This window comes from Barbus barbus (genome assembly GCF_936440315.1).
Source record: "Barbus barbus genome assembly, chromosome: 46".
Lineage (NCBI taxonomy): Eukaryota > Metazoa > Chordata > Actinopteri > Cypriniformes > Cyprinidae > Barbus > Barbus barbus.
Window position 1 is genome coordinate 19099576 of NC_136724.1, and position 288358 is coordinate 19387933.

The 288358-nt window shown below is 36.9% G+C and overlaps 2 protein-coding genes across 5 annotated transcripts; one reads left to right on the plus strand and one right to left on the minus strand.

Moving 5' to 3' along the window:
* The first annotated feature begins 41535 nt into the window (after positions 1-41535).
* LOC306865286 (dihydropyrimidine dehydrogenase [NADP(+)]-like) lies at positions 41536-230695 on the plus strand. 3 transcript variants are annotated; one of them, XM_079409817.1, is made up of 23 exons: positions 41536-41929; positions 61868-61978; positions 72411-72493; positions 87632-87719; positions 92567-92728; positions 97238-97434; positions 97933-98014; positions 99440-99527; positions 107099-107206; positions 108679-108848; positions 112359-112569; positions 126610-126794; positions 135493-135708; positions 160599-160763; positions 164226-164294; positions 171413-171496; positions 179529-179649; positions 180803-180922; positions 205215-205357; positions 214158-214337; positions 226967-227113; positions 227220-227360; positions 229699-230695. In XM_079409817.1, exons 1-23 carry the CDS (start codon positions 41891-41893, stop codon positions 229867-229869), a joined length of 3081 nt encoding a protein of 1026 aa, XP_079265943.1. In that variant the 5' UTR covers positions 41536-41890; the 3' UTR covers positions 229870-230695. The 3 variants fall into 3 exon arrangements, with proteins under 3 accessions (XP_079265943.1, XP_079265945.1, XP_079265944.1); XM_079409818.1 differs by lacking the exon at positions 72411-72493 and having other exon boundaries at positions 41805-41929; XM_079409819.1 differs by lacking the exons at positions 205215-205357; positions 214158-214337; positions 226967-227113; positions 227220-227360; positions 229699-230695 and adding an exon at positions 190846-191043.
* A 22778-nt stretch (positions 230696-253473) lies between these two features.
* On the minus strand, positions 253474-265625 carry LOC306865206 (polypyrimidine tract-binding protein 2-like). Of its 2 annotated transcripts, none has more exons than XM_079409673.1 (14): positions 265481-265625; positions 264568-264595; positions 262604-262673; positions 261923-262107; positions 261645-261785; positions 260924-261046; positions 260653-260763; positions 260315-260525; positions 259207-259322; positions 257566-257599; positions 256341-256433; positions 255608-255824; positions 255446-255523; positions 253474-255353 (listed from the first exon to the last, which is right to left on the minus strand). In XM_079409673.1, exons 1-14 carry the CDS (start codon positions 265486-265488, stop codon positions 255224-255226), a joined length of 1545 nt encoding a protein of 514 aa, XP_079265799.1. In that variant the 5' UTR covers positions 265489-265625; the 3' UTR covers positions 253474-255223. The 2 variants fall into 2 exon arrangements, with proteins under 2 accessions (XP_079265799.1, XP_079265800.1); XM_079409674.1 differs by having other exon boundaries at positions 253497-255353; positions 260327-260525; positions 265481-265605.
* Between the last annotated feature and the right edge of the window lie 22733 nt (positions 265626-288358).

Below are 288358 nucleotides of genomic sequence, written 5' to 3' on the forward strand. Positions count from 1 at the left end.
TACGTCACAGCGCCGCGACGAAGGCTGTCCAAATTCGTAGGATCCTTCAAATGCGGCCCACAAATACGTCCTCCTTTTCCCCGAATTGGAAGGATGGGTGTGGTGGATCCTTTCCCGTCCTACCTATACCATAATTCTTTTCGGCAGAGCGTAATGGCGGACGAAGCGAGCGGTAGCGGAGTGGGAGAGGAGTTTCTCTGACAAAACAAGCTAAAGTTTATGCTTCGGCTCAATGAATTTGTAGGAGAAATTAGTAGAATACTTAAAAACAAATAAAAATAGGCTATAATGGCTTACCTGGATGTGACTGTCTTGTAGTCTGATATAAAAACTCTCCGACAACGAGCAAAGAAAGTATTTAATTTATTTAATTGCTTTATTTCTTCCAAAAGAATTAAAATGAGGAGAATAACTCTTTGTTTGTCCATTTTCCCGCTTCTTGCTTGGCGCTGTCACGGTTGCTAGGCGACAGGATATGAGCAACGGGTAAGGGAGGGAACTGAAAGAAGGGTAGGCTGTCCAAATTCACAAACACCGACTTCCGGGTTTTGCGGACGTCGGAGGATCCCTCCTCCTTCAACCGGGTAGGAAGGATCCTAAGGAGGATGCAGACCCTGAATTTGGACACAGCCTTCGACATTCCTGAAGTGTTTCCAGAAAAGTGTGCTATATGCATCAGACGTTTAGCTAACGGTAGCATAATTGATTGTATTTTTGTGTGTTTGTGTGTGTGTGCTATTTATATACTTAATGTATAAAAAAAGCATTAATTCATTTTTTTTATTTTAATATCTGCGCGCTCCTACTGCAAACCTAATGGTAAAATCTGATTAGTCGATAAAAGTGTTGTTCAGTCCCCTAAACCTATCTGATTGGTTTAAAGAAATATCATTCTAGCACCAACAAAGTATACTAAAACGCATCCAACTTGGTTGTCTGAAAGTGCAGCCTTCACAGAATATTTTGACTGAATATGACGGACAGGAGTAATATTCAGAGCAGGATCTATGTGATGCACAGCGGTGAGATAACTAAACCATGTCGGTCCTTCAAGCTCTGGCACTGTAAAAAGCTTTTTAATGAATGCAATGAACACACAACCTCTGGGAGAACACAAACACTGACATGCCTTCTGGGAAAGTTAAAGCATTTGGCTAGAACCACCTAAGCCCTGCGGTGTGCTTGTGTTTGCTTTGGTGGAGAGGTGGGGGCCGTATGAAGCCACCTGGATCGCCACATTATCAAACTGTGAGAGAGGCCGTATTAGACCCCTGCAATGCAAACATCATCCTCAATCCATCGGCGAGGTTTTAATTGTAATGGAAATTAGATTTGCCGCGGAGTGCTCGCTGGCAGCTGGTACGATGCCATTGTACGATTGTCAGATCTCCTGACAAGTTAATGCGTGGTCTCCTCAATGGCAGCGGCTGCTTCCAGCTGTAGCAGCACAACAGTGTGTTTAGAGCAGCGCAGCTATACGCGCTATCAGTGACTGCTGCTTTTGACCCCACCCGCAATAAACCCACACTTTACTCTCACACTCCTATTTGACAACATACCGTATAGTGTCACATCTACAGCTGCGGAAGCCGCAGGTATTGTTTTGATTACATCACTGTTCTGTAATATCACAGCTGGAGGTTTGTATCCGTCCTGGGCAACAACCAAACAGCTTTCTGTTTGTAGACAGAGTGTAGATGTCAATAAGTTTGTCATTCATTCATTCATTCATTTATGAAAGTCTCTCATGCTCACCAAGGCTGCATTTATTGTGAATGTGAATTATTATCACACTTAATCAGCTTACTATTGTAATATATTTTCAAATGTAATTTATTGCTGTTTTTTATTTACAGTACATCATTAGATATACAGATTTCTATTTATTTAACTACATTTTTTATTATATTCTATTTTTTTTTTTTTCTGTATTGTGTATTTTATCATTGTTTATTACCTTATAATCATTAATATATATATATGTGTGTGTGTGTGTGTGTGTGTGTGTGTGTGTGTGTGTGTGTGTGTGTGTGTGTGTGTTTCTGTATATAGGTATAGATATACACACACAACCACACAGTAGAAAAATAGATAAACAGTAGAAAAGTTAACTTATTCTAATACATGCATATATACATACATACATATATATATATATATATATGTATATATATTTTTTCAACTTTCTATTTTATTTATCAAAGACTCCTAAAAAGCATGATGGTTTCCAGTTTTAACTGTTTTCAGCATTAATGATAATAAGTTAATAAACAATGATAAAATACACAATACAGAAAAAAACACACATATATATATAATATATATATATATATATATATATATATATATATATATGTATATATAATCTGTTGTGTATTTTAACATTGCTAGAATGATTTTTTACTTGTATATACAATTGTACATTGTATATGCAAGTCAAAATTGTACAGTTTAGGATATATTTAAATGATTTTTATATATTAGTTATCGGCCATAATTGTTGTCTGTCATCTCTATATTGATGCATTCCTACACTGAGTATGCTGCACTTGAATCACACACACACCCAAGCCAATGCAAACAAAGCAGATAATTAAAAGATCAGGTTGGCAGCTTTAACTAAACGTCTCTGGCCAGCAATGGGCACGTCGTCTGTGTCAATGAGTATGTGCTGACTGTGTGGTTAGACCTGCATAGCTGCATTAATCTTTAAATAATCCTGAATGAATTTAGCTTGTTTAATATCTGCCAAGGAACCACCCCCCCCCCCCCCCCCCCCCCCAGCCCATTGGATGAAACCTGAGAAGATGAGACAATGCCGTGGATTAACGTTGACCTTTGTAGTTCTGACATTCACCAATTTTACTTAATTAACGGCAAGCAGCCTGCCTCTGACCTTTTGTCATGCGAGCTGTCATTGGAAACCTTTCTGTTGACTTGAATAGGAACGCTATTTGTTAAAATAATCAGTGGTGGACTGGCCTAAGCGACTCGCTGGGCCTGGCCAGCACAATGGGCCATGACGATCTTATAGCGCCTCATTCACACGGCACCGCAGGGACCCGCGGTGCTTAAAAATATCACCTCCCCTCATTACCTGTTAGTCTGGTGTGTGTGTGTGGGGAGGGATGGAAGACACATTTACCTATGGATTCACATCTCTGATGTCCAGAGAGAACGTGGCGGTGTGATCAGAGGTGTCTGCTCTCTGCGTGAAGGTGATGATCATGGATTTTCCAGAATTCCTGTCCTCATGTTTTCACCTCTGTGATGAGAGCAGGATAACGAAAAGAGATTCAGCACATGCTGAACTATGTTGCTGTTAAATACAGTTTGCAAATCTTTCTGTATATCCCAAATTGGAAGTTTTTTTTTTTTTATTTAATCTTATTCAGGTCAGATTGTGTCTTCTGGTCTTCAAGTGAATATTCACAATATATTTATTATGATTTTGCTAAAATGAATTAACATTGCGAGTGGCTAGATGATTTTATAATGCATTTTTGGTGAGCTTCCTGTGATTATTTATTTTACGATCCCTTCTAATCCTGTGACTTAAGTATGAGAGAGTGAAGACTAATATGTTTTAATAGCATCTCTGATTTAACTCTGACTGTGTTACAGTTACAGTAAGTTTGATTCTTTCCAAATGAATCCATTCAAACTGTACATTTCAATTAATTAATTTGATATTTTGATTTGATGATTCATAGCTTCAAATCTTTTGAATCAATGAATCAATTTATAAGTTTGATTCATATGTATCATCCCTCAGAAATATCCCACAAGGCATTTTGAATTTATTAAAATGTATAATTAAGTAGATAATTATTGCGGTTTATTACTGTGTGTTATTATATTAGTGCACGAAGTAATGAAATATTTAATTATATAATTCTAATTTGAATGAATTAAATATAACCCATTTAGTAAAAATCATGCCTTGATTATATAATGCATAACTTGTTTTTCTGTATATTAGTTCTTACATCAAGTATTTTAAATGTGTTTGTCTGTAGCTGTCCTTTTTAAGTTTTATTATTTAATTTTTATTTATAAAATGTTATAAACGTTTATAAATGCTTCTAAAGCACTTGCTCATCTGGTTGTGTTAATCACAACACATTTAGATTTTATTTCTTTTTAATTTATTTAACATTAATGGTGATGTCTCTATTGCCAATATTATCAAAATCTGTTTTCTTTTTTAAATATTTTTAAAATGTCATTTATTCCTCTAACAAAAAAGCTAATTTTTTTCAACAGTCATTACTCCAGTCTTCAGAAATCATTCTAATATGCTGTTTTGCTGCTCAAGAAACATTTCAGTAACACTTTATTTTAAGGTCGCTTAACTTTGCTTATTAGCATGCATATTACTAGAATATTAGCCATTTATTAGTGCTAAGTAAGCACATATTAATGCCTTATTCTACAGGACCTTAATCTACATCCCTAATCCTACCTAATACCTAAACTTAACTACCTTACTAACTATTAATAAGCGGCAAATTAGGAATTTATTGAGGGAAAAGTCATAGTTAATAGTGAATAAGTGTTCTCTATTCTAAAGTGTAATAAAAAAGTGCTGAATTGGCCTCCCTGCAGATGTTTCACCTATAGAGAACATTTGGTGCATCATTAAATAAAAAATACATCAAAGATGACCACAAACTCTTCAGCAGCTGGAAACCTATATCAGGTAAGAATGGGACCAAATTCAAACACGAAAACTCCAGAAACTCATAACCTCGATGCCCAGACGTCTTCAAACTGTTTTGAAAAGAAGAGGAGATGCTACACCATGGTAAACATTATTTTGAGATGCATCACATTTGAAATGAGCTCATTTTGTGCATAAAATTGTGAAATGTCTCAGTTGAAACATTTATTATGTTATCTATGTTCTATTGTGAATAAAATATTGGCTCATGTGATTTGAAAGTCTTTTAGTTTTCATTTTATTCAAATTTAAAAAACATTTACGGAATTCAGGTTGTATATTAGTGCATGAAAATAATACAATATTTAAATATATAATTATAACAAAAATTCATAAAATAAATATGAATTAAATAATTTAGTGAAAAACAAAGTAGAAAACATTTGCTGTGTATTAATTCCTATTTTTCTATTTTTATTTTGAGTAATAGTGGTTTCAGAAAAAATACTAAATTTTGAGAGGAGCTTGTTCATCTAGACCTGTTAATCACAACTTTTATTTTATTAAATTTTTATTTACTCCACCTTTATTTTAACAACTATACTTTAGATTAACTACCTTTAATTAATCAATCCAGACAGGGCATCATAAAGCTTGAGTCACATCTCATTCATGAGCCCCTCCTTTTTTATAGACAGCAAGCCAAATCTCTTTACCCATACTAATCTGTTTACCTTTACCACTTTGAAGGATCAGATGGACATGTGAACTCATGAATTGGCAATATCATGCAGCTCAACTCACCAGTTGGCTGGTAACGGTTTTAGGAACCGCAACACTATTTTGCCACCAGAAGAAAAATATGAGGAGCAAAATCACGATTTGTGTCAGTGACATGTGCAGTTTTGCTGAGAGACGGACACTGGCTCTGTGTTGATAGCAGAGTAATGAAAATAGATTCAGCTCACTCTGCCACGAGATTTCAAGACGTTAGTGTTAAATACAGTTTGAAATCGACAATCATTGCCATTGCGAGATGGAAAAGTCATTTTCTTTTCGTTTTCTCATTTTTCTGGTTTTGTTTTAGCAGGAAAGGCCAAGCTTTACTGGGTAATGTACTGTGTAAGCAAGGGAAATGGCATTGTTGAGGAGAGCTCATGTAACAGTAATATCCTGTCTAAATTGAATTTGGAGTTCAATCAGAGCCATTAGGCCCCACACTGAGAAAGATAGAGACAGATAGTGCCATGCACTCCTTAAATGAGTAATGCTTCCCCTGAACTGAAGCATCAAATTTGCCCTAATATTATTAATGCATAAGCAATGGGGGGAGGGCAGTGTTGGGTGGGACACATGAAGAGTTACAGCAGACATGTGTTTTATAAACCATCGATGACTCTAGCAGCTGTATAGTGGATGTAATGATCCACTCAGCTCCAGCACAATGAACAACTCAAATGTTCATTGAGTGAATCATTTATGAGAGAAGTTTTGTTTGACTAGACGGTGTCTTGAAAAGAATAGGTTTGGCTCTATGCCAGGGGTCACCAAACTTGTTCCTGGAAGGCCGGTGTCCTGCAGAGTTTAGCTCCAACCCTAATCAAACACACCTGGACCAGCTAATCAAGGTCTTGCTTGGTATACTTGAAACTTCAAGGTAGGTGTGTTGAGCTAAACTCTGCAGGACACCGGCCCTCCAGGACCGAGAGTGGTGACCCCTGCTCTATGCAAATGCAGATGCCAACTTTTGAGCGACCCAATTAGGAATATCTTGGCTTTACACTACAGTAGTATTTGTGGCGTAATTTTGATCACAGGATCATTATTATATTTATTTAAGTCTAAAAGCACATTTATTATTTTTTATTTACATTTAAAAAAAAATCAATTTTAAAGCAAGCATCCAGAGAGTTTAAAGGCCTTAAATATAAATGTAAATATTTTGTAATATATTTTATGTTTTTGGTCTATTTATTCATTTATGCATTTATTTTAGAAAAAATAATATTTTATTAGCTTTAAGTTTCAATAAATTTTTAATTATTAATTGTTTTGCGATTAAAAAGAGGCTGATGGCACTAAAAACAACAAACAATCTTTTTAAGAAAAATGTTGCATTATACAAAATATATAAAGTGTTTACATTATTTCTTCTATAAAAACATGTATTATTTGAGCTGCAAATTTATATACAATTATTTTTGTAGTGGGACTACTTGTCTGGGTGGATGAACTTTGTTATTAGTCACCAATGCAAAAGCATATATCAACAGATGGTTGCCATTCATCTACAGTCAGGTAAAGACATACTGTATGTTTCATTCAATATGACATTATGAACGAATGCAGACAACACAGAGATCTTTTTTTTTTCTTTTGTAGTTTCAAGACAGATACATAACTACACACTTAGCTCCATGTAAAGAACAATGTTACGTAACTTCCCTTTATATAGCATGGACATCACATAAAGTTTTTACAAGTTTTACCAACATTGCGTCATCATGACAAAGTTTAAACATTGGATATAACTTTATGCAGGGTTAGTGATCAATTCTTTAACACTAGAATCAAAATATTTCAGAAACAGTAACTATCGTAAATCGTTCTTGTGTAGCTAGAAGTGTTCACAACATAGAGCCTTTTTACTTGTGAATCTGTAACTGGTCAGTCAGTTTTTGTGGCTTGTTTCCTTTTCTAACAATATCAGATGTGACTGTGAAGGTCAAAGGGACAGTCCACCCAAAAATGAAAAATCTCTCATTATTTACTCATCCTCATGTCGTTCCAAACGTGTATGAAGTTATTTTGAATGTTGATGACCAAAAAGTTTCAGTTCCCATTGATGTCCTCTGTATATAATAAAAGTCAGTGGGAACTGAAATTGTCTGGCTGCCAGCATTCTTCAAAATATCTTCTACAACGGATAAACACTACACAATTTGAGACACAGCTGGTCCTCAATTTGTTATTTGTTACCTTTAGTTTTTTTCTGCACTACTTCATTTCACTTAGGTCATTATCGTGCAGGTTGCTACTATGAAACCAGCTGTCCATTTAAAGCAAAGCATGCACAGAAAAACACTTATTTTCCCCATGCAGTGTTTGCGTTAATGTAAACACGTCTGTTTCTTTCGGGAACGAGCCTGTAGTGCTGCGAACAAATCGAGCGGTCCCCTCCTCTCCCTAGAAATGGTAACTAGAGTGTGCTAAACTGGGTGTTTCATCCCATTGGCTCATTATCGCGCTGGGTTCATTGCCAATAATAAAGATTTCTTGGGCTGCGAGACTTCTGAATTCAGAGGAAATTACATCGAGCAACAGGGAGCGCATGGCTCTAAATGTTTAATTACGCCAGATAAAAACAAGGGGATCAATCACTGACAGCAATGAGAGCCCTGTGATGCGTCTGCCGTCTCTTGTACCAGCAGCCTCCGGGCTTTGTTGAGTCCACAGGAATGAAGTAGAAGATATGGCATCAAAGACGATACAGATCGAGATTAACAGATATTCTTCTACTACAACCGTAAAAATTACAAATCACAAGTGAGATCTCCTTAATGTCGGAGATGTTTCTCCTAGACAGCAATGTGAATGGAAAAGCCCCAGATAATCTTCTATCTAAAACTATCTAGATTTTTCAAAATCTCAAATGTTTCTCCTAGACAGCATTGAGATTAAATTAGGAGCAAATAGATATTTATTGCTTAATTGTACTTCTCAGATTCTGATCCTGAGAAAAAGATCAGGGTAAATTTGACTAGTTTCACGTTCAGAAGACATCTCAAGAATGTCTCAATGTGCTCAAAATTTCCAACCGATACTAAAGAGAAAAGACAAAATGTTGATGGATATTTTAATATGAGAGCTCAGACCTCATAAATTGAGATCTCTTGAACATCTCAATTGTTTCTCTTATTAAAAATTGAAGTTAAAGGAATAGTTCACCCAAAAATGAAAATTCTGTCATCCTTTGCTCACCCTCAAGTAGTTCCAAACCTGTATGAATGTCTTTGTTCTGCTGAACACAAAGGAAGATATTCTGAAGAATGTGGGAAACAGAGCAGTTCTGGGGCACCACTGACTTCCATAGTATTTTTTTATTCTATTATGGAAGTCAATGGTGCCCCAAAACAGCCTGGTTACAAACTTTCTTCAAAATATCTTCCTTTGTGTTCAGCAGAACAAAGAAATCCATACAGGTTTGGAACTACTTGAGGGTGAGTAAATTTTCATTTTTGGGTGAACTATCCCTTTAAATTGAAAGCAAATTTTTTAAATAATACTAAAATAAAATATTTTAATAAAATATTTTTAATATGAGATCTCAGACCTTATATAATGAGATCAATGGCGATTTTTGCTTAATTCTACTGCTTCTCAGATTTCAATCCTGAGAAAAAGATCCTAATATTTTCATGTGTCTCTTTTAGACTTTCAGAAGAGATCACAACAATGTCTCAAAATGTGCTCATATTTTCCATTCCATATATATAAAAAAGACAATTCTATTGATAGATACCTTTAATAAGAGATCTCAGACTTCATAAAATGAGACATTTTTAAATAGTGAGTAAATGGAAGCTTTTAATCTCCTGCTATATAAGATTATATAAGAGACTGTATTTTCTAATATGTGACCCTGGACCACAAAACCAGTCTTAAGTCGCTGGGGTATATTTGTAGCAATAGCCAAAAATACATTGTATGAGTCAAAATTATAGATTTTTCTTTTATGCCAAAAATCAATATTAAGTAAAGATCATGTTCCATGAAGATATTTTGTAAATGTCCTACTGTAAATATATTAAAACTTAATTTTTGATTAGTAATATGCATTGCTAAGAACTTAATTTGGACAACTTTAAAGGCGATTTTCTCAGTGTTTTGAGTTTTTTTGTACCCTCAGATTCCAGATTTTCAAATAGTTGTATCTCAGCCAAATATTGTCCGATCCTAACAAACCATACATCAATGGAAAGCTTGTTTATGCAGATCTCAATATCGAAAAATTGACCCTTATGACTGGTTTTGTGGTCCAGGGTCACATATGCTTATATTTGCCAAGATGCAGAAATCTAAAATCAGTAGTCAAATTTCAATATCCATATGAAATATTTTCACGTTAAATTATGTCCACACCTTTTTTTTCAGCTCTATACTCCCATTTGCTTCAATTTAAACACATTTTAGGAGAAACATCTGAAACATCCAGTAGTTGATACTCTAACAAAACATTACTTAGGTCTCCTGAGCTTTAGGTCTCTGAGCAATAAAACTTTCCTTTGAGTTGGTCTTCAGTACAATTTGCTGCCAATCACAAACATACTCTGAAATTGACTTCAGAGTAAACTTAATTGCTGCTCATTTCTAGGCCAGATCCTGCTTGAAAGAGTAAAGCAGCAGAGATACAGCCGACATATGGAGATGACAAAACACTCCCGACTCCAAGACGGCAGTGGAAGATGGAGAGAAGCTCAAAGAGAGCAGGTCTGGGCAGGCAGCGATGGCGATGCGTCAGCGGCGCTCCGGTAAGGGAGGCTGATGTGTGTGTTAGTCTCCTGGGTGCCATGTTTCTGTCACCCCTTGTCTGAGTGAGTCACGACTGGGTTCTGGTAAGCACCGTCACACAGCCGTTACTGCACTTCCTCCTAGCTTCCATTAAGAACTTACTCACATCTCGCCCCCAAAAACCAACCCAATTCACCTCAAAATCCAATATCGCAATGATAGAATCTCCTTGACTGAGAAGAAAACAAAAGTAAGTGCATTTTAAAAAGGCAATGCTATTTTACAGTGGTGTCAAAAACTCAATAAAAGAACATTTCTTCTGGGAGGCCTTGAATTTTCAGTTCACAGGCAGCCTAGATAAATGATATCAGAGTATAGGCAGTTAACACATACTTTGTGCCTGTTTTTTTTTTTAAACATTGCAATAATTTTTTTGCCCTCAAAGGGCAATCAATTAATTTGAGTTAAATCGGTTAATTTTAATTTTAGATTTAATTTAATTTTAGAGTCATCTGTTTTATATAATCTGTTTAAAATATTTACATTTGTTTACACTTTTTATAGTTAATATATTTGTTAATATATTTGTTGTTAATATAACTGTTTATTGTACATAATTGTTGTATAATAAATTATATATTATTGTTGATAATATTTATTTATAAAATGTAAGTATACATCAGACTTGAATAATTTTTAAAAACACAATAAATAAACACAATGTATAATGATATTATTAAATAAATAATTAAGAAATATGTTTAATTAGTTCATAGTTTTAGAAGTCAATATATTTTATATGTTTATATATATAATATATATTTTGAAGTCAAAACGATCTGTTTTGTATAATGTTTAAAATGTTTACATTTGTTTACACTTTTATTAGGTTTTTAATATTTATAAAATTGTATACATTTATATTTTATTAATTACAGTGCCCTCCACAAGTATTGGAACAGTAAAGACAAAATTGCTCTGTTGGCTGTGGAGTTAAGACATTTGCAAATATGATTAAAAGATGAATATGAGACAAAACTACAGAATGTCATTTTATTATTAGCCGTTTCAACACATACATGTTTTACCAAATAAAAAGAACAGCACTTTTAGAGTTCATCCCACTCATTGATGTGAGCATAAGTATTGGGACAGTTGAACATAAGGCAGATATAAAAGATTAAAAGCTATTATTTAGTTTTGGATCCCTTGCACACAATCACAGCAGTGAGTCTGTGACCCATAGACATCACCAGACTCTTGGTCTCATCCTTTGAAATACTTTTCCCAGCCTTTAATGCAGCCAATCCCAATTGTTTCTTGTTTTGGGGCGTTTCTGCCTTTACTCTCCTCTCCAGCTGGTGAAATTCATGTTCAATCAGATTTAAATCTGGAGATTGACTTGGGCAATCTAAGACTTTCCATTTCTTTGCCCTTATAAATTCCTTTACAGACACGTCTTTTATGGTTCATTTTCACAGCTTTTATGATTTGTCTGTCATCAACTACTGTTGTTTTCTCAGCCGATCAGGTCGTTGTTGGTTGCTGGTGTCGCTGGTGGTTTCCAAACTCTTGATTTCTCCATGCCCTTTGTTTTTGCTATAGCTCTAACTGACTTCCTCTTTTCTTTTAGCATCCAAATTGCTTGCTTTTCTCTCAAAGTCAAACTCTCTTTTCTCTCCCTCATCTTCATCCTGGTTTGTGTGTGTCATCATCGATTGCAAGATTCAGAATACAGAAGTAATGGATATAACTGATACGACACATTCCCTGCTTTTAATATCTGAAGAATCAATGCAACAGGACACAGCTGATCACTTAGAAAGACCTGTGAGGCAACTGTTCCAATACTTATGCTCACATCAGATAGAGGGATGAAACTCTAAAAGTAGTTTTGTCTCATATTCATCTTTTAATTATATTTGTAAATGTCTTGACTCCACAGCCAACAGAGCAATTTACTGTTCCAATACTTTTGGAGGGCACTGTATATGTTTTCAAAAACTATAGATTTAAAAATATCATATAATATGTCTTTCTGTCTGTCTCTCTCTGTGTGTGTGTGTGTGTGTGTGTGTGTGTGTGTGTGTATATATATATATATATATATATATATATATATATATATACCATTTAAGTAATTTAAATATAATACTTAAAGTCTGAATGTATAATAATATTATTTAATCAAAGTATTATTAAACTGTTGTTTAAAATTGCTTTAGATGGAATATACCACATCAGCCGCTGAACAGATTCATGTTCATACACTTTCCAAAGGCATTTCAGTCAACTTCCCTTATTCCAAATGAGCATTTATGTTGTTAGTAGGTAGTGCTAGTCGGTATCCAAGCAGTTTCCCAGAACTATAGCATTTATACAAGCATTATATGCATTATTATTATATAGACATTTAATATGACATACAAATGTACTGCCTGGACTCCATTGTCTGCTGGTTGCTGATTGGCTGGCTGCATACATCGGTCCATTAGACATTTATAGACTGTGGGGGTCCTTGAATTTGTGCAAATTTTTGCTGTGAAGTGATTCAAGCGAATCATCCTCAGTACTATTTCAGTTTATGAATACGTGGTGCATTGTTGACATGTTTCCATCGTACAAACATTGCAATACTGATCGGTGTGTATGAGTTTGATGACACCGTAGTGCTGAAAGCAGATGGCAGTATTCAAAAGGGCTGTGTGCGTGTGTGTGTGTGTGTGTGTGTGTGTGTGTGTGTGTGTGTGTGTGTGTGTGTGTGTGTGTGTGTGATTCCACTCGCGCTCAACCCACTCCCTCAGTGTCATGTGCTGTAGAAACCGCCAGAACATTTTGAAAATGTGTCATCGATTTGGCAACGCGGCAACTTCAGTTCACTCTCCACAACCACGTAAATATCGGATCACTCAGGGGTAAACATTAAACGAGTGCCAGATATAATGACACACCAGCAAACCAAGCAGAAAGAATCAGGCAAATTAAAAGAAAACAGAAAAATAAAGAGCGACGAAGATGTTGACAGTTAATTAACTTCTTTTTGGGATGAATCAAAGCCAGTGAATGTACTACATTGGCTTTCGTTTCCTCAGGCAGCTTCCTGAGGTAAACACATGCTAAAATGTGGAAGAGGTTTTGAGTCAGAGCCTTTGAGGAGAAGCTCAGGGCCTCGATTCTGTTCATCTTGTGAAAATGTCACAGCGCCGCTGTGGTTTCACACACTTAGATGGGTGACATGTCCAATGATATGATCCTGTAATAGAGCGAAGGCTGCATAGAAATGTCCCACTCATCTACATGCCTTTCCACATGAAAAAAAAAGCAGAATGTGAAAATTGGACACATCTGCTGTAATGCATGATCTGTTAATGTAGTTTCAAAGGATCTCAGGCTCTTAAAACATTTTGGAGATTTTGTTTAAAGTTCATATCTATGTAAACATAGTTGCATAAAACTGTATTAATGCAAAAAGACACTGACTACTGATCCCTTGCCACACATCCACATACATGTTTGTTACAAAAAAACAAACAAAAAAACATTTTATTCTCAAAAGCTGTTCAATTTTTAAAACAAATGTTGAGCTCAAGATTTAGATCTTAACATTTAAGATTTCTGAAGCAATAAGCCACTCAAAATCATTGCAACACTGAAATGTAACCATTTAATAACATTTATATATTTTGTAAACTTAAATATATATTTATAGTAAATACATATTTAAGAGTTATTTTTAAATATTTATTGATACATATATTTCATTCAGTATTCAATATTTAATCAACAATATTTGATTGTTAAATATTTGATTTGTTTATTTGAAGTATTTGTTATTATGTATTTAAAGATTCAAATATTATATGCACATGCACGCTACTTGTATTATATATAATACTTTATATATGTGTGCAAAATATTTATTATTTGTTCTTTAAATATATAATAACTGAAATATTAAATATACTGCAAATATGTATTTAAATGATACTTTATTCAGAAAAAAAAGCATTTTTCCTAAAAAAAACTCCTGTGTTAAGTGTGTTTTTACTATTGTTAGTAAAATAAATAAATAGATAAATAAATAGGTCAACATTCTTCATCAGCCTCTGCAGAAGGATGCGATTTGTTAATTACAAACACAGTGAGGAACTACATCCAAGATGGTTGTAAGTCATTGGTCTGTTTCTCAACATTTTGTCCAGGTGTCGGATTTATAGACATTATCCTTCCAGAGCTGTCATGTGTCTGAACGTTTCCTCTTATAGTGGCACATAGAGGTCAATGGTCAATCTATGGACAGAAGACACAAATAAAAAGGAAGCGCTCTGTTTGGTTTTAGCCTTCTGGACATAAATATCCAGTGACAAGCAATAATTTTGCTTTGTCAGCACTGACAGACCGAGACCATGATGAGATTGGTGGAGTCCCTTGACAGCGAGCCGTTCACAATTGATATGTGACAGCAACAGAGAGAGAGGGAGGTTTCAAAGCATTTTATGCAGCTGTATGTCATGCTTTGTGTAATTCTGAGTGCAAGAAAACCCATGTTTCAATCAGATTTTGAGTTGTTGACATCCTCGGGTTTAAAAGTTCAGACAAAAATGCTGTCATCAGTTATTGACTTGCACACCTGTATGACCTTTTTCTGTGAATCACAAAAAGGGGAAATTTAGCAGAATGTTCACGCTGCTCTTTTCCATACAATGAAAGTGAATGGTGACTGGAGCAATCAATCTCTGAGAAATGACAATATAGATGACTTGGAATATAGCAAATAAGCCATTTGGACTGTTACTGAAGATTTTAGGTCATTTTGGTCACCATTCACTTGTATGGTAAAAGAGCAGCATGAACATCCTGCAGATGTTCAACCTTTTGTTTTCCATAGAAGAAAGAAAATTTACATTTGCATTTATGCATTTAGCAGACGCTTTTATCCAAAGCGACTTACATTGCATTCAAGTTACAGTTTTTACATTTTATCAGCTGGGAATCCAATGACCTTGGTTGCTAGTGCCATGCTCTACTATTTGAGCTACAGGAAAGCAAAATGAACAGAAAGAAAATGAACAGGCTTTGAAACGGTGAGTAAATAATGAGAGACTTTTCATTTTTAGGTGAACTATCCCTTTAAATGCTCTCTCTACCACGCTCTGAAACAGTGAAACCCACTAGAGTGGCAGATTTTCCAAACAACCTTTGCTGGTTTTTAATAACCAGAAAATTATTTGCATGAGAGAGCATCCAATTTACATACCTAGTTGCCTTTGTGTGTATATGCATGTGTGTGTGGGAGAGAGTGTTTAAAAACAGATTTAGTTGGAGGAGCTTGGATTGTAGACTTCATTTTCTCTCACTCGAGTTTCAGGTTTCACTGGGTTTTATTGGAATGACAAATAATAGTGCTACAAAAGCCGCAGAAGGTTAGACACTCTCCGTCTTTCACATCATATCTCATATTTTATGTTCCGCCCTCTATATAATTGTAACTGGCATGTGAATGGAGTCACATGATCTTGCAGTGGTAATAATAGACAGATGTAGGTACACTCTCATCATATTGCTCACACATACATGTTCCTCCTCGCTGTGTCCCTGGCAGGAAATATTCTAGGTATAGTCACTTTGTGTGTGTGTGTATTTGAAAGATTTTCCTCGTAGGGATGGCAGTGGTGGTGTTGTAGGGTCTTGGCCAGCATCTAGGGGTCTCCAGCGCTCTGTCAGTTCAGTATCCTGAAGAAAGTGCTTCTGTGTTTACACACACACTACAACTACACTTTTTATATTGTTTTGACTTATATTTAAGTATCAACTTCGTCTCAGATGATTCTCCTAAAATTCAAATAATAAGTAATTTCTTCAGAAGGATGTAGTAATACTTAAGTCATTACTATCCAAAACCTTACATATATCTCAATAGCTTGCATTGACATCAGCCAATATTAGGGAGTTGTCATGGTTTCACTTTAGAATACTGATCCAAGTAATTAGTATTTCATTTTGAAGGATTTGATGGTACTTGAGTCATTACTAGTGGGTTACCATGATCTTCACTTTAGAATTAATTATACATTATGCATAATTCACATTAATTATGAACCTGTATACAGTAATTCTTAGTAGTTCTCCAGGATATGTGAAAAAATAGTAGTTAATGATTAGCTAATAGTGAACTACCAGTTTCAGTTTTAAATCGTTAATCAGTTTCTTGTTAGCTAATAGTAGTTACTAGAATGTAAATTAGTGCATTAGTCATTTGATCCTGTGTAGTTATTCATTAACGATGGAACAGTATTCTAAAGTGTTACCGTGACAATTGTAGACATACAGTAAAGAGTTCTAAAATTAACATGGATAGCAGCTCAGAATGTGGTCTTTGAAGAATTTGATGAGACATTTTTGGATTCATATTGAGATATTTGACTTTTTTATTGCAGACTTTGGTGTCTTGGCAAACCAGAGCATATATTGAGACATGTTTGAGATCTCTTCTGAAACTCCTGAAGATTAAATTATTGGGGCCTCCTATTCAGAAGATGTGTAAGAGAAACAAATGGGATTTTAAGGAGGTTTGTGATTTTTCTTTACTATGCATTTCTATTGGTAATATTTAAGGTAATATGTTGACCCAATATAGTTATTAACTGAAGGAACACAGAGACCTGACTACTTGGCACATGATACACAATAACGGTGACAATCAGTGAATAGTGTCTGAGTAAGAATGGGTCATTTTGAGTAAAAAATGAACTCCAGAAAAGTCTAAGTTTATGGTTTGTTAATGACGAGAATTGGACCTTAAAATAAACTGACCGATGTTTCTTCTTAAAATTCCTAAGTATCGATTTGGTGAAAAGTGTTTGAGCTCATATTGAAACTAATGTGACTGCACAATTTGAGACATAAGTTGCAATTTCTTAGCCTCCAGAAACGTCTCATGTGATTCCTATGGCCTTCTTCTCAGGAAAAAGATCTGCAAATGTCTTCATTTAACCTCAAAGCTAGGAGAAACAGTAGTGATATTGAAGAGATCTTTGTTTTTTCTTTCCCGTGGATCACCAGTGCGCTTGCACAAAAGAAAAAAGCACAAATTGAATATCAAAAGTCATCGCAACCCCATAAAACATTTCAAACAGTGTCAAAGATACTTTTTACCCCAAACGCACACAGGTATGTACATACGCCGTCTCATTCGAGCACATCTCCGTGTTGTCGGTATCAGTGTGAGAATGAAAGCACGGTGTTTTAGCTGTCAAACGCTGCTGTTTTTTTCTTGTTTACTGTTGCACGGTCTGTCAGCCATGGCCTGTGATACTTCTTTCTTTAATAATACATCTCAGAGTGAGTAATGCCATTTGGATACAGGGAGCTCCGCGCCTGGCCTTTGCTCCCTGTACCTCTCCTCTCTCTATCCCTGGAGTGTGTTTCAACCCACGTACGTTTGAAGGAATTCTATTTGCCGGATGCCCGCGTGCTTGTGTGCGTGAGAGCGTGTGCTCGCGTATGTGTGTTTATAAGCTTGTTGAATTGAAATACAGCCAGGCGAGGTGGTGGTGGTGGTGGTGGGGGGGTGTTGTTTATTGCAAGGATAGGTGAATATCTCTCTCTTCAGCTCGCACGAGCCACCAGGCAAATAAACTCAGCGCATCAAATTTAAATAAATCATTTTTTTTGCCCAGGCGAAGATATTTACAGCAGTGAAACAGCTGCTAATGAACTAATGTGTCCACGCTGGGCGGCGCGGGAAAAAATAGCATGCTAATAGCCGGTCATTACATACGTGTTCTAAAACAATCCACAGGGAACATTGGATGACAATGTGTCTTTAACTTCTGTTTATTACTTTGTGACCTGAAACGGGGGTGAGCTGATCAAACTAAGATACAGAGTCGCTTTATTGTAGATGTCAATTAAAGTATCTCATTCTTTTTTGAAAGTCAATTTCAGTTATTTCGGCGTGAGCAAACAAAGGGTGTTAGCAGACAAGGCCTCGTCCTTCCCCCCATTACACTCTCACCTTAATTGCTACTTTGTGTCAAAAAAGACCAAACGAGTAGTAGCTAAAAAGTAAAAGCGGGTGATTTTTTTCATCTGGCGTACGTCTTTGTGCCGAGCTCATATGGCCTTGAAAGGGTGAAAACAGAATCATCCAGGCTTTTGTAAGGAATTCTCACCTCTCCTTGAGAGAGAGAGAGAGAGAACAAGAGCGCCTCTCCTCCCCCTCTTCCTCCGGCTCTCATCCCTTCATTTTCAATGATTTGCTTTGTTTCGCACCTAATGTTGATTAGACGACTATAGCTTGATAAAGAATTGTGTTTTTCCTGCAATTATTGCGCCGTGTGTCGTCGCAATATGGTCCAGCTGTCTGGGCCTTCCTGTCTGGACCGTGACGGAATGGTCAACAGGGGGCAGTAGACCGCTTTCCATGGCGTGAAATTCAACATGTCTGATTCCTTTGTCTGCTGCTGGTCTGTTAAAAGCCAGTTACCAGAGCTGCTTTCTTTTGCCATTTACGTTGAATATTGAATATCATATTGATATTATTGATGCGATTTTTATGAAAGGGGATGAGGTGGAGGTGGAAGTGGAAATGGTGGCAAATTGTTGCGGTGTAGTCAAGTGTATGTAATGTATTTGTGTGTCTGTATGTGTATATATCTATATGCATTTACACACACACACACACACACACACACACATGCATACACACACACACACACACACATATATATATATATATATATATATGTATGTATGTATGCATGTGTGTGTGTGTGTAGGTTATATGTATTTATAGACGTGTGTGTGTGTGTGTGTGTGTGTGTGTGTGTGTGATATACAAGTACACACTCACACACACACACATACATGTGCATATACATATATATAAAACAAAGCAGAAGAGACATTTGCTTTAAAAAAATGTCCTTAATAGCCACAATTTTTCACCGTTTCTACGTTTTTTGATTATTCAGTCGAACATGTGTAGAAATTTGTACATATCCTAACTGTAAGGAATATTTACAGGACTATCTTTAAGGAATATTTCTCTACAGATCTATATATACTATATTTTTGATGAAAATTGCGTTATATACGTGTTCATTATCATCTATCTGATGGGAATAATCTCAGATGTGTAGAAAGCCTATTTCTAAACATTTTAGGTTTTTCAATCACAAACGCCATGCTCAAAAAGTGAAATCGGATGCATTTGTTGTCTTTAAACCCGAAAACTCCAATTTTTCCTTTCCTGCTGGCATTCACAACACTTTCTAAGATGGATACTGACTGTTTTCCAGTCTGACAGAAGCACAAATCCAGCCTAATAAACGTCTGTATGTATTCGCAATTAAATAAACAATCTATTATTTCTTTTCTCTGTGCAGTGCCGTGTCAGTCACATATGCCGGGAGAGAGGAGCAGGGAGTCGTATCACGATGGTAGTTTTTTGGCGTCGTGAGGAGGAGGAGGAGGAGGAGGAGGAGGAGGGAGTCAGAACCGAGGGCTCACGGTGCATGTAGCACATCAGATCTCCCTCAATTAATCCAACATTAGGTGCCTGGGATCCACGAGTCAGTGCTTTTGGAAAGCATGTGTGGCTCAAATCTCTTCCTTTGAGCCGGAGAGTGTGGAGAGAGAGAGAGAGAGAGAGAGAGAGAGAGAGAGTGGCCATCCACGTAGCTATAGGTTTTGTTATGCTGTGATTTCTCTCTCTCTCTCTCCCTCGCTCGCCCGCTCACTCGGAACCCCCTTCTACCCCCACCTACTCCTCTCTCTCACTCATTCTCCATCTCTCTCTCACACACACACACACACGCGCCAAACTCTCTCTCTCTCTCTCTCCGTCTGTCTCTCCCTCCCTCAGCTTCACTCGCTCTTGTGCTGTAAGTTCATTTGCTGTGTCAAGCAACAACTGGTTCGGGAGTGGGCAGTGGGTTTTGATCCTTTTGTCAAGCGTCCCCCCCGCGAGCGTGTACCGCGTCCACCTGCGCACCACGGAACTGGCCGCCTGGCTCTCTCTAACATCACTGTACCGTCCTGGGTTTATCACGATCGGGCATCCCACCTTGCTGAGATGGGCAGCATGATGAGATGCTGAAGGTTTGATGGGGTAAGTCGCATCCACATGTGGACATCGGTCCAGTTTTTTTTTCTTTTTTTTTTCAAATATATTGATGGTTGTTCAATAGTGTGTGTCGTTGTTTTTTGCTGTTGTGGTCCACCACACCTCCTGATGCTTGTGTCAAGTGTATTGTGAAATTACCATATTCATGGGCTCCATTCAATTAAATCGCAATCAGTAAATTGTCCGGCTCGAAGTGTGTTTTTTTTTTTTTTTTTAGTGTGGGGTGGAATAGCGCAGATCGCTCGTGGAGAAAGGGAGGAGTGGAGAGAGGTTGAGAATACAGATTTGTTCATATTTTTTTGGGGGGGGCTCTAAACAGTTCCATTCTTAGAATTCCTTAAATAATTTTACAAATAAAAAGTGAATGAATGGGTTCTTGCATGAAGAGAGTAGAAAAAAAAAAAAATCTGGAAAAAATTTATAATTTAAGAAGATATGGACTCGGAGGAACTTTGGTAAAGACAAACAAACCAAAAAAAGCATAAAATCCATGCATGTAGGCCATTGATTAACTCCTGGAGTTCTGGGGGGGGGGGGGGGGGGTTGTGTGTGTGTATGTAGCTTCAGAAATGGACAGAGAGTGAGAGCCCTGGGGCTATATCACTGGGGGAGTGTGCCCTGCGTCAGGGTGGCTGTGTGTGTGTGTGTGTGAGGTGCGTCTGATGGTTTTGCAGACTGAGGGTCTGGAGAGCGAGCAGCCGGCTGCTACATTGCCAGTGTGCGCCCGTACGGTGGCTTTTGTTGCGTTTGTGCTCGAGTCCAGCTTCTCCCTCTCCATCTGCCTCCGTAAGGTTCTCCTCCAGTTTCTTGTGCTGCCTTCTCTTCCTCTCTGTTGGGTTTCAATATGTGTGGATTTCAGCACGAGAGCTGATTGTGTTTTTCTCATTTTGTGAATGATTGGTGTAAAATAGAGAAATCTGTTTGGGTAGATATGTAGACTCTAATTCAGTAGGTAATTTTTTTATAGGTGTCATTTTTTTAATTAATAGTTTTTGCATTAAATGGAGAAAAATATGATAGGATAATATAATAATATTTATATTCTTAAAAATGCCTTTTTTTAAAGAAACATCTGTTTCATTTTGTTAAAAAAAATGTGAGCCTGTGTTCTATTGATTAAAATATTATTTTGTAAATTAAGACCAGCGAATTATAAGGGAATTATAACAGAATACAATTTTACAGGAAAAGGAAACAAACATAAGGCCTGTTAATTAAAAAAAAAATCTAAGAGAGTAAGTTGAAATGTGGTATTTGTATTCAAGAAAACCTTTCAAATAAAATAGAATTTTTACACAATTACATTTGTCAGATGACAATCATCTTTATATGTTAAAATTAGTGTGACACCACAATAAAAAAAACAAATTGCTAAATGCACTGAATTATACCTAATATTATTAATCAAACGTTCACTGCTAATGCATTTAAAGATAATTAAAATCAGACCTATTACATAAAGAATTTCACAAGTCTCTATGTAACACAATGCATTTAATACGCATTACAAGTTGCTTTTTTCTTCCAAAAAGAGGAAGGTTTCTCTCCTATACTAATCACACAGTTTAGCCCCCAACCCTTTTTTTTTTCCCTCCCCCTGTCATCCTCAAGTGGGGTATAGAGGGGGGCCTCCATGCTTCATTTGAGTCCATGTCTCCATATAGAATTCTCCTCACGGTGCTAATGGACTCTTTGGCTAATTTTTTTTTCCGTTTCTATATCATTTAGACAGATGAGATGTGCAGCGTGCGATGAAGTGGACCATAATAGCATTTAGATATCAAGCGTCCTGCTCTATTTTAACCCCGGTGGTCTGTGTTTTTAGGCGACCCCGCTACTGTGGACTATCATCATCGTAATCATCGCAGTGGTGATGGGAGTCAGGACATGGATGCTCGACGGAGGACCTCCGTGGGGTCCTTGCATCCCAGGTGAGTTTATGCTGTTGGGGGGCGGGGGGCGGGTGGATTACCCATAACCCCCATCCACCACCTCCGCCCCATCCCCCGCTCCTTCATTAAATGCACCTTTCCCCCGAGTGGCCCTTTGAGAGTACAGATTGCTGGGAGGAAATAGCACCAAAAACAACAACAAAAAAACACTTACCACATATTTCCTGAGGCGTTTACTGAACAAAAATGCACTGTTAATTTCTGTTTGCAGACGAGCCGTTGAGAAGCCCTTGCCTTGCGCTACAAAGCGTCTTCAATCAATTGTTTTGAAAAGGCCTTTCCGTTTTCTGACGATGCCGGCGGTTCTGTTGTTTCTCTCTGTAAAGGACTCTCTTCGGTGACGGGTATTCTTGGGTGGATAATACGGCTCTCGTTGTTATTGCTTAAGAATACGCGTAGTCGAGGAGAGTCATGTCGGCGACGACTGCAATGGACTAGAGAGAGCGTTGAATCCAGAAGGCCCACCTGCCTGCACACACACATGCGTTTGCTAACGCTGAGGTTCACGCCCACATCCATTTATTGAGTCAGCGAAGCTGCATTTCCTGTTTGTGTGTGATGCTTGTGCTGTTGATTTATCCGGCTACTCCTGCTTTTCAGCCAGCGTAAAGGAAAAAGCGGGGTTTTTATGATTCGCCGTCCTCACCCCAAAGGCTGTATATTGTAACGTCCCGGGCGGGGTTGTAGATGCAAATGTGTTCGGTTTGTGCCATATATTCTTTTCTCAGGACCGCACACACACTCTACCTTTTTAATGCAAATTGATTTTGAAATGACATTTATCGTGCAGGGTTTCCATATGGAGCTCTGGGAGGGATGGATGGAAGGAAAAAAAAAAAAAGAAAAAAAAAGAATGAAATGTCCACGATGCCACTGACAGCTAAATTTATGCGGATTGTAAAGGAACACACTGCAGATAAACAGTTACCACGGCTTTAGATTGACTGCGGCGTGGCTTCCCGTGTAGGCACGCGTATATCATGAATATGTATCAGGCAAGCGTATGATGCTCAATTCTAACGTCCATGAAATCCATTTAGGGAACCTAATAGGATCTGCTTGACTTATGAAAGCTTACGATCAAATCTTATAAATATACATGAGAAAAAAGTATTCTTTTGCTTTTTTATATAGATGTAGTTTGCATAAAAACGCAGAGATTGCATTCGGACCGGCTGTTGATGTATTGACGTGGACGATTTGTAAATCTGCAAACATTTTAATTTGTTCCCCATTATCATTCGGCACATTTAAGTGATGTATTAGCATTTCAGATAGACTAAAGGCAACAATCAGCCCGCTCTGTCCTTGATCACTCTGTAATTATCGTTCTTTCGGCTGTGTGTTTAAATGAATAGAGAGAAAAGAGGTGTGGAGGAGGAATAATGTAATGTTTTACCACTAGGGGACCCACACAATTGAAAAATTTAATCAGTTGGTTAACTTTTTAACTCTTTTTTGATATCCTTTTCTCTGTTTAGATGAAAATAGCTTTAGATCTAACAGGTTTGGCTGTTTAAAAAAAAATAATAATGTAATTGTTTTTTTTTTATTATTCTTAGTAATGTGCATTCAAAATGAATGGCGGTTCATTTATTCCTTTATTAATTTTTGCTGAACAGTGCCTTAGGAATGACAATTGTGAAAAAGGTCACATGCAATCTGAACAATGATCTGTTATATTAGAATATTTTCCTGTATTTAAGATTAAAACACTTATTTTTTTAACTAAAATATTCTACCCTCTCATAGTTGTGATTTCTGAAGCATATCGATAGTATTTCTCTCTGATATCATTATCTCGCTGTAAACTCCTCACACAGATTAACTTCCATCTGTCTGTGGTATGTGACGTGATAAAATTATTATTCAGGCCTCTGCAGCTCGTCTTCATTTGTTCATTGAAATTATTTTGATGTGCGCATCGTCTTTGTTCCTCCCCTCATATCATAAATAAAGCTTGATTTAAGTAAATTATGATGCATTTGTATATTTTGTCCTTTTATAGGTGAAGAATCGGTTTTAAATGTAGGTGATAAATATGCATGCCAAAAACAAAAAATGCATTACAAATAATTTTAAAAATATACACCACATACAAACAAATCATGAACAATTAAACTGAAATTTCAGATTCATATAATAATATTTTACTTCTGTAGATTCTAATAGTGTTTTTATGCTTCAAAAAGCATTTATCAATGTTGAGAGTTACTTATTTTTAAGCACTTTTTTTGCTTTGTCTTTTAACGCCATTCAACGCTCTTTTCTTGTTGTCTGAGCTTGTGGCATTCAACATCTTGCAGTTTATTTTGCAAGACAAAATGTAGCCCAAAACAACAGAAAACAGACATAATAGATTCATGTTCTTTAGAATAAGACTGAGACGTTTTGGTGACGGGACTCAGTGTCCATTACTCTATATTCTGATTATTCAGCTGTAGGATCGATGTTTCTGTTCTGCTCTCAAACAGTTGAATTCACTCAGTTGCAAAAGCCTTAATTTACAGGAACATTTTCTCTGCAGTGACTTTAATTATTTTTAAAGGATTTGAGATATTGACAAGAAGTGGAGCATGTTTGGCTGCAATTTTATTTATTTATTTAATTATTTTTTGGGGCCATTACATTCCCCATCTAATGGAAGCCAAATTATGTAAGCTTTAAAAACATTTAAAGTATGAATTATTAATTTATTCACGACTACATTCTATAAAATAGATTAATTCAGTTTATGGAGTATAATTAAATATATATATATTTTTTTTGCAGTTGATAATTCTTTGATTAATGCTTATTCATTGGACTAATTAGTTTACCCTTCATGGTTGTATGGGTTGGTATTTACACCCAGTACAAAGGCCTGACCCGCAGGGTTATTTTTTTATAGGCTCAGCATTTTTAAGTGAGCTCCTTTACAGGATTTTGCTCATACATGATGTCATGATGTTCAATCTTCCCCTGACTTCTCTCATGACCATAATGCTTTTCACCACAAATAAGATCAGTGGCATTAATCAATTGAAAATGTGCTGTGTTAGCATGTTTCCTTCAATACAAGAAATGGAAGCTACATGAGCAGTCAAAAGTTTGGACACACTAGATTGAAATTTTTTGACCTGCATTTTGAGTTTTTTCCCCCCATGAATTTAGCTTTTTGTCTTTTAATTAAATATAGTGAAGAAAAATCAGCCAAAACGTATTCAAGTAAAGTGTTGTTTGAAAAGCAGATTGTGAAGTTGGTTAAGAAAATGAAGAGTGGATTTTTTTCTGATACACTACAAAATCTGATACACTACAAAAAAATGTTTTTCCAAAGTTGTAAATAAAAATGTAATAATGCGATTTATTAGCAATTTCTGAGTGAAAACTGCTTCTACACCATTTTTTTTCAATGAAAACAAATAAAATAAAGGCTCTTTATTAGCATTGGCGGTTTCATGAAGAACCTTTAAAAACCTTGGAACCTTTATACTGCACAAAAGGTTCTTTACAATGGAAAACGGTTCTTTAGATGATTTAAATATTCTTCACACTAAGGAAAAAAAGGTTCCATCTAGAAAATGGTTCTTCTATGCATCACTACAATCCCCCCTTTGAAACCTTAATTTTTATTAGTGCATGTTTATTTAGTCATATGATCGTTAAAAGTTTGGAAAATGAGTAGGTGTGTCCAAATTTTTGAGTGCTGATGTTGCTACAATCGAATGAACATTTTGACCTTTCAACCTTAAAAGCTCTCAAACAGACAACTTTCCTACCTCTAAACCTCACAATCTCAGGCCTGTTGAGTCTCACAGCTTGTCCATTTCTTACAGAGAGCTGAGAGAGGCCACTAAGCCTCGTTACATTAATTACAGTCCTGCTCTGTATTCCTCCATACGGTTATCACGTGTATCGTTTCAGAGATTAATTTCAGGCGGGAGGTGAAGCACGCTGAGCTAGTGAAGTCTAACTGGCATATATCTTTAATAAGGTTACACTATGGATGGGCTTTAGGTTGGTTTAAATAGCCGCCTATGAAATGTACCCACATCAGTGGCTCGCTGATAGAGGCTTAGCAATCTATTTAAAAACCAATTTATTTCCAGTATTGGAGCTGGCTCAGATTGAACGCCAGAGTGAGATCCTCCACTTCCAAATTCTCAGTGGACACCTCTCATCCCATTCTGGTGCAATCGCTCTCTCTCTCTTCATCTCCTCCCCTTTATCGCTTCTCTCTTCACAAACTCGGGTGACTTATATTCCTCCAAGAGTGTTCAGTAAAACCCTTTCGGCCTGAAAAATCCCCAATGGTGTCAAAATCACTGACTTTACTAGAAAACACAGTTAAGGGCTTTCACTGACAGTAGGAAATTAAATATTAGACACAAAAGGCATTGGTTTGTCTGGGTTTCTTAAGTGTTTGTGCTGCAAATTTTATTTTTTTTTTATCAGGTATTTTTGTCTTGTTTTAAAAATCACAAATGGTGTTTGGTTCTGTTTTTAAGGGTGTGCACTGCAAAAAATAATTTTCTTTATCAATATTTTGTTTTTTTCTGGCAAAACAAATCTTACCATCCGTAAGAACAGATATATTTACTTGAAGCAAAATTGCATTTGATATCTACACTTTTACAAACTGTCTTGTCTTTTCAGATTGTTTTAAGGAAAATTTCTAACAAAAACAATGATTATCACAAAAAAGTGAGTAAAAAAAATCCTAATATGGCCTAATATTTTATACAAGTTTGAGCTTGGTAAGATTTTTTAATGTCTCTTTTAAAGGTCTTATGCTGACAAAGGCAAAATACAGTAAAACAGCAATATTATGAAATATTATTACAAATTTAAATTTTAAAATGTATCTTATTCATGTGATGGCAAAGCTAAATTTTCTCATTTTCAGCATCATTACTCCAGTCTTCAGTGCCACATGATCCTTCAGAAATAATTCTAATATGCTTAGTTTCTAATTTCTTAACAGTTATGTTATTAAATATTTTTGTGTAAACTGATACATTTTCAAAAGTTCAAAAGAACAGCATTCATTTGTTACATTATACATGTCTTGACTGTGAGTTTTGATCAATTTACTGCATCATACTGAATAAAATTGTTCATTTGAGTAACTTGTTTTGAGGATATTGCTTTACTAAAATAACAAGTGAAATATTAGATATATTAAATACAAGACAAAGACAAAAAATACTGATTAAGAATATTTTTTGCAGAGTGTGTGTGTGGGCCTGTTCCAGCAGTGAAGAGAGTGATAATTGATTATTTCACCGTGCCGTTCATTCGTCTCCCTGCTCACACACAGCTCTGTAAACTGCTGTCTCTCCCCGGACGCACACGTAACGAGGGCCAGGCCTCTTGCTACCTCTGAGCTATCACCTCAAAGAGAGAGAGAAAGACTATGATTAATCAGATCTTCTAAATGCTGGCTACCCCCCAGAGAGGCCCCTTCTGAGTGAAGCTCTTAGGTCCCCACCTCCTGTAAACGCAGGGCGTTCAATCTTCACGGAGAGCTTCATTGTCAAAAGCAAAGGGAGAAGAAAAAAAAAGAAAAAAAATCACACTTTCATTTTAGGTTCAAGCAGAGCGCTGGAAAGCATCTACTGTCTGCTCGCCTCGGTACAAATTCACAGAGCACTCAGTGTTCAATAACCAGGCTCCTGCGCTCGCTGTCTGTCAGCGTTAGCAACGCTAGTGCTCGTGTTTTGTCTCATGTTTCATTTCATTGTTTTTTGGTTTGTTTGTTTTTTGCATTCTGTCCAGTCTGGAATGAGTGTCTTTGAAAATAATCTGAAGATGTGTCCTCCGTTGAATGAGGGAAGCCAAAAACATTGCCACTCTTATTCATGGCATTTAAAAAGATGGAATGAAAAAAAAAGTACATTTTTGCGAAAAGATCATGCTTTTTTATACTCCCTGTTGATAAAATTGTATGAAGCATAGATAGATAGATAGATAGATAGATAGATAGATAGATAGATAGATAGATAGATAGATAGATAGATAGATAGATAGATAGATAGTAGTTGATTCAATAAAAAGAATCTGTTTAAAAGAGTCATTTGTTTGTGAATCAGACTGTTTGTGCTCTGTTTTTGATTCACTAAAATTAGCCGTTTTAAAAAGTCATTTGTTCATTAATCAACTGCAGTCCTCAAGTTCTAATCGGTTTAAAAGAGTCATTCGTTTATGAAACGGACTACCCTGCTTGTGAAGTACTGCATGTATTTGATTCACAAAAAAAGAATCATTTTGAGGTGAATCGATTGTATGTTATTGCATGCAGCCTGCGAGAAGAAATCAAAAACGTTTCATGCTATTAATTCACGATGCGCATCCTTTTTGTCTTAAATTCAATTAAGACTGCAAACTCTGGTAAAATACAAATCTTTTTTAATCTTTTAAGCTGCAGCTTCAGAAAAGCAGCACGGGAAACATTAAAATAAAATAAAAAGACTGATCTTGGGTTTTTAAGATATCTTGCTTTTTAGAGGAGATCATGATCAAATCAAGATAGCAATTAAAATCTACCCTACTATAAATATCATAAATAAGAATCTGAAATATTTCTTATATATCACAATGTTTCTAAATACCAAAACTATTTTATTCTGTATAGGATTGTTCTGTTGTTGCAGAACATCACCCTTCAGAATAGAGATTACAGCTACCTCGTGTAACATGATTTTTCATTGATACATATTTAATGCAAATACAATTGCTCTTGAATGGTCTCTCCACTGTCCCTCTTGCTGCTCCTTGCCTCCTCCGACCAAAGGCAATAATGCACACTGCTGGGTCATTCACATGCTAAACAGGGGCATCCAGGCACTTGTCCCCAGACTTACTAATCTATCGACTCCCAAGACACAACCTTTCCTCCACGCCGAATGAATGTGTGAGCAGCAGCAGCGCCATCTGCAAATACCAATAGGAGAATATCAAGTATTCTTTGAGGCCGTATTAGACCCGCTTTGAAGGTGAAAGAGACAGAGAGAGGGACTGGGATTTTTTTCCCTGGTATTTTCAAGGTCCTGCGATAAGCAACTGACTGTGATATCCGGCTGTCTGTCGGAATGATCTTCACTGGACTCAGAGGTGTTATTCTGAACGTCAGTCCTCCATCTGACCCTGCGAGATCTCACTCCGTCTGCGCTCGTCCCTTTTATTGGTACTTTAATCATTATTCTGCCGCCTTTTATGTTACCGAAGTCCTCAAATAATTAAAGAACATTTGACTAAATAGAAAATCATGAGTGATAAAACAGTTTGCTAATGTGAAAACACATATTTGCATTTCATTTTTTTAACACCTCTTCACCCTGGATTTTAGTCTTTAGCTCTTATATTTAATTTATGCATGGATGAATGGACAGAAAATGTATGGAGAGATATAGAGAGATAAATAGATGGATGGATGGACACAAAATGCAAAAATGGATGATGCAAAATAGATAGATAGATAGATAGATAGATAGATAGATAGATAGATAGATAGATAGATAGATAGATAGATAGATAGATAGATAGATAGATAGATAGATAGATAGATAGATAGATAGATAGATAGATAGATAGAAATGTATAGATAGATGGATAGATAGACAGAAAATGGATGGATGGGCAGATGGAGGGAAAATGTATAGATAAATGTATAGATGGATGGATGAAAAATGTATAGATGGATGGACAGATGGATGGAAGATAGACAGACAGACAGAAAATTAAATAAGGGAAAGACAAATAAATAAAAAGATCTGGAACATTTTATTTATTTTTCCCTCTTCATCCTGGTATTATTTTATGAAATAAAATTTAACAATCACTTAGAAATCTCTTCGGTCTCTCAGCCTTAGGATCATTTAGAGTCGTGCACAGACACACAGCGCAGTGTGTTATGTGTTTTGGTCTACTCTGGTCTACTCTGCTGACAAGAGACTCTTAACTTCAGAATGAACTCTAATAGCAGCCCACTCTCTCCCTCACTGCATCCACCCTGACCTCAACCCCTTCCCTCTTCCTTCCTCTCTCTCTCGCTCTCTCTTTAACTATCTAAATCTATCTCTATTTCTCTCTGTTTCTCAGCCTAATCTCTGCAAGTCCGTGCATGAGTCATGCTGTCTGCCCACCCCATTCCTGTGCTGGACAGAGACAGTGGGAAGCACTTAATGACGGCCTTGTTTAGTAATTCATTATTGATGATGCCTGTTTTCTCCGACAGAAGCATTATGGGGGCTGATTTTCCCTCTTCTGAAAGACCACGTGTCCACACAGCCAACCCCACATCTGATTGAATTAAAAGATCAGCCCTCATTTATAATCAAAAATTTAACCTATAAATGTTCCTTTATGTTCCATGATAATGTCAGACTGTGCATGATTCATCACTGTGCACATTAATCTAAAGTGTAATTTTCTAAAGTCTAGTCTTTTTTATTGTAAAGAAAAATGTGTTCTTCTCAACATTAAATATCTTTCTCTATCTCTTTAATGATTTAGTATTTTCTGCTGATGCAACCAAGGCCACTTGGGCAGCAAATACTGTAAAAACCAATATATCCTATATTATTTCCAGCTGAATTTTCAGTTTTATGTTGAATATTGGTTGTATTGCAGAAGTTAAACACATTAAACACATATATATGTACAGTGTATGTAAGTCTGTATATACGCACACACACACACACACTTCTTCCATTATTGCCCTGAGGAAAAGATACAGTTCGCTGAGCATTCGTTGGCCTTTTGTGACCTTTTTTGGCATATAAATTTCCCCAATATATAGTATAAAAAAGGTAACAGAAAATATATTTAAGCACTGTTTTAGCCAACATACATATTAGCTAATAAATGGCATGCAATTAAAACATACAATATGCATTTTAATTATTCTGATTTACAATGATTTTATTATATTTAAAATATTATTTTATTAATTATTTATCATTTATGAAAGTTTTAAACTACATGCTTGAAATAAACCTACAAAATCACTGCTAGAGAAAACACACATTTGTATAATTGGACTGAAAACCTTTTAGACTGTGATAACAAGCATGTGCGTCAGTGTTCCTTGTTCCATTAAAAGTCATAATCGCAGACGAGCACTCTATCATAATAAGAGCATGACAATCCGACATGCCACTCTCTCCCAGGTTAAACAGCAGCAGATGGAGATTGTCTCTGGCTTCGTTTGTGAGCAGAATTAATTAGCAGTCACAGCAGCTGACACATCAGTTTTACACTGACCTGCAATTAAGAATAACACTTCTTTTTGGAGTGTGTGCATAGAAAGGCCGTTTCATTGGCAACAGCCCGTGCTGCTTGATTTGTAATTAAAGTTTCTTTGGTCTCCGAGGCATCATGGGACTAAAGTGTACACCTCGGGAACCCGTGAAGCTCCCAGACAAATTTTCATAACTGCTACATTTATTCCACATTATAGCTTTGTTCTGAATTCGAGTGAGCTGCCATCTACATAGGCAGCTGCCTTCAAAGGCGACATCCTAACTGATTGAATGGGAAAATGGGGAAAACAAAAGGTCTTGAGAAGCATTTGTTTTAAATTTGAACTTATGTTAACTTGAGTGGCGCATCATGTGCGAGCCACTGTAAAAGACAAATGTCCATATAGCATGTTTTTACACAGAAAAACAAAGTAGGAATGGAATAACACAATCTGTGTGAAACAGCCCTAACTTATTTCCAATTTATTACAACAGAATTTTATGATAGTGTGTTGCACTAATAAGCGCTCAAGTATGAAATACTTATTTATATATTTAGAACCATAGACATAGATAAACGCCCTATTCGACCGCTCCAGGCGCGTAGATGCGGCCGCCATCTTGGAACGGTATTTTTGACGTCATTCGCCATACTGTAGATTTGCATAGAGCCGTTGAGCCGTTCTGTGCATGATTGTGGCATCTTTCGAATATTCAGTGATTACTATGGTGAATGACGTTAAGTATACCGCTACAATATGGCGGATGGCTTACCTATAGCGGCCCATAGAAACAGTCGCTAATGAGGTATCTAGTAGATCTATGTTTAGAACTACGTTAATTCAGAGAAAAAAGTCAGAATTATGAGATTAAATCTTTGTATCTCTATATTATAACTAATAATATAGAGATACAAAATTAATTAGATTCTTTTTTACATTTTTGGTCGGAAATGGTCTTCCATACTACAGTATTTGTATCAATACTTTTTTATTAGATAGAATATAAGTATATTTAGGATTTAATCAGCATTTCTATACTCTATAATAAATGTATTTTTACACCAAGCTCGTTGTGATTCATTCTAGGATTGTTTTGTCTATTTTGTTTTGTCGTGCAATTTTGCCTTCTATTCAAAAGCTTGAAGTTTCAAGTGCAACAGAATGGCACATTCACACATATATTATTTTTAATAAAATTATATCTATAACTGAAGCTACATGTAGATAAAAACCTGATTGCATAGTACTGTTTATCCTCAATTTTGGGACAATTTGTTGAAAAGCATCTGCAAACTTAACATTAGCATTATGATCTTTTAGCTTTTACATCATCTTCCAAGCATCAGGCAACAGAATACCAAAATGAAGTATATTAAAAGCATCTCAAAATGCTGTCTAGGTAGGCAGCTCACTAGGTTTTAGAGCACAAGCTAACATGACAGCTTCATAAAGGACTAAGCTTAACTGAAATGCTTCTTTGTGCCTTTTGTCACCCAAACCCCCAGAATGCATTGGGGCAAGGGAGTGAGGCGATAAGTGCGAGGCAAAGATGCATTTGGTCCGCAGCAGTGGCCACGGTGCAGATGTTGCAGGTTATTTCCGTGAAGTTTCATCATGCTGCTGGGACACTGAACTCTGGTAATCTGCGCTTCTCTCCGGAGTGTGTTTGCTTTGGCACACTTCAGCATGTGTGTGTCTCTGTGTGTGAGCATGAATTAATATTTATTTGAAAGTGTTAAAATTGTGTTGTATTGGTTTGTAGATCTTAATTGCATGGTAATTGGATGTTTGTGCTGATGGATTTGACATAATTTAATTTCCATATGGATCTGTTACATTTGAGCCTAAACAGACAAGGTGATTTTCAAATTGAAAATACTGTTTTGTGTTCACTTGTTTGCATACAATGTTTTTGTTTCAGTATGATGTGTGAGTTACAGAGGTCCATAATGCTGTGTTAATGTAAAATCGTTCACGGTTAGTGAGGAATAAACAAGTGTGAAGTTAATGTGTGAAGTATGAAAGTGTCAGGAATGTAAAACAGGCCTAGGCCAGGTTATACTCACCATGTTGATTGTTAATGAGATGCCGCATTCATTTACAGCACACTCTGGGATCCCTGGGGAAATTCCACAATGACACCTGATTCTTAAAATAACACATTTACACCCACAATTACATATTGATTTGACCTCCATGGTAAATGTTAAATATAAAATGTTTTGTGGTTATATGTAATAATCTGCTAACAACTGGAAATACGCAGTAAGCAATTATGCAAAAGAATATGCGAATGCTTGACAAACGCAAGAAAGCATTATTTCACTAGCCTACTGAACATTTAACTTTAACAGAGTACTCTCATTTTAGAGAAAATGTTCATTTAAATACATTTTAAAGTCTAATACCCACCTCTAACGGCCCTCGTTAGTTCAAGATGGAGATATCAGCAGCCTACCTGCTTTGAGAAGCAATAGCAACGTCTGATTCGCTAATGAATCATTCTTGTGAGCGATTCTTTTAGAAAAACTCGGTTCGAATCAGTCAACGGCTGCATCCGAAAACCTAAGCCAGCTGACTTGCTTCCTAGCTGCCTTATGAGGCAATGACTTTGCAGGCAGTGTTTTTGCACGAAGGCACCTCACAAAACTGATTTCGGACAGGCTTCTGAGGCAGCATAACGGTTTAATGATTTAAGGAGTTTTGGTGATAACTAAACAAATATTTAATTACTTTAATACTAATTTCTCGCTAGAAATAACATCAAAAGTGCAAAAAGTTCATCATAAATATACATTTACACACAAACTAACCACCAAACGCAATTTTCAGACGCCATCTTTAATTTTTTAGCTCAACCGTCACGGAATGGAACGCACAGGATTGTGGGATATCAAAGGCAGCGAAGGATACATCTATGCTGCCTTCAAAAATTGATCAGATGAAGGTATCTCATGAGACAGGAAGTGAAGCTAACTTTGGATTCGGACGTGCCTTGATGCCTTCCTACCTTGGAAAGGTACTCCCTCCAAAGGCAGCATTTTTCAGTTTTCAGATGCAGCCAACGATCCAATCACGATCTGATTCTGAAATGATTCTTTTGCAGCTGTTCGCAGGTCAATTTACTGATTCAAATCTGTTCGGAGCGAGTCTCTTGTTTTATCTTTTCCCGAATTGCTCTGAATCAAAACGAGCACGAACTGGGAGTTTATACAGAATTGACAGCAAACGTTTTTGCATTCTATTGCTGCGTTGTTGACTGTTTGCGTCTCGGGCATGCATTTTTTAGAATTTAAAATCTTAGCCTATACATTACACTAAACTGTGAAAAAATAAAATAATAAAAGGACAAGCTGTTGAAACACAAAGTATGCTTTAGCTAATGTAGGTGTGTCAAAATTAACATAAAACCGTAAACACATTTTCCCCAAGTGGGCTCAGTTTTTAAATTATATATAATATATTATAGAATGTTTATGCTTTCATTACACTTTTAACTTTATTTGCACACACACATCTTTGATATTAAATGGTTACCCCACCCCAAAATGAAAATTGAGTCATTAATCACTTACCCCCATGTCGGTCTAAACCAGTAAAAGCTGGTACTGTTGAGGCCCAGAAAAGTATGAAAGACATTGCCAAAATAGTCCATCTGCTATCAGTGGTTCAATTTGAACTTTCTGAAGCAACTTTGTCTCATCTGCGTCACCGTAGCGCCATTCTGGAGAATATTCGCTGGTGCGGCTGACACAGAACAGCGTACGCAGTTTGCTTACAGCAGATATTCTTTACAATGGCGCTACGAAGCTTTTGCTGGTTTGGAACGACATGGGGGTAAGTGATTAATGACAAAATTTTCATTTTGGGGTGGAGTAACCCTTTAAAGGTTTAATCTTTTGATTAGACCGCTAGAAGTGTTTGCACTTGTGTAGACTAGAGTATCTCGTACCCTTGAGCTAACCTTAACTCTGCCTTGTTTTTCAGAATTGTTCATGCCGTTGATTTCAAACCGTTATTTGGCTATCCTTGGATCCTCAAACAGCCCAGCAAGAGCTCATGCCTCCCTCCTAAAGACTTTAAGGCTTCCAGCTGTCATTACGTTCTCCAAATCCAAGCAATGGACCATTCCGAGCCAAGCCAGCACTAACTGGCATTTTCGGACAGGGGAAGCTCTGAGTAGCCACCAAACGAGGGTAAACCTTTCCAAAACACAGAGGATATTCTTATTTTGTATTGAATCCTAAATCTATTGTTTGATCTAATTATTCGGCCTCTAAGGCCCTTTTATCCGGCACTGCTGATGAAACCGAAGCGAAAGAGGAGGCAGAGTGTGTCTCCTGGTTGTTTGAGACATCCTAGGACATCCATAGCACAGAGGGAGAGAGAGAGAGAGATAAAGAGTGAGAGACAGAAAGAGAGCGAATAAAAGAGTACTGAGTGATTCAGTCACGTACAGCCCAGGCTTTATCTAGCCAGTAATAAAAGATTACATCATATCAGCTGGCATAATTTCTTCAAGGTCTTTTATTGATTCTTTGAATGGTGAGTGCAGCTGTTGAAAGTGTACAAAAGAAAGCTATTGTATTTACGGGATCACATCAGGATTTTATAGGCACACAGAAATGATTTGACGATTCAGCTTTCATTCGGAGGATGATCACAACATTCATGTGGCTTTGTAACAGGTACACAACACTCCAATTATGTTTAATTCCTCTTTGCATGCAAGATGAGCCAGCACTCCTAAACTGAGAACAAAAAATTGTAAAATTTTACAAAACTATCTGTAAAATAAACATCGGCTTTGTCCCAAATGGCACCCTTATAGTCCACATAATGCCAAGAAGACTATTGGGTAGTAGTCCGCTGTGAAGTCTAGTGTGAAATCAAGGGTGCAGTGGCACAAAGAGGGCACTGTTGAGCATTCCTTTTATATAGTAAAACATAAAATAGGCAAAATTTTAGCTAAATTTAGCAGGCAAATAGTCACTATGTAAGCAAGCAGCCAAAGAACCAATGCAACAAATGAACGAAATATGCACCGGCAACTTTTCGCCCTCATGCGAAACTCCTGAACATGCAGATTCCTACAGAAATGACTGGATTTCTTAAACAAAAACATAAAGAGTCTGTCGTCTGTTGTCCGTAGTGTAGTGATGTATGAAGCACAGCTCACAGAAGTTACCTTGAAACCAACAGCAACAACCCAAATACGTGTGACAGACTTGAATTCGTTGCGAAATTAGCACTGGGAAATCGCTTGCCTTCGCAAAATTCCCAATTATGCAGATTCCTATTGAAATTACTTTTGTTTTGCACATAAAATTTCACAGAGCAGTGGTAAATGTGACTGGACCTTAAGAATCAAAACAATATTAATTTTTGAACATGGTAAAATGCTTCACTAGTTGCATCAAAAAGAATTGCAATTACTTTTACTGCCACTAGTGGTGTAAAATGACACATTTCACCTTTAAACCTAAGTTTTAAATGAACTGTTGTAAACTGAAATTGCATTATGTAACAGGTTAAACCCATGAAAGTCACTGACGAGTAAGAACAAGGTGGGCGGAGCTACTGAGGAGTTTATTGATCCATTCGGAGGTTTCTGAGTGACTTAGGACAAGGGGTCTCACACTGCACAAATCAAGGTAATTGTGATTGGCTCAAGCCAGGGGTCGATGACTGATTACTCCATTGAAGAGCAACATCTGTTCTCTGCCAGTTGCCGACAGATCACTTTGATAATGTTTAATTATACAGCGGGTCACTGGACCAATTAGATTACTGCTCAATTACTCCAGAAAATGGAATTGATAAGAGAGGACAAAAACATTAATGATTCTGCGAGATTGTTGCTATGTGCGAAGATATTTATTACCCTGCAAGGATGTAAATTTGTATGGGTTGGATTTGTCCTCAGGGCACAACAAATTCATGCAAAATACACCAGCAACTGGGGATTAATCTTTCATAACAAACAGAAAAATGTTTTTTATATTTTTGAACGTACTTGAATATGAATGTTGGAATTGAATAAACATGATATATGTAAGAAAACAAGAATGTTTTAGTCGAATCTAATGCTCGAGAACTGATTATGATGAATACTGTACATGAAAAATATTTGACACCCACATAACCCTAACAGAAGTTGAATTTATCAATTTATGAATTTGAAGTCTTTTACAATTATTATGAACTACTTTATTTTCCAAGGTTGCATTCCTGTCCTTTGAAATAACACAAAACTAGAGGAAACAGAAAGAACGCGCGTGCTTGCGTGCACACAAACACACACACACACACAAACACACACACACACACACACACACACACACACAAATCTTTTGTGCATCTCAGAGACTACTTGTGTTGTTTCGATGCACTCAGGATGGATAAAGAACATGGAGAGGATGCTGCCCTGGTGGGACAGGAAGTAGAGACTCAGAGGGGAGCAACTTCACCTGCTGATCACCTTCAGTCTGACCAGTGGAACTGGCCTCTGATTGGACATGTCTGATAGCCCATCCAATTGATGGGAATGGGAGAGAGAGAAAGGAAGAGGAACCTGATGACAGTTCCCTGCAGAGATGAAACTCTTCAGAAGCGCTCAGAGAGAAGATGACACTTCATACCACATCATTTGATAGGATTCAGAGAGGGTTATGGATCCTGTCACACAGCCAAATGAAGTCGAGGGGAAAACCGAGTCCCTGGGCTCTTCTCTGCTCCAACACCAGCCTGTAAATATCATGCATTATTGATGGAATAAAATTTTCAATCTTGTTAGTTTAAAAGCTGACAATATGCCGGGCAAATTAAAGATGTGATGTTCGATGCTATGTATAGAGAAAGCATCTTCTAAATCAAAATGTATGCCATAATGAATATACGAAAATCACAAATGAGGTCTCGTTAATATCTCAGATGTTTCTCCTAGAAATCAATGCAATTAAAAAGAGAGCAAATGGAGATTTCGCTTTTTTTTCTGTTTCCTCAGAAAAAGGCCCTATCTCACATCTTCTCTTGAACTTCAACTCTGCAATTATATAAAGATCTGTAATCTATACTACAGAATATTGTAATAATAAAAATATATATTTTTCCATTATAAAGAACCTTTTGTGCAATTGAAAGTTTCCATGGATGTTAAAGGATCTTCAAGGAACCATCAATGGCAACAATGGCAATAAATAACCTTTATTTTCAAGAGTATAAAGTGAAATTAGGAAAAATGTCAGTGGATGGCAATATGCCTGAGAAATTTTAAAGCGGGAACAAGCAAATTAAATCAAGGATTACTCTTGACGTGTAAAACGGTCATTGGGGAATTGGATTTGACATGGTCATACATGAAGAAAATCCTATTTGAAGCTAATCGTTTTAAACACGCTTTCATGCCAAAAACCTGACAATGCAGTCTCCCACACACTGTTCAGAATAATGTTGTTGAGACAATAAAGGATCATGCATTACTCAGCTGATTGTGAATGCTCTTTCATTTACTGAATAAATTACGGCATTTATGCAGCACCCCAGCGATTCCCTGTCTGTCTGTATGTGGACAGAGACATATCTATATGCACACTCACAGTAAATGTTGCTGAGGCCCATTATGAACCATCTAGATTATCATAACATTATATTACCAAGCAGTCTTTCACCTCATGACCAGAAATGGCCCGAGCAGTGAATAATCATCAGTGTAATATTGAGATCTGCTCTCAAGTGCCGATGCCTGTGAGGAAATAGCGGCCTCTATCTCCAGAATGACAGGCATTATGGGTTTAGACAAGTTTAGTCAGCAAAATAACCCATATTTGATTTTTAAGCAAAAAAAAAAAAAACTGTGTTGTGAGTATGATTATTCATAATTTGATATTTTAGTTATACCGCCCACTAATAGCTTTAGGTCAACAACTGTGTTGCGGTGAGTGATGAGACATCCCTTCACACAGACAAATGACCATTGCTGTGGTCAATTACATTTTACACAGAAATGGATTTCATTGGCTGTAAAAGTTAAATAAAATTGGCAGAAGTATAATTAGATTAGAAAATGTGGACTTTGAAGGGCTTAATACAATTAAAAAATATAAATAATAATAATAAAAAAAAAGTTTTTTGGAATTGTACCTAAGGCTGAGTATTATTAGAAATTAGGGCAGATTCCAGGAATTGTTATTTTTTGTTTGGGCTCAGAAGAATTCTTCTAGGTTTAAATGGATATTTCACCCCAAAATGGAATTTCTTTTATCATTTACCCACACTCACATAAATACAAACTGGTATGAGTGTCTTTCTTCCATTGAGTACAAAAGATGATCTTGACGGTAGCCATTGAATTCCATAGTATGGAAAAAAATACAATGGAAGTCAATGGCTACCGTCAACTGTTTGGTTACCAACATTCTTCTAAACATCTTTTTTTTTGTGTGTTCAACAGAAGAAAGAAACTCATAGACGTTTGGAACAGTGGATCATGGCAGAATTTATTTTTTGGGGGCGATCTAACCCTTTAAGCACAATTTTTCACGTAGCCTACTATACAATTTTATGTATTGGTGGGCAGCTTTTTATGGTTGAAGCAACAAGTCCTGACCTGATTTATAACCAAGGCAAGAAATACAAAAAAAAATAAATAACAACAACAAACATGGCAGTCCTGTTTAAAATGCCAAGTCACTCTGGACTTGCAGTTAACTGTCTCACTGCTGCAGTATCGACCGCAATAACTGCGCTGCTTTTCAGAGCCACAGTCACAAATTCTAATCATTTGCCAATAAACACACGTATTGTCAAGGTAAAAGCCTAGAGAACAAAAGATGACTGAAATGATCAATATAAACAATCTTTGTAAAGACATTCCTTTTTAACACGATTTCAAGCAGCATTGGTGATACCTCACTTTAAAGCAGCCTAGATACTTATAGATTATAGGTTATATTAGTGTTTTGTTAAATATACAGATCACTGTAATGAGCCATAGATCAAGATGATCAAATACTTTGAAGAACATGAATATAAAAAATGACACAATATTTTATGAGTCCTTTCTCTGTAAACATTGAGTCATTGTACAAATGGAGGTTAACATCCTCTGCTGCTTGCATTACAAAGAACTGGATCACCACTGAAACACTATCGGACTTGCAGACGCTTCTGTCACAAGGTGATCAATACAAGATGTGTGTGTTGTACTAGATATAACAAACCCTGCTGTTAGGGATCATCTGCATTTTACGGGCTTGTCTGAGGGATGAAGGGAAAATAAATTTGTGTCAGTGCAATAAACACATGTATTTTATATACACATGCATAATTACTGTGATCATGGGAACTTGGGAATGCAGATGCTTGTCATTTTCTCAACTGATGATAACATTAAAGGTAATTTTATGGGAAGCAGTTTTGCAGGGGTTTCATTCTGCGAAAAAATGTACACTGTATGTTTATGTGATGACAATGTTTCTCATTTCATAATGCATACTTTTTTTTTTACATACTATTTTTTAAAATACAAATTTTTCAGCATTTATCTATTATAAATATAGCCCATATCATGGAAAACATTTAAAGTTAACAGGTTTAGCTTGTGATTTTTGTAAGCAGTGTATATTTTGAATATACCTATAAAGAAATACAGTTATAATTAGCAGAAATTGACTGGGTTGAACCTACAAGTTACCGGCCATAAGAAGCCAGATTATTAAACACGGGGCTACACAGTTCTGTTTTCCTATTTATCTTTATATTTAACGAATAAAAGGTAATGCAACACATACCTAACACCCTAGAAACTCCATAGCAACAGGCCAACAAGCTTTCAAAACAGCTTGCAACGAAATATCAACGCCTTGGCAGCCAACCACAACACCTTATCAAGGACCAATGTAAAAAATAATAGTAGTAATATTGATGATAATAATAATAATTTTATATATATATATATATATATATATATAATTATTATTACTAATAGTGTGTTATTAATATTATATATGCCAATAAAATTTTTAAGACGGGGATAAGCTACCATTGAGTTTACATTTAACCCCATCCTGACTTGACCAAGCACTCGCGTCCTCACGCGCTGCGCAGAAAGTTAGCGTCAAACAAACTTTATCTATCGTCTGAAAGACCCTCCACAGGTGCCCACCAGCCCCTCAAGGAGCTCTCTAGACATCTATGCCGTTGCTTTAACTGTCAATTCGATGTCGCAGTTGACGATTTCAGCCATTCTGACTATATACGCGAAAGGATCCTGTGGTTTCTCAAGAAAGACGACGATTAAACTCTGGAAGTAAACCTATACGGCTCGAAAACGGGACTATCGTCGGAATACAAACACTTTTATTGCTCTGGCTTCATTTCATCTTCATTCGTTTTGATTTGGAGGAAACATGGCACGAATGCTGAGCAAGGAGCTGCCGGATATCGAGGTATAAACACTGTTTCATAACATAAATGAACCCGTATTGTTATATTGCCAGTCTGATGTGCGTTAAAATGAATCTGTGATACTAAACATTAATGCAGTATTTGTGAAAGAAGACATATTTCTTAATGTGAAACCGTCGAATCCTCAACTTTTTATCCAACCTTATTAATGTCCAGAAGTTCCCTTTAAAAGTAACAGCAGTCATGTGTTTACATTGTTGTTTTTCTGGAAGTATCAAGGTCAGACAGTAGTTGGGTGTTTCCGGTCAAAGTCACTTATTGTAAAAAACGTCGGTTATTTTGTATTCTGATACCAGTCTTTCATGATAATGCATTTTGCACAGTTTTAATCCACAACTGACTCTTTTGCAGTGGTCAGTTAACCCTTTATGCAACATTCCTGCTGTGTACAGTGTGTGTTTGCGTGTGGCTGTGTTGAAGTACCAGAGTAGTGCATAACTTGTTTTTTAAATTAGTATGTGGGCCAGTGCATAGTATTTAGTATTTTTAGTCCATTGTTTTAGTGTTTTGTCAATTTACAGTAACTGTTGTAATGTTGTTGTTTTTTTTTGTGGTTGATAAAATGTAGCATGTTGGATTATGGAATTGAAATTGAAAAACAAAGAATTGTCATAAGAACAGTGAGTTTTTCCTCTTTTTTATTGTTAATCTATTTGTTTGTTTAAAATTAATCAGGTCTATTAGGCCACATTTGAACTTGAAGTCTACCCAAAAGTTACAATTTTCTGAAAATGTACTCCCCTTTAGGTCATCCAAGATGCAGATTAGTTTGTTTTTCATCAGAACAGATTTGGAGAAATTTAGCATTACATCTCTTTCACCAGTGGATCCTCTGCAGTGAATGGGTGCCGTCAGAATGAGAGTTCAAACAGTTGACAGAAACGTCACAATAATCCACAAGTAATCCACATGAATCCAGTTAATGAATTAATATCTTAATAGGTTTTTTTTTTTTTTTAGAAACAAATTCATCAAGACATTTTAACTTTAAAACTGCTACATTCAGCTAAATAGTCAGAAGCAATGTTGGAGTCCTCTATACATAATTTTGCATAATATTACAAGTGAAAACAGTTCTAAAAAAATCTATGGATTGGATTTTGATGTGGGAGGACAACAGGGGATAACCTTTTTTGCTTAAGGAAGTCTTATTATGTATTATGGACTGGCATTTTGTCCAGAAGTGATAGTTTAAAGTTAAAATGATGTAATGATGAATTTGTTTCTCACAAACACAATAGATTAAACGATGGACTAGAGTCGTCTGGATTATTTGTGGATTATTGTGATTTTTTTTTATCAGCTGTTTGAACTCTCATTCTGACGGCACCCATTCACTGCAGAGGAATGGAATTCTGTGCATACAGAAGGTTTACTTACTTACTGTACGCAGTATACATACTGCAAAAATAATGAGAGTAGCATGCTAGTGTGCTGTTTTTAACATGTCCTCTATGGGTGTGAGCATACTGGTTGTTAAGATCAGGAAAGTGTTCCTGGAATGCTGCCATAACAAATTCTGTTCCACTAGTTGAATACAAATTATGTGTGTTGCAGAAAAGTTTTGAAGTACAATGGAATTGCTGGCAGTCATTTCAGTGGTGTATACACCGGATTTCTTTTAAAACCATTTTGAAGTGTTTTAATGATATATGCATGCCTTAAGGGTTGTGCTATAGACAGCTTCTGCATTCCTTTGGCATACAGCTCTCATTCTTGTAAAGAGTATTGCGATCCAAACAAGCAGTGAGTGAACACACTGGAAATAATGACATGTCCAGATAATCCAATTTCCCAGTTATTATACGGTTAGTTAGGTCTGAGTTGCAGACTGCAATGCTGTAATGCGTCTCAAAACCATGTGGTTAATAAGCTGTACTGCTAACCATGTGAGAATCACATGTCAGTTTACAACATTAACTAAATCATGAGTATAAGGAAGTGCAGATATCCCTGTATTTCACTGTTACCTCTTCTAGCTCTGTGGCCTATGCTAAAAGTTCAGTTAGATTCTTATGGTTTTCTACTGACGTTTAGTCAATGTGACTGGCCAATTTTAACTTTATCCTTTGACTTTCCTTCATCGAGTTTCAATAACGTGTCTGACAATGAATTGTGACAGAGCAAATTTGATTTTATAGAAAAGTCCCAAAAGCCTCAAAAAAAGATATATTCCGAGTGCCAACTGCCAAGTGATAAAATTTATCAGCAGCCAAACATTGGTTCTTACATTTAGATTTAAGATTTGAGGCAAAGGTTGAGCTTGAACATGACATGATTAAACATTTTGGAAACTTTTGCAGATAACACTTCCAATTGGAATATGTAGTAGACTTGCAAGTGCTTGAACTGAAATGTTCTAAACTCTTTAAAGCATTCTCTAATTGTCTCATTTGTTTTGTACGTACATTTTATTCTATGTGTTGACCACCAGAAATGTATATTAAATGCTTTAATGGATCATTTGTGATGTTTTCATTAACATTTTGTTGAATGGACAGCACTTCTAAATACATTTTAATTGACTGTTAACATAATTTTAGTACTTTAAGCCACAGCTTTAAAGATTAAAGTGAATTCAGGGCAATTAGGCCTAAAAAAGCTACTTTGAAACGTTTTATAAAAATCATTGTGAACTGAATTGAATTTCTTGATACATTTATTTTATTTTAAAACAGAATTTTAATATCATTTGATATTTCCATTAAACAAAAAGACAAACATTTGTTTTGTAGGTGCTTTTTCCAGATTCAACAATGTAGTAGGAATATGTTTTAAAATTCTTTGTACTACTTTCACTAAAGTTGTGTAACTGGGAGTAAACAAGTTAAGTTTACGCTTGTTTTCTGTTCTAGCGCTCTAGGTTGTTTAACATGTGCATGCGTTTAGGCAAACCAATCAGATATCTGGCAGCATGTTTTTCTTGCTCCACAGGTAAAAACCCCCTTTGGTGTCAAAGTCAGAGATTTCCGAATATGCTTGCTGTGTTTAAGGATGCGTCTGGTTTAGCATCCTAGTGCTGGGGTTCCTGAACTTTTTTTTTTATAGATGTAAAATATTTTTTTAGAGATTTTAAGTTAATATTTCAGTAATTTAACAACACATTCACATGTTCACAATTCTTTAACCGTGCGTTCACACCGCCGCCGACAAGAGCGTCAAAATTCGCTCTGGTCGCCCTGCCAACAACGCTGTAGAAAGATTTGTTGACACTCTGACGATTGAACACTTGGTCTTGTATTTAAAGTAGCCGCTAAGAAACCAAGCATGTTCTTGTGCAGACTGACCACAAGTAGGGTATAAGTTAACCGATCGATGGAAATAGCTACATGTAATTACATGTTTGCTAACGAAATAAACCAATACAAGTCATTTGTGTGGTGTGTTTTTCTTTGTGTTCATGGTTAAGTGCTAGTCTGATTTCAACATGCAGTTTATAGGAGACGTTTACTAGCCTTGGTCTTTAATTAACATTAATTTGTGGTCAGGCTACATTACAAACTTCATGGTTGAAGTGTAGACTAAATACAATTGGTCAAATCGGTGTTGTTTTGAGCAAATTAATTGCATTCCCCCTGAAAAAACAAGCGTTCTAATGCTTGGGAACTAATGTGGTTGGAGCCAAATTTTACAGGACTGCATTCTCTGGAATTCTGTCAAGCGGAGGACTTCTACATTCCGATTGGTTGCTGCCGAACCGCGTCATAGCTCATTACCATAAAGTTGACCTGAGTTCAATCTCCTCGACTCCCACACCGCCCAAGAAGCGTCACGACGTGCCGCTACTCGCCGCAGCTCTCCGCCAGCTCACATTGAAAATGAATGACTTCCGGCCACTTTGACGATCTCGCCGGCGGCGGTGTGAACGCACAGTAATAGTCATATGACATGCAAGTAAACAGATAAAATATAAATTTTAGTAAGTATGTAGGGCTGGATGACTCTGCTGCTAATAGAAATGGTTACATTTAAGGGTGTTCACATCTGGGTTTACTCTTTACAAGAACCAACCAACTAACACTGCAAGTTACAAATATTTTTAAATTCTTCACTTTCAACACATCAAATCCTCAAGCTTTTGTTTAGCTGGGCGGAATATTGGTGAAATGCTGTAAACTTCTACTCTACCCTAGTGCATACTCACCTCTTCTTCATAACTGCATGCTGTTGTCTTTTTTTATCTGTCTTTGTATAGGATTTCACAGTAGTGTAGTAGATGGCATTACAGACATTTATAATTCTATACTTGTTAAGATAATTTAAAAAAAGCATAGGCGTCATATACTTTTGCCATGGCCAATTTGCTCCCTGCCATTTTCTGAAATAGCCTCTGGCAAGGATGTATCTAATATAGAGGATATATCTCCAATTGTTGAGTAGGAGTTTTCTTTTCATTCATGTGTTATACAGCAATGAGTGATGATCTTAAATTTTGTTTTGAAGTTTAATGTTTTACTTAGTTGTTGTAGCAGAAAGTGATAGAAGTAGATTTAATATGGGTATAAAACCGTTGTTTATAATGAGGGGAGGTGGCTGATTTAGAGAATTTAAAGGGGTAGTTCACCAAAAATGAAAATTCTCACCCTCAAGTTGTTCCACACTGTATGCATTTCCTTCTTCTGTTGAACACAAAATAAATAAGGAAAATACAATCGAAGTCAATGGCTATCAGCAACTGTTTGGGTACCAATATTCTTCAGTGTTCAACAGAAGAAAGAAACTCCTACAGGTTTGGAACAACATGAGGGTGAGTGACATTTTTGGGTGGTCTGTCCATTTACGGTCCATTTTAATAGCACCCAATTATGGTTACATCCTTATTTAGCATCACCATTTAAAGGGTATTTGCCCATTGTACCTTGCATCTGCAGTCAGGTTGATTGTAGACATAATGGTGTTGGTTACGCTACACAAGGTGGAAAATGTTTAGCACTTGCTCTCGTCATGAAACTCGTCACATGTTAATACGAGTAAAGATGGCTGCGTCTCCATGCTGGGCGACACTAATGCAACCTTTATGGAGAGCAAAGGAGAGTAAGTCAAGCCCTTCATTAGCATCTTTATTCAGGCCGTAATGACAACACTGACGTGACCTTCGGCTCTTCGCTGCACTTAAGACTGGGACTAAATGACTCCTGTCTGCCATTGAAAATGGCTTTCTAAATCTCATAATAATTGCCATCTCTGGAGCAATTAAATCCTCCATTTTTCTGCAGTTCTGTCAGATGTCTTATTTTAATATCCATCCGCACTTCTGAAAGCGCTAAATGTGGGGCCCTTTTGTGTGCACATGTAGATTAATTAAAATCCTCCTGGACTGCTATTAGAGTTCATTAAAAAACCCACAGCAATACAGCATTTAAACAAAGAGGTATGACTCCGCTGGCAGACCTCTGCGCCTCTCCTGGCCCGCGCTCTCATCAGACGTCTGGAACACTGACAGGGGATTGCTCCAAAATAAAATGCAAATGAAATGTTATGGAAATAGTTGGCCATTCGAAAAGCTTGCATGTTATTGCAAATCACTGAGGCTGCAAGCACTCTGCTTTTTAACCCTTAAGACTGTAGCTGCAAAACATCTCGCATCTCTCTCGCTCTGTTTACCCCCTGCACGATGTAGATGGAAATTTTGCATCAGGAATGGATGTTGGATGTTTTGAGTACAATTTGCGCTGGTTTACCACGCAGACGCTTCAGCTGCTTCCCTGCTGTTCGAGGTGAGGTCGCCTACAGGCAGACATTAGTCCTAAAACCGTGTTTCCTGATTATTGTATCGCCTAGTACGTGTGCAACTGGTATTTGCAGCATTTATCAAAGTGTATGACAAACTGAAATCCTGTTACAAGTCCGTGGCATTAACAAATAAATATTTGCTGCAAAGGTTGCCAAAAAGCTGCTATATTCAACCAGTGACAGTCTAAGAGGTGGAGACAGACCATTCATTGAGAAATGAATGGGAGAAATACAGAACACAAGTCCAGCCTTCCAGTTAAAATAGCCAATCATCTTTTTGAGAGCATTTGCTTGCTGTAGAATGTTTATGTGCATTACCAGCATCATAATTCTTTATTAATTCATAAATAATTTTAGGGCGTCAAACCACATGGCATTTTACAACCTGAACTAAACAATAAATAAACAATTAAATTATTTTAAGTCATTTATATATTTGTTGTTTCTAATTGATTCATATTTTAATAATTTCTAATTATAAATATTTTATTTAAATTATAGAATGTATATATATAAATTATATTATAAATTATTTAAATTATAGAATGTTTATATATAAATGGCAAAAGTTATTCAAAACCAATAAATGTAATAGAAATACAAAGATTATATTTCTATGGAATTGACACATTCAGACCAAATTTTTCTTGTCTTTTAAACGTTTGGACAGTCTAATCCCGTATTTCTAACCCGTATTTCAAATTTGGAATAAAATCGGCTATATTGTGTGTTGTTGAATAAACCAATAGATATGGGTCTATGATATGACGCTTATGTTACTGAAACCTAATCTTGACAGCGTTTTGGAGATTTTCAGCTGTGTTTGTATGCCGCCGAGTGAACTGACTTGCCTAAAAGCGACTTTGATTCCACCCTGCTGTGTGTCGTATTTTGATTGCCGTCTCTGTTTCAGATGCAGGCAGGCCTGCGCGTGGCGTCTTGTTTGGTGCAGTGGTGGATCAGTAATTGCACCTCTGCCAGGGTTGGGTCAGACTACTCTTGTAAACAATCAGTACAGCAGAGATGGTACAGAGGGGTTTGTCACAGAGCCACCGTCCCTTGAATGCAAGCAGAGAACTTCTGCAATGCCAGCACATACCTGGCCGCACGATTCATCCCACCTCCCCCCTTCCTCTGATCCTCTGGGGGGGGGGTTGCGTACACGTTCACCTGATCACATGTGACCCCTCTGTCTGCTGCAATCTCTGTCTGCAAACTCAATCCCCCTCGGTGGAGTTCATCGCCCAGGCTCCCTCAGGCCAGTCGGCTCGTTTACACACCCAAGGAGCATGTGGCATATTGAACCTTTTTTGCCTTTTCCCAATCCCCCCTCTCTCTCTCTCTGTTTCTTCTCCACTGAGAGCAGATAAAGCCTGGGTCATCAAGCCCTGATTCTTTACAGTTCATTTCCCTTCTGTTTCTCTGCTAATTGTTTTTCGAGCCTCAACATGGCCAGCGACCATTTCAAATGCTGATGGCGCATATTGGCCATTACCGAATTAAACTGCCTCGCAGGAGGAGTGGCCAGACGTGCCCTATGCTGCACCATGAGTGGCTGGTGATTTGATTGACAGGCTGAGGGGAGGGTTTTAGGCCAGTCTAGCTGGCACAGAGAGAGGGAGAGTAAACGATTCATGCACTGCTGACTGGAACCTTCAGACGCCCTCTGCAGGACAGATATGAGACAAACAGAGCTTGCCTTAAAGGAATAGTTCACCTAAAAATATAAGTTCTGTCATCATTTACTCGCTCTGTATGACTTTTTTCTTTTGTGCGATGCAATTTAGAGCACGATGTTGAAGCCGCACTTTTCCATACAATTGAAGCGGATGGTGACCCTAACTGTCAGGCAAGAATTTTAGTGAAGAGCGACTTAAATTTTAATTTGTTCCTGACACAAAGATATCATTATTTCAGAAGACTATGATATGGTGCTTTTTTTTTCTTTCCTTTTTTGAGACTGACAGCCCCTTGTCACAATCCACTTTCATTGTATACTGAAAAAAAATGGATTTAAAATATTAAGTTAATTTAACAAACAATTACAAAGATATATTAAGTAACACATTGAAGTAAATGTGACATTTTGAAGTAGGAAATCTGAAATAGTATTGTCTTGTAAAACATACAATAATATTTACTTACAACTTTGAAAAATAACGTTTACAGTGTACATAAAAAAAAAATCACTCAAGAATTGCTAGTACATTTCATAAATAATTACAAAGAATTAGCAAGTAACACATTGAAACATAACATTTTGAAGTAGAGAGACTGAAATCATATTTTTGTTTTAATTACAACTTTGAAAAATAATGTTTTGCTGACTGTGGAAGAAAGCAGCTCAGACATTATGCCAAACATCTGCTTTTGTATTGCACAGAAGAAACAAAGTCCATCCAGATCTGGAAAGCCATGAGGCTGTGTACATGATTGAATATGTTAACTTTAGAATGAACTATATCTGTAACCACTTAATTGCCTTGTAGGTTAGATATAGCAAGGCAAGAGAACATTTGATTATGTTTGTATCATCCATTTACTATCTGTATTTTGTTCAGTCTCATATTTCCCTTGCTGTCCACCCACATTTCCTAGCAAGCAAAGTTTACAGCCTTCAATGCCTCGGCAATAGGGAAGGATTGAGTGATCTGTATGCATTTTTTGTTTTATTCTCAGTGGAGAAAATCAGACAAGCCTTCGCTTTCACTCCCTGACTCCAAAATCATTTCTCTGTACTCTGAAGTTGCTGACTTATAATCCATATGACCATTTTTTGATTTTAAAGATTCAAGGTTAGGAAAGTTCCTCTGGCGTAGGCATGCATAACGTGAAGGCTTGATCATTTCCAAAATGAGCTAAATGACTCACAAGCACCTTTATTTAACTAAATGAACCCAATCTTTAGTAGTTTAATTGATGGAAGTAATATCATGCATGAAGGATGACAGCTGTTTTTAAGTTTCAGTGATTATATCAATATTGTGCTTAGTAAATCTGAATGTAATGACAGCAAACAAATTAGTTTATGAAAAAATGTGTTTAAACGGAAACGGTGTCATTGGTGCCAATATCAGATTTTTTTTTTTTTTTTAATTTTGAAATTTGAAAACCACATTTATTCAATTTTTTATCACTCCATTTGAAAACATTAATGCTAAACTTTTAAAGAAATGATTAGTGCTGTCAAATGATTTTGCGATTAATCGCATCCAAATTAAAAGTTTTTGTTTACCTAATATATGTATGTGTACTGTGTACTGTATTTATGTATATATAAATACACACACATACAGTATATATTTAGAAAATATTTACATGTGTATATACATTTATATATTTATATTTTATATATAAATATATTTTGTATATAAACATAACATTTTTATTAAATATATGCATGTGTTTGTATTTATTTAATAAATATACACAGTCCACACTCATATTATGGAAACAATTTTTATTTTGGATGCGATTAATCGCTTGACAGCACTAGAAATAATATTTATAAAATCAATTTAGAGCCATTTTTAATCACTTAATCATTTAAAACATAAATTTTGATGAAATATTTTCTCTATCAAAATTTGTTTTGTGCCATGTTTTGCATCGTACTACATTTATTTATTTGTTTTTTAATTTTACTGAATTATTAGAGGTCGAATGGTCAGTGCAAAACTATCTAGTTAGAATTCATTTAATAAATTTGATTTAACAAACAAATTGGCTAGTTTTCCTATGAAAACAATTTAGATTTTTTTTTGCATTACACAATAAACAAAGTTGAATCAAATAATGTGATAGTTCAGTAGCCTGTATAAGTAGTACGTTAAGGAGACATAAATGGCTCCATTTCCTGAGAATCTGTCTGACATCTGTCTCTCCCCGTCAGAGATATTTGATTATTTTCAGGTTCATATTTGGTGCCGTTGAAGTACATCAGCCCAAATAAAAATTTGATGTGTTATGCATATCTGTGTCTCATATACTGTTCTGAAGCTTATAGGAGAGCAAATTATATTCAAAGCCTGCGTTTGATACTGCTGATCTTTATTTCGCTAACGGTAGATCAATATGTGGAAATTCCCCTATTGATCTGAGCCAAAGACAAAACAGGGTGGCGGCTTGCCAGCTGATGTTTAGTTATTCTCCCCTTTTTTTAGCTTTAAATTATTTCCTGTTCAAGGGGATTAAGGTGTTATAGAGTTAAATTTTAGCTGCATGTTCGCACCGTGTACGCTAAGAACAGAAGTGCCTCTTGCATACTAAGGCAGTGGAGGTTCTCTGGTGTGCAGCAAGAGGACGGTGAATGTAATTTATTGCACAATATGGTGCTGTTATTGATTAGACAGCAAAAGGGCAGTACCAGCTGCTCTGCTAATAGCCATATAAATGTTTCAAGCATGTGTCACCACCTTAAAACCAGCCCTGGGAGAAAAAAAAATGCAGGGTGCTGCTCTTAGGACATGTACCCAGCCAAATTGTAGATAGGTCTGTTACTATTCTATCAGTGTATTTAAGGAATAGTTCACGCAAAAATGAAAATTCTATAATCTGTAATCATGTCATTTTAAACCTGTAGACTTGCTTCTGTTTCATGGAACGCAAAATGAGAAGTTTACAAGAATGTTCATGCTGCTTTTGTGCATATAATGAAAGTGAATGGTCACTTGTCCAGCTCCAAAAATTACATAAGCTCCATAAACATAGTCCATCTGACATATGCACTATATTCCAAGTCATATGATCGATTTTTATAAATACTGAAAAAGTGTCACAGTTTCCATGAAAATATTAATCAACACAACTGTTTTCAGAATTAATAATAATAAAAAATGATTCTTGATCACCAAATCAGCATATTAGAATGAATTCTGAAGGATCAAGTGACACTGAAGCCTGGAGTAATAAATGCTGAATATTCAGCTTTGCATCACAAGAATAAATTACATTTTTAAATATATTAAAATTGAAAACAGTTAATTGTAATGAAATAGGTTTTACAGTTTTTTGATCAAATAAATGCAGCTTTGTTGATTATAATAGAATGTTCAAAATTGGAGTCAGTAAGATTATTTTTTTGTGTGTGAATTGTATATTCACCAGGTATGAGATCCAGGATGCAAAACGGTATTGTTCAAATTTCTTAGTGACAGATTTTCAGTGAATAACAACTTAAATTTCTATTTTAAATGAATTCAGTTCTTTTGAACCTTTTTTTTTTATTATCAAGGAATCCTCTTTAATTTAATTTTATTTAAAAAATATGATTTTATTTATTATTATTTTCTTATTTAATTTTTTTTGTCTTTTATTTTTGTTATATAAAAATGTATAAACATATTTTGTTAAAGAAAAAGATACAGTACAAAGAAATGTTTTTTTACTAATATTAATTTGTTATATGCAATAGAGCAACAAATTCCAAGTTAATGATTTAAACTTTGCTTTATGCTAATTATTTGTTTACGCATGCGGGTTGTTTAAAAGTAATGCCGGTATATTCACTTATGATTATGCACACATTATGCAACAGAAATAAGATTTTGCCATTGTATTACGTTTTTGCTTTTACTAGAAGCTTCCTGAGTTCATTTGAATTAAACAAAGTAGTTCGCTCCATGTGCACTTTGGTGCAGAATTCAGCCTGGGCTTGAGCCCCACATTAATTAGCACTTGCAGCTGAGTTTGATTTGCCATTTCCTGTTGTCCATCATAGAGACTCCCTATCTGATTTTCTCTGAGGGGCTGCAGTTTGCCTGATGTGGCTGGGCAGCGCTGGTTATTGATCTTCCATCTGTTTGGGCTGCGTGATCAGTGGAGAGTGATAAAAACAGACGCAGCGGCTCCCCCGCGGAACCATCTAAGACATGCAGATGGGTCCGGTGCGGAAAGGGCTGTCAGCGCTACCATACTCACATCTCCGCACTGCTGCGGCCCTCTCTGACTGCAAAGGTCATGCATCCGACTGGGAATGTGGCGTTTTTTTGTTTTAAATATTGTTTGATAACACACTTAGCCCCTGTTTGGCTTCGGCTCCACAAGGACTGCTGAATAACTGCAAAAATCCATGCCTGACTCAGACTGTCTATGGCTCTGGCATATATCAGCTGCGCTGCGGCGAGCATTTTGTCTGGGGAGCGAGAAGCCTCCTGGATGTTTGTGCGAGCGAACGCCCAGTGCTTAGCTTGTACAGTATTTGTGTTTATACTCTAAATCTGAATGTTGTTTTCCTTCTGAGCCCTAAAGATGCGTCTGCTCTCTTGTGGAACGATGTTTTAAGATGCGAATGCTGCCCTGCAGTGTGTACAGTAGTATTGATTGGGAGGTATGAATGCATATTTAATTTCATGCGTGGTGTCGATCTCATTGGCGTCTTGACCAAGAGTCCTTTTGACGTTTGGTGAAAGATGGAAAACCTTTAAAGTGATAGTTCACTTAGTCAATTTTATGGAGTTCCAAAATGGTAGGATTTTCTTTCTTGGGTGGAGCATAAAAGGAGAAGTTTAGCAGAATGTTAAAGCTGCTGTTTTGAGGAACTGATCTTAAAGGAATGTTTTCAGACTGCATCCTGCTATGTAGTGCACTGTCTGTTCTAAGATCAGTGAACTCGTTTGGTATGAGTGGTGCTTAGACTGTAGTACAGAAGTACAGACGATGTAGCAGAACAGGTAGCTTCTTCTTTCTTCATCCAAACATTTTGTATTTGAGGCAGAGTAAACATCTGTCAGGCATCATTAGCGTTTGCTTTAGCCCAGTTCCAATGTACATCTGTTTTTCTTGTAAATTTTCCACTTGAGGAGAGAGGGTCAATATCAAGCTGGAAACAAGAATATAGTTGCAAAATTGCATTTTTACTTACTTTAATGTTCCTGAGCAAATTTTAGAAGATGTGAATACATATAACACTATTTTATTATTTTTATTAAAACACATTATGTGCTAAACCACCACCATTTAAAATACTATTGTTCATGTATGGACTTTTACATAATTTTCTATTTTCTTTTCTTTTCTTATTATTTTATTTGATATTTAATTTAATTAAAATTTTTATTAGTAAATGCCACCACTATTTAAAGTAATATTGTTCATATATGAAGATTTTATTTGCAAAAACCGATAAACGCCACTTAAAATTTTTTTTAAGTGCCATGCATTATTCTCTACATATTTTTAAAAAGCCGGTATTGTCCACATTCAAGGCATCGCGAGTTCACGTTTTCACAGAACTTTTCATGGAACCTTGCAAAAGCAGCACGTTACAATGGTGAGGGAAAAGCTGCTCTGTGTATTGTGTGTAATCACCGCCATACACTCTATGATCACAACAACGTTTGTCAGACATCTACATTGTCATCTGAGGAGATTATAAAGATAAAACAAGTGTTTTTGTTTAACTCTGAAACATGAAATGTGGAGTTATCTGCTTTTGCTATAAAACACACTTTTAATATATAAAACTTGAACTTCTATTTACTTTAATTTTGTAAGTTACCTGTATTTGTTTAAGTTATTATTATTCAGTCAAAACAACCCAACTGCAGTTTGATTGATATTACTTGGAATACACAATAAAAAATAAAACATGATTTCTGAAAATAAATAAAAATTGTATGTTGTTTTTGCAAATAATCTCTTCATATGGACTTTTACATAATTTTCTATTTCTATTTTAAATAAATTCAGTTCTTTTTTCAAGGAATCTTTTTTTATTTTATTTTATATTAAATATAATATAATATATAATTTTACTAAATACAAAAAATAGTGATAAAAAGATTATTTGATCATTTTTGTTTTCTTTTTTGGTATTAGCTTGTCTTATTTTATTTTGTCTTATTTTTTTTCTTGTAATTTTATTTTGTTTTGATTTCAAAATATAAAATAAATATAAATAATGACTGGCTAAAAAGTAAATTTTGGCTATAAAAAGTTTTTAAAACTCAACTGTCAATTATTGCAGCGAATAGCATTGCCATAATTAATTACATTTATCTATTATGCAGATGTTCTTAAAAACACTTTTCTAATGTCACTGTTTACACTCTTCTAATAGCTGTTTGTTTTTTGACCGCCTCTGGTTGATCTGATCACTGGAGTTGTTTTGTGCAGAGAACGTTTCTTAATTAATAAAGCATAGACTTTCCTGTGTCCTGTCCTCCCATTGGGCAGCAGATGCTAATTGTGTTTGAACATTTCTAATCTTTCAGACCACCTCAAACAAACCGTGTGCTTCTATCGCAGGCCTTGCAACAACTCCTGCTTTTGAACCTGGCGTATGCGCCACAGGACGAACAAACTGGAGTAGTTAGAAATGTGGAGGTTAGTTGTTTTTGCGTCACTGCTGCCCCGGGCTGATTACAGTCCCAGAATCCCGTTAGGATTTCTCCTCCGACGAACAACCTTGTTATTAGCTCCCGGTTTACCTACAGGCTTGGCCCCAAAGAACATATTAGCTTTCCTTCTGCACATTATATGAAAATGGATAAGTAATGTTGTCCATAACACACTATAAAACCCGAAGAAGTGGATTTTTATTGTTTCGGCCTGTATCTCACACTGTGCTTTAACTACATTTTATTAGGTGTGAAATTAAAATTTTAATAGGCTGATGTCTGGCTTTAGGAAGAGCGGGACGTTTGTAGAGGTGCTAGAGTCGAGCGCCACGGGAGAGAGGCGGGTTACACAACGTCTGCGGGCCCTTTTAACATCTCATACCTCTGTATGAAATAGACTTTCATCTTGCCTACTGTGAAAATATTAAAAGACGAAGCTTCATGTGTTGTCACATTGCCTGCGGGACACTAATTGAGGTTGGTCGCCAATGTTGTTGGGAAAGGTTGAAAAGAGAAAGAAAAATATCTCAAAGTGACTGAGGAACTTCAAAAAAAGAATGTTGCTTTGTGGTGTCTTCAAAACAATTAAACGGGAAACATTTAAGGAAATGACATCATCAATGGGCCCTTAAAACTCAAAAAGGCATAAAAGCACTTAGTAAATACACATTATGTGCTTTACCACCAATGTTTAAAATAATTTAGTTCATATATAGACTTTTACATATGTTTTTTATTTCTGTTTTAAATAAATGCATCTCTCTTGAACCTTCTTTTATCAAAGAATCCTGAAAAAAGTACTGTATCCATAAATATTAAGCAGCACCGCTTTTTTCAACATTGATAATATTAAGAAAAATTAAGAAAATTATCTTATTAGAATAATTTTTGAAGAATCATGTGACACTGAAGACCTGAGTAATGCCTGCTGAAGATTCAATAAATTGCATTTTAAAATAAATTAAAATAGGATACTGTAATAGTTAATTGTAATAATCTGTCACGAAATCACTCGTGGAAATCATTGAAAGATCCAAGTGCAACCGGTAGAAAACAAAGGCAAAGGGTAATCCAACATAGAGTACAGAAAACAATACTGACGCAAACAAGGGCTAACAGAACATGGTATATATAGGGAAGTGGTTCCCAACCACTTTCCTGGAGGCCCCCCAACACTGCACATTTTGCATCTCTCCTTTGTCTGACACACCCATTTCAGGTCTTGGAGTCTGTACTAATGAGCTGATGATCTGAATCAGGTGTGTTTGTTTAAGGAGACATGGAAAACAGACAAAGGGTGATGGGAAATGAATTCCCGAACAGACAAACTATACTTTTATGGGCACTCCAGCAGATGGCTGTGATATGACCCTTGCTTTAAAGAGCGGATTCCAGAAGCTCCATTATGCCTCAAAGAATTCCAGGAGGGAGGAGGACCAGGGGGAGGGATGGTGGGCCAGGCCCGTGTAGTGAAAGAGGTCCTTGAGACAAAGGCAGACCAAGGTGCCAGTGCAGGGCCGGCAGGATGAACCAGCGAGGCTCCGGCCAAACAGGAATCCCAGCGGACGGCCAGGGTGTGGCCGAGAGCTTGGCAGGCAGCAAGGGCAGAGCTGCGGAGCTGACAAGGCAGTTGACCCCCTGGTAGCTCAGGCAAGACTGCAATGAAGAGCACAGAGAAGTTAGTAACAGCCTTGATGGCCGTAACAGGGCAGGCAGACGGTTCAGCAACGGTCTCCTTGACCATAACAGGGCAGGCAGAGAGTTCACAGACAGCCTCCATGGCCATGACAGGACAGTCAGAGAGTTCACAGACGTCTCCTTGATTGTAACGGGGCAGGCAGAGTGTTCACAGACGCCCTCCATAGCCGTGACAGGACAGTCAGAGAGTTCACAGACGGTCTCCTTGAACGTAACAGGCCAGGCAGAGAGTTCACAGGTGGCCTCCATAGCTGTGACAGGACAGTTAGAGAGTTCACAGATGGTCTCCTTGACTGTAACAGGACTGGCAGAGAGTTCTCATACAGCCTCAATTGCCATGACAAGGCAGACTGAGAATTCAGGAGTGGTCGCCACCGTCCAGAGAGGAACTGAAGCAGACGCCACTGCCTTGGGAGGTTCTGCAGCAAAAGCTGCCACCTTGGGAGGAACTAGAGTGGACTTTGAGGACTTCAGAACTGGAGCGGGTTTATGAGTGGACTTTGAGGGCTCCCGGAGAGGAGCGGCTTCTTGAGCGGTCTCTGAGGGCTCCCAGACCAGAGCGGACTCTGGAGAGGACTCTGAGGGCTCCCGGCCTGGAGCAGATTCTGAGGCAGGCTCCTTGGGGAAGCTTAAATGGGGCCAGCAAAGCAGAGAGTTTAGGTGGGGGCGGCAGGGTAAGAAGCTTGGTTGGAGCTGGCAAAGCAAGGAGCCTGGGTGGAGCTGGCAGGGCAAGGATCATGGGTAGAGCCGGCAGGGCAAGGATCATGGGTGGGACAAAGAGAGTTGACTGGTCAGTAGCTTCTGGGACCAGAAGCTACTGAAGGTGTGCTCTCTGGTGGCATAATATTTAACTGTTTTTACGGTATTTTTGTTTAAATAAATGCAGCCTGGGTGAGCATAAGACTTAAATAAATAAAAAACATATTTTATAAATAAATAAATATAAAAAAGAAAATATTACAAAATATTACAAACAAATATTTATTATTTATAGAGTATGTTTAAATATTATTTGGATAATATTTGGTACTTATAAATTGCTATTATTTATTATTTACATATTTTTATATTTTTGTTTTTTTTTTCATTTTTGAAAACAGATAATGTGCGCTATGTATTTACATGACATTTTTGTCATGTTTTATTTCATTAACCTACCTGTAGGGTGTTTATGATTGCCTAGCAACTTGTTGCATTAACCGCTTATAAAAATCAACCATTGTACTCTTTTACAAAAGCTTCAAACTCTGCTATTCCAATCAAAAATCACAAAGGCTGTGTTTTCGTACAGGCATCTGAATGAATGTGATGAACCGAGACGGGACGTGATTACTGATTGGTTTGGCCGCTAGCCTGCAGGAGAACTTGGTCTCCGGCGCTGAGTGGGTCAGTCCTGATTGTAATGGAGAGGTGTGAGCCTGTGTGTCTGTTGTCAGGACGAGAGGGGAGACGCTGGAGAGGGGGCACAGAAAGACACTCAGCTTTGATTAAAGGGAAGTGGCCTCAGGTAGACCCCGGCCACTCTGAGAGCCTCAAATACACCTGTCATCTACAGGAAAGAAAGAGAGAAAAAATGTCATATTTACATTCTTGTCTGTATTTTTCCTCACGTGCCATGAACGGTTTTGAAGCAGCATTTGCTGTTGAGTGGAAATTCCTGTACATAGTAAGAAATGTGGATTAGAACACTTTATTCACAATATAAAAATATTACTGCAATAACCCACAACACCCACATTAACCAATCCCTGCTATATTGTTGCTATGTAGTTGCTACGGTGCTGTGGGAAATTGCAGTAATGTTATACGGTGAGTAAAGTGTTCTAAATGGTTTTAATGTGTTGCTATGCAGTTGCTAGGGTTCTGTGGGTAATTGCTGAAACATTGTTTTACGGTGAGTAAAGTGTTCGAAATGGTTTTAATGTGTTGCTATGTGGTTGCTAGGGTGCTGTGGGTAATTGCTGTAACATTGTTTTACGGTGAGTAAAGTGTTCTAAATGGTTTTAATGTGTTGCTATGCGGTTGCTAGGATGCTGCAGGTAATTGCAGTAATGTTGTTATATGGTGAGTAAAGTGTTCTAAATTATTTTAATGTGTTGCTATGTGGTTGCTAGGTTGGTCTAGGTAATTGCAGTAACATTGTTATACAGTTAGTAACGTGTTCTAAATGGATTTAATGTGTTGCTATGCGTATGTGGTTGCTAGGATGCTGTAGGTAATTGCTGTAATGTTGTTATACAATGAGTGAAGTGTTCTAAATGGTTTGAATGTGTTGTTATGTGGTTGCTAGGGTGCTGCAGGTAATTGCAGTAATATTGTTATATAGCGAGTAAAGTGTTTTAAATGGTTTTAATGTGTTGCTAGGATGCTGTGGGTAATTGCAGTAAAATTGTCATATGGTGAGCAAAGTTTTCTAATGTGTTGCTATGCGGTTGCTAGCAGTAGATTAAATGTTGCTATATGGTGACCATCATGTTCTAAATGGTTTTTGAATGTGTTGCTGGAGTGTTGCTATGTGGTTGCTAGGGTGCTCTGGATAATTGCAATAACAGTGTTAAATGGTGAATGAAATGTTCTAAATGTTTTTAATGTGTTGCTATGCAGTTGCTAGAATGTGGTCATGTGGTCGCTAGGATGCTGTTTGTAGTTGGAATAACAATTCTGTATGGTGAATAAGATGGTTTTATCGTGTTGTTATGCAGTTGCTAGAGTGTTGCTGTGTGGTTTCGACTAGAGTGTTGTGGGTAGTTTCATTGCTATAGGACTATGCGATTAAAGTGTTCTAAATAGGTTTTAATGTGTTGCTATGCAGTTGCTAGAGTGTTGCTAGGATGCTGTGGGTAGTTGTAATGTGGGTAGGTGGTTACTAGGGCATTGCTAAGATTTGTTGAGCTGTTTCAGGTGGTTTTCAACATGTTATAGTGTTGCTAGGTGGTGTTCTGAATGTTTCTTAACATGTTGCTGTGCTGTTACTAGGTGGTATTGCTACTGTAAGTGGTTGCTGTAGACTCATTCAGTACCTGAGTGTTTAATGTATTGCAAAGAGGCTTCTATGAAGGTTTAATGTTGTGAGTGATTGAATAGTGTTGCTATGCAGTTGCTAATGTGTTGTGATTGGTTATTTAATATGTTGCCAGGTGGTTGCTATGGTGATCTAATTATTTGTGTGTTGTTATGCAGTCGGGTTGCGGCTGGCAGCTTGAGCATTGTTAGGTTGGTTGCCAGGGTGTTTTTAACAAGTGTTTTTTAGAAGTTGCCATAGTGTTGCTAAGTGAAGTTCTGAATAGTTTTTGTGTTGCTGAGGTTTTTAGGATGGTGTGGATGTTGATGTAGAGTTGCTCTGCAGTTGCTAATATGTTCTGGTTTGTTTTAAACATGGTTGCTAGGCGTGTTTTTTTTCCCCAGCTGTTTATTGTCTGTCAGGTAAAATAACAGTGTGCAGTAGGAATTGCACGAAGTTTAACACATAATACATAAATATATCATACATAGAAGTTTAATTCTCAGGGTTAAGGGTTGTTCAGATCACTAAAACTAATTATTAGCAATAGTATAATAGTGAATCTGCCATGCAATCAAAACTAAATAACCCTCTCGAAATTCTCTAAAATCCTTTCGTGATGCTACATACACGGCTGCGTGGGAAGCTGACATTGTGTGAATGCTTGAGCATGTTTTTGCAGAAGAATTGCATATTCTGAAAGTGAATGAGTTTGAAGGTCAGCTGTCTGCATCTCTCCAGTGTGAAACGATGCTGCGGCACGTTAGTTTAGGAATGACAAGCATCTGCTAAACTCACTCTTGATTCTTTAAAGACAGCCTGTTGCCATGCTTTTGATTCATCCTCAGAACTCTCTTAATTGTTCAGCTGTGAAACTTAAAGCCTGCTATTTTCCCAGAGCGCTAGAAATGTCCTTGCCGAAATTCACATTTGTTCAAGTACAAGAATGTGAGTGGGGGCGTTCAGACTCACTCTCTCACTCACACACACACACACACACACACACACACACACACACACACACACACACACACACACACACAAGCAAGCAAAAGTCATTGTGTATCGCAAGTTATGCATAATATGAAACTACCTTAACGCACCTTGACTATTTCTCTCTCTCTCCCTCTCTCTCTCCATCTATTCAGAGTATCCTGGCCTTGAATCCTCGGGTCCAGACTCACGCTGCGCTCCTCTCTACCGCGACCAAGAAAATGGAGAAAAAACACTGGAAAAGAAATGCAGAGAAAGGCTGTGAGGTGCGTCTCTTCCATCACCCTCAACCCTCATCTTTTCACCTGGCCCTCAATAGGGCTCTCGCTGACCTATCAGCCGGAGAAAAGAGGAACGTAGTGTTGTTTCCAGATTTAGATGGGCTGTTTCCTGGCTCTGGACCCATCTGTTTAGCTTTCTTTGGTAGATGCTTTTTAACCTTTCGTTTGGCCTTGTTGAGAAATCAGCAGCTGTGTTCAGACCCACAGCCTCAAAAGCTCAAGCTGATTTGTCCACATACATCATCTTAAACTGACAAACTCAAGACCTTTAGATAGTCAAAACTCGGTCTTTAATTTTTTTTTACATAATATTATATTATAATTAAATTATATTTGTCTTTACAAATTATATTATTAGCAATACTTTGAGTGAAAATACCAAGGCTGCCAGTACTTATATTGTCATTATCAACACCAGATAGATGCAACATTTTTCCAAAATTAAAATGAATTAAATAATTAAATGATTTATATGCATTTAGCATAGTATTATAATTTTATATTTGAAAGCCATTATTTATAACATTTATAGTTATAAATACAATAGACCTAATTTACAATATTTAAAATAGACCTAAGATGCAAATTGTCAGACTTCTGTTTTTGTTTATCATTTATTAACACCAACCTTTTAAGTTTTAATTTAAATCAATTTAAATAATAAAACTTGCAGCAAATGTCACATAAATCCATTATTTTATTTATATTTTATTTATAAAATGTCAAAATTAGATTTGTTTTTAATGTGAAATACGTCCAGATAAGCAGAGTGATGAATAGTTTCTCTCCTACTATTTGCTGTTTTTTTTTCCATTTTAAATCATATGATTCATGTTCATTTTTATAAATAATTAAAAGTTTTTGAAAAAAAACCTGTTCCATCTTTAGAGTAAAAAAAAGAAGTTTTTTTAGAATATAAAATATTACAAAATATAAATTTATATAATATCTATCTATCTATCTATCTATCTATCTATCTATCTATCTATCTATCTATCTATCTATCTATCTATAATGTACATATATATTAGTCTTCACTCATCTGAACTCTTCATATATATATATATATATATATATATATATATATATATATATATATATATATATATATTACTCTGAGGTGGAAACAGGCTCCCATATATTTCACTATGTACACAACAGAAATAGACACTTGCTTGTTGCTTGTCTTGATTGCAGCTGAAATAACTAGATTAACATGGAAGATATTAAATGACCAAAGCCTTGTTTGCTTAGGTATGAGGTCTAAAACACTCGTAGCTACAAAAACTCCATTTAAAGGTAACGCTGTCGTCCCCTTGAGCACTGAGGTGTGTTACCACAACAGCGCCGCTAGAATGCACATTATGTATATCGAACGCTGCATTTAGGTCTTGCATGTACGTGTTTTAAAAAATTAAAATACTAAAATGAACATACCAGTTAAACCCAGGCTCACACATGCAGCTCTATTGACTTCCTGTGAGCAGGTATTTCATCATAAGACAAGAGCGTGCGAGCTGCACTCGCTAACACATGCACTCAGACAGTCGCTCAAACGTAATTATCTTACGATTCCAGGCACATGCCATCAAAGTCTCATGAATATCTCCCCAGACCAGTGTGCGATGGAAGGGTTTGTGTTTTTTGGCAGGTGGCCGCTATGCCTCGTCTGTCCTTTTAAAGGCAACTGAGCCTCCTGCTTGTTTGATGTGGAGACACAACAAGATGGAGGTGTTTTGTAGGGGAGATTATCTACTCCCCGCTGACAGCACTGTTGCTAAGTACAGCTGCCTAATTCATCATTCTAATCAATGGGGATGGATCGCAGGCCTGATTTAATTCATAAAGGCTCTGTGCTATAGATTGAACATATGGCATGTGAGTTTACTGTATCAGGAGTATACATGTGTAGCTTTTGCCGCGCTACGCTTGTGCAAATACACTACTGGTCAAAAGTTTGGGATAGTTAGGAGCTTTTGAAAGAAGTCTCTTATGGTCACCAAGACTGCATTTATTCAAATAAATACAGTAAACACAGTAATATTATGAAATATTTAAAATAACTGTTTTATATTTTAATATGTGTTTTTTTGTGTAATTTATTCCTGTTATACTAAGCTGTATTTTCAGCAGCCATTACTTGTGTCTTCAGTGTCATATGATCCTTCAGAAATTATTCTAATGTACTGATTTGGTGCTGAATTATTCTTATTTATTTTTAGTGCTTAATTATTAACAATGGTTCTTATTATTATCAATGTTAAAAACAGTCTTTGCTGCTTAATAGTTTTTTGAAAAGCATGATCATTTTTGTTCAGGATTCTTTGAATTGAAAGTTCAAAAGTTGAAAGTTATTTCTTTTTCTTTTTCGTTAATTAGTTTCCTTTCTCATCCTTATTTCCTTCCCTCTCTTTCCTCTTCTTTCTTTTGTTTATTGGTTCTTTCTTTCTTTCTTTCTTTCTTTCTTTCTTTCTTTCTTTTTTTCTTTTTTTTTGAATGTTAGTGTATCATGGTTTCCACAAAAATTTCTTTCTTTCGTTAATTAGTTTCCTTTCTCATAATTTTCTTCTCTTTGTTTGTTTCTTTCTTGTTTCTTGTTTTTTTCTGGTTTTCTCATCCTTTTCTTTCTTTCTTTCTTTCTTTCTTTCTTTCTTTCTTTTTTTTTGAATGTTAGTGTATCATGGTTTCCACAAAAATATGATAAATCTTAATTACTTCAAACTTTTCACCTGTAGTGTTTAGGCATTACTTTTGAAAGACATGTTTCTGATATTGACGTATGTGGCAAGAGACGAAATGGTCTCTTGTTTTGTGTTGTTCTTTATGCACTGGTTATCAGAATTCGCTGCAAAATCAACGTTAATGCCTTTTGCCTGCCTGTGTTCCATGCAATGCATTTCTCAGTCAATTCACCAATAAATGTCAGAGGTTCGGAGAACGCTGAGTCTGTGAATGCGCTCGTGATTTTCCATATGGATCGTCTGCCACAGATTTATCCTCTTCGTAAAGAAAAAGCAATGAACGTTTTAGTGATCCTTAAAATAACTTTTGTAGGGCTCCAGAAAAGCATTATCATAATTGTCCTGCAGAATTGTGCCGGAGGCCAGAGGGGCTGTAAACATAGTTTTTACAGGGAATCCATGAGTGCAGGGTGTCTATAGTTTCCAAATGAGTTCTCCAGAAAATACGATGGCAATGTAGTCAGCCGTTATCTCGGTCCGTCAGGGCTCAGGTGCCTGCACATTTCCTCCCCTCCCCCTCAGGGCACCCGTAACACACTGTCGGTGAGGAGATTTGGCTACACTTCCCTGCAGGCGACGTCTCGTATGGGAACGTGGTTCAAGTCGACGCTATTAGCTGACCGGGTCCTTACCAATATTTGTCTTTATGGTTCAGTAGCACAGGTTGAGGCTGGAGATAATCTTCCAAACAAAAAAACAAGTCCGAGTTTTGCAGCAGCTGCAGAGATATAAGTGGAAACACACTTGAAGTGCCCTTGTTTTTTGCAGATAACGCCACTGTTTACTGATGGTTTTCTTTTAATAATCTGTCTGTACGGTCTAATCCAATTTAATGAGTCTCCAGATTGCATTATGATCCCCAGGTCCTGTGAAGGGCAGGTATATCTGCCAGAAGCAAAAGCTCATGTTTTTTTTTCCCCACTGGTTTTAGGCAAGGCAAGAAGTAGGAAAAAAAAAGTAGAAAGCAGTGGGCACAAAAAAAGAGTGGCTTTTCAAGTGTCTCAGTAGGTGCATTCACATGTTTTTCAGTGTAAATGTACTAGCATTTCTTTAGAGGTCATGCATGTGTGTCTGACTCATTGGTGAGCACGTTGATCAGCTTAGGAGCAAATTCACTACACATTTACACTACCTTTACATTACCTTTACCTTTAAACATCTACCCAGGGCACAGGATGATAGGAAGGCCCTGTAACCACGCAGCTTGCTGCATGACTCTGTGTATACGGCTTGTGACCTTCTTCGTAGTACTCAGCTCTGTTCTCTGTCATTGGCTGGGGCTTTATAGTTGGGACTGCTTCTAGTTTATTAGGCATCAGAGCTAATTGCTTTAATGAGACATGATGAAAGGGAAGGAAGGGAGAGGAAAAAACTTAATTTGAATCCTTTCTGGAATTCGTTAAATAATTCAAATTGGCTTTCATAATTCCTGTTCCGCGCCGGGTCACCGCTGAGGTCCAAAGATGGAGTGTAAACTGAATCTCTTAAATAGATTTTCCTTTATAGCCCAATCATCTTGCGTCTTCCTTGAATCTAGTCTCGACCTCACACTCGTTAGATGAATAAATTACGGACAAATTACCACAATTTGAGCGCTAACAGCTTTTTTTCTAAGTGATATTAGGGTTCTTTGAAGCTTTTAAAGTAATTATGTTTTTACTTAAAAAACATCCTTTTTAGGAATTCTGATGTCTAATGGAGTCTGTTATATATAGTAATATATATATATATATATATAGTAATATATATATATAGTAATATATATATATATATATATATATATATATATATATATATATATATATATATATATATATATAATTATCTATCTATCTATCTGTCTGTCTGTCTGTCTGTCCGTCTGTCGTTATAATTTTATTGTTTTTTCTATCTATCATTCTATTGTACTGTCTGTTTATCTTTATAGATAGTTATAGAGTCTATATTTCTTTATGTAGTTCCTTCTGTTCATCCATCCATCATTTATCTATCATTCTATCATTCAGTCCTTCTGTCTCTCATTCTTTCTATCATTCTATAGTTTTATCCCTTGTTTTATCTATCATTATATATTTCCGTCCTTCCATCTATCTATTGTTCTATCTATCATTCAATTTATCTATCTCATTCAATCTAAAATTCTGTCTATCATTCTATAGTTCTATCGTTGTATCTATTGTTATATAGTTCCACCAGTCCATCCGTCCATCAGTTGTTCTGTCATTCCATCCATCGAAGAGTTGTGTTGGTTAGCCTCATCCCCTTTGAATTGACATTGGTCCTCGTAACAGTGGATAGAACATTTAAATATGTTCAGATTGGCTGTGAAATGTTGCTTAACAGTTTCATGTTCCATTTTATTACTTTGTTAGGCCACTGTGTTAACTTTACTCCAACATCAACTGACCAGCATCCAATGATATGCAATGGCCTGGTAAATGTGTTACTTTAGCACAGGCTTTAGTCTTAAGCTGTAAATTAAAGTGAGTGCAAGCACTCATCTCTAATTACCTGGCACAACTGCACGCCACAGATCAACACAGCTATCGATCGCCAGCGTCTGAACCGATATCGGCCCTACTGCACTAGAATGTAAGTTTCGGGTGAGAAAAGGTTGCAGTGATCAATGCGTTTTATCTGCTGGAACATGCACACCTCAAACCCCCACCCCCCCAGCCCCTCCCCCAATGCCACCCATCCCATAATGCCACACTTTCTTCCTTTTCCTCAAAGGATTTAGCCTCCACTACATGGATTAGAGCACCGCATCTGCCACCTAATCCATTCAGGCAAAGGGGAGGAGATTACAATGTCGGGGTTTGATGTTAATAGAAACCCTTAATAAGTCCTTTTTTGCGCTTTACATGCTTCTTAATGTATAAAGGAAAACACAAAGGGCTTTTTATGCCCGCTCAGCTGGCTGTGTGTGCGCTACCAGCAGCACTGGAATCATCTGAATGGGTTGAGACTTGGGACGGTCTGCTTTCTGTCAATGTTTTTTTCTTTAATGAGATTTCCATATACAGCTGGTCGTCTTGTCAGGGTCTTTTTTTCATCTGAGGGGAGGGAAGACGCAGTCATTATTGAAGCTTTTTGGCTGAGAACTATTATTGATAGGGATCCCTTAAAAACCATATCACAGATTTGATGAGCGTGTGTCGTACCATCACATGTAATGAGTCTTATTAATCACATTTATACTAAAGAAACGTTTCTAAATCTCTTGAGGACTGTTAATCTGTTCGTCGTACAGTGTGAACATGAATGACAAGTGGATTTTTCTTTATTTTTGAAACTTTCATGCTCACCAAGGCTGCATTTATTTTTAGAAAAAAAATACAGTAATATTAGTGTAAAACAGTAATATTGCCAAATTTAAAAAATGAATAAAAAAAGTGTTTTGTACAGTATTTGAATATATTTTAAAAGGTAATTTATTCCTTTGGCAAAACTAATTTTTCAGCAAAACTCTTCTGTTTCAGCCGCAACACAAGGATGTGATATTTTCGTTCAAATCAAAGCGTAAATACACGTAGAAGACGTATCTTTGTGTTGCGGATGATACAGATGAGCGTACACAGTTTGCGCTCAGTGGATAATCTCCAAAATGGCGCTATGGAGACACAGAGGAGATGAATTGTTAAAAAAAAGTTATTTTTATTTTCTTTGCGTACAAAAAGTATTCTCGTCGCTTCATAAAATTCAGATTGAACCCCTGATGGCAGATGGACTATCCTGACGATGCTTTTCATACTTTTCTGGGCCTTGACAGTGGTGATTACTTGGCAGTCAAAGTCTCCCGGTTTTCATCCAAGATATCTTAAATTGTGTTTCGAAGACCAACAAAGCTTTTACTGGTTTGGAACAACATGGGGGTAAGTGATTAATGACACAATTTTCATTTTGGGGTGGCGTAACACTTTAAGGTATGGCACTAATGGGCCTCTGGTCCCAGCGATTTCACTCTCAGGCTGCACGTATCCCACCCCTTTAAATTGATTGTCATATTTGAATATTTGCCATTCTTTGTCCCTCATGATTGTCAAGGGAGCTGAAGTTTGATTTTTGCAGTGTAAATCGTATATGTGTGTGCGAGCGCCGTTATTGAGTTATTCAAATCACAGACTTTGGCTCGCAGAGAGAGCGCTTTGAGAATGCGGTGCCCACGCACATTATTTCCCAAATATCTCTGCTTCCCGATGCAATATTTCCTTGTCACCCACAAGCTCAGACAGTGCAATAATTATCAATTTCCATATCATTGTGTTTTTATTGTTTGAGCAACATAAAATAAAACATTTGTTAATGCCACTCAGTTAGACAAGAGCAGCATGGAAAGATGAGGGAGGGAAATGTAATTAAAAAAATCTCTGACTTGCACTTTGTCTGTAATCATGTAAATTGAATGTCAGTCAGAATGGGCGAACGCGCTCTGTTATTAGATTCCAAACTCCTTGTGCCCGCCGCGTGCCTCACCAAACGCTGGCTTCGCCACTGTCGCTTCTGTATGAGACTCAGGCAGTAGTGCTGACAGACTCACTGCTGTCATAGTAGAAATATGAACACTGTTTACATCAGTCAAGTGATTTATTAGTAGAACGCTCTTTGAAGCATAGATTTTATTAAGCTACATGCTTATTACCACATTCACATAACCATCTACAGTCAAATAAAAAAAAAAAACATATACATATGTTTTGTTTATATTAGACTCATTATACAAATAGTTTTTTTCTCGTTTTATCAGATTTTTTAAGAAAATCTTACATTTTTAGCCAACTAAGCTATTGTCACGCTACTGAAAAATGCAGGTTAAAATTATAAATATAAATACAAATAAATAAATATAATATACATTTTAATAGCAATTGTTATTTTAGCATCATTGATATACTATTATAGTTTCTGTTAATATTTTGAAATATTTTTTTATTTATATACTTTAACTTTCAATATAAAGTTTGTAATTTTTTGTTTTGTTATTTTATTTTTTTCTATGTCTGTCTTGGCAGCTAGCTAAAATAAAGTAAGTTTAAGATTTTTATATTTAATTTAATTTAATTTGTGATTTACTTCAAGAACCACATTTTGATTTATGCTTTTAGTTTTAAATTTTGTTTTAATTAACTATAATAACCGTGAGTCTTATTTTTCTAAATTTCTCCGCTGTTCTTTACTTTCCATAGAATGTTTTCTATCAGAATCAAAAATCAATTTAGCTGTTTAGTCTTTTGCAACAATCTTCTGAATCATTCACTGAATATTACGGTAACACTTTAGTATAGGGACCAGTTCTCACTATTAACTAGATGCTTATTAGCATGCCTATTTACATTTTGGTTGTTTATTAGTGCTTATAAAGCACATTATTCTGCATGACCATATTCCACATCCATAGCCAATACCTAAACTTAACAATTACCTTACTAACTATTAATAAGCAGCCAATTAGGAGACAATTTATTGACACAAAAGTCGTAGTTAATGGTTTGTGAGAATCTTAAAATAAAGTGTGACCAATATTACTAACATTTGTTGTTAGTCCTGTCGTATACGTTGCCACATGATTTTCCTTGTGTACAGGTTTAAATGCAGAGGAATCCATGGAATCGTTCCACTGAGTGGAAACACTTTTTCAAGGGTTGTGATTGATGTGAGCTGTCAAGTTCTGAATGGGGACCAACTGTCACCTGAGAGCTGGATGAATAAAAAAATTATTCACGGTCAAGTTTGCATGTGAAATTGCATTACATGTTTTCCCAACCATCACGCATGGCTTGAGCTTGAAGTCAGTTTCTAACTCTACTATCAGTAGATACGATAGGAAGACATGGGTTGATCCAGTAGACAGCTTACTTCACAATGGTGAATTAAACTGATTGATTGATCCTAATGTATGTTTTTTGTTGTTGTTTTTTTTACATATCATTTAAATAATAATAATAATAATACATTTATAAATAAAAGTAATATGTATAATTTTAATAATAATAATAATAATAAATGTGCAAGCAATATGTATAAAGGGTGCTATATAAATTATTACTACTACTACAACTACTACTACAAATAATTATATATTTATAAACAAAAGTAATCTGTGTATAATTTTAATAATAATAATAAGAATAATAATAAACGTGCAAGCAATAAGTATAAAGGGTGCTATTTAAATAAATGAATAATAATAATATTAATAATAAATATATTTATAAATAAAAGTAGTATATGTATTTTTATAATAATAATAATAGTACTACTAATAATAATTAATAGTAATGCATTAGTTTAATTGCAGCTCAAAATGTTTCATGTTTCAAATGTTTCTAATCTATTTTACGCTAGGTACAAAAAAGTGAAACACTCAGCACCTTTTGGACAAAAATATCCCCATTGAAACCCATTAAAACCACAATTTTTAATCGCGGTGCCGTTTAACTGAAAAATTATGCAATTTTTGTTAATAATTTTTCATTCTGTTGGCAATTTCATTTTTTACCAGATGGTGCCATTTTTTTCAGGTTTGGTCTATAAAGGGTCTATAAAGCAAATACTTGCTTTATTCCTGTTTTCTGCGTCTGCATATTATAGAGCCAATTGGATAAATAATGCAGCTATAATTGTGTGGGTGTGTTGGTATGGATGTCTGAGTGTGGTCTGAGTACTCCACCATGTGTGTCATAAAACAATTGTGTGTGTGTGCATATGTGTTGTAAAATTTGAGAGATAGAAACTCTACTGCAAATCACAAATCCAACCACTGTGTGCACCAGCAGAGTTTTGCTGGCATCTAATGGAGAAAATTTGGTACCGCGCCCAAACAAAATTTTACTGAAAGCTAATTTTTTGAGATATCAACCTCAAATTTGGAACAGAACTTGTTTAGATTTATGGCTTTGATTTTCTAGCAGGTTTAGAGTTCAACATGTTTCATATATAAAATATACATAAAATAAAAAATAAAATATTGTTCATAAATCATTTTCATAAACTTAAACCTGTATAACTTTTGTTTGGTTTCATGTTTGAAACTTTTTTTTTTTTTACTTCAACAATAATCTGACATGGATCTTCTTTAAAATGAGACCAAACATAAGTCTGTGCCCCCAAGCTTCCAATTTTTACGACCGTTTATATATATATATAAGAATCTCTATCTGGGCAATTGTTGGGAGCGGAGGTTGTTTTTTGTATTCCTTTTTGTAAGCTTGTTTGTCAGTGCAACTTGTTGTCAGTGAGTTTATAATGTGGCCTAAATCCAAAGTACTGAGGAGCGGAAATTGTGTTTCCTCGTAATTACCTGCTTGTCCGTACCAGCAGGTTTCATTCAAACTCCTCACCTCCCTTCAGGGGTCAGGGGCTAGAGAAGGGTCGATTGCCATGACAACTGCAGTCCGAGCTCCAGGACTCTTCGACATTTCGTACCAGCCCAGGAGTTGGCCGTGTCACATCTGATGAATCATGCGGCACAACCCTGGCAGTGCTGTACAATCTGCATGAGAGCGCGGAGGAACAGTCTCACTGATGATGTTTGAGTGGATTATGTTCAAAGCCTGTGTAACAGCCCCAATCAATGAGATGTACCGCCGCATATACAAACATCCAAACAAATAACAGCACCTCCTCTGTCATCTCATTTCTCTCTCTCGCTCTCTCTTTCTCTTTCTCTCTCGCAGAGCTGCGTGAAGCTAGAGAACAATTTTGATGACATCAAACACACAACTCTGAGTGAGCGTGGAGCACTTCGGGAAGCGGTGAGGTAAGACCAGGTCACCATGGCAACAGTCACAGATGTGGCCAGGACCAAAGTACTGGTGGTCGTGGGGGATTGGTGGGGGGACTCATTCTTCATTATTTGGGGAACAAATGAGTTTATTGCCACCGTTCAGTCGGCCTCTCGAAGGTATTAATTTGTGCGAGGAGAAGGCGTCCCTTAGGGCTCCAGATCAGCTATATGGCGACCCGGAGCAAATTGCGCTCGACTAACCTGTCAATGTTTAATTTGACTCTCTGGAGCACCATATCGGCCGCAGTCTTCATGCTTGTCTCTTTCTTTTTAGTACTAAGGCAGCTCCACTAGTGCTATTGCTCACACTTCTGTGCAAACCATTATTACTCAGTATTCAGCTTTGACACATACTGTAACACAAGCCACGACATTTGTAATTTGTGGAGCTTGAATCAAGAGTTGAGGTCATACTCTGGTGTTTGGTTTGTGTTTACTAGTCATTTAAAAGTAGCTAACCTGTTTAGTTTGTGATAACAGGTTCATTCAGCTTGAAGACTTTAATAATAAAACAATGTTTTGTTGACCTCTTTGGTTTGTGTTGTTTAGTTCTGTAGTGCTTAAAGAATTTTGATGGTCATATGGAGGCATGTAGTTGATCCTTTTAGTATCTTAAGGCTATTTCAGTCTTGTATAGCTTAAAACGGTGGCATTCAGTTAATTTGTTAGATTGTGAGCTCATTCTCTCATTTGTAGTACTTAAAGATTCATTTAGTTAACCTGTTTCTTTGTAAAAATGCATACAATCAATTTGAAGACTATAGGTTGGTTTGTAATGTCTAGTTCTGTCATTTGTAAACAAAGACTTTAAATCATATGATGGCATTTAGTTGACCCATTTAATTTCTTAAGACTAGTTCAGTCATTTATGCTGCTTAAACCACAACCTCAGCTAAAATCAGTGGCATTTAGTTAATTAATTTACTTTGTAATAGCTAGTTCTGTCTTTTGTTGTACTTAAAGATTAATTTAGTTAACCTGTTTACTTTGTGATAATGGATTCAATCAATTTGAAAACTGTAGGCCATGTAACAATATTTAGTTTACCTCTTTGGTTTGGGATGTCTAGTTCTGTCATTTGTAGTGCTTAAAGACTTTAAGTCAGCGGCATTTAGGTGACTAGTTCAGTTATTTATGGCGCTTAAACTGAAACATTAGCTAAAACAGTGGCATTTAGTTAATTTCTTTTAAAATGTGATAACTAATTCCATCATTTATAGTAAGTTTTTAGGTTACACAGTGACAATTAGTTGACCTGTTTAGTTTCTAAAGACTAGTTCAGTGATTTCTGGCTCTTAAACAAAAACTTTAGATAATAAGGTGGCATTTAGTTGACCTTTTTGGTTTTTGATGACTAGTTTCATCATTTGTTGTGTTCAAAGAAAGACTGTAAGTCATATGGTGTTATCAGACAGAAACTAAACAGGTTAATTGACCTGCTTAGTTTGTGATTACTAGTTTAGTCAGTTGGAGTACTTAAATACTTTAGGTTATACAGTGACGTTTAGTTAACCTACAGTGTTTTTTAGTTGATTTGTTTAGTTTGTGATGACTAGTTCTGTCATGTAGTGCTTAAAGACTTTTGGTCATACGACGACATTTAGCTGACTTGTTTATTTTCTTAAGACTAGACTAGTTTCTCTCTCACTGATTGATTGGACTTTTTTTGAAGCTGCTGCCACCGATCTGGACGTGCTCACAGAGACTGTAACATCATATATCAGTTTCTGTGAGGATATGTGCATTCCTTTCAGGACTCATTTAACCTGCAACAATGACAAACCATGGTTCACTGCAAAACTGAGATAGCTCCGTCAGGCCAAAGAAGATGCTTACAGAAAGGGGGATAAAGTCTTGTATAAACAGGCCAAATACACACTGGAAAAGGATATCAGAGTGGCAAAGAGGAATTATTCTGACAAGCTAAGGAACAAATTCTCTTCCAGTGATTCTGCTTCAGTGTGGAAAGGTATGAAAGATATCACCAGTTACAAGACACCATCCCCCAGCACTTTGGAGAATCAACAACTAGCAGAGGACCTGAACGAGTTTTATTGCAGGTTTGAAAAATCACCCCACACCCGCTCTGAACGCCTCTCCACACAACCATCCACACCTCCAGCAACCCCCCTCTCCCCCACACCTACAATTCAGATAAGTGAAGATGAAGTGCGCCAGGTCTTCAGAAAGAACAAAAGAAGAAAAGCACCAGGCCCAGACGGTGTGTCACCAGCCTGCCTAAAACTCTGTGCTGACCATCTGGCCCCCATCTTCACACAGATCTTCAACAGATCACTGGAGCTGTGTGAAGTCCCCTCATGCTTCAAACGCTCAACCATCATCCCCGTCCCAAAGAAACCCAAAATTACTGGACTTAATGACTACAGACCTGTTTCTCTAACGTCTGTGGCCATGAAATCATTTGAAAGACTGGTTTTGGATTATCTGAAGGACATCACTGGACCTTTACTGGACTCCCTGCAGTTTGCCTACAGAGCAAACAGGTCTGTGGATGATGCAGTCAACATGGGACTGCACTTCATCCTGCAGCATCTGGACAGACCAGGGACTTATGTGAGGATCCTGTTTGTGGACTTCAGCTCGGCTTTTAACACTATCATCCCGAACACCCTTCAGAATAAACTGACATAGCTCTCTGTCCCCACGTCTGTCTGTCAGTGGATCAACAGCTTCCTGACAGACAGACAGCAGTTAGTAAAGCTTGGTAAATTCACATCCAACACCCACACCATCAGCACTGGAGCTCCTCAGGGCTGCGTTCTCTCCCCACTGCTCTTCTCCCTCTACACCAACGACTGCACATCTAAAGACCCCTCTGTCAAGGTCCTGTCCTGAAGTTTGCAGACGACACCACACCGATCGGCCTCATCCAGGACGGTGACGAGTCTGCTTACAGACAGGAGGTTAAGGAACTGGCTGTATGGTGCAGTCTTAACAACCTGGAGCTTAACACACTGAAAACTGTGGAGATGATCGTGGACTTCAGGAGAAACCACCCTGCTCTCCCCCCACTCACCATCATGAACAGCATTGTGACTGCAGTGGAGTCATTCAGATTCCTGGGCACCACAATTTCTCAGGACCTGAAGTGGGACAATCACATTGACTCTCTTGTCAAAAAGGCCCAGCAGAGGTTGTACTTCCTTCGCCAGCTGAGTAAGTTCAACCTGCCACAGGAGCTGCTGAAAGAGTTCTACTCTGCCATCATTGAATCCATCCTCTGCACTTCAATAACTGTCTGGTTCCAAATCTGACCTTAAGAAGACTACGGAGGGTAGTCCGGACTGCTGAGCGAATCATTGGTACAACCCTCCCCAGTCTCCAAGAACTGTACTTATCCAGAGTGAGCAAAAGGGCTGGTAAAATCACTCTGGACCCCTCACATCCAGCACACTCCCTGTTTGAACTGTTACCGTCTAGACGCTACAGAGCTCTGAGCACCAGAACGACCAGACACAGGAACAGTTTCTTCCTTCAGGCAATCCACCTCATGAACACTTGACAATAAACGTGGAACACAAAACTATTATACATTATTTATTCACACGCTTATTTATTTAAAAAAAAAAAATTATCATTTCAAATTTGCACATATCAGACCTGTACATACATAATTGTTTATATTATATATTGTTTTTGCTGTTTTATACATCGCCTATTTGGATATTTGTATATTATTCTTTATTATCTGTTTCCTGTCCTGTTGCTGTCTTTCTGTTGCACTGTGGAGCTTCTGTCACTATAATAAATTCCTCGTATGTGTAAACATACTTGGCCAATAAAGCTCATTCTGATTCTGATTCATTTACTGGCACTGAAATGACAACTTTAGATAGTATGGTGGAATTTTGTTGATCTGTTTATTTTGTGATGACTAGTTCAGTCATTTGAGGCAGTTAACCGAAAACAGAGATTTTCGGTTGCACAGTGATATTTAGTTAACCTGTTTAAGACCATAGGTCATACAGTGATGTTTAGTTGACCTCTTTGGTTTGAGATGTCTAGTTCATTTGTTGCACTTAATGACTGCACTTTAGTTGACTTGTCTGGTTTTTAAAGACTAGTTGTCATCACAAACTAAACAGATAAACTGAATATCCCTATATAAACTAAAAGTCTTCATTTAAGTACCATAAATTACTTAACTAGTCTTAAACTAAACAAGCCAACTAAATGCTGCTGTATGACCTACAGTCATTAAAACTAGATAGCACAGTGGCATTTAGTTGATCTAAATGACTAGTTCAGTCATTTGTGCCACTTATACAAACATTTTAGATCACATGGCAGCATTTAGTTGACATGTTTAGTTTGTGATGACTAGTTTATTCATTTGCACTTGAATTTAGGTCATGCAGCGACGGGAATCTCTAAATCAACACAGTGACCTCATTGTCACTAAAATAGCTAAGCAGGTTGTTCATCATTGTTCATTTCTTGACAGCCTACAACTTCTTTGAATATAAAGTAGCTTCTAAAGTGACTGTATTAAAGTCCTGTATATTTAAAAAATAATAAGAGTATTAAATTAATTTCTCATCCACTTTCATCTCACTGATCCACGGTGCAAGAATAGATTTATTGAGGAGTGTGTTGAGATGACAGAATCCGGTGCTCACAGTGAGCGTTGTAAAAATCTCCCCTAATCTGCTTAACTTCATTAGAAGAGATCGGGGAGGATTACAGTGAACTGCATGTATATGAACATGATTCCTAGCAATATTAAAGCGGCTCATAGATAAATACATCATCAGGGATGCACAAACAGCAACAAAATAGCAATTAATTAAATTCCCTTTATGGAAAATTGCCCGTTAGTTGCCAGGCTTATGAATTACGGCCAGGTTGTGGTAATTGGCTGGATCGATGGCAAAGGTTATGACAAGGGAGTGTGCTTATACATGCAAATGTAAATATGAATACATTCACGTCCATGTGCCTCCACTTTTTTCCTTTATATTAGGAAAAATGTCTTTGCTGTGTGACAACTAGCCCCGGTTTTCCTTACATGTTCAAGTTTTAATAATATCATATTTTTGATGCTGTTGCTTGCTTCTTATAGTTCATAAGACATTTTTGCAGGTGAAATCAAATTGAAGTGCGATTTTTATCTTGTGATTTATCTGATGTCACGCTGTTTACCGTTTCTGCCCACCGCAGTCCGCCAAAGTAAATGAGATTTTACCTGCTAATTACCAAGACAAAAACAGAATAAAGGAGAGTGTGATTAGAAATGCAAAAAAAAGAAGAAGAAGCTTATATCTGACCCTGTGGTATGCTGGCGGGGTGGTGGAAGTGAGCGCAGATTGGTGCCAATGAAAAAGGTTCCTTCCCTCAATTACGCCTGTTCCAGGGCGTTCAGCGTATAATCACACGGAAATAAGCCTGCAACATGACTTTAATTGAGGAAGTTAACAAGGTTAGCTACACTTCACCAATTTCACGCTGCACAAATCACTCCGCAGACCTTCAGAATGAATATCTATAAACCTTTTACCCAAAAACAAGTGCTGGAGAATAAATTTAGGCAATCATGTCATTAATCTCCTGATAGAAATGGGAAACTGGTAGACCCTCTTCTTACACTCTCCAAGCTAAAGGAAGCAATATAACGTAGCTTAACTGTTCCTCTGCTGTGGCACACCTGATGTACTCAATTTTCTTTTGCTGGGGAAAATTAAGGGCTGAATTTAATCTTTAATTCAGTTGTTTCTACACATTTTGACCACTACATTTACACTACCGCTTGAAAGCTGAATTTATTTGATCAAAAAACAGCCATTTGTGAAATATTGGTACAATTTAAAATAAGTGTATTGTATTTTAAAAAATGTATTCATTCCCGTGATGACTTTTTAGCTTTTTTTCCGGTCTTCAGTCAGTGTCACAAAAAAAAAAATCATTCACAGAAATCATTCTAATATGCTAATTTGATTTCACCTGCAAATCCTTTATGAACTCTGAAAGGTAAGCAACAGCATGCATATATGACATTTTTAAAACCTGAATGTGTAAGAAAAACCGGGTCACATAAGAAACATTTCTTATTATTATCAACATGTTGAAAAAAGTTCAGTGCTGCTTAATTTTTAATTTTTTATTTTTTATTTTTTTGGGAAAATGTGATCATTTTTTCAGGATTCTCTGATGAATAGAAAGTTTAAAATAACACAATTTTTTTTTGTAATAAAATTTTTTATATAACAATATAAATGTTTTTACTGTCATGTTTGATTAATTTAATGCATCATTGCTGAATAAAAAAAAAATACTTTTAAAAATATTTTACAGACTACACACTTGTAGTGCACATGACAAATAAAATTCATAATAAAAAGTAATAAATAAAAATCACACATTTGATATTTGCAAGTAAGCCAGTTACATTTCAGATGGAAGGTAAGATAAAATGGCTTGATTTGAGAAAAAAAAAAAAATAGAAACATGCATCTACATTTTGTCTGTTTTATTAAGCTAAGTATTCCCCAGAAGTTCACCGTTCGTCTATTTCCTTTTCCTGTCAAGATGGCACCTTCCAGCAGAGCATGTCTGTGATCTCAGTGAGAACGAGCGAAAGGCGCTGTAGGCAATCACCTGTTAACTAAGCAAGCAAGATCTTTTATTTGGATCCTTTTTCAAGCTCCAGGCGCTGATTACCAGACCCGCTGAGTGACTCCAGGTGGTGAACGGCGGCCCGTCTGCAGCTGTGGAGGTGATCTTAGAGGTCACAGTGAAGGTCGGGTATGGTGTCCAGTCACAGCATTAGTGAAGGGGCTAATGAATGCTCGCTCATGCCTCCTGCCTCGCTCCCCGTAGTGCTCACTATTATTCAAACCGCTGTCTGTCTCTCTGGTGTCTGATCAGTCAGCGGAGTCGCATCCACACGGTCACGGCGTTGAGGGATGGCCGCCCATTCCTTAAATGCAAGTTTATGACTCACGGATGTAACAGCCATCATCTGTCTGCGCACTGATTTGCTCTGATTGTCCAGCGGGCCGCGCGCCGGGCGTCGTTAACCCCTCTGTCACTCCAGAGAGAGTGATGAACGTGGCTGGGGGTAAACATTGCCCTTAAAGCATCCCCACACACATCTAATAGATATATGAATTTCAATTGGATTTCAAATGGTCTGGACCTTGAAAGGACTTTGGGTGACCTTTGTCAATGCGCCACTGTAGTGGAGAGCGCTCAAATATTCAACCCCCTCAAGCACAGAGATCAAGGCCGAAGATTCACCTTCAAAATGACATCAGGGCCTTTGCGGTTACTTTTTTTATTTTTCTGAATGGCTTATAGTGAGTTTTTCTTCAGTTAATGTGAAAATGAGTGTCCCTGTTGTTGTTGCTCATACTTATCACTGTATATTTCTGCACAAAACTTCAGTGTCACTCGTCGCATACTTTTATGGACGAGAAAGATAACTCAAATCATGATGCTTATTGAGAAAAGATTACTTTTCTAAACAATAAGATGTAAAGTTTTCTTTCAGGAAATGATAAAACAGGCTCAAAATCCAAAGGACCTTTTATTTTGAAAAGGCCATAAGTGAATTTGAGGATGGGCTCTTTTGACTCCCAGCAAACCACCCTGCAATGTTTTGGCTACAGCTATAGAAAAAGTGATTATTGTTGTACTATTATGGCATTTAGTAATATTTTGTATTAGGTTTTATTTAATAATTTCAGTTGTATTTTATTATTAGTTTTAGTAATTTTCTAATGTGCCTTTTTCATTTTTATTATTTATTTATTGTTTAATTATTTAAGCTTTATTTTATGTCAGCTTTGCTTTAAATAATTGTTGTACTTCAACTGATTTCGGTTAGGAAGCATTTCTAGTTTTTATTAGTTTTTACCTTTAAAATATTTCTGTTTAGTTTTAAATATATTTGTATTATATAATAAATTTTAGTTTTAATTTTAGTCATTTTAGTTCTTCAGCTTCAATTTATGTTATTTAAATTGTTTCAGGTGTTTCATCTAATATTTCTAATATATTTCAGCTTTTATTTTAATTAACAAAAATTAAACAGTTATTGATAGATTTGTTAACAATAACAACACTGCACTTCACAACACACCATTAGTATTGGGTAAGCAAAGTTACAAGGCCAACTCGTGGCGTTTTTAAAAAATAAATGTTATTTTTAAGAATAAGATTTTTTTCTGCATCAAAATTGTGTCATCTTTTTGGAATGTTACTAGATTTTGATAAATATACAGGAGTTGTAAACATTTCTTACTCCATGTCATGCAGTGCTGAAAATGATGGCATGTTAAGGTAGTGAACAAATACAGTAATGCTGTATACAGTGCTTTTTAAAAAATGATTTATAAAGCGATGATTTGGTGGCAAATTGAGCCATAGTGCTTGTGCTGGTGATGCTAGTTTGAGTACAGCATTTTGTGATTTCTTCTTCTCCTTTTTCTTTTTCATCCCAGTATATGTGTGTGTGTGTGTAAACATTTGTGTGTTCTCTCCTTTACTCCTTACTGATCAGTCTTTGGGTCATTTCAGAAGTAGCCTCTGCTCATTACCACTGCACTACACCTGATATCATGTCAGAGCAGCTGCGTTAATTGTGAGATTTTGTTGGATTACTCATAAAAAGCTTGTGGGCTGATCTCCGTGGTCTTCAGCAAGTGATGTGTCGATGACATTCACTTTCTAGCACCACTTGCTAAGGTAACCATTACTTTTACTAAACTAAATTGCTAGGGTAAGTGATCTGATTTGAATAGAAAACTCATCCCAGTATGCTCACAACCACCCACAACACTCTGGTAAAGTTAAAAAAACACAGACTTTTGTGAAGAAGTGAAAATGTAAAAAAGTTGCTACTTTGTTCAGGTATAGCTTTCTTTTTTAATCAGCCAGATCAATGTTTAATTAACTAGAGAAATAAAAATATCCTCAGAGTAGGTGTTTGAAAGCTTAGCTATTTATCACTGCTAGCATGCATTTGCTGAAATGTTAATCAAGTGTGTGTGTGTGTGTGTATGTATATATATATATATATATATATATACATATACAATTTACAATTTAAAAGAACTGTTTTCTATTTTCAGTTTATTTTAATCTTGTGACGCAAACCTAAATTTTCAGCAGCCATTACCCCAGTCTTCAGTGTTACATGATCCTTCAGAAATCATAATAATATGCTGATTCGTATGTAGTGATTTGCATGTTGCAGCTTGGTATTCATAAATACAAACATGCTGTAGCATCGGAGCAAAGGCCTGCTCTCATCGGACCGTCCGAGAGTCTGCTTTAATTGGTTAAAGAACCACAAGTGTCGAAGCAATTAAGATGACAGGTGAAACTGTGCAGCCGGCATGTACATTTAACCTTACTTGTCCACTTTGACAGATGCTACATTCTCCCGCCGTATATGTTACCATGGTAGCCACACATTTGATTCCGTTTAACTTTAAATACCTTGAAACGGTATTTCTGACCGATGGTCGCACCCTTAAAATTACAGTTTACAGTTTGTGTTCTTGTCATCTGAATGGGCATTTTTATAGTTAGATCAGCTACAGCTGGATTAGGAATGTCACATCTAGAATGTGATCTACACCTGACAGCTTTGAGTGATGTGTCAATCAAATGCATATGATCCTTCAGGCGGAGATCTGCACACACACAGAGCCATGCAGGTCTCTGGCGCTTCATTTTTCAGTCTGCTGTGTTTGCAGCTGTTGGTTATCGCCCTGAACCCAGACAGACCCAGGCCGGGTGGTTTTGACAGTTCTGACGGCCGCTGTCCTAACCCTCAGCGCACAGAGTAATCTCACCTCACCTGGCGCTCTCGTCCCACCTGTCCCCAGCCGAGCTGCTCCGCTGACATCATTAAACTTGCATCCAGATGCCCGAGCAGACTGACACAGCTGCGTCTATCGGTCAAGACAAATTCAACACCGCATACGAGTGTGTTCAGCACAGCCTGTGCCATGGATGAGAGTTAACAAAGCACTAAAACACAATTCAGAATAAAACAGAACAGGTTCGTGACTGGCAATGATCTCATCATATTATCATTTGACTTACTGTGACGGAAGTTTTTCACTGTATTTCAGATGATTCAATAGTAACTTAGATTGGGGTTACACTGGAAGAAGATTTCAATATTGGAGGAAAACAATTTCAAATCCAACTTAGATTGTTATGCTGATAACATGATTCAAAGTTCATTAATATAATATAATATAATGTTATTTATTTATTTTTTAAATTAATTTAGAAAATTTCTGTAGTGGTCTCAGATTTTTTTGCACAGTAAAAATCAAGAAAGTGTACTGTGAAAGTAAATATGATATATTTTTATTCCATGTTGGCTTTACTGTAGTATACTTTGAATAATACAAAATCCTTTTTAATTCAAATTTGGAATCGATGCTGTTTTTATTTAATAGCAAATTGGATTCAAACCCACGTTGCACAATATAAGTACTGCAACTAACCACCAGGCCAAGTGTCTGTCAAAAACATTATTTTATTTATTAATTGAATAAAAAAGATTTTATTATTTTATTTTATTTTATTTAGCAATATGTTGTTGTGACACAGGCCGAGCAAATGCACTACCCAGAATGCCACAGGTCCGGCCTTTTTGTTAATCTTTCTTGACATTTCTTAATCATTGGATCTCTATAGATAGATTTTGGCTCTTTGTGAGCATTTTATTTTTTGTACTCTTGATGCTTTTAGTACAGCATTCAGCTGGGCTTTTTTGTTTTACTTTGTTGTATTCCTAAAACACCCTGTGATTAAAAGAAGATACAATTTGCCGCAACCCCAAGATTGTGAACAGAATTATTAGTTTCTCAATCATTAAAATTGAAAATCCTGGGAGACCTAGGTTTTATTGAATTGTATAATGAGATATAGTGAAAACAATGAATTGGGAGATTAGCTTCCTGCACATTCTAGAACCCCATAATACACTCATCATGGAAAACATTCAAACGCTAGATTATTACTCAAGTAAAACGATAAGGTAGGAAGCAGAGAGAGAAGGGGGAGAATAAATCAGCTTGCAGTGGTCCGCTAATCAACAGCTCCTTTCATTTGAACGCACTGGATTATTTCATTTATTTATTTTTTTTGGGAGGGTAATAAAAAACGGGAAGGAAAGAAAGGAAAAACTGTATGTATTTGATTGTGTTACAGCTCAGAAAAGCTCCAGCGCTGTATCTAATGCACTACACTGCAAGGCAGTCTTTTCCTGAGCGCCGCTCTCAAAGCCCAGCTGAATTGCTGTGACCTAGAGCAATTCTTGAACAAATAAGATTGCCTTCGTGTGTGCATTATTTTCTGTTGACATTTGCTAAGCACTTGGGCTGCTGGCCAGGGGAGACGGATGAGGGCCTAAAATGTGTCTGGATGTGCCGTGTCTTTAATGTTACCTTGGGAGCAGAAAAAAGACAATGGCATTCCTGTCCACAGCCGTAGTGCGGAGCCCCGGCGTGTCAGAGGAGGGAATAGGTTATTTTATTCTCACTCTTTCTCGTTTTCGCCCTCTTTTTTTCTCCCCCGAGCTACAGTTTTTGAAAAGAGAGACAAAAACACTCAGCAATCAACTGAAGGTGCCCCGCTCACAGATTCTCATTTTGATCTGTTGGGTCTCATCTTTATGAATGTGTTTATACATTTCGACCTGCCGTGGAACAGCTGTTTTTTGGGCTGTGTGTGTCAGCTTAGAATTTTGTAGCATTTTGTTTTTCCCCAGAAGTCCACTTAGAACATTAGTCAAGGTTTTTTGCACCAAAACAGTCATCGTTTAGTTTTGCATAGCCGTTTTTCACCTTCTCTTTGACCCTAAAAAACAAGCTGGATTTTGTTGCTGTACCTTGCATGCTTCTATATGCAAATGACCTCTGTTGTGATTGGCTAACTGTTGGCTAACTACTGTTTTTCATTAAGGCAAGCCTACTGAATAAGTGTTGGTTTCTATATGTTATGTTATAACTAGTGATCAGTATGGGTTTTTAGCAAAAGATATATATATATATATGCTTCGATGACATGTAAATCAAATTGAAATTGGATACTTGGTGTATGCACACCAAAAGCAAAGCGAAAATTTGGATCACGTTACTCATTCTAAGTTACTCACGAGCAGTGCTTGAAGTGGAAAAAAATAAGTGCCAGCCCCCCCCCCCCCCCCCCCTTTATTTATTTATTTATTTATTTATATTAAATAAGTACTTTTTAATAATTAAGCACAAGTCAAGCTGCAATACCAAACATGACCACAGGGAGACACCATACACCACTAAATCGCCTGCCTTTAATAAATGGATCCATTCAGAATTGCTAAATTTCTGACCACCGCATAATCAGCGTTCATTATAAAACACTTGCTTTTAAGCCAAATACACGCTGAAAATAATAATTTGACTGACATCTGGAGGTAAGTCACTATTCTCTCTGTAATCACTGATAAAATCGGCTGTGTTTTCTATGCATTAGCGCTGTTTTGAGCTTACTGTTTGAAATCGTTTACTGGATCCTTGGACTTTCCAGGAGTTTACGGTTTAAAATTATGTGATTGCAAAAGCCTGTTTCTCTTCTTTTTAAGATATAATTTTCGTTATAAAGTACTGATTCAAATTAGTAATCAATAATTAATTATTATTCTACTCGTCCACGCGCCTCCCCTGACATGCTCTCGCGCACCACACAATGAAGCAGGCCGACCCTGCTTGCGTTCATTCACGTGATTGGACGAGATGAGAGGTGATCCTGCGTAGTGTGATTTACATAGTTTCTATATAATTTCTAATCATATATGGGATCATATAGCCTAATCACCCAGACCCTGACGATTTTACTCTGAGTACCGGCAGCATGTCAGAAGTGCCAGTGCGCACAAAAAAGTGCAGGTACTCTAAAGGCTAAAATATAGAAGTGCCGGTACTGCGTACTGGTGCGTACCGGCCCACTTCAAGCACTGGTCACGTTATGTTTTTCGCGTCACTCAGGTGAATAAGAACAATAAACATTTTCTGATACAACCACACGTGCCAATAAGCTCTTCGCTGATTGGCTTGTGCGACAACACGTCATGCGAATCATGCGCAGAAGACGCAATTGAGGTGAACATTGTGCAAATTCTAGGGGTGGCACGGTCCACAGATGTCACGGTTCGGTACATACCTCGGTTAGGGGGTCACGGTTCGATACCATTTCGGTACAACAGGAAAAAACAGCAAATCTACTATGCTCGTTTTTTTTTTTTCATTTATTTTGAGTACAGTAGTAATAACTAAATATTATATTACTATATATATATATATATATATATATATATATATATATATATATATATATATATATATATATATATATATAATCTGCAGTACATATATACATACAAGGAATAAATTCTTGAAATAGTAAACAGTTGCTTAATAAATTGTAAACTGTTGCTATAGTTATGAAAAACTAAAATAAATAGTGGTTAAAATACTACAAAAAAATAAAATACAAAAAATAAATAAATACATTTGGTTGAATGATTATAAGACAAACGTTTTTAATTTTTCTTAAAATTTATCAAGCAAAACCAAAAATATGTATCAATAAATCCATTTTTATTTCATGTTGTTTTTATTCAGCAAAATATGTAATTTGGATGTAATTAGACTGGATGATATTTCAACCTATTACTAGTCATAATCACTACCATGTATTTGATTCATTAATGGTCTATGGTTAGTTTTCTAAAGTATATCTTCATTATATAGAACTATTGTATTTTCAAAGACTCAGAGAATACATTTGTGCTAATGTATTCATGGTACAGGAAGCTGAATATGAACCACTGCACCATTTCATGTTCTACATGCATATTTTGTAAGATACACACTCCAATGATCATAACAGATGATATATCACTGATTTGGAAGAGTGCTTTTTCCTTCACAATAAGCGGAGAGGAATGCCAGCGAGAGAGATATTTATGCGAGTGTGGCTTTATGTCTTCCCGCAGCTGCTCGGTGTTCCCTCTCTGTATTAATCATCTCGCCGCAGATCAGAAGTGCGATAGGCCCAGCATCCTCCGAGATTAGCCTTCATCTCAGCGTCAAAGCCCACTCCAGACCCTCTCCCGGGCCAAGACTCCTGCAATATCCCTAATCCTTTAGGCTAAGGATAATTTATGATCAAATAAAGAAAAGCAGGTCAAAACTAATGTCACATTATGATCAGCCACTCTGGTTTATAAAAGCGAGATGGTAGCACTGTGTGGTCCTTTGTGGCGCCGGTACCTGGCCGCAGCACTACAGTAATTACCCCACTGTCACCCCGGTAAGTGGTATTAATGGCAGCCTTGTGCACTCTAGTTCGAGGCGAGCTTTGAGAATTGTGAGACGGGATTATTATGGGCATCCAGCTGCGTGTGAATCTAAACGTGCAGGTGTTGAGTGTTTGCTCTGCTCTTACCGGTGTGTTTTGTGCACTTTTTGTGTTCAGGTTCATGGTACAAGTTGTGCGTTTCACATTGAAGGTGATGGGGAGTCTTTTTTGTTTCTTCCCTTGTTTCCACGTCTCCTTTTCCTTCCTCTGTTCCAGTCGTACGCCCTCCTCCCTTTGTGCTCATTGTAAAGGAAAAAGCACTCTTCCAAATTACTGATACATCATCTGAAGTCATTAGCGTGGTGAATTTTTAAACAGCTGTGTGTTTGTAAAATGCGAAATAATGATTGTGAGCTACAGTAGCAGCCCTCCCTCCCTCCCTTCCTTCCTTCCCAGCAGCCCCAGTCGGCTGCCTCCTGTCACACGCCATTCACATCCAGGGGCCAAACGTGAATATTTAATTGGGCGGCTCCAAATTATCCTATTTGTCATTCAAAACCGGTGTGTCATCAATATGGCGTCTTTTGAGATGTAGTTGCTGGGAGAAAAGTCCTCTGGCACAAAAGCTGGGGGATTGATTTCCTCTGGGTGCTGTAGAGTGTTTGTAATTGGCTGGAATGTGCTGTTCCAGTGGGGCGACGACACAAAGTTCTCTGTTCTTAGTGTAAATAACTTTACTTTGCATTGCATGTGGGCTAATTCAAGCACAGTCTTGTTTTCTTACAGATGTTTGAAGTGTGCAGATGCACCGTGTCAGAAAAGCTGCCCGACCAATCTGAACATAAAGGCCTTCATTACCAGTATTGCAAACAAGGTATGTTTTGTATCTGGGCATTGACTTTCTTAATAAATGTTTCTGGTCTCATTGTGCTCAGTTGAAGTAAAGGTTTGACTTTGTAATGTTTCACCAAAATGTGAGATCTTGCTCTGTCCTGAAACAACTTTCCTTTACAGTGATGTCACTTAGGTGTATTATTGAGAGAGTGTTAATATTTAAAGTGTTAATATTAATTGATTATTAATTAATGTTAAATCTTTATAAAGAGTAATATTTATGTTAAAGTTTTGTTAAATTTGTTGAGTGTTTTTGCCTTTTTAAAAAAATATATATTTACATTTTTTTTATTCGTTTTTATTTTAGTTTTAGTTACCAGGTATTAGTAGAAGTTGAAGTAAATTAATATGAGAAATGTTGCCTTGGCAACTAGCTGAAATAAAATAATTCAATAATAAAAAATGTTTGAAAATGAAAATGTCTTACTATAATAACTATAAAAACTATTAATAACCTATAATAACCCTTTTACTTCATTTTTATATAAAATGTTGACTTATGAGTTTCCAAAGCATATGATTTGAATGGCATTTCATGTTTTCATTTTAACTTTCGTTATTAAAAGTACACAAGTATTATGTGTGTGTGTGTGTACTATATATATATATATATATATATATATATATATATATATATATATATATATATATATATATATATATATATATATATATATACACATATATACACATATATATACATACATATAGTTATATAATTATTTATACAAACACAAGAAAGTGTTTTTTTTAAATATAATTTTATTTTATATTTATATATTAATTTATATTTTTAAATAGCCATTATGATTTTTTAATTGTTTAATTTAATTATTTAATTATTGTTCAAATTATAATTGTTTTACATTTCCACCTTTAGTTTTCATCGTACTGTAGTCTGCCAAGAACATGCTTAGCTACTTTCTATTGCTAGTCAGTTGCAGGTCAGATTAGGAAGAGGGGAAAATTACCATTTTCAAGAGCGTTTTATTGGACAGAAAGCCCTATTATTCCCCTCTGCACGCAGGATGAGTCATCTGTATTTTTGGTCCATTTTCCAGGAAGAGAGGGAGTATTTTAAATGCATATATCCACTAAAAGCTACAATGTTTAAGAATATATATATGGCCTCAAAGGTAACAGACATGGACTAAAAGCCACAAAACTTTGATTTTCATTTCATGGGCGTCTATTTCTGGGTATCATCATTTCTTTTAGCATCTCGGATATAGCAAGCCAACAAGATCAGGGACACATCAGCCCAATAACCAACAGCAAAACAACAGAAAGAACTATTATCTAACTCATCACATTTCATATATTTCCCTTACGTTGTACAACAGGTTCCTAATATAAGTAACTTTCGCATCAAATATGTTTCTGTAGGGTAAGGCATTTTTATTATGGTGTTAATGTTTACATTTCATATTGTATGAATATGAAATGTCATATTTTTCTTGTTGCGCTTTTTTCCCTCTTCTTTTCATCTGTAGTGTGCTCTTGGGTTGATTAGATTTTTTCCAAACAGACTCCAGGGATTTCAAATGCTGCTACATAAGTCACATCTTATATATGCATGTCGTTTTATCTAAAGTTCATCACGAGTTTAATTACATTAAGAAACTCAGTCTCAATCTATTTTTTTCTGCATTTACATTTAAGTATTTTCATGTGTTTTGCTTCATACAACAGTGCTTCTCAACTAATTTTGCTTCAGAATCCAGATTTAACACCCGAACCGGTCAATCTCGAATGGGAGTGAGTTGTAGTAAATGCAGAATTTCTAAAAGCTTGCCAATAATTAACAGTAATTGGTTTTACAGTAACAAGATTGGTTTGAAAAATAAATTGGGATTTGTCATGATCTCAAATGTGAAAATGACCTTCAGCCTCGCCGTTTTGGTCAAAAAGCTTTCTCAAAAGTGTTTTAGAGGGCAGCATTTCTCCACAATCCACCACAAACTCACACATTAAGGTATGAAACGTCCACTTTTCATGATCCAGATGGATTACATTGTGCTGGATTACATAACATCTCAGAAATACATCACTTTACGGAAATAAATGGCTTGCGTTTCATGTTGACTCGGCTTAAAGGCCAATTCACACCGCACAGACAAACAGCAAGAAGCTAGTCTGGTGGAGTTTGTTGGATCAGTGTGTTAACCCTGTTGGCATTGGTTGGCGTTGGTTGGAGTTTGTTTTCACCCGACTGAACATGCTTATAGATATAGAGTTGGTCGGTGTCTGTTGGGGCAGTGTGAACATGACAGTTATTTTTCATAAGATTCTAAATCCAATGGCCAACTTGTTTGTTGGCGTTTGTCTGTGCGGTGTGAGTTGGGCTTAAGAAATACAAAAATGTTTGAATTGGCAGTCCTAGCTGGTCTCCATCTACTAAAACCCAAGCCAACATCACACAAGGTGTCAGACCTGAGCTCTTCGTCAGGATGACATACATTGCCATTGTAACAGATGCAATTGTGACATCCAGAGCTGATGCAGAACGAGGCTGAACCACTGTGGTGAGCTTTGAGTTATGCTTTTAATAAGAGATCTGCTGTTGGATGCCGTGAATTATTCGTGAGGAATAATGAGCTTTTGTGCTCATTTGTTTGACTTTTGAGGGAGCGTTTTAAAGCTGTACTACAGCGGCGCTTATGGATACATTGCAACTGTGTATTTGAATATCAGTCATTCATTTGAAGCAGGAAAACTGACTTATACAATCAGCATTTGAATAAAGCCCTTGGAGAACAGCTTTAATGCTTGTCGCTGAGAACACTGTGTTTTCGATGCAGCGCTGTTGTTCTGTCAAGGTTTCCGTCATACTGTGAGTTTAGAGAGTGCCATTGAAGCGTTCTGGCCTTAATTCAAGGCTGTCTGAAGAAGAGAGATGGGGAAAGCTTTTTTTGAAAACTAGACACGTGTCAGTCAGGGGGGTGATTACTGACAGAATAGGCCTGTTAGACAAGAGAAAGAAGGAAGAGAATGAAAAGAGTTTGCTCAAAGTTTTCTTTCAATGCCAGTATTGGATGCTTGTGTATGACTAGAAGTCTTAAAGGTGCATTTTTGTTATTTATAGCATGCACTAATAGAAATTAAATGTGCGTTTGAAAAGCGTGACTTCACTCATTTCAGTAACCTAACAAAAGCTGTTTTATTTCATATAGAATGGGTCAGGGAGATATGTGACCCTGGACCACAAAACCAGTCTTGAGTCGCTGGGGTATATTTGTAGCAATAGACAAAAATACATTGTATGGGTCAAAATTATAATTTTTTTTTATGCCAAAAATCATTATGATATTAAGTAAAGATTGTGTTCCATGAAGATATTTTGTAAATTTCATACCGTAAATATAATAAAACTTAATTTTTGATTAGTAATATGCATTGCTAAGAACTTCATTTGGACAGCTTTTAAGGCGATTTTCTCAGTATTTTTATTTTTTTGTATTATTTTTTTTGCACCCTCATATTCCAGATTTTCAAATAGTTGTATCTCGGCCAAATATGGTCCGATCCTAACAAACCATACATCAATGGAAAGCTTATTTATTCAACTTTCAGATGATGTATAAATCTCAATTTTTAAAAATTGACACTTATGACTGGTTTTGTGGTCCAGGGTCACATATTGTTGTGATTACATGACCAGCCAAATACTATGCACTATATGTTCCCTTTTGTTTGATTTTTGCTCTCAGAATAAATGAATCATGGCTGGATACAATGGCATTGATAACTGAAAACTGCTATTGCAAGATGCTTCATGTTGCTTTTGTTGGCTTTTTTCAGAAGTCGGATAGAGCTTTATTGCCAAGTCTGTTTGCACATACAAGGAATTTGTTTTGGTGTCACAAGCTTCCAGTACACAGAGACAACAACAACAACACACAGATAATAAAAATAAGATGTGAATAAAATACACATACTGTACGTATATATAAATAAACAAAAAAATAGAAAACATAAAAAAAAATGGTATGTAGATAAAGTTTTATTTTATTATTATTATTATTTTATTTTTATTTTTTTTTGTTCAGCCAGTAGGGTTTCTTTTTTTTTCAAAAGTGACAGCACGTAATGTTACCCAAAAATTATTTCAAATAAATTCTGTTCTTTTGAACTTTTTATTCTTCAAACCACAGTAACATTAAGCAGCGAAACTGGAAAAAAAAAGATTTTGTATTGCACATAGTACTATAGTATATGTCTAAAGCTGTTCTATCTAATTAAAAAAATAGACAGTTTCATCACGTGACACTGGAGATTGGAGTAATGGCAGCTAAAAATTCACCTTTGCATAGCAGAAATAAATTACATTTTAAAATATATTTAAATATTTGAAATGTAATAATACAACATATAATAATACAATACAACATTTTTCACTTTGTTGTATTTTTGATCAAATAAATGCAGTTTAGGTGAGCGTAAGATTTTTTTTAAAAAAAGAACAAATTTCTTTCATTTGTTAAGCAAATTACATTTTCCTAATTAGCACAAACAAATAAAAAGAAATACACGATGTGCACATATGGGATGAAATATTCTATTTTTAAGTAGATTGAACAATTTTAGCTATATACTATAGTACTTAATAAAATATACAAATATATTTTTTGACATATAATTTTTTGGCATGTACAAATATAAATGTATATGCAAATACAAATAGAATTTGGCCTAAAAAGGGAACATTATTTTGCTGGAATTTTTGGAATGCTGTAATGCTGTCTGTATGTGATTCCTAAAAATTGATAGGAAATCATAGGATAGCTCGCTAGGGTTTGTAAGACATTTTTGTGTTGATGTTCACAGAATTATTATGGAGCCGCTCGGACCATTCTCTCAGACAACCCACTGGGTTTGACATGTGGGATGGTGTGTCCCACCTCAGACTTGTGTGTCGGGGGGTGTAACTTGTATGCATCCGAGGAAGGTCCCATCAACATCGGGGGACTGCAGCAGTTTGCCACAGAGGTAAGACTTTATTGCGGTTTTTTTGTTTTGTTTTTTTGGACATGCACAATAGAGAGTAACAAGAAGTAATTGGTAACTGGGCCATGTTGCATGTCCGATTCGAACCTGCATCGTCCACATGAGCATCACAATTCAACAACCAGTAATCGTTGGACCACTGCTTTGAAAAGGTATATTTGAGGTTTGTAGGGAGAAAGATATTACCTTTTCATTGTCTGATTTCCATATTAGGTTTTAGACAAACTGAATTTGTATTATCATATTTAGCAGCTCACCTGAGTGAGAATCCATGTATGCCACAGGGCAGATAGATTAGACTGCATATGAAGAGAAATTTGCAAAAAAAATGAGCAACTCTGAATGCTTAAGTTTTCGTATATCTAAAAATTGCCACATAAGAACTATTCCCTTGTGTTTTAGTGGAGTTAACCTGTTAGAAAATAGTGTATTTGTGTTTGGTTTGATCCCATATGCTGTCATGAAGAGGTTGTGTTGCGTGCCAGTGTTAATGAAGTCTCTCAGCTCTAGTCGGCAGCAGTATGAACTCATGTGTGACACTCTCCACTGCCACAGCCGAGATTCATCTCAGCGGCCCGGTCCTCTGACACGACATTTGTGAGCTGATGCCAGGGAACAACTTGCCTCGTGTCAATCACGCAAGATGCAGAAATCAAAGGGAGCAGCAGATAGTCAATGTCTAAACCACAAGATGATGGTCTGTATTTCATGATGAGAGGAAGTGACTAAAAAGGAGCAAGTGCTGGCAAACTGGTTTGCGGTAAACAGATCTGTGAGGAAATTTACAGGAAATAAAGCAGGGCAGGGTTTACGTAATCACTGTTATTGTAAACTTAAATACATAGAATTTGATTGGTCACGTTGTTTTTTGTTTCAAAATGATGGAAACTTCAGGTGTGTTATTCATTAATTCATTTATGTATTTATGTTTTGCTTTGCAGGAGGTACGCAGCAGTGTGGTAGCTAGTAATTAAATAGAAATGAAAGTGCGTGGGTTTGATTGCTCGACTTGACCCACAATTGTGTGAACGGCTAAGTGGGAGTTTCCTGTAGCTGGTGAAGGTTGATGGTCAATGCAGTGTCCTAGCCTTACTGAAATAAACAGGACACGAAACACCTGTTCACATAGATGCTGTGCATATCACTGCAAATGCACATGCACCTTTTGTTCATAGAGCTTTATAATATGGATGCACAAAATATCTATGAGAGCATGTTTCTGCCATGGGATAAAAAAATAAAAATGGGAATTGCACCTGTATATCTCACAATTTCTGAGAATAATTTTTTTCTCAGACTATAAGATAAAAACATGATAATTATCTGCTTACTGCTTTCATATTATATTAAAAAATATCATATATTCTTAAAAATATTACAATATAAACCAGGCATTTGTATAATTGAACTGTTTTTTTTACTCCCAGTAGTGTAAACGTGTTCAAATTAATGCAAACCAATTTAGTGTGAATAGTAGTTGAAGGTTCATTATTTAGATACAAAAGCAGCATAAATGTTCCTGCTCTTACCTTTGTGCCTCTTTAAAGCTTCAGGGTTTCTTCTGAATGTATATAAGCAGGCACACACTACAAATGCAATTTAAAAACATGCCCGCTGACATGAATAAGTTTAGCTGGCTGCGTTTCAGTGTTGCCGGAGGCTTTGTTTTTCTTTACCTTAAGCAATTTGTTTGCAATTCTAACAGGTTTTCAGGCGAGCGTGTTTCTTAACTGACTGCTAGGAGGAGGAAACAGTGAACACGACAGTTCATTTCTGCCCACCTTTGTAACCCGACCCCACCTGTTCCACACAATCACCACAGGCTAAAAAAAGGAAGCACTTTGGCATGTTAAGTTTCATTACTTCATGAAGGATAAGAAGAGCAATTACAAAAGCAGTCTCTCTCTCTTGTGCCGCCCACCTCTGCTGTGACTTATTAGACATCTCTGTCTAGGTGGCAGCTCCTCTCTCCTTAAATGTGAGAGGTCAGTCTGGTTATCGAGCCGATAATTAGATAAGCCTAGAAAAAGGGCCTATCACGGCCCACCGTCATTCAATGGCTGCTCCTGTAGTCGGCCTGCAATCACAGATAACTTGGTGTCTCTTTTCAATTACAGGGGAAACGCAGCGTTGGTATCCAGAGGTGGCCGAGCACATTAGCATCTTTAGAGGAATTTGACTAACTCCCACTCACATGCCAACGCTGCCAGTTTGAGTATCTATTTTCCATCAGGTTTGATTAAGAAATGATTTATAGGTAATTTATACAACAATTATACAATTTATACCACTTAATTCTGGGGATGCACGGTATTAGTACCAGATTTGTCATCAGTGATGTTAGAAATGTATAAATACCTTTTATAAGTTAATCAGACAAGTTCTAATAATTTAATAACACTGTTCAATATAAGTCTTTAGCAAATCCCAAAATAACTGGTCAAAATTTGGAATAATAAAAATTCAATTTTTTTTTAAATCACTCATTATTATTATTATTATCTTATAGGTTTTGGTTGGAATTGTAATATTGGTGCATCCCTAGTTATTTATTTGTATTATTATATATTATATTTATGCCTATATTCTCATTGTTTTGTTTTTTTTTTTTACAATTGAATCTAGTTTCAAAACAAAGCATGTTTCACAGAATTATGTTTGGATGTAAAGTTTGCTTTAATATGATTCGTTTTCTGTTATTTCTTCTGATCTGATGAGCATTATGCCATTTAGTACAGCCAACGTCTTGTTCAGAAGAGGCTGTTTGCATGTCTGTGGGACTAATGTATCCCCAGGTGCCTTTTACCTAACATGACTTTTGACCCGCTGCCGCATGGCTATTCAGGTGTAGTCCATCATTCAAATGTAGCCATACTGATCTGTCAAAAGATGAGATTGTGCTTTGAACTGCCGCATTGCTTGTTTCATTGAAACTGCAATAATAGGAGAGTCTATAAACTGCTCTCAGGGATTATTAAAAATGCATTGTCATGTAGCAATTTGGTCTTCACAGTCCATGAAACTCATGAATAACTATATTAATATCACCTATATTGTTGCCTGTTCAGGCATAATATTGTATTAACAGTGCAGGCTTTTACATATGGATCTGGCTAATCTTATTAGGAAGACAAAGCATCAGCCCTCTTATGTTACTTCTTGTAATGGATATACCGCCACAGGCTCCTCATTAATGCCTGTTTGGATAACTTGCTGCATTTTTTTATGTATCTGCTAACTATCTTTATGTTGATGTCTTCATCTGTGTTAAGAACTCTGGTGCAATGAATGAGTTTCTATAATTCCTTTTTCTTTGTCATCTCATTTGGTTCCTGTTCGTAGGAGCTGAATGAGTTCTTTGTGTCACTTTTGTCTTAGCGCCTCTTGAGTGGGCTTCTGCTTTGGCTTTTAATAGTGAAGTGATGAATCAAATTGCTGCCTGGTTTATGTATTCAAGTGTGTCATTTTTTCCTCATCAGGCAAATTAAGAGCATGCTAGACTCTGCATCCAGGCAGGCTCTCAAAGCTTGTTGTGTTTCAAAGACAGTTTATCAATAGAGACAATATCGCTTTTGGCCTCTGAATGTGAGAGTGGTGTCTGTACAAGCAAAGCTGGTCACCAGCATGATGCTTGGGATGCTGATGGTCTAGAATTCCCAACAGACTTTGCAACTACATTAAACAGCAAAACTTGTTCATTGAGCTTCACCATAAAGACCATCTTTGACCAGCTTCATTGAATAATGGCTAGAATGACATAATGATGGACAGACGGATGGATAGATAGAGAGATAGAGAGATAGATAGAGAGGTGGATAGATACGAAGGTGGATAGATAGGTTGATAGGTTGATGGATAGGTAAGTGGATAGGTTAATGGATGGATGGGTGGTTGGATGGATAGATAGGTGGATAGGTTGATGGATGGATGGATAGGTTGTAGGGTTTGGTGATGTCTACAAAAGTGGCATTGGACAACGTCTACAGTGAAACATCACTGTGTTGGGAATCACGATGGGGGAATCACGATGCTGGCTCAACATCGTGATGTCTATCAGCCATCTGCGATGGATGATGGCATTTTTTATCAGCCCAACCCAAACAGGTTGATAGATTGATGGATAGGTAGGTGGATAGGTTGATGGATGGATAGGTAGGTGGATGGATAGGTAGATAGGTTAATGATGGATGGATGCATGGATAGATAGATATGGGTTCACCAGAAAGTCGGTGCTGAAAGTCCAGCTTCATCAGTTAGACTTTATGGTTTCCACCAACTATATTGGCACCAAACCTGAACTAACCAGCATGAACTAGCCAGAAATTAATGCCAGCTAGTTTGAACTGGTCCTTTCATCAAATTTGTCATCTTGAATTTGTTGCAAGTTTTCTGAAGGTTGTGACAGTCTAGAACTAAAAAAAAAATGTCTCCAATTTCCCAATGAAGGTGCAATTATGCACATGTATTGCCTTTCTTCTTGTGTATTTGCAGGTGTTCAAACAAATGGGAGTTCCTCAGATACGGAATCCCGATCTCCCACCTCCACATCAGATTCCTGAGAGCTATCACTCTAAAATAGCTCTGATTGGCTGTGGCCCTGCCAGCATCAGCTGCGCCTCTTTCCTGGCCCGCTTTGGGTACGACGACATCACCATTTTTGAGAAGCAGAGGTTCATTGGAGGACTGAGGTCTGTAATTACTCTGACCCATGGTTCATACTCAGAATTCTCAACCTGTATCTAAGATGGTCCACTAAAGGGCATTGTTGATCCGGCCAGCCACAATCAATATGGGGCACATTGTAGAAGGTCAGAATAATTAATGAATGGTCTCTGTAATTGGGAATATTCATCTTTCAAATGCCGAGTTGGGATGAGGTTATCAATTACGTGCTGTTGTATCTCCACTGCTGTTTAGTTTACCCAGCATGTCGATTACATATGGGGGGTCTTGAATATCCAATGCAACTCAATCCCAGCAGTCTCCCGTAGTAGAAACAAGACACTGGGGTTGTGTTGGCATTTAGACTGGCACAATTGAAGACTAAAGGACCTATAACATAAGTTAGAATTCCAGAGATGGAACAATCCTTAGCATACGACGGAAATTTTCCGTTTACATTTCCTAACTCCTTCTCATTTCCCTTCCTTTTCTTCTCATTTAATTTTTCCTCTCTTGATTTACAGCTCTTCCGAGATTCCGCAGTTCCGCTTGCCATACGATGTGGTTCAGTTCGAGGTGGATTTGATGAAAGACCTGGGAGTGAAGGTAATGAAAGCCATCACACCTCCCTATCCTACCCCTCCTCCGAGCCACTATGCACGCCACCTTTTGAAGCCGGGAAGGGCGAGAGGTCTCAGGGAGGATCAGCAGTCCAAATGTCAGCCGCATTAATAAAAAACAATTAAAAGTTGCATTAGGGGTGGCAGACAGTGGCAGCCGAGCACCTCGGGGCTGTATGCGCTTGTCTGTTTGTTTCCTGAATGCTTCAGCTACGAGAAAGGGCAATCAATAGTTGTCATCCGGCACACCTGCTCAGGATTCATTTTACACAGGAAATGCTTTTTTCCGCAGTTCGTGAAGAGCTGAGGATGATTGGGAGGGGGTGAGATGACAGATTTACATGTTCCCTCAGTACCTATAAACAGACTCGGGAGAGCGGGAGTGGATGTAAGGCTCTGGAGGAGGACAGACACTTTTCCAACGTCTTTTCCGCTGACACAAGAAGTATTCAGATACACCCTCCTGTGAAACAGACACGGTTTTACAGGCCTTCAACTGAGCTTCTTTGGGTTTTTTTCCTTTTCATCCTTCTTTGCTTCCTTCTTAACTTGTCCTTTCCTTTCTTCCTTCCTTTCGTCTTTTTTTTTTTGCGACTGGCTTCTCTTGACTTTTTTTATTTTTTCTAGTATACACAAGAAAGATTTGAAGATGCCAACAAAAAGCTCAAACAAGACATGCTTCCTTCCTTACTTCCGTCTATCCATCAGTCTGTCTGTCCATCCTTCCTTCTTTCCTTTCGTTCTTCCTTTCTAACTTCCCAGCATCCATCCTTCCTTCTTTTCCGTTCTTCCTTTCTTCAGTCCATCTTTCCTTTTCTTTTTCTTATTCTTCTCCTCTTCTCCTTCTTCATTTTACCGACCTTACCTTCCATTTCTTTTACTTCCTTTCTTAATTTTTGCTGGGGTTTTTTTCCCTAAAAAGGATTCAGAGATGCCTTCCTAAGACCTCAAACAAGACTTCCTTCCTTCCTTTCTTTTTTCTTTGTTTCTTACTTCCACTCTGCTTTTTCTTTTCTTTTCTTTTCTTTTTTCTCTGCTTTATTTTACTTCCTTTACTTTCCTTGCCTTCTTTTAGATAGGCTTTTAGCTGTTTTTCCACTGACATAAGAAGGATTGAGAGACTTTCTCCTGAGACCTCTAACAGACATGATTTTACAGACCTTCAAATGAGATTCTTTCTTTCATTCTTTCTTTCTTGTTTGTTTTGTTGCTTCTTTCTTTCTTGTTTTTTTTCAGCAGTCAGAGACTTTTCCAACCGCCTTTTCCGTTGCCAGATGATGAATTCAGAGATGCCCTCCTGCAATCTCAAACAGACCCCGTTTTACATGCCTTCTGATGAGCTTCTGGTCTTTCATGGAGCATTTCTGTGGTCTTGCTTCTATTGATATGGCTTGTTTGAACTCTATTTCAGATTGTCTGTGACCGAGGACTCAGCCAAGATGGAATGACGCTTCTCTCACTGAAGCAGGAGGGATACAAAGCTGTGTTCATTGGAATCGGTCAGTTTATATGCATCTTCACACATTGTCTTGTTGTCTATTATGTGGACAGACACGCATGTACACAGAAAAGATGGAGAAAGCCTCTTTTTCTCTGAATCACTGGCAGCTCCCTGGCTCTCTGTCCGAGTTAATGGCTGTGGATGATCCACTTGACAATTTCTCCCCCTCTACCAGTAACCCCATTCACATCTCATTTTCCGCCCGACTCCTTGAGCTGCCGCTGTTTTTTGCCATGCTAACCTAACAGTGCATGGTCGGACTGCTCACTGCTTCTCAATGAAGGACACCCTGGTTTCTCATCAGATCCCTCTGCCCTGTTCTCTTCCAGCTGAGCCATTCACTGCCATTACATGTTGACCTTCAATGCTCCTGAGCATCTTTTACTATCATCTGAGTCCCAGGACTCAATCCTGCTCGAACAATAGGAACAACTCTTCTCTTTTTTTGTTTATTAGCTTTCTTTCTTTCTTTCTTTCTTTCTTTCTTTCTTTCTTTCTTTCTTTCTTTCTTTCTTTCATTTGTTACTGCTTTTTCTTCTTTCTTTTATTTGTTCTTTAACTTTTTCATTTATTCATGCATTCATTCTTTTTTTTAATTTTTCCATTTTAAATGTTTGTTTAACATTTCCTTTCCTTTTCCTTTTCCTTTTCCTTTTCTGTTCCTTCCCTTCCCTTCCCTTCTTCTGTCATTCCTTCCTTCCTGGTTTTGTCTTTCATCTGTTTTGTCCATTTTAATGTTTCTTTCTTCCATCCTTACCACTGTTTCCTTTATTTTCCTCATTTGTTTGCTTTCTTTGCTTCCCTTTTGTTTGTATCTTCCTTTCTTATTGTTCTTTCTTCTTTCTTTTTCTTTCTTTCTTTCATTTGCTCTCATTGTGTTTACTGACTGTTATCAGTATCAATGGATTATATAAAATGTGACATTTTACTATTAGAATAAAGTAATGATTATCATATTGGGGCTGGCAGTGAGGAGCTTTGCTTTTTATTTTCAAACTCTGTGGCTGTGTACAGTCTCATCACTATTATTTGTTTCCTTCCTTTTTTTTCCCAAAGCAAAGGAACAAATAAATATATTCTTGAAGATGATGTCTTCTGGCTATGTACGATCTACAATCCCTTGTTGCTTATTAAAATTAATCAAAGAGGCTCTTCTTTACACTGTAAAGCATTTCTAATTATGACTCCTAACCTAAGAAACTTATATCTGCTGAACTAAAATAATCTTATTACTAGAATAATATAACTTTATATAGAAAGAAATTAAACTGTGATTACGTGGCCCCTGCATTGATCTTAGGAATTCAAACATTGCCTAAAGCTGTCCATATGATTGTCTTATTTTCCCGACACAATTCATTATTTCGAAACGCTGAGTCTCTTAATACTGGCATCCTAATTATGAGTCTTTTACGTAGAGCATTTTTGGATTTCTCTGCAAAGGGATGTAAAGAAATTTCGACTGTGGGAGAAAATGAAAGCGCTGAGTGTTTGCAATTAATTTCTGTAATTTCACACGAGTCCTTTACCGTCTTTTTAAATGTCATCCACTCACATGATTGACATGCTAATTTCTCTGTGGCAATATGCAAAAATATGCAAAGTGGAAGCCAGGTTGAGGAAGTCAGATAAGAGCATTGTTTCTTGGCTATAGGCCCAGGAGTCAGTGGCTTGGGTTCAATGGTCTTAAAGAGTGAATTAACACCTTAACTGCCATGAAGCGATGGGGTCTGCGATCTCCCTGTCTTATTTTCTGATGTCCCTTTTGATTTCATTGTCACTTTCATGATAACAAGAATGAAACACTGTACAGTAAATAACACGGTCCATTAATGTTATAATGTACCCATAATGCCCTAAAAGCAGTGGAATATTAGTACCAACCACAAAATATTACTCAAAGTTGGTGTATATGTTATTAAAAGGTGATCAATAAATGCAAGGACATGATTAAAAGATGTACGCTCAGCACCGAGATGAGACTTTTCTGGAGAATACTTGGAAGTTTTTAAAAGCTCCGCAATCAATAGTTGCTACGAGTTGGCGGCAGAGATCGTTGGATGCTAGTCAATATGAGGTTGTATTATTACACTGTAAAAATGACCCATCATTTGCGTATGCTTCTAAAATACCACCCAAGATGTCAAGAATCTGTCTCTTTTTAAATCCATTACACATTCTGACACTGAATATGTGCTGCTACAAAAATGGAAACATATTGTTCTTTGGGAATGTTCCGTTGTCACTGGCAGCAACATTAATTAACACCTATATAGAGGGAATTTATAATCTGTGAGGTTATGTAACATCTTTACGTACTGAACTTTAGTATGGCGAGCCTCGATATTACTAGCACATACTTAGGTGTTTTTTGTGCTATGGATGTATATTACCTTACATTTTTGGGTGGTGGATGATTAAACAGGTGAATTATTCCCACAGAAGAAGTATTTTATGAAGAAGGTACCTGAGCCATATCTATAGACCACAATACACTAACATTGCGGCAGCAAGCATTTTTTCTTCATAAAATGTAAAAATCTAGTTTAACTCTTCACCCTTGTTTTTTTTTTTTCTTCACTGCTATGCAATTCATAAGGGTTAGAGAGGTCAGGGACTGCCGAGAAAGGACCTCCTGCCATTGTCGCCCCCTCTTCTCAAAAGATGCTCATAGATAAGCCCTGATTAACGAGAGGGGTTCTGCTCTCTGGGTGATGTATTATTTTTGATTTTGCATGGTGAAAAGTGTTTCGGCTGCGAGCGTACCGTACGGAAGCTCGTTGCTGAAGAAAATGTGATGCAGCAGGAGACAAATGGAGACGCATTACTTACAAAGAGGGCTGTCACAAACCCTGGTGCTTTTGTTAAAACCCACTTTGTCACGCCATACCGCGACGTTTCCTGTTCTTCCTGAACTTCCTTTTGTATTTTTTGGTGATGATCAGGTGATTGAGGTGACAAGTGGATATGCTTCTTGGGGAAGGATATTTGTAAAAATGTAACACAAAACACATTACTTGTAGAAAAAAAAGTAACACTAAACATAATCTGTATTGTAAAACCCTGGTAATGTTTATGGAGAAATATACAAATATCGGTTTGTACCAAACACGCCACTGGTTATTTTTATGTTTTCATAATTTTTGGCTCACTAAACTCCTGTTTTAATTAGTTTTTAAAGGCTACACATGAGTACACAAACGCATAGATTAAGGACAGCATTTTCAAACCCCTCAAACACATAAAAGCAGCTTTTATAATTATTGACTGACATTCGTACTAACGAGACTCAAATACCTGCTCAGGCACATGTCTGCAATTCTATGTGCAATTTTAAAAGTCCGTGATTTGTATGTTGTTCATTAGGCATGACACCTTGCTAGATTTAGTTGGTGGAAATGCCAGAATATCATCAGGATATCATTAAAACCATTTAGCTGCTTTCAACATTATGTGTTCGACATCCCCTAATGAGAATCACTGGTGATTTGCACCAGGTCTAATGTGCGATACTACACCTTCAGCATGGGGATATTTGATGTGAAGTGTGTGCATATACAGTATAGTATGTATATATGCAAACAAACATATGTAATATTACAGTTCAAATTTTATTCTAAAACTTAAACTTAACTAAAAATGTAATATATTTTGTAGTAAAACAATTAAAATATTTATATTTTTCAACCAATTATTCTTTTATTGAACATAGCTGTTTTTGTCGTATTGCAGTAATTTTGCCACAGTTAAGGGACTCTTTGCACTGTTTTTATTGTGCTTTAAAAATACTTCTTAACTGTGGTAAAATCAGAAACACACAGCCTCTTGTTGCTTTTTTGGTGATATACAACCACTGGAGGGTACTTAGAAAACCTGCATGCAGCAGGTTGCCATCACATAAAGCGTTTCATATAAAAATCTTGTAAAACTAAATCCGACTGAAATATAGAAGACAGCCAGAAGACTGCTCTGTCAAACAGAATCAGCAATGCGAATTCGGCTCGAACGAAGATGCGCTGGTTATTGGTGAGCTATCGTTTATTCGCAGGCCACACGCTGGCTTGTTTGGTGAAGGTTAACTTTAAAAACGTGGTAATTGCTATGTTATTGACGACTTCTGGAGATGTGTCTGATGAGAGGTGGGCGTCTAATTATTGTATGATTTAATGACCGGTTTCATTAATAACGAGTTAAAGTTTTTAAATCATGCTGTGTGCTTTCACCTCTCTGCCCTTGCCTTTTTAAGCCAGACAGAGTGGATGAATCCGAGAACGGTGGGTGGAGAGGTCTTGTCGGATACCTGGATGATACACCACAGGATGCTGTTAAAATCTCAGAAACTCTATTTTCTGCTTTTCGTATCTTCACATGATATTTGCTAAGGGTGTAAAAAGGCTCCATGCGTTTACTAAAGGCTTGTTTGAATTGAGCAAACGAAGGTGTTGATGCATGTTGTAATGCATTTTCTTGCAATCACTTTGACTGTATGCAGCTGATTGGTTCTGACAGCAACACCCCAGTCTTCCATCTCTCAATCACTTAGTGCCTCATTACCACTGTCTTCTGCTTTCCATCTCAGTCACAGAGAATCTAACGAACTTCTCACGTTACAGTTGTAGCAAATGCTCTGATCTCTGCCAAAGAGTTTTATCTTATTAAGACGCCATCGTGCCTTGGACAGGGCTCAGCGTTCGCTGCATTTAAACCACAACAAAACAACAAAATCACGCTTGCGTGTCCCGATTTAGATATTACTGACAGAAGACTGAGAGATTTTCAGAACTCACTTTGTCCGGGCTTCTTTAGAATGGATGATAATTGTGGGTTTTGAGGCATTGGAGGCCTGACGCTGATGTCTAAACATCGCTCCCACTGAAACCACCAAGATTACATTATGTGTGATTATGTGTAATGATGTTAATGACACTAAACAGTGGCAAACATTCGGAAGGGCAGCTGATGCACAATAGACATTAGAGGCAGGAAGAAGTCAACATAGGGAGGAAATAGAAATTGGAATGCGTATCTGCGGATGTGAGATTTCACCTCATTACCTCAGTGATTTGTTAAACATATGATATATAGAAATTAATTTCTGTGTGTGTGTGTGTGATATATATATATATATATATATATATATATATATATATATATATATATATATATATATAGATGTATATATAGATGTATATGTGAAGAGTTAATTTGTAATTTACAAAATTAAAGTTTATTGAAAGTGTTTTTTTTTTTACATATTAAAAGTTTGTTTTATAACAAAAGCAGATAACTCCAACAGTCGTTTTTTGGCAAAAGCAGATAACTCCACATTTCATGTTTTAGAGTTTAAAAAACAGTCGTTTAATCTTTGTAATCTCCTCAGATGACAATGTAGATGCCTGACAAACGTTGTTGTAGTTGTGATCATAAACTGTATAGTTGTGATTAAACGGATCTTTTCTCTCACCATTGTAACGTGCTGCTTTTGCAAGGTTCTGTGAAAATGTTTCAGCTTTTATTTTCCTTTAAGCCCTGAAGAAGATATCACCGGTTCATCAAGTGAAAGTAGCCTTGTCACCTGACCTGAATACAGCGCTGATTCGCTAAAATGGACTTATTGGCTTCTGTTCAAAAACAACAAGGGTGCTTGTTGGCTTCTGCAGTAAAACGTGAACTCGCGATGCCTTGAAAGTGGACAATACCATGCCAGTAAATTACTGTAAAAATGGTTACAGTATTATTACTGTAATTGCATTTACAGTATTATTACCATATTTTAATTTACAGTATTATTACCGTATTTTCATTTACAGTATCAGTGATGTAGTGTTTATTGTCATGTAGTTTAAAAAAAATGTATCTGTAAAAAAACAATCAAATTATGGTAAAGCACTGTAATCCACGATTTTTACCACCCCAACCCCATAAAAATCACAATACCTCATGAGCATTAGTTAGTTGAACATTTTATTTTAAAAAGTACAAATTACAAGTCTTGATCTCTAGGATGAACTAGCTGAAAAAAAGGGCATCACCACAGTCCCCTGGGCACTTTGTATCCTGGCAAAACATATACATACTGAAAAGCAAAAATAAGCAAGTACACTACCAATCAAAAGTCTTTGAACATTAAGATTTTTGATGTTTTTAAAGAATTCTCTTCTGCTCACCAAGCCTGCATTTATTTGATCCAAAATACAGGAAAAGCAGTAATACTGTGAACTATTTTTACTATTTAAAACAACAGCTTTCTATTTGAATATATTTTAAAATGTAATTTATTTCTATGATGAAAGCTACATTTTCAGCATCATTACTCCAGTCTTCAGTGTCACATGATCCTTCAGAAATCATTCTAATATGCGGATAAACATTTATTATTATTATTATTATCATCATAAATATTTAAAACGGTTGAGTAAATTTTTACATACATTTGAGTACATAGAAAAATCCAAAGATCAACATTTATCCGGGGGGGGGGGGGGGGGGGGGGGTTATAGAAATGACTACGTTTATATAGCAAGGATGGTTTAAATTGATCAAAAGTGAAGATAAAGATATTTATAATTACAAAATATTTATATCTTTTATATATATGTATATTTCTATGCTGTTCTTCTGAACTTTCTATTCACCAAGGAAACCTGAAAAAATGTTTTTTATATAATAATAATAATAATTATTATTATTATTTTTTTTAGCAGCAAATCAGAATATTACAATGATTTCTAAAGGATCATACGACACTGAAGACTGGAGTAATGATGTTAAAAATTCAGCTTTGATGACAGGAATAAATTACAGTTTTGAAATATTCAAATAGAAAACATTTATTTTAAATAGTAAAAATAATAAAAAAAAAAAAAAAAAAAAGCTTTATTTTTCAAAGCAGTGTTTACAGAATTTGGGCCCTTGAACTTGCCCGCGAAAAACTGACCAATGGCAATTATTATTTATATATATATATATATATATATATATATATATATATATATATATATATATATATATATATATATATATATATATATATATATATATATAATTACATTATCATTACAAATGATATATAGAAATGAATAATTATAATAAATTATAAATGAATTAATTAGTAATAAAATCTTACTTAATCATATATATATATATATAATAAAATTAATTATTAATACAATTGTTAAATAATAAAAATAGAGAAACTATAATTTATTATAAATATATTTAAATGTTTCAATAATTACTATATATATATATATATATATATATATATATATATATATATATATATATAATATTTAAAAATATATATTATTAATAAATATAATACAATTAATTTATTATTAATACAATTGGTAAATAAGAAAAAATAAAGAAATGATAATTTATTATAAATATATTTTAAATATATTAATAATAATGATTTTGTCATGATTAAAAACATTTGCACTGATTAATTGTGTGTAATAACACTAGGAGCATATCTTAAAGTAAATAAGGTCCACTTTTATTGTGGACTTTTTTTATTCATTTGTTGACTAGGTTTTTTGCTCATATCTGTCTGTTTTTTTGCAGGTCTACCTCAAGCTAACAGACACAAGCTATTTGATGGCCTCTCAACAGAACAGGGTTTTTATACGTCGAAGGACTTTCTTCCTCTCGTCGCGAAAGCCAGTAAACCAGGTGAACTATCTGAAAAATCTGTCACAAAGTCACACCTGATGATTTAAAGTTTCCTGAAGCACCACATATAAGGGTCACCATTTATTTAAACTATATTTACTGTAAGATTCTTTGCTAACAAAAAAGTAGCAAAAGTACTAATAGTTTTTGTTGTTGTTGTTATCAAGTTTTTTGGATATATGCTCGTTGAAATGCCTTGAAGTACCATGAAATTATTCAGTACCATATTATATATGGATTATATTATATGGATTATATTGTAATTATAAACATTCATAATTATGTGCAGTAATCATTGTTCTGGATATTGGCATGATATTTGTCCCGTGATGAGACTTTCTGAAGATAATCTTGTTTGTTCTTGTGTTGGCTTCAGCCATGATATACTTATTCATTGGCATACTTTGAAGAAGTGGTGGAGACCAAAAATGGTGCATAGTATAGTTTGCCATGCCAGATATAATTGTTATTTCTGAAGGTAAATCTGAATAATTGAAACGAACAGAAAGGAAGATAAATTTTTGTTCCTGTTCCCCAGATTAATGGGGGTTTAGACTCACAATATTGGCATCAGAATCAAATGAAAATGGAAATTTTTGGGAAAGAACTTGATTGAATGAATAAAACCTCAGTAATGAATAAATCTTAATCCAATGTGCCGTTTTGCCTCTTACTGCAACTTGCTGCATTAAGGCAGTTGGCCAAGGATTTAATGAAATGGTAACATCTGAATCTTTACAAGCATTTGAGAAAAAATGCTGCAGAGCTTTAAAAAAAAATTTGATGTTTTTACACAAAAGATATTACAGCCAAATACAGCCTAACTGTAAAAGGTTAAAAATGGCATTGTATTTACTCACAAGAAATATTATGAAAGATTTTGAAAATAATAATGATAAAAACATAAAAACAATATTCTATACATTTATATCTAAGTTACATATTATTGTTTTTTAATAATTTATTAAAAGGCTATTGTAATACGATATTTTAATTGTATATTATATATGTACACAGTAACATTTTAAAAACACACACACACATATATATAAGTATTATTTGACTACACAATTATTATATTCATGTTTTTCTATTTTTAAGTAAGAAAGTAAATAGGGTCAAAAAATCCTGAAATCATTGCATTCAATATAGGTGCAGCCATCCTTATTGCATCTAAAAATAAAAGCAGTACCACGACAGGTGTGAAGTATGAAATTACAGATACAAGGACATTTCCGGAAAAATATGAAATAAAAAAAATAAAGACAGAAAGATGAGGTGAATCAGGCTCTCGTGGAAGCCGAATAATTTGATAGTGACGTGCTGTGAGGCTCCGAGATGCAATTTTACAGCGCTTTGCGAACAAGCATCTGCTGAGCCGTTGAGTGAGAATTGTTCTATAGGCAGAATTCATGTTTTTTTCCTCTTTCTCACTCTTTCTTGTCCTCCTCCTCCTCTTTCTTGGGTTTCAGGGATGTGTGGCTGTCGCTCAGCGCTGCTGGAGCTTCGTGGTACTGTGATTGTTCTGGGCGCTGGAGACACAGCCTTTGACTGCGCTACTTCTGCCCTGCGCTGCGGTGCCCACCGTGTGTTTGTGGTCTTCAGGAAGGGATTCACCAACATACGAGCAGTTCCTGAGGAGGTGAGGACTCAGAAATAGAAGGAAAGTGAGATATCAAAAAGAAAAGTAAATATATGCTTGTAGCATCATTTGGTGATACATTTGGTTTGATATTTTGTTATCAATGCCAGAGATCAAATTTTTAATGCCATGGACCTCCAAATATGATGATCTCCCTTCCTCAAACAAATCTTTATTATTTTACTGTATATTTCCATAATAAATAAGTTATCTTTTTTATTTAGTTTTGTTTACTTTTGTTTTTGACCATTTTTTTCTTTTAACTTTCCCAAAGTCTTATAGTTTAAAAAATACGTCTGCTTTCTTGTTTTGTTTTGGGTTTTGGTGTTTTATTTTTTGTTTTTGACCAATTTTTCTTCTAACTTTTCCACACAAAGTTTAAAAATAGTTTTTGTTTTGTTCTGTGTATTTTGTTTTGTTTTTGATCAGTTTTTACTTTTAACTTTCCCAAAGGCTTTCTTTGGGACCAGTTTTGGAAAAACTAAGTCTGCTTTCTTGCGTTGTCTTGTTTTGTTTTGTTGGGTTTTTGTTTTTTTTGTTTATTTTTCGTTATTGATAAATTTCTCTTTTAACTTTTGCACAGTGTGTGACCAAAGTTTGAAAATTGTTTTGTTTTTTGTTTAATTTTTTTTGTTTTCTTTTGTTTCTTTTCATTTTGATTTGTTTCTGATCAGTTTTTACTTTGAACTTTTTCTCTGACTGTGACCACAATTTGAAAACCTCTGATCTTTGCCTGTAAATTGATATATTAAATGAGACTTAAATATCCAGATATTTTTGGAACCACTGTTTTATTATTAGAAATGCATTATTGTTATTTAAAAAATATGATATATATCACATATTAAATATTAGAAACTTAAAAAGTACTATTATTTACATGCTTGCGAGTCTCTAGGACCCTAGATTATAAAGAAATAGTCAATTTCAATTGAACAAGTTGGATAAAGCATCACTTTTCAAAGAATGTTTAGAATATAGTTTTTCTTTTAACTTACATAAAAACTATAAAAGTTTGTGGAGTTCTGAGTGGAACCTTTAAATTTAAAGTTTTTTTTTTAATTCAGTTTTTCTTCTAGGACTAGAGAAAAAATATTACAAGTAAGAGAAGACCAAGAAGGCAGAAAGTCGAGGAGAGTCAGGGAGTGAGAGAAAGAGTCAACATCAGGCAGCAGAGTGAAGCTTATTAATATTTGGTGTGAGAGAAGTGTGAAGCAGAGATTTATGAAGAGCTCTGTGAGAGTGTCCTCTCTCTCAAGACCACTGACACCGCTCCTAAGCCTTTCCACTCTCATTTATTGCAGACTTGCCTTTGCTTTCAGGGGGAGATTACTGTCAATTGTCCTACTCACACACAGGGCTCTCTGGTGAGCTATATACCCGCTTCCACTCTGGTAATGATGCCAGCCGGCTAAACGTGTCATGATCAGCTCCATAAGCTTTGAAATATGTGCGTCAGATGTACTGAGGGAACTTATTTTTTTCACCATTAATGTTTTTGAGTCAAAGCTAGGACAAAGTACTGGCCCAGAAAGTTGCTTTTCTATTGAAAAATGCACTTTTTATTATTAGTATTATTTTTGAAGTGCACAAAAGTACAAAATGCAATGCCAGTATGCAACTGTATAATTTTTGATGGTTTAAGAATTAAAAAAAAAAATGCTTTCCGACCAAGTAGCCCTGCCCGCAGACTCACGCCATTGGTTGAGCCGGAGCAAAGTGACACAGAGCCACAATGTTTGCACTATTCAAGTCTCACTTATAGTTGTCTCTGTTCATTAAAGTGAAATTAGAAAATATTTGAACGCAGAAAAAATTACACACTTCACCTTTAAGTCTGATTCACACATTGTTCTTCACATCGCCCACCACATTAGGATAAAGTACGGTAAAGTGCAGTAATCATTCACATCTGTTTACACTCTCCAGTGAAGACGCTCGCCTAATACGGCCGCCATCATCTTCAACTCATTAAAGCTGTTTATAAGCTATATTAAGTTTAAGACTCCTGTAGGCGTACATAATCAGAACAGAGCGCTCGATTGTGCAGTGACGTGAACTGAGACAATTTATGGAAACGTAGTAATAAGAAAATAGAATTGTCACCGCACGACTACATTCCCCCCTCACCGGCCCCCTCCGCAAAGCCAGTGGGCTTCTTTTAGTTGATTCAACCGCGCTTTTCATCTGTTTTTTTTTTTTGTAATCTGACAGAAAATCTTCTGTAAACTTTCTGATGTGCTTCCACCAAGCCGAGTGGCACTTGATGTTTTTTAACAAGGTACAACGCTCCCATAATCACGCGCTTCATTATCTCATGGCCGGATAAAAGACGTGACCTTTGCTGGTTGTTGTTATGTGCACTGACTTCACACTCGTTCAGTTTTAAGAGCAGAAGCATACTTAGAGGAATAGTTCACCCAAAAAAGAATTTACTCTCCATTTTGTTGTTCCAAACCTGTATGACTTTCTTTCTTCCGTGCAACACTCCTGTGCTGGAAAAATGCTTTCCTTTTTTTTTTTTTTTTTATCCTTACAATTCAAGTCAGTAGTTCACTTTTTTTTGTCGACTTTGAAAATATCCTCTTTTGTGTTCTGCAGGTCAAAAGAGGTCATGCTAGATAGGAAAGACATGATGTTAGATGAAAGAATTTTCTTTTTTTGCGCATTTAGAGTGTATATTTATTGTGAACTATGCATTCAAGTACACTTTAAAAAAAAACACCAAATAGGATGATATCTGAAGAATCATGTGACACTGAAGACTGGCTGTTTTTACTTTATTTTTGATTACGTCTTATTTTCAAAAACATTCCTACCAATCCCAAACTTTTGAACAGTAATGTACAAGAATATATATATAGGAATAAGAATATATATGCAAATGTTTGGCCAGTGCACTTTAAGTGTGCATTTCTCAATACTAAATGTGTGATTAAGTTACCTTCAAATATCTTTATTTATTATTTAAATAAATAATTTTATCTAAAGCAATTGTTTCATTTTATTTATTTGTTTTGTTTTATTTTTATTTTTTTGACGAACACACTCTAAATGGGCATTTCTCAGTACTAAAGTGGCGGTAAAGATATTTTCAATTAAATGCCTGTACCATTATGTGTGCTATTCGGTTAGCTAGTAATTAACATGTCAACAGCTAACTAAGTTTAACTAATTTGCTCAGTAACATTCTCTTCAGACTATTACTCCAGCATGACAGTATTAGTTGACCTGAAAGAGAAATTCACCATAGGCTAGGTTAGGCTAAGTACATTAGGCTAGGCTTAATGCATACTACAGCATACACTGTATACTGCATGCTTAAAAAAAAGTACTGTATGTGAAACCATAAGCATTATGCAAAGATAATCATTCCAAACAATAGGCCACACAACCTCATTTCATTGCATATGTCATTGTAAATGTGCACTCTGGGACATTTCAGATATTGCGTTCAAACAGTTATATACAAAAGCATTTGTATATGAGTTCTATTTATGATGTGTTTAGATGGAGCTGGCCAAGGAGGAGAAATGTGAGTTCCTGCCCTTCCTCTCTCCACGTGAGGTGTTGCTAAAGTCAGGCCGGGTTCATGGAATGGAGTTCTGCCGAACCGAGCAAACAGAGTCGGGTCAGTGGGTGGAGGATGAGGAGCAGATCATACGACTGAAGGCCGACTATATCATCAGTGCTTTCGGCTCTCTGATGAACGACCTTGCAGGTATTTTATGTTCCATATTGCAAATGAACACAACTGATTATTTTTCAAGTAGAATTCTCTAGAATAATTACAGTTTAAAATATGCAGAGCATTTGTAATCAGTTACTTGCCAGGTCCAATTTTAGACAAGATGCTTCCTATGTAGGGAATAGTCACTAGGTATTGGAACAGACCCGATGTCTCAGAGTAAATTTAGTGATTCTGCACAGTGTTGGTGGGTTGGACTCAGGCTCATTATGCTGTAAGTAAACTCATCAGCGCTCTGAACGGCTGCCATTTTCAAATGGATGAGGCCCATGTTGTTGGTGTTGTTTCAGGGATTTATTCATTTGATTTAGGTCGAATTAGCTTGGCTGTCTTGCAGCACCAGTGTTCTCTGATTAAGTAGTGAAGTGTACAAGGGTAAATTTGACCAAGAATCCCAGTCCACTGTTAATATACTTTCTCTTTTTCACAGACAGTCTGAAAATCAGCAATTGGTGTTTAAAGATTGACCATATCGTATACACATGCATATACAAGACATATTCTATTCTATTCTATTCTATTCTATTCTATTCTATTTTAAAATATAATTTTACATTAAAACTCATTACAACAAAATACATTGCTGGTCCGATATAATTACAGTTTGCATATGGGACATGACATGTTGAAATTATTAAATAAATTTCTAAAGTCGTTAACACATTAAATAATGACAGCTATAAATTCATTGACATTGAAATATGAAGTTTTTTTTGCTTTCATATAATATTATTACATAATATACAATTGTATTATGTATAATAATATTAATATTATATTATATTAATTAACTTAATATATTAAATATTAATAATATTAAAAGTCATTATAACAGAAAACATTACTGGTACATTATTTTGCAATTTGTATATGGTACATTTTTAAAATAAATAACTTTCTTAGTCATCAACACATAAGGGTAGACCTTTACATTAAAATATTAATGTTAAAAAAGTATTAGTTTTTTTTTCTGCCTCGCATATCTCAAATTTGTGAATTTATTTGTTTAAATATCAAAATATAACTTTATATCGCACAATGTAACTTTGTTTATTTGAAACTTTATTTCTCACTTTGGAAATAGTCTTCTCTATGTATGTATGTATATTTATGTATTTAAAACATCAACACGTCAACAAGCAAGACAGAGAACTTTTTTTTAAACGTGTGTTGTTGTAATGCTATTTAGATTGTATGTGTTTGTCTTTGATGGTAGTGTTGTGATGAATGACTTTGAATGAGTTTTATGCTGTTACCAAATGGAAATCGTCTTAAAACAGTGTGAGAATGGATTAGCATTGAGCTCCTGCAGTTAGCCCTCTGGGAGCAAACGCAAGTCATTACCGCACAGTTACAACTCAAAATAATTCCTGGACGGTTTTAGTGACGTGATTAAAGGGTGAAGAGAGAGACCGCGTGTCCATTAGAGTGAGAGTCACCAGCGTCGGAGTCACCATCTTCATTTCAACCGTATAATTATCTGTTGGCCAAGTCCCTGAACTGTGACCAATAGCATTGTACGAAATGCACTGCATTTATTATGGATGTTAATTACTGTACTTGTTTTGTGATTCTTTTCTAACAAATTTTAGTGTAATTCCTCTGGTAACCTCAACTGAAGCGGTTGTGCTAAAAACTGATTTGGGGTTTCCATCCGGCTGTTCTCTAGTAATGATGGACGTGGTCAGGTACTTGTGATTACAGCATGTCATTCAAGTAGTTAAATGAACTGAGTTAACAGTTGATTAATAATATAAATTGTTACAATTCAATCATTTAATAACTGTAATCAGCAGACCTGCTAATTATTGGTGGGCTGCAGTATACAACGCGTTCAGGGCTGGTGACAGAGCAGAACTTTTTCTGACATGATTTTGAAGTCCACTAATTAGATCAGGCTGCTAAAGGGCAGACCCGCTATGATTTTCAATTAGGGTTGCATTAAAAAAACAAGGTGTAATGTCACACAGAGACTGTAGTGTCCAGAGCTGACTGGAGGTGACATAAATTCACCATAATGAGATTCATCCCACCCACGCTATGAGTTTACTCACTGACCAGCCTGCAGTAACAGCACAAATTATCTCAAACTAAAACCTGCTGTTTCAACTGGTATGTGCTTTTATGTACCATATATATATATATATAGATAGATAGATAGATAGATAGATAGATAGATAGATAGATAGATAGATAGATAGATAGATAGATAGATAGATAGATAGATAGATAGATAGATAGATAGATACACAGTAGAGCTGTAACGGTATGAAAATTTCTTATCACGGTTATAGTGACCAAAGTTATCACGGTTATCATTATTATCACGGTATTGTTAAAATGTGGAGATGTTCAAAAAGTATCGACACATAAATCACTTCACCAAGTTTTATATTTCAAAATAAGCAAACAGCAAATAAATTTATTCTGATTCTAAAATTGCTTTTTGTTTGCATAATCACTAAAACAATAACATTACCAATGATGTTCGGATTTTAAATGACGACTGACAACAGTTTAAAAGCATGTTCAAATATCTAATGTAAATGTTCAAACAAAGCTTTGAAAAAGTTTAATGTAAAGGTAAACCTCACATTTCAGACTGAAAATAAGAAAAAGGGTTGTCAAAATGATAATTGATTAATAAATGATTATAGGCTATGTATTTGATCTGCTCCATAAATAATTCTAGATACCTTATGCAAATTGCTTAAATGTGTTGAATCCACATAAGCTTGTTTTTCATCAACCGGTCAAAATTTACAGCAGAGCATGCGAATTTGGTCACTCAGACTGAATGTGAATATAAGTCTCTGTAAATCCACTCGCTGACAGCAGGTGGCGCTTTATATGGAAAAGCTGTATTACAGGTGATTCCCGTAAACTTCCTTTAGGTATTACATGGAGCGAAGATGAAAACAAAATGCCATTGAATCGTTTCTAAAGACAGTAACCTTCAGAGGTACATTCATATAATTAATTCATTCATATATTCATTTGTATAATTCCCTAAGCACTCTTTTAATACCTCCCAGCTTCTCCCCCCTATTTTCACTCAAAACGAAACTACTCTGCGCGCTGTGCGCACGTGAGACTGTTACTGAAAACTGTGCTTTATGCCGGACAGTCTTTATTTATCGTGAGTTGTTCAGATCGCGGTAATCGAATACGGTTTTAATGATAATTAAAATATGAAACGGTGATACTAACCGTGGGGAATTTTATCATGATTTATCGTCAAACCGGTAATCGTTACATCCCTAATACACAGTATACATATATATATTTCTGTCATGACAACTCTCTGAGGGATTGGCATGGTAATGTACATGACAATGTTAATGTATTTGGTCTTGGCGGAATAGATCTGCTATGCTGCTGCTGCCACGGCATTACACTTTCAGCTATTGCAAGTTGGTCATTCCAAATCTGTGGTATCTTGAATATTGCAGGTTTGCAAGGACACTAATTCATTCAAGTCCCCCCAAAAGGCTGGTCATCCATATAAGACAAATACACCAAAACATCTCAGGTTACGCATGTAACCATGGTTCCCTGAAGGGATGAGATGCTGCGTCGAAAACGCTAGGGGAACACCACCAGCGTGACCACGCTCTGAATCACGTGTGTAATCTGTCCAATGGATGGGCGAGAAGTCATAGGTGGGTGACGTCACCGACCGGGAAGCTATAAAAGCACATGCTGTGGATCCGGCGTCAGCTTCTAAGAATGAAGCAACCGCTCTCAGGGATGCCGGAAGTATGGCCTCGAAACGCAGCGTCTCGTTCCCTTCAGGGAACCATGGTTACTTGCGTAACCTGAGACATTCCCTTCCAGGAGCTCGAGCTGCGTCGAAAATGCTAGGGGAACGAGATGCCCCCGCTGCCAGACTTCCAAGTCCCTGCCCTGTGTGTATCCCTCAGGAGAGCAGCGAGGGCGAGAGAATGGAAGAGCCTGGAGTGGCCAGCATGTCTAGGCCATAAAATCTTACGAAGGTGAGGGGCGTGGACCATCCCACAGCGTTGCAGATATCCTGCATAGGAACACCTGCCAGAAAGGCCTTGGAGGCTACCATAATTCGGGTGGAGTGAGCCTTGACCCCCAGAGGCGAGGGGAGACCAGCGGACTCATAAGCAATGGTAATGGCATCCACGATCCACCGACTAAGGGTCTGTTTAGAGGCAGGCAGACCCCTCTTAGGAGGACCGAAGCATACCAGCAGTTGGTCCGTCCTTCTCCACAGGGCAGCTCTGTGGACGTATGCGTCCAGAAACATACAATTAAGCTTCCGCTGGTCAGGCTCCCTGAAGGGAGGAGGACTGAAGGCCTGCAGCACGACAGGCCGTGGTTTAGACGAGGGGATACAGAAACGCTTTGGCCAGACCGGGCGCAAAGTCGAGATAGGAAGGGGCCACTGAGAGGGCCTGTAAATCCCGAACTCTCTTGAGAGAAGATATCGCCAGGTGGAAGGTAGTCTTGATAGTTAGAAGGCGATCGGAGATCTCCTCAGTAGGCTAGAATGGAGGCCTACAGAGAGCTTCTAACACCACAGCCAAGTCCCATGTGGGGACACGTGAACGTACTGGCGGCCTCAGCCTCAGCGCACCGTGGAGGAAGCGTGTAACAAGGAGATGCTTGCCCACTGACTGGCCACCAAGAGGGTCGTTGTAGGCCGATAAAGCCGCCATGTAAACCCCCAGGGTGGAGTGGGCTAACCCTGCGGAGAAACGAGCCTGCAAGAACTCCAGCACTGTACCAATCTGGCAGTTAACTGGGTCGAGCTGGCGGTCTCCGCACCATGAAGTGAACAGTTTCCACTTCAGGGCATACAGTTTCCTCGTAGAGGGAGCTCTGGACTGGAGGATGGTCTCAGTAACCTCGGTTGAGAGACTGGAAGCTATGAGCTGGGCCCCCTCAGAGGCCACACCCACAGCTTCAACAGCTCCGGGTAAGGGTAGACGATAGTGCCCCCCGCCTGTGAGAGGAGATTTCTCATGACGGGTATCTCCCATGGAGTGCCGTCGAGGAGAGAAATCAGGTCCGAGAACCATACGGCCAGAATGGGGCTACTAGTAGCAGACGGACCCTGTCCTGCGCACTCTCGCCAGAACTCCCGGGAGCAGAGCGATCTGGGGAGAGGTGAAGCATCCATTCCCCGGGTATCTGCCCCTTTCTCGACAGGATGTCTGCTCCCATATTGAGATACCCAGGAATGTAGACACTCTGAGCGAGTGAAGTCTTTCCTGGGACCACACAAGGATCTGGTGCACCAGCTTGTAAAAGGGGCGTGAACGCAGACCTCCCTGGTGGTTGATGTAAGAGACCACTGCTGTGCGCACCAACACATGGTGATCTCTTAGGTCTGGGAGAACGTGTTTGAGTGCTCGAAACATGGCCAGCATCTCCAGGCAGTTGATGTGCCACGTGAGATGACGACCACTCCACAGACCGCGGCAGGGTGGCCATCCATGACCGCTCCCCAACCAGTGAAGGATACGTCCTTTGCTAGCGTTACGCAGCGACAAGGAGCTTCCAGCCCTGAGACAAGAACCAAGGTTGTCTCCACATGTCTAAGGCACGTAGGCATCGCCGCGTGACCTTGATCATGCAAAGTGGGTTTCCCCTTGGGGAGAACCCCTTGGTTCTGAGCCACCACTGTAGGGGTCTCGTGTACAGCAGGCCAATAGGTATCACGTTGGACGCAGCTGCCATCAGACCCAGCAGTTTTTGAAACTGCTTGACAGTGAGTGACTGACCTTCTCTCACTCTCTTGACTGACATGAGGATCGACTCGATCTAAGCACAGGACATGTGTGCCTGCATTGTGGTCGAATCCCACACCACGCCTAGATAAGTGGTTCTCTGTACTGGAGAAAGCACACTTTTCTTGGCGTTCAGTCTCGGGCGGAAATAACTGAGGGGAGCGCTCGCTGGGGACCGCTGCGCCCTGGAACTCTGGCAGGGTTAGGAGACTGATCTCCCGAGGCCACTGAGGAGAGACGGACACCGTGTAATGCGGTGTAACCCACTCGTCCCCAGAGGGTTCTGTCCTCGTAAGCCCTGGGCCGCGCCCGTCAGGGCTTCTTGGTCGAGGACCTCCTAGACTGAAGTACGGTCCGTAGATCCGGCTTAGTCTTAGAGGCCCCCGACCCAGAGAGTTTGCCACCTCGGCCCCGCTGCAGGGAGGCGCGAGTAGCAATGCTCTGCTTTTGTGCCTCTCTATGTGAGGAGCTGGTATGTGGCTAGGGCTGCTCCCGCCCAGCAGCCCCTTGAGCTAGAGATTGGCAAGAGACTGCTGGAACGCCGCCGCTTGTTTACGGGCCTCCTGGTACCTGTCGATGACAGAGTTGATGGTGTCACTGAACAGGCCAGAAGGCGCAAGCGGGGTATCCATGAGGAAGACCCTATATTTCGCCTTCATATCAGATAGGGTCAACCACAGATGTCTCTCCACAGCCACCAGTGCTGCCATAGACCTGCCGATGGCACGGGCGGTCTCTTTGGTGGCGCAGAGAGATAAATCAGCGGTTCTACGGAGCTCAGCGAAATCGTCAGGCTTGAGCTCCTCTCCCTCATCCAACTCTTTGAGCAGGTCGCCTTGGTACGCCTGTAACACCGCCATGGTGTGCAGCCACATACCCCTTGCCCACCTGTGCTGATGTTGTGCACAACGACTTGGTGGGCAAGGTCGGAGCCTTCAGAGATGACGACGCACCGAGGGACCAATAGCTCGCAAGCGTCTGTTCCACCTGGGGCATCGCTCTGTAACCGTGCTCATTCAACCCCGCCACATTGCCGTAGTTATCAGAAGCAAGGATGAAGAGGTGGGCCGAGAATGGTTTCGCCCATGATCTCGACACCTCGGTGTGGAGATCGGGAAAAAACAGCAGGTTGCGATGTGGTATGTAGTATGCAGAAATCTCTCATCTAATTTACTCTTCTGTGGTTCAGCCTGTTTCTTGGAGCGGGCTTCCGATCCCAGAGAGCGGCCGCTGGATGAGGAAGGAGATGGGACTCGCCCGTCTCCATTCCCTCTGCCAGATCCGCCTGCGAACCTCACGAGTTCAGCCGCCACTCCGCCTCGGCGGAAGCGGGACCAGCACTGCGGGGAACACTGGCGAAGGCTCCCTCGCGAAAGACAGCCTTCCGGGAGCGAAGTGCCTTCCGGGCTCCCTTGAGAGCCGACTCTGCGTAACTCTCTCCCAAGCAGACCACACACAGGCTGTGAGTGTCCCCTGCAGTGATGTAGCGTTTGCAAGGGGGAACACACTGCCTGAAATGTGATCTGCTGTCGCCCAAGTGCTTAGTTTTGTGAGACATCTTGGAGCTTATAGTGCTTGTGTAAGGACAGACAACACTAAATAAGACTCACAACATGAAATGACAGGCACACACAGAGTGGCGGTTGCTGAATGACAAAAAGCTGATGCCAGTTCCACCGCACGTGCTTTTATAGCTTCCCGGTCAGTGACGTCACCCACCTATGACGTCTCGCCCATTCATTGGACAGATTACACACGTGATTTAGAGCATGGTTACGCTGGTGGCGTTCCCCTAGCGTTTTCGACGCAGCTCGAGTTCCTGGAAAGGAACAGAGGATAATGCAGAGACTCTCAATAGGGAATCGGTTCAACACTGCTGCTGGAATTGCTTGCCAGTTCAGTTCTGAACAGGGTAAGGATCTGCAGTGGCCAAGCCTCACATCAGTGGTATACAGTCAATATTCCAATGAAGATTAACAATTCTTCAGAAAAAAAATCAAGTATTTATAGATTATTCTTTAATTATGATCTGTACTGTATATGTATGTATATGTATATATGGATTTTATGTGATTTTATTTAAAAGCACATACCGGTTGTGACAAACAGTGGGTTTAAGTTTATTTTTAGTCATTAATCAGCTTAATTTCCTAATAGGATGCTTTTAAAAAAGGTATTGATGGAGTTCCCGTGTTGTCAGAACTTTTCCATCACTTGTGGGTCTCATATCCAAATATTTTCAATTAAAATTGTATTTTTGTAAAAAAAAATCACGTCTACGCAGAAATTTGCTTATATCTACAAAATTAACTGGAATCAATCAAGATAAACATTCATGACAAGATACTTTTCAGTCAAGTGTGCCCAAACATTCACATTGCTGTTTTTGGTACATGCTTATATTTTCAAAGAGTATATTATATTATAATGATTGTGTGTTTAAATGCATTTTACATTTTGACTAATGAATAAATAAGAATATAAGCATGGGTGCATTTAATATACTTAAAAAAAAAACATATGATTGTCATAATGTTTATGTTAATAAGCATTATTAAATATATTTATTCAGCAAACATCACCACAATGCAATTATACCTGGATGGACTTCAAAATTTGGTTCTATAATTTCTTAATTTTCTTGCATGTAATATAAGTTGTTTGTGCTCACCTTGAATGTAGCACCTCCGGTTGTTTCGTAAGTTTTATTGGTGCTACTGTACGATGTCTGACCTGCTCACAGCATCTGTGGAACATGTTAAACATCAGGAAAGGTCTGCGCAGCAGGAGAGGGTTATCATTATTAGCAATTAGTCTACAAGGTTAAAGTACACCAAATCACCTCTTAGCAGGAGCAGGAAATAGTGTACTTGACCGAAAGCCAGCAAGTGTAATTTCACAAAGAGATTTTAGGGAGGTTATTGTGTTTGATGAGGTTGTTGTGCATTTGTGCGTGCGGCTGTCTTTTGGTTTAATGGAGTCAGACGGTCTTGTTCGGACGTGTCCATGTTCATCTCTTTTTGTCTTCATAGTGAACTTCTACATTGCAGATATTGCAATGCCATAGTTCCGTCCACACCGTACCTTCCATTAGTTTCGCAAAAAATGCTGAGGGATGGTGTTTTTTTCTGTCTGTGTTCTTTCATTTAGGAAATATGAATTACTTGCCCACTCAAGTGTCTCATCAGATTGGTCTGGCTGCGGCCGTCGAGGGCTGGTATCAGAACAGCTGACATGGCTAGAAAAGTTGGCTGGTAATCTAGCAGGCCTGCCCACTGGAGCTAACAGATGATTTGATCCCTCGCCACACTTGGCTGTTTTTTCTTTCCGTTTTCTTTTTTCCCCATCTCTTCTTTGTGGCTGGATTGTGATGGAGTATTCTGCACCCGGCTCCTGTCACTCCAGCCAAGGCTCCGCCCCCACCCACCCGCTCGGCCAAATATTCAAACCTCAGCATTCCATTAATCACACTCCATCAGCTGTAATGAGGCTGCTTGCTTTCTCCGGCACAAGACTGAACAGCAACTTGCATTTGAGCTTGACACAGTCCAACACAAGGCTTTGTGCATTGATTTTCTTATATTAAAATCCAGCAAATTAAAACAGATTGAGGATACTTGAAAATATTGTCATTATTTATCCTCATGTCATTCCAGACTGATAATTCTTTTGCAGAAACTTAAACAGATGTTTTGCAAAATGTGTCTAAATATGAATGTTATGGGACTGTCAAGCGCTAAAGATGACAAAAAAAAAGCAAAAACGTAATAAAAACCAATGTTTATTTAATTAATAGTTGTAATAATATTAATTATAATATTAATATTATTTTATTTGGCTATTTTGAGATGATCAGCACCATTTTTATAAAAAACAAATATTTGAATACATTTTGTGTAAAATACGTTATTTTATATTTGTATTTTTAAATTTAAATTTGTGCATGTTATATATAATATCATTAGCCAAAATATTATCAGAAACAACCTTATAGAAAAGTCATTTTAATGTTCCAGATGCAATAGAATTATCAAAAAATATGTACTTTTCCTGAAAAAAAAAAAAAAAAAAAAAATATATATATATATATACACACACATACACACGCACACACACATATATACACACACATACATATATACACACACATACATATATACACACACACACATACATGCATAAATCTATTTATTTATTAATTTTCCTGATCACAGTGGACCGGCTCATTGTGTCAAGAGCTGCTCAGCAATTCTTCAGCAATTCAACTTTTGTGTTCCACAGTAAGCATAGAGCGTACAGATTTAGAATCACATGAGGGTGAGTAAATGACAGAAATATTATTTTTCTGTAAACAATCCCTTTTGTTTGTTAAACCAAATGACAAATGCAGAAATTTGTGCCATTGGAGTAGAGACCAATGGGAAGTCATTCTGATGGAATGATGACTATCCTAGTGTGCTGGTCCACAATCCCTGTCCTCTCCTTTATCCAGTGTGGATTCCTCTGCTTAATGGACCCTTGCAATTTGCATCTGTCAGTGAGGAGAATGCCCATGGGTAGAGAGAGAGAGCGAGAGAGAGTTGCTGCTTTACTTAAGAATGATCTCTGAGGGCTATGAGAGGCCTGACACACTCTACTACCTCTCCAGAGCGGACAGGAGAGAAAGAAAAACAACTCACTGTTAGCGTCTCTGTGTGTGCGTGTTGAAATAGGATAAGTGAGGCTGTTGAAGAGGTCTAGACAATTGCAGAGAACTCTAGACATTAGAGGGAGATAAAAGGAAAAAATAATAGAGAAGAAGAGCAGGAAAAAGTGTTGACGATCAGGATTACAGGAACAGTGTCAAGTGTAGGAGCCAATCTCTCTTCCTCTCTGTCTTTGAACTGACCTGCCAGCCCACTGGAGTATATTACAACTTTGTTCTTAACATCACTTCCCTTCAGCCAGTCTCTTTAATAGCCCGCAAGAAAATCGAAAGCTTAGTTATGAGGAAGAGGAAAACTCAATTTATTTTTACTTAGAAGTATTGGGTGGGCTCTGGTGTTTGGAGTTTATACAGAATTCTGGCTTTCAGTGTTTGGAAAATCTGATTGTTGCTGTGCATGCTTGTTGCTGCCTGTTATTGTTGCTGACATATTATAGAAAACAGGATGTAAATGATTTCGATGTACGGTGTAAACAGTCACCAGAGCATCTAGACTGTTTATTATGACTAATAATAAACAGGAAAAAATATTTTCCTTCAGAAATCATTGTTGATAATATAATACTGTATGATATAATATAATATAATCAGTTATTACAATACAAACATTAATTTTGTAATATATTTATACAATTAAATTATATATAAATGAAATGCATATAATTAGTATGGATTTCAAATGTATTTATATATACATTCATTTTATATAATTATATTAAATAAATAAATGTAATGAATGTGTGATGATATATTACATATTTAATTGGTAACACTACAATAATTTATAGTTTAATTAAAATGTAGTATAGTATAATATATTTGATATGCAAATATTTAATATATATTATTTATATACAGGTCCTTCTCAAAAAATTAGCATATTGTGATAAAGTTCATTATTTTCTGTAATGTACTGATAAACATTAGACTTTCATATATTTTAGATTCATTACAACACAACTGAAGTAGTTCAAGCCTTTTATTGTTTTAATATTGATGATTTTGGCATACAGCTCATGAAAACCCAAAATTCCTATCTCAAAAAATTAGCATATTTCATCCGACCAATAAAAGAAAAGTGTTTTTAATACAAAAAAAGTCAACCTTCAAATAATTATGTTCAGTTATGCACTCAATACTTGGTCGGGAATCCTTTTGCAGAAATGACTGCTTCAATGCGGCGTGGCATGGAGGCAATCAGCCTGTGGCACTGCTGAGGTGTTATGGAGGCCCAGGATGCTTCGATAGCGGCCTTAAGCTCATCCAGAGTGTTGGGTCTTGCGTCTCTCAACTTTCTCTTCACAATATCCCATAGATTCTCTATGGGGTTCAGGTCAGGAGAGTTGGCAGGCCAATTGAGCATAGTAATACCATGGTCAGTAAACCATTTACCAGTGGTTTTGGCACTGTGAGCAGGTGCCAGGTCGTGCTGAAAAATGAAATCTTCATCTCCATAAAGCTTTTCAGCAGATGGAAGCATGAAGTGCTCCAAAATCTCCTGATAGCTAGCTGCATTGACCCTGCCCTTGATAAAACACAGTGGACCAACACCAGCAGCACTGACTGTGGGTACTTGACACTGGACTTCAGGCATTTTGGCATTTCCCTCTCCCCAGTCTTCCTCCAGACTCTGGCACCTTGATTTCCGAATGACATGCAAAATATGCTTTCATCCGAAAAAAGTACTTTGGACCACTGAGCAACAGTCCAGTGCTGCTTCTCTGTAGCCCAGGTCAGGCGCTTCTGCCGCTGTTTCTGGTTCAAAAGTGGCTTGACCTGGGGAATGCGGCACCTGTAGCCCATTTCCTGCACACGCCTGTACACGGTGGCTCTGGATGTTTCTACTCCAGACTCAGTCCACTGCTTCCGCAGGTCCCCCAAGGTCTGGAATCGGTCCTTCTCCACAATCTTCCTCAGGGTCCGGTCACCTCTTCTCGTTGTGCTGCGTTTTCTGCCACACTTTTTCCTTCCCACAGACTTCCCACTGAGGTGCCTTGATACAGCACTCTGGGAACAGCCTATTCGTTCAGAAATTTCTTTCTGTGTCTTACCCTCTTGCTTGAGGGTGTCAATGATGGCCTTCTGGACAGCAGTCAGGTCGGCAGTCTTACCCATGATTGCGGTTTTGAGTAATGAACCAGGCTGGGAGTTTTTAAAAGCCTCAGGAATCTTTTGCAGGTGTTTAGAGTTAATTAGTTGATTCAGATGATTAGCTTAATAGCTCGTTTAGAGAACCTTTTCATGATATGCTAATTTTTTGAGATAGGAATTTTGGGTTTTCATGAGCTGTATGCCAAAATCATCAATATTAAAACAATAAAAGGCTTGAACTACTTCAGTTGTGTTGTAATGAATCTAAAATATATGAAAGTCTAATGTTTATCAGTACATTACAGAAAATAATGAACTTTATCACAATATGCAAATTTTTTGAGAAGGACCTGTGTGTGTGTGTGTGTGTGTATGTATGTATATATATATATATATATATATATATATATATATATATATATATATATATATATATATATATATATATATATATATATTTGTGTATATGTGTGTATATGTATGTATGTATATACTGTAGATGCGTAAGCTATATATGTAAATATATAATATAATATAAAAATGTATTTGTATTGTATATGTATTTAATGTATTCATATACATATACTTATTTATACATATATTTATGTTTATTTTGTATTATATTAATTAATAAAAAAATATTATATGTGATATATTATATGTTTAATTGGTAAGTTTACAATAATTTATAGTTACAAACTTTTTAAAACTGTAATAGTCAGTGAGTCCTCTGCCATGTTATACAAACATAGATTTTAAATCTCTAATTTATGTTTAAATTAATACTTTATATATAATATTAAATTATATTAAAGGTAACACTTTGTAATAATTTATAATTAATTTCTACATATACGTTTTTTTCATTTGAGGTTGTATTAAATAACGTCAGTTAATGTCATTTTTCAATGGCTGATGATATTCTGTCATTTGTGATTGAGTAACATTGTCCAATATACAGCTGACTTTTTTACTCAATAAGGAGTGAGAGGAGTTCTATTCCTCCATAGTAATCCTCATAATGTGCAATAAATCTTGGGCATCCTGTCCTTAGATCTGTATTTTGAATTTTCTTCATTGATAAATGTAGGACGCGGTCCGTGCCGAGCAGCTGTGCCTTTAGAAGATGGATGGTGTGTATTCAAGAGAGAGGAGGGGTGGTCATTTCAGAATGTAGATCAGTTTGACAGACTATCTTCCCGCTAACGTTACTAACAGTGAATGAAATGCACCAGGAGATGTTACATTAACCTCGCAAAAATAAAACGAAATGCCAGTGGGGAAAAAAACCTCTCGTCATTTGTCTTGTCAGTGACTTTGTATTATTTTCTTGCCATTTCCAGTCTATCGGGTTTTTCCTTTTCCTTTTCTGCAGGTCTTTTTCCATGTTACCTCTTTCCTCTCATGAATTTCCTCTCTTCTTTATCAGTTCTCTCTCTCTCTTTCTCTCTGCAGTGATGGAGGCCATGGCTCCCATCAGGTTAAACAGATGGGGGCTTCCTGAGCTGGACCCAGAGAGCATGCAGACTAGTGAGCCGTGGGTGTTCGCTGGGGGTGATGTGGCCGGTCTGGCCAATACCACCGTGGAAGCGGTCAATGATGGGAAACAGGCCTCCTGGCACATGCACAGATACTTACAGGTGCTGTTTTCTTTCTAGAGGAGTTGAAAAAGGAATCAGGGATAAAGTTAAAGGGTTAGTTCATCCCAAAATGAAAACTGCCGTCATTCACTCACCCATATGTTGTACCAAATCCACGTGGAGATGTTTTGCACAATATCTGAGCTGCTATTTTCCATATAGTGAACCCCCCCCACCCTGCTATTTATTCAGACCATTAAGACCATAAAAGCACTATAAAAGCATCATATGACTATTGTGCTAATAATCCAAGTCTTTGAACAATTTTTGAACTGCCTTTTTTTCTAGAAGTGTGCATTATCTTTTGCTCAAATGCTTTTAATCAATAAAGTCAAATAGAATAATAAGATATTTGGGGCTGTTACCAAACAAATAAAATCATTATCAACAAAATTCATCTTTGCAATGCAGAGGGAACACAGAAGCTGCATTTGAAGAGGCATTTAGGTGTATTTACACAGTGTTTAATGCAGGACATGAATGTATTTAACCTGCAGTTACAAATGCATAAATAACGTTTAGATATTTTAATCCTAAAACATTGAATACTGATATTTTAAATGTAAAATTAAAGCCGCCAGTAGGTGGCAGCAAGTCACTGTTAATAAGTGAGTCATTGCGATTGAACCGTATCGTTTAAACGGTTGATTCATTCAGGAACGAAACACCGTCATATGTTGTTCAGAGACGCAAAACAGCGCTGTGGCTTTGTTTGGAACCATTTTTTGTCTGCGAAATAGAACAAAAATATTCAATATAGTGTCTAAAACGTAAGTCTATTAATATCAACTTCTTGTTTATTGAACTGTTGAATAAAATCAATATCACATTTGTGATTTTTGTGGAAAAAATGGCACTCTTGTGTGATATTGATTAACTATATGAAATTATATAAATATACACATTTTCTGCCCCCATGCCTTGATTTCTGGGAGCATTCTAAATGCATTTTTTCAGAATGAATCATGCAGTGAAAAGCACTATAAATGAGCACAGTCAGTCTAGCTAGTGTTTAAGCACTCATAACTCCTCTTATAATCTGTATGATAAATGAAAATATCATAAATATAAATATCTTACTTTTATCGTAGGTACATCTGCACTTTTGTTGCTTACGATGAGGGAATTCGCAAGTTGCAGTCTGAACAAAATTCAGCAATGACTAATCATTCCACAGCCACTGCATTCCTAAGCTCAACAGAATCGTGTGTAATTGGTTATGATGAGCAACGCTGTATATACGCGTACAAATAAAATACGATGTAACATGAGCAGGTCTAAATTTAATACAACAATCAAATCTTTTTTTAATTTTCATATTCACTAGTTTCATGTTTCAAGTATTATAGTTTTATTGAAAAGTCAAGGGACCCCCCCCCCCCCCCCCCCCCCCCAAGTATATTTTTTGGGTGTTATGGGGGGTCCCCTTAATGCTTATGGGAGGTCTGGGACCCCCCCCCCCCCCCAATTCCAACATTGGTAGGTAAAAGATGACGTTAAAGATGAGGTTATACAAGCCGCACACACGTAATAATTATGAAATAATTACGGAAAATGCCATTTATAATACTCTAAGATGGAGTGTATCATCACTCTGCAGGACTTTACCGTCCCTGCTGTGAGATGTCATGTCAGCTGCCCAAATGACAATATTGTGACACCGTAAACACACACCCAAGTTCATTTTCTCGACACGTCCACATTTGAAAACACTTGCTTTTGTGCTGATGAGACCGAAACAGATGTTGCCCTGATTATGTCCCGTGTTAAGATCACAAAACCCAATGGAAAAGGAGGATTTGGAGTGCTGATTAATTATGTAGATGAGAGCTTTACATGCTTTCTACAAAGAGTGAGCTGTGACACCGCTGGATACAAAAGCCTCTCAATATGAGTATGTTTATGAGTAATCAGAGCACAATAAGGAATAAATTAGCATTATAGCGGGCGGTAGGACAATGGTCTTCCTGTGGCTCCACGCGGCACAGCCGCATGCCGGGGCCACACAGCGAGAACGCCGTTCCGCGCAGGATTATTCCGTAAATCTCACCTCAGAGGCACTGGCGATACCAGCTTGTTCGGCTTAATTAGTTTGCTACTAGCAAAGTAACTGTGGAGAGTGAAGGAGGGAGGTCAGGGAGGGAGAGAGAGCACTTAGGATTGTCCCGTTAGCTGAGCCAGATCAGCCTGGGCTCCTGAGAGGGGCTTATAGAGGCCCCCTGCCTGTCAAACACACACGCGCACGCAGGCTGAGACCTAGCAGAGACATCAGTGGCTGTTCATGCTGCTAAAGCCATCAAACCCGTACACCAACAAAACCATCAGAATCCAGGCAGAAATTAAGGAGCCGTGACATGTAATATATAATTATGAAGATTTATGTGACAAAACACTGACTGCTTGCATGACTATATGACAGTTTATTCATGGGCAGATATGAAAGGAGGTCGTGCATGAGTGTTTTGCATCACAGATGACTTTTAAAGGGGCTATGTGTAGGTTTTTACTTAAGATCTTTAAGATAGAGTTTTCATTTGTCCATTTATGAGCCAACCATAATGTAATCGGAAGAATGACCACCACGGTTGCCTCTATCAGCCTGTAGGCTCAGTTGTGTCTGGAGGAGTCGGGTCCGAATTGGCGCGAAAATTCACAAAATGTGATGTCATGTGCGTTCTCGTCTACAGCGGCAATCGCTAGCAGTAGTGTTTGAAATGGACTCTGCGGACGGAAAGAAGCGACCAGCCTCCAGCACAACCCAGACACCCACGGAAACTCCTTGTAAGCTTAAAAAAAAAAGCCTTATCTAGTGCTCACCGAGAACGAACATGAGACTGGCTGCAGTTCCTCTAACGGCCACTGGTGTCAGTAACTGTTAGAAATTTCAGAACTTAAGCAGTGCTCCTTTAAGTTGACATGAAATTAACATGAAATCTTAATACACATTCCTGATCTTGTGTATGAGTATCTGTGTAAAAAAATATCTTCCTACCCTCCTTGTTCATGTTAAAGAAATAAGAATGAGAAATAACTTTGTAAATGTTTTTAAAGGGGCCATATGATGCAATTTCTTGTTTTCCTTTTCTTTAGTGTGTTATGCAGATGTTTGTGCATGCATAAGATCTGCAGAGTTACAAAGCTCAAAGTCTCCCACAAAAGGATTTATTCTGTCTAAAAGAGAAGGCTGATCCAGACCGGGCTAAAACACCTCATTAAAACACAGCCCCACATGTCTATGTCACGATGTGGAAATATGTAATACGAAATACGTAATGCTGCCCAAATCTTCTCTCAAAGAAAGAAGGCGTGGTTTCAGTAACCGCAGTAGTGTAATGCAGCCATGTCAGGGAGACGCTGTGTGTTTCTATGCGAAAGCACTTTATTTGGCCTTCCAAAAGTAAATGCAATTAGGAAACATTGGTTAAGATTTGTTTATAACAGAACAGCACAACCCAAATGTTCGAATTTGTGCAACGCATTTTATGGACAACAGTTTCGTGAACCTAGGAGAGTACTAGGCTGGCTGTGCACAAAGGCTATTTCTAAAAAAATTTTGAATAAATTACAATCTGACGCTTCTGAATCAGCGACTGTAAGTATGTTTTGTTATTAGTTTAAGTATTTGCTATTGACTGTTCAAATGCGGAGTTTTGCGTAGTGTAGAGTAATGCGTCGTGTGTGTGTGTGTTCGGTCTTAACCGAGGCTTATGTACTGCAAATACATACGAGCATCATCACTGTGTCTGTCACGTGACTCTGTTCCCCTTTCGGGTTTGAACTGATGGTAAAACTAAAGACATTATTAACTGTCTCTGTTTACTTTGAAAGCTGAAGCTCGCGATTATGGTAAGGGGCGTTACATTTCCGAGACGCACTTGTGGTGTTGGGCCAATCACAATGCACTGGGTCAGTTGGCCAATCAGAGCAGACTGTGCTTGCTGGAAGAAGGGGCTTTGTAGAAAACAATGCGTTTGAGAGAGGCGGGGCATAGAGGAACTACAATAATGTACAGTAGTTGAAAAATAATGTGTTTTTTTAACATTAAAGCGTGTCAACATATACTGCTACACTAAATACACAAAATAAGGATCTTTAAAATAGCATCATATGACCCCTTTAATAATGTGACTTAATAATAAAATGTTTATTCGTGTTTGTTTTGTATAATTTTTTGTTTGTTTGATTTTACTATTGATAATGTTTATTTATTTATGTATTTATTTATTTATATGCTTTTATGCTTTTTTATTTCAGCATTTCTGGAGTTTTTTTCTTGAGATTAACATACTCCAGTAAGCACTAGTATTCACTGGGGTATTCATTATTCTAGTTAATTAAAACTAAAATGAAAACCATTAAAAAATGTATTTGTTATTTGAAGTGAGTATTTTTTGTTTTACATTTTTTATATATTGACTGAAAATAAATTTGAATGGTTTTTAGTTAACTGTTATAACCCTGGTGCATACTAGTGTGTGTGTGTGTGTGTGTGTATATATATATATATGTATATGTACTTGTAGTGCAAATGATGAAAACACAAAATTACTGAAAATTAGGTCAAGTTAAAATGAAAGAATAAAAAACTATATATATATATATATAGCCTGGTGAAGGGCGGCGAATACGGGACGGGGTGGTGATGATGGACAGGGGGGAGGCAGCCGACTCGTCACATTCCCCCCCCCAAGCGACATCCCCGTCCGAGGGTCGCTGCCCACGCAGGAGTGCTACCTTCCTCAACCAGGCTCCAGCGGTCGGAGTGGGCGGGGCAGGGATTCCTCTCCGGGCAACGCTCCCTCTCGCACCGCGCCGGAGCCGGGACAGAGAAAGCGGGTTTTAGTTGACAGCCTCAACCAACCACGGGGTAATGATGACAAATAGACAGAATGTCACTTACCCCATTGGTGGCTGGGAGGCTGTCCCCGTCCTTCCTCCGTCCCCGTACGGGCTCTACGGCTTCTTGCGAGCGAGAGGGGATGACGTCATCAGATGTTGCCCAACTGCGCTGTCTAGGCTCCGCCTGCCCGCATTCTCCACCACTGTGGCGGGAGGAGCCAACGACAGACACAGTGGGCGTGGCGTCAAGCCTCGGAGAGGTTTTTATTAAACAATATTTAAAATAAAGTGTCCAAAGGGGGAAAAGTGTCCAAAATAAACAGGGATCTGGTGTCCTCGTTGTGCTGCGGGGCTCGTGAAGGAGGGCAGTGTTCAGGAGGGAAGGGTCCAGGTAAGGGGCGGAGTCCGGCGGCCGCACGCGCTCCCGTCTGGAGGTCCCGGGGCGCGGGTGACGGCGGCTTCTGTGGCGGCTTCGTCCAACTCCTTCATCCCCGGGTGCTCGACGGGATTCCACGGCCCGGCGTCCTTGCCCGACGGCCGTATCGCGGGTGCAGTGTCGGCCGGACTGCGGGTCCGGCCGCTCGCGTCTCTGGCGGCGGCAGGTAGTTCCCTCTACGCTCCCTTTCCTGGACCCACGAGGACACCAGCGTGCATGCACGGGGAAGAGACCGGTCTCCCGAGGGGAGGCGCGCTCGGCGTTTAAACGGCGGCGGTGATGAGGCTCCATTCACGTCAGGTGCGCCTCATCACACGCCGCCAGCCCTGCGTGTTCAGCGCCCCTCCTCTCTCACACACCCACTCCCGTCGGGAGCCTGGTGAAGGGCGGCGAATACGGGACGGGGTGGTGATGATGGACAGGGGGGAGGCAGCCGACTCGTCACAATATATATATATATATAAACAAATCTTAATATTATATTATCACAATGACACCAAAATAACACACATTCTCATGTAAGACCATTGACAACAATTTAATGAGTTAATATGGTTCATTTCGATTTCATGTTGTTTTTGACTTTTCAACATTATGTGTAAAGCATGTTTTATATGACCAAAATTTTTGACCTCTGCAATAATAGCATTAAATTCAAAGTAAATGTCCCGTTGAGTGCTTTGAGACATAAGGGGTGAAGCTCCTGAAGGTATTTGACCTCCATATGAGGGAATCTCATGGTTAAGTGCAGCTCTTCTCCAGCAGTGGTGGGTCAGCGAGGGGTTAATAGTCTGTCCATGTCTGTGGCCAGAGCAAAGCAGAGATAACTGTTTATTTTCTGACGAAATGACCATGTGTAGTTTTCAAGGGAAGGCAACAGATTGCGTTGTTGTTTTTTACGGTAATGGACCGCCGCTGAGGGAACCAATAGAGTCATTTGCAGAAAGGTTGCAAGACTAATGTAAGAACAGCTCTCAGATCAGCTCGACAAGAAGTCCCACCTGAGAGCTCTAAGATGTGTTCATGTACTTGTCCCTGAGCATTTAATATTACTTGTGTTTTTATATATGTTCCCTACGTTTTTCAATAAAATAAACTAGATTTGTGTTTCCTGAAGGAAATAAGAATGCTTGCAAATAGAAAAATAGAGCTTAGTTTTTAGAGGTTCTTCTGCTTTGCTGTTGCTGGCTGTCCATGGTCAAATAGATGCTACAATAGGAATACATGAACAATCACAATAGAGTGCAACAAAAGTTTTCATATTTGTTCTCAAAGGGAATTAGGGAAAGTCTTCTTTATAAGCCATGAACCAAACCAACCAGCAACATGGTGAATCACAACATTACAAACTTTGATTTGAAGGGAAAAACCCCCCCAAAAAAACAGTGCTTCGTGGGAGTGAGCAGCACTAAAGTGTTCTTTTGGCAAGGTTTTTTTTATTTCTGGTGCAGATTTCTTTGCATAATTATGGGTCATTTGAGTAGTTTTTTTCGCCTGAAATTCTGCTGTTAAACACGATTATTTAAAATAAGTAGTAATAATTCGGGCTGATGGCTTCAACAACCTCATATCTCACAGTAGGTCTGTCTTTAAAGGTTTGTAAGTTCTCGTCAAAAATCAGTTCCCCTACAGAGAAAATTACTTCTGGAACCTGTCTATTGCACTCAATGTTCAGTAAAAAAAAATAGATTTGAAAACATTTTGAAATATGACCTTAATATCAGTGTAATCAATTGGGGATTTTTGGTTTCATCTTAAAGCAGCTTAGCTCACCCAAGAATGAAATGATCTACGATTTTTTTTTTCTAATGTGGAACACAAAAGGCATATCAAAGTCATATATATTTAGTGTAATAAAAAGTGAAGTTTGAAGTTGAAACTGCAAAAAAAAAAAAAAAAAAAAAACTAGTGCTGTCAAATCGAATAATTGCAATTAATCGCATTCCAAAATAAAATTGTGTTTACATAATATATGTATGTGTACTGTGTGTATTTACTGTATATGTATACATACAAATACATTGAGAAATATTTACATGTATATATTCATATTTATATATGAATATAAATATATATTACATGTTCTTAAGTATATACATGTATGTATATTTAAACATATAAACATACACATTACACATATATTATATAAAAAAAACGTTTATTTTGGATGCGTTTAATCCCGATTAATTGATTTGACAGCACTATAAAAACACTACCAATATAGAGTATTATCAAAGTTATTCACACATCTCATGTGCCATATTCCACGTCTTCTAAAGTCATACAATAGCTTTGTGTGACAGACAGATTGAAATATATGTTGTGATTCACTGAAAATTTCAATTGGTTCATGAGAATCATCAAGTAGTGATTTTTGAGTGAACCTTTCTTTAGACTCAGATCTTTTTAGTGAATCATTTGATTCATTTCTCAGAACAGTTCTGAATGATTCATTGATGAATCAGACTGATCAGGTTCTTGAGTTCAACTCACTGATTCGGTGATCCAAAGACTGTCAGTGAATATCGATGTCACAAGCCTGTCCTGTTTAGAAGTCAGATGGATTGGGACATTTTTATGGCCCTTTTTGAATCTTGATAGCTTTGCTCCCAGTTCATTGTAATTGCACAGAAAAAAGCGACTAATGCAGTTCCTCAGAACTTCACTTTTTGTGTTCCTCAGAAAAAAAACATCAAAGTCATACAGCTTTGGAGCGACATGAGGATGAGTAACCAATGACAGAATTTTCGTTGTGCAAACTATTCCTCAAATAATCACGTAGTTCTTAAATCGTAGCGGCTAATTACCCCAAGTGCTTCTGAAAAAAGAAAAATCAATAGCGTATCATCTGCCAAAGATCTATCTGGTGTACAAAGTGTTTGACAACTACAACATCCGTCAGGGCCCGAGTGGGTTCAGGAACGTCCCTCGGCATTAGTTGTTTGTCTCGGGTGTTTTTCTCGCTAGCTTCCTCTCTCTCGCAGTGAGGAGGCCTCTCTGTGGAGGATGTGGGCTGTCATGTTCCTGCTCTCGTTTTCTCTTCACTTGACACCCCCTCGTTCATTATGCGGCTGTGACATCACCACAAGGGCAATCATACGTGTTTGATAAACGTGAGGCTCATTAGAGAGAAAGCTGATGTATGACTGCTATTTGCTGCTTTTGTGCCACGATGTGAAGAGATAAACAATGCTGCTGGGTTTCGCACAAACACACTCCGCTATCTCAAACCAATCAGCTGCGCCATTGTAGCCTTAAACGCACATGTGTAGCGGCCCGCAAAAGCGGAGTAACCTTCACAAACCTGCATTCAGAGCGACCGTGAGCTTTCTCTGTCTGAATGCTGCCAACATTCCCTCTCACAAAGTAGAAAATACCGTCGATGAAGTCTTACACGTGTCCTGTGATTGTTTGTCGTTACAGTCCATCTTTGGGCAGACGGTGAGGGGCCCACCCCAGCTGCCCCTCTTCTACTCACCCATAGACACCGTGGATATCAGCGTGAAGATGTGCAGCATCACGTTCCCCAACCCGTTTGGGCTGGCCAGCGCTCCACCCACCACCAGCGGCGCCATGATCCGCAGGGCCTTCGAGCAGGGTTGGGGTTTCGCACTCACCAAAACCTTCTCGTTGGACAAGGTAGTACGAAAGAACAGCGCTTATAATGCATTCACAACTATAGTGTGTTTCATTTTATAATTTCAAAAGAGCCGTAGAGAAAAAATTTTTATTGCTCAGAGGATGTTTTGTTTCTTTTCTTTTTTGCCAAGGACCCCAAATTTAACAATCCTCATGTTGGTATGGAACTTTTCATATTAATATTCTGGACACCAATGAGAAATGTTTAAATAATTGTAATATCAAACATAATCATTAATGTTAAACATAATTATTTTATTTTAAATTTTAATGTGGACCCCCTAGCACTTTAAAGCTTTCTGAGGGCCCTTAGACCCCAGATTTTAGTTATTTTAATATTATTTATATAGTATTATAGTATTTATTCATTTTAGGTTTCTATTTTCAGTTTTCATTTGAAATGTAAAATATGATTTAGTTTTAGTTTTTTATTATTATTTTAGATGCTTAGTTTTAGTAATTTTAGTAAATTCAACTTTATTTATTCATTTATTTGTTTGTTTGTTTATTTATTTAATAAAGTTTATTTATTTTATAAGTTTAATAGTTTCATCTAATATTTTTATTTTATTTTATTTAGGCTTTATTTCAGTCAATGAAAACAAATTTTAATTATTTCATTTTTAGTTAACAATAATAACACTGATGTGAAAATACCTGGCTTTGGAGATTTAATTGTGTTTCATTTATGTTTATCTATGTCTCCAGTGTTTCTCCTCAAATTCCTAATTATAATCACCTATCAAGTAATTGTTGACGTACAATAAGAACATTGATCTGTAACATTAAACATGAAACAGCATTCCCTATTTGAATCCCCCCCATATTAGTTTTGTTATCTGAAATATTAATAGTAAATAGGGTCAGTTTTGCTCTAATGTAAACTAGCAGATCAGATCGTTTGGTCTTAAAGAATTTGATATGAAATGTTCAATTTCATATTGAAATTGTTTTGATATCATATTGTGATGTCCTAACAAATCTGAGCATTGATTTGAGATCTCTTCTGAAACGTTAGTGGAGATACACGAGAAGCACGATAAAAGCATTTGCTCTCCATTTAATAACCTTTGTCATGAGAGCTCTCATTTGTGTTCTTTCTTTCCTTCGTGTTTCATCTAGTATCTCAGGTAACAATTACAGTGTATTTTTATGAGACTTTTATCCAAATTAATTAACAGATGAATCTATCTAGAAAAAGGTGATATGACACAGTGACAGATGTTATTTTCACCTCCTCTTTATTCTGTGCTTAAAGCTATTTAAGTGTGATTATGATTTGTTATGATCATAAATGTTGTCGCTAAAACGAACATGCTCTCAAATAGTTTTAATGATTCATTTTCAATGTTAAAGAATCCAAAAATAACACCGTTACAATTCAAAAACACAGTTTTATTAACTTGAAATACCCTCTCTTTTTTAGCAATGTCAATATTAATCAGGAACATATGTTTATTCTGTTGGCTGCTTTCCACTCATTAGAAGCACTGGGGATATTAAACGAAAATAAATACCTAACTAAAAACCCAAGATTAAAACCAAAAGACAAGCGCTCAAACTTGTGATAGACATTGCTGTAGAGTTCTATATGCTACTGACAGGAGGTGGAGCGGGAAAGATCGAGTCAAATTGTTTATTCTGACCCATGGTCCTCGGCACTCGGCTGATTTCAGATGGTGAGGGACAGCATGTGAAGTGTGTAAATGATGTTTCTCCTGCTCTGATGTGTGAGTGAGTGATGTAGCTGTTCCTGTTTTATAGACGCCTGTCACCTGCCTCCATTTCTGCTTTTATAAACTGCACACCATCCCTTCGGAAAAGGTCAGCTTTTTATTTCCAGAGACAAACAGTGGTGGGAGGGAAGAGGTGGCGAGGAACGTTACAATGGAGGCTGGAAATTGCACCCGGTTTACCTTGGGAGCTCGGTGCACCATCTGGATGTTTAGCTTAAGATCGCATTATCTTCTCTCTCTGACTAAAAGAGGAAGTGGACGACTGATGGTCGCCCGCGAAGTTGTCAGTGCAGACTTCGTAGCTCAAGTGGATGTTTTTTTTGTTCCCCCGCCCCCTTCTCTCTCGAGTCCTGCTTTACTCTTGACATTTGTAGATGCCAGATTGGGCTGTAATATACTGTTGCATCTATTGCCCGCCAGCATATGCCGAAATACCACCTGATATCTCGGTAAACAGAAATCATATTATTCTTTATTGTGTGCTCAGTGGGAGAGATTGTAAGGAGGCTTTTCTTTGGGGAAAAAAGATAAAGTTCTTAATGTCAATATGAATGAACAGCCGCTACGCCGCTATCACCCACCTTAAACACAGGGGATTTCTCTTTTTTTTAATATCCTGTGTTTTTTTTTTTTCATGGCCGCCCCCCTATCGCAACGTTACCGCCGTGTGCCATTGATAGAATTTGAAATGCTTAGAGGATTGTCTACGAATATGAGAATCTCCACGCTTCTGGTTCTCGTCGTTTGTGCTCGGCATCGCTAATTAGCTCGGTTGCTTGCTAGACTGGTGGAGAACTGCCTAACAAAGCTCTGTGATCGTTAATTAGGATTAATGAACTGTATAGCATACGAAAACGTGTTGTTTTCTTGCTACTCCTTTGAAAAAGAGGCCGAAGGACGCCGTCTTCCAAATAACCCACTGGCCTTACATCCATTTTTCACAAATGACAGGGTTTTTTTTTTAAAGCATCACACCAATTACAGGATTGTTAGATATGTGATTGATACATTTGGCCCGTTTCGGACTAATTACGGATTCGTAGGCCTCCAGGGCCGAGGCCGAGATCCGAAGGCAACTGAGCCCAATTAACTTTTTGACTGGTCAAGTCTGGTTAAATCACACCTGTAATTGGAGCTAACCTGATTAATGGCAAATGCGCCAGTTTGCCGCCAATCAGCACCCCAGAAGGGGCCCGTAGGTGCTAGTTTTAGCCGTTGGCTTTTATACTTGTGCACTAATAGTTCTTTCACGTGAGATTCCTTTAACCCGTAAGAATGAGGAATGATTGCTGCTGACCCGCCAGACTTCCGCCCACCACGGAAAGCTCTTAAAGTCTTTAACTTTATCTTATGAAACTTTCTCCGCACATCAGTCTATTCTTGAACGTGCCTTCTTACCTCGGCGTAGGAGGATTTAGTGGGCAAATATGAATGAACTAAATATAAAGACGTATTAAGACGGATTCTCAACTTTTTAACCGCAGTTGAAACAAAAGAAATGGCACATACACACACGTTTACTGTACGTCTCAGATGGAGGTTTTTAATTTAATGAGAAATGTTGGATGAAGCTCCATGGTAACACAGATGAAGTGTGATGTGTCCCATCACCCCACCGCACACTATTGTCACTTTCTCTCTCTGCATCTTCTGCATGGCTTTATGTGTATCTCTGCTAATTAGCAACCAGGATTTAATCAACTGCAGCATTTTTATCAAGAACGGAAAGATTAAAGGTCGTGAACCTCACATGCGCACTCACAATACTCACGTACACCCCCTCTTACGGTTTGAGTGTGTAATAGGTGGCGCCGGTAATGTGTAACCCTGTAAATGAGCGTTTCATGCGCTAAAGGGCTACAGGTCTCAGGGTGGGATAATGAGATATTCTGTCGGTTTTATTCTCATCAAGCTTGTATCTAACAGCTTAGGCTCAGTCTGCTGTGAAATGGCATTGATTTTTATTTATGTACATTAAGTTTTTTTTTTATATATATATATGGATCTGCCATGCAAAAATAGTATCTTAGAAATCTATTGAACAGAATATATATATATATATATATATATATATATATATATATATATATATATATATATACACATTTATTTAAAACAAATATAATTATTTTATTTGTTTACTTTTTTTATTTTAGTAAAAGACTCAATTTGACTCATTTACCTTTTTTTGGCTTGATTAAACCCAGAAAGCTTCAAATGCATGTGTTAAATGAAGAAAAAAGAAAAGCACGTCTATTAATTTTTCTTCACTAGTACTAAGGAGAGCTGTTTCTGTTCCTTTAGAGTGCTCGCTGTAGCTGGAGATTGACACAACCCAGCATGCACTGTATTCAGGCTCATTTCCATTTCACACCAGCAGGAGAGAATTCTGGGATGGGGCCCCTTGAGAGTATTTGGAAGTGACACAGCCATTTCTGCACTTCCAGCTCTGTGACAGAGTTAAAGCGGAGAGATGGATAGCCTCCCATAGCTGCATGCTGGCCTGCTGTGAAGAGAGAGAGAGAGAGAGAGAGAGACTAGCTAGCACAACTCTATTGAAGGACCCTACACACACTTAACAAACCTAATTATTGGTATTTGCTAAAGCTGACACCGATATCTAGAGTGCATGATGGTCATATATTGCTGACAATGTCATTTTATACATTAACTTGGCAAATGAGATGTACACAAATGTTTTTTTTTCTTTGTAAGTAAACCTTAAAAAATTAAAATTTGTAGTTACTAGACAAAATGGCAATTTTCTTTTAATTGCTACAATTAATGCAGATAACCTCAAAACGATCAATATGGGCCAATAGCATATATTGATCTGTTACCATGAGTGATATGACATGATTTTTCATTTGGCAGACAGTAAAATAATTTATCTTTATTTTATTTTTGAAATATGAAAACGAGTGTTATTGTAGTTAAATAAAACTAAAACCATGAAAACATTACTTGAAATAAAATAAGCTTTATAATAAAACTGAAATAAAACAAATAATTACACACACACATATGTTTGTGTGTGTGTAAATTTGAACTAAAATTAAAACTGAAATAAAAATTTATAGACTATATAAATATTTATAAAATAAATAAAAACTACTAAAAATGACAAAAACAACAAAATTACTAAAACTTGAGCTAAAATGAAAATGGAAAATGAAAAAACATTCAAAATATTATTAAAAACTATAGTATCTCAGTGATACTAAGATGTTGAAAACTGTTGAACACATAATTTACACAGTCACAAGGCAGAATTACAAATGTCTTCTATTTAGCAGGGTTGATGCTGATAATATGATAACTGTCAAATATCGGCCGATATATTGGTCTATTGCCATATGTGATATGCCAACAGATAAACAATTTAAAAACAAATTATAAAATGGGTGAAAAACATAAGACTTAAGATGGGATCTGGCCTGTATCTAGAGACAAAGGTGTTCTTTTTTTTATTCACATCTTTATAACAACCAAGGACTATAGCAACACTTAGAAACCACTCAGAGCTCTCTATCAACCATGTACAGTAATAATGCTCAAGAAACAAAAAATCTAGATCAGGCTTCATAATATCTGCTTTCTTTGAGACACAATGCTGTTTAATAACGTTCTGTGTACTAGTGGTTTAGCTAAAGTGTTTGTTGACGAGATGTTTTTGACCGAGAACTACCTCATGATTGCTTTCTAAAATCTATCATTATTGTCCTCACGCCCCCTGTTTAATCACAGATCGTTGACGAAGCTTCTCTCGTTCTCCCCTTAGGGAAAACATCGTGAAGAAGCGTTTGTAATGCAGAGGAGCCGTCTGTGGTGACGGGGGACAGACCGTCCCCATCTCGCACCTACCTCCCGCTTAACTAACATGTGTCTTTCGTCGTACCTGTCTCATCAGCCATGATTACGCTGTGCCTCCGTGCAGTTGGCGCGCATTAGGGGAGGGGATGAGAAAATAAACAACTAAGGTGCTTTTCGACTCCGGAATAAGCGTTGGAAAAGTGGGTCTGTCAAAGCAGTCACTACGATCTGAGAGGTGTTGACTAATTGCCTGCTAATTACACAGTAAATTGTCTAATTAAGCTGATGGTTAATTAGGGTAAGCTTGCACAGCAAGTCTTGTGGAAGTCGCTCTCTCTCGTTCTCCTTTTTTTTTTATTAACCGAGAGAAAGCGAGAGAGTGTGTGGCATGCCCGGGAACCTGGCTGTGTAATTGGCGCACTGGCAGTGACTGGCGGTTAACATGACACTGAGAGGCGATAGAAGTAAAGACTGACAGAATCGGGGGTTTGCGGCAAACAGCGCCACTTGTCATTTGTGTAGGGGCCTGAGCCACAACCCCCCTCGTGTTGCCAGCGATGCTGTGACAGCCAAAAGCATTGCACTCAACCAGACTCCTCAAAACCAGTTTCTCCTCCTTTTTCTCATCTTACAGAATCCTAGGCCTGCTGCTTTTACACCAGCTTTTGGGTTTTATAGTGGGAGCCAAAATCTGAGTTGTGTTTTTTTTTGTTGAGTTTGGAAACAAATTTTTAGTTATAAAGTGAAGACAAAAATATGTATTTAAGATATTAGCACTAATTCTAGGTCACTATCAAAGCAAACTTGTGACATTGGCCATGGCATTGACAAACCATGTATTAGGACATTCTGTAATTCATTTACATGTTGTTGTTTTTTTTTCATTAAACTTTCCATTCTTATTATTACAGCATTATTTAATGATTATAGTAATGATTATATAAATATATATATATACACGCACAAACATGTGGTCAGAATTGTTGGTACCCTTGGTAAATATAATCAAAGAAGGCTGTGGAAATAAATCTGCATTGTTAATCCTTTTGAGCTATTATTTTAAAAAATCACAAAATTCTAACCTTTTCATTGGAGAATGAAAATTTAAAATGGGGGGAAATATCATTATGAAATAAATGTTTTTCTCTAATACACATTGGACACAGTTAACGGTACCCTTTTATTCAATACTTTTTGAAACATCCATTTGCCAAAATAGTATAGGAGTTTTCTCCTATAATGCCTGATGAGGTTAGAGAACACCTGACAAGAGATCAGAGACCATTCCTTCATCCAGAATCTCTCCAGATCCGTCAGGTTCCCAGCTACATGTTGGTGCTTCTCCTCTTCAGTTCACCCCACTCCTTTTCTATAGGGTGCAGGTAAGGAAACTGAAATGGCCATAGCAGAAGCTTGGTTTTGTGCTCAGTGACCCATTTTTGTGTTGTTTTTGAGGTTTGTTTTTGGATTATTGTCCGGTTGGAAGATCTAAATATAAATATAAATATATAAAATCAGTATATCTTAACAGTTCTGTTTATTTCGTGGCCACGATAATAATACACAATTGGTTGGGTAAATTTATGAGCACAGGTAGCGGCTCTGTGCAAAATTTTGCATGAATATTACACAACAGAAGACAGAAGCTTATTAGAAATATATTCTTTGGTTTTTCTCATTGTGATGGTTGATTAGTTTGGAATTTGGCCTTTGTTTTGTTTTCCTTCCTATTTATATTTCTGTGAAACAGGAAGCCATGGCTGGATAATTTCATGTTCATGATCACGCTGGTGTGCTCAAAATTGTGAATATGAGTGGGCATATATTTCAGATATATTTTACTTTCAGATATATTTCTAGGGGTACCAGTAATTGTGTCCAACATATATTTGAGGAAAAAAAAAATTATTTCATAATGATATTTCCTCCCATTTTAAATTCTTATTCTCCAATGAAAGCTTAGATTTTTGTGATTTTTAAAAAATAAAAGATCAAAGATTAATAATGCAGATTTATTTTTGGGTTCATGAGAACGAGACGAGACGAGATTTTTAGACTTTTTTTTTTTTTTTTTTTAAATCCTCAATGATGAAATATATCGGGAAAAATAGTCTGTTATTCAAATGAAAAACACAAAATGCAAAAAAACAAAAAAAATGTAGGTGCATTTTGAAATCAATCTGTACTTTATGAAATTAAACTTCTATTTTAATGAATTATATGCAGTAATAAACAACATGTAAACTAGAGCTGCACGATTCTGGATAAATTGAGAATCACAATTTTTAAAATAAACTGCAGATAATGATTATGAAAAAAAATATATATATATTAGATAACTAAAGAAAATAACCTAATTTACTAGTGGTTCTGACAAAATGTTCATTGCTTAAGTCTTTTAAAAATATACATTCATTTGAACAAAATAACATAAAAATTAAATGAAGGAGTCAGTGTCTCAGTTAATAAAGACTCCTTTCACTATTGAAATCTCCTGAAAGAATGATTCAATGTCAAATACATTTTTTAAACGGGTTGTCGCCACCTCCTAGCAGAAGATGATAAGGGTCACAATACAAGTGTTAAGATACTTTCGTTTTGATCGCTACTGTAGACAACAAGCGTTTATACCCAAACTATAAACTTTTATCCCAGGAGGCCTACTTCTGTTATTTAAATGTCTGTAACACAGAAATAATGATGTGTGGTTGAAAAGACTGTTTGTGTTGCTCTTTCTGGATCAGCAGAATGTCTTTAAGACGCTTACGATGTGAAACAGGTGTTAGTGGAGTTGTTGGTATGAGCAGCGCATGTTTTGTCGCCACCCATATCAGTGAAGAACAGCATTCACATCGGAAGCGTGATGATGGCCGACCCTCTGAGTCATTAACATGGGCAGCGACAAAACATGCTTCTCTCGATCCACTGACACTCGCGATGTTAAACAGTCGTAATAGACATAGCTGCATCGTTGTCATTCAGGAATAAGATCGCGTGGGTGTCTGAAGCAAGATCGCAATTTTTTTAATAGTGCAGCTCTAATGTAAACACTGCAAAATGTTTTGCGAGGATATTTTCACGTTCTCGCGAGACCAGTCGGATCTCACGAGACACATCTGATCTCGCGAGATCTCGTGCCACGAGATCTTGTCACATCCCTAGTAATTACTTTTCATGCATTCACTTACAAATCTTCATTCACAAAGTATAATCTAGACACAGTTAGGCACTAGACGTATCGAGAATGTGCATTACTGCTGGAGCACAACTCTGATTTATGCATTTTTTTTTCTACTGTCAGTTTTATTCGTTTATAGAATCTGATGAACGAGTGCAGATCAAGAATCATGTTGCATGTGTAACTGTGCCGTCTCGTCGCTGGTATTTTGTTGGGGGTTATCCTGATAAGAGCCCCCTGAAACGAAGAGATATGATACACGACAAGGCGATTCCCTCAATCTGTCCTGTCATCTAATCAATACAGACGGAGATAGGGACACAGTCACTGTTCAATCACTGCTTCTTCAAGTCAGCCAAGATGCAGTGAATACTGCCAGCAGATCAATTCAGCAAATGTCAAAGGTGAAATCCTCAACTTTTAGACAAAGACTGCATGGCTTCCGTAACCTCGGCATAACTGCCACATCTATAGAACGAATGGACAAAGAATCACATTTATCTCTTCCTACAAGTCATAGACCAATGTGTTCTCTCAAAAAGGAGAGTTAAAAAAAAAAAAAAAGGACTGAAAAGGGGGAAAAAAACAACAACTGTAAACAGTCATGTTTTGAACACGTATCTTTTGTGTTCCTTCAGTTTAATTTGAATAAATTATGAACCGAGAAGTGCAAGCGTCAACTGCAAGTTTATTTACTACTTAGTTTCCATAAAAAAAGCAAAACACAATAGAACAATAGCAAGACAGAACTGACATGTAGAACAACAGTCACAGTCCAGTGTTTATTTATCAAGCAAATTAGCTGAGGTGGTGCCGATCGGGGGCTTCGTCGCGTCCAATCAAAAAAAAAAAAGTCCAATCACCCAGGCTCATTAGCTATATCTACAAGTTTACATTTATAAATATACCTGTTTAATTGGGAGATCAAAGCGCCCCTCACTACCTTTTGCATGGCTGAAAGGGCAAATAAGTTGTGCCTCGCAGATCTCTTTAGTCTGCTAATTTGATCAAACTCATCCTGTCTTTGCGCTTTGCTCCCTATAAAGCATGACACTGGGCTGGATGAGTGTTGCTTCCTGTGTTTTCATGTTTCCGTCAGTGACTGCTGATGATCAATGAGCCATCCGCTCTGCTTTCTGGTCTATCTGAAGTGCAGCCTACTAAATCTTTATGTCAGCAATTTTAACTGCTTCATATACTTTTATTAAGCACACAGTATGTGTTTATTGGGTCGTGTGTGCATACTGTCTAGTTGTTTCATCCAGTACTCAAAGCAGACATCAGATGATGAGCCTCTAAAAGCCTCTGTCGCATTTACAGATTCGTTTTTGCTGCTTTTAATAAAATAGAGATTGAAATTGTAGTTAGAGCATGAATTTGACTGCTAGGCCATAAACAAAAGTGAAATTGTATTGTGTATTTGACCTATTCGCTTTAGAAAGTTTTTTTTTTTTTTTTTTTTTTTTTTTTTATCTCTGTTGTCGGATGATTTGATGAGTTTACTTGTAGATTTAAAACAATTGTTTCTTGTTAAATTAAATTATAATATATTATTCTTTAATTTTTTTATTATTAACTAAAATCATAATTAACAGTGCTTTTCATTCTACAAATTAATGTTTTAAAATTGATAACAATTTCTTAAAATGTCAAAGGCATATTATATTATATTATATGATTCAATAATAATTGCATTTTTAAAAGTTATTAAAATGTTTTAATAATTTTATTCAGCAATTATTTAGCAATTTTATGCATTGAATTTATGAATGCTGACAGTAAATTCAAGTTATATTATGCTGTTCTTTGAACATTCCATTCTTAAAATAATCATACAAAGTATCAGTTTACAACACAGTTAAAATGTTTAGCAGTTCAACTGTTTTCAACATCAATAATAAGAAGAAATTGTTCTTCTTCAAATCAGCATATTAGAATGATTTCTGAAGGATCATGTGACACTAAAGGCTGGAGTAACGACTGATAAAAATTCAGCATCACAGAAATAAATTTAAAATATTTAAATAGAAAACAGTTATTTGAAATTATTATAATATTTCACAATATTGTATTTTTCATCAAATAATTTCAGGCTTGGTGAGCATAAGACACTTTTTTCAAAAACATTACAAATTTTAGACAATGCGTATGTCTCCAGCTGCATGAACTGCAAAAGAAAACTTCAAATTGCATAAAAGCTGATGCTGAATTTGACAAAATTGCTTATTTGAACTCTCTGATTAGAATAGGAATAGGAAATAATTACAAGAAATATCTTGTATTTTTAGAATGGAAAAAAAATCTAAAAACTTTATTTCCAGGTTTATATTAGACTACTTTGAAAGCCAGATTTCCATTGTGGTCCCACCGTATTGTCTCAATAATAGGAGTCAGGTCATTAAGTCGATGCATTTTACATAAAACACCTGTACTAGTTGTGCCAGCCTTCCTTTGACACAAAACACAAAGCCTTACTCTAATGCAAATTACACCATCAGTCTTGCTTGTTAAATGCATTATAGACTCATTTGGGTGAAACGCTCAGCATTCTGCATGGATCGTACCTGCTTTCCAGACAGCCTGCATCACCAGAATTGATCTGTGAGATTAGTCTCCTCTCACTGCATTTGTATAACTATAGTATGCAAGAACCACACTCATACAAACATAAAGAATAACAATGAACATCACACTGCAAAATGACTACAGAATGTGCATATTTCTTGTTATAATGTATAGATGTTAAAAACATGATGGATAATTGCTATTCAGCATAAAGAATTAAAAAAAGTGATTCAACAGGGGAAGTTAAGAGATTCACATCTTCGCTACCCAAAGAAAATATCTATTAAAAATGACTCCAAAACAGAAAAGGTGCATGCTTTTGCGGATGACATTTGCTCTGGTCCTGTATCTGATTTCTGTGGGGCCCTTAGAGTCACTGCAGGATGGAGAGCAGACAAATAAAATAATACAATCTTGAAGAGCCATAATTACACTGAGTGGCCCCAAGTCGGGGCATTAATCATTATAAACAGCCATGACAGAAAAATCAAACCACGGCTTGTTCGCTTCTCCTGTGTACCCAGGCGAACTGACACAGAACACCAGAAAAAACAGAAAAATATTGTTAGAGAAAGAGAGAGCGTGAAGGTGCAGTTCTGGTGTACCAGCCATCATGTTCACCAGGGATAGTTCACCCAAAAATGAACATTCATATACCATTCATTCACTCAGCCTCATGTTGTTTCAAACCTGTATGAGTTTCTTCTGTGGAACACAAAAGAAGATTTTGAAAGCCAGTGGGGTCCATACAATATTGAAATAACACGTTTTTTGTTTTGTTTTTTAATATGTATGTTTGTTCTGTTCCTCAGAAGATGGAATATAATTCAGGTTTGGAATGACATGAATGAGTAAATGATGATTATTTTTATTTTTGGGTGAACTATCCCTTGAAAATGTATTGTTCTTGTGCGTAAATGTAAGGAACATCTCTTTAAGAGCATGTGTATGTTTGTGTGTGTGAGTGTGAGTGTTGCTATATATTTATATATATGTGTGTTGTACTTGTATGTAAATGTGAGACGATACAACACATATGTATGCAATGTACATACAAGTATACTATATATATATATATATATATATATATATATATTTATATTTGTGTGTGTATGTGTTGTACTTGTATGTAAATGTGAGAAATGTGTGCTTTCAGACCCTCTTAAAGGGATAGTTCACCCCATAGAAATATCATTAGACATTAGAAAATGTAAAAAACAGCATACAAGTAATTTTATGGAATGATTTTATAGTCTTTCTTTGAGTATATCAGCTCTAGTCCCCATCCACTTTCATTCTATGTAAAAGAGCAGCCTGAACATTCCTCATTCAAACTTCTTCTGTGTTCTATGGAAACAACAAGTGACATAACGGAGAGTATGTTTCAGTTTTACGCAAATCGTGCCTTTAAACATCAACTCATCGTCCTGAAGTCTAGGAATTTCGATTCTAAACTCAAAGGAGTGCATTCAACTAGCTCAGCCGTATTTGAAAATGCATACATGGATGTTTGATGTGTGTTTCTGTATGTGTTGAATGTACAAGAATTGATGTCTGCTGAGATTTCGGACAATGATCTCCGCGGCTGCTGTAATCCTCTCTCCATGGCTGTCACTTAAAATCGAAGCAACCTTGAATCCATTACAACGTCCCAGGGACACATCTGCACTCGCAGAGCCTTGATAAACCATGTGACAACTTTCTTTCCTTCAGTGAAAGGACTCAGAGGCACAATACCACGCATCTGCCTTTCATTCCACTAACTTGTGTGAATAGAATTCATCTCCAGTAAAAAAAATAATAAAAAAAAGCTCTTTAAGTTTCAAGGCCTCATGCTGCTTAAAATAAGACAGAGGAACAATTCTGGAATAGAGACAGGCATGACATTCACTGAATCATGGAAAATGAATGATTTAAAAAAAAAAACCAATTGATTTGAATCTCATGCAGTCGATAAACCCACTGACTTCATAGCACATGCTTTTGGACACAATATCTTTCAAAGAAAAGAAAAGAAAAAAGACACATAAATCCAGTGTCTAACTACACATATATACAGAAAAAAATAAAACGGCAAACCAAAAGCTACTATTGGAGAAATGTTGCGTAGACCGCTGCTGAACATGATTGCAATCCGGAGAAGTGGGTGAGATCAGTTCCCCTGAAAGAGACTTAATAAATTAAAGTCAGAACGGAGGATATTAACCCTGTTTGATAAATGAACAGGGATATTGTCTGTCAGCTTGGTTATTAGTTCTTTTCACCAATTACTTTTCTAGGTGCAAAGGGAAGTCACAAGCACTGGCCCATGGCTTCCCTCCTTGAACGCCGAATCAACACAGGCTAACAAACAAGTCTGAAATTAGACCACGCAATATATTTGTCACCCTCAGCGATAGGGATAAACATTCACTTGGACATAATTGTTATTGGATTGAGGGTCTCAGCAATGGCTTTGATTCATTATCTTAAACATCTATAGCATTAGGATTATAACCAATGGGAAAGGTTTCCAAACTTTTCTGCAAACAGAACTCATATGAACGGCATCATCTACTTGAAGTACCCTTGAGATTTTAAGATTTAAAAAAAAAAATTATAATAAAATGAACTATTTAATATGAATTAAACGAATAATATAATATATAACACTGAAGTGAGATTTTAAGAAATTGATAACCTTTAAAAATGTAATTAGTGAATAGGAATAAAATATATAGTATAATATCATGCTGTAATGAGGAGTCAGAAGCGGTCGGATCCATTTGCAGTGTTTATTAAGATCAAAGTCAACAGCAGGCAGTGGTCGATCAACAGCGTCAGGAATATCACAAAGAACCAGAATCATAAGAGTTACCAGGCTAGGGTCAGGGCAGGCAGCAGGCTGGGAACAGGTCAGGAACAGATCAAACAACAAAGGGGCAGGCAGCAGAGAATCACAAGGGTCAAGGCAGTCCAGGATCATACACAGAATAAACAATCAGGGAAACCGCTCAGAAATGTCAGACAGGGCTAAACAAGACTTCGCAATGGGGTGAAGTGAGAGTGTGGCTTAAGTAGCTGGGGTAATGAGAAACACCTGGCGGTAATCAGTCCTAGGCACGTGGAGAGCTAGTACTCGGGTGAGGGTGCCCTCTGGTGGTGATCGGAGAGAGCCACAGAGGCCTGATTCGTGATAGAGCCCCCTCCCTGCGAGCGGCTCCCAAAGAGAGAACGATATGGATGCCGAGGTCTTCCACGGGGGCTTGGTGCTGGTATGTTAGGGTGGTTCTGATGAAACTCGGTGGTGAGGTTGGGATCCAAGATGTCCTGGGAGTTTACCCAGGACCGTTCCTTGGGACCATTCCCTTCCCAGTCAATGAGGTATTGGAGGACCCTGCCTCAGCATCGTGAATCTAGCATCTCTCGCACCTGATAGGCCTCCTCGCCATCTACGACTATGGGAGGGGTACTCTCTGCGGCGGCCTCATCCTGGTCCCTCTCTCCTCTCGAACCAATGGCGGGCTTGAGCAGAGAAACATGAAAAGTGGGTGAGATATGGTAATTTGCAGGTAGTGCTAAACGATATGAAACTGGGGTGATTTGTCTAATGATTTTAAACGGCCCCACATACCTAGGGTTGAGTTCCTTGCAGGGACGGCGGAGCTGAAGGTCTCTGGATGAGAGCCATACCCACTGACCAGGGGTAAAACTTTGTCCTCCACTGCGGCGACGATCAGCCTGTTCCTTCACTCTCCGAACTGCCCATGTAGATGTACGTGGGCTGCGTTCCATGTCTCCTCACTCCGTCTTAGCCAGTCGTTGACAGCTGGAAGCTCTGAGGGTTCACCTGACCAGGGGAACATTGGAGGTTTGAATCCTAGAACACATTGGAAGGGGGTAAGTCCAGTTACCGATCAGAGGTAAGATCAGATACCGGCGCCAGTCATTCTGGTTGTTGTGACAGTAGGAGTGGAGGAAGCGGGTGAGTTCTTGGTTTAGTCTCTCAACCTGGCCATTGGATTCAGGATGGTATCCTGAACTGAGACTGACATTGACGTTTAGCTGTTGACAGAAAGCCTTCCAGACTCGTGATGTAAACTGTGGTCCCCAAACGGAGACGATGTCCTCTGGGAGGCCATAAAACCTGAATACCTGTTGTATTAGGGCTTCAGCCGTCTTGAATGCTGTGTGTAATTTAGTGAAGGGAATAAGTCGGCAGGCCTTGGAGAAGCGGTCGATAACTGTGAGTATGGTGGTGAAGTGATTGGTGTCGGGTAGGTTGGTTACGAAGTCGATGGCGATATGGGACCAAGGTCGTTGGGGAATGGGAAGAGGCTGGAGGAGACCTGCCAGTTGCTGATGGGATGACTTGGAGATGTTGCAAGTGTCACAATTTTGCACAAACCGGGTTACGCCTGATTGGAGGGTTGCCCACCATAATCGATTAGTGACGAGTTGAATGGTGGCATTGATACCTGGATGACCGGCGCTGGGCAGCTCGTGAACCCACTGCATGACCCTTAGACGTAGAGCGGCGGGAACGTAAGTTCGGTTAGGCGGGCATTCAGTAGGAGTTGGATCATTGATGAGGGCCTCGGAAATCTCAGTCATAATATCCCATTGTACAGGTGCTAGAACAAGTGTGGAAGGCAGAATGGGTTCGGCCATGTTTGAAGTGGGGATATGGTCGAACTGTCTGGATAGGGCGTCCGCCTTGCCATTCTTGGAACCGGGTCGATAAGTTACTTTGAAATCAAAGCGTGAAAAGAACAAGGACCATCTGGCTTGTCTGGGGTTGAGTCGTTTGGCAGACCTGATGTACTCGAGGTTGCGATGATCTGTTAATACGAGGAATGGTAATTTTGCCCCCTCCAACCAATGCCGCCACTCCTCAAAGGAGGCCTTCATGGCCAATAACTCTCGATCACCCACATCGTAATTCCTCTCTGCGGGGTTGAGTTTGTAGGAGTAGAAAGCACATGGGAAAAGTTTAGATGGATTACCATGACGCTGAGAACGAACTGCCCCGATTCCAGTGTTTGAAGCATCCACCTCGACTGTGAATTCCAGGTCCGGATTGGGATGATGTAGGATGGGAGCTGAAGTAAACCGCTCTTTTATTTGTAGGAAGGATTGTTCACTGGCATGTGTCCAGTTGAGACGTGATTTACCTCCTTGAAGTAGAGATGTGAGGGGGGCCGCGACCACACTGAAGTTCCTGATGAAGCGTCGATAGAAGTTTGCAAATCCAAAGAAACGCTGAAGTTCCTTTACTGTCGTGGGTTTAGGCCAATTGACCACCGCCTGAACCTTACTGTCATCCATGGTAACTCCCTCAGGGCTGATGACATAGCCCAGGAACGAGATCTGAGTCTGGTGGAACTCACACTTCTGTATCTTGGCGTACAGTTGATGCTTGATGAGCCGCTGGAGTACTGCCCTGACGTGTTGAACATGGGTTTCAAGGGAGTCGGAGTATATCAGTATATCATCAATATAGACAATGACGAATCAGTTCAGCATGTCCCGGAGGACGTCATTGATGAATGCCTGGAACACAGAAGGACTGTTGGCAAGCCCAAAGGGCATAACCCGATATTCATAGTGCCCAGATGTAGTCGAGAAGGCTATCTTCCATTCATCTCCCTCTCTAATTCGAATCAGGTTGTATGCACTGCGCAGGTCAAGTTTAGTGAAGTATTTGGCGGAGCTGTTCCAGGGCGGCAGGTACCAAGGGCAAAGGATAGCGAAACTTGACAGTGATATCGTTAAGTGCTCGATAATCAATGCAGGGTCGGAGGCCTCCGTCCATCTTGACGAAGAAAAACCCTGCTGACGCTGGAGACTTGGATGGTACAATGAAGACCTTGCGCAACACCTCCTCATTGTATTGTTTCATAGTCTCTGACTCGGGTTGTGAGAGACGGAAGATTCTGCCTCTGGAGGTCGTCGATCCTGGGATGAGGTTTATGGCACAGTCACTAGGTCGGTGTTGAGGGAGGTTGGAAGCTTTGGCTTTACTGAAGGCCTCAGACAAGTCCTGGTATTCAATGAGTAGTTCAGGAAGATCTCTGAGCTCGGGGCTCATCTCCTTGGGAAGATTGGTGGGTTTGTAGCTGGAGGTCAAACAATGGTGTTGACAGATCTCTGACCATTGGAGAATTTGATGTGGTGACCATGAAATACGGGGATTGTGTTTCTCCAGCCACGGTAAGCCCATGATGATAGGATTCTGAGGAGATTCAATGGCGAACAGTCTAATGGATTTGGTGTGTAGGACTCTAGTTTGAAGTCGTAAATCGGGAGTCAGGTATTTGACTCTCCCAGAGCCCAACGGTCATTCGTCTAGCGCTGCCACAGCCACCAGGGATTCACATGAAATGAGAGGGAGGTTATGAGATTTGGCAAAAGTAATATCAATGAAATTCCCTGCTGCCCCAGAATCAATCATGGCTTTAGTCTCGATTCCTCCCTCGTCACTATTAATAGTGATGGGAATTTCAAAAGAGGTACAATGATTGTAGTCAGCACTCACTGAAGTGGGATCTCACCGGGAGGGGCGAGCGGAACAGGCGGCCCTCATGTGTCCCGATTCCGATACAGTACAGACACAGATGTTGGCGAATGCGTCTCTCTCCTCCGTGGAGAAACGGGTTACACCGACCTGCATGGGCTCTGGGTCTGGGCGTTTCTGTGTGACGGGCAGAAGTAGAGCTGGACGACGAGCACGTCGTGAACGCATCAAATTGTCAATGCGGATGGTCAGTTCCATAAATTGTTCTAAGGTTTTCCCTTCATCGTGTCATGCCAGCTCAGAGCAGTTTAAGGGGGTCATTCTCCCAGCCAGTCTGAGCAGCAAGGGTACAGAAGGCGAGCGTATAATCCGCCACGGTGCTGTTGCCCTGGTGCAGAGCGATCATCTCCTCTCCTACCTCCTTTCCACTGGCCGAGTGCTCGAAAACCTCGTGGAACTGATGAAGGAAGGTGTTATAAGAAGGAAATGACAAGCGGTTTCCCTCCCACGTCGCTGTAGCCCACTCCAACACTCTGCCGGTGAGTAGTGAGCAGATAAACGAGACTTGGCTGTCATCCGTGGGGAAAGTGAGAGGTTGTTGATTGATATAGAGGTAACACTGCATTAGAAAACCCTTACATCTTTCCGGGGATCCATCGTATTTGTTGGGAAGCGAAAGTCGTGGGTTTTGCAGAGTTGGAGTCGTTATGGGAGTGGTTGGCACCGGCGCAGGTGCGGACGGTGTGGGGTTTGATGGCGGACTCACCACGTGGAGATTTTGCAGCGTCCTTACTAAGTCCTTGGTAAGTGTGGTGAGCTTCTGAAGCTGTTGATGATGCGCGGCTAGCATCGAAGCTTGGGCTGATACCTCTGAGGAGAGTTGATTTAACACTGCTGGGTCCTGGCATGGCGAAGTCTTCTGTAATGAGGAGTCAGAAGCGGTCGGATCCATTTGCAGTGTGTATTAAGATCAAAGTCAACAGCAGGTAGTGGTCGATCAACAGCGTCAGGAATATCACAGAGAACCAGAATCATAAGAGTTACCAGGCTAGGGGCAGGGCAGGCAGCAGGCTGGGAACAGGTCAGGAACAGATCAAACAACAAAAGGGCAGGCGGCAGAGAATCAAAAGTTTCAAGGCAGTCCAGGATCATACACAGAATAAACAATCAGGGAACTGCTCAGAAATGTCAGACGGGGCTAAACAAGACTTCACAATGGGGTGAAGTGAGAGTGTGGCTTAAGAAGCTGGGGTAATGAGCAACACCTGGAGGTAATCAGTCCTAGGCATGTGGAGAGCTAGTACTCCGGTTTGGGTGCCCTCTGGTGGTGATCGGAGAGAGCCACAGAGGCCTGATTCGTGACAGATGCAATATAATATAATATATTATGATATGAAGTGACTGAGATTTAGAATTTTTATAACCTTTAAAAATGTAATTATTAGTGAATATGAATAAAATGTTTAATATAATATCATGTAATATAATAAAATATAATATGAAGTGATGAGTTTAAGAGTTTAATTTCTTTCAAGAAGAAATTCTAATGAAAGATTTTATAAATTAAAAAAATATCTAAAATATATATTTGAAAAAAATGCAAAATAGAAGCATTTTCTGAGTGGTCTTATACCCCCTCCCCCTTTTTTTTCCTAGTATGCTATTTTCATTCTGTCTTACTTTTATGTATTAAACACTTAGAAAAAGCAACCGCTGGAACGCTTTGACCTCACTCGCTCTGATTGAACTTTTTTTTTCTGATTGCACCATTAAATGTCTTGCCTGCTCGTTCTTAGGATCCAAACTGACGGTAAGAAACTGCGTGCATTTTCCCTGCAGTTTTGATCTTCTAAAATAAGACAATTACTGCGGGATGCTGGATCTGAATAGCAAAGCATTTGATATGGTATTAGTTCAAGCCTGTGGTTTAATGTGTGGGATTATCGGCCATTGAGCAGTATATTCCGCACTTGATCTCCCCTGCATGTCTAGAGAGGGGGAGAGCAAGAGATAGATGGGAAACAGCAGTGCGCATCTTCCGCAGGATAATGAAACGTGTAAGGAGAAACAGATATTCCGTTGCTGCTTTTCAAAGGTGGTTTGAAAAACATGCGAAGATATGCAGATGATCGCAGTAAACGTCAGTGCAGTAATGAATTATGATAGTATGATGATCATACTTCCAGACTCCATTGCTTGTATGCAGGCTGTTCGTGTGACAGTGTGAGGTCAGAGTACAGTATATTCTCATTAGTATGTGAAAGCGTGTGGATGCAGGTTGTGATGTTAGCACGAGTGTGTGAGCACAGCACCGGCGATGGCATAGTCTGCTGCATTTTGATTAGTAGTTCTTGCATATTTCTGCTTCTGAAAGCCTGTTTGTTGTACAGGAGGATTAGGGGCCTGTTGTGCTGTGATAAAACGTTGTTAGCTCAAAAACACGCATGAAATGGTGAGGGAGACTGAGCCTCCGTAGGGAAAAAAGGAAAAATGGTCCTTCCTGCATTTCCTCAACTGGTCACATTCTGCGAATGGTCAATGGGACCCCAAGTGGACTGAGTCCTTATAAAAACCAGCGACGTACAGTGGGGTCCAAAAGTCTGAGAGCACCATTAAAAATGCTTGCATTTGCATTTTTCATGATTAACATATAAACCAGTAGAACAAAAAAAGGTAGATGTTTGTTCATTTTCATAGCCAACCACTTTAATACAATGAAATCGAATAAAAGCAGTTTAAAAGTATCGTAAAAGTGATTCACACCAATGTAGAGTTGTTCTTTTGAGTCAGATCTTTTCAATGAATCAGTTTGTCCAGTTTACAAACCAGTCTGAATGATTCATTTAATAATTGGATCGATTTGTTCCTTTCAAATCAGTGATTCAGTCATTCAGTGGTTTTCAATGATTCAGTTGATCAGATTTCCAAAACCGGTCTGAATTGCATGCTTACTAATCACACTGATTCAGATTTTGGAGTCAGATCTTCTCAATGAGTCGGTTAATCCAGTTTTCAAAAACTATCTGAATTATTTGTTCAGTAATTTGACTTTTTTGTTTTCAGATTTCTTGAATGAATCTTTTGATCCAGTTTATAAAACCAGTCCAAATGAATTGTTTAATAATTGGACTGATTGGTTTCTTTTGAGTCAGATATTTTCAATGAATCATATGATCCAGTTAAGAAAACAGTTGATGTGTTTGCTAATCAAGCTGATTTGATTCTTTTGAGTCAGATATTTTGAATTGTTGATCCAGTTCACAAACCCAGATTTGTTTACTGACTTTTTTTCTATCTTTTCAACAAATCAGTTAATCCAGTCCACAAATCCACTCTGAATGATTTGTGCACTAATTCGACAGATTTTATTAATTTGGGTCAGATCTTTTTCAATGTATCAGATGATCCAATCCAAAAAAATTATTCCTGCACTACAGTATATTGAACTGATTTCTTTTAATTCAGATCTTATCAATAAATTGATCCAGATTACAAAACAGGTGTGAATGATAACATCTGGAAAAAAGAGAAGAAATCCTAGATTTCTAATGTGTTCTCAGACATTTGGACCCCACTGTAGGTTTAAACAGAAACCCATACTACACGTCCATCCCGGGCAGGTTTTATCCCGTCTTCTGCTGGCTGGTGGCAGTCATGCATATTAACACTACGGTCTGTGTAGAGGAATGAATTTACGTCTAATGTCCATCGGCGCTCATCTTTGGGAATCCAATTTGCATTGAGATGCATGCTGGGAAGGAGAGAATGGGAAAGCGAGCGTGTGTATGCATGCATGTCTTATCTCCCGTTGCTGTGTGCTGCACCTGTTTCAGCATGCCAGACCTCTGTCTTTGGGTAATTTTCATGGTTTCTAGTTGCTTAATATTAAACGTCTTGTTCCACCCTCGCCTGATAATCCAAAGCGCCGACAGCCAAATGTTCCTTGGTCACGGCTTCATTAAATATAGACTTACGGATTGGCCTGGAGCTCATGGGATGGTTGTCTGAATTCCCAACAGAGTCTTCACTGGAGGGCCGCAACACTTTCATTAAAGAAGAGGTAACGTCTTCATCTTCAACCACAAGCCATGTATGAAAATGTCACTCGTCAGAACTCACACACTGAATCGCAGAACCACACACTTGAATGTTTGAATGTACCTGAAGAAAACATCTGCTAGCAGATTGGAACTGTCGATCTGTGGTCCGAACAGAACCTCATCTTGATATCAATTTAAGTGTTGTGGCTTTTAGTCCATATATGTATGTTAGCATTGAAGTCATCTGTATGCGTACTTCTAAACCATAAACTATTAGTAGTAGTATTATAGAAATGTAAATTATAATGAAAATGATAAAATGATTATTTTTATTTATTGTTATTTATTGGTTGGTTGATTGGTTGAAGTAATAAAAGTATTTATATTTTATTGTATTGTATTGTATTGTCATTTGACTGTCATGAAGCTGGAGTGTCATGTGTATTTAGCAGGGCATTGAAATCTGGTATCTAGGGGTTTACAAGTGTTTTTAGTGCATTTCTAGTTGGTTTCTAGTGAACTAGAGCTTTGCTTGTCATCTATAGATATGGCTCATGTCATATGTGGGGGTTTTTTGTTCTGCTTTTTGTTTTATTGTCTGCCAAAAAAAAATCAGAAGTCTGTTCACACCTTTTCTCGACAAGCTGCATCATTTATGTCCACAGCACAAGCTACATGTTTAATACTTAAAGTTGGAAGTTTGTTAAAATACCTAAACATGAGTATGGGCAATAACAAAAATAATTTAATTACTTGCAAGCACGAGAAATAAATAAACTTGTGTAAAAATTAATTAAAATTAATTAAAAATGCGTAATGAATAATACAAAAACAAACCACACATTTGGAGCCTCACTTCTAAATCAAATTTATGCTAATTAGATCACATTTTCAATGAAAGTTTCTTGTCTCCGTGGCTTGAAAAGTGCTCAAATGTTGTAAAATGAAGTTTGCGTGCCATTATTGCAATTGTTCTGTAAAGGCGTAGGTTCTAATTAGGATATGCAAATTGTCCTCTCACACTGTTAAATTATGATGGATGGTTTATCAGAGTTCAAAGGATTAAGCTGTCACTCCCTTTTGTTTGTTCTGTTGAGTTTATCGGTTCAATTTTCACAGCAAGAGAAGAAGACGAAACACGAAATGTAATTTCTTAACCCTTTAGCCTCTTAGCGCCGCGGTCTTAGACACATTGGATTAAAACGAGTCCCTCTTTGTCTTTAATTAATGATGCTTGCTAAGGATTAGAACAAACCCCTAACCTTCAGTACGTCAGTGCATATCTGGTCCCACACACCGTTTGTGCTACAGACATGAACGATACCTCAAATCTTGCGGCTTACTTTTCTACATTAGACAGGGTCTTGAGACCAGAATATCATTAACTCTCAGAAAACCATACACTCTTAAAAATAAAGGTTCTTCATGAGACCACCCATGCTAATGAAGAACCTTTATTGTGTATGGTTTTCATCCATGGGACACTTTTAAAAATAAAGGTTCTAAAAGGGCGTTTTCACTGTGATTCAATAGAAGAACCATTTTAAGTTCTTCAAAGAACTTTCAAGTTTTTCTAGGACATTTTAATAATCCAAAGAACCTTTTGTGGAATGGAAATGTTCTATGGAAGTTAGATGTTCTTCATGGAACCATCAATTCCAATAAAGAACCTTTATTTTTAGGAAATAATATTTTCACTGAATAGAAGGCTCTCTATAGGGAAAAAAAAGTTTTTTTTTTTTTTTTTTTCTTTATAAGGGAAAGGAAAGGGGTGTGTGGTGACCCATACTCAGAATTTGTGCTCTGCATTTAACCCATCCAAGTGTACACACAGTAGTGAACATACACCCGGAGCAGTGGGCAGCCAATGCTGCGGCGTCCGGGGAGCAGTTGGGGGTTCGGTGCCTTGCTCAAGGGTCTCACCTCAGTCACGGTATTGAGGGTGGAGAGAGAGTTGGTTATTCACTCCCCCCACCTACAATCCCTGCCTGAGACTCGAACCCACGACCTTCGGGATACAAGTCCGACTCTCTATCCATTAGGCCACGACTGCCCCATTTATGGTCTTCACAAGAACTGCTCACTGAAAGGTTTTTTGGGGAACCAAAAATGGTTCATCTTCAGCATCGCCACAAAACAACTATAAATATAATCTCAGTTTGTCATTTACACAGGTTTGAAATGAGACACAACAGATTTCTTGGCTCAATCCCCAGAAGATGCATCTACATCGGTGAGAGCATCAATTCATTGGCTTGGTTGAACCTCATTTCGAGGGCCAAAGCCATTAGCCAATAGCGGTTCACCGGATGCCACGATCCTCAAAACTCTGCCAGCTTCATTAGCTTGGCCTCTAATTTACCGCGTGGACTGATTACTGTCCGGCCAGCATGACCTGTTCTCTATACATCCAATCAGTGATGAATATTATAGCAGTTTGGCAGGGAATCCTTTGGGAGGCTAATGCCAAGAGATGAATTTTCAACTCCAGCTTAATGTAGTACAGAGAACATCTATCAAGGCTTGTGGGCATGCTGGCATTTTTGAGAAAAGACAAGCCTCTAATACATGTATAAAATGTAGTTTGGGAAAGTGTGAGGAAGGGAAGATATTAGTGCAAACTGATGGATGAATGACTTTATTTTGTAATGTAAAAACCCTTTTTTTGTGGTTCAAGTAGACTTCATTTTCCCTACTGCACGGCACAATTTCAAACGTGTATGATTAAATATGAATTTAGCTCCACTTCAAAGCCCCCTGGGAGAGGGAAGGAGAAATAACGCTATTGAATTTGTGTCATGAATTTCTGTAGAATATGGCCGTAATTGTCTTCTTTATGTTGTTCTACACGGAAATTATAGCCGCGGAGCATATTTTATAGCAGTGGAGTCTGTTGGAATAGTCAGTGTGAGGTGAATTTGTAGGTGTAGGTCTTTTCCCCTAGTACGCTAATTATTAGTCACTAATGGAGGTGCCGCAAGGTCACATACCTCTGAAGTAGTCTTTGATCTAAATGGTAACTGCTTTAAATCCAAATCTCTTTTTTTTCTTCTTACATGCAGGATTTGGTCACCAATGTGTCTCCGCGTATTGTTCGTGGAACCACTTCCGGACCGCTGTTTGGTCCCGGGCAGGGCTCCTTCCTGAACATTGAGCTGATCAGCGAGAAGACGGCTGCCTATTGGTGCCAGAGTGTGTCGGAACTCAAAGCCGACTTTCCTGACAATGTAAGTTGGACACAAGCACTTTGTGGAACATTGTATTGAGAAAATGGACCAATTAGATTCACAGCGGCACTACCTAGCGTGACACGTCAAAAATAGAATGCACAAGTCTGTCAAAATCTGTCATGATGTGTCAGTCCCTGCTAGTAAGTGATGTGATTTTTATGGATCCGTTGCTAGCTGGACATTCAACTTGAATTAGAGTCTTTAACCAGAGCAGTTGCTGTTTTATTTCTACATTAATGAATGTAGATATGCACATGAACATGTTGAAAAGCGAAAATTGTTATTTGTAATCTCTTCCGCACAATGTATGGGAGGAGGTCTTGGTAAAATCCGCATGGGACTCTCTGTGGTAGATAGTTATTTTCAAATTTTCCTCAGTGGTTTGGCTCTGAAGTCATAAAATTTGAATATGATTTAAATATTCATTTCTCATTGTTCCATTTATTATTCATAGTAATGTGATCCTCATGTTTGTTAATGAAATCCAAATATTTATGATGTGAGCTAGCTCCATCCATAAGTAAATTTTTTTTAATTCAGCCTTCGTATCGTACAGCAGGAGCGGCATATGCTTGCTGAAATTACAAAATGACAACTCATTTGTTCACTTCTAAGATTCTTGTATCTGGGTTTCTTTTTGTGCTCAAGAAATATCAAAGGATTAATTGATTTCTGCAGGACATTCTGACGGCAATCACGGGCAGCACTAATGGAAGTGATGCCCAGCGTTCACTGGGGCGGCTTTTGTACTGAGGATGAAAGCAGCAGAGATGTATCGCTTCTTTCTGAAACAAGGTGAAGAGAGAGTAGAGAGAGAAAAAGAGAGAAGCTTCTTTTAAGGGCCCCGACTCAGCTGAGATATGCTTTGCTGCTGTAGCACCCTAAGAAATTGCTTGACGAACGCATTTCCTGTTAAAACAGAACGTTGAGCTGACATATTTGTATGCCATGAGTGTAGGGTATTTTTGCTAGTTTCCTGGAAAAGAAAGACTGTATTTTAATATATTTTAATATCTTATGCTAATTTAATCTTAAACATATTGAACTATATATACGTATTTAAGTACTCAGATAATCTTTAGTCTTTATCTTCTTAAAAAAAGAATATAACAATATTTAACTATATATATATATATATATATATATATATATATATATATATATATATATATATGCATAATATTTTCTTATATATTTTTGTTAAAAAATTAAACAAACTGTATTCGTTAGAGCAGTATCCAAATATGAAGGTAATATCAGCGTAAAAAGGAAAAAACAAACTGGAATATTGAGTATTTTAATAAAGTCTTCCTGTCACAACGCAACTGAGGTTAAAATCTGATTGGATTTCAAAGCATATAAAAAAATTGTTTTGGATCAGGCTGGTGAAAATTGGACTTCATGCATTTTTTTGTGTTCAAAAAAATTGTCGAATAGACAAAAATAGACACCAGAATTTTCTGAACATCTCAAAAAAAATTTAACTTTTTGAGTTTTTTTCAAATTTTGATTTCGAATACTGTCTTCAAACCTTCCATCAAACAAAAGATCGAATGCATGTTTTTATGTTCCTTTTAAGTATCTATTGTCATACCAACGAATGCTTTAGAAGACTCTGAGTGTGCTGTTAGCGCGATTAAAGTTTATGTTCTTAAATTTGTCAGTGTGAGAGGGAGAGGTCAGGCTGGTGAACTTTCTGGTTGCTTTGGTTCTCGTGCAATTCATAGTTAGCAATCCCTCACATGTACACCCGCTGTGCTAAAACGCTCTCTTTACCGTTCCTGAAAAAGAAACCTCATCAGGATGCTGCTCTGGCTGTTGTTGCTCCGAACTGGACAAATTGTGGTTTGCTGTTATCAGTGCTTCCATTTTTTCCCATTATAAGGAAATGGTCACAGCACTGCGTTAGAGAATCGTCAGGAATCATTGCTCCACATGCTCTCATATGGCCTCCAGGTGACTCATCTCCATGGAGACACATTGTTAGAGTGTAAGGTGGGTTCGTAGGCGCTCGCCCGGAGGGAGGTTATTGAGCTTATAACCAGGTAATCCCCGATCTTCTTCGAACCCCGCAGCCTCGGCACCGGTTAATGTGACGCTCCGGCAGGAGGGCTCAGGCTGGATTGGTGTTAATAAACTTAAAACTAGATCCCTCTCCAGCTTCTCAAGGGCCGTTCTGCAATAACGTGATGTTAAAGCGACCAAAGGTCAAGCCCAAATCAAAACAGAATACCGGTGTTGCGTATAATAACCAAAATGAAGCCTGCGGCGTTGATCTCTTCATCTTCTTTAGGAACCCTGCTGTTGCTCGCCGATGGCCTGAGGTTTATGGTAATATTACCAAACACTATTTCAGGGTGTAACAAATATCACTTATATGTCAGTGTTGTACTGTAAATCTTGGCGGTAAATGTCAGAGTGCTTAACTTTATTTGCCCCCTAAAACTTGGCAATATTTTCTGCTCTTGTGTAGGTGGGCTAAGCTTAGCGCCTAACTGCCTGCTGCTTTTGGGAAAGCGTAATGCCCGAGAGATTTATATCTAGCGGAAATTTGTCCCGGGGGGACAACACAGCCTCCAAGTTTAATATCCTCCCATGAAATCAGTTTTCTCCGACTCTCCACGGACTCCTGTTCTCCTGTTGTTAGCACCAATCTTCGCCGTCCCCCGTGCCACCCACCTCCACCTCATCAGCGGCGAGTGTAAGTCATGGACATCTGATGAGACAAGAGTTTAGATGTAATCGCGTCGTTGGACCAAGGAACACAAGATAAGCCTTCATTGCAGGGTTTTTTCTCCACATCTCTGTAGCTATTAGGCACATAATGGAGTGCGGCCACATATGCGGTTAACACGGTTAGATTTTTCCTGGAGAAATATCACGACGAGGGACACAGTGTACTGAAATGTTGACCTGGTAGCTACTCTTTCCGCTCGCAAGTGTGGGCAGAAAGTCCATCTCTGGAGAATTGGTGCTATGGTACGCTCGGTACGGTTTCAAAAGCTTTTTATATCCATGATTACTGAAAACCAGGAGTTGTTTTTGAGAAGCAGACCTTCCGTAACCTGTTTTATGACTGGCTTATTGTGTGTCCGAAGGAAACAACAAACGGTGCAGGCTAATCCAGCAAATGCTCTTATCTAACACCCTGCTCTGGGGCTTGATAGTGTTTTAATAAAGGCAGCGCAACAGTGGATTTGTCCTGGTCTTGTGAATTATAAATATTGATTTTGTGACTTTGAGGGTTGAGGAGAAGGCGACAGCTGCTTTTTAAAGACAAGATAATGGCCTTCAGATCCATTTTATAATGTGCTGAAATGGGACCTTGATGGGGAAACCTTTTGTACACAATGAAACGGGCCTCTGTTAAAGGCCACAAGGTGAGACAATGAAAACCTGTTCTTGAATTCTGTCCATGCTGAAATCTCTCTCTCTTTCTCATTCTTCTCTCCCCCATAGATTGTCATATCCAGCATAATGTGCAGCTACAACAAAGCTGATTGGACCGAGCTTGCCAAAATGGCAGAGGTGAGTCTTTGTTATGCTAATTTGTGAACACACACAGTTGTGAAATAATAACCTCTTCCCTTAGGGATAATTTGGCTCTTTTGATAACACTGCATGTGTACCCACGGCCATTGCATACTGTCCTGTACCAAACTGCAAAACCAGCATTTACTGTTATCCAAAAAAAAGCCCTTTATTGAATCACTGGCAGCTAATCCTGGATCTAAAGTAGGCTACATTTATGGGAAATGATCTTCGGAAGCAACTAATCTGATGTTGCCAAGAAGCTGAGAGGGATGAGACAGAGGATGCCAAGGAGTGAGCCGCTGATGGTTGGATGAGATGTGAGGAGAGATGAAGAGGGGGAAGGAAGGATGGAAGAGAGAAAATGAGAGGACTTCCCAGACCAGACATCATCAGGCCGGTCCATCTGTGAGAATGGAGTTGTCCAGATCCCAGGATGTTGCAGTGAAACTAAGCAGCATCAACCCCCAAATGTTTTTAACTGCAGATGGCTTCAACCCCCCAAAAAAGGCGACTACAATTACCATCAACCCTTAAACGCAAACAACAACCAACCTCAAAACGTCATCAATTCCAAAATGCCATCAACTGCAGAAGGCCTCAACCCCAAAAAGGCATCAACTTAAACTGGCTTCAACTTCAAAACAGCATTGACTGCAAAAGGCCTCACTTCCAAAAATACATCAGCCCTAAAATGTTATCAGCTTCAAACGACATCAATCTTGATCTGCAAACAGCATCAACTCCAAGAAGTAGGGCTGCGATGATAAATTCGATTCGTGGATTGATTGTTAGATTTTACGAATGCATCGCAATTCTTTCTGGAATCGATTCTGAGCTTAGTTTTAAAATCTAGTTTAATTCTAATACAGTTTTTAACTGCACACTCAAATGCTTACAAAGAAGAGCTCTGAAGAGAGTTTGTGCGTTCAGCTAAATCATGTTATTGCACCTCGGCTCAGAATGCTTTTCTGACGCAAGATTAATGTAAACACATTCTACTGTGAACACCCTTGTAATTCACTTCAACCTTTTCGAACTTTATGAATGATTATTTTAGTTTCAAGTGTGTGTAAGGAATTGGAAGCAAGCAGAATATAGCTGCTTCTAAAGCATGCAGTGAGAGAATCGAGAGAGAATCGCAATGTATTTGGAAAATCCCAGGATCGATACAGAATAATTTCTTCAATCACAATGCATCGATTTATTTTTCCAGCACGACCAAGAAGGCATCAACCTCAATTGGAATAAACTCCGTAACGGCATCAAGCCCAAGCACCATAAATGCCAAAATGCTCTCAGACAGCTTCAACTTCAACAGACATCCACCAACCAAACCAAAATGGCACCAACCCTAAGCTCTATCAACTGCAAGTACGCATTGAGCTCAGTTGACATTAACCGTGAAATGCCCTCGACCCCAAAGAGGCATAATCCTCAAAAGGTATCAAAAGGATCAACCCCAAAATGTAATTTCCAAATGGCCTCAACCCAAAAACAGAATCGTCCTCGACTGACATCACCGTCAAATAGCACGAACAACTCCAAAATGGCTTCAACTTGAAATGACATCTACCCCAAAACAGCATCAACAGCAATTAGCCCCAAAACCAGGAAGGAAACCATACAAAGGATTGTGCATGATTCAGAATTAAATTAAGAATGCCTTTCCAGTTCCAATTCAGTTTCCGAATTTGAACTGAATTTGAATTGTGGTAGCACAATTTAATTCTAATTCACACTCATAAATTGGAAGGGAGTCAATTCTTTGATTCTGAATTATGCATAACCCTTACTATACGCATGCACACAAACATTTTGTGTAGAAGTGAAGCACTCAGATATGTCTGCATGCCACTTATACACACACATTTGGAGTTATAAACACAGGCCTTGCAAGTGGAAATAGAGAGAGACAGTGGAGCGACCCCGGGATTAATCATAGTTGACTTGCAGATCTCAGACGCTTAATTGTGCAGAGAAAATGGCTGCAAGTAAACAGTCTGTATGTCAATGTGTTAATTCTGCTATCGATTACATCGACGCGTCGCCCTATCCTCTCTCTCACCTCATTAAACCGGTCTGTCAAACCCACCCAAAACCCTCTTTTACTAACGGCAAAGATGGACATCTGGTATTTCCTGCCTACCCACCCCCCTCCATATTACTGTCATTATGTATTCGCCTGACATCCCCTGTCACTGGAGCCCAGGTACATTTTGCATATTGTGTATTCATAAGGCAAGCCGATGATGTAAAGTACGGTGAGAACATCGCTTCAGGGTACGGCTGCCGTGTCACACCACACTTCACTTGGCGCTTTAAGCTTGAAAAAAAACCCCAACAAAATGAGCACAGGACTGATTTGAAGGTCTTGCTCTTTTACCTATACTGGATGAAAGTGAAAGCATTGATCTGTTGTCAGAGATGAAACGAGAAATGGATGAGCGGGAGATACGGACGATAGGGGTGAAGCGGTGAAAGACCGTTTGTCTTTGGACCTCGTCTGGCGCCGTGGGTTTTAGTGGTCTGCGAACTCCTCTGTGGTCTGAATGCCTCGTCTTCCTCACGTCTGCTGTTTAGCTACCTGTGCCAGCAAATATGAAATAAAGGCTCAGTTGCCATGGCAACTCCGTTTTCAAAGAGAATCAACCATTCATTCCCACTTTGAAATCTAAGGGAACACTTAACACTGTTCCTCGCCTAAGGATACTACTTAAAAGTTTTTTTTTCATGCTTTCTTTCCCTCCCTTGCACGCTCATCTCTTTCTCTCTCTCTCTCTCTCTCTCTCTCTCTGTATCATCCAGACTCTCTCTTTCTTTTCTCCTCACAGAAGTGTCAGTCTGAAGTAAACCATTCTACTTGCAGCCGCCACCTCTCCTCAGCTACTTTCCCCTCCATAAAATCGCTGCCTTTGAGAGAAATATTACATCATAATGATGTGCCTTAGGCTATAATTCATAAATGTCAAAGTCTCTCCGTGAGCTGTTCCTATTTTATCCAATTGAAAGTTGGCAGAAGAAAAAGGAACAGTGGATTGCAGATAAATGGCTTAAAGCAGACCCAATAATAAGTCCGCAATGTGAGGTTGTTCGTGAGTGGCATAGCTACAGAATCTGTGAATACGTGAATTTCAACTAATAAAAGCCTCATTGCTGTCACTCAAATGCCAGATTTCCAGGCTGCACCATTGCATGTGTCTCTCGCTCAAAATTTGAGTGTGATATAAACTAATAAACTGTTGATAAGAGCAGTATCTATCTATCTATCATCTGTCTGTCTGTTTGTCTGTCTGTCTGTCTGTCTGTCTTTTAGTTTAAGGCCTATAAACCTTCAAATTTCAAGGTTTTTTCATTTTTTTCAGAAAGCTTTCAAATGAGGCTTTTTTCATGCCAACATTCAAAGTTTCTCTGGGCAATTTCCAATTACAAAAATATGTCTTTGTCTTCTTTTTAATTTCAGTTCATTTTATTCCACAAACATACTCCCTTTTCAGTTCTAAATGGTGCACAACCCTGCTCTTAGGAGACTGTTTCTCTACAGTTTCAGCTACCAAGCTACCTACCTACCTTCCTCCACAGCATCGCTGACTTTTTTTAAAATAGTGCCTAGGGGTGTCACGGAGAGATATTTGATTTCTCAGGACACCTATTTCAGCGATATCTGTCAGATAGGTGGGACATATTATTTTATATGTGGTATCCCTAAAAAGTTGCTTATAGTGCTCTTAGCCGGGTGTTGTTCTATGACGACATCCTGTGAAAGACCAGGAATCAGATTCAACCGTTCCTGGCCATGTGTCAATTAATTAACTTTCTATGCTAGTCAGTTTGCTTAGATTGGGAGTGAGTGAGTTTAGCAATACAAGACTGGACGTCTGTAGTGTTTGTTGCCGTTCCTTTTACCTTTACTCTACTTTTCATCTCGTTCACTTCTACTCCTCTCTAATGGCCCCTGAGGTCAAACTAGCCGTACTGATCCAGGGAGTATGACAGCGATGGGTAATGTTGTCCTTAACTTTAGAGTTGATAATCCTTGTCAAAGGCAGTGTCAGGTTTGATCCAGATGTTTGATATGTAATTTGTTGCTTTATGATTACTTTAACTATTTTGTAATGAATATGTTCAAATTCAAATTCAAATTCAAATTTTATATAGTATCTATCTATCTATCTATCATCTGTCTGTCTGTTTGTCTGTCTGTCTGTCTGTCTGTCTGTCTGTCTTTTAGTTTAAGGCCTATAAACCTTCAAATTTGTTGGATTGGATTGGATGTTGGATTGCAGTGCACAGTTAGTGGTGGTTACTGAAGTTATCATCACTGTTACTGTTGCTTAACACTTAGCAAATCTGGTGCTGCATATGTTGATGAGATTCCATAGTTTTTATGTTTGTAGTTTGTTTGCTTTGTTCCTAAACAAAAATTTAACTGTTGCTGATGCTGATGCTGATGCTGCTCCTTTCCTCCTTGGTTTGATTTTTTTAAAAGATAATGTTAATATACAGGGAAAAAAGCAAAAAAACAACAATAAAATATTCAAAATGTGTTACTTATTATAGTGGCATTTTCAAATTTCAAGATAGATTGCCAATTTATGTTAATTACCATTATTTCTGATGATCGGTTTCAGCAGGTATGAAACCTATGCCTAGAAAACAGCATTGCCTGAAGAGTCCTAAAGATGTTTTCAAAGGAAGAAGCTACATTTTGGGAAATTGGTTGGTTCTTTGTTGAGTCCAAAACTTACTTGAAACTGGACCATGTAGTTGTTTTGGCATAGATCCCAAGAATCTTTTATAACTAGCCAACCTCAGAAAGAAAATACAACAGGTTCTGAATTAAATTCTTCAAATGCTCCATCCTTACATGGATCTAGAGACCAAAATATCATAGAGACTCGGTTATGGACTCTTTTGAACACCTTAGCAACCGCATAGCAATGCACTGGCAACCATCCAGACACCCCGGCATTGTGGCTGCGATATTTCTTACTAGTTATGAATGCAAAGGCTTCATTTATCCGTAGACACACACTTGTATTTCACAATTCATACAGCTAGAAAAGAGAGATCTCGGTGTCCCGGCAAACTGCTCTTGGCGGTTTTATTGTTGTTGTTGTTTTTGCTTCCTTTGGCTTATTTTAAATCTATCCCTTCTCTCAGTACTAAGCCCACAATATCAAACAGTCGTCTTGCTGGCCTCTCTCTCTGAAAGCAGCTTACCGTGATGAGAGATGATAGCACTTAATCCACTGTGTGCGTCGCCCCTTTTGTTGGACGGGAGGGCGAAAAGGAAAGCCTGCCCCCTTGTCTTCCGCCTACTACTCCTCCTCCTCCCGTTCCTCGTTCTATAAAGGGCTTAAAAGAAACTGGGTGAAATTAAACATTATTGATAATTGGCTTTGGGATCACGGCACATTGTATCCATTTTGTACCTGTATTTGGTCCTAATTGACCATGAAATCTGGGGCCTAATCCTGTAAGAGCGGCAGGTTTGTCCCGTTCCCCGGCTGACAGTGATAAATAGCATCAGCCCACCTCATGGTCCTCTGCACTTTGTAAGGCTAAAATGCTTATTATTCTTTTCCCCTTTAATGGCTGTCAGTCTGTGGAAAATCATAAATCTACAGATGGAGTCACTGTGGCAGGTTTGTAGAGCTTTTTGTAATTGTTTAAATCCCCCATGTGATGTGGTTTAAAGCCCCCGTGGATCTGTAATTGCCTGTCAAACTCGGCTCGGCTACGCACCCCAGCCCGGTCTGCGTGCCGCTTGCTCGCTCGTCTCTCATGCATCCGTGTGGAACACTTATCACCGCTCTCATCTATTTTAGAGCCAATGTCTCAGTCAGTGTTGATTTGCTTCGCTCATTGTTTGCATCTGCTTGAGTCTGATAAACAATAAAATTGTTTGTTTTTTAGTTATATTCTTTATTAGCTTGGGCGTGTGTGTCTTTTGTGTTTTGTTTTGCCGTTGCATGGTGAATAGACTTAGATTGCATGAAAAGATTATTTGAAAGTACAATGCAGAAAGACTGTATATGTGATTACTTATGCTCTGTACATGTAAAAAGAAAAGAAAAGCATTCAAGCTTTGCTAAACCTGAAGTGCATTGAATAATTTTGTGTTGTTTTGTTTTTTGAGTTGTTTCTTGATTATTTTTTTCTTCATTATAGTTTCTAGAAGTTTGGTTTGACATTCTTGAACACAGCAAAGCCTACTGTACTTACAATAGATACTTTAGAGTCAGTAGATGATTATCTAAAAAAAGAGCTGTGAAAATGAAAATTCTGTCATCATTTACTCACTTTCATGTAATTTAAAACCTGCATGACTTCCTTTCTTCTTTGGAACACCAAAGGCGAAACTGTTTTTGTCCATACAGTAAAAGTCCATGGGGTCTAAAATAACCCTATAAAACACACACACACACACACACACATACATATATATATATAAGCAAGTCGTAAATGTTTGAAATGACATGAGGGTGAAAAATTATTTATTTATTTTGATTATGTTTTTGTTGTTGAACTGGGGGGTAAATTCACTATACAATCTTTGCTGCATTTCATCGCTTCCCATTCGCAATCCATCTGTAGCCCAGTTTCCTAATATAGTGTTGCACCATGCATAATTAAATTTTATTCTGTGTAAACACTTATTTTTTTCAAAATTTGCCCTATTATAGATTCTTATTTACAAAAACAGTACTTATTGTAACTAATCATATATACTGTATGTCTTTCCACAATGCATTTTTATTGCAGTTAATTAGTTAAAAGGGTTAATTTTCTATTGATCATGAGAGTAGTAATTCAGTAAAGTAGACCAGAACATACTAGTCTGTTGAATTCTATTTTGGGGTATGTTGTCTAATTTTCATGAAACCTTAGTGAACCGTGTACAAAAAAAAAAAAAAACAATGCAGGCAGTGTATGCAATGCTCAAAGTAGATGCAATTAATTTTTAGCAATTTTTTTCCCCATAGATTGTACGTATACATGGCATGTGTGAGGGTTGCATATGAACGTCCACAACTTGATTGTGATTCAAAGCTGAAAAATGCATTGAATTTATTTGTAAATAATCGAAGGCTTCTGCATCCATCTCACAGGAGTCTGGCGCTGATGCCCTGGAGCTGAATCTATCATGTCCTCATGGAATGGGGGAGAGGGGAATGGGGCTCGCCTGTGGGCAGGTAAATCCAACATTCAACACCTATGGTACACAGTCACCATGCAGAGACACTGTCGGCTGGGAGCTACAGCAGTCTCTGCAAATGCTTTTTAGGGTCTTATTTTGTTTAAAACTTCAAGGCATATTTGTTTGTCAGAAAATCAGGTAAGTGAAAATCAAGGAATTATATTAACTGTGGTGGTATGAAGAGATGCATCATGGACCATGCCTATAAATAATGTTATTTAGCATTATACATGCCTTAAAACATGGCCATGCCTTTGTATGAACTGTTTGTTTGTGTGGATTTTTTTCTGTCTATAATTGTTGATTATTATGCCAGATGATGTTTGGTACTCTGAGGTATTTATAGTCTGCTGTCACTCAGCAGGGAGAGAAAACGTGTTAGGAGACCATGAGCATGAGGCCTGCTGGGAAAGATGTGGCTCTCACAGTTTTGTGCTTTTTGTGTTTTATTTTATGGATCGAGTAAAGCCATACTGTGGATCCGACAGTAAACACATGCTCTGTTCCAAAACCTAGTGAGCATTTTAAGGCATTTTTGAAGTCTTTTTCCCAGTAAAAAATATCTAATAATGAGTTTACTTGAAGACTGCATAAAATATGAAGAGACACTTTTCATAGTGTATTTTTGTCTTAATACCCTGACAACTTTTTTATTTGTTTATACTTAAAACAATTGAATCTTATGCAGTGTTACTTCTCAAGTAAATTCATATACATTTTTAGAAATGTACTAGAAAATAAGAAGAATAGAGCTACTTGAAACTCTCCTTTTTCCAGTTTGCTTCATCCACCATCTTGCATTCATTTTTTTTCAGTGAGCTTGGTGCAAATTAGACCAAATTAGCAAAAATCTTAAGCAAACGTATCGATAATAATAGTTAAGTGTAAATTAAAATGAATAATTTCACCCAATATGTTTGTGTATCATGTATTTTTAAGAGTAAAATTTAATCTCTGCGAGGCTGCAGTATGTTTGTATGCAACGTAAAGAAATATTTTTTTAAAGTTGTAAATAAAACAAAGATTATTGGAGTACATTTTACAAGAAAATACTATTTTAGTTTTTCTATTTCAAAATTTCACATTTAATTCAAATTTCTAAGTGAAAATCATTTCTGCACTTGTATTTGCCCAGTGTTTGAGTTTATATGCTTATGTAGTGCTCTCTAGATTGGTTACTTAAAAGTCACTTATAGGTCATGTGATATTTATAATGTTAATTATAAATTAGCATTAGGAACTCAGTTGGGATTTGGAATGGATTGGAAGCATGAGTTAACTATTATACTGATATGGGCAATGTTCTGGTCAATGTACAGTTCTATAAATATCTCGTAGTACAATCTCATAAAAAAGCTTGTTTTCATGCATTTTGCAGTGATCCAGATTTAGATTTTGCTTCTTTAATAAGGTATAGATTCATGTGCTGTCACATGTGCGTTCCTATGCATACCGTTCCGAATCAGAGCACGTTTCAGCACTTATGAATGGCTGATGAGACGCTGTCAACTTTGCCCAACCTGCATCAGTGCCGCACCACTTTACCGTAGCATTGATTCTGTCAAAGCATTTTAATAACACTTTTCCATCACATCACAGAATTAGCCGAATTTAATAATCCACGAATAATCCTTTTCGCAGCTCGTAAACAATTTTCATTCAAAAGCATAACTCCATTATTCGAATCAAATGCAGTGTTCGTGTTTTTGGCCCATTGAGATTAATGCGGGGATTTTGTTGTTGTTGTCATTTTTTGGGTTTCGCACCAGGGCATGGTGCCTATTACAGAAAAAATATTTGCTTATGATTACACCCTCAGCAACTGTGAAAAGCAGAATAACATCCTGTCAACTGATGTGCTTGATAGGAAAACATAGCATCTGTATACCTTAGAGAACTTTATTCTCTGATATCATAATCTTTGTTTGGATTTCTGATGTGTAGCTGTAAAATATCATAAAATGCTGTTTAAAGCTATGAATGAAAATATCTGGTTATTGCTGGGGGTTTTTTTGTTTACAAGAAAGGCAAGTTTTGAGTCTCTAAAGCCTAAAAGCCTGAAGCAGTACCTGTCATCGTCAAGAATGTGACATGAAAGCTTTTTTATATTTAGATTTTCTGCCGCCTTTTCTGAAAAATAAACTGCTTAGACCAGTCAAGACCAGCTTAAATTTGAATATAGTCTGGTTTTAAAAAGGCAATTTTGGTCTGTTACTAGAAGACGCTGATTAAGCATGATTAAGCCACTGGTAGTTAATTCTGGTGGTTAATTTTCCCCAAAATTAAAATTCTGTCATTAATTACTCACCCTCATGTCATTCCAAACCCGTAAAAACTTCATTCATCTTCGGAAACACGAATTAAGATAGTTTTGCTCAAACCTGAGAGCTTTTTGACCCTCCACAGACAGCAATGCAAATGACATATTCAAGGCCCAGGAAGGTAGTAAGGACATCATGAAAATAGTCCATGAACCTTAATGTTATGAAGCTACGAGAATACTTTCTGTTTGTAAAAAAAAACTTCATTCAACAATTTATTATTTTCTGTGTCATTCGCCGCCAAGCATTCACGAAAGTACCATGATTATTTTTGTTTTCTTGTAGCTTAATAACATTACGGTTGAACCACTGATGTCACATGGACTATTTAAATGATGTCCTTACGACCTTTGTGGGCTTTGAACTTGTCAGTTGCATTGCTGTCTATGCAGGGTCAGAAAGCTCTTGGATTTCATCACAAATATCTTAATTTGTGTTCCGAAGATGAACGAACATCTTACAGGTTTGAAATGACATGAGGATAAGTAATTAATGATAGAAGTTTAATTTTTGGGTGAAATATACCTTTAATAGTTAATAACCATCAAAACTAGCATTAAGCTTCCCAAAACATACTTTACTGGTTAAACGGATCCTATAATAATTTTGACCACCACATTTTAAAGGAAAAATGCTAATTCTGCTATTTTTTTGACCCGTACAACACAATATTTTATGTCTGTCCAGAAGAAAAACTGTAGGTTTTCAAATGACATGAGGATGAGTAAATTATTTTATTTTTGGTAGAACTATTCCTCATATATGCTAACTTTAAGGTTCCCAAATCAGTCAAGAACAGCTTAAACAATGACTGACGATTTCGTAATATACTTTCTGTAGTACTTTCAGTACATTCTGGCTGAACATGATCATGCTTTGTTTTTTTTTTTCCTTTGAGTTTGGTACACCGACTTGATGTTTTCTCACACGATCTGGCTGTGAAGGTCTGTCATATGAATTAAGCCCAGAGGTGATGTACGTGACCTCGCGTATTACCGTTTCTCTTTGCCTGTATCAGGACTGAATAAACGCGCACCTCTTCATTCTGTTCATCTGACTGCGTGTTATACCACAGGAAATAAACCAGCTTTTCCATCCAAACAAAGAGAGTTATATCCCTCTAACGTGGCTGTAAATTTGCAGTCATATCCATTCGGTTTGCTGTAGATTTTCCGCTGTAAGACAAAGAGCTAATCAAAGCCCGAGGGCAGGTATCTGCCAAGAGAACTAAATAGACGCAATATCATTTAATCACTCCGTTTGGCACCTCGTCTATTCTCCTTGCCTGTGGAAAAGAACGGGAAAAACATTAATTCAGCATTGTTTCTGACTGCATGAAAAGAGATACAATTGGATTTTAATGGGATGTTAATATTCTCTCTCGATTGGTCTCATTTCGGTTTGTTTTGCTATGAAACGGCCCCTATTTTCTCAAAGCTGTTTAACATTTAACTTGCAGCAGATTAGAGATGTTTTTGTTTACATATGTTGAACATTAATGCTGGTAATTCCTGTTTACTGTTGATTAATGCTTTAAACATTAAGGGGCAAATTCACAAAGCAGTTGCACAGTATTTCTGCAAAAAATTTCTGGTTTGTTCACAAACTGGTTTAACATTTACTGAATGCTATGTAATAGTGTCGTGAGCATTAAATGAAGTTATTATTGTCCTTATTTGCACCATTTTTAGTTGTTTTTATAGTCATCATAGATATCGTCATAGACGATTTTTGTAAAACTGTATTTAAAGGCATTATTTAATGCATTTAATACATTTAATAACTAAAAAAGTTAAACAGAAAATTGAATTTAAAAAGCAGCATTATAGATTTTGTCTTTTAAAGTTCATCAGTTTTGTACAGGGCAAAAATAAAAGCATGGCCAGGAAATAAGAATCAGTTTGTATGACTAACTAATTCATGGCCTTGATTGAAATTTTTAAGTTAGTTAGATGTTTAAACATGGCCACATTTTTTTTTTTATGAGGGAACTAATTAATAAGGTGTGCGAAAAACAAATTTTAATAAAATGAGGGAACAAATTATTAATTTGTGCGAAAGAATACTTAATCTTGTTTTTTTCTGTTTCTCTCTTATGCATGGCATATGTGGGGCTCTGTAATTTTGCCATGTCATATGAATGAATTTTATTTTAAACTATTTTTATTATTTTAGTATATAGGATGTGTTTGGAGGAGCTAATAAACCCATTAACAAAGCAGTTCATTTTAACAGTTCAGCTTCAACTCATGTAAATCTAACAGGTTAATATTTTAAAATATTGATTATTGTTTTATTATTTGAAACAATCATATTCTTCTAGATATGCATTTTTAAAAACTTTGTTAGCACATTCATATTTTCGGCGACATTCTGTTTTCATTAAAATCATTCATTGTCACAATGCATATTTTTCGTCTCATCTTGCAAATATTTTAGTAATTCTGTGGGAACAATTAATTTTTAGCGATTTGTAATCACAGGAAAGGAAGGAAGTGTGAGGGAAAGATCTCAGGGGTCACAGAGTTCTCACTCAGGTTTGACTCGGCATCCTTCGGGATCTCATCTTTTTTTCACCTTCTGCCTTCAACACAGTTCCCCAGTTTCGCAAATTAAAACCGGCTCTCGTTCCCAGAGCTATTTTGAGCCTACCAAACAGGGCCGAATGACACCCGACTTCCATCATGCCTCCTGCGAGACCCGGCAGCCCTTAACGAGAGTGCCCACCTTCCGTGACCTTGCGCTGTAAAATTTAAATTTCAGGTGTAAAGCTGCTATTATTCCTGCATTCCTCCCAGCATTCCCCTTCGCCCCCTCTCCTCACAGCCTGAGGGGGCTTCAGGACGCTTTCCATCTCTCTCTTTTTCTCTTCCAGTTGCAAAAGTGCTCCGGTTCCCTGCTTAACCTGCCCTGCAGTGACGGCACGGAAAAAAATACAAAGAATCCAGCGTGCCCCCTCCTTTAATTTCATACAAGGCCTCCCCCCAACCCTTAACCACGCGGCCACCTGCCAAATCACTGCTGCCAGAGTCACTGTGCAATTCACTGCAGCTCACGAGTCGATTTTCATCTCTGAATGCTCTTCAGTGGTTCATAAAGCTCTCCGTCTGCAAGGCACGCCGCCTTTTTAAAGCACTCACGACTGCTGCAGTAGGTCCGCTGCACTTCCAGGCCCGCAGAAAGCAGCTCTCCATGTGAAATCGGGTGACGACGGGTCATAGACTCGTTCCCGAAAGCAGGCCAGCTACACAGGTGCGCTCTCTCTCCATCAAAGCATGTAATACCGTGTACAGCAAACTGCTTAGAGGAAAAAAGCGTCCCTGCTCCAGACTCCCTGGTCCACAGACAGCGGCTCTCACCCCCATCTGGCCTGTAATAAGCTGTCACGGGAAGCCCTCGGAGGGAGCGGCGGTCTCCTGTGTGAGAGCAGAGTTCTTACAGGCAGCATCTGTTTGGTGGCTGGTGTCTGGCTGCGGGCCACGACCCCTGTGCCTCGTACTGAGGCAGGCATAATGCAATTTCCCATGACCCTTTGGGAGGAAGGCCTGTCCTGCTTCCTGTAAGTCTGTTGTTGTTGTTTCCTTCAAATGCTACCAACGTTCGGCTTGTAGAAAAAAACGTTCCCTCAGGACGTAGGGCTCGGTTGCGGCTCGACCAGGCGGACGCCACTCACTCAGTCTTCAGTGCTGGCAGAAAATATGAATATTTGTAAGAACATTGACAATCATGCATTTTTTATATCAGTTTAAATTGTAGCACTTTATTTTACAGTACGTGTACTTTCCTGGTACATACATGGTACATATACTGTACCTAACAGGCAAATGAGTGGTAACACAATGTACTTACCTGAGGTGCATGTGCATGGTAACAAATAAGAAACACAGCTGTACTTAAGAGTCGTACATGCATGGTAATTATTTTGCAAATACAGACAAGTGTGGGTAAGAACGGTCACTTACAGGTAGTTCTCGTACATGGTAACTAATTAGATACTTTACTGTACTTACTAATGTGTATACATGGTAAATATGTAGTACTTACAGCCAAGTGGGTACAAACAGGGACATCCTTACAGAATCCGTATATGGTGACTAATAATACACATTACTGTACATACTAATGATATGTACATGGTAAATGTGTAGCACCTATGGAAAAATGTGCTATTATGTGGTAACAAACAAGACACATACTGTACTTGGTATACACGTGGTACATATGTAGTACTTACAAACAAGTGTGTGTTAATGTTAAATTGCTCTCCACAACAGTGCTTACAAAGTTTGAAGTATTGGTAATTCCTGTGTAATCTTTATGTAAAATGGTGCACTTTATTTTACAGTCCTATTTCCATATACTTACTATGTAAGTACTGGTGTATGTACCTATTAGTTAATTAATGTACAGAACAAGTTATGCGGTACTCAAGTTAGGGGTATAAACATGGACCAAGGTACTTATTGAGTAATTGATGGTAGATGTACATAGTAAGTATATGGATATTCCAAAAGTCTGTGAGAAACACCAGTTACGGCTCTTTCACTTTGTTTGGAACGCTCAGTACGCTTGAGTTACGGCGTTCTGCCTTTGTTTAACTGCACCTCAAAATGAAGTTATGGTGCCAGCTTGGAGTTATACGGTGTTCTGCCTTTTTTTTACTGTCCATTAATGTCTGCCGCATTTTAATTACGGTGCAGACAAACAAATTAAATAGATTGTGATCTACCAAACAGCTCCATATAACAAAGCACTGTAAAGACTAGACACTTTGGCAGCAATACATAATTGTGAATAACCTTTAAAGATTATAAAGGGATGAGAAAGGGAACTGAGGCTGTACTGAATGAAAGCTTCATGTCGGGCTTACAGTCTTTTAAAGCATCCGGACTGATCTGACATCAGGCTTCACTGCTTGAATTAAACCAGGTCTGTTTTACTTCATAGGGTTATAAAGGGTTTAATGCAGCTGTGCGTCTTTATTTGAGGCCTGGAGGAAAGGGGACAAATGCAGTGGTATATATAATTGTAATAATAATTCTATAATAATTGCATTTTACTATATGTGTATGTATGTGTGTATATATATTAAACATTGTCTAAATTGCAGTTGTGATTTTACTTTACTAAAAAGTGAGACAAATGCAATCATTTCTCAGATTCACAAATACCAAAGCCCCTTCATTCTCTCTCTCTCTCTCACTTAACAGCACAGACTGACAGACCAGGGCAGCTTAATAAAGCATGAATCCTCCTGGAACAGCAGTTCACACTGTTATGATCCCTCTCTCCCTCACACCAGCGACTACAGGCTCCCCTCTCCATCTATCACTCGTTCATTCTCTCTCGCTCTCTCGTACACACACACACACACACACACACAAACTCAGGTCTAGCAGTCTGCTAATATTTAAAGGAAGAGTTCACCCAAATTTGTTCAATCTCGTCATTTCTCTGCCCTCATTCCACTCCTAACGAGTTTCTAAAGAAATTCTCAAGACATATTATTTACAGTGAAAGGTGACTAGAGCTTTCAAGATCCAACAAAGTATGCAAAGCACAGTAAAAGTATTCAATAGTAGCTTATAAGCCATAATACTGGGGTTTTGATGTTAACTATTCATTGAAGTTCTGCTGTTTTGTTTTCTCATGCCTCTTTTGTCGTTGTTTAAGATTGTTTGTTGCTTTCATGACCCATTTGACCAGGATCCAGAGCTGGTGCGGAACATCTGTCGTTGGGTTCGACAGGCTGTTCGGATCCCTTTCTTTGCCAAACTCACCCCTAATGTGACCAACATCGTGGATATTGCCAAGGCTGCACAGGAAGGTATTGGGATGTTTTTATGGTAAATTTATACCTTTTTGGTATGATAATTGTGGTAAATTTATTATATTGGATTCTTTCTTTGATTCAATAACTCAATATAAGCTAATCTTCCTCAGCTTTCAAAGGCAACAGGCCTGTGCAACCCAACTGCATTTCTCATCATTCTGTAGCACATAAAACCAATATGAAATACACTTCTGGTCAGAATTTTGGAATAATTAAGATTTTTTTAGATGTTTTTTTTAAATAAGTCTCTGCTCTCTAAGGTTGCATTTATTTGAGCAAAAATACAGTTTTATAGCTTAATATTTGTTGTTGTTGTTGGAAACCAATAAGTTTGAGGTTAAGTGTTGTTTGTGTTTGTTTTTGTTTTAAGAAGTTATTACTTTTTTTAAATACTTTTTTCAGCATGGATTCATTAAATTTATCAAAAGTGACAGTAAAGACATTTAGAATTTTACAAAAGATTTTATTAAAAAAATATGTTCTTAAAAATGCTGTTCTTTTGAACTTTCATTTTCTCAGTTTCCACAAAAATATTAAATATTAGCAAAAATGGTTTTCAACATTTATAAATTTGAACTATTATTAATAATTGAATTATTATTGAACTAATATTAAGTAAACACCAATTATAATAATAATAACTGAGTTTCAAAAAAGCATAGAATGATTTCTAAAAGTTCTTGTAAATTGTAATATTTTACAATATTACTGTTTTATTGTATTGTTGATCAAATCAATGGTCTTCTTTCAAAAACATAAAAAAAAAATCATTACAAATGTTTGATTTATTTATAGAAGTCTTAAAGGTACAGTTGCAAAAATGGGCTGTTTAATTCTAAAGGTCAGAGAATGGTCATTTCAAACTAAATTACACATTTTTGGTGCAAGAATCCTTGACTAATGTTATAAATGGACTTCAGGGAAAAGAAACAGAAGTGTAGAACACGTCCTCTATAAAACAGCTTCCCAATCCAGACATTAGATCTGCCCTAGAAACACATTTCCCCTCATGACCTCCACTAACAGCCTGACATCTCCTGTACGAGTTTAAAACAGACCCGCAGGTTTTGGGCTCCAGATTTTTTAGGAATTCGGCCTCCCTCCCTCCCCCTTCTCCGTGCCTAATGTCTCTTCCCTGTTGGCACAGGTGGAGCAGATGGCGTCACAGCCACCAACACGGTTTCGGGGCTGATGGGACTCAAGGCAGACGGCTCTCCCTGGCCTGGCATCGGCCGAGGAAGGCGCACCACATATGGTGGAGTGTCTGGTGAGTGTCACCCACCTCACTGGATCCATTTCTTTCTCCTCTGAGGTTTAACGGGTGTGTGGCACAGACAGACTATGCGTGCACATCTACTTTTTTTCCCCCTGTTAAAGGTGTGTGGGAGTGCATGAATGCGTGTGCATGTTTGTTTGTGTGTGTGTACACTGGTCAGAAGCTCTAATAGAGCAGACAGATGGAATGGAGGTTGGTGGAGTGCTGAAATCGGAGAACAGCTTATCTGCAGGGCTTTTGCTACAAGATAAAACAGTTTGTGCACTATAATGTGAAATATGGACATCTTGCCAACATACATTATACTGGGTTTGGTAGCAGCACGGCTCGTTTTCCACGCCATGAGGTGAACATGAGCACATTTGCACTTTCCAACTATGTGTTTTATTAACTTCAGGTCATAGAATCTTGTGGAACAGCATAAAATAAACAAATCACTAAGTAAATAAATACATATAAATAACACACACACTATAATGTAATATTTAAATATAATTATAATATTTTGAAAAGTTATGTGCATACATTTCTAAAGTAAGCACACAGACACATATTAACATAATTATAAACATTTGATTTAAAGGTATTAAAAAAATTATAATTAGATTATAATTTCATATAATACACAAATATAACATTCTAAAAATATTTTATTTTAATATTTATTGTTTTATTTCTAATTGTGTGTGTGTGTGTGTGTGTGTGTGTGTGTGTATAAGCAAAAATACATATTAATATTACTTTTAATTGCATTAGTTTTGTATATATGTATATATAAATAAATACAATTACAATATTACAATACACTACATTTAAATAAATAAAATTTCTACATTTACTATATATATATTAAATGTATATATTCAGCTCTGTAATATATATATATATATATATATATATATATATATATATATATATATATTAAAATATAAGTGTGAATTAAAATTATATTATAACAATTTGTCAGTTATTAATGTTTAATATTTGCTATAATAATGTTCAATATAATATTTTTATAATGTATATATTAAAACTATTATATACATATAACGTTTTTAACATCTTTTTTTTTTTTTTTTTCCTTGGTTTAAAATAAATAGTTTTAAATCCCAGATTGGGATCTCTGGCTTTTAGACCTCACTGTATGAACTCTCTCGTCTCCAGTGAAGTATGTTGTTTTAGTGAATGGTATCTGAAATGGCTTGCGACTCCTGAACTATAATTGCTTTAGCCGGGTACGGTTTCCGTTCCTCTGCAGTGCTGCGCTCTTGTCTGGTTCTGCTGCTGATCATGGGTAGATGAGTCTGGACAGAACCAGCAGGCACGTCTAGTCCGTAATGTATTGTAGTCCTTCAGGATGTTCCCAGATAACCTCTCCATCATCTGAAGAATTACGGTGTGAATATTTTGTTTTATGAGTGTGCGGCAAGAGCTTTCAGGAAAGCGTTTTCATCCTTGGTGTTGAGCGTCAACAGAGAGCTTTGAAAAGCAGTCCTCTTGTTGCCATGGCATATTGATGTTCTCCGCCGCTGTATGGCGCTCTATGAAGACATTAGACAGATGTGTCTTCAAAAGAATAATGTTTTTCCTCACCACACTATGGGGACCACGCTGATGGATTTCATACTGATATCCATCCACTGACATCTGAAGGATTCTGACTGTGGCGCTTGCTTAGAGCATTTCCATTTCATTTATCAGTGCTATTTGCAACGCTAACATTCACTTAGTGTTGCTCATGACCTCAGATCATGCTGGTGGAGAGGAGATGCTATCAAGTTTGAGCCGATTTTCATGTGGTGAACCATAAAACATCTGAAAAAACTTTAATTGGAGTGACAACATCAACAGGGAAATGTGTACTTAATGCAAACCAAAAAGCAGAATACACCGTAATTTATATAAACCAGTCGAAAACTTAAAGAGCAGCATTCAAATTAAATATTCCACTTTTTTTAATAAAAATTCCACTCTGACTTATTTTTTTAATCTGTTCAAATGACCCGATTCATTAGAATGAATCAAACTTTCCAACGTAACATATGTGTTCACACTAACAGCAATTTGCACCAACAAAGCAACCAGACAGAGATATTTGGCGTGAAATTTTTGACGATTTCTATCTACTTACTGCATAGCACCTTAGCAACCTTATAGCTACACCTTGGCAACAACCTAAGGCTACGTTTACACTAGTGCATATTCGTTCTAAAACGCATAAATTTTGCTATAGTTATGCCTGTCGTTTACACTACTCAGACTTTTGAAAACGCTGCAGACCCCGTTTTAGTTTGAAAATTCCAGGGTTGCATTTCAGTGTAAACTGACCAAAATGGAGACTTTTGAAAATGATGGCGTGGCTGCCCAGATTCGCTCAGTATATCCTTTGTGACCATATTAACAATAACATCATGCTCATTAGCCCCTTTGACACAAAAACTTTACTGGAAAATTACGGTACATTGATGTAAAGAGATCATGTGTGAACAGGACCTTTTCAAAAATACTGGTAAATTTGTTCCGGCAATATATCGGTATGAGTTGTAGTAACATTACCAGTAAATTTCTGGAATGATGCGTCTACTCTGTGCCAGTCCAGAGCCGTTGAAAATCAAAATTCAACAGCTCTGGTCCAATCATGACATTTTCATTGCAAACACCATCATCTTTTATTCCATAGAAAAATGACGATAATAGTCTCAAGTGTTGTGCATTCACTATTTGATTTATTAGGGCCCAAGCCAGTAAGGCGCAGGGCCCTATTGTTTTTCTAAGGATTATTATTAGGGCCCAAGCCAGTAAGGCGCAGGGCCCTATTGTTCTTCTAAGGATTATTATTTTTTTTTTTATTTTATTTTTTTTTTTTTTTTTTTTATTTCAATCATCCGGGCACTTTTGGGGGCCTTAACGTGCCCGAAAACTCTCGAAAATTGGCACGCACGTTGGAACCTGCGGCCATTAGGACGCCGCTGAGGCTGGGACCCGGGCGTGGCACAGGGGCTCTACGGCGCCCCCTGGAAAATTGTCAGAAAGCTTGATGTATAGCTCACACATACTTGCACGTATTCATATGAAACTCGGTACACATATAGAACTCATTGAGCCGAACAACTTCCGCGCAGCATGTCATAGGCTCCGCCCAACAGGAAGTCGGCTATTCAGGGCTGTTTAAAAAGCGCATGCTCTGGAATTTGATATACTCCTCTGAGGATTTCCATACGATTGCCACCAAACTCGGTGAACATGATCTCAAGACATTGGGGACGCTAAATTGCGAAGATATTTTTGATATGTCGAACGGTTTGCCCGTGGCGAGGCGATGAAGTTATGGCGAAAAATGAGACCCAGGAAATGCCTAATAACGTCCACATACATTGTATGATGTTGATCAAACTCCAGTGGTTTGTTCGTTGTATGATGCCGATCGGATAGATGTGACTATTATGACTGAAAGTTATAGCACCACCAACTGGCTGCAGGAAGTGTGTCTGTCGTTTTCAAAATTATTTGAATTCAGCATCTTATTTTTACTCGATTTGCTTCAAACTTCACCAGAATAATGTCAAAACACGGCCGATGTAAAACTGTGAAGGGAATATTGATATCTAAAATTATGTTGCCATGGCAACGTGTCAAAGTTGAAAATTCGTTTCTGGTGATTTTGAGGCAGATAACATGTTTAGAATGTCATGAAACTCAACACACATATCCATTTTAATGATAGTTAGACACTGGAAAAACCTCATAAACGGGCGTGGAAGAGGCACTCTATAGCGCCACCTTTTGTCAAAAATGGGGGGGTTAGTTTTAGCTACAGACACCAAACTCGGTACATAAATTGTTCTTATTAATCCGGACAACTTTCTAATTTACAGTCATTAGCTATGACCAACAGGACGTCGGCTATATTTATTTTAATGTGGGTTTTTTTTTAAAACGGGCTGTAAACAAATTCATACTCCTCAAAGCAGAAACACGTAAATCACACCAAACATTTTTTCTCATGATGCCAAAATACTGAAGATGCTAAATTGCGGACGGATTTAGGATATCTTGAACGATGATTTAATGGCAATTTATTAAAGTTACAGTAAAAAAGAGATTTTTTTTTTTTTTTTATCTTTTAAGAGCAGCTTCCAAACACTTCATAAAAAATTACATACACAGAACAATACAGTCTGAGGATATGTGATTAATTTCATGAATTTACAATACACTATGCAGAGGAGAAAATTTAAAAACTATCAGACAGTTGTTACAATGCTTCTATGAGTGAGAGTTCCCTGTCAGCCTGCAGCTGAGTGAGGGGGTGGGGGTGGGGTGTGAGTGACTGTGTGAGTGACTGTGTGGATTGAGGAGCTGGGTGAGAGAGAGAAAGAGAGAGAGGGTCTGTTTTTTTTAAATCTTTAAAAAATGCTTATAAAGCATTAAAGGTTTTCATAACACTTTATAATTAAGTCTCAATTGTTAACAGTAGGGAATGCATTAATTAACATGAACTAACAATGAAAAATATAATTTTTTACAGCATGTTAATTCTTCATTGATAGTATGAACTTACAATGAACTAACAATGAACAAAATATTTTTAATGTTAGAAAAATAGTCATGTTCAAAAGAGAAACTTTAAAATTTAATAATATATTAACACATTTTGGAATTAATATTGATCAACATTAAATGGAATATAATTATTAATGATTATATATATATAATGATAGCTACAGACACCAAACTTGGTACATAAATTGTTCACATTAAGCCGGACAACTTTCTAATTTACAGACATTAGCTACGACCAACAGGAAGTCGGCTTTTTTTTTTTTATGTGTTTTTTTTTTTCAAAACGGGCTGTAAACAAATTCATACACCTCCAAGCAGAAACCACAAATTCACACCAAACACAGAACAAGACAGTCTGAGGATATGTGATTAATTCCATGAATTTACAGTACACTATGGCGAGAAGAAAATTTTAAAACTTATCAGAGATATCCTGTCACTGTGCTTCTAATGTGTGCGGTAGGTGACTGGGTGAGTGACTGACTGTGTGAGTTCAGTGAGTGTGGAGGGGGAGAGAGAGAGAGAGAGAGAGAGAGAGAGAGAGAGTCTGTTTAAACTTCTCAATAAAATCCTTAAAAAATGCTTAAAGCATTAAAGGTTTTGATAACACTTTATAATTGAGTCTCATTTGTTAACAGTAGGGAATGCATTAATTAACATGAACTAACAATGAAAAATATATTTTTTAAAGCATGTTAATTCTTCATTGATAGTATGAACTTACAATGAGCTAACAATGAACATAATATTTTTAATATTAGAAAAATAGTCATGTTCAAAAGATAAAACTTTAAAATTTAATATATTAACACATTTTGGAATTGATTTTAAACATTAAAACATTGATTTCAACATTAAATGGTATATATTTATTAATGATGTAAATTAACAACAGTTAAATAATGTTGTTTTTTAACATTGGTTAATTCACAAATAACATTAAATATTAACAATATATTTTTTACTTTATTCATTTGTGTTAGAAAAAATTATTCATTTTAGTTAATGGAAAAATAAATCATTAAAAAATGCTTATAAATCATTAAAACCTTTGGTAACTATAATAATTTCTCATTTGTTAGCATTAGTAAATGCATTAACTAACATCAACTACCAATGAAAAATATATTTTCATAGAATTTAAAGTTTTATATGTTGTTCTGTGTGTGTGTGTTTCACAGAGTTGATGGTTTGGATTAACCCTTTAATTGCCGTATCCCTTAAAACCAAACTGCCAGAGGGTTACTGTGATGCTTGTGCTCGCTGGGCACCGTTTTATCGATGCCACCGGGGTGGCGTATGCTGACGGCTTGGGCCCGTCATCGCTGCTCGCAGCTATATTTTTTATTATTATTATTTTTTTTTTTTTTTATTTCGACTATCCGGGCACTTTTGGGGGCCTTAACGTGCCCAAAAACTCTTGAAAATTGGCACGCACGTTGGAACCTGCGGCCATTAGGACGCCGCTGAGGCTGGGACCCGGGCGTGGCACAGGGGCTCTACGGCGCCCCCTGGAAAATTGTCAGAAAGTTTGATGTATAGCTCACACATACTTGCACGTATTCATATGAAACTCGGTACACATATAGAACTCATTGAGCTGAACAACTTTCACGCAGCATGTCTTAGGCTCCGCCCAACAGGAAGTCGGCTATTCAGGGCTGTTTAAAAAGCGCATGCTCTGGAATTTGATATACTCCTCTGAGGATTTCCATACGATTGCCACCAAACTCGGTGAACATGATCTCAGGACATTGGGGACGCTAAATTGCGAAGATATTTTTGATATGTCGAACGGTTTGCCCGTGGCGAGGCGATGAAGTTATGGCGAAAAATGAGACCCAGGAAATGCCTAATAACGTCCACATACATTGTATGATGTAGATCAAACTTCAGTGATTTGTTCTTTGTATGATGCCGATCGGATAGATGTGACTATTATGACTGAAAGTTATAGCGCCACCAACTGGCTGCAGGAAGTGTGTCGTTTTCAAAATGCTTTGAATTCAGCATCTTATTTTTACTCGATTTGCTTCAAACTTCACCAGAATAATGTCAAAACACGGCCGATGTAAAACTGTGAAGGGAAGATTGATATCTAAAATTATGTTGCCATGGCAACGTGTCAAAGTTGAAAATTCGTTTCTGGTGATTTTGAGGCAGATAACATGTTTAGAATGTCATGAAACTCAACACACATATGAGTATTAATGATAGTTAGACACTGGAAAAAGCTCATATACGGGCGTGGAAGAGGCACTCTATAGCGCCACCTTTTGTCAAAAATGAGGGGGTTAGTTTTAGCTACAGACCCCAAACTCGGTACATAAATTGTTCTAATTAATCCGGACAACTTTCTAATTTACAGTCATTAGCTACGACCAACAGGAAGTCGGCTATATTTATTTTAATGTGGGTTTTTTTTAAAAACGGGCTGTAAACAAATTAATACTCCTCCAAGCAGAAACACGGAAATCACACCAAACATTTTTTATCATGATGCCAAAATACTGAAGATGCTAAATTGCGGACGGATTTAGGATATCTTGAACGATGATTTAATGGCAATTTATTAAAGTTACAGTAAAAAAGATCATTTCTTTTTTTTTTTTTATCTTTTAAGAGCAGCTTCCAAACACTTCATAAAAAATTACATACACAGAACAATACAGTCTGAGGATATGTGATTAATTTTATGAATTTACAATACACTATGCAGAGGAGAAAATTTGAAAACTATCAGAGAGTTAGACTTAGACTGCTTCTGAGTGAGAGATCCCTGTCAGCCTGCAGCTGAGTGAGGGGTGGGGTGGGGTGTGAGTGACTGTGTGAGTGACTGTGTGGATTGAGCCAGTGGGTGAGAGAGAGAAAGAGAGAGAGAGGGTCTGTTTTTTTAAATCTTTAAAAAATGCTTATAAATCATTAAAGATTTTGATAACACTTTATAATAAGGTCTCAATTCTTAACATTAGGAAATGCATTAATTAACGTGAACTAACAATGAAAAATATATTTTTACAGCATGTTAATTTTTCCATGATAGTATGAACTAACAAAGAACAATTTTTTTAAAGCATTTATTAATCTTTTTAATGTTAGAAAATTAGTCATGTTCAAAAGATAAACTTTAAAATGTAATAATATATAAACACATTTTGGAATTAATATTGATCAACATTAAATGGTATATAATTATTAATGATTATATATATATATATATATATATATATAATGATAGCTACAGACACCAAACTCGGTACATAAATTGTTCTTATTAATCCGGACAACTTTCTAATTTACAGTCATTAGCTACGACCAACAGGAAATCGGCTATTTTTTTTTTTTATGTGTTTTTTTTTTTTTTAAACGGGCTGTAAACAAATTCATACTCCTTCAAGCAGAAACCAAAAATTCACACCAAACATTTTTTCACATGCTTCCAAGATACTGAAGATGCTACATTGCGGACTGATTTAGGATATCTTGAACGGTGATTTAATGGCAATTTATTAAAGTTACAGTAAAAAAGAACACTTTTTTTTTTTATCTTTAAAGAGCAGCTTCCAAACACTTCATAAAAAATTACATACACAGAACAAGACAGTCTGAGATATGTGATTAATTTCATGAATTTACAATACACTATGGAGAGCAGAAAATTAAAACTATCAGAGTTCTCCTGTCTCTGTGCTTCTAATGTGTGCGGTAGGTGACTGGGTGGGTGACTGACTGTGTGAGTTCAGTGAGTGTGGAGGGGGAGAGAGAGAGAGAGAGGGTCTGTTTAAACTTCTCAATAAAATCCTTAAAAAATGCTTATAAAGCATTAAAGGTTTTGATAACACTTTATAATTAAGTCTCTTTTGTTAACAGTAGGGAATGCATTAATTAACATGAACTAACAATGAAAAATATATATTTTACAGCATGTTAATTCTTCATTGATAGTATGAACTTACAATGAACTTACAATGAACAAAATATTTTTAATATTAGAAAAATAGTCATGTTCAAAAGATAAAACTTTAAAATGTAATAATATATTAACACATTTTGGAATTGATTTTGATAAACATTAAATGGTATATATTTATTAATGATGTAAATTAACAACAGTTAAATAATGTTGTTTTTAACATTGGTTAATTCACAAATAACATTAAATATTAACAATATATGTTTTACTTTATTCATTTGTGTTAGAATAAATTATTCATGTTAGTTAATGGAAAAATAAATCATTAAAAAATGCTTATAAATCATTAAAACCTTTGGTAACTATAATAATTTCTCATTTGTTAGCATTAGTAAATGCATTAACTAACATCAACTACCAATGAAAAATATATTTTCACAGAATTTAAAGTTTTATATGTTGTTCTGTGTGTGTGTGTTTCACAGAGTTGATGGTTTGGAATAACCCTTTAATTGCCGTATCCCTTAAAACCAAACTGCCAGAGGGTTACTGTAATGTGTGTGCTCGCTGGGCACCGTTTTATCGATGCCACCGGGATGGCGTATGCTGACGGCTTGGGCCCGTCATCGCTGCTCGCAGCTATATTTTGTTTTGTTTTTTGTTTTGTTTTGTTTACGTGTGTTCAATTTTTTTCCTTAGCTCGCTTTTATTTTATTTTAATTTTGAAATTAAAATCCCTAACAGTATTGTATCATATCGTATGGTATCATAGCGTATCGTATCTTATCTTATTTTCTGAACATGTTAAATAAAAATTTCTTACATGTGAAATTCTAATTTATTCATTATTGTTTTTTTATTGTTTGTTCATCTTTTATTTCGCGGAAACATGTTGATAACAGTATGATCACGTATAAAGTGTTGTGCATTCACCATAGCATGATGTTTTGTGAATTAACAATGCTTATGTTCTCTCTCTCTCTCTCTCTCTCTCTCACTCACTCTCTCTATCGCACACACACACACACACACACCTCTCTTCTGGGATATATTCTCAGACCAGCGGTGTGTTCATTCCCTTCCTCAATAATTCATATGAATGCAGTTGTTCTCTGTACTGTATCACTATGCTGTTGCATAGTTAATGACATTTATGAGGCCTTCTTTCATTGTATGTGTGTGCGTGTTTGTGTGCGTTTGTGTGTGTGTTTAGACAGATTGACAAGGGCCAGAGTCTTTCTTATCTTCTGGCCTTCTCTGTCAACACCTCTCTTTCTACCTCTTTCTCACACAATCCTGAAAACCAGGAAAAGGGTGCATTGGTTTGGAGACAGAAACAGGGCTAGCTGAGGTGCAACATTAAAAATTAATCGTGAAACTATTGCAGCAGTATTTTATGTAAGCAGAACTACTCAATGTCATCTTTTCCCCATTTAAGCTGTGGCAGTTTGCAGCTCGGTGACATCCCTCAGGAGCGGTGCCGGCCCCGGCCTGCAAGGGTCTCCCCGGCTCCACCCACCAAACATCCATCACCCTCCGCTCTGCCTGCAGGCCTGCGAGCTGCCAGCGCTGACACTGCCAACAGCCTGGAAACAAATATACCTATGATGTACTGTTGTTCACCAGGGCTTTAGCTGCAGTGCTTCATTTTAAAGGGGACGTCTCGTGGAAAAAACTAATTTGCTGTTGTGGAAACAGTTTGAGTTTCTATGCAGACAAAATCTGTCAGCACCAAACTGTGTCTGCACAACCAGGAGCTCATTAGCATACACTCTCAGAAAAAAAAGGTACAAAAGCTGTTACAGGGGCGGGACCCTTTCAGAAGGTACATCTTTGTACCTTATTTACCCCTGCAGGGTGCATACAAGTGCCTTAGAGGTACATATTAGTAATTAAATGGTACATATTTGTTCCTTTTGAAAAGATAGATGTGCATGACCACCCACGGAAAGGTTGTCGGTCTGGTGACTTTGAACTCTATATATATAGAGATTTTTTATTGTGTATATATAGTTTATATAGTACAGTACTTTTATATTATACTATATATTTAAAATTATTATATTAAAATGTCTTTATTTTTTATTGTTTGTTTGTTAGTGCCAGAATGGCTTCCTGGATAATTTATTATATTATATATATAACCATATTAATTGCAAAGATTTCTCTAAGTAATCATGAATAATTGTATAACACTAAAATTTTGAAGTATATTTTTGCACTGAATCTCCAAATTACAACATAAAGATATTATTTTAAAGATTTAGTATTTGAAATATTTGTTTAATGCCATCTTTTTACTAAATAATATGAATGAAGGCAAGTATCACCAATACTGATGCCTCTATTAAATTACTGATGGCAGAAAATGAGTAAACATAGCCTACGTAATGCATCAGTTTATGGAAATAAAGTGCATTTTGTGTTGACTTCATAGGAATATTTCACCCAAAAATGAAAATTTGCTGAAAATGTACTCACCCTCAGACCATTCAAGATGTAGATGAGTTTTTGTTTTTCCTTGTCACAAAAGATTTGGAGAAATTCCTTGTTCACCTGCAGTGAATGGGTGCCGTCAGAATGAGAGTTCAAACAGCTAATTGTCCTTCCACAACTGTTGTTCTCTCCGTCAAAATCCACCAACATGTTTGTTTAGATCTGTGTTGGACTGTTTTCACTTGTAAACGATTCTTGATCTGTGCATATTTTTCTCCTGATTCAGACGAGCTGACATTTTTACTGGAGAAAGCAGTATTATCGATAGAGGAATTTTAGCTGGAAGCAGCTGTTTGAAGTTAAAAATGTCTCAACCGTGAATTCGTTTGTTACAAACATAGCTTTTTGCTTCACAAGACATTAATTGATGGACTGGAATGGTGTGGATTATTGTGATGTTTTTATCAGCTGTTTGGATTCTGACGACACCCATTCACTGCTGAGGATCCATTGGTGAGCAAGTGATTATAGCATGACATATATCATTATATGTTAGAAGTGGAAACATAAAAGCTCTAAGTATTATGAAGCAGTCAGCTTGTATCATCAGGAAAAATTGTGTGTGTATGGGAGAGCTGTATTGTTGATCTAAGCGAGTAAGTTAGCAGAAAGTGATTTTATATGTTGTTATTTTGTCCTACCTGCAGCGAAGACCTCAAAGCGTAAAATCAGACTTAAGCTTCAGGATGAAGAGCTGCGGTTTGAGCCCAGTAACCACCTCTTATCTGTAGTGATTGTAGTTATTTAACCCATTTGTGTAAACACACATTGTCCTCACAGGAAGAGACACACATACACACTTCATACGCAGAGTATCAGTCTCGCAAATGTGTGTGTGTTCACAGCTGATAGTGATCATTATACCTGTGAGATCACAGGCTCTGACTTTTATTTCACAGACATCTCGTCACACTTCAAGCACAACACACACTCACGCAAAACCCACAAACTAACACTCTCACATTTACATTTAGTGCTCGTCTAAGAGAAAACACTTCTTTTTTGAAGTGCAGTTCTGTATAAATAGACATAGAAAACTAATCTACTTCAAGAAAGCATGTTTCATTTTTTTTTTTGTCCGACTGAATGGATGGCAAAGACAAACGATGCTTTAGAAATCAAAAACCATACTGAAAACCACCGAACTTAGAGAAAGCCAGCATAAAATATTTATCCAAAATTCTGTCTCTCTACTTCTCAGACAAAACATAGGCCTTGTTAGTGTAGTATTGTACAGTTCAGTGGAGTGTATTACAGTACAGTGCTAGCATACAACAAGAATATTTGTGTTACTGCAGCTTTCTTTTATTTGTTTTGTTTTTGTTAATGTGTCTACTTATTGCTGCACCTCGCTTGTATAGTTTTCTTAACAAATAATTGGATTAATAATTTAGCATAGTGTCAAGTATCATAATTTATTCAATTAACATTTTTAATTGGAAAACCTATTTGAAGGCCCTAACAGTATAGTATAGTGCAGTATAGAATAGATTAGTGTAGTGTTTTAAAAAAAAACATAAAAATAAGTTATGTCGGACTAAAAAAATGGTCCTGTTAACCTACCTAAACTAAAGTTATAAAAATAACCTCACTTTTTGCAAGTCAAATTTTCCATTTAATGGATTTTAGATTCACTCCAGCGTGTCTGTATGTGGCTTGTAGCGACTGACAATTAAAAGTGCTCTGGGAGGTTCCTTTCAATAGCTGAGCGGAGTGCTGAGACGTGTGTACGTGTGTGTGTTTGTGTGAGTATTGACCTTCCTGAGAGTGCATTAGCACAGTGTCATGGAGTGGGTGGAATCAGGGCCCCTTTGAGAGCTGCAGGATGAGGCCGTGGATGTGTTTGCCTGTCTGCCTCCCATTTTCAGAAAGAGAATGTAGTGCTCCGTTGTTCCTATGAGAGACCCTCACTGTGTCAGTTATGCCCCTCTATTCCTTTTCCTCTTCTTTAAAGGTATAGTTCACCCAAAAATGAGTACTCTATCATTGTTTACTCACCCGGGTGTTGTTGCAAACCTGTGTGACTTTGTCTTCTGTGGGAAAAAAATAAAAATTACAGGATATCCTGCCAAGATATAAGATATTAACTCACAATTTGGACTTTTTTTCTCAGAACTGTGTGATATAAACTCACAATTGTGAGTTATAAAGTCAGAATTACGATTTATAAAGTCACAATTGCGAAATAAAAACTCGCAATTCTGACTTTTTTCTCACAATTGCGAGTTTATATCTCGCAATTCTGACTTTTTTCTCAGAATTGTGAGATATAAGTCAAAATTGCGTGATATAAGCTCGCAATTGCGATTTAAGGTCCAGTTTTGAAGGGGGGACTGATATGTTCTCAGAATTGCGACTTTATTTCTCAGAATTGCGAGTTTGTCTCAGAATTATGACTTTTTAATCACAATTGCAAGTTTGTATCACGCAATTATGAGAAAAAAAAAGTCAGAATTGTGAGATAAAAAGCCGCAATAACCTTTTTTATTTTTTATTCAGTGGTGGAAACTGGCTTCCATAGAAAACAGCTTCCATATATTTGTCCCACAGACTTAAAAAAAAAGTTTTTTTTAGTTTATGTCTGACAATTCAGCATTTTTTTGCATTTCTAAGAAAAAAAGTTTCAACTGAAAGATGTTAACTTACGAGAAAGAAAAAAAAGTACAAATCTATAAAATAAAAAGGTGCAATTTTTTATTTTGTGGTAGAAAAATTTTTTTATTTTGTGTATACTCAGAATTCTGAGGAAAAAATTCAAAATTGCGAGTCATAAACTTTAAACATTTGAGACTTTTTTATTAATTGCGAGTATCGCAATTTCTAGAAAAAATGTCCAAACTGAGATAAAAAGTCTCAAATGTTTAAACTTTAATACTTTTACTACAGTGAAAAGAGTGGATTCTTCAAAAATATTTATGTTCCACCGAAGAAAGAAAATCATATGGATTTGAAAGAGTGAATAACAGATTTATGTATGAACTATTCCTTTAACGTTTTATTTATCACTAAGAATCCATTCCTTGAACCCTCAGAGAAACACACCTGTGCAGCACTTTCTAACCCCTGGAGCTCCAATCTCACCTCATCTTTTCCCAACATACCCATAATGCATCATTCTATGTGCTTGTTGTGGTGATCGTCATGCTGAAGGTAACAGAAGCGTGATCTTTCTGTAATGACAGTGAGAGAACGCCGCTCGTCTATGGGCACGTTTGAGCGCCGCGGTCACCCGCTGTACGTTCAGCCACATTACAATCAAATGCAAAAGCTCACACTCTGAGTACACACAGTTTTCCTTTACTACTTAAACAATCCTCTGAGAGTTTGAGCACAGATGCGGCGCCGCATAAAGGAGAAAAACAGTCCCAGTTCTGAATCTGTGGTTCTCGCTCAGGTCATAAATGCATATTTGCTCTTGGGAAATATATCGAGTTTGTTTGCTTGTGTTTTCCTTTTTGCTTTTTTCATATTTGCATCTAGCTAGATCAGTGCATATGGAGCGGAGGTGATACGGAGCGGATGCAGGGAGCTCTTGGCTGTTTAATTTGTGGCCTGCCGTGTTGGACAGAGTACAGTAGGCCTGATTAATTAAATTTGCCGGATTTCTCACTGCTGTCAAGATTTCAATTTTATGTTAAATATTAAGGCCAGGCCCTTAAATCTTATGGGTGGAGAGCGGCAGTGGGCTGTGAACATAACCATAGGCTAACTGCTAATGTATAATATATAAATACAAACACATGCATGTATATATTTAAGAAAAATATGTTTATATATTAAATAGATTTATATATAATATAAACTATAAGAATATAAATGTATATATTTTAAAAATATATACATAATAAATATACACCGTACACATGCATGTATTATGTAAACAAAAACTTTTATTTTGGATGCGATTAACTGCGGTTAATCGTTTGACTGCACTAATAAAAGCAATTAATTAAAAAAAAACATTTGAACACTAGCGTATATTAAATATATTGCAATACTGGTCTAAAAGTCTGATTTCAAAATCTTAAAAACTTAAAATATAGAATATTGAAAACCTTTAAACAAGTAAATGTTATGATGTAGAAACAATATTTTTTTTGTCACAAATGTAATCAAATGGCTTTGGCTTTTAGAGAGATTTTGATTTTCAGTAATCTATAAATACATCTTCATAAGTGTTGATTTATTTATGCAGCGGTGTGAGTGATTTCAGTGCATGCTTTGTCCTCATTTGCATCATAATTGGCTTAGTATGAAATTTAGAACAGGTTACAGTACATGGCTTTGCATATCTAAAAGTAATAATGAGTAGTTTAAGCGTTAATTACTGCACATCATCCACCCCCGTGCCTTACATTGTGGGCTGATTTTTATAATTACAAATACCTGCTTTTGATTAGAGGTAACTGTGTATTAACTTGTACCGTAACTTTTCAGATTTCTGCGACATTATGTTGCTAATATAATAAGCGTTGTGTTCTTATTTTAAGTAACCTGTATTGTGTTTGTTGATTCAGGCATTCAGTCCATTAATAACTGAATCTGTTGAAGGAATAGTTGCTGAAAATATACTCTATCTCAGACCATCCAAGATGTAGATGAGTTTGTTTCTTCATCAGAAACAGAATGTAGCATCACATCACTGGATCCTCTGTAGTGAATGGGTGCCGTCAGATTGAGCGTCTAAACAGCTGATAAAAACATCACATTAATCCACATTTTCAGCTTTCCACTTCACAGAACAGTAATTGATGGGTTGGAATGGTGTGGATTACTGGTGGATTATTGTGATGTTTTTATCAGTTATTTAGACGCTCAATCTGACGGCACCCATTCACTGCAGAGGATCCATTGGTGAACAAGTGATCTCCAAAAAGCTTTGAAATATCCCAGCCACTGTCTAGAACAGCTAGTGTACCAAAACATCAAAGGTATTCTTGAATTTTGCACTTGCAGTACTCTAACAACATTTATTATTTGTTTGTTTTTGTCATTTGCTCATTCATTAATCATCATTTGAGTGAGTTTCTCAGCTGTAGGAGGCTCTGTGCTTTGTCAGTGGTGTTGTGAAAGGACATTTCTGCTGAGGTTGACACACACTTCAAAACATGCTTTGGACTCGACTGACCACAGACGCCCAGCATGCTGACTAGATCTCTGAATTATGCATCAATCTCTGACCACAAGATAGAAAGCAATGATACCAGAAACAGCTTCCTCTGTTCCCATACAAAAGGCCTTGTATTGTGCTTTGTTAAGGAGCTGCTCATCCTTTCTTCATTTATAAACACATTTTGGCTGTCTTTTGATCCATGTTGCATCATTAACCAGGTTTCCATCCAAGGATTTTTTTGCGAAAAATATTTACCATATAGCTGATGGAAATGTACGTTTTGTTTTTTATTGTGAATGTACACAAATAAAATAAATATTTTGAATAGTTTTGAATAATGTCTTACTCTTATATGACCACAAATGAAGGAGTAGGCTAGTGCAAGTTGTTTCCACTTTTACAAGGAAAAAAAAACAAAAAACACAAGTGATCGTGCCGGTGCCTCACGCGCAGTTAAGCATAGCCTGTTCATGTCATAATAAAATAGTCAGCCAAAAATATTGAAGAAACATGAAAAAAATATTTTATTTCCCCTCACTCCACAACAAATTTAACGGTAGAAAGAACTCAGAACAAAGCAAGAATAAAAATATAAGAAGCTAACAAGCCAAAACGAATTAATTTAAACTTTTGCAACTGTTTATGATCATTGTTTGATTATCAACACTTAATAAAAATTATTTTATGTAGGCCTATACAATTTAATATAGGCTTTTTTTTGTTTGTTTCAAATGGATGAAGAACAGCTAGCCTAGCCTATAATTTACGCAACAGGATCAATTATGTATGGAAAAAAATTTGCCGCCATTTTGATACACCAAAACTTATGTGACAATTCGTTTTTTTAGGGATGACATCATGACGCACACCATTTTATTGGTAAAAGGCCAGTTGGATGGAAACAGGCTCTAGACAGCAAATTTCGCAACGTTTTTTTTTTTACGCATATCTCTTTGTCGATAACAAAACAGCGCAAAATCTGGATGGAAACTTGATTATTGTGACCTGCACTGAGGTAATTTTATATTTTTTGCAGATTGGTGTCAGTTTGGTTTTTGCAGTAGTTTTTTTTTTTTTAGCGTGTCAGCAGATGTTTTTGAGACGTTGACAGTTTTGTGGCCCCTGCTTTTTTCAGCAGATTCTGGCACGTTACTTTGTTTAATCGGATAATTGTGTAAATTTAATGCCATCATTTCATCAAAGAGAAAAGGTAAACTGATGACATTTTCCCAAATGTCAGAGTTATCTTAAGTCTTTTATTGCATCACATTTAAACGAGGACACACGTTCGCCGTCTTCTGATGCTATAATTGTAACATGAAATCAGGTATTCATAGAAATGGCTTATTATACTAATGTGACTGTCAGGAAAGACAGCGGATGGTCCGTCAGGGTGATCAGGTGTGGGTTTTTTGTGGCTACTTATAAACAAACCAGAAGAATAATTTTGAATTAGATTATATAATAGGGTGTTGTGGACAGTTGTTAGGGTGTTGCTATTCTGAGTAACATGTTGCTATGTGTGGTCACTATGTAGTCTCTAGGATATTCTGATCCATACACAGCAAAAAATAAATAAATAAAAAATCAAATGAAATAAAATAAAATAACAATTTTGTCCAGTAAAATATTTCCAATGTCAAGATCAGTGTACTTATATACACCCCCCCCCCCCCGTCCAGTTTTCTATTAAAGATATCTACATATCTTCAAAACAATGTCAATCATTAATAGTTATTAAAATTACTTTCAGACAATATATGTGTGTATTAGTCCAGTCAAACGATTAATCGCATCCAAAATAAAGGTTTTTGTTTATATAATATATGTGTGTGTGTACTGTGTATATATATATATCAATACACCCACATGCATGTATATATTTAAGAAAAATTTTACATTTATATATAATATATATATATATATATATATATATATATATATACTGTATATGATATAAATTACATGAATGTAAATACATGTACATATTTTCAAAATATATGCTTTGTCTAATAAATTTTCATATACATATATATATATATACATACACACACACACACAGAGAGAGAATGGGGGGAAAGAATCCAGGAAATCACATTGTCTGATTTTTAAAGAATTTATTTGCAAATTATGGTGGAAAATAAGTATTTGGCCAATAACAAAAGTTCATCTCAATACTTTGTTATATACCCTTTGTTGGCAATGACAGAGGTCAAACGTTTTCTGTAAGTCTTCACAAGGTTTTCACACACTGTTGCTGGTATTTTGGCCCATTCCTCCATGCAGATCTCCTCTAGAGCAGTGATGTTTTGGGTCTGTCGCTGGGCAACACGGACTTTCAACTCCCTCCAAAGATTTTCTATGGGGTTGAGATCTGGAGACTGGCTAGGCCACTCCAGGACCTTGAAATGCTTCTTTCGAAGCCACTCCTACGTTGCCCGGGCGGTGTGTTTGGGATCATTGTCATGCTGAAAGACCCAGCCACGTTTCATCTTCAATGCCCTTGCTAACAGCCCCAAAGCATGATGTTTCCACCCCCATGCTTCACAGTAGGTATGGTGTTCTTTGGATGAAACTCAGCATTCTTTCTCCTCCAAACACGACGAGTTGAGTTTTTACCAAAAAGTTCTATTTTGGTTTCATCTGACCATATGACATTCTCCCAATCCTCTTCTGGATCATCCAAATGCTCTCTAGCAAACTTCAGACGGGCCCGGACATGTACTGGCTTAAGCAGGGGGACACGTCTGGCACTGCAGGATTTGAGTCCCTGGCGGCGTAGTGCGTTACTGATGTAGCCTTTGTTACTTTGGTCCCAGCTCTCTGCAGGTCATTCACTAGGTCCCCCCGTGTGGTTCTGGGATTTTTGCTCACCGTTCTTGTGATCATTTTGACCCCACGGGGTGAGATCTTGCGTGGAGCCCCAGATCGAGGGAGATTATCAGTGGTCTTGTATGTCTTCCATTTTCTAATAATTGCTCCCGCAGTTGATTTCTTCACACAAAGCTGCTTGCCTATTGCAGATTCAGTCTTCCCAGTCTGGTGCAGGTCTACAATTTTGTTTCTGGTGTCCTTCGACAGCTCTTTGGTCTTGGCTATAGTGGAGTTTGGAGTGTGACTGTTTGAGGTTGTGGACAGGTGTCTTTTATACTGATAACGAGTTCAAACAGGTGCCATTAATACAGGTAACGAGTGGAGGACAGAGGAGCCTCTTAAAGAAGAAGTTACAGGTCTGTGAGAGCCAGAAATCTTGCTTGTTTGTAGGTGACCAAATACTTATTTTAGTGAAGTGAAGTGACATTCAGCAAAGTATGGTGACCCATACTCGGAATTCGTGCTCTGCATTTAACCCATCCAACGTGCACACACACAGCAGTGAACACACACACACACACACCGTGAACATACACCCGGAGCAGTGGGCAGCCATTTTATGCTGCAGCGCCCGGGGAGCAGTTGGGGGTTTGGTGCCTTGCTCAAGGGCACCTCAGTCGTGGTATTGAAGGTGGAGAGAGCGCTGGACATTCACTCCCCCCACCTACAATTCCTGCCGGCCGGAGACTCGAACCCGCAACCTTCGGATTACAAGTCCGACTCTCTAACCATTAGGCCACAACTTCCCCTAGTAATTTTACCGAGGAATTTACCAATTCATTCATTAAAAATCCTACAATGTGATTTCCTGGTTTCTTTCCCCCCATTCTGTCTCTCATAGTTGAAGTGTACCTATGATGAAAATTACAGGCCTCTCTCATCTTTTTAAGTGGGAGAACTTGCACAATTGGTGGCTGACTAAATACTTTTTTGCCCAACTGTGTGTGTGTGTATATATATATATATATATATATATATATATATATATAGTTATAGTTATTTCTTTCCCCAAAATATTTTCAAGGTTTATGCTTAAAACAAATTATTTGGCAATTAATTCTCTAAATAGCTTATACAATTTTGCAGGTTTAGGTTACTTGTAATTAGCACAGTATGTTAACTTGTAATTACTGTAAACTCATCTAACTTGTAATTGCCTCTCAAGGAAATGTATCTATATTTAAGTTTTTAGGCTTTTTATTTAGATATTTTTACCAGACAATGACAAGCAAAGTTGATTAATAGTGTAATGGTTTGAGCGATACTAATAGTAATGCATCACTAGCCTGAGCAAATTCCATTAATTATGGAAATCCAAATATATATATATGGAAGAGGAATATTTACAGCAAACCCAGTGAAGCTCGGCCGTTCTCTCTGGTGTTCTGTGTGAGCATTACCCATTACTCATTAACACAGTATGCTAATGATGGGTGTGCGTGTTTGACGTCTCCACCATGCCCTCAAGCTCCTGCTTTTCATCTACATTTCGTCTCTTTCTCCGTGACTTCTAATTCCTCTCACATCTGATTCCACATTTCGGTTTCGTCCGTGAAATACAGATCGGTGAAACCTTCTGCAGCCCTTCTGAGTCAATAAGTTATGTTCTTCTGATACAAATGAACAGCCCTTGTATGTTTCCTCAGCTTCAATTACCATTCCCAGCATTCTCTGTCTGCGCGTGTGTGTGTACGCTTGAGGGAGTTAGACAGGATGTTCATTATCATACCATAGGTCAGGTCTGTGTGTATTTCCCTAATTGCCTCTCCTTGTACGTGATTTTTTTTTTCTCCTACTGCCTTTCTTCTTCTCCTTGTTTGATGATGCCAAATTCCAGGCTTCGGTGTCCTGTCTGATTTCTCCGTACATCCGTCTGTGCTCGGAATTATTCATTGGAATAGCAGGTGTGACGTGCAGCGTTTTAGTAAGCACCTCGAACTGACCAAAGATGAGAAGCCCCACCCCCCCCCACCTCCATCCGCCAAACACAGACCCTCCAGTGACCTGACAACGGTTTCTGCAAGACAACACACAACATCAACGAGGCTTGTTGTTTCCCAATAAGAAAACGAGGGTCGTGATGGAGTTTGTTGCCATCTGTCAATCTTTCTCCCTCTCCCCTTCTCTTTTTCATTTCTATTTTCCATCGGAGTCTCAGAAAAGCAAATTATTTTTTTCCCGTGTTTGTAAACCGCACCAGGGTGACAGGGTTCTACCTGTGGAGAGGCTGCAGTCGTTGAGAGTAGCTCATCCATTTCTAATGCAATTAGAGGTGTCAGTATCTCCTCCTGAGAAGCGCTTCCTGCATGGCCACTGAGTATGGTTCCTCCTTCCATTTAAATCCCCTGGATTAGATTTGAGTGTCAGCTGGCAGACCTGCTAAGTGTCCCCTGACTAAGTAGACTGGAATGTGTGTCAGTATATTACATGGCTTTTCAAATGTTTTTTATTGGCTTGTGCACGGAATGGTGTTGCAGAAGATAGACTGACTGTGTGGATGCACTTCAATTAATTTTAGAGGAAAGTTTTATTGCACCTAACTGTCTCAGATGTTTCTCTGAAAATTTAGAAACACTTTGTAATAATATTCAGTTTGTTATTTAATGAATTTGGTATCATGAACTAACAATGATCAATATTTTTAATACATTTATTAAACTACTGATTCCTTTTTTTTTTCCCAGTAATGCCACAGAAGAACCATTTTTGGTATATATCTCTATATACGTATCTCTATATATATGCAGTATCTCACAAAAGTGAGTACACCCCTCATATTTCTCTCATACTGACCACTGGATGTTCAACATGGCACCTCATGGCAAATAACTCTCTGAGGATTTGAGAAGTAGAATTGTTGCTCTCCACAAAGATGGCCTAGGCTATAAGAAGTTTGGTAACAGCCTGGAACTGAGTTACAGTACAGTGGCCAGGGTCATACAGAGGTTTTCCAAGATGGGTTTCACTCGGAACAGGCCTCGCAAGGGTCGATCAAAGAAGTTGAGTCCTCGTGCTGTGTGTCTGGTGCAGAAGCTGGCTTCAAAAAACAGACGCATGAGTGCTGCCAGCATTGCTTTAGAGGTTGCAGACTTGGAAGGTCAGCTTGTCAGTGCTCAGACCATACGCCACACTGCAACAAGTCGGTTTGCATGGCCATCATCCCATAAGGAAGCCTCTTCTGAAACTGGCTCACACAAAAGCCTGCAAACAGTTTGCTGAAGACAACCTGGCCAAGAGCATGAATTACTGGAACCATGTCCAGTGGTCTGATGAGTCTAAGGTAAACTTGTTTGGCTCAGATTGTGTCCAGCATGTGTGGCGACGCCCTGGTGAGGAGTACCAAGAAAATTGTGTCTTGCCTACAGTCAAGCATGGTGGTGGTAGCATTATGGTCTGGGGCTGCATGACTACTGCTGGTACTGGGGAGCTGCGGTTCATTGAAGGAAACATGGATTCCAACATGTACAGTGTCATTCTGAAGCAGAAGAGGATGCCCTCCCTTCAGAAACTGCTGAACGGCAGTTTTCCAACATCATAACCACCCCAAACACCGCCAAGATGACTCTCCCTTGCTGATGAAGCTGAAGGTGATGGAGTGGCCAAGTATGACTCCAGACCTGAACTCTGATGAGCACATGTGGGGCATCCTCAAGCAGAAGGTGGAGAAGCACCACGTGTCTAACATCCAGCAGCACCGTGATGTCATTGTGGAGGAGTGGAAGAGGATGCCAACAACAACCTGTGCAGCTCTGGTGAATTCCATGCCCAGGAGGATTAAGGCAGTGCTAGATAACAATGGTGCCCCTACAAAATATTGACACTTTGGACACAGTTTGGACATGTTCACTTAGGGTGTACTCATTTTGGTTGCCAGTTATTTGGACAATAATGGCTATATGTTGAGTTATATTTAGAGGACTTCTATACAAGCTGCACATTAACTACTCTAAAATATATCGAAGTTTCATTTGTGTGGTATTGTCCCTTGAGAAGATATACAAAAATTTTAGCTGAAATGTGAAGGGTGAACTCACTTTTGTGAGATACTGTGTGTGTGTGTGTGTGTGTGTGTGTGTGTCTATATATATATATATATATATATATATATATATATATATATATATATATATATATATATATATATATATATATATATATATATGTGTGTGTGTGTGTGTGTGTGTGTGTGTGTGTGTGTGTGTGTGTGTATTCTCAAGAAAAATGAAAGTAGTAGCAAATTAGGAGAATTTAACAATTTACAATTTTTGTCATTTAGTAAGATTATAGAGCAATAAAATGAATGTGAATAGATTAATCTAAAATATGTGTGTGTAAAAAGTTTAATACTTAACGTTCTGTGTTTTTTCAAATCCTAAACCCTAACTAGGAGCAATTGCAGTAGATATCTTGTAAGAATTTAATGAGAAATTTTTGAGATTGTATTAAAATCTCTTGACCTTTGATTGTAATTGTTGGTGTCTTATCAAATCTGACCACAGTTTGAAACATTGTTAAGATTTTTAGAAGATCTAAATGAGATATATGTATGCGAATACTTAGGTCTTTTACTCACATTAACAAAAGTCTTAGAAGCACATGCTTTCTATTTCATTTCATTACTGTCTATAGGAAACAGTTAAGATCCCTTTTTGGATTTTCTTTCCAGTGAGTAATTGTTTTTGTGGAAACCAACCTCACTACCTAATATCCCTTATTTTATGTTATATAGGATGAATGTGCATCTAATGTTTTATTTGCTGCTGTTTCGCATGTTATGTAATATACATGGAAAAACCATTAACTTTACATGCTTCTTCAGAGAAGAATACGCGAGTCCTCCGTATCATTAATAAGGGTCATTTAGCGTGTGGGAGAGAGCGCTGGCCCGCGCTCTTTGTCTTTAGTGACACCAGCGCCAAATGAGGAGAGACAATGTCTCCCACTGATCAATGAGGGGAAAAAAAGGCTGCCAGTGAAATGAAGTTAAATCTAATGTGATAAACGGCCCCGTCTGTCAGCGGGATCAGATCAGAGGTTTTAATTTTATTCAAGACATTGCGGCTCAGGTAAATAAATAAAGAGTGTAATGTAAGGAGGCGCAGCGCTCCCTAGAGAATCTCAGCCTGAAATTTTAGAGGCTGAGATGCCATTTAACAAAGATAATTTATGTCTGCTGTAGACCATCCACCCGAGATCTGAGATCTTCACATTTATTTTTATTTTATTATTTTATTTTAATTAAATTTTTATTTTAGTACAGTTCAAAAATGGTTGCAGTGGATAACAATACATTTCTATGACTGTTTTTGCTTGCATCTGTGCAGGAAATGCCATCCGGCCAATCGCATTGCGAGCAGTATCCGCCATAGCAAAAGCTCTTCCCGGTTTTCCCATTCTGGCCACCGGGGGCATCGATTCTGCAGAATCCGGATTGCAGTTCCTTCATGCAGGAGCCACAGTGTTACAGGTATGTGGTCGAGTCTCAGTCCAAGACATTGTGCACTATCAGATCAGGATGATTAATATTAGCACTTTATTCAAATTAAGCTGAAAATTAACAAAATGCTGAAGATATTGATATAATATTGATATAAAAAGGCCATTCTTTTCATGAAAGCATTCCATGTACTTTTACAAATATTGAAGTGAAATATGATCTAATGATGATTCTATAAGACCACCATAGAAGGCTGTACATGGAAAAAAGGCAACAATGTTAATTAAGTTTGGTGAAACATAAAAAATGTGTATTACAGCAGTAAAGATGCATTTTACATGTCTGATTTTTATTTTTAATTGTTTACTTTTATATGCAAGATGTTCCTCACTCTCTCAAATAGTATATTGCTTTATAATAGCTTTCATTCATATTAAAGAACATTATTATCTTATATAATACAGCTCATTAGAACCGCAGCACCGCTCAAACTCATCATTAGAACCTGGAAGAGGTCGCTTGTTGTGTGACGTCACCATAATTAATAATCAATGCAACTCATGTCAGAATATGTTTGTAGTTTATGACACAATTTGTCACGGTGTGCATTGTGTTTGTGCATTGATACGCAATTACTTTTAATTGTATTGTCAGCCCTGCATTTGTCTCAGCTGTATACAAAGTTTTAATTAGAAAACTTTGTCCTAAATGAGATACAGTATAGTTAAGCATAATATTTAGATTACAGATTGAAAAGTGTTTCTAAACTCTCCACATTATGGCTTGCTTGTGTCTAGGGAGTAATCAAATAGTGAATCTGTATGCAAATTGATTCTCTATCTTTGAATAAATGCATTTACTATTTTTAAGGGTTGATTTAATGTTTTGGTAATGTCTTTCCCTCTCCTACCTGTTCGCCGGGAACACTTGGGATCTGAAGAGCTTTTTTGCATTCAGACATTTGTCCTTTGAGTTAATATGAAAATTTAATTACAGAATAACTTGGGCTCTTTATAGAATCATAATGCTTTCAATTACAGATCCGCCGCCTTTAAAAAGCCATCATTTGTATTTCATCTTACACAATATAATCACTATTTGTGATGCTTTTCCTGCTTTAGAGATGTTCCTGCGAGCGATGAAAGGAAATGTTTTTGTGTTAATATTTTGGGTTTAGCGGAGGATTAGTGCTGTGAATCGTGGGGTTTGGATCTGGAAGATGAGTTTGCGGAGACGCGTCCTTTCAAACACATCAAAGGGTCTGACTGCTGAGAGACCGCGTGCAAAACACGTCCGTGTGCTTCATCGGGGTCCATCTGATTGCTGCTTCCTCTCCAGATCCTTTGCCGTGTTTTATCCTCCAGGATAAAACCTGCTCAGCCGGGCCTGGCTTGGTTTCGTTCGAATTCAGGTCAGGCCCGGGTCAATGGAGAACGAAGCACCTTTTGGATAAGCAGAAAGTGAATGCGCTTTAATTCGAACTGTTGCAATCAGCGAGACTTGTAGTCAGAACTGAAGGGACATGGAAGAAGTGAATGGGAGAATCAGGCTCTTCAAAAGACACCAAGCGTCTCGGTGTAAACACAAACGCTGTAGGCACTCGCGCTATTGTTTCTAAGCAGACACATCGATTCGGCGCCGCATCAAAAGTATTCTCCCAAGAACAAATAATATAATGAAGTCCATTCATATCCTGTATTGATTTCTCCGGATCGAATAGTGTTGAACCTGTGGAGTTTTGACTTTTCTTGGTTATTGAAGACAGGATATAGGATATGTCCTGATTTATCCCATTAACTAAGAGAATTGCGAAACCGTGAAGATAATCGTTTAGAGCTTGGGTGATACCTGCAGTCTTTCGGCTTTAAATGTCTCTAAAAGTCAAGCAAATGTGTGCAGAAAAGACAAATCATTCCATTCAAATGATGCACGGGATCTTGGAGAACAGTATATTCTTTATTAAAATCATAACTCAGAGTTCAGCTCTGTGGTTCTTCCACAGTCTACACGGGTCGTGGATGTCGAAGTAACACAGTGTCTGTGGCTCAGATTCGCATTGAGAAGCATTGGGAGATTGAGATGTTTATTTGAGCAAATCAGTTCATCAGGACGGTTCATTCCTAAAAGTACTTATTTAATCAAGCTGGTTTTATAATTAAGTGATTGAAAAATGTTTTGCAGATGGGCCGAATCATTTAATAGAATTGATTTAAATGAATGATTCATTTGATTCATTTGCTTCACTAAGATTTAACAGAAAACTGATCTATAACAGGGCTATTATAGTTAACTAAAACTGAAACTGAAATTAAAACCATTAAAAAAAAGTTACTTATTTTATTTCCGTTGTGAAGGCAATTTTTCTCATTTTAGTTTAACTAGCTAAATTAAAACTATTATAAAAAGCAAAACATTTTGTTACTTGAAATAAAATAAAGGTTAACTGAAATAAAATATCTAAATAAATTTGTTACATGATATTTTATTTCCATTGTCAAGGCAATATTTCTCATTTTAGTTTAACTTGAGTTTAACTAACTAAAATTAAAATGTTAAAAAAACTTGTTATTGTTACTTATTTTATTTTCATTGTCAAGGCAACATTTGTCATTGTAATTTAACCTGATGTACTAAAATAAACAAAAAAATAAATAAAAACTTATATAAAACAAAATTATAAAAATGACAAAAGCACATAATAAAATTAATAAAACTTTAACAAAATTTTTAATTAATATTAAAACAGAAAATATAAAAATAAAAATTGATACAAAATAATAGTATCTCAGTGATACTAAAATAACACTGTAACTGATCTGTACCAAATTTCAAGTTTAGATCATTTTAGTTTTAAATACGTCTTATTTTTAAACAGCCAAAATAAAATGTTTCAGAAACATTATCTACATTGTTGGTTTTCTGTAAGTATTCTCAAAATGAAAAAAAGACCTGACAAAACGGTTAATTATTATTATTATTTTTTTTTTAATATTTCATTCAGTTTTAAAATAATATTTAAATAAAAGTTTTTGTGTTTATAGTATGCATGTTTATATTTAGTGATATTGGACCCATTATTATTGTAAAAAAAAAAAAAAATATATATATATATATATATATATATATATATATTTATATACAATTTACTCAGTATCATGTAATCCCAAACCTGTATAACTTTCTTTCTTTTTTTTCCTTTTTTGTAGAACAAAAAATATTTTATTTTCAAGAATGTTAAGGTCCAAATAATATTAAAGCTAAAAACCAATGTGATATTAAATAAACAAATATTTTGTGTATGTGTGTTTTAACAGAAGAAAGTCATAGAACAACAAGAGGGTGAGTAAATATGAAGAAATTTCTTTAAAAGCAAGCTTGCGTCTGTCTTGCTTCACATTACAAACCAGGCGAGCTGATAACCTACATCGCTGAAACGTTACCGGGTTTCTGCGAGCCCATGTACTTTATTCTACCGCAGCTAATGTGATCTGCTTGTCGATCGATACTCTTTAGTTGATTCATTACCGAATACATCGCTTTGCAATCACCCTGTAGGGGATCCAGGGCTCCTCATGGTGCCGTATTGACTTTCATGTGTGCTAGTGTAAAAGTAACCCACCTGTGTTTAGCGCCTGTTATTATTACAGAAAAAAAACGAAACAAAGATCTTGGAATGCTGCTAGCTTAAGAAAAACCGTACCACAGTCAAATGACTTTCATTTACTGAAGCAATGATGTCAAACGTTCACACTCACGGTGTTGTTGTAAAGTATAATGTCTGCTGCTTTAATAAGATTGGGCTGTTATGATAGATTTTCGCCTGTCATAATGAGACAGTAAAATAGCTGCATTTAGTGGCAGCTGTAGGAGATCAGGACAGCGTTTTCATAGGGAGGTCTTTGGGGGCAATGGAGCAATATTTCACTAATGGCAGAGCTGGTTCAATCTTAATGATCCACACTGTAATTTGGGTCCTTCCCGGTGCATGTAAACAGTTGCGAGCTGCAATAAAGAGACCGTCATCAAGTAGTAAAAATGACTTGTGGCCCAGAAAGCATCAGGATTTTGTAATTTCGTTTCAAACTGCTAAATGTTTCCGTAGAGAGGGGTGAAAAACAAAAGATTTGTCGACAACACAAAGCGAGCTTTTAACAAGCAATGTGGTTAGAATCCGTCCCAGAAAGCACACAACGCTTTTATGCTGTTGCTTTTGGTTACAGTTACATTACATTAACATCTTAGATTAGTGTTTTTTTTTTTTTTTTCAAAATATTGTAACTACAACATAATGTACAGTACAACCAAAATAAAATGTTATGGAAACATTGATAAAATGCTACTTTAAGTAGCCTCATAACATCTCTGACCAAATATTTTATTTAGTTTTAAAATAATATATATTATTTAAATTAAACATTTAAAAATAAAAAGTTTGTGTTTATAAAAGGGTCCAGAAAGCATAATGATTTTGTAATTTTTTTCAAATTGCTTGATGTGAATATAGAAAATGGTGAAAATCAAAAGATGTCAACAACACAAATCAATCTTTTATTGAGCTGCATTATTGGAATCTGCCCAAGAAAGCACAAAACGGTTTTACAATGTTGCTGTTTGTGTGCAGTTAAATTACATTACAACTTAATATCCTATAGTTAAAAAAAAAAAATCAAAATTGTAAACTGAACATTACAGAGCAATACAGTTTATGTATTTGAAAACAAAAAAAATGGCAAGTATAAAAACTGCTACTTGAATTTATTTGCAAATACAATTTGTATACAACCAAAAACAAACTTAACAGGTTTTCATAACATATCCAACATTTTGTTTTGTGTTGTTTTGTTTCATTTTATGTTGTTTTGTTTTGTTTCATTTCATGTTGTTTTGTTTTGTTTTGTTTTAAATATTCTTTTATGTTCTGCTGAAGAAAGTAAGCTGTATAGTTGGAACTAAACAAGAGTGAGTAAATCATGACAGAATTTAAATTTTTGGGGTAAACTATCCCTTTTAAATTCACAAATGTTTCCATCTATGTGACTACATACACACACACACACACACACAAACAGAAGAATCACTGCTTATATCCATGGACAAAAGGGTAAAGGTTACACCCTCTTGTTAGATACCAAACTAGACTGTGTTGACTAAATATAGTCTCCTGGTTCAGTGGCTTGTGAAACGTATTTACTTCCAGTAACTTCTATAAAGATGTCTTTTACCTGAAGCGCTAGACAAAATATCAGTTGCTCATATTTTCCCGGTGTGTTGGTCAATCTGTGCGAATCAAAAAGGACAAGAGCTTCATGCATAGTCATTGTAACATTTGGATGCCAAACCGAATCTCTTTGGGTGGGAGGTGGCGCACGGCTAAATGCCAAGATTTTATTGCGGGAAATAAAAGAGCAGATAGAAAAAGAGGACAGAGAGAGAGAGAGCAAGATGAGGGTAGAGGGAGATGGAAAGAGCAGGAGCGCCGAATCTAAAAGCGTCTGAGATCTCAGAAGGAGTCGAAATCAATGCACCACCACAGTTTTCAGAGCAGATAAAAAGGACCTGCCGTCTCAATTGCCTGGAAACTACTTAGAAATTCTCACTTCAGCTTTATTTCAGGACTCAGCCACATTAGCGCTAAATACTCCGGGTCAGGATATCTTTGATGTTCTGCATCAAATGAAAAGCAATAATGGGCAGCGACTCCTGTTCACAGAGCAACAAGCCTGGGATTTTACGGCCCCATCAGACACAGGATCATGCCGTTTAGTCTTGTTTGCAGTTCTTTTCATCATAATGAATCATTTGTTAGCTCAAATCCTATGTTTTTCTTTAAATACGCCTGTAAATAGAGAACATAAATGGTCATGGCGCATATCTATTTGTAGTTGAACAATAGACCACCTGTCCTCCCTCCGTAAGACCCCTGATCCTCACATACCTGTGAAAAACGGCATCCTATTGACGGCCGTCTGCTCTTTTAACTGCAATAATTACGAATCAATTGTTGAACTACTCGCCAGGCATCGGTGGACTCGTGTATTTGTTGATGTTAAATCAAGGTGAAATGTCATCAAACCGAATTGGAGTCATTCGAAAAACAAACGTTCGTTCGTGGTGTGTAGATACGAACTGTGGCATAAACGGGGAGAGAAACAAGTTTTATGCAAATGAGAATCCTAATGAAAACATATCTCCCAGAGATGAGCTAGCCAGGGTAAATGCCTCCATTTTCTCAGCGTGAGGTATGCCGCGTGGGATTTCATTTTTAAATATACAAATGACGCAGCACGGCCGATGATCTGCAGCCCCTTTCCCCTGAGAAAGTCTGCGTTGTAAGTGTGAGGAGGAGGGAGTAAGGCTGGGAATTGTTAGGAATTTAATGATTCTGGTTCTGATTCCACTTAACGATTTGGGTTCCTAATGATTTCATTTGCAGCCTCCTCCTTTCCCACAAAAACAGTGCTATTTTTTCTGCCGTACTTTTGTACGTTTTTATTTATTTATTTATTTTAATTAAAGTGCCATTTATTTCAACGTTAAGCATCCGAATGTGCAAATTTAACTACTCTAGTCCTAATGCTCGTCTCACTAGCATTAAGTATGCATAAAGCCATTGGTTCTCAAAGTGTGCAGCAAACCCCCTAAGGGGAAACAGAAGTATTGTAAAGGCTTTGTTTATTCTAATACCCATTTATATTATGTATTTTATTGAAGAGAAAAAAAAAAAAAATTATATATATATATATATATATATATATATATATATATATATATATATATATATATATATATATATATATATATATATATATATATATATATATATATTAGCTCTATCAAAGCATTTAAATTTTTTTTTTTTTTACTGCATCTATGGAGGACCGCAGACGTTCAAGTTCAAGATGTTGAGAGCTGTTAAAGGAATGAAAATCATTCTAAAAATTTGAACTGGTTATGAATAAGCAGCTTTTATCAAACCCAATCCCAGATATCAGATACGAGCTCAGAGAAAGTCGAGATCCAAAGGTCTACGTGTCGAGTCAGGAACCAGCTGTGAGCGTTTGCAAAGCGACTGAATGCTAATCCTGTGAAAGAAGGCAGTTCTCGGGCTGATGTCAGATCGGCGATGGCGCCAGGAGATAAGCTTGTCTTATCTGCTTCCTTAAGACGCAGTGTGACTGCCATCTGAAGTGCCGTAGACACTTGCACAAAGCCGGGCTTCAAGCGCTCACTGCATATCACAGTCTCTGAGCTACAGAAGCGTAACAGACTCAATGGAAAGGGCTCGGGCTTGCTCTGACGTGCGCTTGATGAGTGAGCATAAGCTCTGCGTTATCGGCCTCGTCTGCGCCCTGCCGGTAATGAGAGAATGAATTAGATTTCTCTTAAGGTCAGTTGTATTCAGCATTTCAGAGCATGTGCATCGTAGTACAGCTTTGGTTCAGCATGCTGACGTTTGTCTTTTGTTGCTTCTTTTGAAGGATGGCACATGTTTTAATGACCACCGTTTCTCTCTCTCCCTGGATGTGCATATATTTATTTGCATGTGTTTGCTGGTGTGCATGCTGATGCAGACTAGTGGTTAATGGTGTGACCTGGTATCTGAAAGATTGTAGGTTTGAACCCTGTACAACTTAAAGAGATTTAAGCACTCAGAAATTAAAATTAAGCTCTTATTTACTCATTTACTCAAATTAATCCAGACTGACAAGCACACATATGAATAAAAACAACATAAATGTATCAAAAAAGCACTATTGGTCATATCACAAACTTGATGCTGCGTGTAAATTATATGTATATCTTCTTTTGGTATCAAACATGTCTGCAGAAATAATGGCATTCTCCAAACATGTTTTCAAAACCTCATATTTATTTACATATTTAGCTTTTTTTTTTTATCCAATTTTTACATGTAAATTGTTTTTCATTATTTGCAACATTTATGCTTTTGTGTTCCAAAATTATTTTATTTTATTTTATTTTATTTATTATTTTAATTTATTTAAAAAAACAATAATATTGATTTGTTGTTGTTTTTGTTTATTTATTTATTACTTAGTTTATATATAACTTTATATTTATTTATCATTGAAAATTGTTACATGTAAATTGTTTTTCATTATATGCAAAAGTCTGGCCAGAACATGCAACATTTCTGCTTTTGTGTTCCAAAATGTATGTTATTTTATTTAATATTATTTAAAAATATATATATATTTATTTATTTGTTGTTCTTTTTTGTTTTTACTTAGTTTATATGTATATTAATATTGAAAATTGTTGCATGTAAATAGTTTTTCATTATATGGCCAGTATATGCAACATTTCTGCTTTTTGTGTTCCAAAATTATTTTATTTCATTTTTTTATTTTTAAAAATAAGTTTTTTATACTTACATTAATTTAATTAATTAATATTTTTTTTTTATAAAGGAATTTTATTTATTTATTCATTCATTTACTTATTTATGTTTACAGTCTAGGGCTACCATAGAGACATGAATTCTCAGGACAACTGTTTCAGTGATATTTGTCAGTTGTAGGGATATTTTGTATGTGATATTAAAAAAATATATGCTTCCAGCAGCTATAAGATGGTGCCATTCTGTCATGATGTTGCGTATATGTGGAGGTGTATTGTGATCTTTATTTTTGACATTTTGCCTTTTTATTTATAGTACAGTAGTGGAGAGAGGACAGGAATATTATAGGACATGAAATTGGGAAATGTTGCAAGTCGGATTTAAACTTGCATTACCCATATATGCACTAATCATTAGACCACGGCTCAGACGTGCACTGTTATTAAAAAAAATGTGTTTTTCACACAGGTGTGCAGTGCAGTACAAAACCAGGACTTCACAGTGATCGAAGACTACTGCACTGGTCTGAAAGCCCTGCTCTACCTCAAAAGCCTTGAGGAGCTCCAGGACTGGGACGGTCAGTCGCCTCCAACGGCCCGCCATCAGAAAGGAAAGCCTGTGGCCACACTGGAGGAAGCCAAAGGAAGGGTGAGAGACTTCACAGCTGTTTTACAACACCCCTTTACTGATGATTACCCCTCCCTGACTTTCCTCTCACGTTGTTTTCCTTATTACAGTCTTCCGACATGCCATTAAGGAGCTAAACGCAATTCCCATAATTCTACAGCTTTAGGAACAAGAGCTCATTAATGCAGCATTAGCGTTAAACCAATGGACTTGCATCCATCCATTTACTTGTTGTTAGTTTGTAAAAATCCACGTAATAACAGCGCTGTCCAATACACAAAGTGGCCGCTTGCACTTCTGCAATCTCAAAGGTGAAAGAACATTATAGAGCCGCGCTTAGACATTATGCTCCGTTTTTTTCTGGTAAAGGGAAGCACTTGGAGCAAAATGAGCACTAAGGTTAAAGTACGCCACGCCGGTCGAATTTTTCCAAGTTTGAATCGAGCTTTGACTTTAGGGAGAAAAGAATTGGTTTATTTTATATCTTTTTCCTTGCACATGCCATTTACATAACAGCAGCAACAAAAAAATATAGAATCACAAAATGAGATTCGACAAAGGCAGCTGTTCACGCGTTTAATGGTTTGTACTTCACGTGTACGTTCAGCCCTCGGTAATCTCCCTCATTATTTGTGCACAAGGAATACTAGGCAGCATGTAAATGAGCAAAACTTCAGTAAACTCCTTTCAAAGCGGCGAATTAAAGGCCTTTATCAGATCACAGCCTTTCTGCTAATACACCAGCCGAGGGAAAAGCTTTGAAGCCCGCCTAGTGTTTTCTAACACGCTAGCTGCGACTTCTCAGCTTCTGACTGCAAGGCGGCTCAGCGCAATAGTTTAAATGCTAATGCCAAATGAGCGTCAGGGAATGAAGGAATAAAACGAAAGAGAAGCAGGCAGTGATAAGTGCAAGTCATTTTCATGTCGACAGGACATTAGTGCTGGAATTGGCGCAACGATAACACTGGCGCTGGGAAAGCCGAGGGAAGATGTGGAGTTTTGTGTAGAAATATCACAACGGTCCGTGTGGCCCCGGGTGGTGCTGAACTCCATTCAGGGCTCCTGCTCAAAAGACGGAAAAGTCACTGAGCGCACGGGTCACGGGGATGTTCGGTTGACAGGCGGTCTTTTGTAAACTGAGAGAGGGAAAGAAAAATCAATGAACATTAGACCATGTGAGCATTGTGCTTCACGTCTGCTATTGTACAGGCAAGATACTTCTCTGTCAGATAGATATATAAGGAAAACAGATTTGTATTTCTTCAGAAAAATGGGAGTTCTTGCAAGGTGATATGTGATAAAAATAAATCATTATGCAAATATAAAAAATACATACTGCTGGCCGACATAAATCCAAGTCAAAAAAGATTTGTTTCATTTAAAACATGCAGTTTTTGATCTGCTGTCAAATAGGGTGTTTTATCGGAAATGTAATACTAATTTACAAAAAAAAAAATCAAAAGTTTGGGGTCAGTAAGAATTTTTTTCAATTAAAATGCATCACAAAATCAAAAATGAGAGTTTAGATTTTTTTTGAAAATCTATTTCAAATAAATGCTTTTCTTTTGTATTTTTTATTCATCAAAGAATCCTGAATAAAATATCAGGGTTTGCATAAAAATATTAAGCAGTGATAATAATGAGAAATGTTTCTTTCGCATCAGCATATTAGAATGATTTCTGAAGGATCATGTGACACTGAAGACTGGAGTTATAATGCTGAAAATTCAGCTTTGCATCACAGGAATAAATTACGTAAAAAAAATATATTAAAATTGAAAAAAAAAAAAAACTTTACATTTGCTCCTTTTTACTGACAAATCAATGCAGCCTTGGGGAGCATAAAAGACCTTTCAAAACGTATTCAATTAATTGATAGATGTGATAATTCGGCACTTGAAAGGGATTTTTAAAACATTAGAGGCGCAAAATCCAATTTTTTTAATTTTGTTGACTTTGACCATTCAACTCTTTTCAAAGCAATGTTCTTGTAAAACATGATCAGAGATTACTATCCACATTTTCTGAAGGTTATTCCTCATACCATCATTCTAGTTTTAAAGGATAAGTTATAGTTTTGAACCTTTTTATTGTTTATCTTTAATTACTTTTTCCCATAACTTAAAAGAGTTGAAATATTATGTTACAGTAAATGAAATGTTAAAATCAGTCATATTTTCAAATTATTCGGTATATTTTATCCTATGTGTATTTTTCTAATGGAAAGCCTATTCTTAATACACTTATAAACCTAATTCCTAATAAACATTTATTTATTTATTTATTTATGGCCGTCTTCAAACATGTTTTCAAAAACACATATTTATTTCTTTATTTATAGCTTAGACTTTTCCAGAAAAGTTCATATTTGGTCCATTTGTTATTTTTAGGTCCAAAGTGAATTTACTGCTAGTTAACATTTAGCAGGTCCAAGGCTTTTCTCTAAAGAGTGAGAAATATCATTAATTATCCCATGTAGTTCATCTGTACCAAAATTCAAGATGTGTTTGTACGCTAGCATAATTATGATTTGAAAAACATCTGGTTTAAAACACACAGGTATTAATCTTATAATAGTATGGAAACGCTGTAGAAGCAGTGGCTCAAACACACAGGCTCCATCTGTTCTGCTTTCTCCCTAACCAGGGCGTTGTGTCGGCCCCTGACAGTGTGAGGCAAGACAACCTTGCTGAAGGCTTCATTACCATTATAGTCCTGCCAGGCAACACTGAGCCGCACAGGCAGCCGGACCGCTGTTTACAAGTGTTAATACCCCCACGGTCCGGCCTAGCCGAGAGAAAGTGCGTGTGTTGCACAGCCTAAGCGCAGCGTTTTAGAGATGGCAGCGAAAAACCAACCACACATCCCCTGAGAGGATGATGCTCGCTGCCTCGGCGAGAAGAAAAAAACAAACTTGTCTTTCGCTGAACGCTCCCTTAGGCTGCGCTTTATCAACCACAGCGACTTCTGAGCTCTCGTCTTCTTTCCCTCATGTTGTGGAGCGATCAAACTGCCTTTTTTTATTCTTTGTGGCTAACAAATTTTCTCATAGCCCTCGCTGTCCTCCATCACCCTTTCTTATCGCTTCTGTCTTCAGTTTGTCGGTGTTTTTCTTCTTTTGCTCTCTCTCTGTCTCTCAAGCTTCATATAAAGTATGCCTGGGCTGGTGCTCGTGGTTCTCTGGCTCATCCAGCTTGCCACAGGTGAGCTGTCAGTCAGCGGAGGGGTTGTCTGAGAGCGGGCTGACAGGTAATATCAGTCTGGAGCCCTTCCCTGCCTGACACAACTCACTGGAAATATAACATTGTCCATCCACAGGCTCTGCATTTCAATTCCCTGCTCATGTTTTCTTATTTTATCATGCAAAATTAATTAAAAATAAACTGAAATACTATAGAGGTACTTCAAATGACATTCAAGATTTTTTTATTACAGTGCTTGCAAGGCTAGTGTATTGAAATTCCTCGTGCTACTTTTTATTATTATTCTCACACTTTTTCACATCTAACCACTTAAGATACAGACTCATTTTATGTTTGGCCTTGAGTTCCTTTTTAATTCTTTTTTTTAAATAAATTTGTTCTGACTGGATGTAACATGTTTAAAGTCATCTATATTAATGCAACAAGTCTGTACAATTATAGTACTTGGAGAAGAGTTATTTAAAAATATATATTTTTATATATATAATTTTGTCATTATTATTTAGAATTTATTAATGATAAATTATTATTATTAAAAAATAAATGTAACTATGTTTGACATTGGTGTCTTTTATTATATTTATTATATATATATTTATATATTTATGACTTTTAATACATTGTGGCCACATATTAATGCACCAAGTTTAAGACAATAAGATGTGATATTGACAATAGTTATTTAAAAATATTTATAATTTGTATTATTAATAAATTATTATTATTCAAAATAAATGTAACTATTTTTAACATTGGTGTCTTTTATATTTTATTATTTATTTATTTTTTAGCTTTTACTATATTGTGGCTGCACATATTAACGCACCATGTTTCTAAATTTAAGATAATAAGATAAATGATGTTACTTGACAATTAGTTTTTAATTTATTTATAATTATTATTTTTATTATTAATAAATTATTATTATTAAAAATAAATATAACATTGGTCTCTTTTATTATATATTTTTTATATATATTTATAAATGTATAGCTTTTCCTCTATTGTGGCCACACATAATAATGTGCAGTGGTTCTAAGTTTATGATAATAAGCTAAGTGATATTACTTGACAAAAGTTATTTAAAATTATTTATCATTTTTAATACATTTCACCATTGTTATTATTCAATACATTTTACTGTTAAATTTACACTTCAGTACGCTGTGCCATAATGTCTTGTTTCAGTGAATTAAATAAATATGTCAATGTAGGAAGCACTATGTGAGGTCTGTTATGTATGTATTTATTTCACTTCCTTATATCCCAGCTTAATATGCAAAGACAAAAAAAAAATTACTGTTTGTTTGAACATCCCAACAAACGTAACCCAGCAACACTAGCTCAACCAGTTTAGGACGAGATCTGTTAGATCTAACCGATGACAAATGAAGTGTTCAGGAAACCTGTTTGAACACGTTCATTATTTTTACTATTCTGTTTGGTTAGAGGCACAGAAATCACACACTTTATCTTTAAGAGCATTTCCCCCTCAAAACCATCCCATCTTGTAATCTAGCCGCTCGATTGGAATCATGTTTATTTTAGGTGACATATGGGGTCATTTGTGCATAGAGCTGTGAACGGGCCAGTGGAGAACAGTTTAGAGCACTGCTTTAGTGCACATTAAATATGAAGGGACTCAGCCGGCCGCAGCCCTGTTCGCCTGGCCAGAGTGAAGATGTAATGTTATTGCCGAGCGATTGTCCGACTGCTCAATGGGGTCTTTCATTAGCCCTCTCTCATATCTGACCCACGAGACGCTGGCCAATCACAATGCATAACACACTGCTAGCGTTGTTCAGGGAGGTTGCAAAAGTGTGATGGGCTAAAAGCAAGGGTTGGACGCTAAATTACCACTGAATAAATGTATGGCCATTACGTATACATCAATTTTATATCTGCATAAAATCCAGATATAGTACATAGTTTTAAGTGCATTTAGTAGTTGCTCTGCGTTATGATTCATAATTATGAGGTCATGAGTTCTATTTCTTTTGTAATGAGTTTTGTAAAGTTTTATAAAGTGTATGTATATATATATATATATATATATATATATATATATATATATATATATATATATATAGAGAGAGAGAGAGAGAGAGAGAGAGAGAGAGAGAGAGAGAGAGATGTGTGTGAGTGTGTGTGTGTGTGTGTGTGTGTGTGTGTGTGTGTGACACACACACATAAAGCCATATGGACTTTTGTGGTGAATATTAATCAAATATATTTAGCTATATTAGCTGTTTTAGTTTTTTATAAAAACATAGCTGCGTTCAGCCCTAAAAAACGGTGCAAAACGTATATTAAACGGAAACGGTGGTGCGTTGAACAGCTTGTTCTGATGACGCAAGTGTTGCAACTACAGCAGCTGAGAAGATCATTCTTTGTGTTCTTTTTGAAGAATTTTCTGAGCCTGATGAAATCGGTATAAATACGTTTAATACTGCAAAATACAGTCACTGCCCCTGCCATCCAGAATAAAAGAGAACATCCCAATGGAGTGAAGGGATTTGTGGAAACTGTGGTTCCTAATTATTGGGATCCAACATTTGTCTCACATTTTAGGATGAAAAGAAATTTCAGGTGAAGGATAATCCACTTCTTACCTCCGAGACTGTGTTGTGATCTATATGACCTTATTATTAAGTGTCACTCCACAATACAATAGCAAAATATATAAATATGTATAGTATTTTTATGTTACATTAATCAGTGTCTAGCACACCGTCCTAAGGAAAGGATATGGACCAGAATACATTGCAATTATTACATATTTAGACAGACTTAGAAGTTCCAGATCTATACTTGTGCTCTTATTATTTCAGTTATTTTGCCTTTAATGTAAATAAACGTGCAAACAATATACTTGCTCTTGTGAATTTATTTAGATGTTAATTACATTTACTTACAAATTCATCATCATAACGTTGATATGCTATGTTACTATAAAACTCTTACGACAAACATGTCTTCTAATATCTTCAATTGTTGCGTATACTGAGTTGCAGCGGACACATATTAAATGACTTCACTTGGACCCATTGTGTGATCTGTCTCTTTAATACCGCGTGGTTTATATACACGTTGCTGCTGATTGGGCTGACTTTTTTGACACACCCACCAAACAAGAGAAAACGTATCTCAAACTCAGTTGCACACCGTTTCCAGGAAACATGTCGTTCAACCCAGACACCGGAGCAAAACGTTGGGTACCAGTGTGAGCCTGAACGTGCCCCTGGTTTCCAGAAGACATCCTCATCTGCCATTGGTCGGTCAAACAGATTTCCCTGCCCTAAACTCACACTATTGGTTAAGCCAGTGTTGCTGTTGTCGGGTCATTTAAGATGCTGAAGTAATGTTTTAAAAAATGCTTTGGTGTTTGCACTTTTTAGGGAAATAAAAAATGTCTTTCTTATAGTTGTCTTTGCATATGTAGCTGGGATTAGAGAAAATCTTTAACTGGTATTTTATTTTAATTTATATACTATTACAATTAATTATTTTTTTTTACATAGCTTTTTATGCTTTCAGTTTTACTAATAGTGCTGTTGTCATTTGTATCATTTAATTATATAGTATAAATTAATTATATTCATAATAAGTGTGTGTGTGTGTTTAGTGTATTTCATTAATACTCGCACTATTAATATATATTAATTTTAGTTTTAGTAATTCAGTTAGTTGCCAAGGCAACATTTCAAATTTTCATTTGTTTTTTAAGTTTAAGTTGTCCTGTAATATTTATACTTTATTTTATTTATGACCACTATGACCACCTATTTATTTTATTTATTTATCAATTTGTATTTATTTTAACATTATCCACAATGATTTGAACATCAAAAAAAATAAAATAATAATTCATTAAAAAATTTGTATCAATGACAATGTAAGAGATGACAATAAGTTGAATCAAGCAGCCCGTGTGTCAGCTAAATTAATCTTTTCTCAGTTTATGTGTGCAATGTGTTGTTTACAAATTTGAGAGGACGGTACAAGTGAGAAAATGTGTGTGTACTATTAAGAAAAAAAAACAATGCATCCAATTAGGAGAGTGTCTCTGATAGCTGAAGACACAGGACTAGCATGTAGGGTGGTAGACGTCACCCGGTAGGCTACTTTTCATTAAACCATACACAGCTCGATGACTTTTCAATAGCAGGCCACAAAATTATTACACAACAAATAAGCGAGGATGATGCACAGCATGCTGGGAGTTTGGAGTCGAAAGCTTTGCCTTAATGAGCTTAAGAGAATGTCTTCCTCCCTTTGAGTCACACCCGAGGCCGGGGTCTTAACTTTCTCTGTCTCCCAGGGCATCCCCTCTCCGTCTGCGGTTTACGTCGGTTCACCCGAAAGCCTCTCGCAGTGTCATGAAGAAACAGCAACGAGATGAAGGAAAAACAGTGTGGTTGTAAAAGACTTTGTGCTGTCCTGGGTTCAAATTAATGAGGGTTGAACACTCTTGAGATAAATTTAGGTTTTCATATTTAATTATAGCCTTCTGCAGTGGTTGAGTGCGGATAAATCACACGATTATTGTGCTTCAGGGTTGTTTATAGCATTCTTTATGGCTTTTATTTTTGACTCATGAGTTGATATCTTTTCCTAATGGCAATGAGCAGTTGAAAGAGCAATAAGGTTTAATAGTTGGATCGTATGAAGTGCTCGGCTGGGAAACGACTGCCTCTGCTTTGAACCTGCATCGCTCTTTCATGTAGGTAGCCTTGTCACTGCCTGTCTTTTGAGTTTTTCACCTTCAGACTTGTTGTTTGACACTCGCTCTCTGTGTCTGCAGAAATCAGATGAGCGAAAGATTAACATCTTTTGATCAGCTATCACGCTGACATCCACTCTGACACTAAATGAATGTTTTATTTTGTATATGTGATGAAAAACGATATTCAAATGCACAGTCTAACTCGCTGGCTAAGAAATGTCATCTGGTGGCTTCTCATGAACTGTAATGTGGAGTATCTTTAGATCTGATTGTAGTTTGATCTGGAACGTGGTTGTGTGATGCATGTTTCCCAGGTTTGGCATCAAGCGCTACAGGGATAGTTCATGTAAAAATGAGCTCTCTGTCATCGGTTATTCACCCTCATGTCATATGATTTGCTTTATTCTTTGGAAAGCAAAAAAGGATGCTTTGAAAAATGTTTGAAAAACTCTTTTTGTCCGAGTAATGAAAGTCCAAAACAACATTGGAGAAATATTGAAAATACTGGGACATTTTTCAACATGTGCATTTTGCAAAAGCAAAAAGTCCTACATGCTTGGAATGACATAAACTCGAGTTAACAGTTTTTATTTTTTGGGTTGACTTTTTCTTGTTGAGAGGCTATTTAGATTTTTATTTATTTATTTTTTATTTATTTGTTTTACCATTCAAACCTTTGGAGTCAGTAAGAATTTTATTTATAAAAATACTTTTATTTTGCAAGATAAATTGATCAAAAGTGACAGTAAAGATATTTATAATGTTATTTAATTAGGATTTCTAAAAAGTTTTTTTAGAGATTGTCCTCACAAAACAATTTATAGCTGATCATATATTTTTAAACTGGATATATATGACTTTAAAACATTTATACAGACTACAGATGTTTTCATTAATATTTTAATAATTTTTTATTTACTTTTGCTTGACTGTAAATCACTTTTTTTTACCCTGAAAGAAAATAATACTTTTTATTATTTTTGTATAAGTGTTACAAAAGTTTTATATTTCAAATGAATCATGTTCTTTTCATTCCTCAATGAATCCTGAAAAAGTGTAACTGTTTCTATCAAAATATTAAGCAGAACAACTTTTTTCAAAATTCATAATAATATGAAATTATTCTTGTTCAGTAAATCAGCATATTAGAATAATTTCTGAAGGATCATGTGACACTGAATACTGGAGTAATCATGCTAAAAATTCTACTTTACCATCACAGGAATAAATTACATTTTAAAATATAAAACAGATATTTTAAACTTTTTACTGTATGTTTGATCAAATAAATGGCGCCTTGGTGAGCATAAGAGTCTAGATCTTACCAAGCCCAGATGTTTGAATGATACCCACCCTCTTTCTCTTTAGTGTTGCTGTGTGTTAGTGTGTGAAGTTAAATGAGGTTGGTGTGTGTCACACAGTTGTGGTGTCGTGTCCCATTGTTATATCTGTTCATCCTGCTCACCCGATATCACAAACAGCCGCGTGGAGCTGTGCAGCGACCCCGTCCCCAGCAGGGCGAAGACAAACTGCCTGCCAGTATGCTAATAGTATCCCTCTCCTGCAGCATGCAGAATCCTTTCATTCCAAATTGCCTTGAATACGACAGTCTGGGGAAATCACAGCAAACAGGTATTGCTCCACTTAAACACGCGACAGGGATGCGGCCCTCCTTCCCCCTGCACCATACGGGCCACCGGCCCTCCTCATACATTCTATGACAGTAATGCAGGGAGATTGTGCAAGGCGGTGTGGGAAACGTAAAGTACTGGGAGCGTTGTCTGGCATTGACAGTGTTAATTTAGCATTTGTGTGAAATCTCTGAACTATTACGCTGGATTGGATTTCAGGAGGGACCCGAGATGTCCATGTCACTTTGACTGAGCAAATTGATATTTTTCTACTGTAACTGTTTATCAAAACCATGATTAATCACTTAATTTTGCTTTTTTGCTTTTTGATGTAAATGATTTCACATGTACTGTAATATATTCAACTCTGGTGATTAGAGGACATGATGTCTGTCCATTATATGCAGATTATGTAACTCCACATTCATATGCTATGTGTCTTTTGGAAAGTCCATGATGGATTTGGTTTAAATATGTTAGATACTTTTCTAGATTATCATAGGGTTCCCACAATCATTGAAAACCTGGAAATGGCTGGAAATATGTAATTTACAGTCCTTCTTTAAAAAAAAAAAAAAAAAAGAAAAATCAATGTCTATAAAAAAGTGTTTCATTGAAAATCATAAGTTTTCAGTTTTGATGGGTTTTTGCAATTTTGGTAAAAAATAAATAATAAATTAAATTAAACTGTTAAACAAACAAATAAATAAATATATTTATATATAAAGAATTATAATAATATAATTTATCTATTTTATTTAGTTTTGTTTGTCAGCTTTTTTGAAATATATTTTTATCTCCAGTAAAATTCATAAAAATGATACCTAGCAGATAAAACCCGTTTTATATATTTATATATAACACATTTTTATTTAATTTTATTTTTGTTTAGTTTTTTTGTTTTTTTTAATGTTTGTCAACTTTTTCAAAATATAGTTTTATCTCCAGTAAAATGTAAAGATTTACTTCATGAAAATGACACCTGACAGATGTAAAATTTCAGCATTAATAGTATTTAATATTCCAGTATTTAATCAGAAGATTTCTCCATATTCATCCAAGGAGACTGGATTGGCCCTGAATATCTACTGACATAGAACCACCAAAATGTGTAGAAATCCTATGGGTAAAGCTGGCAGACCACCATAGACCAGCAAAAAAAATCAACTACCATATTCCAAAACGCTGCCAAGACCTGGTTTTTCTAGCACGGTGAGAATTGGCTCGGAGAATCAAATAAGTAAAGCCGTCCCAGTTCTCTTCGAGATGCTCACTGAGAGTGTGTGAAGTGGCCGAGATCATGTTTCCTGTCGACACACTCCCGCTGAATCCATCAACGGGAGAATCTTCCACCCACAATTCTATGCGAGCTGGCAATCCCTGTTCGTCGCCACGGTAATGTCTTAAGCCTGAATGGCAAATGAATATTTTTGCAAATATATTGCATGATTTTACAGTACAGGGCCTTCAAAAGATACAAAAGTGGTAAACCAAGGACAATAATCTCTCAGAAATCATTCTGCGTGACCTACATCAGTTTTCATTTTACTTTTTATGCACAAGCGATTTCAACAACGTGCGCAGCTGCTTCGGGGGCCGTGGATGCAATATTGATCGTGCGTGCTTGCCAATAAGTTTTCTTTCTTTTAACATTAAAACATAGCCTCGCTCAAAACGCCACAAACCTGAAGTCTCACCTCCACGTGGAATGAAAGCGGTTAAGCCCGGAGCAGATTAGACTCTAAACCGCTGTGTGTTGACAGAAGGGATCTCATTAATTTTCAAGGATGAAAAAGAGTAGCCACTCCTCAGAAGGGAGCAGCGTGTGTCTTTAATGCCTTTGTTTTGCTCTCCTGTGAGCGTGTGTACTTCTCTGATGGTCTAATGAGGGACGCGGCGCTCATGCTTTGGCACACATGGCATCTGAAGCCCAGTGAATCAGTAATCACTAGTAAGCGTAAATACCCATCTCCTTGGTGAGAGCATCTTAAAGGAGAACACATGGCACTGCGTGAAAGGAAGAGCCTGCTTCACAATTCAACGTAATTGAGTATGACAGGAAATATAATTGGTTACCTCAAAGAATATGCAAACAAATCACCAAATGATATCAGGCATCTGTTTTTGGAGAGCATATAGTATAACAAATGTCCAGAGAAGAACGAGGACCACAAAGAATGCCACTATTTGTTTTTTAATATTTTAACATAATTCCTTCATCAAACAGTGTTGATTTAATATTATTTATATAGAAGTATATATACATATATACTATATATTATTATTATTATTTATATTTTATACTACTATAGTATGTATTAATATTTTACAATTATTATAATAATTATAATTACTTTATTTATACAGTTATAATAATATTTATTATTCTATTTATTTTTTATATTTTTAATTAATTCAATTAGGCTTAAGGTAGATGCCAAGCCAACATGTTTTTTCTAGTTTTTTTAGTTTTTCATATAATAAATAAATATATATATATATATATATATTCATTTTAACTCTCGTTATTATTTATTATTGAATTATTAACACTTATTATTATTTAAAATGTTCTATTATATTATTTATTAATGTATTAATAATAACAATAATAATATATTATTTAATATTATTGTAACTTAATTTTAGTTAGATGCCAAGGCAACATTTCTATTTTTGTTTAATTAGGTTTTTCATTACTTTTTCATCATCATCATACTTATATTTTATTTTATACCAGCAAAAAAAAAAAAAAAAAACCATTGTTAATAGTTTTAGATTTAACAACAACAACAACAACACTTACTCATTATTTACAGTGTGTACTATTATAGTATTTATGAATATTTTATTAGTAGTAGTAGTATATTATACTTAATGCTATATTAAAGTTGCTGTAGATGCCAAAGCAACGTCTATTTTTTTTTTCAGAGGGGCTTTTTTTCATCTAATGTTTTTCATGCTTTTAATATTTTATTCCACCATTATTTCAATTACTATTTAAAAAAAATAGTTTTAGTTAACAATAACAACACTGGCTAAAATGTCAGTGTGTGCAATTAATTCTGTTTGTTTCTTGTTCCCCAATAGTGTCTACCCAGTTTTGGCCCATACCTGCAGGAAAAGAAGGAAGCGATTGCAAACCGCAAAAAGAGACTGAGAGACTTCAGTGACGACACTGTTTCCACAGAAGGAACGAGAGTTTACACTCCCAAGGGTCCTGTGCCAAGAGTTAAAGTGGGTTTAATTATATTATTCACTTGCTTACATATCGTTAAACCACAGAATCCATTTCTCTCCTCAAGACCTTTGGTCTGAAGTTGCCATATGTTTTTACACTCAGGATGTGATAGCCAAAGCTCTGCAACACATCGGCGCCTATCAACAGCTCAACATTGAGGAGCAAGTGCAAGCTCTGATCGATCCAGAGATGTGCGTTAACTGCGGGAAGTGTTACATGACCTGTAACGACGCTGGATACCAGGTACGAACCTCCCTCCGTCCGCCCACTGCCTGTTTGTTCCCACACAAACCCATAGCTCCTAGTCTCTGGCTGTTCAGTTACAGCTCCTGGCCTCTCCAGGGCTCAAAGACTTCAGCTAGTCCTTTAAAAACTGAGAAAGAACCATTTCCAGCTCTCAACAACCAGTGGTTTTCAGTTATAGCTAACAGAATATGGCTTATGTTAACAAAAACAATGAAAAATGTAGCCTAGCGGTTAGCACACATGCTTAGCATTCTGTAAGACTGAAGTCAATACTAAAACCGCTATACCAAATACTAAACTAAAACCAATATAGCAATATTTATGGTTCTACCCTGACAAACATGCATAAAAAGTGGCAAAAAAGCCAATTAAAATAGAAAAAACGAGTGCTGCTATGGCGCCTCTTACTGGCAGGCTAAAGACATCTCATTAGCGCACCTGATTTTCCCTTTAGAGACTGTAATGAATATTAGCGCTGAAAACTGCGATGTCCCCTTGTGCTTCAGCCTGCAGAAGAACGGCAAGTGGGATGCCTCTGACAGTTTTATTAAAGTATTCATCTCACCCTCTCCTGTTAAATAAATGTCCCTTGCAATTTATCATAAGGGTATTGATGAAGTAGAGTGCGGGTTTTATCAAAGCAGTAATTGTTCACAGTGACGCTCATTGTCTGTGAGTGGATCTCTAAGAGGAATTACACATTATTAATGCTTTCTAATATAGAGGAGCATTCATCAACATAATGTGTCATGATCAAATAGGTGGCCCATCAAGCAATACAAAACAGCACTCTGTCGCGCTAGCAGCAATCCGGTTATGTTTGAAAAGGTGCCGTACTCGATTCCACCTGCTAAAATAATGTCTAATCTTCCTGCTGTACAAACACAGCATTGTACAGATTGTTTTAACAGTCTAATATAACGTTTAGATTGATGGGCGTTCCTTCCTCTTCTCTGTAGTGTATTCACATAAAAAGTTATATGTTGCATAAAGGAAATGAAGCCTATTTTAGGCCCATTCAAGATTTTTCATTTTGTGACATTTTTTAAGACAACTATACAAATTTCCCTCTCGAATTCTTGGTAATGTTGCAATAACTTTGAGTTTGATGAAAATGAAAGGTAATTTGTTTAAAATTTTCATTACAGTAATTCAGTATTTATCTCAGTAAAATAACAATAATAATTATTATTATTATTATTAATTAATACATATAGGAAAGGCAAGTGTATTTATATAGCACATTTCATACACAATGGTAAATCAAAGTGCTTTACATAAAAGGAAGTAAAATAATCATATTAAAAAATAATCACAATAAAAACAGAAACTTCAAAATGTTTCAAATGATTTAAAAATGGATTTAAAATGAATTTAAAACAGTTCGAAAAAAAAAAAAAAAAAAAAAAAAAATATATATATATATATATATATATATATATATATATTATTATTATTATTATTATTGATTATTATTTTTTTTTTTTTTTTTTTTTTTGTTGTTGTTAATTATCATTTCTAAACCAGCTTAAAATTTTAGCTATGCGGTTTTAATTATTAATTATTTATTTACATTTTCATTACTTGTAAGTTTGTACTTTATTACAGCAAAAATAGTTATTTTAATAATAATAATAATAAATGTATTTTTATTGTTTTTAATTGTTTATAAACCAGCTTAATTGTTTTTAATTAAAATGAAATATAATTTGCTTTACATTTTCACTTTAATACAGTAATTTGTACTTTATTAGAGAAATAAATATTTTTTTATTAATAATAATAATACATTTATTGTTGTTGTTCATTATTATTTCTAAACCAGCTTAAAATTTTAGTTTTTCTTATAAGAAAAATAATTTGCTTCACATTTCATCACTTTAGTAGAGTAATTGTGTACTTTATTACAGTAAAATAATGATTTTAATATTATTATAAATAATATTTTTTTAAACCAGCTTAAAATAAAACCCAGATACTACAAATGTTATCATGATGTATACATACGATTTACATTTTAATAATACATCAGCTTTGAAATTTGTATATTATATTATTATATTTTACAATGTTTATATGTTTGTCATTTTTATATTATCATAAAATAATATAATTATATTGTTAAAATTAAAGCATTGAAAGGCAGATACTAAAAATACTGCCATTACATATAAATACCATTTAAATAGGTCATTGTTTTTTTTTGCATTACGATAATGAGAATAAATGTGGGACGGCACAGTCTTTGTTGCGTTTGTATTGTGTGACGTCCAGTTGTAGCAGGTTGTCGCCCCTGGTGAGGATATAATGATTCTAATGTCTCTGTGTCTGGCAGGCCATTGTGTTTGACCCCGAGACTCATCTCCCCACGATTCAGGACAGCTGCACCGGTTGTACTCTGTGCCTCAGCGTCTGCCCCATCATCGACTGCATCAAGATGGTTGCCAGGACAACACCTTACGTGCCAAAGCGAGGCCTCCCTCAAGCCGTGGAGCCTGTGTGCTGAGAGAAAACCCCAGACAAAAAAAATATATATATATATCTATATATATCTTATTTACTCGCTAATTGCAGTGTGAAGAATTAACTTTGTTGTAGAGGGGGGAGGCAAATAATTAGATTTAAAAAAAATAATTGCCTTATTTTCAGGAGCCAATTATCCAGAAATAATCTTAGGGGGTGTTATTTTGAAACAATAGCGAGGCGATTTGTCGAGGTGAAGTTCCTGCCTCTCTTTCTCGGAGGGCTGATGGGAATGAATCTGGCTGTTTATGCAGATGTGAGAAGACCGCGCGTATCCTTTAACAAGAGCCACAATGATGGATCGTCCACTACATCCAGAACAGAATGCAATCACATATACAAGAGCTGCTGATGGGAAATGAGGAAATGAATGGATTTTAATTGAATGGTGCATGGTTGGGCTCAGAATCACACTCGTTGTTGTTTTCCATAACATATGATGATTAGAAAAGGTTTGTTTGATGTTATACATGCTATATTGTATGCAAAAAGCCAGTATACTTCTACAACTAAACCTGAAGTAGTAGTTACCTAATTGACATGAATTGTATTTATTTCCCTCAAAGCCTTAATAACAAATATGGCTGATTTTGATTGCATTAGCCATCTGGACAGGGTCATTTAGAGAGCCGGTCTACCTCAGTAATATGCTGAACATTTCGAGTAAAGGTCATCTATGACTATTTCCAGACATTAGAGATGAAGACTAGCTGTTATTCATCTTGGACCCAAAAGGTCAAGTCTGACCACCTCTATCTCTACAAATACACGGCCCACCCGTACCACACATACAAGCCATACTTTACCCCAATAAATAAAAAAATAATAATAAAATATGCTTAACTGACAAAAAAAAAAAAACATACTTTACCCAAATATATAAAATAATTATATAAATTATATATAGATTTTGTGTTACTTTTTTCATATTAAAGTTCTGAGAATTATGGGCAAAATATGCTTAATTGACAATAATAGTAATGTTACAATGAAAAATATTTCAGGTTATTTTCAGATATATTGGCTTAAAAATTATACATATTAAAAAATGTCACTCAGATTCTTGTTTCATACAGCTGTAACACTATCAGATTTTTGCCTAATAATTTACTTATCTCTAAGCCTACTTATAGTGATATGTGCTTATCTGTAATTGCACACTTGTGGTCTTGCATATTAATAAAAACTCTTGTTGTCAATCTTATTTGACTAGCACTATTGACTATTGTAAGCAATTCCCTGATGTACTGTATTAATACTGTAATAACGGTTGGGGTTAATGAGGGCAACCTGCACATCGACAACACCAATGAAAAACATTTGAAGGAGACTGAAATAATTGAGGTCTCGCGCGTTCACCTACGAGAATGGCAGTTCATATTTGTTATGTAGATGTCACGTAGTCTGTGTTGTTTACAGACGGGTGGAAACCGAACGCTGTTGGCTGGTTTGATTAGTCGCCGGGCAGATCAGAGTCTGCCAATAAATCGGGTTCCACTCTGAAAGCGGGCCCCAAGTCTTGGTTTCAGGGGTTACAGGTTAGTGTAAATGTTTACTTCCTCATTGGCTGGCTGGTGAGATAATTAGAATGACATTTTGCATGGTCGCAGTGCAGGATGCGAGACGCCCCCCTTCTCCGCTTGCGTCGTAGCGCACATCATTAAAAATCAACATGGCATCAATCTCGTACCAGTGGTGTGAACTCGAGGCCAGTGCAAACGATCATCAGTGCCGTATTAAGCCAACGGCGGCGGAGCGTGGGGGTGTGCTGACGTGTCTCCTTTGCAGAGATGACGAGGGTGCTGGCCTTAGCGCTCTCTTCGGCAGCCAGACATTTCTAAAAAGTCCTGTCTGCTTGTTAAAGTACACGCTGAACAACGGCATAATTGTGCTTGCTGCAAACAAACGCATTAATTAATGCATTCTGCCGACTAGCTCCATGGCCAACTTATCAGGATTCACAGGCGGCCACAGAAATATTGTTTGAAGTGTTCAGGTGAATGGAATATTAAACAATTTGAGATTAAAATCTTTGATTGATTGTACCTCCATTAATGTTAATGATGTTCTGAAAAACATTGCTCTTCTGTTCAGGTCACAGCTGTATCCACTCTGTGGCGGGCGAGGGTCACGCAGCTTGAACATGGCTAACCGTGAGGTTTTTGTCATGCATGTTTTCCCATTAGCTTTGGCTTTAATTTCAATCCATTGTCTAATGTCTGGATTTGAGCCAAGAGTCAGAGTGGAATTTAAATGATGATCCACTAGGCTGCTTTTTTAATATTTGAAAGACCCGTGCAGTATCTGTGTGTCAGTAGACTGTATTTACATGCACTTTTTCCCAAAAATTCAATGTGTATGTTCAATTCTCCATGACCATTTGACACTAAAGATATAGTTCAAATGAAAAGAAAACAGGCAAAATTTTAGCCTATTACATTACATTATAATTAACATTATTTTGACAATTACGAGTAACTCAAATAAACTGTTAAAACTATTAAAAGAAAATACTGTAAAAAATAATATGAATATTATTTACAAAAATATTATATATTAACATATTTTATATAGATTAATATAATAAGAATTACATGTTAAAATAATAAGAATATGCTTAATTGTCAAAAATTATAATGTTGCAATGAAAAATATCAGCTCATACTTTACCCCAATAAATAAATAAATATATATATATTTTTTTTTTTTCAGTTTTCCATGGCTGTTTGACTGTCTGAACCTTACAATTGAAGTGTCACTCAAAAATGCCAATTCTACCATTTACTCAATCTCATGTCATTCAAATCTGTACGATTTTCTTCTGCAGAACACAAAATTAGATTTTTTTAAGAATGTTGGTAACCAAACCATTTTGGTTGCCATTGCCTTCCGTTGTGTGGACAAAACACACAGTGACATTTCGCAAAATGTGCTCTTTTATGTTCCACAGAAGAAAGAAAGTCTTACAGGTTTGGAATGACGTGAAGGAGAGTAAATGATGACAGAATTTAAATATTTGGGTGAACTATTCCATTAAATGAGCTATATCTGCTGCTGTACCTTTAAGACAATCTTAAGACTCTATGCATGGGTTTGATTCCTATGAACTGATAAAATGCATACTTTTAAAAATGTGAATTTGCTTTGGATGAAAGCATCTGTAAATTCAGCATTTTTTTACTTTCTGTCAGTGTATATTTTAGCAAGAATGAGGTCTGGTGTTACTGCGGGATCTTGTGCGATGGACGGATGTCATTTATCAGGACAGCTGTAATAAACAGAAACATTAGCTCAGAGCTTCGTATTTGTCCCCAACCGTCGTTCGATACAATATCTCGCCTCTGTCTTCACTGAGCAGGAGGGGATGTGTGCTGAGAAATTGTTGTGTCTGACATTTGGAACTTCCAGGCTAGAGTGACAAATGAATTAGACTTCCCAGCACCTTCTCTTTAATGGATGCGAGTGGCCCACACCTCCCCTAGCTCTAAAAACAGCCACATATCGTGCCGTCACTGAGAAAAAGAGCTGCCAGAGTCTGGAGCTTCGTGGCCGTACCAACAGGACTTGAATGCTGAGGTTATGAAGACTCACCCATATTGTTGTCTGGGCCGTTTTCTGATAGTGAGCTTAGCCTAACAGCTGGTTTGGTGTTATTGTTGAAGCAGGTCGACTGTTCTGTAGCATTTGCACGGTGCAGTCAGAACAGGAGTTTGACATGCATTGTGGAGCGTCTTTGTGGAGCCGTGCTCATGCATTGAGGGAGGGGGGTTGCGGTCTGAGAGGAAGAATACATTTCTAGCTATGCTTCAAAAGGACATGGTCCCCAGAACATTGATAGTAATGGAGGATCCACTGTACTGTGTAATAATCTATTTGATTTCTGGTTCGTGTGTGTGTGTGTTAACAGAAACAATCTCATCTTCCTATCAAAGGCAGGAGAGAAAGGGGTGAACGGACCAGAGTAAACTCCATATTTTTATTGTGCCTGCAGTTTTCTCCAAAGACTGTAAAGAATTTTCCAAACAAAAACATATTTTTTTTGTCTGTTTATCTATCTATCTATCTATCTCTGTATTTCTATCTGAATGTCTGTCTGATTGTACACTGAACAAAATTATAAACGCAACACTTGTTTTTGCCCCCATTTTTCATGAGCTGAACTCAAAGATCTAAGACTTTTTCTATGTACACAAAAGGCCTATTTCTCTCAAATATTGTTCACAAATCTGTCTAAATCTGTGTTAGTGAGCACTTCTCCTTTGCCGAGATAATCCATCCACCTCACAGGTGGGGCATATCAAGATGCTGATTAGACAGCATGATTATTGCACAGATGTGCCTTAGGCTGTCCACAATAAAAGGCCACTCTAAAATATGCAGTTTTATCACACAGCACAATGCCAAAGATGTCGCAAGTTTTGAAGGAACGTGCAATTGGCATACTGACTGCAGGAATCAGAATCAGGAAACCAGAGCTGTTGCCTGTGAATTGAATGTTCATTTCTCTACCATAAGCTGTCTCCAAAGGTGTTTCAGAGAATTTGGCAGTACATCCAACCAGCCTCACAACCGCAGACCACGTGTAACCACACCAGCCCAGGACCTCCACATCCAGCATCTTCACCGCGAAGATCGTCTTAGACCAGCCACCCGGACAGCTGCTGCAACAATCGGTTTGCATAGCCAAAGAATTTCTGCACAAACTATCAGAAACCGTCTCAGGGAAGCTCATCTGCATGCTCGTCATCCTCATCGGGGTCTCGACCTGACTGCAGTTCGTCGTCGTAACTGACTTGAGTGGGCAAATGCTCACATTTGATGGCGTCTAGCACTTTGGAGAAGTGTTCTCTTCACGGATGAATCCCGGTTTTCACTGTACAGGGCAGATGGCAGACAGCGTGTATGGCGTTGTGTGGGTGAGCAGTTTGCTGATGTGAAAGTTGTGGATCGAGTGGCCCATGGTGGCGGTGGGGTTATGGTATGTGCAGGCGTATGTTATGGACAACAAACACAAGTGCATTTTATTGATGGCATTTTGAATGCACAGAGATACCGTGACGAGAGGCCCATTGTTGTGCCATTCATCCACGATCATCACCTCATGTTGCAGCATGATAGTGAACGGTCCCATGTTGCAAGGATCTGTACACAATTCCTGGAAGCTGAAAACATCCCAGTTCTTGCATGGCCAGCATACTCACCGGACTTGTCACCCATTGAGCATGTTTGGGATGCTCTGGATCGGCGTATACGACAGCATGTTCCAGTTCCTGACAATATCCAGCAACTTCACACAGCCATTGAAGAGGAGTGGACAACCTGATCAACTGTATGCGAAGGAGATGTGTTGCACTGCATGAGGAGAATGGTGGTCACACCAGATACTGACTGGTTTTCAGACCCCCCCAATACAGTAAAACGGCACATTTTAGAGTGGCCTTTTACTGTGGACAGCCTAAGGCACACCTGTGCAATAATCATGGTGTCTAATCAGCATCTTGATATGTCACACCTGAGGTGGATGGATTTTTGTGTACATAGAAAAAGTCTTATATCTTTGAGTTCAGCTCATGAAAAATGGGGGCAAAAACAAAAGTGTTGCATTTATAATTTTGTTCAGTGTATGTCTATCTATCTATCTTTCTGTCTGTCTATCTATCTATCGTCTGTGTCTGTCTATCTTTGTCTATCTATCCATCTGTCTCTGTTTGTCTATCTATCTGTCTGTCTATCTATCTATCATGTCTATCTATCAATCCGTCTGATTGTCTATCTATCTATCTATCTATCTATCTATCTATCTATCTATCTATCTATCTATCTATCTATCTATCTATCTATCTATCTATCTATCTATCTATCTATCTATCTATCTATCTATCTATCTATCGTCTGTCTGTAAGGAACTGGTAGTGTGTAGAAATCTGGCCACAGAATCCATATGGGTCTGCTTATTAGTAGATGTTCAGTGTACCCTCATATATGGACAGCTTTTCAATCATTTTACAATATTATTTGACAATTAATTATATTTAATCATTTTTGTCAAACAACAGTCGCTTAAATAGTGTGACATTGAAAACCTGATGTGTTACCTGTGCTTGTGCATGTTTCAGAAGTTGTTTTTGTGTGTGTGTGTGTACTTGTGTGGTTATGTAAGTCCATTGTGTGTGTGTGTGTGTGTGTGTGTGTGTGTGTTTGTTTGTTTTTGTGTGTGTGTGTGTGTTTGAGGACACTCTGATACCAGAGCTTAACAGGTAAAGGTCACTGAGATGAGATGGAAATACCAGTGAACAGAGCCTAAGGAGGAAGGACAGGATGGTATTTGGTCCTGCTGATTCAGAACTTGATCTCATCGTGTGTTTCACTGTGAACTTCGAGCGTCATACCGGTGAGTCTCAACAGAGGGCGCTACACAAATCCACTCACACAGACAGATGGACACAGCTAGACTAATTCATCATTCTGTTACACAGACCTGCAAAGTGTTGCAAGTTTTTAGCACTTTTCCTAAACTGCTACTTTAATATCTGGGTCCAGTGAAATGTTTAAGCGTTTCAATTAATCACAGATACAGGCGTTTTCACACTCTGTGGTAATGAGGGAGACAGAGGTAGTCTGGAGAAGGTGCTAAGTATCCTGACTGGTGTGCGAATGTGAGGATTTCATCCTCTCTGTATGTTATAGGTAACGTCTGTCAGATTTTTAGAAATATCGAAGAGCAATATTCTGATATATTGAGCCCTAGTTTGAATCTGGAGACATTTCATCTCATTTCACCCTGAGTTTTCATATGTGGGTGAACTGTTTCTTAAAAATAAGCTAGGTAATAAGCCAAGTCAATGTTTGATCTTTCGATTCTGACATTTGTTTGCCAACTGTGTGAGTCGGTGTGTGTCAAACCTAAGCGAAGCTGCACAATTCTCCCACTTCCATCGTTCTCCATATCAAATTATAAGTTGTTCTGTCCCTTGGAGAGTCCTTGCATTGAGCTCCACTTTACAGAAATTGGCCTCTGCGCCATCAAAGCCCAGCCGAGGACTGCAGGCGGCGGGTGACATTTTGATTGAGATATTTTGCCTCTGATAACATGCAAATTCCAGCGCGGCGACATGAACTGAGCCGGCAGACTTTATTTTTACTCTCCCTCCCTTTCGCTCTTTCTCACCGCTCTGTTACTCGGCGCGTGATGCTATCTATTACATTACGGCATCTGTATGCATTCAGTGGCTGCAGCGTCGTTTTAATAAAGGCACATCACTTTCTGTCCTGTGGGCCGGTCTCAATGCGTAATCAAACCTCACAGACTTGCATGGAAACAACACTGTCAGTCATTTCGTCAAATAAACACACTGTATATATTCATATGTTTCCTCTCTGCATATGAATGCACTGCTGTCTGCGAAGGATTTCATAATTATTTAAATTAGCCGCAGCTTATTGCATGTACCAGATTCACTTGTATTGAGAAGCTGACATTTTCTGAAGCAGGTGTCCACACATGCTGTCAGTCTTACTTGTTACCAAGCTTGAGACATTAATTTCTTGATGCATTTTGATGTATCAGAATACTCATATTAATAATTCCATTTGGTCTTATTGTAAGAATCGCATTATAGGCCAAAATATCAATGACTGGTTGGTTGATTGCCTAACTGGGCATAGCTGTTGAGAATGGGATCAGAAATGCAATAGCATTTCTAGCAGAAATGTTGTTCCTATTAGATAAGCAATCAGTTCTTGTCTCTAAAAACTAACATTATGGAGGGGAAAATTTTGTATTTAACCTACAGCAGTGCATAATGTTGAATGATTTTAAATTTTAAACCATTGCTTTTGAGTCCTCTATCCATAATATTGCTTTCTCCAGTGAACATCTGAATCAGGAGAGAAATATGCACAGAAAACAGTTCTAAACAGAGGATGGACTTTTTCACTGGAGAAAGCAACTTTATGTATTATGGACTGGCATTTTGGCCAGAAGTGATGGTTTAAAGTTAAAAAAAAAAAAAAAAAAAGCCTTGATGGATTTGTTTCTCAGAAACATGCAGCTTTTCCCTTCACATGATGTTAATTGATGAACTGGAGTCATGTTGTGGATTATGTTTTTATCAGCTGTTTGGACTCCCATTCTGACGGCACCCATTCACTGCAGAGGATTCACTGGTGAGCAAGTGATGTAATGCTAAATTTCTCCAAATCTGTTTTGATGAAGAAACAACTCATCTACATCTTGGTTGGCCTGAGAATAAATATTCAGCTTCATTACTGGGTGAACTATTTCTTTAAGCATCCAAAGGAAGTAAAGCTCTACAGCACGCTCGTGCCAGTAGGAGATCTTATTTTTGTTTTGAACTTCCTTTCTGCTATTCTGACACCCACGTCATGAGGCAGGAGAAGCTGGGAGGTTGGGGGTTGTGCCACCTTGGTCCATCAGTGTAATTGTTTTGTGGGCTAAAGGATATTTTTAGCCCACCAAAGGTTGGTCCCTTTTGTTATCTCACAAAGGCTCGACAACCCCGCTCACAGTCATGTCTCTTTGAAGGAACGGCGCTGTTGAGAATTGCCTCGGCGCGGTGTCCCGGGTTCTCCTGTGTGGCGAGGCTTTGATCAGAGTGAATCTTTTGGTCCTAACATCTCTTTAAAGCCATGTATGGTCTGCTGCAGATTTGCCACAGACGTCTCCTGAATGCTGCTACACTTGTCTTGTCGAGTATTTGTAATTGCTTTTCCGGCAGGTCTAGGCTCCCTCGGTTTTTGGTGCTTCTTAACATTCCCGCCATGATAATGCCCTCACGGGATCAACACGCAGTACGGTGTGTGTTCCCTTTAGCCTGACGCTGTGCGCTGTCTCGCGGGTTAAAGGTATTGTAATTCACTTGTTCAAAACATAAATATTGTAAGTGTAAAATCACCAAATGAATCAAATGTGGTTTAGATATCTGGCTTTTGGGTAAACTGTTTGAGTAATATCAATGCATGATATTAAAATAAATAATGTACACAATTATATTAGCTGATTTAACTATATTCTTTTCAATCCAGTACCAATATTTTGTAATATCAAGGTCAATATTGATGCTTTTTATTTATTGTTGTTAATGTTTTTCTTCTTCTTTAATTTTCACACTGGTTGTGTTCCCAGTAAAAAATGACCAGCCTACTAAAAAATTGCTTATAAATTTGTCTTTAGCTAAATTAATTGATTTATAACGTGTTTTCTTTCAATTAGCACAGGTTTTGTATTTCATTTTAAAATTGATTGATTGTAGGCATCACTCATCTTATGCACCTCAGTTTTTGAATGAATGTTGACAAAATTATGCATGTTTCTGCATAATTGTGTTCTAAACAAGATGAAACATCATAAGCTGTAATAAATAAATACATAAATAATTGGAGTAGGTTGTATAGGAAAACATGATTTCAGCATTTCTGCTTCAAAATTTCACATTTAATGTATTACATGCTCTTTCTTTGTAATGATTTGTGAAATTAGCTAGCAATTTCTGTGAAAATTGTTTGACCATCAAATTTTTTTAAATGTAAAAGTATGAGTCTGATATTTTCGCACATTAAAAAATAAATACGATCTCATTTTGTGTCAATCACGTTTAATTCAATTCAATTCAAGTTTATTTGTATAGCTCTTTTTATGATACAAATCGTTGCAAAGCAGCTCTACAGGAATTTAAGTTTCCACAATATATTTATATATTGCAGAACCTTAATATGTTTGACTTATGGCAAAATTTGGTAATTTGGTAACGTTTACACATTGCCTCTGAAACTTTCGTTCCGTCCATCATAAAAAACTTCAGGTTCGATTTTCTACGTTTTCGCATCCATAGCAAGGATTTTGATTTTTACAACAACAACAAAAAACGCATACAAATATTTCGGACTCGGTGTACAAGGACCTTAAGTGATTTGGCAGTCTAAATAGGCAAAAATGTTGCTTGCCACACAGGAAGCTCAATTCACAATTGATTCCAATAGAATTTGAAGTTATAGCAGCATGTAGCGATACAATACATCACTAATCATAAAACACCATACACGCACCAATATTGGGTAAAATCGTCTGTTTTGGTTGTTTCAGAACCAAGTCCTTTAATCAACATTTGTTTTAAATGCATTGTTTTTCTTGATGTAGTTGGCATCTCTGCAATGTTGCCATAGCATCTGCTCAAAATAATGTATCTTGATACCACCTACTTTTTGGAAAAGCCAGTGATATCTTAAATGGCTGTCTAGGTAGGCAGCTTGCAATTTTTTGAAGCCTAGCTTATATGCATGCACAATTTATAAGCAAAACTGGTTTAAATCACTCTTCATTTATAGAGAAGGGTGTTTAGCTCTCCTACAGGAGACATCTGGCATGGGAAGGTTGTCAATGGCATCCTATATTCCGCAATTTCATTCTGCCAGTCTGCCCGTGGGCCCTGCTCGGAAATGTGCCTGGTTCCACCATGCCTCATCAGAGCTGGCATCGGCCGTCCCTGTCAAGGGTTTGGCAGGGCTGTGGCATCACGCTCCATTAAAAAGCTTCTGGAATTTCCCACATTTTGGCAAAGGCCTTGTTTTTTTTCCAAAGAGAGTGGCAGGGCCAAGGGAACGCTGGGTTTGGAGAGACACCGGAGTGCAGTCGGGTTTCCACACCCCCTCCCGCTCCGGTCTCGAGTCGACCCTTTAGGGAAGAAGCAGGAATGGAGGATTGTTTCATGAGAAAGCGCTAATATCTTAGCAAACCCTAAAAGACATCAATTAATGGTTGCTCAAAGCCCCGGTGCTCTGGTGTCTGCGTGGCGAGGCCTGCGGGGCGGAGCGGGCAGCCTTTTAGAGCGCTGGAGAAAACAGATGTCTCTAAAGTGGTCCCCGGACAGACACGCTGATAAATGCTAATGGAAGTGATTACCTCAGACAGCAAATGGACCTTTTTGACAGAGTATCGGCAGAGGCCAAAACAAGCTTATGGGTGCAGTTTGGGTCGGGTGGGAGTGGAGGGGTGGATGGACATAGATTAGACTTTATTGTTAGCCTCAGGTGGACCTTTCTAGTTGAGTGCAAGAAACAGCAGCGTTAAATGTGAGAGTGAATCCATGTTGTTAGATTCAATGTATATTTGCATTGCTGGTGCAAATATTTCCCTGATCATTTATGCAACTATTATATAAGAGCAATAGAAGTCACTAAATCTCACACATTTGTGAGCCTGGACCACGAAACCTGTCAAAAGTAGCATGGCTATATTTGTAGCAATAGCCAACAATACATTGTGTGTGTGTGACAAAACCAGTCAATTATTTTAAAATTGAGATTTATACATCATCTGAACCCTGAATAAATAAGCTTTCCATTGATGTATGTTGGTATATATTTGGTCACGATAACAAATATTTGAAAATCTGGAATCTGAGAGAAATAAAAATTGAGAAAATCACCTTTAAAGTCCTTAGCAATACATATTACTAATCAAAAATTAACATTTGATGTATTTACGGTAGGAAATTTACCAAATTTCTTCATGGAACATGATCTTTAGTTAATATATTTGGCATAAAAGAAAAATCAATAATTTTGAACAATCAAATATAACCTTGCCACTTATGACTGGTTTTGTGGTCCAGGTCACATATATATATAAATATGATAGAAGCTGGCATTTGCCCAGGTTTGGGTCATCTTTTCATAATTTTCGATTAAATTTGAGGGCTCTTTTGATTTATTTGGCCAGTAAGCAACCACCCTATAGCATTGTGGCAACAACTGTAGCACAGGCCAGATCTAGTTTTGATTATCCAGTGCAGTTTTATTTCGTAACTCCAGGACCTCAACAGTCTCGCTAAAGCAAGAGTGTTTGTTCTCGCAGACAGCCCATGTAAAAGATAAATGAGACGTGCCATTCCAGATCACAGCGAGACACGTCGCAGGGAGGAATGCAATGTTGTGTGGACGGATGGAGCCGGTCTCTGCTGCGCATTCAATGACCCTCAGCGAGAGAAACTCAGAGCACGTACTAACTCCGTTGATCCTGTCTGCACCGCTGGATGCATCCAGAGAGACAGTGGGAGCTGTTTCCGTAACCTATGGGAGGTGAAAAATACCCTTGGGATTATCCTCCCTACCCTGTGTGCAAACAACCCTGAGCCTGGAGTCGCTCTGCAGGGGCGTTCGCTGAATCCCTGAGTATCACAGATCTCTGGATCTCTCAGGAGCAAACTAAATATGCGCAAGTTCCACTCTGGCTTTTTCTGCTGGAAACAATCAATACTTCTCCGGGATTCTACAGATCCTTGTGTCTGCAGCACTTGCTTTCCTTGTTTGTTTGGGGGTTTTTTGGTCTTGCTCTACAGCTTATGGCTCAACAGTAAGGTTGTTTTCTGCTGGTATGGGCTGTTAGCCCCTGCTGCTGGATGTTGTAACTGAATTCAAAAGGCATCTTTTAAAATTGATGTCCATTAAAAGTAGCAATATATTCAGATTTTTTTTTTTTTTTTTGTAGGTTTTTTTTTTTTTTTTTATAATTAATTCTTTATTATTTGATGAAATTATCCATGGTCATTACAGTTAATTAAAACTAAAACCATAAAAATGTTAAATTAAATGTGTATGTGTATAAATACATATATACACTCACACACATACTTTCATTCAGTTTTGTAGGACACATTTCTGCTCTGATCAAAAGTTTTCACCCATCAAAAATTAGAATAGAAAAAAAATCATATCATAAAAATATTTTCAAATAAATTATGGAATTGCTTAAATGTCTTAAATGGAACTTAGAATGGATTTGGATGCAGCTACTATAGAGAATATTATCTCTTTTTATTATGCATTATTTAAGTATCTACCTATTTAGACTTGGTGAGAAAATGTCTCTTCAGAAAATACAGTAAGACAATCATTAAGACTTTGTTGCTCATATCTTTTATATTCACTGTAATCTAAACATCCAAATCCATTGAACCATTTAAAGACATGACATTCTTCTTCTTCTGACAAATAAACATATGCACAGGAGAATATAAAGCTGCGGGAGTTGTGCTGTCCCCGGTCCAGTGAGGCTTTAAATAGACTCAGTCATGCCCCACTGATTTACCTCCAGCTAAAATGGAGATCTGCTACTTATGTGCAAGGAGTTTTCATAGAAATATAGCCATACACAAGCTGAATGAGGTTAGTCAGTTATGGAAATTTCACCATAAATGCCACGTGACACTAGGGGTGTCCGATAATGACAAAAAAAATATATATTGCCAATAACGATAATTAGACGATATTTGTGTTATTGTGCTGGTATTTTGGCAGGTTTAGTACTGCCGTGAACAGATGACTCCCAAAGCTTGTGGTATTCTTCATATTCTGTGCAGTGGTTTGCAGGAGAAAGAAAAATTTACTTTTCCAATAAGTTTAAATAGATTTTTACCTTTTTTGGCCATTTTTACCTTTATAAGGCCTTTTAATTTAATACAACAAAAACAAGTATTAAAAACATTATTATCGTAGACGATATATATCGCACAGCCCTGTGACAGATCACAAATTACAACATAAATCTGTTTCACGCTGGTGCTCCTTGCATGCTGGTCAAAAATGTTTTTTTGTTTTGTTTTTACTTAAAGCCGCAGTCCGTAACTTTTGGCGCTCTAGCGGTTAATAAACAGAACTGTGTGCGTCTTGCAGAAGAACATTGTACTTCTCTCTGTTTATGTCTATGGTGAAACACGCAGGTACTGGGCTACTCCGCAGCAGAACCTACCCGAACCAGTCTAAATAGTCCGAATATAAACACTTATTATAGGTGTACCGTAGTGATTCAGGACAAGCCAAAAACACGGTTTGGAAAATGGATTCATGGTGTACTCTCTTATTATATACATTTTTGTAAATTTTGATCACAAAAAAGTTACGGACTGCAGCTTTAAATGAAATTAATGTACTGTTAGTTTGATAATATTTTGTATTTGTAGGGGATTACATTTTATGGTAGTTATTTATATATGCATGCATACATAAATGTTTTACGTCTTGGACCTGAAAATAAAAAAATCCAAGATTCCGAAGAAGTTAAAAATTCCATTAATTCCAATTCCATTCCAAAAACAGGGTTTTTGCATTCATAATGAAGTTAGCAGCGGGCACTAACTGCTAAAGCTGACCAACCAAACCCTGCTTTGTGAGTACATTTTGTGTACTACAGTACATACTGCTTCTTATCTTACATTATTTAGTCCTCATCTCATTACAAGCACAACCAGAATCCACCAGCAACTAAGCTAGAGTAAATCAATATTCTCAAAAACAGTATTCACAACCAAACACAGAAGAAAAAATGAGGCATTTTGATGTATTGTTTGTGTTCCTTCTCTAGTGCCTTAAGGAACTTGTTGGACGTTCAGCTTGTGTTGGCAGGGTAATGCAGCATCCTTTAGGAAGATTAGATAAGGAAAAGTGACCTCACCTCCTGCACTGATGTCATCTCCAGTGCTGACTGAGTCCACAGAGGGAAGACTCATCAGCCGTATGTCATCATGCTAATAATCTGTTCATTAAATGCATCACTTTGCAGGAATCAAGAACATAATCACCAATTACCTGCAGCACTGACGATGTACCCTATATAGGTGACCTGTGTACAGGGGGATGTGTGAAACGCTTCATATGACATACGGTTTGAGGGTTAAGATATGCAGATGTGAACAGTGAGAATGCAACCCTTACAATTACTGTAGTGGTACCATGATCAATCTCTTTAACAACTGGCAATAAAAAAAGTGCTTTTAAAACAATTATATAATATAAAAGTAAAATATGTATGTGACCCTGGACCACAAAACCAATTAAGTGCCCATTTTTTAAAATTTAGGTTTATATATCATCTGAAAGCTGAATAAATAAGCTTTCCATTGATGTATGGTTTGTTAGGATCGGACAATATTTGAAAAATCTGTAATCTGAGGGTGCAAAAAATTAGTCCAAATTAAGTTCTTAGCAATGCATAAGTTTTGATACATTCACGGTAAGAAATTTACTAAATATCTTCATGGAACATGATCTTTACTTAATATCCTAATGATTTTTGGCATTAAAAAATCAATAATTTTGAGCCATACAATGTATTTTTGGCTATTGCTACAAATATACCCCAGCGACTTAAGACTGGTTTTGTGCTCCAGGGTCACACATATATAACCTAAATTAAAATATTTTTAATAAAGAAAAAATAGACATATTACTATTACCCTCAAATATACTGAAGCTTGTTTCTGCCACATGGTTAAAAAAAAAAGTCATTACAACTTTTTATCTCACAATTTAGACTTTTTTGTTTTCTAACATTTTTTGAGATATTGTTATATATAAACCTAGAATTACAAGATATTAACAGAATCTCCTGATAGAAACTCACAATTGTCAGGATAAAAGAGAGAAAATGTTGCAACTGCCTTTTTTTGTGGTGGAAACAAAGACTTGTGAGAAGTATACTCAAACTTGCAAGAAAGTCAGAATTCTGAACTTTATTCTCAGAATTGCAAGAAAAGGCTGAATTGTGTGAAATTAACTTTAAAAAGTCAAATTACCTATTATTTTTAATGGCAGAAATAGGCTTACATATCTATATCTATTGCCAGTTCTTGGTGAGATTGACCCTGCAACATTTTTCAATTTACATGTTTAAACTAAGCATTAATATTTAAAGACTTCTTTTTTACATTGCAACATTACTTTAGTGAGAATGACATCATGTTTCCTCCCCAAAGTCTCATTAGTGCATGAAATAACTGTCAAGATGTTTACTTACTGTACAATTGTACTTCAATACTTTTACATAATACATTTTTCCATTCCAGTAAAGTGAAATACGAGTTGTATTTGAAGGCTCGAAAAAATGAATTTTCTTGAGTTTCCATTAAGCCAGTAATACCATGATGTATCTCATTGTACACGTTGATTACCCTATTCACGTGCAATAGTACCATATTTCAAAGTATACAATGATATCGTGTCCAAAACTGATATTTTCCATGTTATAGTTTGAAGTTAATACTTTATTGCAAAGAAAGGATTGTTCAAGAGATCAACTTCTGTTTATATGTTGCTGTCAAATACAGGTTGACTAAAATATGAATCAGTGACCCCAATATTCCAGACCACATTATGCATTATCTAACAGCCGTGATTTTGAAGAAACATAAAAACAAACTCTTGTTCTCCTGCCAAGAGCAAACAGACGGCACGATGCGCTGCCTGCATATTTAGCACTAGAAGCTTTACTCATATATGGTAATGTGCTGTAACTGTAAGTCTGACTATTGTCTGTCTCAGACATTTTACCTTGAGCAGCACTTCTGTTTTCTGCTGGCGGGACTAAAGTCAAACAGATGAGAAAGAGAATTCACAGCTTTGTGACGGCACCCTATTGACCCGTGGTAAATTGCAGTGCTGGAAGGGTTTTAGTTATGCACCTACAGGATTCCTTCTGCTTATGTTCAGACATGTAATTCTGCAGAGAAAGCTTAAGGTTGCATGATTTGTGTTTTTGGTGCCCTCTCCTAATAAAACTATGCAGAGGTTTCCCCCCAGCCCTGCTGTATGATTAAACTACAGCACACAGAGATGGTAAAGATACAGGAGCTTTTACACGAACCTCTGGAGGGGATTTGAGTAGCATGTTAAGACTCTACATTTACAGAACTACTTGTGTGAATTGCCTCTTTAAAAAAGAACAAAAAGGCTGTTGAAGTACGCCACACAAACAGAAGTTTGTTCCTGTTGCAAACTGGCATCAGCTAATTAACACCGAGGAGAAACTTTAAATCAAACTTACCAACTGTGTATTAATGGCAAATGATAATTCACTAAATAGAACACATCAGATGTTTTTCTTTTTTTACATTATTGTCTAATATTTTCCCTCAATTCTTACATTTAAAATATTACTAATGTAAATAATATAATGTAAGAATAAGAATACATATATATTTTGTTGACAGTAATATTTGTTCCAAAAAAATTATAAGTGTATGAACAATGATATATTAATATAATGTACAAATATAGCTACATTATTTTATTGACAGTATTATTTTTTTGTGTAAATGTAAAATATGACTAATATATTATAACTGTGTATTAATGGCAACTGATAATATATATATATATATACACATACACACACTAGTATTTATATATATTATACATATGTATATATATTATATATATACACACACACACACATATATGATATAATGAAATTTTTTTTTAATTCTTTAAAGTTTATTTGCAAAATATAACATTCCTTTTTTTACATTATTGACTAATATTTTCCCTCGATTTTAAAGAAAAACAAAAATATTACTAATAGTAAATAATATCACGTAATATATATATATATATATATATATATATATATATACAATATATATATATATATATATACATTATCTTATTAACAGTAATATTTTCCAAAATGTAAACAAGAAAAGTAAAATATTACTGCAATATGTGTATTAATGGTTTTGTCTACATTATTTTATTGACATCCTTTTACTTCAAATTAGAAAATTTTTTAAATATTTTTAATATATAGAATATTGTAAAAAAAAAAAAAAAAAAAAAAAAAAAAATATATATATATATATATATATATATAATGTATAATCTACTAATATATATATATATATATGTAATTTAATAAGTAATATTTGACTTTTTTATTTATATTATACGTAATGAAAAATAAAATTAATCATAATTATCCTAAAAATAGCCCTAATTTTTATATGCAAAATATAAAGTGTTGATTTTTCCCTTTAATTAATAGTAGTTTTAGAACTTGAAAAAGTTCATATCCTTTTAAGTCAACATAAAACAGCATTTACAGCACATTTTAATGACATTTCTGCGTGAAACTGGATATTTAGTGAGAATTTTTTTTTTAGCTATCAGGGTTAAATTGTAAAAAGCAGATGTTGCACAATGTCGCAGAGTACGATATTACAAAGGCAGTTTTTTCTCCCCTTTGGAATCAGTAACTTTTTAATAAAAATGCCTAGTGTCTCTTCTATGCTACAGCTAAACCAAACCTGACTAGAATTTTCTGATAGCCTATTTCCGGTTGCCTTTCGCCTTCATCCTTCACATCGCTCTCGACAACATGAATCCGCTAACACCTTAGGTGGATATCATGTCTGCCGGGAGTCCTCAATGTAAGCTATAACTATCAATGTCAAAGAACCATCACAAGCTGGAGAGAGACCTAAAATATGAGCTCAACCCTTGATCCACCAGTCAAGAAAAATAACAGTCAGCAATGATCTTCATAATAGATCTCACAGGTCAGTTTACAATCCTATTTGAAATAAATAAAATAAATCACATACAAAACCATCCCCCCTTTTGAATCTTCGCATAAAGTGTTGAAATGTGTGTGGGGGAGGGGGAATTTGCATATAGATAAAAGCTAGTTTAATATCATAAATTACCTTTTTATACAGCAATCTTGCAGAGTTTGCTTTAATGTCTTTGTGATTTGGTGAACCTGGCGTGAGCGGGAGGACGGCGGAGAGGTTGAAGGAAGAAAATGAAGATATCACAGCAAAGGGTTTCCTATTCAGTGTGCATCTCCCTGTAATTAAGAGATTATTTACACATGCACACTCCTGTCGTTCTCTCCCTGAGCATCTCATTAGTGCTCTGACCTCTCCACCTGCTTCCTCTCTGACCACGGCAAAGGAGGGAGATGGAGAAATATAGCGATATGGGGCGTGAGGAGGGGGAAGACGAACCCGGCGACTGAGGCCTTCTCCAAACATTAGCATGCGCGCCGTCACAGCCCTTCTCGAGACCCTGCTGTGGCACGGAAACATCCTCTATATGTATAGACATTAGCCGATGGGCCGGCATTTAGCACGAGGGCAGAGCGTATCTGCTCTGAAACGGGAGGAAAAATGGTAAGAGTGTCCGTGACTAAATGGGGATCTAATTGCAGGCTTAAGGGGAGTGATTACAAGATTTCCACCTTTTGCTGTGGAAATACACGCATTAATTCAGACACTTCATGGCCTGCAGATAGAAGCTAGAGATGACGATCAAAACTGTCTCAGAGGACAGAGATGAGCTTTACTCAGTCTACACTGTTCATTAAGGTGTGACACATTCATGAACTGACCTAATCTCTGTGCAAATAGTTTGTGAAGTCATTGAAGACGACAGTTTACCTAAGAATGTTTGTTGGTGCATTGAATACTTTTTGTGGCATTGAATACAACAATTTGAATAATGGATGTTTGTTGGTGCAACAAATGTAAAATGAATGTCAAATTTAAGCACAGAATACAACAATTTAATTTCTGTTGCATTAAATGTGCCAGTTTAAATAAAATGCTGGTGCACTGAATGCAACTATTTATATAAATATATATAAATATAATTTTTTTTTTTTTTTGCATTGAATACAACATAAAACATACAACATTTTAAATAATGGATGTTAGTTGGTGCACTGTTGAATGTCACAATATCATTTCTGTTGCATTAAATCCACCAGTTAATAATGTTTGTTGGTGCATTGAATGCAACAATTTATATATTTTGTGTTGCTTTGAAAATGACCATTTGTTTCACTGAATTCTGCAATTTATGTAAGAATGTTTGTTAATCCATTTAATTGCAACAATTTATATATTTTAATGTTGCGTTGCATTGTCAATTTAATTTTTGTTGAACTGAATGAAACTATTTAAATAAGAATGTTTGTTGGTATATTGAATGGAACAATTAATATTTTTATATATTTTTTATATTTATTTATAAATGTCACTGTGTCAATTAAAATTTTGTTCCGTTGAATGCTCCAATTTACATCATGTTTGTTGATGCATTGAATGCAACAAGTTGAAACAAATGTATGGATATTATTTTTCCATTGAATACAATTTACACCATTTTTGTCACATTAACTTATATTATAACCTAAATATTTTGTAACTCAGAATTCAACAATTGAATACGACCATTTATTTATTTTTTATTCTTATTTTATTTTATTGGCACTGAATGAGACGCATTACAAAATGTTTGTTGGTGAATTAAATGGAACAATTAATATATTTATATTTTTGTTGCATTAAATGTGCACGTTTAAGTAAGAATGTTTGTTGTTGCATTGAATGCAACAGTGACAGCAAATATCTGAATATTATTGTTCACCTGAATACAATTTACACAATTTTTGACATTAAATATAATTAATGTAATACAATTTATTGCATGGAATGCAACAGGTGAATGCAAATTTTTTTTTATTATTTTGCACAATGCATCAAATTGCATTAAATTGAACTATGAATATATTCATATTTTTGTTGCATGAAAATGTATTTTTATTAAATTAATTGTGGCAATTTAATTAAGTTTGATGCATTGAATGTTTTTGTGCATTGAATTTTGTCACATCTAATATACATAAGAATATTTTGTTACATGGAATGCAACAGTTCAGGTGACTGCTAAATTGTTGTTGCATTGATTGTGAAAATTTACATGTTTTTGTAAACAATGTTGAATAGAAGATTTATGTTAGAATGGAAAATCCTTAGTGTTACAAACAATTAAAACAGAAATTAATTCTGCTTGTGAAAGAGGCCCACTGAAACTAATTATCGAGTACCTGAAAACAGAGTATATCCAGTGTTTCTGAAAAGCAAATCTTGCATGTGTACAAAAATCCCCCTGTACCACACAGTGCTCTTCATCTGTCGCCAGGCAAACGCAGAACAAACAGAAGCTAAACAGATGTAATTTTCCAGATACAGACAGCTACTTTCAAACCCACGTGATTGGAGATGGCACATGACAATCCCACAGTCCCTCTGGGCCGACTGAGCTCTCATCTTGAAGTAACCATAGCATAAAAAGACAAGCATGCCTGCTGAAGAGAGAAAAAATGCCACATACAATCTAAATCGATACTGTCATTACCAGAGGACCCAAGCTGAATTAGATGTCACACCACCAGGGGCAACAGGGTTGACGCACGTTTAGATTATGAGAGCAGGTGATGTATTGAGATGGTCTGGCCCTTTAACTGAGCAGACTTGCCTGACTGCAGCAATTATAGATTAGCAGTTAGACTTGCACAGATGATCAAGCAGTGAACTTAGTAAATGGAATACAATATCACAACAGCAGGCGTTCGACTGTATCTCCATTAAAAGGAAGGCAAACTGAGTTCTGCTGCAGCTATGACGAGAACCACAATACATTTACACCACATTAAAAATGACTGTCAATCAGTTAAATCAAGAGTGAGAAGGGTGAAATATGTTAACTTGATGAAAAATGGTGAAAAAAAACACAATTTAATATATGTAATATAGAAACTTACATCTGACACAAATCCACAGGTGATCTTGAAAGTCACATGCTAGTCAGAAGTCTTGTGAACACTTTTTGTAACAAAATACTAAAACATGAACAATGAATAAGTAAAGCATAAAGAATTTGCAATGATGCATTCACAAGATTACTATGATATCAACTCTCTTAATATTTCTTAAATATATCCAATGTTCATTTTTTAAATAGTTTAAGTACATATGCAACAATAATGTCAAATTCTGTAAAACCTTTGAATTCATTTGCGTTTTAAAAATGGTCTAAACTCGGCAGTCTAGTCAAATGATGAAACAAAAATGGTATATGTTATTATCTACAGTTCTTTCCAGGAACGGCATTTTTGGGATATAGTATCTCTTAACAATTTTTGTGAATACGCACTTTTTGTAACAAAACGCTAAAACGTACAATGAAAAACTACTCTTTTTATATATATATATATATATATATATATATATATAATGTTGGATTCACAACATTGCTCGTAACAACTCATTATAGTCATATTTCAGGAGCTTGGGTTTTAAATTTAAAAGATATTTTCATCAAAACAAAAACTTACAAAAAAAAATTACTTTGTAATATTTCTTAAAGGGATAGCTCACCCAAAGCTTAAAATTCTGCCATTAATTACTCACCCTCATATCTTTCCAAAGTGTCGAAGACTGACACAGAAGAGAAGAAATTGATTAATAAAGTTATTTTTGTTTTCTTGCGCACAAAAAGTATTCTCGTAGCCCTGTTAAACCACTGATGTCACATGGACTATTTTAACGATGCCGTTACTACTTCTGGGCCTTGAACATTTCAGTTGCATTGCTGTCTATGCAGGGTCACAAGCTCTAAGATTTCATCAAAAATATCTTAATTTGTTCCAAAGATGAACGAAGGTCTTACGAGTGAGGGTGAGTAATTAATGACAGAATTTTCACTCTTGGCATTATGGTCAAATAATCAAAAAATGGCATCTGATATTATCTATAGCTCGCTATTACAGGAAGTGGAAGTTGAGCACACCATTGTGGGACATAGTATCTCTCAGTGTATTCGATGCATTTTAATCTATACAGAAGATCAGCAGAAACCGTAAACATAGCCATCTTTTATGAAATACTTTGGTTGTGTATTTAATTTGTTTTCACCATCTGTGTTTAGCACTGAAAAGAACCTAGAAAACCTTGGATCGTAAAAACGGTAAACAAGAGCAAAAATGCTAACTGACACATAGCTTTGTATTACATTAAGACATCAGGTGTAAATCTCCTCGCCAATGGTCTTATTCCAAGCAAGGGTTTATATGTAAAACAAAAGGCCAGGGGAGAAGAACAGCTCCCTCCCCGTGTGCCAGCGTAATGGCGGGTGGATACAGATGTCTGGAGCACATGATTCACGCTCCAGACGAGGTATTGATTTGGTCTGGGTCCCTGCTCTGATTTATTGTGTCATTTTTGTTTATAACGGTAGATCGAGAACACGAGTGTTTCGATTTAAGTGTGCAAAATAAAAGCAGCGTGGAGCAACGCAGCCGTCTGGCCTGTGATGAATTGCAGCATCCGGAACCCAACTTTGAAACAGGCTAGAGGATTGTCTTCATCAGACAAGGCAAGACAGGACGTCCATCACAGTGCAACCATCCAACACAGAGACTCAATAACGGCACAGAGCGAGAAAGCGGTGAAATGAAGGAATGCTGAAGGGAGAGTTAGACAACCTTTGTTTTAGGCAAAGAAAAGAAACTTTGTGACTAGTGGTTTAAGCCTCACAGCCTACAGACTTGAAAGAGACTAAATATTCATTGAAAATATACGTTCATATTTAGGTTTTATTGCACGCAAGTTTTGTTTTCGAATCCAAGAAAGACTCTTATGCAACTGCTAATGTAGAAAAGGGTTTGTTGTGGAACGAGAGACAAAAACGGAAAATTTTGCCTCTGATTATGTCTATTATGACATCTCACCCAGAGATTTCATAATGATGCACGATAAAGCAATGGAGCGTTACTGTGTTTTTACTCATGTATTTATGTACATGCTGTGTCTGCAATCTTTAAATTGTTCATTAGTTCGCTATATAGCAAACACCATATATTTACTACATGAGGAAATGATGAGTGAATTTGAACACTACTAAACATTATTATGAGATTACATCCTGAATAACCAAAAACGACTAAATCTGATTTGAAATCACCAAAATACCACCTTCAATAAAATGTCAAACCACATACATGTGTGGCTCAGATTTCATGCACTTTTTAATGTTTGAAATGACAACAGAAAAATATTCTTCAAAAAATTATTTTGAAGAAGAAAAGATCTTTTCAATGCAAACACTTAGTATCACAAAAGAAGTACTTAATTATAAAAACAACAGTCTCAGAGCATATTCGAAAACATGTTACCAAACATTCAGAAATAAATGAAGGTCATGGATTGTTTAAAAGTGCACGCAAAATTCAGCCTAATTTAAAAGAAAAAAAGGGAAATGCTGAGAAATTCTCTGCAAGGATCAATGTTTTTAGGAGTGGAAGGGCTGAAGCACATGAACGTGATACAGAATTAAGTGTCAACTAAAAGGCAAAGCAATTTCATATCCAGGAAGGATGGATGGGTCACAAGCGAAAGGCTTTACAGAGTGGGAAATGGTATTTTTACCATTTTTCTTGCCAAACAAATCCAAATTCATTTTTGGCCAAATCAATTTTGCCAAAATGATCGACACTTCAAACTTTCTGAAGTTTTTTCCCACCCTGAAAGAGAACAAAATGTCAGAACCATTAAAAGAGGGAACAAACAGGACGTGGAGGGTGGGTAAGAGAGAGAAAGAAAGAAGAGAAAGCAAATACAGAACTACACAAGTGTTTATTGAGCATGCTACAGATAAAAGCAGAAAACAGGAAAGAGAAGTCAAACACAACCAAGTCGAATCTTCCCGATTTTGTTAGAAAAAGTCTTTTAATTGTGCCACATCCAAAATTATGCCGAATCATACATTCCTACAGGGTTTTTAAAAAACAAAAACAATAAATATACACAATCCTTTTGTCCCTCTAATAAATTGTAGTGTGGATTGCCAATCAATATTATTTATTTTTTCAGCTCTTCTCATAAGCCTGTCCAAGAGTCTTTTCTGAAAAAGTGAACAAAAATGCTCAATCTTGGAGTAAATTAAGACTTTAGGCACATTAACTTTGGTCCCTTCTACTATAGTCGTCTTTCAAAAATCACAGAAAGAAGTGATTTCCAATCCATGCAACACTAGGAATAAAGATGCACCAGTTGGTACATGCCACTTAGAATAAAGACAATGCACATAGATGAAACAAAAGCTAGGGAAAAATGGTGTAAAATGAGCAAATATCATTCTCTTGTTTCCCTTCAAACAACATAAGCAGGATTGGTGGGCTAAGAATGGGCCTAACATCTCAGTGACGATCACTAGAGAATCAGTTTTATTTACAATTCTTAAATCAAAATGTCACAGACATTAAGAACCGAACAAACAAACCGCAAAAAAATAAGGAAAACGTCTAAGAGGTTTTTACACATTATACAGATCAGACACAAAAGGAAAAAACATTTTTTTTTTGTTTATCTCACCCTCAGATGACTGCCTGGGTTTGAGAATATGAAGTATGAAAAGACTTCTGTAAGTTTTGTAAGGCACATTCTTCTCTGTTTATTATAAGAGGTTCAGACTTTACACCACAACACCTTTCCACCCCTGAAGAGGTTATGGGTCAGAGCGTTGACGAGGGAAACGGGGTAAAAAAAAATGTCCTTGAAAACAGTCACAATATTTCCTTCTTTCAACAACTTCTTGTGGAATGAAACTTGGGAAAAGAAATTCTCAAAATTGTGGTCCCCAGTGTATTTAAACAGTCAACAGGTAACGCTAGAAAAGCAGTTGGGAGCAAGACCTCTCGGGTTGCTTTAGATGGTTGATTTGGAGAAGGAGACCTTCAGGTGGTGGTTATTACCCATGTTGTAATTGTGGAGGTCGATGAGGCATTGAATAGCTTCCTCGATGGTTGTCATCTGAATTAGGGCCATTTTATGATCTCTGCAGAGAAAAAGGCCAGGAAAAACGGTCACACGAATGAAAGAAATGGCAAAAGCGTCATTTGATAAGGATCTGAACGGGGGCAGACTTACTGGAAAAACTTGAAAGCTTTCACAGTGCCACCGGAGTTGGAGAACAGGACTCTGAGGTCTTCTTCGGTTATGTCTTGCCTTCAAAACATGACAGAAAAATTACTTAGCTCCCCGACGACAGACACAAAGATTGACAAGTGCCGAATAGAGCTTTTTACTCACGGGATGTTTGACAGATGCAGAGTGGCAGAAGGAGGGAAAATGTTCTGGAAGTTCTTGGAGCCGGGCTTTTTGAAACGATGCAGTGGTGAGTTTGTGAAGTCTTTCGTGAGACCCTGGTCATCTAAACCGTCCCTCGGTAACTGAACGGTTTGGTGCTTCGACATCGTAACGCGAATGATCTTTGAATACATCTTCTGACCATTTAGATGGCTCATCGCTGAGGCACATCCAAAAAAAAGAGAAATGAGGTGGTGAAAAATGAGAGGTCTCTTATGCTTATGAAGTCTGCTTTTTTTTTATCAAAAAAAGTAATATAGTGAAATATTCCTAAACAAATGTTTTCTATTTGAATGTTTTAAAATGTAATTTCTTCTTGTGATGGCAAAGCTGAATTTTCAGCAGCCATTACTCATTCAGAAATCATTCTAATATGCTGATGTGGTGCACAAGAAAGTTTCTTATTATTATTAATGCTAAAAACTGTTTATTTCTAAGGAGATCATGCTACTTTTTTGATACTTTGATGAATAGAAAATGCAAAAGAATAGTATTTACTTTTCTAAGATTATAAATGTCTTTACTGTTGTTTTTAATCTATTTCATGCATTCTTGTTGAATAAAATCATCTAACACCAAAGTGTATTTTGCAACTCAATTGAATTTGACTGGCGTGTAAACTTAGCCATGACAATAACGGCTGTGCTGTTAGGGATGTTTCAGTATGCAGTCTTACCAAGCTGAGCCTGGTTCATATCAGCCATCTGTATCAGTGCGCTGTCTTTCTTATTAAAAAGAATCTTCACACGCTGCACATCCCCATAAACCCCTGCAAACAGAGCAGCCAGCAGCCGGAGAGGAAACGAGAGAGGGAGGAAAGAGTAAGGCGTGAGACTCAGAGAGTGGAAAGATAGACCGATAGACTCACAGAACGTTCATCGAAACGGAGAAAACTAATCACAACCTGACAAGAAGACTCGGAACACCCTCAAATTCAAAGTGAATTAAGAACTAAGAAGGAACAGAAATACTGTGCAAACTAAACCAAAGATCACATGCACTGAATCAAATTAAATACTTCAAAAAGCCTGAGAAGAAAAAAAAAGACTTTCACTCTAAGAGCCAATTAATGGTAATGGTTTAAAGTCATCATGCAATGGCATTCGCAATCCATTTTACTTCCGTAATGTTATGTACTTCCAAGAATGTTCAACAGGAAAAAAATATGTAGGGCTGGATCTGATTTTACCCATTTGGAATTGATTAATAAAAAGCTAGAACAGAGCCTGATTGTGAGTTTGCAGTTGATTAAAGGACTACACCATAACCAGCATCCACTTTTGAGGCGAAAAATAAATGTAAAGTTCACCGCTATTAAGAAATTAAAGTGCCGTTATATTAACCTTTTTTATATAAACTAGCACTAAGTGTCTGCATTAATTATTTGTAACATTTTAATTACTAAACAAGTTCCCCATTGGCCACCAAAATTAAGTCAATAGATCAAACCAATAATTGGTTTTAAATTATATTTTTAACAGAGTTATCTTTTTGCCACTTTAATATCAAATTACAGATCAAAATGCAGATAAACAAACATAGTGGAAGCCACAAAAGATGATTTAAAAAGATGTACAATTTAAGTTGGATTAATTGAAATGTTTATGGCCAATAAAACCAGTTACATTTTTTCTTGACTGCAAAATAAAGTCTAAAAGCAAAAATAAAAATCATAAAATTTTTTGTTTGATATGGGTTCTCAGACATGAAAATCCATCAATACTCAGCACTGGGCATAAAAGAAAATTATTGGCCAAAATTTATAGGAACATTTAATAATGAATTAAATTATGTAGATTTTCATTTCATGTTGACTTTAAATAAAATAAATAAAAGCACATGAATAATAATAAGAATAACAGAAACAAAACAAAATAAAGGTAGAGCTAACAAGAACATACCGAAGAGGGTAAACAGACTGTGGGGCGTAACCATCTTTAGAAGGAGAGAGGAGCAAGCGGACAGAGAGAAGAGTCGAGGAAGAGCGGAGATGAACAGATCATCCATAACGGAGGGTGGTTTCCCGCAGAATGGTGAAGTGGTCATGGATCATGGTTCAGGGCGGTTAATTGGGGGGTCCCAAGTTTTGTTCAAGCAAAAAAAACATGAACAACGAGGTGTGGTCAAGGCGTGGCAAAAAGAAGGGATAAAGAAAAAGAAAAACATCAGGGGAGAAAGAAAAAGAGAGACAGAGAGAGACAGGATGAATGAGAGAGAAAATCAAAATAGAGAAAAGAGGGAAGCAAATGCAGAATATAAATGAGGGGGGACAAAAAATATAATACAGGTCAGTACACAGGAAATGCAGGAGTTTGGTCAAAGAATGGCTGCTTTATGCATTTCTACATTGTATAAGCAAATAATTATGCCAAATGTAGTTACCCAGTACCAGGGTAAGGATACATTCATACAAAAAAATAAAGAGGAGCATCGGATAATGATAATAATGATCTGAACAACGGCAGAGTTATGACGTTTTTAAGTGGCATGCAGGAGACTGAAGATCAGGAAAAGCTGAAAGCGTCACAGTTTCAAGCATTTGATTCACAGAGTTTTACCCGGTTCTTTGTGATTGCCATGCTTGTGTAGACATGAAACCACCTTTTAAAGTTATGGTGTGGACAGACAAAGTCACAATTGACTCCACATCAATACGTGAGGACTGACGCTGAAATAACATTGAACATTTGTCGAATTTATCAGATGAGCAAAGGGGTACATGGTTCATTAGCTTTCAAAGAGTGAGAGTTAGACAGTTTATACAAAAAGAGAGAATAATTCGCTTTGTGGAAGTTATAACGTAAACAACCAGAACTTAAACTTAATCCATTAGTTCTGTTAAACCAGAACTAATGGATTCAGATATTCAAATCAATGAGAGTTTGTAGTTATTATAATAAGCAAGTGGGTTTAAGAAAGACATGAGACAGTGAACCTCACAAAGAAATATCTGGGTCATATTTCACCTCAAAATAAAAATGTGAAATTCAATTTTATATGAAAGTAAATTAAGCATATAATAAGGACATCTAATAGTTGGCTTTGGACCAAACTATTTTTATTTTTCACAATTTATACTATTTGCATTAAATATATTACCAACAAATACTATGATGGAAACTTACAATTATATTTCAACTACATGCAATAAAATAATAAGCAATAAATTAAATATAAAAAATTGCTAATTATATTAAAAACAAATAAATAATTATTTAATACTTTTTAAAAATGAAAAATAAAACTATTTAAAAAAGAAATCAATTTTAAATTGTTTTAAAAACTGTCATTAATTAAAAACTGTCATTAATTAATTGAAATATGACAAGTATTTAATTAAAAAAAAATTGTGCAACAAGGGTGTTATGAAAAGAGTGAGTGAAAATGCAAAATGAGGCTACAGCACACTGAAAATACAAATAGGACTAAATCTCATAGAGGAAGTGGCATTTTCTAGGAGTCTAAACATATAACATGGCATGACATGACAAACAGAAATATGTAAATGTGAAGGAGAGGTTGAGACGTAATAGTACACTGACCTCTTCATTTAGATTGCTAACGAGCAGCACTCCGCTGGCCCCCGAGTGCCCAGATAGAGCGACTCTTCCAGCTGCAGCAGCGGCAGCAGCAGCCGCACTCAACGGGCTCAGAGTACCTGGAATCACACAGGGAGGTGTAAATGGGCATTCTAGTCCAGAAGTTACATTAAAAAATATTACATGCTTGAACATACATAAACAGAACTGCGAAATTTGTAGGGTGATGCGGTATATTTAATAGGTCACCATTCAGCCAACTTTAACTGTAGTTAAAGGAAGCGGCCTAGTCATCATCTCTAGTCTGTTTTAGACGTGACGGCCGATAAAAGCTGAATTACACACAGGTAAAACATATTAGTTCTTCATCCTGATGTGAGAGGGACCAGGTTAAGACCATGTGGGGTTTTAAAACCTAATCATTTTAAGCCTAATATCCATAAAATACCTGCCTGATTACGTGGCAGGGGAAATGTCAAATTGCATTTTAAATTAAGAGGCCTTATGAGTAGATCTCTGAGAAAAGGTCAGTCAAGGCACTCAGAGACACAGACCTACGTGACATTTTACAGTAGTTAAGAGAACATTCCAAATATATTCAATCTTTTATAAACGCAGCTTTCTATTTTCATTTTCACACCATTCAGACATTAAATCAATGACGCTGATTCAAATACTGTCCCCATTCAGCGGCACTCAGAATCAATCACGTTATGAACAAATGATGGTTTTGGCTGACAAACGAACTGACAACCAATGGCCATTTTGTCTCCTTGAGTACTCAACAGATAAAAAGATGAATGTCTTTGATTGTTGCATCACATCTTACTGTTTTTTAAGCATCTCATGCCATGAGCATCACATTTTTAAGACATTGTGTGAAGCTACAAAAGATGCTCTAATAAAATAATTTAAGACATCTTGTTTTTAATATGGCTCTGGAATGAAAGTCACTGCTAAGAGTGTTCATGCAAATATAATTTAGTTTCCTTTCATACGGTGTTCCACAGAGTCATACAGGTTTGCAATGAGGTTGCATTAGGGCATGTGAATGAAGACAACAAACACCGAATGACACACCAAAATAGATAGTAAAAAAAGAGGCCAGTACCTGGGATCTTACCGAGCAGGGAACTCGTATCTTTACCCAGGGCAGCAACCATAGAGGAGTCCAGAGCAGGCTGCCCATCTCCAGCAGGAAGCTCTGGCCTAGTGTAGTCCCTGCTCTTATCATTATTGTATTTTACATTCAGGTTGACAAGTTTTGAGTAGTCTATGCGAAGGGTACAACATGCATTGTATATGTTCTGACCATCAAGAGCCTAGAACAAAAGAGAAAAAGATAGAAAAAAAGAACAAGGCGAGAGAGACAGAAAGAAAGAATGTGTCGTCTTCGTAGGGCACTAAAAACGTGCTTTTCACATGAACTTCCGCTGAGAGCAAACCCACCACTTTAGCTTGCTGTGCACTTGTTGGATCGTTGTACTGCAACAGGGCCTGAAACTGATTGTTCTTGGTGAATGTGATGATTTTCATGACGGTGCCAAACTTTGAGAAGATCTATTGACAGAGAAAGCAGAGCATTGAGGGGGAGCTATCAACAGAGGGGAAAAGACATTACAAAAAAACAGAATTAACACACACAGCATCAACAGCACATCAATTTGTCACCAATATAAACTGTCAATAAGAGGCTGATCCAAACTGTGACGTCCCCTACCTGCTGCAGCACGTCCAGGGTGACGGGGTAAAACATGTTATCAATGATTATCCTCAGCACTGGACTGGAGGGCGCACCGCCACCATCGCTAGAGTTGGACCCTGATGTGAGAGTCCCACCTGACTGGAGATCAGTTACAAGCACTATGTTAAACATAAACAATGGGAAAAATGTGGTCCTCACAGCAGGTCATTGTAGCAAAGAAACACTCATGTTGACAGGAAGAAACCATCTAAACTACATGTAAAGCAACCAACAACATTTTCTCCCTTATTAACCAAAGAATCCTTAAAATGTATTCAAATGTTTTCCAAAAAAATATTAAGCAGCACAGATGTTTTCAACATTGAAAATAATAAGAAATGTTTCTTGAGCACCAAATCAGCATAGAATGATTTCTGAAGGATCATTACTGAAGACTAAAGTAATGACAAATTCAGCTTTGTAATCACAGGAATAAACTGCTTTTTAAAATAGAAAAAAATTTATAATATTTCACATTTCTTATCAAATAAATGCAGTCTTGGTGAGCATAACATTCTTTGAAAAACATTATAAAAATCTTACAGACAGTACACTTTTGAACAGTAGTGTAAATTTAAAAGGCCATGCGCACTATAAGTGTCCATGCACACTAAATAGCAAAAAATGTGTATTGAAGTTCTGATTGGCTGTCCCTTGAAGTATTTAAATTTTCTGAAAGAGTCAGGTAATTTGTTACCTGGTTTGAATTGTCGGTCTTGAGTTCTTTGTGATTGGAGTACTGTATGTAGACCGGCACACTACGGACGTGAGGCGTCACAGCCGAGTAATAACTGACCATTGTCATGGCAGCTTCCTCTGTGCTGAGCTCCAGAAACGCCTAAGACAAAAATTATTTCAGTGATGAAGATGAACTCAATGAACTCAAAAATGTCAGACCAGAAATAGCAAATCTCTTTTAACACTCACCAACTCTGACAAAAGTGAAATTGAAACCATTTCAGCTTGCATACGCACCTGGTTTTTGCCTTTCAGTGTGAGGATATTGGTGACCTTTCCGAACGGAAGCCCCAGGGCAATGATCTCTGTTTCCGAGACATCGTTGGGTAACTTTCTAATGTGAAGAACACGGGACGGTGGGGCATCGCCGACTCTGTCTTCAACTCGAAGTTTTTTGCTGTCACTGCCGTTGGATGTCGTATCTGCAAAAAGAGGACAGAAAGAGACATTATATACAGGGAATAAAGACATTTCTAGATGAAAAATGCTAAATCATAAGGACAAAAGAAGCTGATTTAATTACTCTGGTAGGACTGAAAGTGTGTCTAAACTGTACTTTAAGTTTCTCTTTTATTACATTTCACACTACATTTCCAGTCATGATCCTTAATAGATAGAACCCAAGAAACAAAAGCTTCCCTTAATCGCGTAAAGTCTTTCCTCTACTGAATGGGATATTGAAATCTATTGTTGGAGAAGCTGTAATAAGATGCAGAGCACACATAATCACAATTCCGGTCACATGCTTTTTAAGCGTGGGTGCCCACCTACAAGAGAGCGTAAGGTTATTCCCAGATAGAATCTTCTCAGATCAGATATCACACTGAAACATCTGTTATAATTTGATTATTTTAATGCTCTTCACGGTCGAGAAAACTGAATATTTTTGAATGGGGGGGGGGGGTCAGGGACACTTACCGCTTATACTGCTCAGCCCAGAACTGGGGCTGTTATACATGCTGCCGGACAGCAGCTCATCTGATCCTCTCTGCGGAGACACACAAAGAGACAAAAATAAAATCCCACCCTCCAATAAAGATGTTCTCCTTTCACAATCCCCTAAACCAAACAATGAAATACAGCTCTTTCCGGACAGCTTAAGGAATCAAGGCACATAAAACACACGTCCACACGCTTCTGCCTTTCCGCCTTATTCTTCTAGATTGTTGCTTTAATCTTGTTGAGTCTAAGATGTCAGACGCTGTCATCTCATCCTGAGCTGCCCACGTTCCCGAAGGGCCCTGGTGCGATCAGGCTGCCGCTGGAAGTGCAGCTAAAAGTGACGGATGGGAGACGGCAGGCAAATGGCGAACCGGCGCAAACCAAACTTCCTAATAGGATCATCTCAGGTTCGAGCCTTCCAAAAATTCCACCGAATTGTTCTTTATCGACGCTGCTTTTATGGCGCCAATAAACCCGCCGCCGCTGCTGCCTTCTGGGCATTGACACTACAAACAATCAAGGGAATGGTGAAGTTTCACATCGAAACGACCGAAAGCAGAAGAATACATTAAGAGATGGCAAGGTCTTAACAGACAAGCCTCAGCATCAAAACTGATTAGAACAGAAGAAAAAAAAAAAAGCAGGACTTTAAAGCAATAAGATCAAATGCTTCTTTTTCCACCTGCTTTCCCAGAAAGACCAGCTAACATTGTTTTCCAGGGAGGAAAATTCTGTTGTTGGCAAACAAACCGAGTTAAAAGGCCTGTGTTCAGAAAGCATCTCTGGAAAAGAACAAGTTCTTCTCTAACCATCTTGGACATAAACTGCCCCCATTCAATTACTACCAGCCTAATTTTATGAAAAGCGGAGATGGAGACCTGTAACAGGCCTGTATCAAATATATAAGGGACAATTCTACATTTCCGCACAACACTTTTCTTTCAACGACAAAGAATCAGCCACATAATATCCAATAATGCACTTAAATGGCTTGGCAATTCTTTGTCCATTCAAAAACAAATTACGTTTGCATCACCCTAGGCTTCTTTGTCTTTTTCCATGTGGCTTTGACGCCACGCAATACGCAAATGCGTAAAAAAAAGAAAAAAAAGAGGGGAAATAAATGCTAAATGCTGTAAAGACAAATTATGTTCCTGACAAAAGTGAAGTGAAAGTTCACTTATCTACATAATGTCATATTTTGGAAACATCTGCAAGGTTAATGACTCAGGCTGCCTTAAAATTGCATTTTAAAGTGACAAATTTAGGGTGGCAATACTATTGCATTATATTCCAATATAAAAACATAAATAAATCATCATCATCAATATTATATTGCCAAAATGCAATATTAAAGGTGGCTGGGTTCGATACAGCATGAATGAAAAAATAATAATATTTAAAGTATTTGCACATTTTAATATTTAAAGTATTACTATTAAGATAATAAAATTAGTAATTATATTCTTGTTCAATATGTACAAAAGACTTAAACATTCCAAATTCAACGCGAATATACTGCTTCTACAGGTGCATCTGTATTAAGCTTAATAGCAAATCTGACACTAACAAGCAATTATTTGTATAGCAATTAATCACATGCCAATTTTGTAATCGAGACAGCCCTATTTCAGAGTAACTATTAAAAAAAATACCCTAGTTTACCATGTAACAGCGGTAGAGTTAACTACTAACCACACTGCTCTGGTATCTATGGGGTCAAATTTCTGTTGTGGTTTCCACTTGTTCTCACCACTGCAATATGCAGCCATCTATTAAAAAACTAAATTACGATCATATTCATATTTATGCATGATGTACTGTGCTCTCTTTGTCAGGTTGCTATTGCACTGCAAAATCCTCCATGAGATTACTTTAGTAACCACCTATCCATCATCCAGACTACATACTGCACGAAGGATACTGAAAACAGTGTTTACCTTTACACCAACTGCGACATCACCAATGCTGTTGAAAACACAAAGTGAGATTTGATCAGACAGATACTAAACACCAGGAATTTGCATGCAAAAAAAGGAGGGCTAGAAATCCTTTAATCTGACTCTTTTCAAATCCCCTCCATTATTCAACGACAACAAATTAAGCTGATGAACATTTGAGTATTTCATCACTTTATCCCACTCTTCCTCTAGCAGGCCAGAAATGCACCTATAAATGCTGTCTAGGTAGGCTGCTCACTAGGCTTCAGGACTAAAAACTTCATAAAGGATATTTTGATATCTAGCCAAATTAATTTTGAGGTTAAAATACGAACCATTTAACTTATCATTTAGACGTTTTTCAGCTTTAAATGCAACTCGACACATTTTTATAATCACTGAGAGGTGTTTTATTTGATACATTTTATGATGGTATAAAAGCTAACGTGAGGCTAACAAAAGAAACATATAACGTTAATTACAACCTAAATGTGATCCACTTGGGAACTGAATCAAATTCTAGCACATTAATATATTAATTACAAATCAAACTAGTTAAAAGACTCGCTTAATTAAACTACTGTTTAATTTTACGTGCATAGCGTGAGCAATATATATATATATAACGTTAGCTAACAGTGAGGCTAACCTGCAAACGCATGCTTGCTGTTTTTGGACTCATGTTTGTTATGTTTACTAATTTGAGTTCTTGCGCTTTTATATCTTGGCATTTCATACAAGACAATACAATACAACCGTTACAATAGGATTAAGAAACAAACAGTTGTTCAAGTGTTACAGCGCTAGCGTGCTAGCAGCGTTAGCATTCCAGTAAGTGTGAATAAACTCTTCTAATTCACGTTCAAATGATTGTTTTATATACATATAAATGAAGAGCGCTTTTGATGCTCACCCGTCCATTTCTGGTGATCTGTGTAAAAAATAAACCCGCTGAAGAGTTAGTGTGTGTGTGTGTTATTCCTCCTCACTGGCTTTAGCAGACACACACACACACACACACACACACACACTTCTGACAAAATGGAGGCGGAAACTGAGACACGAGGAAACACACACATACACACACCTACTGTAAACACACAATACATGTGAGATATGCCTAATGCCTAATACCGGTAATATATTAAGCACATACACACCAACTTAAATAGATAATCTTTTATTATAAGCAGTACATAAAATAATAAATGTAACATCCTAGAAGAAAGTTGTATTGCTCAGAGTTACTCAGCAGGAGACTTAATGAAGATCTCAGCATTTGTAAACTTTTTTTTCTCAGATGGAGTTCCTACTAAATTCCTTCTAAGAAATATGCACACAATAAAGGAGACAATTGTTTCATTATGTTGTCATATTCAGCTATACAATTTAGTTTGATTTCATACTGAAACTGAGCATTTGGGAAACTGTAAAGATCTCGTCTGAAACTCTAGAAGAGACATATATGAGATTAATAAGGTCCTCTCAGAAAATACACCTCGGAATTGAGAGACTATATACAGAACTGTGCAAAAGTCTTAGGTCACAAGTATTTTCACCAACAAAAAATGGTTTGAATCAGTTATTTCTATCTTTTTCTGTAGTGTGTCAGCAGGAAATATCAGTTTACATTTACAAACATTATTTTTGCCATTAATTGTAATAATCCAGTAAGATTTTTGTTTGCACGAGGAGTCTGACAGCAGCCAGTGCTCCACGCATAAATCTGATCTCACCATCATCCAGTTTGTCTGGAATGACATGAAGAAACAGAGCAAACTGAGACTAAATCCAGAAGAACCGTGGGAACGTCTCCAAGATGCTTCAAGAGACCCACCTGGAAAGCTACAATACTGTGAAAAGTTTTAGGCACTTGGGTAAAAATGCTGTAAAGTGAGGATGCTTTCAGAAATAATTTATTTATCAATTAACTTCTATTAACTAAATTAAATCAACATTTGGTGTGAGCACACTACGCATTTAAACAGCTTTTGCGCACAGGTAGCTTTGCAGGTAGGACTCTTGAAGAATCTTGGAGACGTTCCCACGGTTCTTCTAGATTTAGTCTGTCTCAGTTTGCTCTGTTTCTTCATGTCATTCCAGACGAACTGGATGATGGTGAGATCTGGAATCAGATCTCTGCGTGGAGCACTGGCTGTTGTCAGACTCCTCGTGCAAACAAAAATCTTACTGGATTACAATTAATGGCAAAAATAATGTTTGTAAATGTAAACCTGTTATTTCCTGCTGACAAATTACAGCAAAAGAGAGAAATAACTGACTTAAGACCACTAGTGGCCTAAGACTTTTGCACAGTACTATATATATTAATATATATTAATTGGCTACATAAAGCGTGATACAGTTTTATAATCCACCTTTCATGTAAATTTTTGTCAATACTAATTTAGTTTGAGTTGTCATTTTTGTTGTCATTAAATAATATTAGAAACCAAAATTTGTGAATCACCTAGTATAATTAAAGTAATTATGCATAATGCTATTAACATTCAACAAGTCAGTCAAAACCGCTGTAGCAGGCGGTTAGATATCATTGACTGTGACAGACTTACATAATGGTATTTTGGCTCCGTGCTTGATGCCCCAGGTGAAATTAAAGTCTAACAGCTTATCTTAAAGAACCTGGGATTTAATTAAAAATGACATTTCCCCAAACACTTAGGTCTAGTTTTGCTTCTGAGGCTGCCATGTTGGAATTAGATTCCAGGATCCCTCTGAGCAAAGGGGAAATAAGAAAACTGTCAGCTGATCACCAAATCTCAAATGTTTATCATTCGGTTCTTGGCACACAACAGCCAGACGGTTCTTGACACCAAGTCCCAGCTGCCATAAAACAAGTAACATTCCTTTTAGCAGAATCAAGCGTATGAGAAATGATTCCCAACACATTGATAGGAGTCTTCATGCCATGCTTTGGACAAATACATTTTAAATACATTTGTTAAATATTCTTTATAGTTGCTAAAATATATTTAAGTCACAAGAACTATTTTAAAATGATAAAATAATAAAAAATAAATTTAATTTTAAAAAGGCAAGAAAAAGGCTCAATTATTTTAGATAGTGAATCATTTTAGACAGATATGTCACACTTTACAGAGTTATTATTAACTAAAATTATTGAAAAAGTTTTGTTAATTGAAATAAAGCTGAAATAAAATAAAATATGAACACTAGATAAAAAATATTTGAAATATTGCCTTGTTACCTAACTACGATAAGTTGTTACAATTACTAACTGTAAATAAAAATGAAACAAAAATAAATTCAACCTAAATGGTAATATTTCAAAAACAAACAAAAACAAAAACTAATAAAAACGACAAAATTACATAAAAAAAAATTAAACTGAAATAAAACAAACTAATATTAAAACAAAAACTGAAAATATAAAAAACCTGATCCAAATTATTAATTAAAATATAATAGTATATAAATAATATAAAAATAACACTGCGTTATCCACAATAAAAATATACTTTAAATACTTACTTTAATACTTTTATATGGTGTGTAACACACTTTATACAGGAAAATTTATTTCACAGTGTGCCTGAGGCATAACAGATGTTTTCCAATGCAGATGTCCCACTGTCATGTTTTATCAGGCATTATGTCATTCTTCTGATATCATCATGGGACTGATGTAGTCAGGAGTGATGTCACTGCAATGTGACCCAGTGTTGTGAAATGTGCTGTAGTCACTCTGAACCGACAGCCTTGGGTCAAGACTATATGCTACCTGCCTAATCCTATCCAGTCCATCCTTTTAGTTACCTAACACTGATGAGATCTTACCAAGATGTGTAATTTAATTTACTAAATACATCGTAAGATGCTCAGAAAGCAATGGTTAAATCACAGCAATTCACTAAAGAATTATAATGTACATTTTGTACAAAAAGGTTGTGGGTGCATTGAACTCGCTCATATGTAGAAAATAATAACTGACAGGTTCATAGATTCATGGATTTAATAGACTAATAGATTTTCACCTTTCTCCGCATACTGACTTGGACCATTCTACGTTAATGGCAGCGTGATGCCTGCCATTTTCTTTAATTACCAACGCAGCATTGCTTCTGCAATATTAAAACCTTGCATTGATTTCCATTTTTCTACATACGTGTTCTTGCGTCTCACCTGCTTCCAGCACGCAGGCCTGCCATCTCAGTCCAGCTGTGCCAAATCAATGTCTTGATGGCTGCAAAACCCGCTAAAGTTCCAATTTAGCACTCTATTGAAAATCTTGCAGTAGTCTTTTGGAAAGGCCAAACACATCCCCATGGCTCTGTTTGTGTGTTCGATCATATTGTGTTTCTCATAGTGCATTCTGATGAAAATGGTTTGGAGTGCATTATGAACCAGGCGCAAAATGGAACGCCATGCAGTGACTACCATTACCTAGTATGGGTATTTTCCACCAGAACCTGACTGAGTTTATATTTTTTATGTTTGTTTGTTTGTACAATGTGTCATGTTTTTAATACATTTGTACTCAAAGGGATATGATATTCATAGACTATACATTCACACCACAGCCACATCAATGTGGCTCAGATTAGATTTTTTTGGGACATATCTTTTTTTTTTTTTTTTGATGACAGCAAAAACAAAATCCAATCTGGGCCATTATCATATGTGCAAACAAACTGGTTGTGCAGTGGCTCAGTGACTAAATGGCAAGGTGTTAGACCTTATTACAGTTTTTCTCAGTCGCTTTGGTACATTTCTCAGCTCTGAACTGAAATTCTCAAAACTACCTGTTCAATCTTCACATCATTGTGTCACTTGTGCACATCAAAAAAAGCAGTTTCTCATTTCTTTGAACAAGTTGCAAATGCTTTGGTACATCCATGCAAATGATTATGTACAATTCTCTGCTCGTATAAGTCATTAAATGCAAAATGGTTGATCTAGTTGTCATAAACTGTCAAGCATATTTTCTACACATCTCTATTTGACTTTTTGTAAATTTGCCATGAATTGTGCAAGTGAATCTTGACTCTCACTAATGAAGAGAATATAGATCAACCAATTCTCTGAAATAGCTCAAAGGTGCATTTCATGACCCTTCAATTGGAAAGCATATATAGACAGAGGACAACACAAAATTTACAAATTCTGACAATGGATGAACATCCAGAAAATGATCAGGGACAACAGCCAAGAGGAAGAAGAGGAGTAAGGATGCATGGAAGTGTACAGAGGCAAAACAGAGGAAGAGGAAGAAGAGGCCAAGGACAGAGGCGCATATCAGATGAAATAATGTTGTCAATCATGGCCTTATAATGGCTGAAGGGTGCAGCTAAAAATTGGGAGATAGGCCATATCCTCAATAATTCAAATATTTTGAAACAATCAATATCCCACATATAGTAATGTGTAAATTTGTACTTTTAAAAGGAAATATGGATGGATGGATGGATGGATGGATGGATGGATGGAACAGAATGATGGATGGATGGATGGATGATGGAACAAATAGAATGATAAGTAGAATGGTGGATATATAGATGGATAGAATGATTGAACGATGGATGGATGGAACAAATAGAAAAATATAATAGATGGATGGATGGATGGAACAAATAGAACGATAAGTAGAACAATAGATAAATAGATGGATAGAACGATGGATGGATGGATGGATGGATGGAACAAATAGAACAGTAGATGGTTGGAACAAATAGAACAATAGAATAGATAGATGGATGGATGGAACAGAATGATGGATGGATGGAACAAATAGAACAATAGAATAGATAGATGGATGGATGGATGGATGGATGGAACAGAATGATGGATGGAACAAATAGAACAAGTCGTGACGTATTGTCAAGTATGGTGACCCATACTCGAAATTGGTGCTCTGCGTTTAACCCATCCAAGTGCACACACACAGCAGTGAGTAGTGAACAAATGCACACACACACACACCGTGAACACACACCCGGGAGCAGTTGGGGGTTCGGTGCCTTGCTCAAGGGCACCTCAGTCGTGGTATTGAGGGTGGAGAGAGCGCTGGACATTCCCTCCCCCCACCTACAATCCCTGCCGGCCGGGGGCTCGAACTCGCAACCTTTCGATTACGAGTCCGACTCTCTAACCATTAGGCCACGACTTCCCCCTAACAATAGAATAGATAGATAGATAGATAGATAGATAGATAGATAGATAGATAGATGGATGGATAGATGGATAGATGGATAGATGGATGGATGGATGGAACATGATGGATGGAACAAATAGAACAATAGAATAGATAGATAGATAGATAGATAGATAGATAGATAGATAGATGGATGGATGGATGGATGGATGGATGGATGGATGGATGGATGGATGGATGGATGGATGGAGGGAGGGAGGGAGGGAGGGAGGGATGGATGGATGGATGGATGGATGGATGGATGGATGGATGGAGCAAATAGAATGATAAGTAGAATGGTGGATATATAAATTAATAGAATGATAGAACAATAGATGATGATAGAATGACGGATGGATGGACGATGGAACAAATAGAACGGTGGATGGATGGATGGATGGAACAAATATAACATTAAGTAGAATAATGGATATAAATGGATATATAGATGGATAGAATGAGGATGGATGGAAGAATGGATGGATAGAACAAACAGAACAATAGATGGGTGGAACAAATAGAACAATAGAATAGAATAGATCAGATTTGAACGCAAAATCAGATTTGAACACTTCTGATTTGCTGTGTGAACACCCATGGAAATATGTGTGACAAAACACAACATGTTTTGATCAAAGACTTTCAGAAGCATTTAATTATTGACTGTTGAGTCAGTTTAGTCAGAAAGACCTGGCAGCCTTGCTGTTTGCTGAATTTAATCACGCCAGTTTTCAAGCTGTGTGGGAGATGCACAGCTCGACTAACATGGGCTATTAGGCAACATGCATGTTGATATCCACATAAACAGAAAGTATAGCGACCTAGCTGACGGTCCAAATTATAATCAGTATAAGTCCAAAAATATGCACGCTTTTATCATAATGTTGAGCGTGGCTGTGTAATATTGATGATATGACCTTACTTAAATATCTTCCTGTTTAAGCCAAGATGTTGCTTTGTAATAAGACCAGCCAACTGCATGTTTTCACATAAATTGAGAAAATGGAAATATTGAATACAGGAAAATAAACAGCATTAATGAGCCTACACAACATATTTCTGAACTATTACATTATTTAAACAGTGACACAAGCTTATCAGAGCGAATTTAGCATCCGCTGAAGAGTAATAAACAGCCGGGCGTGATCACAAGGTCATATGTGATCAAATATTCACGTGCAAGTGTTGCAAATGAGACTATTGTGTTGGTTTGAAGGACAAGCTCACAGTTTCACCTCACTGATAAAGTCATCTGTGTGCAAGCAACAACACATATCAACACTGAGAGTTTTAATTAAAGGGATAGTTCACCCAAAAATAAAAATTCTGTCATTAATTACTCACCCTCGTGTCGTTTCAAACCCGTAAGACATATAAGATATTTTAGATTAAATCTGAGAGCTTTCTGACCCTCCATAGACGGCAACGCAACTGACACGTTCAAGGCCCAGAAGGGTAGTAAGGACATTGTGAAAATAGTCTATGTGACAACAGTGGTTGAACCTTAATGTTATGAAGCTAGGAGAATACTTTTGTGTGCAAAGAAAACAAAAATAATACTTTTTTCAACAATTTCTTCTCTTTCTTGTCTTCACTACACATTTACGAGATTACCACAATGAATGCACACGCATGTTACGTGACAGACTGACGGTTTTCTATTTTAACAATGTCCTTACTTCCTTTCTGGGCCTTAAATGTGTCAGTTGTGTTGCTGTCTATGCAGGGTCAGAAATTTCTTGGATTTCATCTAAAATATCTTTAATTTGTGTTCTGAAGATGAACAAAGTTCTTATGGGTTTGGAATAACATGAGGGTGAGTAATTAATGACAGAATTTTCATTTTTGGGTGAACTATCCCTTTTAGAAATGGACATGTTTATTTATTGTTATTATTTGAAGATAGAAAATTGTGCGATAGAAAATATGATGTTGCCAGAATGAGCACAGAGGGTCAATATGTCAGATTTAAGGTCTAAATTGACACAAATCAAAGTGACTGTTATGTTGCTAATCAGTTGTGGGTGGCATAAGGGGGCAGGACATTCTCATTCTAGAACATAATTAAATAATAAACAAATAAATAGTCCATATTTAAAATAACTAATTTCAAATAGTTTAATCAGAAAATTCTGATTTGAGCATACAATCAGAATTTATCAGTTTTGACTAACGGTGTAAAAGTGAATTTCGTCAGCGTTTATTATTACAAAAGCATAAAGATGGCCTCAAAGCTAACAAACACAGACTAAAAGCCACAAAACTTTAATTTTGTTTGCATGCGGTCATTGAAGTGGTGTACTGTTGCAAATTGTGTGTCTTTCCCTTTTTTATTACCCATGAAGCTCAGACAAGGGATTGTTGGAATGGTGGTGGGAAATAGAATTGGGTCCATTTTTCTAAATTTGATCCAATTTCCATGATTCTCAAGTCTCCCTTTTAGATGCTCATTCAGTGCCATACAGAGCCCAGACCTGGACACTGCTTCTGTAATATAATCATGTTTTCTCCCAATGTGGCCTACATAATATTGGCACAGCTGTAGCTCTAAGACGCCTTATGATTATGAAAATGGGATGAAACGGAGAACAGCAAGCTGTCTTGTGTCTCTTGCGGTCCATCACCTTCATGGCGGACACGCTGAGACCAGCACCAGCCACTAAACTCAGCCCGGTGCTTCCTGGTGTTTTTGTTCTCAGCCATTACCTTACCCTCCATGTTGCCTTTTATTGTCTTCATAAGCCATTTGCCTGTGGTGAAAAGCCCAGAGAGTAGAACAGCATGTGCGAATTTCACAGCTGATGAGTTTTGCGATGAGACGAACAAGTTGCCAGTGTCAGCTCACTCCCGGCCTTTTGAGGAGTAAACATTGAGCAGAGTGTTGATGAGCTTCTAGTGAGGTTAAAGAGTTAATAAACAGATCCATTCAGTAGTCCTGTGTGGTTCAAAGCAGGTTTTGATGGTTAGCAGGTAGCTTCTGCTGGAAGATGCTGTAACTACTCCATTCTGCATGCAAAAAGTTAGCAAGAAACATATAAATAGAAAAGGTTTTATTATATTAAATCTTCTGTTGTGTTCAGGTCAGTTTGACCTATACGTTCAGTTTTCAAACTGCTTGAAACACTGGTTTTGGGCAGGCTGTATGCATTTTAGGTTTGGGTCAAAATTGACCACTTCATAGTTTCCATGCAGTTTGACAAAAGTTAACTCTTTTAAAAAAAAGCAAAGAATAACAACAACAAAAATATGAAATACAAGTGAATTTAAGAAATGTAAGACTCAAAATCTACTCGAAACTGAAGACTCGTTTGCTGAATCATCCATGGAAAACTCAGTTTCACAGTCAAAAAAATCTGTCAAGGCACTTTTTGGTTATTAGATTTTTTTCAGTTTTGTGTCTGTGCAGATAATTCTGAATATTGAACATAAAAATATGTGAGTTAAATTGATCACTAACACCCTAGAAATATTAAATGATTAAATTTCTCGCAGATTTTTACTTTTTTTTTAGTCTCTGACAAACTTCAAGAGAGATTTTCTTTTTTTTACATGAATCTTTGTTTTTCATGGTGTCGATTTTTGGCAAATTGCATGGAAACCAATGTGGGCCAATTTGACCCACAACACAGAAGTTGTACCCAGTTTTTTAACACAACAGGAGGGTTAAAGCCTTTTACCAGGCCTGATTTGGTTTTGGAATGCTCTTAAAAGTGTGAAATAGACTTCACATACTGTTCTTCCAGCGCTGCATGTGCCAGTCGAGCAATTGCCATTTAGATGAATGGAAACAGATGGGAAACACAGTAGCAGCATGTCACATGTGAAGCAGACATGTCACCTACGGGAAATTAGATGTATCCAAAGCACGTAGGAGCGAAGCTCAGCAGAGAGACAGAAAGCCCAGCGAGTGGATCCAAACTACAGAGACGATAGGATGAGGCCAGTGACCCATCAAGACCTCACTAAACCCAGCAATCAAAAATGAACCAGGGCTGCAGAAGCTCTCATCACCGCTATCCAGAACCTCACAACACTAATTTCTGTCCACCAGATTCCACCATTTTTATCAGGATTTCAAAAATGACTCTCTTTCAATTCATGAGTTGGAATTTGAATTGAATTGGTCACATGAAGCACAGGATTTGAGTTTGAATGTCAGGAAGAGGAATTTACAGAACAGTCACACATTTTTTTCAATGAAAATATTAATAAATGATATCCATTTGGACTAATTTAGTCCTTGAAATTTAGATTACAACTGATTATTGGTAATTCTCTAAACTGTGAGTCCAATAATTTTGAAAAAAAAAAACATGAAAAAACATCAAATTTTGCCATACACATTAAAGTTATTTGATTAATTTATAAAAGGAATACATATTTGAATTTAATTGGTCACACGATGCACAAAATTTCAGTTTGAATGATAGAAAGAGGAATTTACAGGGCAGTCACAGACATATTTTCTACAAAAGGTTAATTTATTCATGTATATATATATATATATATGTGTGTGTGTGTGTGTGTGTGTGTGTGTGCATGTTAATGTGGTTTATGAGGACACAAATTTGTATAATGACATGGGTATGACAGAGGTATTACAATATGAAGGTGGTTTATGAGGACACTGCCTATGTCCCCGTAATTCAAAAGGCTTAAAAAACATACTAAATGTTGTTTTTTTGAAAATCTAAAAATGCAGAAATGCAGGAAAGAATTATTTCCCATCAGAATGCAATGCAGAGCGTTTCTCTGGTTGAGGTCACATTATTTACACACGTTTACACAGTATTAGCATAGAAGCTTAGAGGCATAAAGCATGTTTTGTCTCAAATGACACCATTCATGGCGTCTGGGCTTTTCAGCGTTTCTCAGCTTTAAATTCTGAGATAGATAGACAAATAAATGTGCTTTATTGATCTCTGGAAATTCAGGAAAATTGTGTGCAGCATATTGGGTCTGTGGAGTTTAACGTTTGCACTTTCACCTATGGAGCACTGCTGCCAAGAGCGGAGTGGTGTTAAAAGTCAAAGGTCAATTATTGTTTCCGTGGGTTAGACACACAAGAAAACACAAAGGCAGTGAGGGGAAATAAGTAATATCTCATTGTGTGCAAAGTAAGAAAATTAAAGCTCTTCAAAACTGGGTTGAGTAGAGTTAAAGTTAACAATATTTGATTTTGCTTCACAAGCTAAACCTTCATTATTTTTTTGCGTTTTGTGTCTTTAATATTTAGGCACATCTAAATACTGCTTCTAATAAAAATAAACGGTTATACTATATTTTAAGGTGTCCTTGTTACAGTGTAATTATACATTTAAGTACTGAGTTAATAAATTAACTACATGTATTTACTATATGGTTAGGGTTAGGATTAGGGTTTGGCTTAGTGTTACTTGTATGTAATTATGCATAATTTATTGTTACTATAATAGTAAGTACATGTAACATGCGTAACAAGACACCTTTAAATAAAGTGTTACAAAATAAACTCTTTAATAGTCAACATGTTTCTATTAAATAAGATATATCAAGTCCAAAAATGACTTCAGAAGGTTTTGTAGCTCTTTTCATCCTTACGACTTGAAGTCTTTTTCATTTCCTGCCACAAAACAAACAACCACTGCTCAACATCTTATCATGCATTTACATGCCAGCTTTATTGTCGTGGAGTGCTCCTTTCCTTTGATGGTGTAATGGCTGCAGACAGAGTCTGAGGTAATTTGACATCGCTGGTTTCCCTAGACTTTCTTTCCTTCAAGAACGTTCTGTTGTGACAGCAATATAATTTCACCACAAGGTAAGCAATCAAGTCTGCATTTTAAATCAACAGTTCCTCTTTAGCCTGAGTGACAAAGCCATTAAACGTTTAGAGTGATCAGCCCATATGGTCAATGTGCCCCTAAAATTGTAATGACTCCCATTCAACAGGGATATTTGATCTAAAGCGACTTAAACTGCATGGATAGTCCTGCTGGTGCATCCAGGGGTCAAATGTCTTGCTAATGGACACAATGATAAAACTAAATCATTCAGCTAAAGCTAGCATCCGGATCATTTTCTTCAAAATATTTTTTATTGCAAGTTCATAATCTTCACCCCAGAGGATGGTTTTATTGCTTAGAAGCTACTCACTATTGGATTTCTTTGTTATTTTTTTTAAAGGCATAGTTCACCGAAAAATTTTGTCATTAATTACTCACCCTCATGTCGTTCCAAACCTGTAAGACCTTCATTCATCTTTGGAACACAAATTTAGATATTTTTGATGAATTCCAAGAGCTCTCTGACCCTGCATAGACAGCAAGGATCCTAACATGATCAAGGCTCGGACATCGTTAAAATAATCCATCTGCCTTCAGTGGTTCAGCCGTAATTTTGTGAAGCTAAGAGAATACTTTTTGTGGGCAAAGAAAACAAAAATAACGACTTTATTCAATAATTCGTCTCCTCCGTGTCACGCTATAGCACCATTTTGGACAGTATCACATTTGTAAACAACGTATGTATACGGATATGTTGTTCAGATCAAAGTGTAAACAATTTAAACAACGTATCCATGTACATACATTGTTTACGTATGTGATACTCTCCAAAAGGGCGCTAATAGGGTCACGCGGAGGAGTTTGTATTAAATAACTGAAGTCATAGAGAGCTCTCGGAATTCATCAAAAATATCTTAATTTGTGTTCCGAAGATTAACGAAGGTCTTACAGGTTTGGAACGACACGAGGGTGAGTAATTAATGACAGAATTCTCATTTTTTTGGAGAACTATCCCTTTAAGTATCAACATCATAGTAAGGCTGGGGTCAACTATAAATCTTAATTTGAATAATATACATTCTTAAAATTCCAATTTTTCACATGGCCTCACAGCAAAAAAGATATTAACAGATAAAGATAAATCATATTTTACCTGAGTTTACAGTCCAAATGAATTGTCTTGAGACAAAAAATCACAAAAATAAAGGCAAGAAAACATATCTTTCTATTGAGTTGACCTCACAGGCTGCACGCAATAACATACAACAACACACTGAGACGACATACAATGTTGTCTGATTCACAAACAAATTACTCTTATAAGATGTTTTTTTCTCAGTGAATCAAAAACATTTAGTGCAACCAGCAATATTTGATTCACAAACAAACAACTCTGATGCATCGGCAAAATGGGTATTGTAACCAAAATGAATTAGAATCAAACTGAATCGGAACTGAAGCGAATTGAGAAATGTAAATACCCAAACATGTAGAGAAGACACTTCAGACATTTCCTCAGACAAAAGTCTCATTTTGAACACCATTTAATCTCATTTAGAAGACAAAAGTAGCAGTATATCATTATATATGCTATATTTCTTTAGAAATGAGGTAAGCCTAATAGGGATGAGCACAAACGATGAGATTTGATGGCATAATGTGCATTAAAAGGACGTGACTGTTGTCTTTATACAGCTCAAATATCATCTGAGGACCACTGTGCAGTTGAATTCTCCACAGGCAATTTAAGTGACTCATAAGCCATTACAATAAGGAATAGAGTTAGAGAAAATAAAAATGTCCTCTTGATTAATGTGCTGAAAAAGATCAACATCTTTGAATCAGTTTCCTTTCAATATTTAGTTTTTACTCTCCAAATAATGAGCACTAGGCCTTGTCCTTTTCAAACACTGAGGTAGAGGAGTGGAAAAGACAAACTTCTGACACTCTTCAGTGGCAGCGGTGTGCAGTGAATGTACTGTGATTATGTTTATACACTGCAGTGCTTCTTCCTTCACACGACAGACTGCTGGAACCAGAAGTCAGTGCTGTGTTTCACAATTCTGTCCGGCTCCACAGAAGCCCGTGATTAATCAAACATCCATCTCGGCTTGGAAGAGCCGAGACACTTTAATCATTTCACATACTTGTGTGTTTAGCTGTAATAATTTGACTCTATCATGCTAGGACAGTTCCTGCAGTGATTTATGGGCGGCTCTCGACTGCCAGTAGACACACAGGAATAAAGCTTTCCCTCTCTCTCTCTCTCTCTCACACTGTATTTTCTCACGGCTCATCATTTTTATTCCATCAACAGGAAAATAAACACTGTGTCCGAATATGTGCACACTAGCATGCAAAAACCAATATGTTCAAATGAATCAGCTGATGACTTCTGAAGTGTGCAACCAGTGGGAATGTATCGGCCTTCATCGAATGACCTACAATAGAAATGATTGAGAAGAGTCTGTGTTTTTGATGACAGATGAAATAAAACAAATAAATGGATAATTACGCAACTCTCAGAAATGCCACCCATGTTTGAACCGAAGTCCATTCCTCTGCTGAACTGGAAGGCTCTTTTGTTTATAACAGGATGGTTCTTTATTTGACGTGATTAGAAAAGATTCATTTCTGTGCTCATATGCTGTGTTGTTCTTTGATTAATGAAGCTTGAAACCCAAAGGGGTTGAAAAATGTGAGACGCAACTGGCTGACAGTTCCACCTGAGTTCTCACTTTTACGACATGCTCGCACATTATTAGACAGTAGGATGCTTAGCATTGTCATCACATTCATGCATTTAATGTCATTCTAATCATTTGTATTTGTTAAGTGTCCTGCTTCTCCATTGCTCTCAACTAGGCTTTTCATTAAAGGAAAAATCTAATATTTAACAAATATGTATAATTGATGTTTTTAAAATAAAATATATATTTATTAAATGACAAATAAAAGCATTGAACAACAATTATTCAATTAGTAACATGAGCAAGTAACATGGTTTGAAATAAAAAAAATATATATAATATAATAATAAAATATAAAAAAATAAAAAATAAAGAAATCCTTTCCATTAAAATAAAATAAAATATCCTTTTTATTAAAATAAAGTAAAATACCTTTAACATTACATTAAAATAAAACATTCTTTCCATTAAATAAATAAAATAATAACATCAAATAAAATGTCATTTTTATGAAAATAAAACAAAACATCCTTTCCATTGAAATAAAATAAAATAATAATAACATAAAATGAAATAAAAATATTTTTTTATATTTGTATAATAAATAAAATGTAATGCTTTTAAAAGAATAAACTGAATAAAAAAAATTAAATAATAAACTAAAATTAAATAAAATTAAATTAAACAGAAATGGTTCCCTACCATTTGTAGTGGCTGGTTTTGGTGTTTTTTTAATCTACAAATGAATGTGGAGGTGCATGTGTATGAAACCTTAAAATCAAATTCACTCTGACAAGTCTTTGCAAATCCCTGCTGCAGTCTGACACAATTATCCCGAAATAGCGCCAACAAGATAATGGCAGCGGCCGTTCGGGCCTCAGGAGTGGGAATGTGATTAAACAGAGGTTGTTCTCGTTGTTGCTTAGGGGGTTGAATATACTGCCTGCCGAACAAACAAATGCTTAGTTTAACTGAGTGGCCTTTAACAGAAGAGCTTCCTGGTTTACGATTTGGCTGTTGGAAATGTCACGGTAAAACTGTGGTGTCTGCTCTTGTTTATCTGACCATCTTGAGATGCTCAGCACTGAAGCAGGTTTGCTGGTCCTCTGCTTTACGGGCTAGTTATGGGTTGGCCTTTCCGTTCCTGCAATTTCTCGCACGCTGACTTTTAAAAGCACATGACGGATAGCTTTGTTGTCGCTGCTCCCAAAATAAGCCGGAAAACGTATCGCTAAAAAGTTTTCTGTATTAAGCAAATAGGCTGCTAAAGCATAAAATGTATTGCAGGGCCTCCGCAGACCTCCCAGTGAACCCGAGCCCTGCTGCTATAGATTTAAATTATGCCTCACATCAACGTGAAGCGGCTTCTCTCTCCGCTGCATCTGTCTGAGAGCGGTCTGGAAACAACAGCAGATCAGGCTGCAGACAAGACGGTCGGGACAGCTTGATCCAAATGTTGTTTTGAAGTTGTTAACCTTTTAAGGGGCCTTCTATATTTCAGATTCAATGAGACTAAGTCTGTATGTGCACCACACTGCGGGACATTAAGGAGAGCAGAAAGCCTGTTTTATGGGGTATTACCAGCGTAATAGTTCATCTGTCAACTTTTAGAGAGCAGCATGCACTTCTTTTTTTTAATGCGTAGATGCAGATTGCTACCAAAATGACAGAAGTTCAACAACATGACTGGTAGAATGTAAAGTCACTGAACATTAAATCAAATGGTCTATTTTAAATGTATGCAGAATATAAAACATGATGTTGTGCCCTTAACATAAACATTGTTCTATAATAGTTCGTTTAACCCTTCAGAGTCAAAATGAAATGACATTCACAATGCATTTCATTTCCATAATGCGACGAATTTCAGAGTAAAACAGAACATTATGTGGGAAATTTTTTCATTTTTTAGCATTTAATTGGACTCAATCTCTAATCACTGGAAAATATGTTTACAGAGTAAAGTATAGTAAAATAAAATAACATAAAATAAAAAATATAGTTGTGACTCGAGTGCTATTAAATTAAAACTAAAACTATATAAAAAAAATCTGTACTTAGAATAAAATAAACGGTCACTGAAAATAAAAAAGAAAGTAAAACATAAAAACAACAATTTCTCATTTTCATTTAATTTGATATACTAAAAAACTAACTAAACCTGAAATATAATGTTATTTTATTATATATTATTATTTGTATTTTATATATAAACTAATACAAATGACAAAAACACAATAAAAATACTTAAACATTTACTAAAATGAACATGTAAAATATAAAAATAAACATCAATTCAAAATAGTAATACATTTTTAGTATTTCAATTATACTAAAATAGCATTGGTCGTGACATAAAAGGTTAAAACAATTAATAAAATCACATTTCAATATAATGTCATGTCAATATAAAGTCAATTATTATTATTATTATTTATTCTAAAATGGAAAAATGCTTGCACAGTCTTGGCTAAATAAGAAGAAAGGAAAATCTATTTTAGAGGCAACATTTATTTATAGCATTTTAATAAAATATTATAATATAGGAAAAATTTGTTTAATTGGGAAAGTGTGCACAGAAGAATAGCAGCATTTATCATAATGTTATAAAATAAGGTTGTCATTTGAAGACTTAAGTGATGCAAATGATGCAACACTACAACCACAACAAATCGAAGATGAGCCGCCTTTGAGGGCATCATCTCAAGGGTACGACAGCATCTGTGTGATTTATATGCACGAGGTGAGGAACAACAGGAAATGGGTGCTGTCCATCTCATTTGATGCCCATTGATTGACCAGAGAGGGCAAAATCACTTTCTCTGTGAATATGACCTGAAAAACGAATATAAGTGCTTCAAATAAGTGCTCATTATAGCAGCACTCCTCTGTTAGCTATAATCAGCTGCTACACAGTAAAAAAAAAGAAAATGTTTTGCAAAATGTTACACATAAAATAAGGAGCTTGTTTCAAGCATTCACAATCAAAAAAAAAAAAAAAAAGGCTCAATCATCAGCATAAATGGGGCCATTTCTCAGCCTGCATGTGTTAGTGGGAGTCAACTGGCCCTCAGTCTACAGCAACTCAATATTCAGACTAAACTGTGCTTTATTCAGTGATTTAAATGTTTCACTTTCTCTCTTAAAGGGATAGTTCACTCAAAAATGAAAATTCTGTCAACATTTACTCACACACGTTGTTCCACACCTGAATTACTTTTTTTTCTTCTGTATATATATATATATAATTCTAATAGATATATTTGTATAATATATATTTATGATTTATATAGTTATATAAAATATTTTTTTTTTTATTAAATTCTACAAAAGGCACAGAATACTTTAAAAATTTTAGAACATTTAATTATGCATGTAAATTATGCAGGTAAATGACCAGTCTTTGGAAAGCCGAAAGAAAAAAAATTGTTATATAATCAAATGTGGTAATTAAGTTAATAAAATATGTTTAATATTTGAAGTTAACATGGTAACTTTAACAGCTTAATTTTCTCAAATTTTACTGCAGACACCAAAACACCCCTTTGTGGCCTGTCCTGGGACACTAATCTGAAAACCCCTTATATGGACTATCTTTATAGTGCTTTTCACCACAAGCATCCATCCTTAGCTTAAAAACTCTCCTAAATATGTATTTTTACATTCCACAGAAGAAGAAAAGTCATACAGGTTTAGAACAATCTCTTTTTTTTTTTTTTTTTTCATGAACTATTCCTTTGATTTGTTTCAAGTGAAGCGCACTGTCTTTATTTTTACCCATGTATTCTTTGTAAATCTCCACTACTAAACAGCCAAAGCAGTAATTTTTCCACAGAATTTTTCTGGCTATTTAGATGTTTGGGGCTCTGTGGGAATGGAGGTTGCTTTGTGCGCTTTCTCTTTCTCTCTCTCTCAGCGGCCCAGCTGTTATCTCACAACCATGGGGATGGAAGAAATGTTTTCTCCCTCTCTCCTTCTCTCTCTCTCTGCGCCTCTGGCAACAGTAAACTCACCTTCTCTTCATGAAATGCTGCTTCTGTGTTTGAGAGGCTGTGGAATTGCTCAGGGGAGCAGCACAGGACTGCAGCACTGCCACCACGACTTTACAGCCCCATTTTTCACCCGCACAGAAATAAATGAAGAATCAGAACATTGTGCATGTTATAAAAATGAAAGGAATGGAAAAAGATTTTCAAGTCATTCACACTCTAAAGCAGAGAGACAGAGAGCGAACGAGTGCCAGGGTGAAACTGTTCTCCAGGTGAGTAGTGAAAACAAAATATTTGTTTAGAACTGTTCTAGACAAGTTTCACTATCAGTGCTTGATCTGTGCATATTTCTCTCCTGATTCAGAATAGATGCCTTTTTTCACTGGAGAAAGCAATATTTTGGTTAGAGGACTTGATGGACTAGAGACATGTGGCTTACCTGTGGATTATTGTGATGTTTTTATCAACTGTTTGGACTCTCATTCTGACGGCACCCATACACTGCAGAGGATCCATTGGTGAGCAAGTGAAGTAATGCTACATTTCTCAAAATCTTTTCCGATAAAAAAGTTCTACATCTTGGATGGCCTGAGGGTGAGTACATTTTCAGAAAATGTTCATTTTGGGGTGAACTATTCCTTTAAATACTTTTCTCCTTTTTGTATTTTCTGTTCATCATTTTGTTTTGTTTTTTGTCATTTAGAAACCACAAGTCTGGTGGGCTACACCAAATCTACAGCAGGTCAGAGGGGGAGATTTACATTTTAAACCACTCAGTAAAAATCCAACATCCAAAATGGAGAGAAAATGACAAATGAAAGGAAACCGACTCCATGATTTAATAATGGAATGGACTTTACACCACTGATTTGCCATGACAACCAGGGCACGTTTTGTTTTCAGTTTGCTTTGTAAGTGAATCACTAATCAATATTCTGCTTCTTGATATTGTGATACATGTAAATACATTTGTATATGCATCAGTTCGCTGACTGAAATCACTCTATTACCAAATTTAAGCATAATACTGTATAATTGACACATAATGCCGTGGACCTGCGGGGGCGTCCCGTGCGCCAGTGCTGAGGTCCTCGAGTTTGGATGAGAAGCCGAGAACTTCCCACTACAGGGCAAGAATTATGAAACCCCTCACTCAATTTACCAAGGAAACTGAGATAAGATGTGTTTGTCTTTGGGCCAAAACACAGCTGGCATCTTAAAATGCCTGCCTAGCCAAACTCAGTTTTAAAAATGCAAAACAAATACTTTTTTTCCCAAGACATTTCCATGCTGGACGGATGCAGCCATAACCCTGAGGCTTCTGTTTATTTTAATAAAACTTTATAAAAGTTATTTGATTCCAGTAAGAACAAATTCTTGTGTGGTGCATGATGAATCTCACCAAGAATACGTTTGCATTATTTCACCCAATTTCAGAATAAAAAAGAAAGAAAATGAAAGCAATTTTTAGGACTTGTCTGGGATATTTCATAAATGATTTTTCAGAAAATAAACATAAAAATATTTCAAACCAGTTTTAGGAATTTAAGGCCATTATTTCCATGACAATTAAGTATATTTTGTGCTTTTGTGTCCTAACAGAAAAAGTCCTAACAGTCCATACATTTTTTTAATTTTCATTATTGTGGGTGAAATGTGCCTTGGGCATGTTTTCATAATACCTACCCAATTGGTTCTCCTGTCTGGTTTTGTAGCTTCCCTCTGTGGCTCATGGCCATAGAAACCAGTAGCAGCACAGACATATGACATCACAATGGATCAGCGGGCAGCACGAGGCCACCAATCAACATGAGACCTGGGCCAAGAGACAGAGCACTCTGGGAAAGGAGAAGGAGAGGTGAGAGATGCAGGTTAGTTGGTTCTTGTGTGAGCGTGTGCGAGTGCACGTGGTGTTTCTGGCTCCCTTGTGTGGGTTGAATCAGCTGCAAAGGCCTGTCATGAATTCTGTTTTTCTCCTACTGTCTGTCTGTTGTAACACACTCCACACCCTTTAGCCTCATGGTCTGACCAAGTTAAAAACTTGTTTATTCCTTTTGTAAGGAACCAGGTTTTAGTTAGTCAACATGAAGGTCACTTGGATGAGATCTCCCATCTTAAAAGGTTCACAAGTTAACTTGGCGAGGTAAGATGGCACATTTAGGAGCTTCAGTGTGTATCATAGTGCATCAGCACGTTACAACACAACCAGTACACCAGTAAAAATATTTGATATGATATAAATTTGTGATCTTGAGTTTATACGTGTTTTGCGTTAATTGAGGTTCCTTATATATATAACCTGGACCACAAAACCAGTCTTAAGTAGCATGGGTATATTTGTAGCAATAGCCAACAATACATTGTATGGGTCATTGATTTTTCTTTTATGCCAAAAATCATTAGGATATTAAGAAAAGAAACATTGTGATATTGCTCTCACTGCTCGTTTAATATCGCTTATCATATAATATAATTATGAGACAAAAACTAGGGGCATTTTTTGCCCCAATATCTTCACTCGACTATACATACGTATATATATATATATATATATATATATATATATATATATATATATATTGATGATGATGATGATGATGATAAAAATATTTTTATAAATTATATTTATTCATATTTTAGTTAAATATTTTCTCCTTTTCTAAACATGTCAATATATTATGTCAATTATTCATGTATATGACTGTACAGAGTGTGACAAAAATGTAAACTCATGAATATATATTCATTTTATGATCGCTGTAGTTGATGTATTTCCATGGCTTGATGGACAATAACGCAAACTAGGGTGGATCACCTGACAATATCCAAAACCGACCGCACGCATATTACAAACATTAATTTTTACATTTTCAATACTCTTTCAATGAAATATCGGCCACTATATTTATAATCCAATATTCAAAATCTAACCAATTTACCTGAAAAATCAATGATACATTGGATAGAGGATTACAACAGGGCTTTTTAATGTTGACAAAGAGTGTTACTCTTCAAATAAAGGGAGGGAGTGTGAGGAAAGGGTAGGAAAAAAAAGGGAAAAACACATATAGAGAATCAGTGTCATTGACCTTAAATCACTCTCTGGTGTCTCCAGGGAAAGGCCTTTATAAACTAATGGATGAATTGCCTCATTTTTTCACCACGGCACAATTAAGTTGCCTGAAGCGCAGCGTGGCTTTTCCAGCAAGAGCCCCTTTATAGCTCTGAATATGAGGGAGACTTGATTTATTCAGCAGAAAATGTGTGGAATATGAAACGCTTTAGTTGCCGACAGAAAAGGAATAAATATTAATTGTCTCTCATTAAAACGGCGACGTGAGAGATTGTTGTCGTGGAGGTGACAGTAATATTTATCATGAACATAAAGATATGATTACGGTCATGCTAACTGACGTAGCCGTGACTGATGGCTTAAAAGCGCTGAATGCTTCGAGTTCAGATTGTTCTGAAGAACCAAAACCTTTTTTCTGTCTGTCAGTGACAATTCTCAATGCGTTTTGTATTACATATTAACAGTGGAATTAACACAACACACATTAGCGCTCGTGCTAACCCATATATTTATTAGCTGTACCTGCATGTGTGTACCTGATTAATAAAAAAGAACAGCTTAAACCAGTCTCAGCTATTGTACTGAACTGCTGAACATTTCAGACCGGTCTAGTCTACCAGTTTTAGATGGGTTTTGGGCACAGACCAGCATCTAAAGTTATATATACATACACCGGTATTGGCGATATTTCAAAATGAATAGTAACATATGATAATATGACACATTATAATGCAGCGCCATTATGGAGCAGCAAACTCTCACATGTAATTTGTTTCATTCATACTCAACACCGGAGGGCGCCCTTGCACAAAAATGTCCACCAGTGTGATTCATAGGAGTAATAAAACATATGACTTTCCAGGAAATCCCCTATATGGATAAAGGCATCCCGCTGTCACTGCATGTAGCTGAATGAAATGCAGAAGAAATGTTTTGTACAATCAAACATGGTGAGAAACAGCACGCGATTACAACAGTATATGGTTTATCTGTGTTCTTCAAGCCATCTCAGGTATTTTCATATGGATTATGTATATTTATATTGCAGTGCTAATCGACATAGCCTTTATGCAATTTGGAGTAAAAATATGTAGTTATTCTCAGAAATTGTCTTAGCATTTTAGTCTGTTTAGTGCAATTGTGCCTTTTGTATGCAATGTTGTGATTCATTGGTCAAGTATATAAAGATTATTTATTTATTTAATTTTCATTATTTTTATATATATATATATATATATATATATATATAATCTCACAAATGATATCAAACACCCTAATATCACTTAATTAGACTTATTTTCTATTTAGATTTACAGAACTACCACAGGCTCTGCACCCTCCTACTTCCACTCACTATTACGAACCTACATCCCCTCCAGAAGTTTGAGATCTGCTAGTGAGCGACGCCTTGTGGTACCATCACAGAGAGGCTCAAAATCACCATTCCTGGCTGGTGGAATAATCTTCCCACCCCTATCCGGAACGCCGGATCCCTGGCCACCTTCAAGCAACAACTGAAAACTCATCTCTTTCGGCAGTACTTGACTTCATCCTCAACTCAAAAAAAAAAAAAAAAAAAAAAACTTTCCCTCTATCTTTCTCTCCACCTACTAGCTTGTACTTATTTGAACAATGACTGAGACTTGGTGTTACGAGCACTTCCTCTGTCTGATTGCCTCTTCAAGATTAATCGCTTTTTGTATTCCCCAATTGTAAGTCGCTTTGGATAAAAGCGTCTGCCAAATGACTAAATGTAAATGTAAATGTAGATTTACTTTTTAGGCTTGATGTTCTAACAGGATCTGGCAACACTGAGGCTAGTTCTCTGACAATGAATATCAAAAGGTAGGCCTATATGCAACAAAAGCCCCAAACGTCTAACACTTATGGTCAACGTCATATAACAAAATATACGTAGAAAATCAGACAGCAAACAGCTCCCTCACTTCACCTGCCTCAACCACACACCAGACCAGATCAAACAAAAACCCACTTATTGAAAATAAAACCAAACAAAGCAAATTCATTTCATTAATGCTACAACATCTAGACTGAAACGAATCGTGACGGATGATTTAGTAATGAAAAAGAAACCAAAAAGC

Excerpts from the sequence above, each read along its gene's own strand:
- LOC306865286 (XM_079409817.1), top strand. The coding sequence starts at position 41,891 with ATGGCACGAATGCTGAGCAAGGAGCTGCCGGATATCGAG. Across the intron at positions 72,494-87,631 it reads GCACTTCGGGAAGCGGTGAG|ATGTTTGAAGTGTGCAGATG; the intron begins GTAAGACCAGGT and ends GTTTTCTTACAG. Across the intron at positions 179,650-180,802 it reads TGCCAAGGCTGCACAGGAAG|GTGGAGCAGATGGCGTCACA; the intron begins GTATTGGGATGT and ends CTGTTGGCACAG.
- LOC306865206 (XM_079409673.1), bottom strand. Across the intron at positions 262,674-264,567 it reads ATGTCGCAGTTGGTGTAAAG|AGAGGATCAGATGAGCTGCT; the intron begins GTAAACACTGTT and ends GTGTCTCCGCAG. Across the intron at positions 259,323-260,314 it reads CCTGCTCGGTAAGATCCCAG|GTACTCTGAGCCCGTTGAGT; the intron begins GTACTGGCCTCT and ends GTGTGATTCCAG.